Below are 284,732 nucleotides of genomic sequence, written 5' to 3'. Positions count from 1 at the left end.
CGGTGACAACAAATATATATTATTTATTCTTTTCGTTCATTTTTAATTGTTATATTACATTTTTAAAGTTAAATTAAATTATATTTTTTAAAAATAAATATTTAAAAACTAGATAAAAAATACTATAAATTGTAATCTTTTACATATCAATATATCAAAAAATTTATAGAATCATGACAATTAAAAATAAACAACGCACAGTATAATCAATGGTATGCTTTTTCTTATAGTATTGGGAAACGTAATTTTTGAGGTCCACTGACCTCTTAGATGAGGTGGGGACCAACATATGTCCACCTCAACAGTTTGTATTATTGCATTTTGAGTCCCATCTTTTTTGAGTTATTGCATTTCATCTCATCCTCTTCCTCTTGCAATGGTCCAAAGAGTCCATCTAATGATTAAAATGTCATAATTCAGATTGCGTTTGAATTGTACTACAGTATTAGTTTTCTCTGATATGTTGTCTCTAATTAATTCTTTCTCACGATGTCGATTAATCGAATCTGTATTATAGTATTCGAAATCGCATGCCATTACTGGTAATGGTACAATCCTTATGAAATAAGAAAAAAAAGTAGTTTTAAGTGGATACAAAAATACAAACTTAGGTAAAAGACAAACAGAAAACAAAACGAATACGCATGGTACTGGTGTTGCACTTGTAAACGAAAATGGTAATTATAAAATCATATATAGGTAAATAGGGTAATGCCATACCAAGTGGATGTTAAGTTTGATTACTTATTTAACATCTCCAATGTAATCTCTTCAACCATTTATCATATATGCTAATATCTTCAAATTTTTAACTCTTTTTTTCTTTCTAACGATGTTGTTGTTGAGCATTCTTGGTTGATTAGGCCACCTTGTGTTGTGATCTGCTGGTTTTTCACTTTACAATTTCGTATTAATTTTTCTTCCACTTGATTTTGCGTTGTTCAATTTTAATTTCTTGAATAAATGCCATCCAATTTGATTTGATTGGATAATTTTCATTTGAATGACCAAAAAAGAATAACTATTATGATAAAAATGAGAAGCGGTATGTAAAATCTTTTAAATACTTTTTCAGATTCAATTCAGGTGATTGAATTAATGGACACTAGTCACACTACCGATAAGATGGCAATATATATTTAATGAGACAGTCAAAACAAGTCAACAAAAATAAATTTGTACATCTGATATCAATAATCAAAATGAAATATAGATACATATTATTTTAATGTTGGTTGATTTTTTACTGATCATGTACCAAGAATGAAATGTATTATACATCAACATAATGTATAGTATTAAATAATTCAATTTTTTTCAATTAAATACCAAATAAAGTAGAAAATGATAATAAAAATTCGGAATGAAGTTAGATTGTCATTATATTAGATTATCAGTGATAATTTAGCTTGTGTTATGATTTATTTGCTGTTTATTAGGATAGGCACTCGACTTGCAAATATTATTAGGAAAATTACTTATATACACACATTTACTTACCTTAGTATCAATTTATCTCTACCTTTTTTTAAAATTTCAAAAATCCCTTAATTTCTCCAATTCATAAAATTTTCGGATACATAAATATTTCACTCCTATTTTCAACCTATATCCACGTTTCCCACTCCCCATTTCACTCCTCCATTTTATCCATAAATTCTCTCCACTTCTTTAGCAGTTACAAATATCAAATTCATTTTGATTTTCATTAAGTGTCTCTCAAGTTTATCAATTAATCTATTTTTGAATTTCAAATCTTTTCTATTTCCAATTAATGATTTCAAATTATTCAAGAGATAGATTTCTTTCTATCACTTCAATTTTTGATTTCTTTTTTTTTTTTTTTTTCATATAAAAAAATAAAAATAAAATTACATCCGCCCCCTACCCTCATTGAAATCTTATTGAACCTTTGTAATTTTAGTTAATCATATTGTCGTTGAAATTTTTTCTTGAAAAATATTTATTTTCTTTTAATGTTTCTACTATTGAAAAAGGTCCAAAAAAGAGAAAAAAAAATTTGGATCTGCCATTGCACAACCATCACTATCAAAGATACAGATTTTTAATGTATCTCGTTTATTTTGAGTCTTAAATTAGTCTTTGTTAGTGCTATCATTGATCTGATACATCACTGCTACAATAACCTTTGTTTTATGCAATGTATAATGTTCATATTTAAAGTATTGATACATAACTCTAATATTGTTGAATCTTTGATTAATATTTATCATGTTCAATATAAATGTACTTGATACATAAATTTCGTGTTATTTATCACACACACAAAAAAGAAGCTATTTTGGAACAATTACATGTATAATGTATTTTTTAAAATTTTAAAATATAATATTTCTCAAACAAAATAAGATACATAAATAATGTAGCATACACTAATTTTTTAGTTATGATACGTAAATTCAAATTTATACTAAACGTATCTGATACATAACAATTACCAAACAATAATGTATTGATCTCAAACTTAAATCTTATGGACAACACTTTCTTATTTAATGTATATAGTAGAAATACAACAATTATCAATTTAAATTGAAAGGAACTTCATGATCTCAAACAAAATAAGATACATAAATAATAATGTATCATGCACTGTTTTTTTAGTTATGATACGTAAATTCGAATTTATACTAAATGTATATGATACATAACAATTACCAAATAATAATGTATCGATCTCAAACCTAAATATTATGGGCAACACTTTCTTATTTAATGTATCTAGTAGAAATACAACACTTATCAATTTAAATTGAAAGGATTTTCATGATGTATCTTCTCAAAATTTTCGATAATTTTGAATCAAAATTGAAAGAATCTTCAATGAACTAGGAGAATAATTTTGAAACTCAAAATTTTCAACAATTTTGAATCAAAACGGAAAGGATCTTCAATGACCTGGAGAAGAATTTTGAATCTCAAAATTTTCGACAATCTTGAATCAAAATCGAAAGGATATTCGATGAACTTGAAGATTCACAAAAGAAATTGTTTGTCCAACAACAATTCCATCACTTTTATATCCTTCATAACTCACCTCGCTTATCCAAAATTTCGACAAAAGTTTTTATGAAACAGAGAAAACGATGAACAAGAAGAAGAAATTTAATTTTTGAATTTTTTGGTTTGTTACACTAAAGGATTTTGAATTCTTGACAATAATCTGGAATGGAATAGCATAATTTATGGGATCTTAATTTGATTTTCAGTTTTTTTTCCCCCTTAATTAGTGCAACAAAGGATACTATGAGATCTTAATTTGATTTTTAAGCTTTTTTTTCCCTTAATAAGTGCAACAGATTGATACATAATGTATCAACAATAATGTATCCGGATCCTTAATTATGTATTCGAAATGCCTAAAAAATATGGGATTTATGTAATTACAAAAGTAATAGGGATAAAAGGTTATTTAAGTTTTACACTATTGTATTTATGTAAGTATATGACAAAGGTTGGAGTAGTTGGCAGAATATGAGCCCAAATATAAAAGGCCCAAACACATAAGTTTAGGAGACCCGGCCCAATAAGGATCAAATTAGTTTGAGTTCATAATTGTAGGTTATTTATTTTAGAGTGTAAATATAAATACTGAAAACATATTTTGGTCCCAAGAGAAGTGTAGGTCTTAATTCCAAAAATTGCACCAACTAAAACAATAGTGCTGGTAATGATGCTTGTGGGTGGGGAGCGCTTCTTGCTTTTGCTTTTGTTTATTTAATGATGAAACTAACAATGGCTTATCTGGAATGTCCCAACTTTCCTCCTATAATAATATTATGAATGACGATTCAAGTCGTATTGTTTGTTTTTATCCATTACATCTCTTGGGAAGGTAAATTATGAGCCATTTTCAGTTGTAAATATATGTATGAATCATTAGTTCCAATAATTGTAGTATGATACAAACTCGGATTTTCATCAAATCCCTATCCATGTAACCATAATCATACCATTTCCAAGTGAATTAGATCATAAAAGACAACCTAGAGAAATTATACATTTACAAATTACAAACTCACAAAAACAAAATAGATTCTCTGCCTGCCTAACAGAAAATTCAATCAACGGTTAAACAAAGAAAGAAAATGGCACTACAAATTAACTTTATGGTATTACCATTCAATTGGATGAGTAATAGCATCTTTGGATGAACCATAGAGAATAACAATCCAAAGGGTAAAAACTTTATTATGAGGTTGTTAGAAGAACATTGGATCGGATAGGACACTTTTGTTTCAGTAATATCCTAAGTTGAGCCTTTTGGCACTCCAACTTCGTACCCCAATGTCTGCTTTTGGAACTAATAGCTCTGACAACCTTTGGGAATTCGACAAATCCTTTGATCCCTCGTTTGATGTGTGGATTTTCAGCTTCTTGTGAATGGTTTCTTCGATGAATCGTCACTTGGTACTGATGAAAATTAGAACCACTAATAGACTTGTGATCAGGCCTACTTGTTCCTGTTTCATCAGCGTTATAGTTGTTCTTTGCATTGGATTGCTCTGTTTGTAACATTTTCTTGGTTGCTTCCAATTCCAACAACTTGTCTTCCAATAAATATTTAGCCTCTGTTAGCTTCATTTGAACTCTTTCCTCCCTCATAACCTCAGCCACCCGCATCATTTTCCTCTCCTCTTCCATATCTTTTCTCAACCGATTCATCTCTGCTTTATCCGACGATATATGATTGGCAAGTTCTTCGCATACTCGTTCCAACGCTTCTCTCCCTTTTTTCTCTTCAGAGAGCTCTCTAGCAATCTTCTTATTCATCCACTCCAACTTCTTACGTGCCTTGCGCTCATGTTCTACTTTGGCCTTCAATTCAGCGACTTGGGCTCGAGCAATCTCAAGCTCAGAGTCCATAAAGGGCCTGATAAAGGTGAGATCCCAAAAGGATGATGCAATTTTCCTAGCAGATATTGGGAGATTGAGTCGATGAATTTGCTTATTATTATTGTTGTTGTGCTGAATTCGGAGAGGAGTGTCAGGATTTTGTGAATTATAGAAAGGGTTTTCGTATAGTTTCCAGGTTGGACATGTAGAAGTAGGGATAATGTGATCATCTGAGATACCAATAGACTTATTTCTGAGATTTTCTTGGCTTCTGATCATCATCATCATCATCCTCTTGATGACAAGGTCGGGGAGTTTCTTGCTTTTATAATAAACACCTTTGCTGCTTGCTTTTCTAATCAACTTTCTTGCTTTTGCTTTTAAGAAAGAAAAAAAAATAGGAGTAGGGCCATGATGTTCTATCTTCTTGTCCTTCCAGCTACTCTAAATTTCAAAAAGTGGAAAAAGATGTTCAACCTCACATGTACCTCTACTATTTAATAAGAGGTGCCCAACTCCCTCCCCCTCCTCCATCTACATCAATCTCTTCCATTTTATATCTTCGATCTTCAACATGTTGAGATTAAAATTATTTCAATATAGCTTATGACATGGAATAATTTGGTGGTAGCAAGTTGTGATGTTTCTCATCTTAATTAGAAATCAGAGTAAAAAAGACTGCATATCCCAAGAACAATAGGATGCTTCGCTTTGACGATACTGTTAGCGCAATGAGTTACGTCAGTTGCAATCATGTTCCATCATTAACAATTTTCAATTCATATCTGCCTATAAACTATAATTGCGTTACTATTACAAAACAAAGAAAAGTACTACTGCTATTATTAAAAAACTATAATATCATACTTTTGATCCTTAATTAGGTACACACAAATAATTATCTACTGCTAGCAACTATGATTTTCATTAAGAGTGCTCAAAATATAAAGAACTAAACACACAAAGAAGTCAAGAGATTCAACATCTAGATACTTTATAAAGTAACACTTCATTTTGATCTTGTATACATAGCGTAATTTTTTGACAAAAAAGGTCTGGATGAAACCCTTCCCTTACCTCCACCAATGAGTGTGAGATGGATACATGAGCTTTTTTATCTTGGTCAAGTGGGCATGCAAGGAAGGGGCAAAGTCATGATTATGCTAAGAGTATTTAAAATTTAATATAAATGAAATAAAAGTAGTAATATTTGCACAAAATAATTTTGAGGTGTTTAACTGACCATCATTTGACATACATAACCACTACTTTGATGTAGGGTAATTTTGTGTAATCCAACTAAGGATGATCTGTCCTATAGAGCTTTTAGCAAGAAAAAGGTAAAGTCATATGGTTATAGTGAGTGAGGGGTCCAAATAGTTACGTTGTCTTATGATAGTACAAATTGTTCCACATGGATGGTCTCCCTTTGTGTTTCCTCTTCATTCTGTCATCTTCCTTCATTAGGATTTGGCTCTATCATACCAATACTTGGGCAATAAACTTCTTACCACGTGCTGATGTATTCTGCAACTCCATAACACAGCAACTTTGTGGAGGGGCAATGGAAAATATAGTCCAAAACGGATACTGATCATCATAATATAAAGCAGTTCGATTAATGGACCACTAAAATACTGCAGTAGCAATAATTGGTGCTAATTAGATTGAAGAAAAAGAGTGATTATGACTTTTCTTTCTATAAAGTTATTATAACCCAAAAATGTACCGAGAAATGATATCTATGATCAAATGTTAGCAGGGAAATGATATCTATTTTAGGTATTCTTGTTAACAGAATGAAGTGGACAAAAATGGAGAAATGAACAAGGCTATAAATAACAAAGAAGATTGGGCCCCTTAACATACCACACTTACTTCTACAGTAAGGGATTAGGATATGTTCCCTAAAGCAATTCAATGTTCATCTCCACAAAAGTACTACAACAAAATAAGAGGTCAATTTCATATTTTAATGTGTAACACACATAACAGAACAGACTCTTCTAAGCACGATTATCCATCTAGATTACATTTGAAGCAATGTGTTGATGAACAAACAGATTATAGACTTCCATCAGTGCTTATCCATATGAAAGCGATAGTTGAACAACAACTATCAAGTGATTGCCATCCAAATTTCCAAGTCTATCCTTGTGGAGGCACACATCAAACTATATTTAATAAACTCATGAAATCATCAGTCATTATCCATTGAGTTTAATGGTCATCTTCCAGTAGTATTGAAAACTTTGGTGTTGATTTAACAGTTAAACTAATCTAAAGGGTACTGTAACAAGGATAAGATTAAATTCTATATACACGAGCTTCTGTTCATGCACTCTAGAAAAGTAGAGTTACATGTGTAGCATCGTACAGGTACAAGTTTTATAGTCGAAATGAACAAGAAAATAATCCAACAATTTAACAGTTCATTCACAGAAATACCATTTCGCTTCTTGAATCCGGGAGACATTAGTTTAGTTGATGGAGAAATATTGGAAACCAGAGAATCACAAGCAGGGGCGGCTTTAGTCTCAAGCTACTAGAGTAGTGGCTTTAGGTCACCAAAAATATTGTTGCCTCAATAGTTATCCTCAATCCAGACTCAACTTTATAGTTGGCAACTTAAAGCATGCATTAGTGATTCTAATTGCAGATTATATTCATTTTCCCAAGATAAATTGCATTCTTTGAGTGTTGCCTCTTAGTTACTTACTGATACGTGATTCTACAAGAAATTCATTCTAATTGCATTTACCCCTGGTTTCAGGTAGATTGCTGAGTATTCAATTTGGAACAAAGTGAATAATAAGTCTGGAAATTCATATCAAGCATTTTAAGGGTCTTAACATTCCTAGAGGAACCAAGAATTCCTCTTGCTTACATGCATAGAAGGAAAAATAAACACCTAAATTAGAATATTTAGTGTAACCTTCATTTTACAATTATCTTGAGCTACCAAGGGACCATACTGATTTCTTGATCCTCATCTTCTGCTACAAGACTTAGTTAATAAATGTGACTCCATCCACTACTACTTTGGTGTGGATTCTGCAGATAAGAAAGCAAGGGCCCCAACTAGTGGTGCATTAATGTATGTGGCAGGCTCCGATTGCTGATAATTGTTCCTGTCATCTTCAAAGTTATCTCTACTGTCAGGACCACCCACGATGGCTCCAACGAGAACGTTTGGATTAGGCGACCCCGAGTTCAAAGACTGGAAGCCATCATTGCAGCCAATGTGACCAGGATGTGCATGCACTGATGGTAGAGATGAACCTCTATGGTGCACACGAAGTGGATACTTCTGTCCAAAACCAACCATGTACGATATTTTTGCTGGATTATCTCCTAATATGTAGTCCACTTGTTTCTTTGCAAGCTCAACGAGCCTCTCTGCAGGAAATCTTGAACTCCCACATGACACTGCCCCTCCATTTGACCTCAAGTATTTGGCATAGGTTAATAGGAGAAATGATGAAGATGTCACGTATTGGAGATTACTTTCACTTCCTTTGTATAAAAGGCCCCCTGTATACATATGGCTCGGACTTTAATACGTGCATAGGCGGATCCAAAATTTAAACTAAACTCATTCTAATTTTGATATTATAGTTTCACTACTTCATATGTCCCAATTAATGTACTGACCTGGGGTATACTGAGCTTGAAAGCTAGGCGAGCCTGGAATCAAAGAGCAGATATAGTTGTCTGAGTGAACTTTGTATGCTTGGAATTCTTGAGTACTCTTCTCCAAAAAGTCCTGTGTAAAACAGGGGAAAGAAGCAGAGGAGTGAGTGAGTTTATGGCTAAAAAAGTTCAAGTTGAAAGGAGTGTAGAAGGAGGAAAAAAGGAACCTTTGATAGAATAATTTTGGTTCCAGGTCTCTTGTCATCCCAACTGAAGGAGTAGTCATCATCATTAGCACCCATAGTTTGACCATTTGATTGGATATAAGCAAGATAAGAAGAGTCTTTTGAAGCTCTATGAAGCCATGATGCTCCCCATAGAAGTTCATCCTGAATATTTTATAATGTCAAATTAACCATCGATCGATGAGATAAGTGTGTGTGTATTCACTCTAATATTAAGTAACGTTTCGTCTTACATTGTATCCAGAATAAGAGCAGTAAAATGGGCAGACCACTGAACTGAGACTGTCACTATAGGAACCTCTATACTTGTCCGCAAAAGCAAACACCTGCAATATTGCAAATGTGGGATGCATAAAAAAAATAAAACAAAAATGTATAGGGCTAAATTTGCTTAATTAATTACTCCACCTTTTGTGCAGTACGCAATAATGTAGAGGAATAAGAAGGGTCAGAATCTTTGAACACAATAGAGGCAGCAGCCAATGCAGCAGCAGTCTCAGCAGCAACATCAGAACCTGGATTTTGAGGGGACACTTTGTACACGTTGCGAGGGGTATCCATGTCCTCGGGTCTCTCCCAACACCTGTGATCTTGGTTCGGGTCTCCTACTTGAACGTATAACGTGTCGGGGCTAGCTGTGGCTGCTTTAAGAAGATAATCGGTACTCCAACGAATAGCTGCTTTTGCATTGTTAAGTTGGCTATGCATGGAGCTCCCGAATTCGATTACACTCCATGCTAGTAGAGTTGTGGTGAAGGCCATTGGCAATCCAAACTTAACATTGTCCCCTGCATCATAATATCCTCCTACTAGATCAACCTATAACAAAAACAAAAAGAGAGTTAGTCATTGTGTTGATAAAATGTACAAGTTAATTACTTGTGTCATATATACTAAAAAATAAAAAAATATGAGTTATGTATATTTGAGAATTACATGGTAACCGGAACCATCAGACAAGCCAGAATCAGCCCTCCACTTAAGGCGTTGATTCGCAGGCAATTTTCCGGACCTCTGTCCCTCAAAGAAACGAATGGATTTGTCAAGAGCATTAGAGTAATCTTGAGAAGTGAAGGCAAAGGCAAAATTATTAGAAAGATTAAGTAAGAGGAAGCATAAAATGAGCATGCTTAAAGAACCCCTAGTAGCATGAGCCATTTCTCAGCTTCACTTGTGCTTGTAAGTTTTTGATTTTTATTGGAGGGAAGAGCCTGCTTATATAGTTGGTAGTTGAAGAGTTCGTTGGTCGTTGCAGAGCTTATTAGAAAACTATTTATTTTATTTAATAATAATAATAATAATAATAAGTGGTAGAATCATAGTTTAATTCACGGGATCAACTGCGACAAATAAGACGAATTTATTGCACGAAAAGAGTTAAAAAGAGGCTCATCTTCTTTGACATAAAGTGAATAACGACAAGAAAAAGACTCTTCATATGGAGTATTACTGTTCAATCTCGTGATTAAAAAACATTGTTTCGTTCCCCTATTACACTTCAATTAGACATTATGGAATTTTGTCTCTTCTTTTTAGGTAGACTTTGAATATACTTTACTATGTTGATTGACATACCACAATTCACGGCGACGATAAAAATGTGACTTACCAACTACTATACGCCCTAAAAGTTCATCTTATAATTAGTATGGACATTAAACCACATTCACAAATCACAATGTTTTAACAACTCAACCTCCCAATCTAAACACCCTAGGGCCGTTTAGTTAGCCAGATAATTAAGGTGTGAGATTAAATCTTTTTTTACTTTTTCCGACCCCATATAAAAAAGATGAATTATAATCGATCAGGACAACATGTCCTGTCCTGCCCATCTTAAAAACTTCAATTCTACATGCTGTTAAAAGCTATCTGCAAAATCTCAGTACACCATCCTCGAATTAAAACACCTAGTTAAGCGTGATTCCTTAAGAGGAAAACGTACTCATGGGTAAGAAAAGAACCAAATTGTCAGAAAGAGTGTTGGAACGTTGTTTTGGCGTTTTAGTTTTGTAATTTTCCTGTCACGAGACTTTGTTCAACAAGACTTCCTTCCATTCACGTGGTGTGCACAGGACTTACAAGCATACATATATCACTTTGGGAAAAAATTAAATAAAATGCACAAAAGGTTTGGCTACAAAAGTTTGGCATAACCTCTACATTCATGTTATTCATGCATGTGACCAATTTTATTGCTAAAAAAATTCATTTACAAGTCTCTGAAATATTTATCTCTCTCACATGCTTTTCCTCATCTCTTGGGACCATCTTCTATACCCTCACACAAGTTTTTCTATACAATTTTGGTTTACATTTAGGTTAGCATGTGCATACTTTGATTATTTCACGTGATATCTTTACTATTAACTTATAATTTTAACTCACTTTAAGATTGACTATTTCACACTTCTAAATGAAAGTTATCCTGAGATTACAGATGTCCAGTAAGTTTTCACTAGTAGCTGTTTAGCTAATTAAAAATAATCATTAATTTTTAAGGGAGGTACAAAATTCAAAATTGTTATATTTGAATTGATCGAAAAGGTCAAAAGTGATCATCAATCATATATACAGTGGCTTTGTATTATATTTATTTAACAAGAAAGTGTTAGGCGAGAAACCATGTGGCTGATTATCTTATTTGTCAACTAAAAACCTGAATTAACAGGAAAATGTGGAGGCTCATCCACCCACTAAAACTATTTTTTTTTATTTGAAGAAGAAAATAATAATGAATCTATATGTTATTAAAATTTTATATGAAGCCCCGTGTTTCATTTAATTAAAGACAGACTATTCCTGCTTCATTTCTGCAGCTTTTTACAAATGTTGTGCCAATTTAGAGAAAGACAATATCAGAGACCAATTATAGTATACACTTGTTTCATCTTTTCCATAGTAAAATAACGTACTATCTACTAACTTTAACATACTACGTAATTTGTAAAGTAATAAACAATTAAATATTTCAATACCATAGTAAGGAGAATAAAAACATTATTAGTGGCAAGATCTTCCATTCACTCTATATATAAATTAATTTATGATGACGAAAAATCTTAACCCATCCTCGCCGATCTCATAAACAAAAGCTTAATTCATTTTCTTGAACAACCTTCCATTAGGTAGGAATTCAAGGGGACATTGATCTTTACTCTTTAGTACAAGTTTTGAGATTATTGTACACGTCCATCACACATTAATTTTTCCACCATATTTTAAGTTTTATTTTGTCTTTAAAGAAAAGTCAAAGTATCACCATAAATCCTTAAACTTTTTTCTGAAAGAAAAAAAATACTCTAATTCTCTTCCATTTTTAGTTTATTCTTTCCTTAGAAGAAAAGTTTGGAATTCTATAAATTGGAGACCCATCTTCTCATATCAAGAACACAATAAAATCAACGATGCAGTCGTTTAAAGAGTTTTGTTTATAGAGAGATTTTCTCCCAACATATTTATGTTTTTCAATATTAGTTTTATAGTAGGTAGGCCAATTGACCAGATCATATAATAAAATTATATTTTTAGTATAATTTTTTTCCATCTAATTTATTATTGTTTTGATTTGCAATTATAAACTTTCACATGATGCTCAAATCATTTTCAAAACCAACAAAATAAGGTGTACTTGTGTATATATTAACGTAGACTCCCCATATGTCTCTTCTTTAAACTTTTCACGTGTATGAATATTTTGACTCTAGAATCGTGTCAAAGAAATTGATAACAGAGCCAGAACTCAGGAAATAGATGTAGTAGAATAATATTTTAGATGTGTTATAATTTTTTATGAGAGTATGTTTGTACAGGCTGGTTTGCCCGAGAGGTTAAGGGGGAAGACTTAAGATCTTCTTTCTGCACATAGCCAACAATTCTCATTTTAGTACTAATCGTTTCTTTTTGCTGATATAACTAACCATTTTTATGACTTAAAAAGACTTTCACTTTTGTTTGGTTAAAAAACTATGGAGTGTTTCTTCAACACAACTAGGGGATGTGTAGCTCAGATGGTAGTGCGCGATCGTTACCACTAATCTTTTTTTGTTTGTTTTTTCCTTTGAGTGGAGCAAATCATTCATGGCCCCGGCTGGCTCCTTAGTGTGTCTTCAACTTAACATCTTCTTCGACCTACCCTTCCTTGTTGTTTCATTCGTTTGAGTGACTAATAAAAGGGGAAGTTAAGTTCCACTCTTTTCATTTTTAAGGAGAATCCAGTAATTAACCTTACTTCCTCGTTATGTTTTCTCATCTCCAAAAGGTGTGGTTGCGTATATGTTCCCCCACAAAAGCTCTTGGATGTTATCACCAACTATTTCAATTAAAACCTCAAGGCATGTTCAAATATGAAATCACAGTTTCCCCAATGAAACGTGGCGTGCCCTTTCTAAGTAACTCACGCCACATTGGTGTTTCCAAGAAACAGGAACAACCTAAGACTGATGACATTTATCCAATAGTGAAACAATCCATTAGAGGAATAGAAACGGGTCAGAGGAAGCATCAAATATAAGAGGTACAACTTTATCACCTCCACTTTCTGAAAAATAAAAGTGACAATGTAAAACAGTGAACTTCCAAAGGCAGCAATAATCTACCATTTAGCAAAAAAAGTTATCCAGAACCACCAACAATCATCATTGTATCCAAATAATTGTGTGCAGAAAAATTAGTCTTCAAGCTTTCATCTTATTAAGGAAGGAGAGTTCATAAACTTAAAGAGTCAATGTTGACTTTAAGTTCTCATTACCACCTCGGGAAAATGTGCCTTTTGACCCATCATATAGCAAAACAAAAGAAAAAACTCAACTTCATTTAGCAAGTCATGAAATACATCACAATGGAATCAGAACAACAACTAGAACCTATGGAATCTATTTTGATGCCTCCATTGGAAACCTCTTAAAACAATCTACTCAGTAGCTTCCACGTGTTTCGCGGCATCAGCTTCTTTCAGCCTTTCCAAAGCAGAAATGCGTCCATTTAGAGATTCATAGACATCATTCATCTGGATAAAAGAAAAGAGTGAATAGCATGCAGATAACAGAGAGATTCCAGCTGAGGTAACATGTTGAAGTTCAGATGAAGGAAAAGATGCTTGAAGAAATTGCTCTTTTAGTCCATATTGATTAATCACCAAGTTTCATTTTGGCCTGTCAAAATAGTATTGTATCTTTTCATCTTTTCAATTTCCCATATTTACAAAAGAGTTTCATGGCTTGTCATCTTTTGGCAGCAATACATAAGGCTTAACAAAGGAACATGAGAAAGAGAAAATTCTCAACTTATACTCCATCCATCCCAATTTAAGTGTCTTAGTTTGACTGCGCACAAAGTTGAAGAAATAATGGGAGAATTTTTAACCTTGTGGTCTTAAACTTGCCATGTCGAATGTTGTAATTGGTAAACTTGCTAAATATAGAAAAGAGACGCTCTTTTTGGGACAAACCAAAAAGGAAAGTAAGACACTTAAATATAGAAAAGAGGGCTTCAGCAACTATTTGCAGCAACATTTCATAGACCTATGGAACATGATGAATGATTGATTTCATAGGTATAAAGTTGATGCTAGAAAAATTATCATCTTTCTTCTATTTAGTGTTCAAGAAAACACGAGAATAATAAATAGATCATTTAATATAAATTGCAGGATTTTAAGGGTCAAGCTACAGTTTAGTTGCAACCACAAAAACTTAACCACCCTCGATGTTCACACCCAACCAATGAAATGTAAGACATATATCCATTATATAAGGATTTATAACTTAACCATGATTAAGTAATATGTATCCTCACATTTTGTATCTCTTAAAGTTAAATTGCTTAGTGTTGTGCAAGCATTAGGTTCAAATTACCATCTTTTACCATCACTTCTGCACTTATTTTGGGCATTAAACTTTCACAATGCTCTTGACCATTGAAATGATCCTTACTAGACCTACTAGGGTTAGAAATGGAGAACAAGGAGAAAAAGAGATATTCTATGAAGTTAAGAATTAGTAGTTAACTTTGGGGCAAAGGGATGTGAAATTAAGAAAACAAGAATAAAACCTCGAAAACATGTTATGAAAGTTTATCTGCAAATTAACATTAGTGATTGTAAAAGAAAGTGGCCAAAGGAATTCAATAAATGGTCACATTTGTAAAAGAAAATAAAAATAAAAATAAAATTAATATATATATCATAAAAAAGGAATCCTGTTCCTGCTCTCTTCATTCTTTCCTCTTAAGTTTTAGCTACCACTAGCTAATTTTGCATTTCCACTCTTTACCATACTAATTTGATGCTACTCCATACTGATCATGCCTGCATCATGTCATTATATACCACCATAATCCTTAAAGTATCAACTGATCTTAATTCCATAATGACTTATTCAATCTCCTTTCTGTTATTGTTGGGATCCTAACTAAAATTTGTTGTACCCCTTCTACTAAACCATCCAAAATGACTAATTTAATTTCCTGTTTGTTACTGTTAGGATCCTAACTAAAATCTGTTGTCTCCATGCTACTAAATCATCCAAGAATAAGTCTCTTCATGCATCACCAACTTTGGTACTTGCCTTGAAGCACCATTATCTCCACCCTAGGTAAAGAGCCTTAGTGCCATTGCAACTTGAACAATTGAATGAAGCCGCCAATATTAAAAAAGATAACCATTATAAGATAGTCCATATTTAAGGATGTCAAACATATCAACAGTAATAGTCTTGCTGTGACAGCCATGGTGATTGATTTATCTAACATTCTGACTTAGAAATGAAAACTACATTTTGGAGCAAGTTATAGATAATTTGCTAACATTACCACTAAAAAGGGCACTGGTTCACCAATTACACATAGATTACTCTAGCTAGAATTTGAAGAACATATTCCATTTGGGACCAATATGCTCCAGGCCACTAGCTATCTTACATCAAGCTACAACTAAATACAGAACCCGTAACTGTTGCCAACAACGGAGAGGCAAAGCAGAAAGCACTTGAAAGCTTAATATATTGACTGGCAATTCTTCCAACAGTTACATTATATCCTAATTTCTCTCACTAGATTAAACAGAAGAGTAATTTCCATCAAGCCCAGGGATTCTGTTCAGCAACACTCAGGTAATGTAGAAAATTTGAACCTAATTACTTTGTCAAAAGAAAAATTACAAATATGCAATTTAAGTAGAGAAGGGTAAAGGTAAAAGGGCAGCCCATAGCACAATTTGAAGTCCCCAAAACAAGAAAAAAAATACTATTTCAATCGATTGAGTCCACCTTAATCCCAAACTAGTTGAAATTCAGAAAGTGGATGGAAGATTAAAAGGAACCTGTTGAGACATGGAATGATGGGCGGTTTGGTAATCCTTGTGGAGAAGGTAGAGACCGCCGGCCGATGCCACCGCAGCACCGGCGAAGAAGGCTGCAAATCTCACCCTTAGAACGTATCCCATTTTTCTGAATCTGCACCTCTTTACGATTTTGGTATTTAGGGAAAGTGAAACGATTTTCGTCTTTGCCGTCTCCACTTATACTTTCTTTTTCATAAATAAACAGATTAAGTGCCAAATTTGTTTATTGCATATAATACAAAATTAAAAAAAAGAAAGAAAAGATAATACAAAAGTAGAGGTACATATAGTGCATTGACTTTTATTTTTTTTTACTCAAATTAATAAGGAGGGGGAGGAAGAAATTACTACTCAGAATATTATATAACTTAAAGTTTATAGATATCAATAATGTAAAAAGAAAATCACAGGACGGTTTAATGATTTTTAGTCAACGGCTGATGTAGTTTGTCGTGTAAAATTAATTTGAAGAGTACTTCAAATAGAATGCCAATATTAAATTGGGAAAATTGTGCATAATGTCAAATTATTAATTGAAAATAAATAATATAGCTACTGTTTCATTTATTTCCTTTGAGTAGCTATAGTTTCGTATATCTTGCTACTGACAGATTCCACAAATTAAGAAAAACAGAAGTCTTTTCCTTTATACAATTCACTTCATCTCTTTTCTCTCTCCCATACACTTCAATTTCTCCTAAATTCTTTCCACAAAATCAATTTGAATTTCAAATCTTCACTACTACGCTCTCAATCACGATTTCAAAAATTTCAGGTACCGTCAAAACCTCTAAATCAATTATTATTTTTCCAATTTTTTCCTTATTTCTTTAACTTTCATATGAAATCATAATCCATACAGATTTTTCACTTATACAATGGATGAACATTTTTCTTGGGTTTAACTCAGAATTTTGGAGAGGTTGCAGGTTCAATAGCCAAATCCAAATAAATTAAAGACATCACATCCAAATTTAAGAATTACCCAATCAGATTGGGTGAAATTAGTGCAAAATCGAAGCAATCTGAAATTGTTGAGGGAGGTGACAAAGATCAGTACGATGCTAGTTCAAGTAAGAAGAGGAAAGGAAAAGCAATTGTATATTAGCCATTAGGTTAATATACAAACTTATTGTATAAAGCAAGATGAACATGAAGAAGTTCAGGTATTTGTATAATCATTAATTTGTATATGTTACGATTGTATATTAGTCTTATATTTTCTCTATAAATTTTTGCCCTATATCTGTTTGTTTATACAGATATGTGCATCCATTAGGTTTAATATACAAACTTATTGTATAAATAGTAGTAGTTATTATAACAATTTTACCATATATACAATATTAACAATTATACAATTGAACTGTTTTGTATAATATATAATATCCATATAAAACATGTTTATGTTATATTAAGATAAAGTTAGTGTTATACAAAATGACTATATGTACTTTTTTATATGTTTATTTACACAGATCTGTATTTTTTTAGCCATTAGGTTTAATATACAACCTTTCTCTATTAATAGAAGTACAATAATCTCACTAAATATACAATATAAACGATTATACAATTTAAATGTGTTGTATAATGTATAATCTTATTTATAAAACTTGTATAGGATAAATTGAATTAAATCTTATTTTATACAATTCGCTAATTGTATTTGTGTCATATTTATACACAATAAGTCATAGTTATGTATATATGTATATTTGAGTAAATTTCTAGGCAAACTTGTACACAATTATAATGAAGTCACTACTGATGAAGAAGTCGTAGAAGGAAAGAGATCTTTTTGCGTGAGTTTAGCGATTGCCTTCCTTTTTTGTAACAGAATTTATAACCTTTTATTAAATTTATTTAGAAAATAAAATTGTATATAGCTTCAAATGAATCCTGAAATATATAGATTAATAGCCCCACAACAAACACAAAATTTGCTATGGAGCGCAATTATACACACTCTAGTTATAAGATATAAATATGATTTTTATGTTTGCTATATGTGAAAGTTGCTCTATTAAATTTCACTTCTTTCTCACAATTTTTTTTTTTCTAAACAGAATTGTTTGTTGAAGTATAATGATTTTGCTACTCTTAAGAAATATTAATACTTGGGCTTTAATATCTTGGATTTGGACAAGTAAAGGCCCACTTGAGGAGGTCTTTCCAATCCAATAAAGAGCCCAGTTTGTCCAAGTCACAGACAAGGGAAAATTATTTATAGGAAAATTGTATAAAATTGCAACTATTAATTCAAATTAAATGCTCTAATAATAGTTTCATTCAATTTTAATTTGTAGCAAAATGTTTGCCAGTCACCTCTCTTCCAGCGAATCTCGCTCGCCTCGCCTCTCTCACTTTATACAAACACAAATGTATAAATTGCGTTTCTGTTTGTATAAAGCGAGAGAAAATTGTATATTCAAATACATATATTTTTGTCTTATCTATATTATATATATATTACCTTAAAAGCATGAACTCCTAACTTGAATGTTAAATTACTATAACATCCCTAACTTAGGTTGTGACTTTTTCGATGAGTTGTGACTTTTTTTCAAAGGGTTGTGATTTTTCGATGAGTTGTGACTTTTTCAAAGAGTTGCGACTTTTCCAAAGAGTTGAGACTTTTTCAAAAAATTGTGACTTTTTCGATAAGTGGTGACTTTTCGAAAGGGTTGTGACTTCTCGGAAAGGTCATGACTTTTCAGATAAGACACAAAAAACACTTGTTCATACTACCATTTGTTGACTATAAATAGAAGGGTTTCATCTCATTTTGAACCACAATTATTTTAAAATCTTCTACTCTTCTTCTTCTTGCATTTTAAAAAATTTCGTGTGATTTATTGTCGTTGAGTGAGTTCGAAGTTTAGCGGAATATGAGGTACCACTATTCTGATGAAGTGAATTGTTCTATCCTAAGAGATAAATTCCTTAACCTCGAGTACTTGAGGAAAATAATTGTGATGATATAATAATTATTTTTCTGCTTAGTATATACATTAGTATGTAATGTTTCAATATATGAAGTTAACATGATGTAGTCTAAATTCATTTGTTTTTGGTAACAATTTCTCTTGTGATGTAGATATATGCTTATGGGAATATCTTTTTAAAAAATTATTAAAATTATCAAGAGATAGAGAATAATCACGATTACAAAATAATGAGTTTATTTATCAATGCTACTTATATGATTTAGATTGTCAGGAAGTTTGCTTCAAAATAGCTATTACTATATAAAAATTGCCATTTTGTTTTACTGATTTACTATTTCTTAATATTTAAGTACTTTTGATGAAGAAAAGTTTATATGACTTGTAATAACACCAGTTAAAGTTTCTATTAGTTTAATTTTTATTGTAGTCTAAATTCATTTGTTTTTGTCAACAATTTCTCTTATGATGTAGATATATGCTTCTGGATATCTTTTTTCCAAAAATTTTAAAGTTCTCAAGAGTTAGTGAATTGTCACGATTTGCTTTTTAGATGCCCAAGACAAAAGAGTTACTTTATTTATTAATGTTACTTATGCGATTTAGATTGTCAGGAAGTTTGCTTCATAAAATAGTTATTACTATATAAACATTGCCCTTTTGTTTTACTGATTTACTATTTCTTAATATTTCAATATTTTCGACGAAGAAATGTTCATATGACTTGTAATAATGCCAGTAGAAGTTTGTATTAGTTTAATTTTTATTGTAGTCTAAATTCATTTAATTTTGTTAACAATTTCTCTTGTTGTATAAATATATGTTTCTGAATATCTTATTCCAAAATTATTAAACTTCTCAAGAGTTAGAAAATTATCACGATTTATTATTTTGATGCTCAAGACAAAAGAATTACTTTATTTATCAATGCTACTTATATGATTTAGATTCTCAGGAAGTTTTCTTTAAAATAGTTATTACTATGTAAACATTGCCCTTTTGTTTTAATAATTTACTATTTCTTAATATTTCAGTATTTTCGACGAAGAAAAGTTCATATGTTTTCTAATAACGTCTGTTGAAGTGTGTATTAGTTTAATCTTTATTATTTATTAATAACTAATTTTTATGAGATATATATTTTCATTAATGCATATATATATATATATATATATATATATATATATATATATATATATATATATTGGGTAGGTATTTATATATGTCACAAATGTATTATCAAGTTAACAAGATCTTCTAACTTCAAAATATATTATTTTAAAATTTTGTGAATATATATGAATCATTTAAAATTTATCATTAACAAAATAAATTTTAAATCATTAATATGGAATAAACATTTTCATTTTGTCCCTACACCCTATTTATTTATGTAAGTATAAAGTTTATTAGAAATTCATCTATTGTACATTAATTCTTTAGTTATAACATTATAAATTCTCTTAGTTATTACTAATTATTGCCAATATTATTCACACTCTTTTACGTTCTTTAGCTATAATATTATGAATTCTCGTAGTTATTACATTAATTATTTCTATTTTTTCATCTTTCATTATATTAACTTTTGACCAATAATTTTTCATATTATTATATTGCCCCTATATATGTGATAACACGGTGTTGTCATTTTCCCTTGGACGAATCATGCTTGCATTGGTTGAATAAATTGAAAATTGTTTACAAGTATATGAACTATATCTTTGTTGGGTGTAAGATAAATAAGTGATTATATATATGATTTCACAGATAGAATATATTCTTTAATTTTAATTTTTAGTTTTTTTCAGTTTAAAATAAAAAAGAAACATTTCTCAGTTAACTATGGACAATTATATAAATATCTTTGATTTATGTACATAGACAATTGAGAAGTCAAATATGAGAGCCAACAAAACGAACGTCATCTATTATGTTATAACTTTTAAAATAATTAATATACAAAAATAGTTCTAAAAAATAAAATGTAGTTGTTCTCCACATGATCATATGACATCTAAACAAATTAAGTGGAATACACGTCAAAGCACATCTGGTTAGATGACAAGAAAAATACACAACAAATATCGTCTATAAGGTAATATTAGTGTGATATGACTAATTACATGATTGAACGTCATCAAATTGAAATAAATATATACATTATTGCATTTAACTAATAAAATTTTTCATTGACTATCTTCATAGATTCGTGTGAGTAAGAGATATATGACGATCCACATTGAACATTCACAAAAGAATCTGCAATATTATTTTGTGCAAAGCTTATTATTCAATTTTTCACTTAAATTTTCTGAATTGATAATCACGTGCAACGCACGTGTCGAAAATCTAGTACACTTAAAATTATACAAATACAGATCTTCCTCTGCTCAGTTTTCTTTTGTCTTTCTCTCTTTCTCGCTTTATACAAACACAAATTATACAATTGATTCGTATATGTATACCAAAATATACATATTAATAACCATATTCATATATGTATACTGAAATTTACATATTAATAGTCATTCGCATATGTATAGAGAATTATACAAATCACAAGCTCCATAACAAACATAAAATTTGTTATGGAGCGCAATTATGCAAACTATAACTATAACATACAAATATAATTTTTATATTTGCTATATTGAAAGTTGCTCATTATTATTATTATTATTTTTTTTTTAAAAAAAAAAAAAGAATGAATATGTGATAGTAACAAGTTCACGTTACACGTGGCAGTTGGAGGTCCATTAATACAAAGTCAGCAAGTGATTGACTTTTTATTTTATCTGCTAACCATTAAGGAGGCTCTCCACAACAGCCAACTACTTTCAATTTTTTATTTCCTTTTTTGAATTTGACTAATTGTCTCTTCGCCTTACATTTGATGAATAACAGGTTAATTATGATACTTAGCTTTAATGTTATCCACTTCAAAAATATTGAACATTCATATAATTGATTTTAATTTATTTAGATTGGAGATATCTAATAGTCAGTTTTAATTAATTTGGATTAAAGATATCTATAGTTACTCTTTAACTTATTGTTAATGTAAGTTATTTAAAAGTACATACAGTTTATGATTAGCCAGTGCTGATTGATAACCTAGAATGCTTGTAAGGAGACTACTTTGTTTAAATTCCTGGTTTCGAACCTCAATTATACTAACCACAAATGTAAATATATCGCACTACCCCTTAATTAATTATATTGAACCCACAGAAGAAATAAGATTAATGGTGGGCGAAACCAGCTCATTGTTAGTTGTTGATAGCTTAGCTCTCTAAGGAAACAGTTTATTCAAAATATTCATGCATGCATGTGACCAATTTCCTGCTGGCCAATAGTTCATCACTACTGCAGTCTGCATGCATGGCATTATATATATATATATATATATATATTGCCAACATCCAACAACACCTCATTTATATATATTATTCATCCTTTATTTTTATCAATCCATCTGTATAATCTTATACTATTAATTAAGTTTTGGGATATCATGATCAAAATCTGCGTATTTCAGTCATCTTTTCTTTTAAATTTTCAGAGAAATTATAAAAATTGTGGCAATGTTGTTACGTATAATTAATTAGGTCGCAGTTGCATGCATGGTCCAAGCTAGCTAGTGAAATCAACAACGTAACTAAAAACCTTTTTCTAATGATCTCTGATATATACTCTTCTTGGAAAATGGTGTAAAATTGATCAATTTAATTAAATTCAGCAGAGTTGACTTCCCATTATTATTATTATTATTATGATGCCATGCTAGAAAGTATTCTTAGTTTGACTTCGTATGTATCTGCATTTATTTCTATCTTCTTTTTTGGGGCGGGAAAGTAATTATGTATTCATAACATCATCGACTACTTCAATTTGAACTTGACATTAATTAATCACATACTATTGTTCGATAGAGAGGAACCATGTATAGTGAAGGAAATTGACAAGAGAGCAACACTATAGGTGCTGCTGAGAGATGTATGATAATTGATATACATCAAAGCCAATTAATACATGACGTTGAAATATACACACTTATATAATTTCACCATGATTAATCAGCTCCACAAGCTTGGCTTAAAAGTCTTTTAAGTTGTTAACGCCATATATAGGTACAGGCGAAATGAAATACACTTAATTAGGACATGGAATGTTGTAATGAACTTACAATGTTAGGACTTGAAAGAAATAGACCTTAATTACTTTGAGCCTATGAATAAAAGAAACTCCTAGTAGCTAGATATATAGTCCTTTCTTCATCTAACGAGTCCTATTCGATGATAATTATTCAAATAAGTCAGGACTCAGGTTTGTGAATTTTGAAACCACATAGTAGCTAGCTAATTAAATACACTAGTCTACAGGCAAACAAAGAGGTATCAACTACTTGATGGAGATGAAAAGATTACCAAAAATAACATAGTCGACGATCATTCGTGAATTTCAGTTAATCGTTTAATTATATCAGAAGGCTTGAAGTCGATACAAGGTGGAATGAATACATTTAATTATTAGGGCATGTAATGTCGTAATGAACTATATGAGTTATATGTTATTACGTACGATATCTTTCTATTCTTAATTACATGTAATTAAAAATTCATGAGTTTGTGAGTAAAAAAACATCTAGTGGATGATTCTTTATCCTTCTAATGAGGTCCACCAATTCAATGAAAATTCAAATTATTCAAGCTAGTTGATATATTGAAACGGGATAGTTAATTAAATACTAGCTAGTATATAAACAAATAAAGATGTATCAACTACTTGGTGGAAATGTAAAAACTACCAAAAATAACTTAGTTGATACGATTCTTGATGAATCTTAGGCTTGAAGTTGATGTCATGTACAACGTGAAATGAAATACATTTACTTCGGACATAAAATGTAAAAACGAGTTACTTATAGTAGGATGAGCGAAAAATTTCTATTCTTATTTATAATTGTCAAATACCAACTTTATGATGGTGCATGAACCAGAGAAGAATCAGACACCAATTAATTCGATCAGCTTCGAATTCAATGGAAAATAGTAACAGAAATGATATATATTTACATGTATTTTATTTGAATTTAATGTTCATATGCTTTGTGCAGAGCTGTCTTAATTAATTCTGAATTACGTAATTAACACAAGTACTGAAGGATCAATGTCGTGGAATTTTATACTACTGTGATCATGTATATTATGAATTAATAATAAAACTTTTAACATGTTTTGGTTGGATTAGCTATTTTCAATGTGAAGTTTTCTTTTTTAATGATATGACATGACCACTAGCACTATTGGTTAAATACATGATTTTATTTATTTGCAGACACGTTTAAATGGAGAAGCCATTTGTGGAAATTAATGGCCAAATATTACCAACTTTGAAGGTTGAACCATACATCAAGTTTTATTCAGCATTTATAACTACATGAATTTTTCAACACAATATTACTGAAATTTCACTTGTCAAATCCTATGCTGCATACTGTATTTTAGCTAGAGGAATCAAATAGTATTTTCGTCTTAAAATGACAATTAAACTAAGCTAAATACTCCTATTAATTAAGAAGCGGTCCAAAAGGACTAATATTTTACCTGCAATAGCTGAGCCGTTTCAAGTCTTTCGATGAAACATTGCAGGAACATTAATAATAGGATCGGAGTTAGATGTATACATATTTATTTGGGTACGATGGAAGAAAATTAATGCAAATATCGCTCATAAGAAATACGACTTAAGTCCACTATTTGTTCATAACTGCTTTACTCCAAACTATCAAACTATCAAATCATCTTCATGTTTGTGTTCTTTTTTTGCTAGAAAATAGGTAGATTGATTGACCTTCATCCTAACATGTCTAATAGGCCGTCAAAACGGATAATATTGTACCTTCACTTCATTGATTAAACAATTTGTATTAGATGAAATAAAATATGTATCTATTATAATCACATCCCATATCTTTAATTTGATGATGTTATTAATTTTGAACAATTGTATAACACAAACTTTTTCTTGCAAATTTTGTGTAGTAGTTATTATGAGATAGATACCTAGAGTCATCATAATAATAAATGAAATGGTGACATGAGAGACAATCCACAAATTGTACAACAAAAATATGGTTTACAAAGTTTTTGTGTAAACATGAGTGATTACTGATAAGTCAATTAAGCACCGAAAGATTAGAGACAAATACTGCTGCAAAATTAACAAGTCACATGATCCACCACTCATCCGTCGCCTCCTACAAACAAAAGTCCAACCAATTTGTGGTGAAACGGTAGAATTGCTCCACTCTTAATCAGAGATCTCGGATTTGAGCATTGGATACAGAGAAAATTTTGTTGGAAGCCTCATCCCAAATGGCCCTGCGGTATGCAATTTAAATTTAATCGGAGCTTCAATGCAGACTCCGAACACCGGAGGAAAAAAAGGGTCACAAATCAACATATCATGAGCAGTACTGACCAATTCAAGAAAATTAAAACGAGCAGCAAACATCTCATTCACTATACTTATTAGCCGTTTCTAAGAAATTATTTTTGAATAAGTATTTGTTTATCAAATAAGATTAGTATTTCCAATTTTAAACTTGAAAAATAATATTTAAAAGCTTATAATAGCGGTTTAATTACTTATAAAATTAACTTTATAGCTAGTAAGCTATGCACAAGCATTGTTGCAGAATGCAGACCACATGGTCATGGAGAAAAACACTTCACATTTCGATCTACGAGTATCGGAAAATTTATTTCACCATCACCTATTGCATTCAAGTTTTTTGTCATTTTGCTATACAAGTAGTATAATTTCAAGGTTGTCAAAATCTCGAGTAAAAGAAAGCTATTGATTTATACTATATATGTTACGTGAGCATGTGATACAAGGATGAAAAAAAAGGGCAGATGAATTAAAGGTTATTATTGGGACAGGCATATCTACACTTCAAAAAAAAATTTAGAACAATTTTAACGGCATGTCTAATAACTGAATTTTATAACCATGAGGGATAGATAATCATAATATAATTTTGATAAATTTTTAATACTAATTTAGCTAATACCAGATAGATTTAATTTCCCAAATTTTATTCTAAGGTAAGACTCTATCATTTCATCAATGAATTCCTTTCCTCCATTGAGTCCCAAAGATTTCTCTAGGATCGAAGGGGTGAAGCTTAGAGCCTATACTTTGGCTACAACCTATTGGCCCTCTGGGGACCATCCGAGTCATCATGTCCATAAAGGCGGTAGGGGCATTAGTCAACTCAAAAGACGGGGTAAGAGTCTATTCTTTGTAACCAAACAGCCCCTTATGGAATAATAATACTGGTAAATTTTTGTGTGATATTGATCACTTGCTTGTACCAGTCATATTTTTATTCTTTTTGTTGTATGCTTAGTCTATTCTTATGGAATCACACTAGAGTAGTGGCCCTGGCTTACTCTATAACGAGCTGTGTTTAGAGTAGGCTAATGCATCATTTGTATTTAATCTGGTGGCTAGCTTACATGATTAAGTGTTCATTGCAAATAGAATTGTCAATCATCAAAGACCTGAGTACTGATGAAAGATTTTTTTTGATTTTTTTGTAAATAGTTAGTACTAGACAAAATAATTCAAATTAAAATATTAATCTCTTGTATACTCTTTACATGATGTGAGATTGTCCATTACTGAATACATATTTCCTACCATCTATGACACCATTTTTAATTAAGAATATATTTGCACAACTGACCCTTCAGTGGTGCAATTTGAATTTGCACCCATTTCCTCTAAAAATGAGGCAAAAAAAGGAAAAAAAGAAGAAGAAGAAAAAAATCATGCTAGCCACACGTTATATCATTTAATGCTTCACTCTTTTTCTTCTGCCTGTTGGTACATCCATACATCTCACATGACCTCTTAAAAAATGTGTAAATGACGAATTAACACCATACATTTGAAATGTATTAATTTAGCACACATATAATATGTTAGGGATCAAATTACATGTTAATTATAAATTGAGTTTGAAAATGCAATTTACTCCATTTATTAGGTCTCACCTCGATTGAGGCTTGTTTAATTTGTCTCTTTATATAGTCTTGTCATAATTTTTTGAAATGAAATTAAACCCAAAGGTCCATTCCCTTTTATCACATTTTTCCATGAGGGTCCAACCATTAAAAAGAAGGAAGAAAATAAGATAAAAAAGGTGACTTTGAACAAGTCAAAGATGTAGTGAAGTAAGAGAGGAGAGTCGGTGGTGATGGGGGAGTTGGTTTTGTGGTTTGTAGGTGATAGGTGGCATGGGGTAATAAATACAACGACGCCTTGAGGCCTCCTATTTTTTACTCAACCACTTGAGTGATGCATCAAGCAAAAATTAAAGTTCAAATTCTTCTAAATTTCCACAATTTATATTTTACCTCATATAATACTCGCAATTTATGCATCACGTACTTTACTATAGGTTGACTTCCCCGCATTTAGCTTGTGTATGGGTTTATATATTGATCATATTTTTTACACCCCTTAGTAAAATTATGATTCCTCCATACACTCGCACTTACTCTATTATTAATTTTGTTATTGACAATGAAAAAGTAAATAATATATATTTGATCGTGCATGCTTCAACTATTTATTAATAAGTAAAATAGATTGAAGAAAAAACTAGAGGATAGAAATATTTGTTGTTACACTACAAGCATCAGAATCAGTTGATATAGTGAAGAGAACACTCCCATCTCCACTAAAGCGAAATGAAGGGACTAGCAGAAACACCTAAACATTGGTTGGGAAAAAGAAAAAAAAAAAGAGAATAAAACAACTAGCTTGTTCATTCTTTTCCAAAAACTTTAATCTAATTCTAGCATTTAAGTTATTTAAAATCTTATATGCTTCCTTCTTTAGCTCATGAACAAAGTCACTTATCTTTTTTTATATTTAAAAAGTTATTTAACTTTCCAATTAGTTTTTTAATAAAAAGGCGCTTGACTTTTCACGCCAAAAAATAAAATATTTCAAACCCAAATCATTTAAATTTGTTTATATGGTTGACAAATGGTTGAAAAAAAATAATTCTTCTAACAGCAAATTAATTGACTTGGACTTTGTAATGAGTAATAACTAATGACCGGCGCTTTAGTGGAAGACTTGGCCTGAAATTGGAGCAAAGTGCCCGACACAACCTAAGTAAACGGATTCTTTTCCATCAGTAACACACTAAGGAAGTAAACGAATCTAATAATGAAATGAGTTTAATAATTTCTTTTTGTTCTAAAAACTCAAGTGGTTACACCATTAAAAAAAGTAGACACGTATATTATTTTCCGGCATGAAACGATTTCTTGAGTCAAAGTTAAATGACTCATTCCTAAAATCTTCTATTACTTTTACTTTTTTGGTGACTCGAACCCACAACTACTCTTGTTGATTAATTACCATTAGTTTGAATGATTTTTTTAAGTAATCAACACTCATGATAAATTGTGTATAAGATTATTTAGTGCTTGCCGTTAGATAAAATGTAAGTAGTTTGATAGGTAAACGAAACTCATAAGTCACTTCAATGATCATAACAAAGAGAATAAAATTATGTAGAAGCAATTTATTTCATACTATTCCAATTTCTAACAAAACAGATATTCCAACAACACATAATTAGAGGACTCTTATATTTGGTGGTCAAGTTGTTGCATTTAACTATAAATAGGAAGGCAAATACACAAGTATAGAGTAAAACAAGGTTTGAAGAAAATATTAAAAGTTTATCAAGAGGTTCAACCACCAACAAACTTTTTTCTTTTCCCTTATTTTCAGAGACTTCCGGCAATGTTTTTAATGATCTGTTACCAGTAATTGCGTACCCTCTTTATTTATCTATCTTCTTCTCCTCTCCCACCAATTTTTTCTACAAATACACGTTTTCCCAAAATAATCCCCAAATCAAGAAATTTGTATGAAAACACACCAACAAACCTAAAAGATTATAGTGGCATTGGCACTTTGAGCTTTTTCAAGTTAATGGGTGCCTTGCCATTCTGAAAAAACACTAGCTACTTTTTTATTTTATTTTTTTGCCAAAAGTCCTCTGTTTTTTCATTGTGGTGATCAAACTTAAGGGAAAAAAAAGAAGAAGCAATGATGGCGGCGATTAAAGAAAATGCAAGATCAAGCCTCATAGTAGCAGGCAGAGTAATGAACGAAGCCATTAGCTTCTTAGTTTTCATTATCCTCGACATTCTTGATTTTATCCTCTGTTATACTTACAAAGTAATCGATTTCATAATCGAAGCAGAGTGGAAACCCTGTTATTGCTCTTCCATTAAAGAAGTCATAACAAGCAGCGGCTCAATCTTGGTCTCCGAACGAGGAGAGTCCAAGATAGTGTGTCTGACTTCTTCGAGCAAACTACGTCTCGAAGAAATTTCAGACACACTTTACACTCGGCCATCATTGATGGCGGAGGTGTCAAAATTGACAGTGAATGAGCTGAAACGCCGGAAATTTGACAATGCGGGTGTGATACAACAGTCATGTGAGAGGTTGAAAAATGGAAGTGTCCGTTCAACTTTTACTGTTAATTCCACCATAGTGGAAATGCTCCAAGGCAAAATGGGTGGCCAGAAACCTCATGATGTTACTCCTAGGTGGTCGGATTGTGATTGCAACACTTGTAATTCTTGGTCCTCTTCTTGCAAAGATTCACTTTTTGTCCGAGTTGATGGTGCCAAAGGTATGTTTAGTAAGTTAAAGACTTCTTTTTATTTTTCTTTTTACACGTTTTTAATTAACACATGATCCGTTTGTTTGACATATATCAGCAAACTTTGAAGAAGATGTAATCTTCATTCATGGGTTCATTTCATCATCAGCATTTTGGACAGAGACATTATTTCCAAACTTTTCAAAGGCAGCAAAATCAAAGTATCGTTTATTTGCAGTGGATCTGTTAGGATTTGGAAGGAGTCCAAAGCCAAGTGATTCACTTTACACAATAAGAGAACATCTAGAGATGATTGAGAAATCAGTTTTGGAGGCACACAAAGTGAAATCTTTCCACATTGTGGCACATTCTTTAGGTTGTATTTTGGCTCTAGCACTAGCTGTAAAATATCCTGGATCAGTCAAATCCCTCACTTTAATTGCACCGGTAAGGAGCTAATAACAGTTTTGAACATGAACATGAACATGAAAAGCCATATTCATATTATTTTATTTGATGATGACATTTATTTATTTATTTATTATGACAGCCATATTTTCCAACACCAAAGGGTGAACAAGCGACGCAACATATGATGAGAAGAATAGCACCAAGGCGGGTGTGGCCACCAATAGCGTTTGGGGCGTCCATAGCATGTTGGTATGAACACATAAGCAGAAGTGTTTGCCTAGTCATATGCAAGAACCATCGTTTGTGGGACTTTCTCACCAAACTTGTTACCAGAAACAGGTCCGTCTAATTTTCAAAACATTTTCCTACCCACATTTACTTCTTCGGGGTCAAAATTGCCTATGATCATGAAATACAATAAGTTTTTCACGTTTAACTTAGAATAGATAAGATATCTGCGGTCTTAAAAAAATGTGGGCACGCTAGTTCGGATTTACCGGGGTCAATCCAGACGTACACCAGAATGGAAAGGGAGAACAAATTAAGAGTAATTTGTATGTTTCTTTTATGTTAAGAGTAAATCGATCGAGTACTAACATGTATTTGTGAGTACCCTTGATTGTGGCATCTGTGTGAGAGTTTGTACTCCCTCCGTTTCATTGATTAGACACTCCTCTTAATAAAGTTTACTAAACTAACAATATTCTTTAAAAAATTTAATTTGATTAATAATACTTCATGTAGTCATTTATTGATAAAAGTAGTGTGGAAAGAAAATGATAAATTTCTTTAGATTTGCCAAAACAAATGTTTTTTTTAAAAATAAATCAAATAATATAAAATGGAAGGAATATTTATTGTCTCAGGACTAGTTGATGTGAACTTACGATACTTGTACGTGGCTACTATTTGCCTAAAATCCCCATGTTGAGCTAAGGAATCATTTAGGCCAACAAATAGATATTTACTCCTCCTAATGAAATTACACAATTAAAGTTGTTTGTCATAGTCCCTTGACTTTACATCCTTCACAAATTTGCATGGTCCACCTCATTTCTTTCTTTTCCTTTTATTCTTTGTTAGGTAGAATTGAAGGATGAGTTTCTCAATCCACCTCATTTAATTTAGGCACCAAGTAGTTTTGTGTTCTCTTCTTTTTAGGTTTTACAGTTGAGTTATGCAAAGACTTATCACCTATGCATCTACCCAAGAAAAATCAAATCAAATCCATATATAGTTAATGGAGAAAATGTGGCATGCATTAAATTAACCAAATAGGCAAGTGGAGGATTAAAGGGGATTCAATTCTAACAGAGAGAAGTAGTAAAGGTGCCTTAAATATTTGCTCTTCATCAACTTTGCTGTAATAAATGTTTGTGTATAGAGAGATGCTAATAAATGGGATTGATTTTCTTTAACTCAAACACCAACCCACCAACTGCATCTACTGCTCCAACCTTTTTCTGCTTCTCCTCAACTTTTTGCTTATCATTTTTTTGCTTGGCTTAGAAGCATTTGTTGTTTCTCCCAATTATAACTCATCAAGCCTTATATTCCACATGACTCATGACTTAACACAGTTGACTATCGAAGGAGATCTCAGTTGACTATTCCACTCCACCCACCAAACTATCGACCAAATAAGGACTGGAAACTAAAGAATATGTAAATAAAGTTAGCTGTATTCTTAGAAGAAGGATACGTATACATTGAATAGTCAAATATTGTTGAGAAATTAGTAGACGACAGACTTTGTATCGTCTAATATAATATTCCAAAACAAGAATTCATGAATTTAATTTATTTTATTTTTTCTTGTTTAGCAAATATAATGAATATATATTTGATGAATACAGGATTAAGACATACTTAATAGAGGGATTTTGCTGCCATACACACAACGCAGCGTGGCATACACTACACAACATCATATGTGGTACTGCTGGAAAAATAGAAGGATACTTAGACATGGTGAGAAACAAGCTAAAATGTGAAGTCACGGTGTTCCACGGTGAAGATGACGAACTTATTCCGGTCGAATGCAGCTATAATGTACAGTCAAGAATTCCTCGTGCACACGTTAAGGTTGTCCAGAAAGAAGATCACATCACCATTGTTGTTCGAAGACAGAAATCATTCGCAAGGGAACTTGAGCAAATTTGGAATAATTCAACTTAATTAATTATGTGAATTCCCCACCATCATTTTTATAAGTAAATTAAAACAAAGAAAGTATTTTTATCGTATAAACCTAAATTAAATTTGGACAAAATCATGAAGGTCTGGTTGAGCTAGCTAGTTTTTTTCTCTCTTCATTTTCTGATTTGTATGTCGATCATGCAAGCTGAATGTAATGTATCAGATATACGTCTAGTTTGAATATTATTCAAGAAAAAGTAATATGGGATATGAAAATGTTTTCTCATCATCTTTTCTATAATCAAACATCATTAAAGGTGCAATGAATATATATATATATGGTCGAAAGCTTTATATTTACTTATTCTTTCCTGTTTATTTATTGTTCAAGCACGTACTCTTCAGCACAAGGATTTAAATTATATTAGGTAACAAAGTAATGAGCTCTTTTTTTTTTTTTTAGTATAACTTACATAAATCACATACTGTAAAGAGTAAATTACATCCTATCCCTACTTTTTTTCTAATTACAATAATCCCTTAAAATTTATACCTTTAGGGTACATAAGTTCCCATCCGGATACATTAATTCACCATCCGGATACATTAATTTTAATACAAAAAAAACTTTTTGTTGCACTAAAAAGGGAATAAAATCTGAAAATTAATTAAATTCCATAAATTACGCTTATGCTTATTCTTACTCTCAATCATACATAGGAAAATCCTAATAGAATGAAGAAATTCAAATTTTCAAATTGCTCTCCCCGTTCAACAAAGAAACCTTTCAGATTTCATTAAAAAACTTTTGTCGAAATTTTGGGTAAGCGAGGTGAGTTATGAAGTATACAAAAGTGATGGAATTGTTGTTGGACAAACGATATCCTTTTGAATCTTCAAATTCATCGAAGATCCTTTCAATTTTGATTCAAGATTACCAAAAAAATTGAGATTCAAGATTCTTTCTTCTTCTAGTTCAGCGAAGATCCTTTCAATTTTGATTCAAAATTGTTGAAAAAATTGAGATACAAAATTCTTCTCCTAGTTTATTGAAGATCCTTTCAATTTTGATTCAAAATTGTCGAAAAAATTGAGAAGATACATCATGAATATCTTTGCTACTTAGCATTTTATATACTATTTATGTATCTTGTTTAAATTGATAAGTATTGTATTTATACTAGATACATTAAATAAATAATTGTTGTCATAAGATGTTAGATTTGAGATCGATACATTACTGTGTGGTAGTTTCTATGTAATTGATACATTTAGTATAAATTCGAATTTACGTATCCTATCTAAAAAATTAGTGCATGATACATTACTATTTATGTATCTCGATTAATTTGATAAATATTGTATTTATACTAGATACATTAAATAAGTAATTGTTGCCTATAAGATGATAGATTTGAGATCGATACATTAATGTGTGCTGGTTGCTATGTAATTGATACATTTAGTATAAATTAGAATTTACGTATATATCATATCTAAAAAAATTAGTGCATGATACAATATTACTATTATGTATCTCGTTTAAATTGATAAGTATTGTATTGTTTGCCTTGAAAGATATGTATAACTTACATAATGTATCATTTTGTAGTTGATAATAATGTATTTGATACAATAAGGTTGTGAAAGAAGGATGTATGTAAGCTGAAATAAAGTGTATCTATAAATGTATCACAATAAATAAGAATTAAGTTATCAATTAGATGCATGAACAAACACGGATTTGGCTCCCCTCCATTACACTTTCCATCCATTTTGTCAAGTACACTTCTAAATGAGAGACATGTGTCTTATTCAATTTTTAAAGGTCAAGATTATATTATATTAGAAGTATTATAACCATAGTTAAGTTAACAAATTTTGGTAAACTATTCTCCAAATTTGATAAGAACAAGATATTCCACATAAATTTTAATGTTCATTAATATCATTATTTTCATCTTATATTTTTTTAAAAACATATTAAACTATGCTATCTTTAAGATGAGAATCCACCAAAAAAAATTGTGGCAATAAATTTTATACTTGAAATATTATGTTGAGAAACCAAAAAGAAGGTAAAAAATTATCAATTTTGACAAAAATTATAAAATAAAAGAAAGGGAAATAAAAATAATAATAACAAAAATAAAGACGATATGTTATCAAGATTACAAATGTGAAATATCAAAATTCTAAAGTTTAGGAGAAAGTGTGGTTGTTGTGTTTGAAGAAGGAAAATAATGAAATATATATATTATTATTTTTTTAATTATTTTTTTAAAAAAATATTATTTTATCTTCTTCGTTTTTTTTTTTGTTTTGTGAATTTTGAAAACATATTTAAAGCCAAAATATTTTCGAAGACTGTTATTTATTAGGATAAATAAAAATAGAGATTTGTGGAGTGAAATAAGGAAGGGATAAATATTGATTTTGGGAGTTAGAATTTATGTATCAGGGTTTGGGGGTTTGGGAGTAAAATAAGGGATTTTAGAAAAATTTAGAATTGGTAGGGAATAATAGAAATTATGGGACAAAAAGGTGTGTATATAGGTAATTTATCCGTTTTGGTAACCATATAAGATTGCTTATCATTATTATATATATACACAATTATATATCTTAAAAGTAATTTAACTATTTAAATGTTTTATTTTACGGAACTGCACATAGAATTTAAACTGATCATTAGGTTGTATATAATAAACGAGTGAATTCGATTTATATAAATTAAACTAAATAGATTAACACTTCATTTCAAATTAAGACTAACTAATCTCTAACTTTAGAGATATGGTTATTGGAAAACATGAACTAGTAATGTTTGAACAGTAAGCATTGCATGATTGTTAAGAAAATTGAATGCTGCCAACCATAAATAACAGCGGAGACAATACAAGTGTCAGTTATTAGAGTCCACCTGTCACCTAATAAACAACGTAAATGATTTTAAATTAGTGGACCAAAATGTTACTAATAAATAGTGTAGGGAACTCATCAGATGACTAAGAGATGCTGCTCATTGACAGACCACCAAATATCATACAATCCAACTAATTAATACTACTTCCTTCCTTTCATTTTAATTGACTTCTATAATAAAATTTATTATTTATTTAATTTAATATATCAAGAAAAAATTATTATTGTTATTATTATTTTTAGAATGTTTTCTTTAGAGTTGTATAAAATAATATGAAATCGAAGGTGAATGGGTGCATTTATATAAGATAATAATATTGGAATTGATTGAAAGCTAATACTACTAAATAGTGAAGGTGAGACTTTGTTGGCAGAGTACAGGAAGCAAATTAATGTTGCAGACTTGTCCTCTATAGTTTACGTACAAATGGAAAAAATATAATGGAGGAATTGGTCTCTTTCTACTCATTATGAGTTTCCTTTTAAGATGAAAAAATAAATAATGTGTGTCCCTTATGTGGTGTTCATGTAGGTTCAAACAGAGTTCAAATAACATAACTTGCGTACTTTAAACCTCTTTTTTAGGTACTGACATCAGATTTTATTCATTGTCAAGTTAAGATGCCATGCAATATATATGTACATTTTATAAAAATCTGAATTAAAATAATTCAACAATTTACGTATATATCACATGAGTAGTAGTACCAATTAGCTATTAGTTGAAACAAGGAGAATTCGTTACTTAAAGACACTCAATAGGAGAAAGTGTATTTGAATAGAGAGTTGTTAGACATACAAAGATCACAATTGAGTAGTTTAAGTTTCCAATTTAAGTAAGGCAGCAAATTAGAAAAATAAAGTACTCCATTAATTTACTCTGATTCCCCATTATTTTTTTTGGCAGGACTCAAGGGTATACTACATTTTAAGTTGGTAATAGAAAAAATCTCAGAACAAACTAGGACATTAGTGGAGTTGAAGAGAAAAATAATAGTAATTGATCTATATAGAAGCTTCTTTACATGATTATTAACTATATATGTGGTTGAACGGCTTGGAAATTATAGTATTAGTGCATGTATTAATTTAATTTCTTGTAAAACTACAACATGTAAGGTTGTTAGCTAACCAGCGGAAACAATGAGGCACGCAATCTTCTTAATTTCCCTAATTAACAATTTGTTTTGTTTTTCTTTGACTATCCACATGGAAATATTTGACTTATGATCAGTTCATAGTTGAGTAATCTTTTAAAAATATTATATAGAAAAATCATGTCTATTCAAACCAATAACTATACTAGATATTTACACTGTCAAGAAGCAGGACCATTGGTAGGTTGATGTTGATTAGGATTTATGGCAACTCGATCGTTTCAGGTTGTTATATTACATTCAGACTGACGATGTCTCATTTTCCATTATACTGAATGTTCAAGTTTTCACTTCTACTTATACTTTAGGAGCAAATGTTCAAGTTACTGTTCACTCTTTTCTTTTTTCCTGAATTAATAAATACATAAAATAACTAAATCAAAGGAGAAAAAACTTTTTATTTTTTAACTAAATAAAAATAGTTTTCAATCAAGTAGGAATTAATAGCGGAGAAAAATAAGAGTACAAATCAAATCTTGGGTCCGAAGAAATATAGGAATGGGTGCATATTGGGCTTTTCCTCCTAAACCCAAGAAATAAGCCTGGAAATTGGAACACAATACTTTGCCCTTGTCTACTTTTCTTTTTGGGCTAAACATCAACGACTACTATATATACAGTGTCGGCTACAAGTTTGCCTATATTCAAAAATGGGAACTTTCACAAATACTATAATAAACTTAATTATGCTCCATAGCCATAATTTGCATTTTACGGGTTGTAGCTATAGTTTAAACTGTCTCGTTTGTATAATTCGCGGGTATATTTATATAATTCAGTTATTTTTGTATTAACTCGAAATAACGAATTATACAATTACAAACATCAGAAGTGTAACAGTTATACACATTATATTATACAAAATCTGAGTTATACAAAAGTTATATAAATTATATTATACAAATTTCGAATTATTCAAACGTGTGAATTATATAGAACTAAAAAGCTGAGCCGCATAATTATAGCTAAAAGTAGATCGCGAATTGTAATTAAGGCAAACTATCGCTATGCTATCTAATTAACAAGTATATATTTATTTATACGTGTAATTTTCCCTTCAAAAATTTAGATTCAAAGTCTCTGCTTGCCTTAAACATCTATTGTATATGTACAAATTAGGAGTAACTTAGAATATAGTGACTTAAAAATATTACATCCAAAAATACAACTCTCTCTCTCTCTCTGGGGCTCATTCTTTTTTGCGTTTTATATGATTAATTTGTGAAATGAAAAGCTACTCATTTAATACTAAGGTCATTTGGTCGAGTGTATTAATAAAAATAATGCTTGCATTAGCTTTATGTATTAGTAGTTTCTTGTTTGATTCATTTTTTCATGTTATGTATAACTATTTATGTTTGCATTACTTATACACTCTATTGTATTGAGGAGTGTATTTCTAGGTATTAGTAATGCAAAGGAATTAAGAGTTCGTCATGTGTAACTATACGGTCAAAGAAATTGTATATATGATAATAATTGAATGGATGTGTATACCAAAATTAAACAGTATATAGATTTCAATGAAAAGTCGTATCAATTAATTAATGAATGTGTCATTAGAGGCCCCTCTTTCTTTTCTTCAATTTCCTCCTTATATAATTGTGTTCCCACATGCATACTCACTAGAATTTAAAAGGAAAAAAGTAAATATATTCCTTCACACAATTTGTCAAGAAATAAGAGAACAAGTATAGTAAAAAATAGGAGAATAAAAATTATTGGGCTCATAAAGTGGCTTAAATCAAAATCATGGAGTCCCACGAAACCATAAGAATCAACCTTATCTTTTTCCCCAAAAAAGAATACTAATAGAGAGCTGCTAAATGACCATAAATTACGTGGCCTAAATATGGCCACAAGGATCACAAATATAACTAACCTTTTTCCTAAAAAACCAAGTTAGTAGACTGTATTTTCAGAACTCCAAAAGTAAGTGCAAAGAAACAATTTATGCCAAATGAGTCACAATTATCATTAGTTAGTTGTATGGGGGATTATTTAATTAACTTTTATATGTATGGACCCATGAGGGGATTATTTAATTAACTTTTATATGTATGGACCCATGAGGGGATTATTTAATTAACTTTTATATGTATGGAGGATCCATCACATAAGATGTCTCAATAAGTTTTGGGGTCTAAGTCAATCTCCATAGAAATGCTTTATTTCTTTAAGTTGATATTATAAATTGAAGAACTATAACATACTCAATTTTAATCCTATAAGTGAGGATCTGAAAAGAATAGAATATATATAGATCTTATAAAGTAAATATGTAAACAAGATAAATTTTCAATGAAAAATAAAATACAAAGTTCGAACAATAAATCAGGATTGAAACTTTTAAAAATTTTATATAATGATATTGAAATAGTGTTACTTTGAATTTGTTATGTTGATATAATGATATTAAATACATTAATTTGTTGCACTGTTTGATCTTTCTATAAATACAGACAATAGATTTTGCATAATGCAAAATATTTGACGTTTGGAAGTCTTTAAAATATTCAATAGTGAAAGGGGAATAAAAAAATGTAAACACAAGAATACTAATGTGGGTCCATCATAATAGTTAGGATATAAATAAGACAAACAAATATATAACCATTTAAAAAAGGACACTACAATTAACTAAACATTATTTTATTTTTCAATTATTATAACGATTTTCGCACTAAATAAGGTAAAAAGTTTTTTTTTCAAATTTATCAATATGTGAATTTTTATAGTTTTATATAAAATACATTTAAAAAATAATAATTAATGAATCCAACAATAATTTTAGTAATCTTATAGTTGAGCTGGCCCCGCCACCAAACATCCCACTTCACCTTCTTATTTCTCCCAATCTATTTTTCTTCATTCCTCTTTGCTCGATCTTCTCTCTTTTTTCGTCTTCATAATAAAAGGATTGGCAAAGAAATCAAGTGTCTAACGGTTTAGTTAAAGAAAACGCATATTGATCCAGGTCTGAGTACTACTTTTAAGACTTCATCACAAATTGAATGAATTCAACCTCTTAACCCAGTAAGTGGTAAAATCGTTATTTAAAATATATATAAAAAAAAAGCTCCGAATGAATTGAGATTTAAATGATTTAGAATCAAACCTCGATGAATAATTGATTACTTAGTTCAGCGTGTGATCAAATCAATGTAACATTTTTATGAGAATGGCATCATTACCCATGCAATGAATCTAGTTAACATTAGGAGATTTGGAGCCTTGGAGATCAGTTTGGTACTATAATTATAGTTACAAATTCGACAAAAATCAATAATTTAGACCCATATTTTTAGATTGGCTTTATTAATAAATGGAAAGAACATTTGGATTTCAACATAGATACAAATACAATGAACCTCTCAAATTCAACCATTTAAATTCCGATAATACTGATCAAGTAAAGAATCATGCAAGTTCTTTAATTTAGTGTAAAAACTTGTCAGTATTTATCAAATTAATTTATAGATGTATATTACTTCATCATAGTTAATTATTTTTTAAAATTTTATTTTATTTTATTTTATTCTTGGGAGAGCATGCATGTGTATACTTGTTTATGTTGTGTTCAGCTTATTCTTCAATAATGAATTATACACAATTAAGTAAAAATATAGTTATATAATTAACTTCGCCATATATGGTCTCAACTTTATACTAATATGAATTAATTTTTTTGAAATTTGTGATTTCAAATAAATTATAGATGTATGACTATAAATATACTTATTAAGGTAAAATAGAACTAAATATAATTTATTTTTTTGGAGATGATTGATTAAAAACAAAAATTTATCACTTGGAGCTTATAGGAGGAGTAAGCAAATAAAAAACTTGTCAACAAACTAAGATGTGTTTCTAAGAAAGTGAATTGTATCTCAAATTAAAGTAAGTGTCCCTTATGGATTAGAAAAGATCATTATTTTTCCTTCATTATTTTATATACAGAAAGGGTCAAAAATTGTTTTGAACTATGCGAAATAGATCATTTATATCCTTTATTATATTTTGGGATCAAACATGCCTCCACCGTTATTTTAAGGGACCACAAATATTCTCAAGAGTTAACATCTCAATTTTTTAGTGACATGGCAAGTCACGTGAGACTAATCCCTCAACCTAAGCGTTGCTAAATAGGATTCACTTCAAAAAATTAGACTATTCGCAGCGAAATAGCCGCCAGAAATGCCAAGAGTATTGCCACTAAAGGATTTAACTGATTTTTAGCATTAAATTCTGATTTTTGTGTTATAATTTCTTCAATGCTTTTAAAAATCACAAATGATATCGATCAAGGAGTTTGAATACACTATATGTTTTATTTTTATGTTATATGTAAATGCATAAAATGTACAATGATGCATTATGTAGTAGGAGATTTAAATCAAGAAGTAATTTTGATGATTTTCGTAATAATATCGGATGTTTTTAATATTAATAGTGCATGTTATTTATTTTTAAAAATTAGGTTGCAAAAGAAATTATCATCATATTTTTTTTTGTTGAAAAAATAGGTTTTACTAGCGAAGGTTGTTGTAGCCTTGATCGCCACTAAAAATCACTCAAATCCTATAGTGGCAATATTTTGGGATTTTGTGGCGACTTTTGTAAGGTCTAGTTCTTTCTTAGTGAATCCTAGTTGGCAACACTTAGATAGAGGGATTAGTCTCATGTGGTTTGGCATGTCACTAAAAATTTGGATAGTTGACTCTTGAGAATATTTGTGGTCTCTTGGGAAAAAACAGGATATTTTTAATCCCAAAAATATAAGTGGTCTATTTAACATGAATATTTTTTACCTTTTCCGTTTTATATATTATAGTACTAGTATATTTTAGTGAACTAGTAAAGACTAAAGATGTTGGATTTGTGTTCTCCAAAAATGGACCTCAAGGACTAAAGGGATGGATTTTCCCGCTGCACCAGATCCAAATCTTATTTTTGAATAAATACATTGAAGCAAAATCACGCTCTTCCTTCCTATTCTAAATTGTTATTTCGTTTATTTAGTTTCTCAAGCCAAACTATATGAATTTTGACTAGTCAATATCTCAAAAGATCACTCAATTTTGATAACTTATCTAATAAAATTATTAAAGTTTGTTTTATATCAATAAAATCACTTAATTTAGACCTTTGTATCAATAAAATCACTTAATTTAGACCTTTGTATCAATAAAATCACTTAATTTAGACTTTTGTATTAATAAAATCATTCAACTTAATTTATCATTAGAAATATATAATGCTTATAGACCTTTTGCCCTTCCAACTGGATTTGAATGAATATTATTAATTATCCAAAGTAATTGGATCATCAAATACAACTAAATCTCCATAATATATATTAATTTTGACCAGCCAATGTTGCACAATTTCCCCTGCTAGCTGGACCTCCCACTAGGGTCTACGGCTGATGTTGCCTTTTTGACATTCACCATGGAAGTAAGAATTTAAGGTTTTACAGGGAGATGTGCACGAATTCTAATCCATGAATCTACCACAGAGAAGTTTATAAGGAAGAGGAGCAATAAAATGGCTATGGAACTGGATCTTTTAGATGCCATTTTGACCAAAAAAAAATGTACAAAAACATATATTATATATATAAATACAAGTACTAGCTAGATCTGGTCCATGAACTAGTTCAACAATATTTCATGAAATGACCATTGGGTGGTTAGTTTAGTCTAATCTCTAAGTACAGTACAGAATTTGAACAAAAAAATTGAAATGCACTGAGAGAGTAGTACTGACTGATCAATAAAGAGGAAGAAACAGCACAGCATCATGTAAAAATATTGATATAAACTTTGCAAAGGTTTGTCAACTGGCTTCTTGAAGTCTAAAACAAACAAGCTAATTAAGGGTTGTTTGATCTAAATAAACATCGAAGACTAAAGAAGAAGAAAGAAAACTAAGAACAGTACTACTTTCAGAGTACTGAATCTTAATTAGTCGGAACTTGTTCATTTTAAAAGAAAAAAACCAAATTAAGTAGCTTTAAATTAAAAGTAGTAGATTATATTTGATACAACATGCACATGATCAATACGATTTACAAAGAACACGTACGATGTCCTTCATACTAGAAACACTTGATATGACAATGAAATTAAACTTACTCATATATACTATACTACTACAGTAATATTTATGTATCAAATGTAAGCAAGACTTAACTTTGTGAGGATAACAGATTTGATGGCTTCTTCATTAGTGACATTATGAGGAACCCTAATGACAACATCTTGTTGCATCATCTCCTTGACACTTGAAACGCTTGCATGGTGAATTTGAAACTCCAACTCTCGCAACACGTTCATCAATCTGGCACATGGATAGTTCACATTGGGTGAACGCACCCGAATCATAGCTTCTACTCCAATAATCTTCACCTCCACTTCCATTCCATACGCTGCGAACGATGAATTAATTATATTATTCGTACGATCAACTACTGCAGAAGATGCGCTTTGAGCGCCATACATATCCGTAACGGAATAATTTCTCTTCTGAATAATTTTACTGGACTCTAATTCTTCAACTTTAGCCTTGAATTCTTCCACTTTGGCTTTGAGCTCATTAATATAACTAACCGCATCAGCTAACAAAGAAGCTTTGTCCATTTTAGACACGTTAGGGACAACGCTCCTTAGAGCATAGAACCGATGATTCAGCTTTTCCCGTCTCTGTCTCTCTGCTTCAACGTGATTTTTCGCGGTTGCTCGCTCTGTCGAACTGGATTTTCTTCCTCGCTTTTTAGGTGAATTAGCATCCTTGTTGATAGCCGAGGACTCATTATCATAGTCCGAATTTCCTGAATCGGACGATTTGTTACCCATAATTATTTCCTTCGTATTCATTTCTCTCTGAAGAATATGATCTCCTAAAGGAACAAAATTAAAACTTGAAACACCTTGTGAGGGACTATTATTATTATTATTATTACTATTATTATTATTGCTTATTAATCCAAATAAAGACTTTATTAATTGGACTAATTCCAAATTTTCTGGGATAACTTGAGAAGAACCCAATTCAACAACACCATGAGGAGTAGAAATACAAACCAGAGTCCGAATTCCATGCAAGTGAGCTTCTTTAGCTCTATCGTAGTTATAAAGTTGTAATTCATAATAATTATTCAGCCAAACATAGGAGCCGGAATTATAAGCGTGGACGATGAGGTCGTCCTCGGACACAAAACAATTTGGCGCTGACACCGCATAAAACATCTCCATATCGCTAACGTTACTGTCTGCGTTAGCGATATGGACTTTGGCCAGCGCTAAATCGTTAGTGTCGCGGAAATGGCCGTCCCCCCACGAGAAAATAAGACGGCCATTTGTGTCTTTCGACGCTTGCCAAAAGATGGCATAAACCCACCATTCTTGACGATTGTGGATTATATAATGAAGGCGTTTTTGAAGTGTATTAAGTAGTGAAGTTGAAGAAGAAGAGATAAAGTCTTGCATTATTATTGAATTTCCAGAGATGATGGAATAATACTTTCCTTTTTTTGTGTGTGTGGAAGTGCAATATGTCATATACTAATATAAAATATTGAGACTTTTTATATAAGATCTAAAATCTGTGGTGTCATTTTTCACGTGTTGTAATTTATAGAGTTCAAGTTTAACAAACAACGTACGTAGGATTGACCTAACTTATACAGAGGTAAAGAAAGAAATTATGTGAAATGATTGAGTTCATATTACATATCCATGGTGGACTCAATGAATGGACGGTTCAATGACCATCTCAATTTGTTCTGATTCATTGATTCCAAATATAAGATTGCTAAAGACACTATAATGACATTTGTTTTTTTTCTTTATTTTTAATATTTGGACTGGAATGATAAGTTTACTTTTATATAGTCATATGTAAAATAATTATGAGATAATCAAATAAATTAAAATTATGTATTAATCGTTGGGTTTTGGCAATATTAATTCAGTTCATCTTAGTTAAAGTAACTTTTAGATGGATTAATGACACCCATTTGTTACCCAGCCATTTTAATCCTCTCAATTAATTCAACTCAACTGTTTAATTATTAAAAACTTGTAAATTCTAATCATATCTATAACTATTTAGAACCCATAATTATCTTGAATATTGAGCATGGGCCCAACTGTTATATTAAGTAAGGCTGCAGAACCTCTACTATATATCGTACCAAATAGAGAATCAATACTTGTCAAATGTTGTCTGTCTGCAAATTTAGGAAATTTGTTTAACGTGCCGTAGTTTCAAATGAACGTAACGTTTTTTTTTATGAGAACGACATCATACAAACAATGCAATGAACCTCTCACCATTTTTGAGATTTAATTTGGAGATTTCCAGGGTAGAAAGAATTTGTCTTTTTATTCGTACTTCTTAGAAATAAAATCCTTTCACTTAATTCAAATAAAGATAAATATTATCGTGTGCTTATTTAGATAATTGATTTAATAAAGTGACGTTACATGTTATTAATTAGAGCAACTTTCACATATAACAAACATAAAAATCATATTTGTATGTTATAACTATAGTTTACATAATTGCGCTTTGATTTGTATAATTCGCTAGATACATTCAATTTTATACAAATTATTCAGTTTTGTATAAATTCATGTATAATAAGATCTATATTTGTATAATTATAAGTGTATAAGATGAAAATATATATATTTTTGTATTTGTATATACACTTTTCTCTCGCTTTATACAAACACAAACACATTTTATTCATTTTATACCGAAATGTATAAAATGGCTAATTGTATACCGAATAAGATGGCAAAAAAATCGAATGTTTGCTGCGAATTACAAATAAAATAAACTATGATTATATCATTTAATTTGAATTAATAGTTTGTTATTTCATACAATTTTCCCTATTAATTAATCAACTATGTTAAGTGCTCATAGGCTATATACAAAATATATCATGCATTTATTGATTTGGTATAAAAATCAAGAATAAATAAATTTTTATTTGAAGCTGCTCTTAAGTCTTAAAGGCATATTAAGATGAATACAGCAATTTTAATAATTACTTATTTATTCTAGTTACTCCTATATAAGTCTACATAATGTGTATGATTAATATAAAACTTTTCTGTGCTATCTTTCTCCACGGAATTAAATTAGAGTTAAATTATGATATAGAAAGTTGCTCTAGTACATCATGATACCACTGACCAATACAATTATAATCTCAATCTTGATTTATTAAAGTTTTCTGGTTCATCTGTGTACAAAAAAAATTGTAAGTTCTCGTAATTATAAAATCATACACTAATTAGTTTAGATTAACATGTCCTTCAAGGCTTCACTGATAAATGAAAAACCCATTAAGATTCTATCATATATACCAAATTAATTACTAATGCAACGAACCTCTCAACTACAACAGAGGAAAAAACAAAATAATTTTGTGTTTCATGTCAACTACATGAACAAAAATAAAATAGCAGTATCATTTTTCTGAATGTATATATCTTAAATAATCCAATAGACTCCATTTTTCTGTATTTGTCAAGTTGCATTTATCAGGCATAATCACATGGAAATCATGACCATTAAATTGAAAGACTTTTTTTAAAAAAAATAAAAAAAATATATATCTTTAGCGATTTTGTCGAAGTCAAATTCTCTAATGGTATGGATCTGAAAGAAAAATAAAATTAGTGGTTTAGTCATATAAATAAAAAATTTGGCGATAAAAAATTTTCAACCCCTTTGTTGCACGTTTGCATCTCTTTGAAAAATCGTAATAAATGAAATTAATGATGATATCCTTATACTTTTTAAATTTTTTTTAATTAATTAATAAGTGAAGGAAATGGCTACGCATGTACAACTTCTCAATTCTTTGATTTCCATCAACTTATTGTGCACTTAATACATTTGTCTAGTGTACCAAACTTGTTTCTTCTATTGCACTGCTATTAAATTAACGCTAATCACTAATTAATGACTACATCAAACCTTTCTAGTCCAAGCTTGTTTGTTCCGATTAACTTAATTGACTTTTATAATAAGTACAAATTGTAATTAAAAAAAGTACCAGTTGTAAAGAAGTCATTAATTTCAAAATATCAATCAATTTAAATGAGCTCTCTGAGTACAACTTTCAATTTTCAGAAAAACAACTTGTTGAAGAAGTAGACAAACTTTGAATATGATACACAACGTTAAACCTAAAAGTCTTCAGTATCACATGGGGATGTTCACTGATGTGAGTCACGGCAACCATTCAAATATATAAATTAGTAATAGACGGATCTAAAATTTGTAACCTAATCGATTTAATTACTGCATTAACTCTTTATTTTGCAAGGAATTATTTTAAAATTAGGAACTTGCTATTTTTTTTTTAGATTTTCAAAATATACGTTTTTTTTTAAGAGGTCTCACTTGTAAAATTATGTATTTTAGAATTTAATATTTATAAAACTTGATTTGGTATATATTGATATTTTTTATCAGATATCAATTTGATGGACTCATGTGATACCCATTATGTGGTCAAAATGCTTTTTGATTTTGTTTAGGGCACGCATGTTGTTCAATAGGAATTTGTCATTTACACATGATGTTATGTCCCCTGCTATTTATAATTTATATATGAAAATTTTATTCAAATTAATACAGCACCAAATCCTGGTTAAATGGTGACGTAGCAAATGATAAGAAATGAAAATTTTGCCTGATTTACCTCAAAAGCTATTGTAATTTGTTTAATAAAGATTGTTCATGAACATATAAAAATCAAAATAGTACTAACATCTTGTTGATGTGAGGCTCAACAGTACTTTCTTTTGCTCATCCTCCCTATGCAAGATCAAAATGAACATTTGAAAACATAAACAATATAAGAACTTCTTGTAAAGAGGTAAATAATGAATTTAGATGATTAGTCTAATTCTAATATCATAACAAAATAAATTTTAGATCTAACTCATTCTAAAAATCATCTCAACATGTAATTATTGTCCAATACCACTTACTGAGACCATGTCCCCCATCTTACCACTATTATGGGAGTGAATGGTTTTATAAAACATAGTAATTTCTCTATAGTACTATCAATATAAACATAATCGTCACGGAAAAAGAAAAAAAGTGAAATGCATTTTTTACAAAGGGTGCATATTATTGTGATAACATGTATTTTGAATCATCCCAAAATAGAAAGTCGTTTTGGGGACCAAACTACTTGATATGTAGCGGCAATGCATTAGACAGTTGAATAGTACGTAATATAATTAAAATGAAATTCGATGAGTCTGGTCATTTAGCAGTTTTTTCTTTTGGTAATAAAGAGATATATTATGAAAACTAGTTATTTGTTATATTTGTATACATGACACATGTTGATAGATTTTTTATTTAACTAAAAATATTGTGTCATTTTAATATGTGATATGATTTTACTAGGTATTTCACGTCATTTGATACATGACACAAATTTGAGCATCTACCATAAAATAATATTTTGAACTAAACCAATTGGACCCATCATTCAAAACTCAAATCAAAGGGCTAGACCACTCAAATTAGATTAGATTTAAATAATCAGTTCAATTATATTAGCTCATTCCTAATTTATTGAACTAATATATTTTGGAATTTAATTTAGTTCAAACTTCAAAAGTATTTATGAATTTAAATCTAATAAAATTTTATTGATTACACCATGTTTTTTGTGATTTAGATAATTAAAAATTAATTATTAGTTGATTAGTGGATAAGAACAAGTAAATCAAGTTTCGAAAATCTGAACGACATAAAACTTTTAGGTTTAGTTGCATGTGTGATGATGTGATGGATATGTGTATCTCAATTACTATCTCAGTTTCAATATTTTTAGTGTGTTAAGATGAGATTTGATCCCATCATTTCTTGAAGATGAATGTGACGCTTATGATGGAGAACGAGCTAAATAAAGCCGATCAAAAGAGAGATTGATAGCTAGACTTAATGGGCACATGATATCTTTATGCGAATTTCATAATAAGAAAAGTTTTATTTTGTAAATTCATGTGATATCATATTTTTAAGCTGGATAATTAATGATGTAATACAATGAATTAATTGGTAATATTTGATGGGCCAAAGCAACAATATTATGAGCTTGACAGTAATAATCTTTTCAACCAGAACCACCAGTTTTGATTTGGCTACTATCTGCATAATCACATTTTAACATTTTTATAAACATTGCTAAAGTTTATAGAGTCATTGAATCTAATAACAATTAACTAATGTCAATAAAAAATTTAGCATTTTTTATTAATGTGTATATTTATTATCGCTAAAAACTATTTTTTATTATAGTATTTATCAATTACATCGCACAACAAAATAACTTAGCCTTAATAAGTTACAGGTCTTCGAATTCAGGGAAACACATAGAGGCTCGTTTAATACAAGTGATAATAGATAATTAAATTTAGAATGAGTTTATGTCATATTTAGTTGAATAAATCACAGAATAATTCATCTAATTGGAATTAGTTATCATGTTATTATGCTATCATTTTTATCACAAAGTGGATATGAAATAATATTCCTATTATAACTAATTCTTAAATAATCTCAAAATAAATTGTTCCCAAACTAAACGTGCGGTATCGTATATATGAAAAGATTCACATAGTACAGTGTGGCCCTAGCGACTTATGCATATGGGAACACATACAATTAAGTGGACCAAGCTAAGGCTTAGACATATTTTACATGTGGGCAGCTTAGTTTTCTTTTTATTTTTATTTATTAAACGTGTTTAATTTCCAGTTACCTAGTATTCCCTTAGGCTCTGCTTATAGGCTTCTAGAATGAGTAGATATTTATCTACATCAAATATTGTTAAAGAATGACAAAAGTCCCAATTCGGTGGTTAATGAGATGGGTGGACTCCTTATAAGGTGTCACGACCCGAGCCTACACCCTGGACGTGGCCGGCACTCGAAGACCATTGCTGGTCCCCAAGCGAACCCTCATCCTGGCTGACTACAAGCGGAAAACTGATTCAAGCATACAAAGCTTAAAAACTGAAATAAAAGTTTATAAAACTTAAATATAAACTTTAAGTCCAAAGAATACTCTGTATAATAAAATATATACAACTCGCCATAAAAAGGCAACTTTAGTCTTTAAAACATTTAATAAAATAAATGATACAGACTTCTCAACTGTACTGACTATCTATGAAGCCTCTAACTAATAACGATGGAAGTCGGGACAAGACCCACGACATCCTAACAACTGATATAACTGAAAGGTAAATGAAATCCTCCGAAAGCAAAGAGGCTCACCATAGCTAACTCGAACTCTTGGATGTATCAACGAAGCTCCTGTTAATGATCCTGAATACCTGTGTCTGCATCATGAGAAGATGCAGGCCAAATGGCTCAGTACGTGGAATGTACGAGCATGTAAGGGGAATTCTAAAACATAAACATAAGCTTGAAACTTGATAAAAAGGAAACATATTTGCCTCTTTTCAAACTTACTCAACTCAAGGAATACTTCAAACTACTCAAACTTACTCAACTCAGAAGTACTCAAGGATAAGATACTCAACTCAGAGATTAGATAGTCAACTCAAGGATATGATATTCGACTCAAAGATATGATATTCGACTCTGGATGCTCAACTCTGGATACTCAACTTTGAATACTCAACTCAATATGACTGAAATCATTTCAATATAAAGCAATTTAAAACAAGTGCAATATAAAGAAACAAACTGTTTAAAAACATGTTCTGAAATCTGTGTGTATGCAAGGATACAACATAACTCTGAAATGTATATAAAAATACAATAAACTGATGTATATAAAAATACAATAACTTTTGTGGGAGTTTCTCTAACCGACAACCATCACATAAGAGCTATAGTGATGATACAGCGATCTACCTCACGCTGCCAGCGCATCCTATACCCGGCCAAAGGTATAGAACCTGAACTACTAATGGATCCACTAGTCTATGTGAAAAAGGTTCATCTAAAAAGTATGACCCTTTTCTACTCATGATGGCTACATGGTTTATGGGGGCTGTGAGTTGTCTGAACTCTCCCTCATATCGGTGCTCAATACTACTCCCAAAATATACTAGCTCTTATGTTTTAAAAAACATACTTCTTTCTGCTGATTTGAGATAATTGCTCAAAAACTTAGCTCAAAGGCTATCTTGGAAATCTCAGTTTCCCTACTTGCTTCATTTAGAAAGCTATTACTCTTTTCTGAAAACTAGCCCGAAGGCCCTTTGGAAATCTCAGTTTCCGTTCTTATTTAAATGTGAAAACATTTATAAACTCTTTGGGAATACTTAGTCCCCATATACTTTTGAAGAAAAGGACTTCAAACTTTACTCGTTACTCTTTACTAAGCTATTACTCTTTTCTGAAAACTAGCCCGAAGGCCCTTTGGAAATCTCAGTTTCCGTTCTTATTTAAATGTGAAAACATTTATAAACTCTTTGGGAATACTTAGTCCCCATATACTTTTGAAGAAAAGGACTTCAAACTTTACTCTTTACTCTTTACTGAACTCAAAACTTAAGTCTTAAAACAAAGTTAAAACGTTTGTAAAAGACTTCTTAAAATATGGTTCATACCGAATTATGGACATGAACTACTCAATGCAAGGTTTTCAATAACCATAGATAAAACTCAAATACTTGGAACTCAAGAACTTCAATAATACTACTCATTTCAAGAATGCACAACTCAGAGGGCTGATGCGGAATTATGACCATGAACAACTCAACTCAAGGACTCAAAGATACTTCTCTTCTCAAGACTTCTCGACTTATAGGATTCATGCGGAATTATGGGCCTGAACAATTCAACTCAAAGACTTTATGGGTAACATGTAATAGTCCCATGCTTAGAAATATAATCTCAAAGGGTATTAGGAACTCAATACTCAAGACTTAGAACTTGAACATACTACTCCTCTCAAAGATACTCAACTTCTGGAGTTCATGCGGAATTTATGGGCATGAACGACTTGACTCGTAGGTCTACATAACATTATGAAACTCATGTATGTGACTCTTCTCATTCTCTGACTTACTTCCTCAAAACTTAGTTCAAATCGATAGTTGATCTCAAAGGATTCACAATTGAACTCAAAGGCTTTCTTGAACTCTACTCTTAACTCTCTCTTGAATTTGAATTATGAATTCAAGAGTTATGATTCATGATATGAAGGATCTCAATAACAATATAGCTATTCGATAAGTAGGAATATAACTTTTAAAAGAAACGTGAATTCAAGAACTCAAAATCAACTTATCTCAAGAATACTCAAATCTAGGGAAAGTATCCTAGATTACTCTTTTTCTGATCTGAAAGTAGATGTAGGGCGTGAGGACGAACTAGTCCAACACTATGATAGCCTTACATACCTAGAAGAACAAGATTCTTGAAGAATCTTTAAGAATCTTGAAGAAGAACTTAATTAGAAGCCTTGAAACCCTAGCTTGAAGGTAAACAATCAAGAAGACCTTTCTTGAGATTCTCGAGTTAGTTTCTTAAAATCTCTATAGCTAAAAATTATGATTTTCATGAGTGAAGATGAAAATCTGATTGTTTTGAGCTTTTTATTAGTCAAGAAATTCGTTGATGGTTTTCTTGGAGGTAAAAAGACAAAAACCGATTATTTTCAATATTTTCCCGTCGGCTAATTCGTAACAGCACTGTATAGGTTACTAAAATAGTCATAACTTTTTACTCAGATATTGGATTGACGTGAAATTTGTGGGGTTGGTAAGTAGATTCAATTACCTTTAATTGGATAGGTTATGGCTCACATAACTCTTAATATTCTAAGAGATAAGGTCGTTTAAAGTTGACCTAAGCAGAATCTTACTTCAAAACTTAATAAACTTCAAGAACACTTATCAAGAACTTAAATCCATAAATTTCAAGAACGAAATTACGCTGAATAAATCATGATTGGCGTGTGGGTGAAAGAACCCAACACTATGCAAGCTTACATACCTCTTAGGGATCAAACCCATGGCGAAAATCTGCTACAACACGCAAGAATCTCGACGAACGCTTGATCCTCTCCTTTTTTTCTCCTCTTCTCTCTTCTTTTCTCTTCTTGAACTCTCAACTAAAACCCTAGGCTAATTTTAGGATTATAAAACTGAACCTAATAGGATTAGACCCTTAAAATATTACTAAAATCGAATTAAATCTGATTGGGTAAGGAAAAGACCAAAATACCCTTCTCTATTTTCGGCTAAACTTCCTTAACTGGACAGCCTATCTTCAGAAGGCCATATCTCACTCATCCGACCTCGAAACATAGCAAACTCTGCGGCGTTGGAAAGATAATTCAAAGATCTTCGCTACGGTATTTTGTAGCACACCTAATTCATCCTGAGCTAGGAGTTATGGTTGTTTGAATTAGACCCAAAACTCATACTTAAGCATAACTTGCAAAATTTCAGATTTTGCTATTTCCAATTTAATTCTTTTTGAAACTCAAGGTGCTACATCTAGTGACCTTAACACTTAAGAAATTTTAAATTCCTTGGTAAAATCTCACTCACTACGAAGAACGGTTCGAGTCTTAGTTCAAAAAATTTCTGGGGTGTTACATAAGGCTTGGGCAATCCTCCTCCCTTTGAGCTAGCTTTTGGGGTGTGAGTTAGGCCCAAGACCTAATTTAACAAATATGTTGCTAAGTTAATTAGACATATAATATGTGACATCATTAAGATTTAAGATTAACGTACGGAGAGTAACATACATAGAGGCGAATTTAGAATTTTAAGATAGCGATGATCCCACCTTTCCTCAATATCACCCGCTCAAACACAAATGGATTGGACATATCATATTTATAGGCTAAAAAAATTTCACAAACCATGAAATTATATTCTTGAATTGTCATATGTGATGAGACTTTAAATATTTACATTGTGTAGCCGTAGTTTCAAGCCAAATACATTGTATGTCACTCACTCACATCTCTCCTCTATCTCCTCACCTCTATCAATTTGTTGCTATGAATTGTAATTAGAAAAATTATAGTTAATATTCATAATTATAGTTCAAACAATAACAATTTATGAAAATTCATCTACTTAAATAAGTGAGGAAAAATTGTGTATAATAGCAAATTATTAATTCAAATTAAATGCTATAAACAAAGTTTGATTTAATTGTACCTCATAGCAAATTGTTGCTATTTTCCCTCTCTCCTAGTGAATCTCGCTCGCCACTCTCATTCTCTCCCTCGCCTCTCTTGCTTTTTATACAAACGCAAATGTATAAAATGCGTTTGTGTTTCTATAAAGCGAGAGAAAATTGTATATATACATATATTTTCATTCCCCTCTCTCCCCTCTCCCAGATCTCGCTCTCCACTCTCCCAAATCTCGCTCGCAAGTCTCTCCCTCGCCTCTCTCGCTTATACAAACAAATATGTATAAATTGCATTTCTATTTGTATAAAGCGAGAGAAAGTTGTATATACACATGCAAATACATATATCCTCGTCCTATACACTTATAATTATACAATACAAATATTCCCCTGCCCAGTTCTCTTTTGTCTTTCTCTCTTTCTCGCTTTATACAAACACAGATTATACAACTGATCTTTTGTATATGTATACTGAAACAGAAACAGATTATATACAACTGCTTTCTTTTGTATATGTATAGCAAAATATACATATTTATATTTGCTATTAAGCGCAATTATACAAACTATAACTATAACATACAAATATGATTTTTGTGTTTGTTATATGTGAAAGTTGCTCAATAAGTAAAGTTTCCAATTTTTTCACTCCTATTTACAAGTTCAGTAAGCCCAATATTGCAATGACACGGTCATACAATCCAGGGGCTTTAGTTGGGCCTAAGGATTTTGAGCCAGTCAGATGGATTCAAAGTTTGTTTATAAATTGAAATACAAAGGTAATATGTACCCAAAAAAACAATTATTGTAAACTACTTAACTTCAATAAATTCAAAACTAATTATATCATTGCCTTTCAAAATTTGTAGATCACCCCAACTTTTATTTGTGTATGTTTGACATAATTTGATTTCATAATATCATAATTAAACTCAATTATCAATTGTATAGACTTCAGATTGGACTGTATTTATTTCCTTGGAGTGTAAATTGATTTTCATTAATTGCTAAGTTGACTAAATTTTAATTTGTTTTTGTTTTAAATAGCTGTACTTTGCTTTCATCTAGAATCTCCCAGATACAAAATAGATAAAAAAAAAAAAAAAATTGTAGTGAACAATGAATTTGACAAAGTTTGTAGTAGCATTATTTTTCATAGTGATTTTTGTAGCAAATGTTGAAGGCACTAGTGAGGGGAAAATGTCTTGCAGAACATTTTGCCAAATATTTTGTATCCCTAATATTTTTTGCAGGTATAAAAAATGCCTGAGACGCTGTCAAGTTCAATTGAGCGTTGCTCCCCGTTTAAACAGACAAGTTGATCGGGAGCTGCTTCAATGAGTCTAATAAAATATGTTAACATAAAATATAAATTACTGAAAACAAAACTTGGAAAAATATGTTATCTTGATGACTCCAATCGTAATCAAAGATTGTATGTTTTTAATGAAGTAATGTGTTTATGATGACAACACCATCATTTTGTTTTCAACTTTCTTAATTTATAGTCTATTTGTCACCTCTAATAATTAATCGGAAAAACAATCCCTCCTATCGAGAGAAAGATAGGAGAAGGGAGAGATGATAGATACAACCTCTATTTATCACTTTATGTATTACACAATAATCATAAAGTTTTTTGGGAAATTTTTCAAAAGAGCAATATTTTAGCTTTTAGTGGGACTCCTTAGCAACAGTTTCATTATTTATTAAAACTGTCATTATTTTAGTTTGTTAAGGGATTAGTTATGTATTTATTTTATTTTGATTAATTTGAAAGAATACAAATAATTAATAACAGAACAGAGAAAATTATGGAACAAAAAGAATCAAAAAAAGTAAAAAAGATTTTAAATACAAATCAGTTACGTTTTGAAAGAGCATAAATAGTCATTTTTCTGTCGAGCGTTTTTTTGCTTTCTTTTTAAGAACATCAAAAAAAAATTAAAATAATTTAGTTTGTCTTCCAAATCATTCATCTGATAACTTTCAAAACTTCTTCAAGTTGAATACGACATATTTTTGAAATAGAATTTTTCAAAATTGACAACTATAAATTTGTCGCATCCAGTGAACAATCGAAAAACAATCAGGTATTTTTTTTGATTTTTTTATTTGTTTGGATAAGATATTCGTATATGTCGAGTACAAGAGTGTTGTTTTTTTTCCTGATTGAATCAATGAAATCTTTGTATGCATTGGGATTTATAGCTTTTTTCGGATGTTTTGTATCTAAATTATGATGTATAACGAATGAAATTGTTTTTTTTTTAGTTTAGTAGCTGTTTTTTCTATTTGAATGCATACAATAATTTGTATCCCATTAAGTTAATGTAACTAATCGATCATGAAATATATGTTGAATACAACAATAAATGAATACAAAAGTGAGATGAAAATACAAAGTTATAAATACAAAGTGAGATTGAATATAAAGTTGTGAATACAAAAGAAATACTCTCTTCATTTGAGACACAAAGTGACTTTGAAAGGTAAAATACAAACTAATGGATCATGAATTATATGTTGAATACAACAATATATGAATACAAAAATGAGATGAAAATACAAAGTTATAAATACAAAGTGAGATTGAATATAAAGTTGTGAATACAAAAGAAATTAAATACTCTCTTCATTTGAAATACAAAGTGACTTTGAAAGGTAAAGTAGACACATAAAATACAAAACTTGTTGGTATACAATTAGGTTGAATACAAAACAAAAGAGAAATACAAACTTGTTCACGTATAAATTGAGATTGAAATACAAAATGAATACCCAATAAAATACAAAATCGTTAGCATACAGTTAGGATGAATACAAATTTAGAAGGAAATACAAACATGTTGGTATACTAATTGAGATTGAAATACAATGCAACCCTTGGGTAATACATAAATCAAATGAGGGAAATTCCCCAAAAATTTGAATATTATTTGGTATACCTCTAGTAATTCTGATTGAATCAGTCATTGTAGACAATCAAATGCTTTCCCCATAATCTAAAACCCTAAAAGCAAATTTCGATATTATCAAATTTTAAAATGTATTAAATATCAAACAAAACAAACATATATATGAATTTCTAGAATCTACAAAATCTGAAAAATTAAAAGAAAATCACAAAAAAAAATGAAATTAATAAATATATGATGAATATTTAAACAAAATCACATAAAAATTGAAAAATTTGACTGAAAATCCATAATATATAGAATTAGTGATTTAAACATCAAATAAATAAAATTCAAAATTGATAATGGAAATTACCTTGCCAACCGAGAATTCTGCTTGAATTAACAAAGAGATTTCGTTTAACAATAAAGAAAATTTCTTGATGAACAACACTTTAGCACTTTGAAGAAAGATAAACTTGAAATGTGAAAGGTATGGAAGAAACGTGAAAGTTGGGGAAGAAACGTGAATGGTGATGAAAAAAGGTTAATGGTATTGGTTTAATTTATTTTTTTCACCTTAAACGGTTATTGATATATAATTTGGTCTAATATAGGACTCTTTCCATAAATAAAATTAATTTAAAATACTAAAATCTGAATACATATTATTTTATAAAAATATTGTCGTTCTGCCATTTTAAATAAATATTTTAAAGTGTTGTTATTTTGATTAATTATGTTAAGTATTTTGACTTAATTGCTAATTTTCTCAAGTTTTTTTATGTTTACATTTTGGTAAGCAAAACTCGAAAGAAAGTTTGGGCCGCGAATCAATGTCCAATTGGGCTTCCCAAAGAGTGCTTAACTTATTTACTTTCTTTAACTTTTACAAAAATCTACTTTTTTATGTTTGAAAAAAATAACTTCTAAAATTTGTGGGAGTACATATAACAATTTATTAAATATTTGCTTTATTATTTAAGGGTGAAATAAAAAATAAAAATAAAATTATTACCAAATATATATAAAAAAAGAAGAAGAACTCATGTTTTAATTGCAATTGACAAGAAAAGAGTGTCAGGCAAAACAATAGTCCACCCTAATAAGTTTCGGTTTCAAAGCCCTGCGAATTGTTATCTTGTTCGAGTAGGAATATTTCGGTTTTTCTCGTTCCTTCTCTTCGATAAGAATAGGGATTTGAAATGATACAAATTCCTCTTCATTCTGTTGTGCTCAACGAAAGAACTGCCTAAGCATACTTTTTCAGATCCAAACTTCTTTGTTCTTTCTAAGTCTTCTTCTTGCATAGAAGAACGCAACTGTTGCAAAAACCGGGATTTTAGTAGTAGGCGGTATCCCCTCTTAGTTTTGAGTAGGCGGAACCATTCTGTTTTGGTTCTTCTCCACGGGTGATCCAGGAATTTTCCTATTATTTTCTCAACTGAGATTTCGATATAGAACCTACAATGCATGATTTGAATTTAGTAGAAACTCCAATGTCTTTTGGTTCTCCGGCCCATCCACCGATTCTCTGCCAGAATATTGCCAGAGGTCTTCCAAATAGCAAATGAATATAGATGTTAGATTTTTTTCTTTGTTGGAGTTTTATCCCATAAACTTCTTAAATATCATTTTATCCTTTTAAATGAATGACGACTTATTAAAAAGCTATCCAGCTAGAAATTAATCCCTATGATCGAAGACGTTATTAATTGGTTGAATATAATGTTTAAGGTTGCATTTTCTACACTTAAACTAGTTTCAAAAAGGATATAAAATTATACAGTAGTAAGTGAATATTTGTGTGGATTCTAGGAGAAAAACAAGGGGCTACTCTAGAGAGGGGAAAAAGCAAAGCATGCAGGAGTCAAGCTGACATATTAGTTTGTAGGTTGCAGTAAAATTGGCAGTGATTTTTGAAAACAATGAGAGGAATTAATTACTATTAAATTAGGCAGAAATATCATTGTGTAATTAAGTAGAGAGTCAGAAACTCAGGGGGGTAAAGTGAAAAATCTATTAAAAAATCATATCACTAGTTGAAAATTGATAGATGCTATGGGATGTTGACTCTACTTCAATAGGAATTGCGTGATGAAAGAGAATGGCCTGACCATCTAGTAAAGGTAATAAATGTATATTGTGAGCAAAAATTGATGACACAATGAGAGAAGGTTTCACTATATTCCAGGTTTGTCAGCCTTTCTATCGAGGGATAGGATGTATGTATAATGTATATGACTTCCCCTGTAATTAAGTATCGTCTTGGACAATCCTTTTCTCATCATCTAAATTTTGAGGTTGAATAGAGTTTAAAGTTAATTTATATATCATGATATTAGAACAAGACCCAACTCATGTATTTATATTATATATTTATTTCATCCGTTGTTGTGCCTCCCTTTTATATTGACCACTCTCCAGATGTTGCGTAGGAGTGTTGAATCAACATCAATGGGCATTAGGTCCTTGCACAATACTCCCCAATGTTCACTTCTTTATGAATTTTCATTCTTCTTCTATTGTCTTTTTCCGATTTTTTTTCGTTAAAAAACTTGTTTTGATGATGACAATTCAATCCTGAGAGAATGGTTACCGTAATCCATAAGAAAGCTTAGTAAAATCTGTGTAAAATATATAATACTAGCATATCTTGTGTTCTTGTGAAGAAACGTGGCGAGTCATACATTAAGCTTAGAGAACAAAAGACGAGAGGGAGTTGCTCGGATGGTAAGTACCCCTCACTTTCAACCCAAAAGTTGCGAGTTCGAGTCACCAATGGAGCAAAAGGGGTGAGAGCTCCTAGGGAGGGTAAATGAAAAAAAAGAAGCTTAGAGAACAAAATGGAGACGTTGATTAATTAGCATTATGGTTCTTCAATTCTTGCGTAGACGAGACTATTTCAAAAACAATCTCTCTTTCTATCTTCACGAGATAATATTTATATAGTCTTCATATACTCTATCTTTCCCAAGAATATAAAAATATACGGGATATATAATGTTGTTGTTATTCATTTCTTGTGTATGGCCATTATTTTCACAAAGGTGCCTACTCATTTTGTATGATTTCTTAGTTTATAGATGATGTCGCTATTGGCAAGAACTTATGGAACCCATTTATCGGACTTCCACAAAATTAAAAGTTGCTACTCAGCTCACATAGTTTTGAACCTGTCAAATGAGCTCATAATAAATTAAAAGTTTTTCTCTATAATCGCTATTCAATATTCACCCAAGAAACTTGAGCATTATACAAGAAACGTGATGTTAGAATAACACATTACCTTCTGAATGAAATTGCAAGTTTGCAACAAAATGATCGTTCTTCTTATTAGTAACGCTAGAATTTGAAAATATTAGTATAACATTATAATTTCAAGTGGCACTACTCATTCTATTTGTTTTGATAAATAAGTATTGCTACCACATTTGATTTTAGTTTGAACCTTTTGAATCAGTCATTGCAGCTCATAATAAATTAAAAGTTTTTCTATCTAGAACATTATACAAAACGGTGATAAAAGTTATAATAATTGATTATCTTTTTAATTGAATTAATTTCCACAATACTAGAATAATTCTTTGTATTTGATTTTCGTGTTGTGTGTCTGAATTTTTTATAGGTATTTAATTAGTTGAACTATTTTTGCAAAAAGTTGCATCACATAGTGAACATTTCAAAATTCAAATTTTCCAAAACAACAAATCCAAAGTCTAGTTTTCCTTTCTTAAATGGAGTAATTACTACGTATTTTTTATAGTGGGTGTTAGTACATAAACATCCCATCAAAGAAAAGGAGCAGATTACAAGAATGTAATAGAGCCAAGGGATGACAGAATTCAGCTTCAATTTCCAAAGTGCATATGCAATGTTACATCCACAGATCCATTATGTAATTTATACCGTCTTATTTTCACCTCAAAATATATTCAGGGTAATTGATAACCTTCACCATTAGAATGAAAGTTCAAGTCGAGTAATTTTTTTTTTATGTTATAGTAACTTGTTATATCTTTTGAATAAACTCTAACTTAAACAGTTTATGCAACTTAAATTAGAGCTCTGGTAAAGAATAGATCTTTGAAAAGATTATTCTCTGAAGGAAAAAGAAATCTTACGCAAACTTTACAAAAGCTTAGAATGAATTATATTCTTTCACACTTTCTATAGTTTTAACCCAAAAGGTGAAACAAAATGTGGAATGACCTCTTATTCATGTGAAAAGATTTATTAGCATATCTGTGTATGATGATGTCACAAGATCTTGTACACAATACAAGTTAGGAGATTATCTCTCATTTCAACATTATTTTCCATATGCCTGTCGTCAATAAAAACAGATATACATGAGAGAAAGATAAATTAGAGAAAAAGGAAACAATAAATCACATAATGAACCAATATAATAAAACATTGTCTGTCAAGATATTATTTACTGTTCTAGCAAATATTGTTGTAGATCTAACACATAACATGATATAACATAATATGAAAAATTAGATTTTAAAAATACTTTGACCATTAGAACGAAATTTTTACACTTTTATGTCGTGAAAATGTTTGACTGAACACAACGTTTATGAATAGATGTAAAGGAATGGAAAGATTATATCACATGTGGGAAAGTAGCTAGGAAGTAAAATCTTAAAATAAGAAATGATGAGCAAAATGGTAATGATGAAAGATAGTAGCAGAAAGAGACAGAAGAGATTCAAGAAGACATGATGAGAAAAAAGAAGCTAATGATATGTAACACTAATTCAAAACAGAGAGAAAACTGACACAAGCATAAACTCATTCTACTTTACTTTGGCAGGAAAGTGGCAAATGAGTCAAATATCTTCATCATTACACCAATCTGCTCTTGTCCACCAACAATATTACCTAATAATGACCGTATCCCACAACCTACAAAATACAAAAACAAAAACTCACCTCATATATACACCAAGATCTCACATTTAAAAACAAAAAAAAAAAACTTAGCTTTTCCAAAATATGTACATGTATAAAGTCACATCCTACTAGTTTTTGTCACTAAAGTAACATAGTGATGGATGCAAATATTTTTACCAAGAAAGTTTATCAAATGAACCCTTTTCCCTAGAGGAAGCAACAATTGGGGGGAATGAAGCCTGGTCCGACAACACTAACACATTATCCATAACCCCTTTTCGTATTATAAAAATCAACTAATCTTTTTTTGAAAAGCATCTTATAGGGATTATGGATCTAGTTGGTGACCTCGAGCCAGACAACATTCCCCTCAACTGAGAGAACTTCCTCCTTAATTATGATCTTGGAGATGGAGAAGAAATTAAGAAAACAATGTGGAAGATTATTGAGAAAGGAGGGATATTGAGAATGAATGAAGGAGTGGGGATAATAAATAAAGGATGGAGAAAGAAAGAGGGTAAGAAAAGGACAAACAAAGTCATAAAAGCAAAGCAACAGACACTATGGGCCTTGACCCTACAATTTGTTCCACAAATATGACCACCTCCCCCCCCCCCCCCCCCAGACAGACATATTATATCAATACCCTCCCTCTCCCCTTGACTTTAACCTAATTATATATGCACAAGTTCATTCAACTTAAAAGCATACACTAAAATCATCAATGAAACAACAATAATATATAATCCCACATGCGAAGTGTAGAAACGAAAGTGTATAAACAGTCTTATCGAGAAATTCAACCAACCTATTACTTTAAATTAAAATAATTCAATGATTTAAGTGTTGAATGTATGAAAGGACGGCAAGTGAATACTATCATATGGATCCTTTCGTACATTGACTATGGTATTAAGATGCATTCACATAAGATCAGAACATGTTCCTCACAAAATTTTGGTACCATACAAAAGAAATTGAGTATTCTAAGTCCGGATTAAACTTTAGATTAATGGGTGGAATAGCTCAATACACTTAATGTCAAATATTAGAACCTTAGCACTTATCAAAGCGTAACACATTGTAAAGTCGACCATAAAACAGTTGAATCACAGTCTATTTTAGCATAATTGAATGTTTCAAGTTAATTATTATGACAACTTGTACCTACCATGTTATTTGACATTATTGGATTAATCTATCTATTTGATAAGCGCTATTGACAACTTGCTTTTTTATAAAGGAGGAAATAATTGTGTTGATTTTGTTACGTACGTCGTAAATTAACTTTTTGTGTGTAATATTGTCAAACAAAAAAAGTAGATAGTGAGGGGATAAAAAATAAAAAGAGAAAGGGAGACAATTATCAACACATGACCTAATATAAGCATCATGTAGGCTTTTCTCAAAATCATACCCAGAAAGTCAGCTAAAAAAAGGGGAAAAGATTAGAGATAATCAAGAAAAAGTAAAATAAAATCTGCACAAAGAATAATGAATCGTCTTATTCCAAAAACGAGGATATAGAAATATCAGGAGAAGAAAAGAATTAATGACAAAAATAATACGTAAACGTATATCACGAGATGTAACATATACTAGTATTTAATAGCATGAATAAGGTAAGTTTGACAGTGAAATAACATAATAATATTTTGAACAAGAAAACTTGACAACCAGTAGCTGGGCCAATTAAAGGATTTTGTATAAGTAAAATAGAAAAAGGAATCTTTTACGTAGTATGACAAATAAACATTTGTGTAGGGTTAAATGTTCTTGTCTATTATACATTATATAAACCGATAATGTAATGGAATTTTGCATTTTAAATTGAATTTAATTTGTTTACTCTTATCCTTACATTATAGAATGTAAGTTGATGGATGCCTTCACCTAGGTAAGATTTTTATCTTGAAAGAGATTAAGTAAAATAAGTTTCAGGTCATTAATTACTCCTATTATTAGCTTGCGTAGCTAAAATCTTCAAGTCCTATTATTAGAAAGGGATTTTTTTCATTATTTATTCTATTTCCTTTGAACCTTGCCAATACAATCCATGGAGTTGATTTCAATTCTTTAAATGTTATTCATGTAGTTTAACTTTGTTATATTATATGGGTAATGCTAAATGATCAGAAAAACTGACCAGAAATTTTATAAAATCTATAATATCTTTTTTATTTTAAAATAAATTGATCTTTTTTTCATTTTTTAATTAAAAGGTATAAAAGCTAAAATGGTAAAAATATTCAAAAAGATAAAATAACATAGGTAAAATACTCATATTCTTTAAATATAACCAATTTCAGTATTTATGAGCAATTATGAATTGATAATTAAAGTTTTATTTATAGTGATAAAATGTATAGGGTGTTATAATTAAGAGAAAACAAAAAACAATAAATGTGGTGACATGAAAAAAGGGACCCTCGTTCAGTGTGTAACTTCATTTTCTAAGCTTGCGGAGGACACAGATAGGACAGACTTGGTCAGCCTCAGTTTTGTGAAAAGACACTATTACCCTTCTTTATTCTTTCATAACTAGGGTTAACTTCCTCATAAAACAACCCAATTAATCTCGAAAAAAACTTACTCGCACCCTTTACTTGTATTTTCAATAAATATATGATATGTGCAAGTATATAAATATTTTTCCCACCTAACTATGACCAATTGATTGACATATATGTATATTTGGTTAGATATAAACAGCATGCACATAAATCTTTACCATGTATTTTTACTAGTAAATTTTATACGCCTTCTCTCTAATTAGGTCCATTTGTTCAGAAAAAACATATCTAAGCGTGGATTTAATTTGTAAACAAACATAAATAAATTACTAAACTCAATATAGATTATAGATTAATGATGATGATTGAGCCGTTGGAATAGTGTTAATCTATTCATTTTATAGTGGGACATATGTAAGTTTTTCCAAGAGTCAACTTGAAAAGTTAAAAGGGGGCAAAATCAATCAACTTTTAAGAAAAAAATAGTGCAATATCTAGTGGTAGCCTTTTCCATGTTTCTGATTTTAAACTGTTTCTGCTCCGTAGCTTAATTAAATTACTAAATTTTCTTTCTTTTGTTTGCATGAAATAAAGGAGACTTTTGTTGTTCTAAAGCTTTCACAACGCAGAAATTAATCCCTTTGGCTTATTATTGACAAACAACCTTTTGTGCTTTTTCTTCTCTATTTAATTATCAATTTTTCATTGGTAGTTCAACAAAATTGCCAGCTTTCATTAATTTTTCTCCCTACTTACAAGGTAATGTTAATGTGGTCCATTTTCCCTCTTTTGCAATCGATTTCGCTATTGTCTCCTTCTGTATATACATGATTGTGTCTAAGGTCATATCAAGCTCAAGGAACTACATATTACTCCATCCGTTTCACAAAGAATAACCTCCTTTCCTTTTTAGTCAGTTTAAAAAAGAATGACCTCTTTCCTTTTTTGGTAACATTTTACTTTTTGCTTTCCACGTAGCATGTTTAAGACCACAAGATTAAGGGCAATTTTGTACATTTGACATAACTTTAATTTAGGACCACAAGATTCAAAAGTCTTCTTTATTTACTTAAACTCCGTGTCAAGTCAAACTAGGTCATTTTTTATGAAACGAAAGGAGTATTAATTAGCTACAATATGTAGCGCCGTGGCTAAGAACATTATTATTTTTACACAATTTGGAAAAAGTTCCAAATAATATAGTAACAAAATTGATTATTACTCATTTTACATTCTAGAAAAATATTACTACAAACTAATGCTATCTGAAAGTAGAAAATTTTCTGAAAATGAAAAGATGTGTTTGACATTAAGAGAAAATTATAAACTATTATCCCGTCGTACATGAGACTTGACTTGATACTGAAAAATTTTCAAAGAGGCTGAAGAACTGATCAAAGATAAGAGGGTCGACAATTTTTATTTTTATTTTTAAAAAGTAGGGTTTGTCCCTAGTAAAAGAAAAAAAAAACATTAAATTACTTTTTCTCTTTTTCACGGTTTGAATAGAATTTGTGTTTTTTTTTCTTCATTGACTCGAGGTGCAGCACTGATTTTCACTATACCTTGCAGCAATTAATACTTAGCAATTTATTTTAGCAGTATAGTGGTGGGTATATACACTCATTAATTACTTATTGAGCTACTACTACTACATGGAAATCATGAATTGACAATGCTACTTTTTGACTTCATGTCTCCTATATGAGTATTTCATTTCCTTGTTGTGACCCGTATTATACACAAACTCTGCCTTAATTTTTGCATCTTCTTCTATGCAAATTGCATCTACTACATAGCTAGCCACTAGATCTCATGTTTCATACTCTCTCCGTCCGCTTTTAATTGTTATCTTATGCATTTTAGAAGTCAATTTGACTAATTTTCAAAATTAAATTAGTTTATATTAATTCAATATTTTAAACAAATATTTTAGATATTCAAAAACTATACGAAAAATTGCTATTTTTACATATCAATATGATGAAAAAAATACATAATAAAATATTAGTCAAAGTTCTTATAGTTTGACTCTGAAAAAGGAAAACTATGACAATTAAAAGTGAATGGAGAGAATGTGAATGTAACTAACATGACAATTACTTGTTGTGCTTACTAAAAAATGATATAATTTATTAACTGATTAAATTTGAATTTGTACCAAAAAATCTCGATAAAGTGCTTCGGTGACTTTGTACCCAAAGCAAGTCGAAGAAGTTCTATACTTCCTCTGTCTTGCTTCGTTTCCAAGTTGTATTTGATGAGTTAGAAAGTTGTGCTAGTTAAAAACACGAAAATCAACATTTGAGTGCTTTGTTACAATTTACAAATTAAAAAATTGATTAATTTTGGAAGTTTTTAATCATTCAGGGAATAACCTTAGGAAAAAGAGGTGCATGGGAGTAGTTGGGAAAGTAGAGAAAAAGGTGGAGTCCTTTTTGGTGAATGCTTTTTCACTACCCAAGAATTCACATATTATAACAATTAAATTAAATTATTACAAAGTTGGGGGATAGAAAGAGAAAGATAAAAGATTCTTTTGCATTATGTAACAAATGAGAAAAATCTAAGATAAAAAAGTTTTAAGTCCCAACATTATAAAATGTCTTTGATTTGGTAAACACAACTCTACCACGACACATTGATTTGTGTTTTTTCGTCCTTATATTAACAAAAAAATATTATGAATTGATATAAAAAAACAAAAAAAGATTCTAGTAAAAGTTGTAATGAATAAATGTTTATGATTCTTTTCCAAGAAGATACAAGAGTCAATTCCCTCCAACGCTTCAACCAAAAAAGGACCAACAGTGTCAACCTTTCACTTGCATTAGCTTTTGGCTTCACTAGCATTTTCATACTCATACATAACTCTGCAACAAGAGATAACGATATTCCTCCTTGGAAGACAATGACTTAATTAGTTTTATTTTTTGTTTACTCTATATTTAATATAGCTCTTGATGAAATGATATACTAAAAAAGAGTAGATTTCTTACCAAAATACTTATTTGAACTTTTAAAAAGTTTGCTCAAAATTACTATATTTTAAAAACTATTTGGTCAAACTCAAATTGTTTCTTAACGAAAGTACTTTTTTTGAAGAAAAAATAAATCAAAATAAGCTTATTTTAGAAGTATAGCGTATAAGCTATATGTATGTAATATAAATTGACTCAAAATTAAGATAGAAAACGAATTAGAACTTAAGTAGAGTTTATCACCGATTAACTTGATTAATTGATTTTAACTTGCCCATATTTAGCTTGACCTTGTGTTTAAACACATATAATTCCTTTATCACTCTTATACTTAAGATAAGCCTTTGAATGATGATATTCCTATTTAATGAGTCAAGTCATATATACTTGTCTTCTTTTGCATGTTAATTGTGGGCCGAAAGGGGAAATCCAAGTTTGCAACTCCCACCTCCAGAATAATACTTGGTGGGCTTGGCCCAATCTTAATCACTTGGTCTTCGATGTATCATGGAGTATTCAATTTCTAAATATCAAAGTGCCCAAGCAAGTCCCATTATATGAGTCTTTTCTACAATCTAATGTTCAGTATTTTGAGCTAACTTTCTTATAGTAGTTAAAATACTTTTATGTTTGGAAAAAGTACTAGCTAGCTAGCTGCATGTAATTTCTTGTTATATGCCTAAGCTTTGGTAGGTAGACACTCATGTTGGAGCTGCCAAAATTGACCTCAAGACAAGGATTCGATTCCCGTTTAATATGATTTACCTTTGAGGTCGATTTTTAACGAAAAACTACCTCATGAAAGTAACCCAAATATTACTGTCCTGAAAAAAGATATTTAATACCATTTTGTTGATTGTCCTTTATCAAAACATGGAACTAGTCGATCAACTAGCTATACTATATGAAGCTTTTGGAGTAGAAAAGTTAAGCACAAAATAAAGAAAAAACAATAATTTTAAACTTGGAAAAGGTGAGTCTTCATATCCTAAGCCAAGTAAAGGGAACTAGATCATTATTGAATTTAGTCGGACTCCAACGTAGATATCTCGATATTTAAAAAAAAAAAAATCATTATCATCATGTCCGAATCAAAGAGTGGGGAACTATACTAAATAAAAGACATGGGTAGAAAGAGGACAAAATTGCAACATATATATTTGGCAATTACCTCCTCCATAAATCTCTCTAAAATGATGTCAGAATCTTACTGGAATGTTTGTTTATTTCAGCCCTTTCCTCTTATTTATATTATATACTACTATATGTCATTCTCTTATCCGACCACTCCCAATTTGAATCCTAAAATGTGCAAGTGCAATGAATTTGACTAGAAATACATGCATATAAATATCTACATTCTCAAAAACATAGACAATATCCTATATATACATAAAAATAATTTTAATCTTATTCAGCACAAAAGTGTTATTCTAATAAGCCCTTGCCCCTATAATTGCATGTTATTTTTGTTTTTTATTCGATGTTTGATCTGATCCCAAATATGGAGTAAAGTGCTTCCTAACAAAGATAATTCTACTTGCCACAATCCTAGATATAAATTGAGTACATGTCTAAGATATAATATTTGATAAGGAGAAGGCCAATCCAATATGTCATCCAACAAAACGAGTATTTTTGAAAGGAGGACAAATATCACCACAAGATAACAGTGTAAAAAACAACAAAACTCTTTAATTTGAACATCCGTCTCTTCCTCAATTGACAATTGATATTATGTATATATTTTCAAACACAAATGATGATGAGTAGTACTAATAACTAAAAGCAATCCTCAAACCCCACACGAGATTCACACTAGAAAGTCTTATTTTTTTTCCTTTATGAAAAGCTCACTTCACCCAAAGAAAATGGAACATATGAAAAGCAAAGTTGGAATATAATGAATTAAAAACAAATAGATAAGACCACGTAAGTAGGTTTACGTGTTGATACAATTGGAAAGTGGCTTTGCACCATTGGTTATGGGACAGAATATCTTTGCTTATGTCCCACGCAATTATCCATTAGCACTTCCATTTTCCAATCACTTTATACAATATTGTGTCAAATAGGGTCTTCAATTCCCATATTGAAGTAGACTCATCATTTGTAATTCAACCACGAATAAAGTCTTATATTTAAAATATGATATACATTGAACGTTTTTAAAATAATATATTTTTGGAGCTTTTCAAAAATCTGAACAACATAGATAAACGGTATAAGATCTTTTGACGTAAATTGTATGATTTTTGTCCAGAATGAATTGTATTTCGCCATATTAAAAGTATCTTTTTAACTTAGTCGAACAATAAACAAGATGACACATGTCCTATTATCCCAAATACACCAACCAAAAGCAAAAAAGACTTGTATACATACACGAAAAATATGTTTAAAACTAAAAAATCTATGAAAAGATAGAAAAGAGAAATAGTACCTTAAAAAGGTTAAAAGTTACTATTTCTGTTTTAACTCACTATTCAGAGAGTATCCTTATCCATTCTATAAACATGCATACCAAATTTTATATCATCATATAATCATATAACACTCCAAAACTAAACATGTACACCCTGGAGATTCAATTCACCCAATTGAATAGTACTATCAAAGGAACTGATAAATCATTTTGCAAAAGAACAAAAATCCATCTCTTTTTATTTTCAAGTGTCATTATATATGTTAAGAGGATAAAATAAAGAAATTAAAAATAAGTGTACCATATAGCGATAGACACCTAGTCTTTATTTTGTCATTACTAGAAAACATTTAACGGCCCACCAAATGTAGACACTCGTATAGTATATTTTTATTTTATTTAATAAGAGCATATATCGTGCAAGCTAGAAATTAAAAGCACAACTGAAAATGGCTCCAACAAACTCAGACATTTGGGCTCAATCAATTTTGTGCAACGACAACATGAGAAGAAGGTTCAGTGATGAGCAGATTAAGTCATTAGAAAACATGTTTGAGACAGAGTCAAGGCCTGAATTGAGGACAAAACAGCAATTGGCTAAAAGACTTGGCCTGCAGCCAAGACAAGTAGCTATATGGTTTCAGAACAAGAGAGCTAGATCGAAATCGAAGCAACTTGAATTGGAGTATAGAATGCTTCAAATCAGTTATGACAACTTAGGTTCCAAGTATGAATTACTGAAAAAAGAGCATGAATCCCTCCTCATCCAGGTAATTTTATAATCTTTTTTGGGTATGTGTTGTCAATTATTACAATAGCTTGTATATATATTTGTTTCATTTCAACAATCTTCACACACAACAGACTCTAGCATAGTGGCAGAAGGGGTTCAAAAGTTACTTTAGATCTAAAAAATCAACATACTAGTTGAATTTTGTAGTCTTTTATGTTTACAGCTGCAGAGACTTAGAAAGTTAATGGAAAAGGATGAGAATGAGAAAGATGTCATTAAATCAGAAACGGAAGTGAAACAAGATGATTTTGGCTTACCTTTGTGTGAAGACAGCAGGGGAATTGACTACTTGGGACCAGAATCTGATATTTTAGACATGGCACAAATAGCTGATGGCTTATCGGAGATTGAAAATGGATACAACTTCGAGTCGAGAACGTTTCTTCATGATAATACTGCTTGTACATCACCATTGTGGGAATTTTAATTACTTTGCTGTCTGTTACAGAACCTTTTTGTCAGTAGAACCTAAAATGAATGATGAATAATGAGATGTAAACAATCATATATATATGTACTGCCAAAACTCATACTTGCATAGTTGTATGTATGTATCTACTAAATTAAAGATGGTTTAAACAAATTGGTCAAGAAAGCTCTGCAGTACTAAACAGGAAGCTAAGCTCTTAATAAAATCAGTAAAATTCTCCTTATGCCCACCATATCCAACCTCGGAAGATAAGTTCATGATATGTTCTTGTTCATAAGAAGATAGGGTATTACATTCTTCAGACACAGATATTTGATCATCGGATTCAAGATATCATATACTATATGTCATCTTAGATAAGCACCGATACTTATAGAGCTTTTCTTTTTCCGATTTTCCATGATATTGACGAGCTTTTAGGTTGGCAGACTTTACTAAAAGAAGAGGTGTGTCACAGATAGGAAATGGGAAAGATAAGTGATGTCCAATACACTTTATGGCTCAATGAACGGGAAGAGTGGATGTAATTCAGCTCAAACAAAGTGACAGGAGTATCAATTATATTACTTTTCAGTTCATATGAGAGTCGAACACCAAAACAAAATCATGTATAATGTAGTTGAACTGTAACAACAAAACGCCCTTTGGTGACAAGTAACATTAGGTGAACTTGAAAGTAAACACCACATGCATATTAGTGTGTTTTAATACATTTGTGACACCCACATTAAGTTGCAACTCTTTTTATTTCACGACTGCTAACTCTGTACAAAATCTGCTAATAAGAGAACCAAGCAGTTAGCAAAGCTTCTCAAATTAAGTTGTTATATTTGGTCACTATATTACTTGAGATGCAATTAGCATTTCTAATTTTGTTTGAAATTACGATTAGGATGTCAACGATAGATCTATTGTGTAACCATAGTTGATGTTCTTGGCTCACTTGGGAAAATATAACAGAGAAAGATACTAAACAAAATAGCTCAAAATCTTTGATATAGATAAAACACAAATTCATCAATGTTTTTAGGATAAAATTGAACAAGCAACCCAACAATACGTTTCTCAACATCAGCAACTACATGTTGACAGAAATTCAAAATCACCATCTACTTGATCTTCTTCTTAGGCCTCAACTGCAATACCAAATAAATGGTAAAAGTTAAGTGAGAAATCAACATATAAGAGTTTCATAATGTGTCTTGAAGAGTCTAATGAAATGAACCTGGTTGCTGTGCCCACACTTCTTCTTGCGGCAGTTGACAGCACGGGGATGTAGGCGAGCATAGCACCTTTAGAAATAAAGAAATAATTAGAAACAAAAATGCATTGACCATACAAAAACTCAGTTTTGACACAGCTAAAACTTTTTCCCACTTCCAGCTATTAAAACATCTACTACAACTACATCAATTTTGATAGTCAAACTTTGACCATTGACTGTTTGAAATAACAATATAAAATGGTGACATATTTCATGGTTATAATTAAATAAATGAGACATGGATACAGTTGTAGAAAACACTTCAATGTTTTCTCATAGTTGACAAGGAGTTAAATTACCAAAACTTAGTACCAAACCAAAACCTTAAGAGCACATACAAATATACAGTAATCTAGAAAAGTCTCAAGTGGTGCTGTTAATTGCTATGATTTGTTATTGAAAAAACATATAGTCAATGATTTTTAAGGCAGAGAGGACCATCGATGCCCTCAAAATAAGAAGTAACTGAAATGAAAATATAAGTTGGCAGTAGAGACCACATAAACTTTCTAGTTACAAGGTCATCATGTCTAGCAATTAAAACCAAGTCAATTATCCTGTTAAATATAATAAAGACAAGTTGCTCAACAATGACCAGAGCGCTCATCAACATAAAGTGACCTGCAGACCTAGGATTTGTCATCTTGATTGGTAGAAACACTAAATGATTTAAGGTGAGAAAAGTAGCAGAATTCAACATGTGAGGTTGAGCCCAGTGCTCGATGCAGTAGTGACCTCTAGCAAATGATGAACTAGTCACTACCCCAAGGCATTCATGAGTAAGAAAAAACAAAAGTTCTTCAAGGGACATGATCGACCATATAATGGAGGCACAATTTATTGTAAATCATGGGGAGAGAAGCATAGAAATGTACAACCACTAGTGAGACCACATTAATTTTCGCGTACGCAACTAACCTAAAGCACATGCAGAAGCAGGAGGGGGTACCACTTGAAATCATGCCAGGTATTTGTTCAGATATATCTTCCTCTATGATGAATAATATATCAAACTGACACTCCAATTCACATTCCCTCATGTTGGATCATTATTTCATTATGAAAAAGAGGAAACATTTTAGAAAAATCAACTTAAGATTCCACGAATGAAATGTTACACTTTGATTAAACATCTTAAAAGGTCTAAAATACTTCCCATTATGAGACATAAGAAGAAAGACGGTAAATACGCAATGTATATTTAAGAAATGAATGTATAGACTCTCTACAGAACTTAAAATACTCCCCCATTATGAGACATCAGAAGAAAGCCAGTAAAGTTTACATGGTGTTTCCATCACATTGAAAATATAAGCAAGTCTACTCTGATAATGTACAAATTCAGAAACAAATAATTTTCTAATACATGTCCATATGAGCTTAATAAATTTGGGTACTAGTAGTATTAGGAAAAAACGCAGTAAAACACACACATATCAGAAGGACTAACACAAATATGATCAGAACAATAAAACTACATATGAGGAGCAACATAAGTTCAATGAAAGACTTACTTGCGGCAAATCATCTTCTCCTGATTGTACTTCCTAGCCAAAGCCATCAAAGAAGGCTCAATAATTCCTCCACGAAGCCTCAGCACCAAATGCAAAGTCGACTCTGCAATTGTTCACATCCCGTAAAAAGGTATCAACTTTTAGCTAAATTATCAATAACCCATAAAAAAAGTATCAACTTCTAGCTAGATTAACAATAACCCACAAAAAAGCGTCAACTTTTAGCTAAATTAGCAATCAATATATCAACCAGGAGGAAGACTGAATCACTTAACAGTGGCACTTTCAAATACATATAGACCAATAAATTGAATTTATACCTTTCTGGATGTTATAGTCAGCAAGAGTGCGGCCATCTTCTAGCTGCTTACCAGCAAAAATCAGCCTTTGCTGGTCTGGAGGAATTCCTACAGCACCAAAAAACACATACACAAAATCATTATACTCAATGATAGAAAAAAAGAGTGTGTTACAAATTTAGCGAGAGTACAAAACAAACAAACCTTCCTTGTCTTGAATCTTGGCCTTGACATTGTCAATAGTGTCACTGGATTCAACCTCTAGGGTTATGGTTTTACCCGTCAAAGTTTTCACGAAGATCTGCATTTTCTCCGCCTCTCACCACCAATATTCACTCTTCTTCTCTGCTCTGCTGTTTCTTCATCTCTTAATCCTTTTATATCTAGGGTTTATAGTCAAGTGATGGAAGCCCATTGGGCTTCGATAGGTTCTCCCCAGGAACTGGGCTTGGGACAATGTAATTGGAATCCAAAAGGAGGACTTTTATCGATAAATTAGTCTCTTTTTCTTTTTAAGAACTAAGACATAAGAGATCTATCAAATTTTGATTTTATGCAATAATAGTTCTCATTTTTTTTAATTTTAAAGAATAAGGATTTCATAAAGGAATAACTAAGCTACAGTTTAACCTTCAAAAATGTAAGTTAGTCATTTATTTGTATCATGTACAAAAATAATAACAAATGATGCTTTAGCGATTTAAAATTTATCAACTTAGACTTTTGTTTCATTACATAATCCACGAGAAAAATTGGTTGTGTGCTAACCAATATTTTTATTTGAATGACTATTCGGTTTATTGACGAATTCATTTTAGGGATTATGATATGAAGAATTATTTGATGTGAATTGTTGTAACATGCTTGTTTGGTATATAATAATGATAATGACATGTCTAGTGTAATATCACAATTGGGGTTGGGAGGTGCAATGCATCCACATTTTATCCTTATTTTGAGTGAGGTAAAAATGTTGTTACCGATTTATTAGTATACTCAATTTTATTAACCATGATGAGGTAAAAAAATTGTTTCTGATCTACTAGTATACTCAATTTTATTAACCATATTGAAGATCCAAGGTACATAGAATAGTAAATAAAATTTTCTTCAAACATGTTGTTCTTTAATTTTCGCCTTTAATAATTCAACCTATGTCTAGTCGGACAGAAGTTCTTTGAACCTGAAGTCATGTCAAGCATAACTTGTGAGATAGTATGATATGAAAATATAAACTTTTGCACAACTCAAATTTATTTAATACTAGGGACATAAAATGAGGAAAAATTGCAAATGACACCTCAAGGTAACATATAGGTACGTTTTTTACTGCAGGCACCATACTTGAAACACAAACATGGGCCGAAGGTACATAGTTAGATAATGCTACAAAAAAAGTAGGATCCATCCCTTCACAAAGCAAAACAAAGCACCATAGCAACTTAACAAAGTTCAATCATTATTTATTTTTAGAAAGGTAACATAACAATTAACAAAGTTCAAATTTTGAGCTTCTAAAAGGGCATTTTCTCTTGCATTTTGGATAATGCCTTGTCAAGCTGGCTCCATTTTTGTTCCAAGGATCCATTATACCCGATTGACATCCGCACCAATCCAGGTGAAATCCCAGCCAACTCCTTCTCTTCATTGTTCAACTCGCTGCTCGTGCTAGAGCCAGAGCACGACATGAGAGTCTCGTAATATCCCAAACTCACAGCCATGAACCCAAATTGGGTAAAGTTTTGCAAGACATTCATCAAACGATTAGCACGTTCCTCAGTTTCCATGTCCACGCAAAGAATCCCCCCATAACCATAGTCTTTATTAGCCATGGACTTGATAAGTGCATGATCTGGATGGTCTTCTAGGCCTGGATAGATCACTTTCAGCCCAAGTTTGGTCATCCTAGAAGCATATTCCAAAGCCCGTTTGCAGTGTTCTTTCATTCTCAGGCCCAAGTGAGGAAGTCTTTCTGCAAGTTCAAAGGCCACCTTCGGGTTCATTGTTGGGCCCAATAGCATAAGAGACCCTTGATGAAGATCCATCATGGAGTTCACAAGACTTGCTGGCCCACAAACAGCACCTACCAAATTAAACAAACAATATCCTAATTATCACCTTATCTTAACAATTATTATGCTGCTCACTGCTCAGGTTATTATATTGAAATACAATAACTCAATGACATGCAAGAATATATCCCCAAAATGTGTGGAATAAACAAAAAGAATGTATGGTCTCATCTTTCTTTATTGTGTCTTTAAGTCCATAATAATACATTTAATTAATGGTCTTTTGAGTTCAATGTATATAGAAGATCTAGATAATGTTTCAGGATATATATATACCTACACAATAAGTAGAAATAAAAATAAACTTAAATACCGAAAGACCACTATTAATTACTAATTATTAAGATAGATTGGAGATAGGATAGGATAAGATTATAGAATAATAATTTTAATTTCACACTATAAAACTTAAAAAGTGTTACATCAAAAGCTCCATTCTTATTTTCTTTCTCGTTATTTAATCAAATATCTTCATTTTTAGAATAAAAGTAAAATTAAATTGAAGATGAACCTTTGATAAGAATAAGTCATAATAATTTCTTTTTTGAAAAAAACATGCATATTATAACGTACTACCAAGATCAACCGAATCTACTTTGTCTGATATATAAAAAATAAAATACGAAGGAATATTCGTATGAGGATAGAGCTAAAATATAACAAGACAATATTAAAACAATTATGAAGATGACCTCCATTTCTGGTGAGTTCACTTTGCTATTTGCAGAAGCCACGTGTTTATTATCTAAAATAACTAAGCCAAAAATATGACCACTACTGCTACTGATAACTAGGACCAGATTTGAATATTAACCTAAATAATAATTATTGTAATAGTATGTTGAAGTCGGTAAAGAATTCATAAATTTTAAATTTTAAATCTCGTATGTTAGATAGGGGCTTTTTATAAATATTTTGGAACACATGTCATCACCTTTCAACATCAAGTAGGTACATGTCAGTTATATCACATGTACATGCACAACCTTTACGAACTATTCCGGACAGACGGGACATCGTAAGCTTGTGTTTTTTTCAAAATAAATAAATACAGTAATAATTTAATCTTAAACCACAAATATACTATACAAGTAGAATAAATTTTGTACCAAAAAGGAAATAAAAACTCCAATTAAGAAAACACGTGAAATCTTATCTCTAAAGTCGATTTAAAGAGCACTAGCATCCAATAATGTAAAGACACCAAAAGTTAAGCACGTGTTAAAACATAGTCCCTAGCTAAAATCAATCTTTCCAACTTTTCAAAAAAATAAATATCAAATAAGTTTATCAATGGAGTATCATTTTTCACAATATTTCTCTTTATTTACATGTCGATGTCGATGAGCCTTAGTTGGAAAAAGATATAAAAGGTGGAAAATATGATTACAACAACGGACTCTATCAATTCTCAGTAATCATGACTAGTTCATCATGCTAATAACCACTAATACAATTTCATTTTTGTTCTGTACGTGCAAATTTAACGTATGCATACCAAGAATTATAAGAAAGAGAGAATTGTAGAATTGCCTTAATTAATCTTAACTATTGAGTACCATATTCTTTGTATTCCTAAGAAAAGTAAATCAAATTCAATTTTATAACGAATATGTAGTATTTATTCTCATAAAAAGTTAGGTGAAAGAACTAACTTTACAACTACAATTGGAAAAAAAAAAGTGGGTCTACAAATAATTCAGTTTGAGATTATCGACTGTACCTTTTCTTTAGGAATATTCAAGGTTCACGAAATCAAAATTTGCCAATAAGATTCATTGTTCATTTTAATTACGTTTCAAATTTGCAATTAATGATTTCCTTTTCAAAGTCAAGGAGATTTATAGTACAATTTTCGTCTAAAATACTAGCTTCCAATTAAATATAAATCGAAACGGAAATATTAATTGATGACTTCAATGCAGAGGAGTGATGTAACTGAAACCAAAGGAAGGACAAAAATAGAGTAAATTCAAACCTGCAATGATATCAGCTGCACCGCTAATGTACTTGGAAATGCTATGAACAACAACATCAGCCCCCAGTTTCACCGGCGACAGCACCATCGGAGCAAAAGTGTTGTCCACCACCACTGTCACACCTTTTTCATGCGCTATCCTGCTCAACTCCGGGATGTTAGCCACCGTCAGCGTCGGATTTGACACTGACTCAAAATACAGCACATTTGTTCTCCCTTCAACTATAGCTTCCTTAACCATTTCCAAATCCCTTACATCCACAAACGACGTCGTTATGTTACAAGCCCTCGGTAAAAAATGCGTGAGCAACGCATGGGTCCCACCATACAACGTCTGCGAAGCCACCACGTGTCCACCTGCACACGCCGATTTAGCTTATTATCTCTCCCTCTTCAACTGAATAACAACACACTACTCCATTTGAATATATTATATAAAAAATTATCATTAAAATTAAAACGTATAGCTATTGAAAAAGGGGGAAAAATTATGGGCAAAGGCAGCAGGTGTCAACCTGAACTGCAGAGCTGTAACATCACCGATGATATCGCCGACATGCCGGAAGCCGTACAGTAAGCAGCTTCCGTTCCCTCAAGTGCCGCCATGAGGCGACCGAGATTGAGCACCGTCGGATTGAAATGACGGCTGTAGATGAAGAAATCACGGTCAGGACCAAGTTCTCCGGCGAACATGCGGCGCATCGTCTCCGGTTCCATGACGGTGAAGGTGGCGGAGGCCTCGATGGACATGTTAACGCCTCCGTGTTCGCCGAATTCATGGCGTGCATTGGCTAACGCCGCCGCTGGATCCTCCCATACAAGCGATTTTGATTGTTTTTTGCTCACGAAAAAGGAATCGTCGTGATGGTCGCACTCATCGGAACCCGATGATCTCTTCTTGTTAGAAGCAACGATATTGGTGTTTTGGTTCAATGTATCTGCCATTTTTGTGGAGAGAAAAATCAGTAGAGCCCCTTTTGATAAGTAGATTTGGGAAATTTGATCGGTGTGTGTGAGAAAAATAAGGGGAGAGAGCAGTCTATATATAATCGAAAAATATGAGAAAATAATTAATTAAACCATACCAAAATTAAGGATGGATAATTACAATTAAAATAATATTGACTAGAGTAATTATTTTATTTCTTTTTCAGTTTTGTGTTTTCACTTGTGTTGATTATAATTCATTTTCAGGAACAAACAGATAAGAATGGAGTGAGATCATTAAAGGAAATGCCACTAAATACAATTATGTAACCTTCAATTTACATTTGACCAACACAAAACGTATTATTTTACATTGACCAAACAAAAAATATTTATATCATATAGTCTCCGTTCTAAAATACTCTCTCCGTCTATTTCTATTTGTCATATACCTATTTTATTATTGTTATTAATGGTTTAATTATTTCCAATTACATTAGATAACTTATGATCACAAAACTGGAAGACAATTATTATATTAGGAGTGATATAGTAAAATTATCAATTTATTTATTATATAATTAAGGGGTGTACCAAGTCAAAATGTATGAGAATAACGAGAAAGTATATGTTATTATTTTCTTTTCGCAAATCAATCTTTGAAGCTAAGTTAAATGAAATTAATTTAATATTCAAAAGTATATAGAAAATACTTATAAATTATATTTCTTCTCATTTTAATATTTTTACATCTTGAAATATTGATTAAAATTCATATAATTTGAATCAATAGAAAATAATATAGTATATATTTTAGGACAAAGGGATGTATAGTCAATGTTGACTAGTTTATATTATAGATCGTAGAAAAGCAACTAGTGAGTAGCAAAATTGAATTGGTAGAACGAATCTACCCGTCCTTCCGACTATATTAGATCAAGTACGTATTTGGGAAATAACATCGAAAAAGTATACCATGCAGAGAAAAGGTAATATATTTAATTTAGAATATATATTAGCCCAAGAAATTGCACTCCCTAATTTGAAACATGACACTTGGCAGAACAAAGAGATGTAGTGTAACATATTTTGATTAATGACATGAACCAAGGTGCTAGGTTCTAGTTACAAGGTGTGATATCTTCATTATTATTCGGAAAATTATAAAAATCAAGAACTAGGAAGACTTTGACCACTCATAATTAAAAGAAGTCTGTTCTAAAATATATATATTTGTGTCTATGATATAAAATTTGAATAAAAAAATGTATACCTCAAAAATATGAATTGAAGTTTGAATTAAAAGAGCCCAGCTCTTGACCCATATTTTCTTGTTAATAACTATGTATATGACATAAAAATGTCAATAACCAAAGGCATATGCGTGTGTATTGACAATTATAATCATGCTCTTGAAAATCTTGATTCATTGATTTCCTATCGTTACTTTTTGGATCTTCTTAATAATTATATATAATAATAACAAATTTCAAATTGTTTTCGATAGCCCTTTTGGAAGTACTAGACAAATTAATTTGCCTACTCTTTATTACATATACAAAATTAGATATAGAAACAATTACTCAATACAAGTAAAGCTAAAGCTTTTGTGGTCCTTTTATAGGGATATATATGTATATAGGCATGATTCATGAGAGTTACGTTACAAGATTACAAAATCTCTTTCACAAACTCTCCACGTTATATATGAAAACAAGATAGATAGTATGTAGGTACATATATATTTTGCTTCTTTCCTGTACATTCTAACAGATGGAGCAATGCAAATCGATTCTCAAGTAAATTGTCACTTTATGCGGGGGACCTATGATGATACACATTCATCAACTGTATATAGATTATGTAGTAGTTTCATGATCTCACACGCAGAACATTTTGTTTTTATCAAAGATTTTTATTCAGGAATGTAGTGAGATGAATATCATCTCTTCATCTTTTAACGATTTGACATTCAAGTTAACATTCTCTTTAATAGGTATATGCATCGCGGATATAAGTTAGGAAAAGTTATGTATTTGACCGCTCTGTCCAAAGTAATTACATTTGTTAGCCAAAATAGAGTATATACTACTTAAATATTGGTATAAAACCGTTGAACTTCAAATACGGTCATCTTGATTATAACCCAATTTTTATTTTTATTTTTACTTTTACTTTTATTAAATAAAATAAATCCTTCCACGACCTTGGTGGGGGGGGGGGGGGGGGGAGGGGGGGATTTTTTTACGGGCAACGTTGAAAACAGAAAACATATCCCTAGAAGAGAATCATAATTACTGCCTTCAACACCTTGGAAACATATATTCCATGCAAAATTAAATATTGTTAAAAATCTTGAGGAATTTCATGCAAAAAAAATTAATTGTTTCATAGTGCCCCTGGTGAATTAGCAGTCTCGCAACAAAAACGGATTCACAATTTAACTAAACTTTACAGGTTCAATTATTGAAGTTTTTATTATTGAATTTATTATATTTTTAAAATTATAAATTTATGATAGACTATATTTAATTTTATCGGCTTAGATGAATTAGTGGAAATGACGAATTATATCTATATTATTTAGCAATAAATATTAACGTGCTTATTAGTATGTTTTTTTTAACTACTAATTAAGACACGCCCATGATCATGTGGATGATATTCTGACATTAACTAAATTTAGCAATAATACATATATTAACATGCTAATTACGTTTTTAATTATTAAAACACCCCTCGACCATGTGGATGATATTCTTTTATTAATTAAATAATATATGGTTGTAGCATATATTTTTCTTTTGGTGCAATTGTGCAAGCAACACAGAGAAGAAAATTTCAAGGTGGCATTTATGATCAATAAAATGAGATTAATTGTCAAAATTACTCTAACTCCCTCCGACCGTGGATGATATTCTTCATTAACTATATTTAGCATTAATAATACATATATTAACATGCTAATCACGTTTTTTAGCTATAAAACACCCCTCGACCATGTGAATGGTATTCTTCCATTAATTTAAATAATAGAGTATATGGTTGTAGCATTTTTCTTTGGGTGCAAATGTGTAAGCAACACAGAGAAGATAATTTCAACGTTGATATTTCATTTATGATCAATGAGGTTAATTGTTAAAATTACTCTAACTTACAAAAATATATTACTCGTAATTCAGTCCATCTTTTATTTTGGTCGAAATGCCATGGAGAATATTTAATTTCTAAGGTTTACATTTTATTTCCCAGTTAGATTAAAAAAATGAAAGATCAGTTGAAACTCTGGGATGAAGAAATTATTATTAGTTCAACCATTTTGAATGTAACAGTTTGCTATATTAAAAGCTACCAGCTTTATATTAATTCTGATTAATTTATTTAAAAAAATATGATATAGTCATATACTAATTACGACCATCAAATCGTTAAAAAGTCAGCTTATCATTTATCAAGCATACAATTTTCCTTCATTCAGTGAACCAAAAGAAAATCGTGTTAATAACGTGAAAGAAAAAATATAATAATTCAGGACACATTTTTTGAAACGCATGAAACACACAATTGAAAATTATATTACACGAATTAAAATATTCGATATAGTAATGATGTAGTATATAACTTAAATTCTTACGTAAATAAAAATCGAGATCGTACACCGTAAATATTGTCCAGTAATTTATGTGAATAATTATTTATGTATGTCTACGTCTACGGACAAGGAAATTCCACATATATATAATGACAAAAATCAAAATATTGAACTGCAAACGAAAACTATTTATCTGTACAAAAGTCCAAAAATATAATTTTGGTTGGAATTTTGTGATATCGACAATCTATCTCAAATAAATTATTGTTAAATTACAAATTATTAGTTAAAAAATGCTACAAATTATTAGTTAAATTATTGTTAAATTGACTTATAGAAAGAAAAGGAAAAAAAAAGTTGTATACCAGTTTTAGAAGGAAGTTAATAGAGTAGTATGTAGTTTATTTTCTTGGAATTTCTTCTTTTTCCAGAATACTAATTGATTTTATAAAGACAAGAAAACATTATTTGAAAAAGCAAATGGCACGTCTTTGTTCTTAATATATATATATATGTTGTTTAAGTAATATTGATACATCCAAGGAAAAAAATTGAACTTCATATAAACAACATCTTGTACAATTTTTTGATGATCTACGAAATTTTGAATTGACTTTGAAGGAAGAATTCACACTAGTATACGTTCTTCTTTTTCTTTTCGAATTTTCTTATTATCGATGTGAAATGAACTTCAATAAAATTAAAAATATTCATATAGCTGATTTTAATTTTTAATTTGTTTAAGATTGAAGCGTAACTTTAATTTCTCATAATCTCACATGTTTGTGTATATAAACACATCAATTCTATACTTTTTACCCTATTCAGATAAGAACAAAAGAGTAAACGAGCTCAGTATATATTTAATTATTCATGGTCCCTCTACTTGTAGGGTGGTTCGAGAAGGAATGAGAAAAAATGAAATATTCAAAAAGTCCTAGTATAGGAAAAAAAGGAAAAGAAATTAAATAAGCATGGATAAGCTCTATTGGATTAGCTGGAGGATTACAATAGGATGTGCGTTTCCTTATCATGGCCAACTCATCTACTTCCTATCGATCTATTCGAGGCTTATTAAGATTTCAATTAAATTTTACTGTATACAAAATATTAAGTAGTAGTAATTTCTTCTCATTCTTCAAGTCTTAGTGATCAATAAAGTTATTCTTATCTATATTCGTTTGTAAGAAATAATTATAAATATCTTGTAGAATTAATTGAAATGCATGATTCGAACACCACAATTATTATTATTTTTTAAAATGCCTCACCTAACTTTTATGAAGAAGACGTTATCCGTATAACTTGAAACAAGAAAAAAAGACAAAAGAAATAGGATGTCTATTATAGTACAAAGAAGATGAAGCTGAGCCAGATAAAAAGGCACATGTTAATCTGAATTTTGCAAGTGCTAAGGTTTTTGTCCATATTGTGAGTTTAGTCTACCCCACTTTGATAAATACAATGAAGAATGACCAACAACTTATAATTAGGTGCTTCCCACATCCCATTAATTCCCTAATTGTTTGTCATCATCTTTATCTCTTCCACAGCAAATATACCTCTAATCGGTATTATCCACTAAATGAGTTTTTACACTTTTAAGAATGTTGTATAATACAAGCAAGCACAAATTTAGTTGATGACTCCACGTAGGGTTATTGTCCTAAAACGTCACATTTTTTTTTTCTCATTCAAAAATATCATTCATGCCGAAAAGTGATATATTCGACCAGGGGAGGCTCAACATAATTTGTGGCCTAAAGTGAAATTTTTATTAGAGGCCTAAAATCTATATAAATTTTATCTATATCTATTTATTTTTGTAAATTTCTAGACGTAAATTACTACTTAATATCTTTTATATAAATGATTTTTCAAACACTTTTTTTTTAATTATTAGTTTTAAGTAAGATTTTATCAATTCAACATTGAAAAACATCCTTTTATTGAGACAATTATTGTATGAATTATTAACACAATTTTATAAGTAATAAGTTGATAAACTTTAAAGATAAGAGTTAGAATCATAGAATTTGATTCAAAAAGTTGATAACTTGGTATACCTACTTTAATATGAAAATTAACAAATAAATTTTAAAAAAAGAATTTGTAATGCACTTTGTTCAACACTTTTCGACTATTGATTCATATTTTTGAGAGTGTATTACTCTTAACTATCAAAGATTTGAAGAAATAGAGTGCAAAAAGAGTTACAAAGGATAAATAATGTGAGTGTTAACGAAGAAAATGTAAGAATCCAAAACAATGTTTCCTTAATTTCTTCTATTTGAATGGGGTTAAGATACATAATTTTTTATTTATAAAAATTTGAGGCCCCAAAAATTGGGAGCCTAAGGCCAATGCCTAAAATTTTATAGGCAAGAGCCGGCCCTTTATTCGACTGATTTGATTTCTAGAGGGAAAAAAAATAGAAATGATAAAACCCAACCTGTTTTAACCTAAAACCTCCCATCCGTCCCAATACTGTGCATGTATGACAATGAGGCAATACGGATCTCCATATATGTAGAATATAGTATTTAGTAAATTTTTACACTTTGTTTGAACGGTTATTACGTATTATTTCATAATATATCGTATTATGATGTATTATATTATATTGTATCGCACTGTTTTAATGAATACAAAGTTTGGATAGATTACATCATTCTCAGTTGTTAGTTATATAATGTCACACATCCATAATTTGAATAATAAATGTACCAAAAAAGAAGGGTACGGGACTACGGGTAGAGTTACTATGAAAAGGTATGATAAAAGATGAAATATAATTATTAGGTAATAAATAAATGCAAAATAAGAAGAAAATATTAAGGTAACAACGCAATCACACCAAATCAATTGCTACATGAAATCAGTCTTTTTTTGTTATCTAACGATGAATTTAAACAATACAATACAATCTAATTTAAGTAACAATCAAAACAAGCATTGTATTTAAACTAGCAACACAATACAATACAACAGATAACAACCATCCAAACAAGGTGTTAGTCTCAACTTCTGCCGAGTTAACTCCATCTTCAATGAGGAGCATAGAATTGCAGTTACAGTTACTAGAGTACAACATCGACCACTTGGCAGGCCGTAGCAATCTATAAATAGAAAATTTCCTTAACGATTGTTCTTGACTAGCTTCACCAAACAACACTATGGCTTATACAATTCTTGGATGTGTGGAGGATAATCAAAGAATAGGCTCCATGTTGCAGAGCATGAATACCAAGAACTCGCCAAAATTTGACGATTTATGATACATACATTACTGTCTCATCAGACAGTGCTTGATATGTGCCTATATCAAAATGATGGAATATTCGAATTTGTTACCTTGTTGCTATACCTCAAGGTGTTGGAATCTTTCAGTAACACCGTTGTTCACAGTCTCCTGATTACTAGCACATGCAGCTGAAGCAGATTTATCATGTTCTATATACTCCAAGAAGTCCATCACATGTGGATCAGTCCATGGGCATCCTCGTGGTGCTTCCGGACCTGCCACCCAACCAAGATGGCCTCCTTTAGGGGTTACGATCAACATACAGTTTGAGTTCTCCTGAGGGAACAACACAAAGCTTAGCTGCAATGTATGCCTTCAAGCACAAACTAAATACATTGTGCATGCACTCATATAACTGAACAAGAGGCAGATCCAGGATTTGAACTTTATGGGTTTGTGATTTTCTGAACCCATAGTTCATTTGATTTTCTGCTTCACAACATATTATTTGTCCCTATCTAATGTTTTTTTAACACGTATATTGGGGTCTCAGCTGAAGCTACTGGATTCAGTTGAACCCCCTCACTATTTATACTGTAGATTCTGCCCCTGAGTTGAGCCTCCTATAGTGGTCTCAAGTCTCAACTATCATGTGATGACTTCTTTATGCCAACAAGCTTAAAGGCACTAAGATACTACTCCCTTTGTCCAATTTATGTGACACCACTTGATAAATGAACTTCAATTAGGGTATCAAACCCAAATCAACCTACTTTCGGAATGCATTTGTTTCAAGTGTTGATTACAATTTGTACTAGGGCTTCTTTGACACCTTAGGGATCAAATGAACAATGCAAAGGTACACTTGAAACTCAATTCCTACAGCAATTTGGCAGACTATCTAGAAGGAAAAGATTCGTCAAATTTTTAAGGAAAAAAGAAAGCGTAATTATCCTTAAACATAGGTTGCACTGTAACTACTGGGTAGTAACCCCTCTTGCCAGCATCTTCTTATTGCAGGCTTATATCAATAAAATTTCACTCCCTACCTATCAACAACAACATACCCCGTGTAATCCCACAGACGGGGTCATAAATTAGAGTATTCCATATTAATTTAGAGGATCATAGTCATTAGCCAGTCCTTCTAGTGCACACTTAAAGATGCTCCCTCCAAGAATATCCACCTTCATCTTTTGTTCTCAAACTAATGTATGATGTGTGAAAATAGCCTTCTTCTATACTTTTTGAAGCACACAAGTTAAATTAGGCCAAATAACTCTTCCAGAAACAATTTGATCCTTTTAAATAAGAAAACCAATAAGTCACTACTAGATCCTAACTTGCCTTTCCATATACCACCAAAGACATTTAATTTAGCTCTTCTCTAGAGGCACATGCCAAGTCAAGAAGACATCCAAGTTGAGATGCAATATTACTAATGTATTAGATAAAAATGAGATGGAGTTAAGCATATTTTACTTTGTTGCCACTTGCCAATGTCTTTTTTCTTCATACTTAAAACATAATCCTTAAAATTGTTCCTTTGTGATGTAAGCTCTCAGAAAGTAAAATTGAATATTTTACTCTAATATGATTATCTAGCTTTTCCAATCTAGCAGACTGAGAGTATAACAAACTACCAGTGCTTCGCCTGACTGATCCATATAAATTATAATGAATAAATGGAGTCTGGAGACTATGAAGAAAACAAAATCTAAGGAAGTATCCTTGCTTGGTATATACTTTGACAAACAAACAATAAGAAACTGCACGAATAACCAATTTTTTTAGTTTTTTTGTGGCAGAATTGCATATGCACATCAACAAACAATGAGAAAATATCAACAAAATAAAATGGGCTATGAGAATGAAGATAGTATCTACCTCAATATCTTTACGAGGGATTCCTCTGGCTGGAGCAATTGGATCATTTGCAGCCTCCACAAATAAAGAAGAGTAAGTTAACTTTGCATTTTGTCTTAGTTACCACTTACAGAATCTTAACAAGCATAGTCCCTTTTTGATAAGTTGATTACACAAAACTACTTCTATATTTTTTAGCCCTCTCTTTTCCCCTTCCTTCCTCTCTTTTGCTTTTCCTCCTTTCTTTTTTTTGAGGAGAGACACAAAGAGATGGAATTTCTTTAAATCACAATGAGACTTTTGATTATGTCAGTGCAATATTCTAGACAAATTGTCTGTCTCCTATAAAGATCCGAGAGTCAAATATGGAGAAATGTGATTCTCTACTCTATATATCTTAGAAAGCAATAGTAGTTAGTGCAATGCTTTTCCTAGAATCTGGTCCCAATTACATTTCATAAAAATCCTTCGCATTTTATCAAGAAAAGTAACTCTTGTATTAAAATGAAAAGTGTGAAACGTCTATTTGATAGTAAGTTAACCAAATTGCATAAAGGTACATCTATGATGTGGGAAAAATCCTACAACAGATAACTACAAGCGTGTACTGTCTAATGGAAACACAAAGTTAAACATATATTCTCTCTCAAGTTTCAGCTTTATTACATGGAATTTTAACTTATATGCTATGATGTTCAGATTTTGTTCAAGAAGAGTAACACTTTAACTCTCCTGACCATGAACTGTAGACCTATAAATGGCGTCTGAAGTACGATAAATAACCACAAACAAAAAAGAACAATGGAGAGTAAATGGCTGAAACAAACTTACTTGGATACAAAGCAGAGGTGTGCAGACATTTGTAATGGAATCTGAGCTGCTCGAGTTAGAATAGTAATCATCCACAGACTTGAATCCAAATGAAACTGCAAAGTTGAAGGCAATTACTGATATGTTCAGATGCAATCATTTACAACTTTTTTATTACTACATACAAGAATAAATACCTCGTGTCAGTCCATCATCAAATTCTCTAACAGTTTTGGCATTGGCAGCTAATGATATATTAAATTCGCCTTCCATATCTTCAAACAGTAGAGCATGCCTATAAACAAGAGATCTAGTTTAAAAGAGGTAAAATGTATCCCGAGCAAAAAAGGAAAACTGAATTATGAAATTACTTTTTGAAAATTTTGCGGAGAGAATTTGCTAATGCTTTGTCATAAACATTGTTAAAGCCCTTATGGAAATCTTCGTCTGCAATGACCAAATTGAATGGATTGCACAAGGAAACAGCACCTGAGAGAAGGCAAGAATGAGATTCCTGCAATGAAACAATAAAATATGAGAGATGGGCAGTACATGGACTCCTGCAAGTAGATAAATTGAAATAATGAACTCAGAGCAATGGATTGAATCATTGAAAGGTAAACACAAACCAAAATAACAACTCCAGTGAACGCCTACAGACTTGTGACCAATCAGTCGAGCACCCCCACCTTTATTGTGTCTAATTAAATTGACAGTAGATGCATCATTAAACAAATAAATTATTAGAAAGCAGTTTCTAAGAATTCAAGTACTCCATCCATTCCGACTTTATTACATCATTTGCCTATAGATTGTCTTTGAAAATACAAATAGTGCAACTGATAGGCAATATTGTTGAAGACAAATACAGCAACTGGTAGTCAAAAAAATTTCCAAGAGTTATTTTGATCCAGAACAAAGAAAGCACAATGTTGACCCAGGACAAATGGATGGAGACAGAAGTGCTCAATTACCTACGCACGTATATAACCACAGCTACCAGATTATGGCATAACTTCACATGTCCATTCACCATTTACTGCTGACTCTCTCAGTAGATATTGACTGTAGAGTGACTCCAAAGATAACTTTCAATATAGTTAATAAAAAAAAATTCCAGTTCAATGAGTGTTTATCGAGATGTCTCAAGGATCTACTTGGGATAGAAGAAGGTAATACATGCTACTGTAACATCCCCTTCTAGTTAGTTTCTTAAGCAGCAGCATTGAATTCCTTTTTATGTAGACTTAAATCAGGCTACAATGGAATGAGGTTTTCAGAAGGTCGGTCTCACATATCACTTGAACCAATTGAACTACTCAAAGCACATTAAGAATAAACAAGAGTTTGGGGTGTTCAGAGGATGAAGAATCATAAGCCATATCGATGGAAACATGGGCTAGCAGTTAATAAAGTGGAAAACCTAGGAGACCAAGGTTCAAATCCCAACAGAAAAAAAGTATTAGGTGATCTCAGTGACTCAGTTTTACCATCTTCCTAAGCCTTGGTGGACCAAGTTACTTGAGCTTGTGCTAATGAGAGGTAGAAAATGTTGGCAGAAGATATGAGCGACTACTCGAGTAAGACGTTAACAGAGAGAAACTTGATCTTTTTCTATTACTTCAGAAGACAACGCTGCAAGTCTTTAAATAGAACTTGGAAAGAAACAAATTTAGAGAAAAAATAGGGCACTAGTTTAGCACTAACCCATGACCTGCTAACTAACTATTATCAACTAATTAGGATTCCTAGAGCTAGTTAACTGAAAACATAAAAGACTCCTAAAAGTACTGCCACTAACAACATTAAACTTTTGAATCAGTCAACTAACAGAAAATATCCGGTGGAATAGTTAAGATGCGTACACGCTGGCCAATACACACGATCTTTATAAGAAAAATGGAACACCATTACTAGATGGTCTAATTATCAGAAAGCTCATGAAACCCAATTCCATTGACAAACATTCAGCTATACTAAGCACAAGAAATGATTGAGAAAAAGAAAACTGGGACACAACTGAACATTTTTCCTCAACATACTCTATGATGTAACTATGTTAGGCGCTAGCATCCATATATAGAGTTTTCACTTTTTCTCAATAAACTGTATGATGTTAGCCAGATCACTAATGCTCAGCAGAATTTCAGTACTAAATTTAAATATGCTAACAAGTTCACCATAGCATCATATTCATACCAGATATTCTTTAGAACAGCTCGTACTGAAGATGCAAGGTAGATCAGTACAAGGACAAATGGAAGAGGAACATTGATAAGCACAAAGTGAATTGATTGAGTTACCTGTCCCAAGTAGCGAACAAGAATATTTGCTCCAAGAGACCAGCCTATTGCATATAAATTTGCCGCTGGATAGCGGTTGCTGACATGTGCCACCACTTCATACATATCCCCAAGAAATGAAGCTGAATAGAACTGCATAAATTAGTTCAAAGGAAAGCATGTAAATACGAAAGAGGCAGCAACACAGATAAAGAAGGAGACAATAGAAAGGTTAAATTTAGTTAGTCATTCCAAGAAAGAACAGAAATGTAGTTCTTTTATTCAGCATTTACTTTGTAACTAGTTTGTTTTGGTTGGAGGCCTAGTTCCTGATCTTGGAAATAGGTGCTCTTTAGTTTGTACTTGTTCCTTGATGGTATGGTAATATTTTACATTTGTTACCAAAAAAAAATTAAAATGAACAGATAACTTTTACACGGCAAAGATGATTGTGTTCGACATTACTTTGAAGAGGAAGAGTAATATCTTAAAATAATGTTTCACCTTAATTCGATCAATTCATGACCAGTTGTTTGTTTCCTCTTAACAAATTGACAAGCTAAAAAATCTAGAATACTTTGCCAGTACTATTTGAGAAATAAAGCTGACCAAGTTTGGAAATTATGGAGTTAATTATTTTGTTTTATAAGTGAAAATGGGGCTATAATATGGAGCTATAATGATACTAATAATAATGGAGGTAATTATCAGAAAATTTAGAAGTTCAATGAGGAGCTATAACGATAATCAAACTTAAGAAAGTCTACAGCACACATCAAGAACTGGGTAACAAAGAACTCCTTTCTATGCGAAAAATGGAAATACACATTGATTTCCTACTTTGCCTAGGACAGCTTGAACATAAAGCTGTCTCTGATACTCTGGTATGAGCTAGATTGCGAGTTTGAAGGTGTATAGATGAAGAAAAGTATCCAGGACCAAAAGATATGGAAATTGAGAATTTAGAGATTATTATTGGAAATTCTTCCGTAGTTGAACTATAGGGGACTTGGAAAACCTTTCTTACTTGTTTCCGTTGACTATGGTATAAATCCTTTTTGAAATCACTTGGTGAAAGAGACCGGATCATGTCAAGCAAGGGAGGGGAACCAACATTTTGTGAAGATAAATTTTTGAGCCCTTCCGAAACAAAAGTCCCAAGTGAATATTATTTGCATAAGCAATAGATATAATCAACTTTAAAGAGTTTTAGTCTAATAATTGATGCAATGGAAGCAGAAACTTATACTTGGTTCAAAAAGATCATTCTTTTAGCAATCATATGAAAATCAGATTTAAAACAAAAGGGCATCAATGCACTGATGCCAGAAAAAAAAGTACAGAAAATATACTGAGCCGAAAAAAAAAAGAAGCAAAATGGGCAATCATGTAGATAATTGTTCTACTCGTTAGCTTTCTCCAGATACTTCTTCTTTTCTTCGTCAGTCATGAAAGCAGTGAGGGGGAAAGACTTTCCAATTCCTATAGGAGTCTTGAAGTGAATTTTGTTCTGAGCAGGATCCTCAATGCTCATCTCAACTATTGGCACCCACAGAAATAGCTGCTTACTCTTAACTCCAGTCATTTTCTTCATTCTTCCTTTCTCCACGTAGGCAGTGACCTCTGTGGCATAGCTAACTAGAGTTTTTGTTGCGACAAAGTAATGCTCGTATGGAGCCTTTTGTTTCATCCACACAAATCCAGTTTCGCGAACACAGCCACATTCTTCAAGGTCCTTAAGAGCAAGGACACCCATGGGGAATCCCAACTCTTTCAGGAGCTCAAGAGAATGACTATAGCAATCTTCAACTCCATATACAATTTCTGCTCCTGCACGCTCATCTTGGCATGATGTTTTATCGCTGGCCATTTTGCAGTGGTATAAGATCGAAAAAGCTCTGTATTGCAAGGTGCGGCAATTCAGGTTATGGTGTGATGCTTAAATATACACAAAGCAGGAAGGAGAAAGAGAGGGCAGAGCAAGGTTGTTGACTGGCAGTTGTGCAGAAGGGATCTAGTTGATAGTGTTGTTCACCTAACTAGTTGAACAAAAACTTCCCAAAAAATGGAGTCAAATGGACAGCACAAGATCAATCAACCGTCCACAAAAAAGGCTGCCAATTCCCATCAACTAACCATACCAACAATTATCTCTTCTTAACCAAAAAGTCTGATTAACAGATACAAACATTGGCCAAACTCCACCAAAAATCACATCAAAACGAATAGCAATATCAGTGAGGAAGAAATTGAAGATCAAATCTTTATTAATGTATCAATCAACCAAAGTAATGAAAGACCAAGACGAGAGTACCTGGGGAGTTGTCACAGGACTATCTCCACATCCTCTACTATTGAATACCACAACTCTCCAACCCCTATTTCTAGCTCTCAGCAGCATATGCCTCACGTACGAGTCATCGCTTCCCCCAGTCAGACCTGGCTGCAATTACTCTCATCAGATCAGTTCCATTCTATACACACACCCTTACTTTTACAATCCAGAATCCAAAGCCAATGTGTATGTCATACTGAAAATTGCCAAAAATTATAAGTCTCTATCAATAATGAAGCAATAGAAAGAAGACCCACAAGCAAAATGAGCAACGGGGAGTCGGGAGGTAAGCTACGATCGTCGCCGGATACCCAATCGAGAGCGACGGAGCCATCATCATTAGTCCGCAAACACTCTCTCCGGAGACGAACGTCAGGAACGGACCTAAAGAAAGCTGCAAAAATAGTTTCTATATGGCGATTCCCAGCGGCGATGGGATAAGGACTGTATGGATTATGAAGGGATTTAAAAGCAGTGAGAAACTTGTCTCGAGCTCCGCCTGTGACTTCTAGTGATGGATGAGGAACTTTGCCGTCCGACATTGCGGTGGCGCAGATAGTTTTAGTACGGCGGAAGGTGACGTGTCGGGGAGGGGAAGAATCAGAGAGGTTTTTGAGATGGCGGAAGGAGGAGGATATAGGAGTGGTTGAGCCAATGGTGGCTCTAGCCATTGTTTGGTGGGAGCTGTCCCCACCGCTCACTCTGCTTTTTAAAATTGGTTTGTAGCTTGTTGAAGAAGATGGGTGGTGCTGACTGGTGCAACTATAACAAATACTGTACATAAATATGGAGTATAAGAATTTTAAAAAAAAACGAATACAGAGAAAACAATATGTATAATAAGAAATAAGTAGATAATATGTGAATAATAATATTAATATTTACTATTTTTCTTACTTTAATATTTAACTAATTCTCGATATCTATATATTTTAAGTAGAATTGTATCCTTCATAATACTTTATCTAATTATTTTTTTCTAATATTTCCTCGTCTATTTCTCCTCAAACTCATGATCAACCTCTTGCGCCTCTTCTTTTTACATGGTTGAAACATTTCAATCTCGTTTCTCTCGTTTAGTTTATCACAAAGACCACTTTCACGTTGTCCCTAATATCTAATCCTAATTTTATTTTTTTATTAGGCTCATACATTCATTTCAACACGCTCATTAATCACTTTAATTTTTTAATGTCCAAGTTCTTGATTTGATGCATCTATCTCAACAAAATGTTGTTAGAAATGCAGAATTAGAAGAATGGTCAGAGTGCTTTTTAAGAGTAAATATTTGATTTGTCTATGATACTACTAATACTTATTTATATTAACCAAAAAAGAAAATTGAAAGCAAAATAAGGATACAATTGACATTTACAAGAAATTATGGGTGAAAACGAATTTTGTTATAGTATACATAAAAGTTCATAGGGAAAAGGGTCTGATATATCCCTCAACTTTGTCATTTGGAGCTGATATGCCCCTCGTTATGAAAATGACTCATATATATGTTCAATATCCATAATTAGGATATGGTGATGAACAATTCCTTGACTCTGGAATGTTCTATGAACTGAGAGTAGAGAGTTGAGAAAAAATGTAATTTCAATGTATCTGTTAATTAACTCCAACTGAGTGTTTGTTTACATATATACAAGAACAAGAAAGTATCTTCTAACTACCCTAACTAACTTTAGCTAACTAGTCCTCTAGATTATTCTAATTACATATTGACCCCAATTACCCATGTGATGCCTTCTTTAATACTCCCCCTCAAGTTTGAAGGCATGAACAGATTCGTTACACCAAACTTGGACAACAAATGTTCATGTTGAGACTTCCATAGACCTTTAGTTAGCATGCCAGCTTCTTGTTCATTGGTGTGTAGATACTTTGTTTCAATTAGTCCTTGCTGAATCTTCTCGCATATGAAATGACAATCCAACTCGATATGCTTTGTTCTTTCATGTAGTACCGGATTGGTAGCAATTTGTATTGCTGATTTACTGTCACTGTAGATGGTAACTGGAGTTTGAACTTTAGCTCCCAGTTTCTTGAATAACTTGACTATCTATGTAACTTCAGCTACAACACTTGCCATACTTCTATACTCAGCTTCAGCTGAGCTTCTAGATATTGTTGCCTGTTTCTTTGACTTCCAAGAGATCAATGACTCTCCTAACTTTACCATAAAACCTGAAACTGATCTACTTGTGTGTAAACAGGCTCCTAAATCTGCATCACAGTAAACTCTCAACTGTTTGGGGCTTCTGCTGGACAATAGTACTTCTTGCCCTGCTTGTCCTTTTATGTATCTTACAACTTTAAATGCAGCATTTAGATGAGATTGTTTTGGCTGGTGTAGAAATTGGCGCAGTGTTTGAGTGGCAAACGAAATGTCTGGTCTTGTAACATTAAGATATAATAGCTTGCCAACTAGTCTCTTATATACAGTTGCATCTTTCAGTAGCTTATCTTCATGGCCTTTCCCATTTAGATAATCATATTCCTTACTTTTTAGTTGTACATAGGGATCAAGTGGTGTAGAGGTTGGTTTAGCAGCACCAAGACTAACCTCAAAAATGATTTCCAAGGTGTATTTTCTTTGATGCATAACAATACCTCTTTGTGACCTGGAAAATTCAATCCCAAGAAAGTATCTTAAGTCTCCTAAATTTTTCATCTTGAAAGTATTATGTAATATTTCCTTTGTTGCTTGTATCAGATTAAGATCATTTCCAGTGATCATCATATCATCTACATAGACTAGAATTATCACCAAGGATTCACCAGTCTTTTTTATAAACAGTGAGTAATCTAAATGGCTTTGAATAAAACCAAGTTTGAGGAGTGTCTCTGTGAGTTTTATATTCCATTGTCTAGGAGCTTGTTTTAGACCATATAAAGATTTAATAAGCCTGCATACTGGTTTCTCCCTCTGCACATTAAAGCCTTTAGGAGTCTGAAAACCTTGAGGAAGACACATATAAACTTCTTCAAGTAGGTCACCTTGAAGAAATACATTTGAAACATCCATCTGATGAACATGCCACTGCTCAGTGGCAACAAGTGCCAAAACACTTCTGACTGTAACCATTTTACCACAGGGGAGAAGGTCTCTTGATAATCAATACCCTCTCTTTGATTGAACCCTTTTGCAATCAATCTAGCTTTAAATCTGTCTACTTCACCTGAAGCTAGATATTTGATCTTGAATACCCACTTGCAGCCAATAACCTTTTTGCCTGGAGGCAAAGGAACAATGTTCCAAGTGTTGTTGGCATCCAAGGCTGAGATCTCAGAGGTCATTACATCAACCCATCTTGGCTCAGAACATGCTTCCTCAAAGGTAGAAGGTTCAACACCATTGCCAAAATTTGAGAGATAAGCCTAGTAAGGAGTATGGAGGTGATCACAAGCAACATAATTGTCAATGGAATAAACTGGCTTGGTGACAGTCTTGAGCTTTGCAGTTGCTACATAGTCTTTCATCTATAAGGGGGCTCTACTGCTCCTTGTGGATCTCCTTTGTTCAGAGGCAGGAACACCTGATGGAGATGGAGAAAGTGCAGGCACAACAGGTTCAACCATTGTAGGAGGTGGAGTGCTAGGATCAGGATCAATGTCTGATGAAAAAGTGGTAGGAAATAATTTCCAAGTTGTGGAGGCTGGAACTGCAAAGGGAAATATAGACTCTCTGAACATAACATCTCTGCTAGGAAAGAAGTATTTGTCCCTTAGATCATATAATATATACCTTTTTGTATTCTCATTGTATCCCATATGGATAGCAATGACACTTCTAGGCTGAAATTTGTCCTGAATATACATAGTATTGGCAAAACATAAGCAACCTAGAACCCTCAGATGTTGAAGTGAAGGCTGTTTCTTATGAAAAACTTCATAAGGATATTTTTCATGTAACACAGGTGTAAGAAGCCTATTAATGATATATGCAGCACTAGTATACAATGTCCCCAAAATCTGATGGGAATGTGACCTTGGAATTTGATTGCCCTAGCTACTTCCAATATATGTTTATGTTTCCTTTCAGCAATCTCATTCTGCTAAAGAGTATGAATACAAGTTCTTTGATGAACAATCCCTAGACTGATGAACAACTTGTGGCATTCAGTATTAACAAATTCAGAACCATTATCAGTTCTGATGGTCTGAACCCTGAAGTTAAACCGAGTTTGTACCAAAATGAAGAAGTTTTTCAACACAACACAGACATCACTTTTCAATTTGATTAGGAATAGCCATAACATTCTTGTACAATCATCAACAATAATGACAAAGAATCTATTACCATTATGAGTAGGAGTATGAAAGGGACCCCAAATATCACTGTGTAACAACTGAAAAGAATGGTAGACATGGAAGTACTATGAACAGAGGGCAGTCTATGTTGTTTAGCTAGTGGACAAATTGTGCAAGTATGTACTTCTTTAGAACATTGAGTGACAGGGAAATCAAAAACATGTGCTAGGATACTAGGTGATGTGTGACTTAGTCTTTGATGACATAGTAGGACTTGAGAAGAATCTGACTGAGTTTGAGTTTCCTTGTTAGCCTCTGCTGTGAAACACTGAGTGTGTTTGCCTCTACTAACCTTGTGAGTAGGCAAATGATAGAGACCTGCATTCTCTCTACCAATCCCCTTCACCTATCCACTGTAGAGGTCCTGAAATATGACAAAGTCAGGAAAGAAAGAAACAACACAATTTAAGTCCTTCGTAAGCTTGGATACTGACAGAAGATTGAGCTTAAAATCAGGAATTATGAGGACATTTTTTATTGTATCATGTGGAGTCATATACTCTCCTAGTAGTATATCCATTTGGTGAATATACTCTCCTAGGTTTATCTGGTGGAAGTTGTTGTTTATAATCAAGCATAGCAGAAGAAGATGTCATATGGTTAGTAGCACCTGAGTCTATAATCCATCCCTGCTACTTAGTACTGACTATGAGTGCAATATCCTTACCTGATGAGGATGAGCACTCCTGAGCTAGATTCGCACCTCCAACATTGTTAGATTGAGATGCAGCTGATCCCTCAGTTCCTCCCTGAATATTAGCTTGCCAAACATTTGTAGTATTTGATTGTCATTGTGATCCAACCTTCTACTGGAACCTCTACCATATGAAATGTTGTCTGAATTCATTTCTTTGTTGTGATTAGGTATTTCTCTGATGTGATTAGGATCTCTTGTGTACATGTGCTCATGTTCATCACTGACAGCATTGTGAGTAGCCTGAAATTGTCTTCTCTCATTGTTATTCTTTGCTCGTTCATATGCAGGTCCTTTCTTCCTACTTTTAGGACCAGGAGGATATCCATGAAGTTGGAAACAAATAGCCTGAGTGTGTCCTGTTCTATTACAGTAATCGTAATTGCAGATACATTGGGATCATAGTTAGGGATGTTAGGGGATTTATGTTTAAGAGCTTGTGTTGGTGAGTTTCGAGTAGTGAACATCGCATGTAATTCAGCCTGTCCACCACTAGTAGTCTGTGAAATCCTACGCTGACTTTCTCTCTCAATCAACATGGAGTAAGCCTTATTTAGGGAGGGAAGGGGTATCATCATAAAAATTTGACCTCGTGTTTGATCATATGATTCATTAAGACCCATAAGAAACTGCAACAGTTTTTTATTATGCATGAATGCGACAAAATCTCTTAAATTAGGGCAATCACAACCAGGTACATGAGCTAAACTATAGAATTCCACCCACAGTTCTCGCAATCGAGAAAAGTATACAGAAACAATGCTCGTACCTTAACTGATGGTTGCAATTTCTTTGTGTAATTGGTAGATTCGACTTCCATCGACCTTATCATACCTTTCACACAGATCCTTCCATACAACTGATGCATTAGTTGAGTAAACGATCCCTCAAAGTAGTTCCTTTGACACACAATTCATGATCCATGATAAAACAATGGCATTACATCGTTCCCATAGAGTTTTCAGATTTTCCCCATACGCTTCTTTTTTGCAAGATCCATCGATGAATCTGAGCTTGTTTCTTCCCAGAATTGCTATTCGCATGGCTCTGCTCCACACAGATAAATTCTCAGATCCAGATAGCTGAATCGAAATCAACATAACACCTGAATTATCGATATTATTCAAGAACATAAGATGATTATGACTCAGTTTTTCTGGTAACTCATTATCTACAGTTGCCATGACTGCACCAATTCCTTAGAAGATAGCACAAATTGTGCGTAAATGATCGCAACTACAATCACTGCTGTGATTGACAGTGCTCTGATACCATGTTCAATATCCAGAATTAGGATATGGTGATGAACAATTCCTTGACTCTGGAATGTTCTATAAACTGAGAGTAGAGAGTTGAGAGAAAATGTAATTTCAATGTTGTAACACCCCGACTTTTCAAAACGTCTAAATTAACTTGTATATTCGTGGAAAGACAAGAAGGGTGAGTAATAAATTAAGAATGATATGGTATGTCCTATTTTAAGTGTTCAAGTGTTGCATCTCAAGTTAGGTAAGTGGCAAAATAAAAGTTGGCGGAAGTTATCGTAATTTCCTTCTTAAAGATTTCTCTGAAATTTGGGTCAAATGTCTTGGAGGTTTTCTCCCAATCTATAAAGAGTTATGGGGCCCACAAACTATTGAATCGAAGGTCTACGAGTCTAGTTTCCAACGCATTAAACCGTTCATTCATACGACTTCAGAATAGAGAGATATTCGCATTTTCGTGGGACTGCGCAAGCAGGCGCGTGAGGTGGGGCCCTAGGTCGGTGGAAAGTGTATATATCTTCTTCTTCGAGTTTTTTCTTCATTTTAAGCTAAATATACAGAGAAAACATCGAAACCCATTTTTAGGATCAAGTGAAATATAGATTTTCTCGACGTAAGTCCTTGACGAAAGTTGTTCTATGCGTTGGGCTCATCATCGTGGTATAATTTGTTTTATCGATTGCATAGCATATCACATTTTAGAGTTGGGACAGCAGGGGTTTGAATATATTTGAAGGTTTTGAGGTGAATTACGAACCTAAGATCGAGGTAAGACCCTTCTTTCATCGACTCTAGCTTTTATAAGCAGCAAATAGCAATTTGCGACGGAAATACATATCTTTTATTGTATTGTCATGGTATCTTTTATTTTATGTGTTGATTATGGTCCTACCTTGTTGTAGTATCGAGGGAGTTATGAGTTAAAGTCTTTAGGCCACGTGAATTTAGCGAAAAAGGTATGTTAAGGCTATTCTCTTCCTATGGCATGTTTCCTTAAAGCTCAGGAGCAATGTAATTGAGTTGTTATTGTTGATTGTTGGCTGCTCGAGTGCATATAATCCTCTCTTATCGAGATTCTTATTCAGTAGTAACATTCGTATGTTGGACACGACTTAGAGGCTATTTGTATAGGTTGTCTATAACTAAATTTCTCACTTTTAGCTGCTGGATTGTTATTGTTGCCTTTGGGCTATTGTTGTTAGCTGCAGGAATGTGATCTATGCCTAGCAGGGTTATGTTCTGCCTACAGGGCTATATGGATGCCTAAAAGGGCTATGAGTTGCCTACGGGGCTATATTGATGCCTAGAAGGGCTATAAGTTGCCTACGGGGCTATATTGATGCCTAGAAGGGCTATAAGTTGCCTACGGGCTATATTGATGCCTAGAAGGGCTATGAGTTGCCTACAAGGATATATATTGACGCCTAAGAAGGTTATGTGCTTCCTACAGGGCCATGTTGTTGCCTAAGAGGGCTATGTTGTTGCCTAAGAGGGCTATGTGACTGCCTGCGGGGCTAGGGGACTACCGATAGGGGTATACAGGTTGATTGGCACATTCCGGGCTTATGGGGGCCTGAGTAGGTGGTCTTGTGTGCTGTTTGTACCTACCGAGCTTATGGGGGCTTGGTTAGGTTGTTGTTTTTATTATTTTTGATAAATTTAGATTTAGAAGCAGGTCAGTACAATTATCTTATCCTTAATTTATTTACCAGATTATTCCAGTATATCAGGATACCTCATCATAGTCTATTGCCTTTCATACTCTGTACATTATTTTGTACTGACGCCCCATTGCCTTGGGGGCGCTGCATTCATGCATGCAGGTCCTAACAGATGACCGAGTAGACCTCCATATCAGCAGACTTGACTTTTATCCGATTGGTCAGCCCCTTTCCTCCGGAGCTGCTAGAGTTGGGAGGTTTGTTACCTTTTGTTGTATATATTCTCATGGGTAGGCTGGGGCCCTGTCCCACCAATTTTTACTACTCTTAGAGGCTTGCAGACTAGTGTGTGGGGTTTATAGCTACGTTATGGCCATGCTGGCCTATGTTGTTGGTTTGCTGAAGCTTGTGAGCTGTTTGATGTATTGTACTGATATTTACCTGTTTTTAGTTTTGGTATAGATATCATGGTGGCCTCGACGGCCCAATCAGGACTTCTGTGCTAGTTGGATATTTCTTTATATGAACTCTTGGGAGTAACTGGTTCTTTTGTAGATCTGTTGACAGGGGCTTTGCCGGCCGAGGGCTTAGTTTTAAGTCGAGATATACTTGTTTGTTTTCTTAATTGCATGTGACTGCCATGCGCTAATAGCAAATGGTTCAGCAGGGTCGGCTCGGGCCTGAGTTTTGGCTTTAGGAGTCAGTTGCGCCCTTTGAGTTTGGGGCGTGACAAATGTATCTGTTAATTAACTCCAACTGAGTGTTTGTTTATATATATACAAGAACAAGAAAGTATCTTCTAACTACCCTAACTAATTTTAGCTAACTAGTCCTCTAGATTATTCTAATTACATATTGACCCACCCCAACTACTCATGTGATGCCTTCTTTAATAATATATCCTTACCGTTATACAAATGGCTCACATATACCCCTACCGTTATAAAATGAGCTCACATATACCTTTCATTTAACGTAAGTGAAAAAAATAGTTTTAAATTTATATTTTTGAATTTTGATTTTTTTTAAAAATTATTGAGGGGTATATATGATTTTTCTAGCAAATTTCAATGTATATTTTAATTTTTTTCGGACATACATTATTTTTTGACTTCTTGATTATCATTATTTGAGTTTCTTATTCTTATTTTATTTTTTCTTTCATTCCTTAGTGTAAAGAAAAAAATTTAAAACTATTTTTTGTGGCTATATTATAATTTAAAACTATATTTTTTTTGGATATATTGTAATTTGGTTTTTGTATTTGAAGAAAAAAATTGAGTCATCTATAATAAATTTTACAAGAATATTAGCAAAACTTAAATAAATTTGACCATCAAAATAATAAATCTAAATTAGTCATTGAAACAAAAAAAAAGTTTAAAATAGTATATGTTTGAGGAGGATTAAATATATCCATATGGGATTATATTTTAAAAAAAATTAAACTAAAATTAATTTTTTCACTTCCGTTAGAGGAAAAGGATATATGTGAGTCATTTGTATAACAATAGGGTATATATATGTCACTTTTATAACGAGGGTGTATCAGCTCTAAATGACACCCATTGAAGTTCAGTAAATTTGTTGTAAACCTCAAAAGTCTCTAACTTTGCTGCTTTAGCCCAACCATTTTCTGTTTTATGATTTACTAGTCCTTGTAATTTGCATCAAAACCAATTTTGTCACATGAACTTCGTCATTAGCTCGGAGATTCACATTCAAACAGATTTTCGCCATTGTTAACTCCTCCGCTGTTTATCACCATGTCCTCAACCGTCGACCAAACGGAATTGCAAAAAGAAGTAGAAGCTCCGGCCACCGTGACTGACCCAGGAGACACCGCGATCCTGTCGGGGGAAGCACCAGCAGACGGTGCTGGAGATCCGAAACACGAGGAATCCAAGGAATTTGCTACCCAATCCGGAGATGTACAGTCAAACGATGCAGAGGCTTCAAAATCTGACGAGAAATTGACGAAATCCAACGAGGCGAGTGATGCAGATCCCAAGGCAAATGAGAGAGCTATTTCTAGCCAGTCTGGAGATGTACAATTGAACAATGCAGAGGCCTCGGAATTGATCCGATCGAACAACTCAGATGATTCAGATCCCAAAGCGGATGAGCCGAAGGGTGATACTGTTGAATCTAATGAAACGGGAAGTAACTCGAAGCAGCTAAAAAAGGATGAAGGTAGCCGAACATTTACAATGAGAGAGTTGTTGGATGAATTGAAGAATGGAGATGCCAATGAAGATTCTGAAGCTGAAAGACGAGAAAGCGACACACCTCACAGGTTTGTGTTCGCTGGCTTCTCTGTAAAATGCAATGCACCTTTCAATTGCAGTACTGAAAATATCATTAATGTGTACTTATCAACTAAAAAATATCATCAACATGCTAGATTGAATCAGATGCTTCTGTAATAAAAGTGCATTCTCGAATGTATAGCTTACTCATCCAAGTTAACTATAAGCTGACTGCTGATATGATCATGAATGAAGATAAATAAAAGATAAAGAAAGTTTACTACAAAACTAGTTAATTGAAGAAGGTGATGTCTTGTCCGATGGTAGAATTCATCCTTGATTGTAAAATATACTCATCCAAGTTAATTGTCATTGATGCTAACGCAACAAAGTTCAGGTGGTTTTGATAAAAATGATCATGAACGAAAATATATGAAGCACAAAAAAAATTTGAGAGAAGAAGTAAAGAAGATTATAGTATAACAGACACAAAGGCAAGAAAACACACTCACTTGGAGAAAATAACCGTGAATGAAAGTAAACAAAACACTAACAAAATTTGACAAGAAAATGGACATGATTGAAGAAAATGATGGCTGGTTTTATGAGTTATGACCATGCCAGCATCTGAATATATCACACCTTCTTGTTTTGACCACTGATATTGTTGTACATATAATGAAACACAAAAATAATGTCTAAAGCACAAAATGAATTCAAAGTGTCTCGAGTGCCTAGATGGCATAGTCATGGGTTAAAAGCTGAAAGTTTGCCTTGTGCAATTCATGTTTCAAATTAGTTGAGGCTTCTGTTTTGATCCTTGAGAATAGAGTCAGACACCATTTTCTGATAATAAGAGCTATACTTAACACCTCATGATGATGTACCATCAATCTAATCCCAAATTTGAATCTGGATTTGAAAGAGATAGAAGGATTATTAGTTCCATACTTCTATTTGATGTTAAATAATAGCTCCCTATAACTAAGTTCTCCAGAGATGTGACATTTGAAGGCATTTTGATTGCTTTAACTATGCAATCAATTTATTCAACCTATCATCTTTTGAGTAATCTCTGCTGTTTATTTTGAATCACTTCTACAACCACAAGTACTTCAGCTTGACCTCAATACCTCATGACATCTACTGTTTTTCCGTTCTTTTTATTTTTGAACATTAAGAAGCCTATAACTTACATTTTCCTGTTACTTGTGAATTTGGTTCTCCAGTCAACAGAGCAGTCAGCAGCATGCAGAAAGTAATGCTGCCTTGGAGTTGATTAACAGTGTCACAGGTGCTGATGAGGAGGGCCGATCTCGCCAACGGATTCTAACATATGCTGCCCGGAGGTTCATCTAATCTTTAGCACCATTTTAGTTATGGTGTTGCATATCTTAATTGGGCTTAGGCTGCATTCCAAATTCTAATTTCATGACAAGTTTTATGGTTTGTAAATCAAGAGGTCTCCAGACAATTCACTTTCTTCAAGGAGTCCGAGTCCCCTTTTTTTTATTTATTTGATAGGTAATGATTTTATTGAGATTTCTCGAATACTGAGTGGGTTCTGGGAGTGTACATTTCAAAAGGCAAAATTCAGTTCCTCTTCAATCCTGTAATGAAAGTAGACGTCTAACGTGGTATCAATTTCGTTTCCACAAAAGCAATTGTATCTATCTGATCATGCTTTCCTTCTTTTCTTCAGAATACTAATGATTTCTTTCACTGTAAAGAATCCACCATACCTTCGAACTATGGTATTTAAATTTTGAACTTTACCAAACTCCTCCTCTGGTCCAGCTTATCAATATCTCCCTTATTGTCTTTGGCATGGTCCACTTCACCTCAAATATACCCAATGGCATGCTCCATATCCAATTGATTAATTTACAGTGAATGAAAAGATGATTTGCATCTTCGTATTACTGTCATACAAAAACATCTGTTATAGATACAGTCCCCTTCTCTGTACTCTGTAGGTTGTGCTGGGTTAGGCAAGCCTCCTTAGCCACCAACCAAGTTACACAGCCAATTTATGGGGAGTTCCATTTTCCATGACTTTTCTCCATGGATGATCTGAATGTGAGATATTTACCCATTTAAAGTAGTTCGTGACTGGATCTGATAGAGTATTCACTGAGTGCTATGTGTAAGATTGTTTATATCAAAACATGAGAGTCAATTGAATACTTTGAAATGTTCCGCTAGGACCACAAAATGACTGCTATCTTATGGGAGAAGAAGAAAAAAACTTTGAAGCATGAAACGACAGTTTCAGCATCTGTTCCATGTCATGTCGAGAATAGATTCTCATTTCTGTCAATGTGGGGTTTCTTGGTGACTTTGTTTATTTTCTCTTTGTGGTCCGGTTAATGCATTTTTCACTTTTGGGATTACAACAAGTATGTTGTTGTCGGTCTGGTTAGTGCATTTGTGCACAATTCTTGTGGGTCAGTTTTCTGAACTGCATAGAAATATTTCACATATTAAGCTTTGATTTCATGAAGGCCTATCAGAGTTCTGATCTTTGTACAGGTATGCTACTGCACTGGAGCGAAATCAAGAAGATTATGATGCGCTTTATAATTGGGCACTGGTTCTTCAGGTAATTTGATTTCTCAGTTTTCTGGACTGATTGTCTTGCAATTTTCTTTTTGTCATCCTATGCAAGCTTTATCTAGGAACAACCTATAGATAAGGAAAAAGAATTTGAGAAAGAGTAATCCCATTATCTACTTATCGAAGGATCTGAATCTTCCTTCCATAGAAATTATTCATGGTTCAATAATTCTTAGTTTTGACTTTTCATGCAGGAAAGTGCAGATAATGTAAGCCCAGATTCCACTTCACCTTCAAAAGATTCTTTGCTCGAACAGGCATGCAAAAAGTATGAGGAGGCAACCCGCCTTTGTCCTACGCTGAATGATGTATGTATTCAAAACCTTTTAATAGTCCTTTGATTTTACTTTTTTTTACAATTCATTTATTTAAGATGTAAATTTGTGTAAATGTAATTGGTCTAGGCTACATTGTGATGTTGGATTAAGTAATATTTACCTGAAGATCAGAGTACTTTATATGAAAAGTCACTATTTATTGGCCTATGTTATGATCTCTCACTATTTCATACATATTAGTGTTCTCTCTGATGATTTTCTTTTTGATATAACCTTTTCATTATTCTCCAGCAACAAAACCCGCTACCTTGTACCAAATTGCAAATTTAATACTGTATTGTCCACTTCCATTGAGTGCATCCACTGACATTGAGTTGCAGGAGCAATTCATATTGCTTGTAGAAGTTTCATATCCTTAACATTGGCATGCACCCACCCACACGTGCGCGCACACACACACACATATATATACACTATGACATGGTATGGAAGATTGGTAAAGATTTCTTCAGCTGCTGAACTGCCTTTTCCTTCTTGTTTTATCTCTGTCTTGTTCCTATTTATCTCAGGCTTACTACAATTGGGCCATTGCAATATCTGATCGAGCCAAAATCCGGGGTCGTACAAAAGAAGCTGAAGAACTTTGGAAGCAGGTATTGTTAACTTTATTCTGTTATTTTCTCTCATTTCCTCATGGGGGAAAAGAGTCTGTTTGGTCCTAATAGGTGGAGACATCTTTCCTCATCTATGTTTCTATGTTCTGTCAATAGATGTATCACCTTTGCAAGAGCCATGGATGAAGATATTGAAGTTATTCTGATTTTTTTTTATATGTAGAAGTTATTCAGAATTATTGTCACACTTGAACAACCACTTTGGTATCATTTGCCTTATTATTTCTTTGTTACCTAATTGAGGGTGGTTTGGTATCAAGAAATTGGTTTCCTTTTTTAAGTTTCAGAATGTGGAAAACAGAATTCAAACGATGGTGTTGTAACTGTTCCTGTTCTAGATACATCTTTCATGCATGCACACAAACACAAAAAAGAAAGAAAAAATGTGTCTCTGCTTTATTTGTTCCCTATTCTTCTCAACATCCTACATTACTCTTACCTTTATCCCCCATCCTCAATACTACCACTCCCACCTTCTCCCCAACCCCAACCCAGTTTTCGTCACCCTATTCGTACGATTTCCTTCCCATATGTTTTTTCCTCTTCATCTGTTGCTGTCGCCCTTTCTATCCTCTATCGCTGTTCCACATCATTCCCTTCTCCCCCCTCTGAACTACCTTTCCACGGCTCACTAGCATGTTCGTCCTTTTCTGCTTTCCAACTTTGTTCAAAAACTGCTTTTAATCCTGCCAACGTTCTTCTATTTGGTTGTAAAAACTTATATAAGTAGAGAAGATGTATTATTTTGATATTTCTAGAAATAGAATACAAACATAATTTTTATGCTTTGATTGGCAACTTATGATTTCATGAGAACAATAAAACTCGTCCTTATTCAAAAAACTTTTCTTATTCTTTTAAATTTTCAGGCAACAAAGAATTATGAAAAGGCTGTCCAGCTCAATTGGAACAGTCCACAGGTAATTTCTAATCTAGTTTAACTAACCGTAATAGTGGCTATCTGTCCCTGTTATTTCCTTACCAGACTATAGTTTTTTTGAATGCTATTTTTGTGAAGGCTGTATTATCACAAATACAGATATTCTTCTGATTTTTCCTATTTGTTTGTACAGAGGCCTTGTTATTTCTTTGGGTATACCAATTTACCAGTATATCAAATAACTCTTTCTAAAGGATGCAGTTGTACTATATCTTTTATGATTAACATACCAGCTTATTAATCTCCTTTTGTTTTTTTTTTATTTGGAGGTCACATAATTGATCTGCTTTTGTCCTTTAGTTATGGTTTTTTATGTTGAACAATTTTCTATATGTTATGCTAGTGAATTTCTGGTTAGGCTTAAGGCTAAGCAGACGTTGGTCTTCATTTCATATGTATTTTGCTGCTTTTCTTTTGCCTGTATAAAAAAAAGTTTTCTGCTTTTCTCCTGAGATGCATTATTTTACCTTCTATTGATCTACTTTTGATCTCTCGTCCTTGAGAGTTTTTCCTACTCTAATGCATTTGACTGTCATTCCAGGCATTGAACAACTGGGGGCTTGCCCTGCAGGTATATTTACTTGAAAAAACCTATTCTGGACAATCTTTTCTAGACTTCAAAATATTGTTAGTGTAGTTTATGTCATTTATAGTTCCTGAATTTTGCTGTGTATTTCAGTTTGCTGAATGAAATCTGACCTTATTCTTTTCGAAATACATCCAGGAACTCAGTGCAATTGTTCCTGCAAGAGAAAAGCTAACAATTGTCAAAACAGCGATCAGTAAGGTACTGGTGTTATTCGACACAAAGCCTAAATATGAAGAATAAGCTGCAAAATCATTTAGGTCCAGTAGTTTGGTAGAATTCAAAAAAAAATTGTTTATATAATTTTTGTTTATGCTCACACGTCACTCATCAATTCTTATGAACTTGCAGTTTCGTGCAGCAATCCAACTGCAATTTGATTTCCATAGAGCAATCTACAACCTTGGAACTGTTCTGGTGGGTTTTACATATTTGCTCCTTCTGGCTTCTGTACTTGGGAGAGTGTTGATCATTTACAGCAACCTCCTCCTTTTCAAGTGAAAATTGAAAAAACTTAAACAATGTGAAAGGACAAAGTGAAAATGGTGATTACCTTCTTTTTGCACCATTCTCTTGCAGTATGGATTAGCAGAGGACATGTCAAGAACAGGGGGAGCTGTTACTGCTAAGGATATTTCTCCTAATGAGTTGTACAGCCAGTCTGCGATTTACATTGCTGCTGCACATGCACTTAAACCAAATTACTCGGTATGTCATTTATATTTGAAAGATATGATTCCATTTTATCTCCATTATATTTCTGTTTGTATAAAAATTGGTTGTGATGATAAGGGGAAAGAGTGCAGTGGAGACATTGAGTAAAGTTAGAAATACGCCATCTTTAATCCGTAACTTCCCTTCCAATTTCTTCAAACTAATCTACCACTGACATGGTAACTGTTGGTGCGGGTGTCATTATCACTTATTAACTCTATACTCTGGTTTGGCTAACCGTATCAAAAGAGATTAAACTCTGTACCCTGGTGATACACATTGCTTGTAATTCAAGATTTTAATCATAATTCTGCTATCTTGTGAAGGAAAGTTGGCATCAGCTATCTAGTGGCTATTATTCTGTTTTAACTTGTTGTGCAGTTCCCGCTTTCTCTGTTGTCCTCATTTCAGCTGTCTATTGTTATGCAGGTTTATACAAGTGCCTTGAAGCTTGTGCGATCTATGGTATGTATTATTGCTTGGATCCTTTAGGAGTCGTTTGGTTTGAATTCAAGTTATGATGGGATAAGTTATACTAAGATTATTTTTTATTGAGTGTTTGGTTTGTTGTATCAAAATAATAAATCTTAAGAACAACATATAAGTTTACTAAAATACCCTTCATGGATGTGAAAAATAATGTATAAAAAGTGTTTAAAGGGACATTTTTGTCATTTATTCATTTTATCCCGGGATAAGTTATCCCGGGATTACTATACCACACATGGAAAGGGATAACTTATCCCGGTACTAATTATTAATCCCAGGATAAGTTATCCCAAACTTCCCAACCAAACACTAAATTAAGTGCCACAAAATAATTATCCCAGGATTATTTGTACCTATCCTTCACACCAAACGACCCCTTAGTCTCTGAATAGTCCCCCTTCTTATTTTGTTGTATTTGTTTTATTACGCTTGAAACTTAGGAGTATATTTGAAATTATATGCAGCTAAAGAGAAGTGCACCCAAACAGGAGATAAAACTTATTTTTTGATAGATTTGAAATCTTATAAGAATCAAAATGAGAGTTTCGTTTATCTTTTTAACAATATAGATGAGGGGAGAAGGTTTCCATTCAAAAAGATTGGAAAGCATTTTGGCAAATCATGGAATAACAATTTTTCATTATGATGATCAAAATTCAAAATGGTTGAGGGCTTTTATATGAAAAATCAAGTAATCCTTCTTTATTAGTATATTCAAGGGAGCCCTTTAGTACGGCAAAAGCAAAAGGAGAAGGGTCAATGAAAAGTTGGTTTCACCTCTTAAACTAATCTCTCTCTCACTCTCTCTGGTCGTTGAGAAAATAGAGAACAAGTTTTTATTTTGCAACTACATAGGATAATTTTGTAATTCTAATTTTAATCATTACTAAGTTGGATCCCTTCCCTTTCTTTACTGAAAAAACCTCTTGCTTTGCCGTCAAATATCATTGCAGTAGTCTAGTGAAACAAGTGCTCTTATTATGTAATATTTTGATTATTGAGATAAGCATGTGTTGAAGCTTTTTCTTCTTTGGGCATATTTAATCTTACTAGGCATGTAAGTTTGTCAAATAATGCAATCAAGTTCTAAGCACTTCTCTGTTTCAGCTACCTCTGCCCTACCTAAAGGTCGGATATCTCACTTCACCACCTGCTGGTAATCCACTCGCACCACACAGTGACTGGAAGCGTTCTCAGTTTGTTTTGAATCAGGAAGGACTTCAACAGGTGAAAACATTCCATGCCTCTGTTTGTTAACAATAAATGCACAGTATTTTTATGTACGCGATCCTGGCTCGTTTTTTCTTCACGGAGAGTTTAAAAGTCTAGCTTCATATGGAAACCTGTCTTGCATTCAAATTTTTTCATGCTATGAGGTTTCACCACAATTATAATAGCATAGCTAAATTAAGCTAGCGTTTGACCATAGATTTTCCCAAATAATTTTGGGAAATCAGATTTGGGTGAAGTTTGGATTGAAGTTTCAAAAAGTTTTTGGCCAAAGTTTTTGGAAACATGTCACCTTTTTTTTTTTTTTTTTTGAAAAACATGAAACATGACTTATACCCATAAGTTCTAAAAACTAGCTAAAATATCCATAAGTTAGGCACAAAATTATCATTTTTATAATAAACTAGATAATACATTATCCTAAAATCATAATACAATATTTTAATAAAAGTTACTAATAACACAATTACTAGCTACTATAATTCGTCATATTAAAATTAGTTACGAAGATCCATTAGTGAAAAGCTAGATAATAACAACAATACTAACTAGCTATATTTCAATATAATCTTTCCACATTCTACGAATAATCTCTTCACGGTGAGCATGCATTTCCAGATCAGATGACTGAAAAGGGTAGATAGGAATTAGTGGGGGTCATAAATCGATGAGCTTTTTTATAAAATATAAAAGTTTAGGGTAAGTTTTAAAATTTAAAAGGATATCATTAGCTATATTTTGGTCCCAAAACAAGTTTTTAGTAGATTTTGGGATTTGGTTTTCAAAATTTCACAAGAAACTAGACAAATTCTATGGCCAAACCGATTTTGCCAAAAAAAAAAAATCTATGGTCAAATGGGTCCTAAATTGTTTTTGACTATGGAAAAGTATGACCAGATCACGTGGTTGGACCTTACTATTGCTTATCATTATTTGCATGATCCTTTTGAACTTCTAACCTTGCATATCAGTTATGTAAAGCTACCATGTCACAGGTTTGTGACTATTTGCATTTGCTATTTTGTCCATGTCATCAAGTTCTAGTCTCCCACTTGAACGGGAGAATGCTCTATTTCCCTAAAGGTCAACCTTAAATCCATTTGATGCACACAAAGTGATATGTTCTTCTTTTAGATCGATCAAGTAGATGACAAGATATTTTTGCCTTTTAGTAGTGATGAATTGTGTGACCATTTCATCTAAAAGCCTAAGTTGTTAAAAAGAACACATTTTCATGTTCTTTGTTATGACTTCAACACGTTCCTTCACATGTTACTTTGTTTTTGTTTCATGGCCGCTACATGAAAATTCTTTTTGATAATAGGTGGCAGTGAGACTCGAGCATAGGAGATCAACCTGCTCTTATACCATGTTGAAGTGTGACCAACTCATCTAAAAAATTTCAAACTATACCGAAAGAGAACATATTTATATTCTTAATTACGTCTTCAACATGATGGATCTGAATGTTCTTGCATGTCTAATTTGATACATAATTGTAGCTTCCTTACTAGTAATTAACTAATTCCTTTTCCTGCTTGGACAGATCAGTAAAGTTGATCAAAGACACATGTCAAGTAGCCTTTCATCAAATTCAGCAGATACGAGTCCTAGTAGACAAGCAATTAAAGTTGATGTGCCAGATATCATCTCTGTATCAGCCTGTGCAGATCTTACATTACCACCTGGTGCAGGCCTCCGTATTGATACGATTCATGGGCCAGTTTACATGGTAATAATTCTTCATGCTTTCTCAACTTACATTTTCCACTTAAGATGTCGCCTGTGGCTACTTTATTTCAGCTCGTGGATAAATATGCCTTAGAGAGCAGTAGAAATTTGATTGCTATATTCTCTAACTTGATGATAATCAGGGTCAGAACACAAATCCAGTCCTATACAAACCTATAAATTGGAGACAGCAGTACATATGTTTCTTAATTATTTGAGACAGTCATATTCTCTGTCAACACGGCCAATGAAAATTACAAGTCATTTATGGATTATTTTAAAAGGAGGGTGACTAGTTATAATTCATCAACAAAAGCTAATGTTTTCTACATAGGGTGTTTTGATTGCTTCCTTTAGCAGATGATTTGATATTCTTAAAGTGATTGCCTCCTTTGCAAAATGGGCCATCCTTTCATAGTGCCTTTGCCTATGTGTTTTGGAATTTATGGAATATTATTGCCATCAAGCCCGGACCTACCCTTCACTGTCCTTGACCTGTTTGCTGTGATGACCCACTCACCTTTCTTCATCTTGTGATGGAAATTTGGTTATCGTTTAGGAATGAATTGACTTTTATGATCTATCTACGTCCACTTTTATTATGTTAAATCTACTTTTCTCTCTATGGTCATAGTGAGAAACCTTCCATGATTGTAATGCCCTTCTTCCCTCTCTTACTCTCATGCCACAAAAAGGCATACTTTGGTAACATCTGAAAACTGTATTTGGGGTGTCTTCAGATATTACCTTCTCTTTGAACAGACCCATTTGTCATATCTTTATCGGTTTATCTCACTTCTAAGCCCACTCAATTACATTTTCACTCCGGACTTTCCGAGTTGGAGATTATACCTTTAGATAGGACTTGTTTTCAGGTTTGTACAAAGATGTTGTGGTAATTTCGCAAACTTTAAGCTACCGTTACAAATGGTGCTATCTACATTTGATCTGTTCAGAAAACATATAAAATGGTTTCCCAGAGGTGAACATGAACATTGTGTGCAGATCGTCATTCTTCTTATTCGTGAAACATGTGAGAAATATATGGGGAAGATATTATTGAATTGTGTATCTAAATTGTTACATTGAGACCCCATTTATAGACAATACATTGAAATCCTTTTCTAACTAGGATTCCTATTCCTATTCTTCTTCCTATTCTTCTTCCTATTCTAAGTAGGAGTATATGTACATATTTCTATTCTAACACTCCCCCTCAAGCTGGTGCATACAAATCATATGTACCTAGCTTGTTACAGATGTAATTAATACGAGGACTTGTGAGGGACTTGGTGAAGATATCTGCAAGCTGATCATTTGACTTCACAAATTTCGTAACAATATCTCCTGAGAGTATCTTTTCTCTGACAAAGTGACAGTCAATCTCAATATGCTTAGTCCTTTCATGAAACACTGGATTTGATGCAATATGAAGAGCTGCTTGATTGTCACACACAAGTTCCATCTGATCAATTTCGCCAAATTTTAGTTCTCCCAGCAACTGTTTGATCCAGACTAGCTCACAAGTTGTTGCTGCCATTGCTCGATATTCTGATTCTGCACTAGATCGAGCAACCACACTTTGTTTCTTACTCTTCCACGACACCAAATTACCTCCTACTAAAACACAATATCCGGATGTCGAACGTCTATCAGAGGGTGATCCTGCCCAATCAGCGTCTGTATATCCAGTGATATGCTCATGACCTTGATCCTCATAGAGTAGTCCTTTACCAGGAGCTGACTTTATATATCGCAAGATACGAACAACTGCTTCCCAATGACTATTACAAGGGGAAGTCATAAACTGACTTACAACACTCACAGGAAAAGAGATGTCAGGTCTAGTTACTGTGAGATAATTCAATTTTCCAACGAGCCGTCTATACCTTTCAGGATTACTAAGTGGCTCCCCCTGTCCTGGAAGGAGTTTAACATTCGGATCCATAGGAGTGTCAATAGGTCTACATCCCATCATTCCCGTCTCCTCAAGAATGTCTAAGGCATACTTGCATTGAGAAATAACAATACCTGATCTAGACTGAGCAACCTCAATACCTAGAAAATACTTCAATCTGCCAAGGTCTTTAGTCTGGAAGTGCTTAAAGAGATGTTGCTTCAATTTGGTGATACCATCTTGATCATTACCAGTGATAACAATATCATCAACGTACACAACCAAATAGATACGCTGATTTGGTGCAGAATGCCGATAAAACACAGAGTGATCAGCTCCACTACGAGTCATGCCAAATTGTTGAATAACTGTGCTGAACTTCCCAAACCAAGCTCTAGGAGACTGCTTCAAACCATAGAGTGACCTACGCAATCGACATACAAGGCTACTAGACTCCCCCTGAGCAACAAAACCAGGTGGTTGCTCCATATAGACTTCCTCCTCAAGATCACCATGCAAAAAAGCATTCTTAATGTCCAACTGATGAAGAGGCCAATGACGAACGGCAACCATAGATAGAAAAAGACGGACATATGCTATTTTTTCCACATTTGTAGTGATAGGCATCAATGTTTCAAATTCCTCCATGACTGCCTGTACTTGTCCCAAGTAAGTAGACATATCGGATTCTTGTTTCTTTAAGTTGGTCATCCGAGATATCACATCATAGAATCGAGATATGTCATTAGTGTATAAAGCACGTGCCTTTTCCCAAACTAAATAACATGTCTGGGATGGGCGAAACAAGGGCATCAACTTAGAATCAATAGAGCGCCAAAGGAGACTACATAATTGGGCATCCACTTTCTCCCATTGTGCTTTGGCTTTTGCACCTTCGCCACTAGACTTTGTCTTTTCATCTTCAACCCAAGCATTGTTTGTTAAGTGATCGTGAATACCTTGACCTTTGCACCACAACGCAACTGAAGAAGCCCAAGCTAAATAGTTTGAACTTCCCATTAATGGTTCTGAAGTGATTGTAAGGCTTGAACTTCCAATCCCCATATTTTTGGAGCCAAAAACATCACATCCGAAAGACATTTTTCGAAATTTGACTTGAAAAGAGCTGGAAACTGCCGGAATCTACCCACAGTGGCCTGAAAAAAATCTGATTTCACCGGGAACTCGCCGGAAACTGCCTGAAAATCACCGGAACCCTAATTCCGGTGATCAGATCTAGAGAAAACTGAATGGAATCTGGTCGGAAATACTGGGCGACCTCAACAGAAGAAAACAGCTCAAAAAAAGATGACCGGAGCAGCAGTCACGCGCCAGCGCGTGAACAGATCTCGCCGGAAAGTTTCCACCTCCGACCGGTGCGTGGGGGCGCGTGGGGGGTTGTTTTTCGGTGGATCTGATTGGGGTCCGGTCGCCTGTGCTTCCCGAGCCTCGTGATGGTGTTGTCTTTCGCACAACACCTTCAGAATGAAAGATGACACAAATCAGTCCCAACCGTCGTCGCCGGAATTTGACACGATGACTTAAAATTCTCACCAATGCTCTGATACCATGTGAGAAATATATGGGGAAGATATTATTGAATTGTGTATCTAAATTGTTACATTGAGATCCCATTTATAGACAATACATTGAAATCCTTTTCTAACTAGGATTCCTATTCCTATTCTTCTTCCTATTCTTCTTCCTATTCTAAGTAGGAGTATATGTACATATTTCTATTCTAACAAAACACAACTCATTAGTTTTATGTTCTCCATGAGTTCCTCCTTGTAGGTGAAGGAGTGAGTGGGAAAACGAAGTTTTAAATATGTTCATTTTAAGATTACTCTATTGATTGGAACACCTCCTAAGTTTTACATTCAGTTTTGGAGTTATAGTATTTTACATTCCCTGGAAAATTTCCTTTTGCATGATCTTGTGACATTCTTCTATTTCTCAGATTGCAGATTCATGGGAATCTTTGGACTGGTGGCTTGACGCAATTCGTTTGGTTTACACGATAGGTGCAAGGGACAAGAGTGACGTTTTGGCAGGCATCATCACTTCATAAGCTTTTAGCATGTAACTATATGATCAACCTCAAAGGTGGGATTCCTGCTCGAGAAAAGCCTGATTTATTAGTCTCTGGAGTCTGTTGCTAATGTACACTTGTATATTATTTGATTTTTCACATGAAATGAGGTTCATTGAAGTTCCTCTTTTAAGCGGACGTACGTCACAGGACTACAGATATTTGAACTTGTACTGATGATGTTTCATAGATGTGGATTAAGGAAGAGACTTTTTTAATTAAATTCTTAGAGGGTTCTTCTTGTGATCGTCTATCGAGTTGATTTGCTTATTTAAATTAAAAGAATGAAATGCTGCATAGCTGTTTTAGTTATGCATTTGGTAAGGATTTAAGATATATTCAGAGACATTGTAAACACGATGGATCCTTAATCATAGCAAGTTACTTACTATATCTCAGGTTATTCATGTTTTTTTACTGTAGATACCTGCAATTGACTTCTAATTAATCTGATAGAAAACAAAACACACTAATTGTTTAAAAATCAATCCCGCACCCTCTATTTACTCTAAACTAATGAATGCAAGCTTGACACGCATACTTATTCCTAAAACATGGTTAATTAATGTGTACTTTCAATGTAATTACCCTCACCTCTCTTTCTAACGTCTTATTCTATTTTCCCTCTCTATCTCTGGAAACAAAGGATCCAGATAGCAATTGAGGATTTGTTTTAATGGATTTTAGTAATTACGTTCTTGGATGTACAATGCTTACAGAAAACTTGTAATATTTTGCACAGGATATCGAAATTTATTGTAAATGAATGCCACCCATTCTCATTATAAATATCCTCTGTGAGATACAACTTTATCAGTTCCTAGACTAACAACACAGAAAAAACTAAACGAAACGAGCTGTAGGTGACTTTAAAATTCTCCTGTAAATCAGTACATTAGTTTTTTCATTTTTATGGACCAGTTGGACACTGAAATTCTTCAAGAAGCCAAGAATTTCATGCAGATTGGAGGAGCTACCCTGGCCAAAGCAAGTATAGATGCAGGAAGAATCCATAGACCTTCTCCACAGATCAAACCAGAAGCAACTGCTGGAACCATCACCTTAGCCTTTTTAGAGTTAAGTTTATGCCACACAAACACAACCAAACTCCCTATACACATATCAATACCAAAATAACCACCAATTAGAAAAGGCACCGCCATCGCCATAGGCAATGGCATCCACTTCCCTATCTTCTCTGGAGAAAGATCTTTCACCAAATTTATCGCAACAGCAAATGCAAAGAACCCATAACACAGCTGCAAGCAATGTTGAGGTAAAGCCGAAACACCTTGAACACTGAGAATCGCCATGTTTCGATAGATCAATGCATAAGGTGCCTTGAATTCACCATTTGGGTTGCCAATATCAAATGCATTGTAGAACAAAAAGAAGCATAATGGACCTATCACACAGCCTAAAGCTGTCCCTATAGCCTGGCTAAGAAACATAGTTTTTGGAGATGTCAATGTTAAATGCCCTGTCTTAAAATCTTGCATTAAAATGCAAGAAATGTTAACTACTGACTTTATCAAACCACAACCAGCTAAACCAGCAATGACACCATGTTCTTTACCAGCCAATGCAGCCATCATGAAAAGTCCTACTTTACCATAGTTATATGCCATGTTTATGTCAGTCAAACCTGAGCCATACGCGTTGCAGAAAGCTAAAGACGGAGCAAAAAGATAAGCTAGTATCACCCAATACCATCTGATCTCATGGAAAATCAATGGAATCATAATCACAGCAATAGTCCCCAATGCTAAATACCCTACACCTCCAATCCACATTGGAATTCTTTCTCTAACAAACGCTTCATCGCATTTCACATCCTCTGATTTCTTCTTCTGCCTCACTCCTGCTGCTGATATATCTAGTAATCCAAGTATTTGATTAATCATCATACAACACATAACAGTACTTATAATAAAGCTAGATTGAAGTTTACCTGGACTTAGATTTTTGCGTTTGAACCTCTCGTGAACACTAGACAGTGTGAAATACAATATCTTGACAAAATTGTAGAGCCCATCACCAAGGAGGAGCGCGATGGAGATGAAGACCTATATATCAAGAAACATATAGTACTATAAAATGAAAAAAATCTGTAGCAAATTCAGATTAAAATTTAGAGAAAGATTATTAATTAACCTTGTAACCATTAAGGCTTTTCATACTGGATTCTGATATATCAGCAGGGAACCATTCTCCTTTAAGTTTTGCAATGAGAGGCCACATAACACCCCATGAAAGAATTGCCCCAAGAAGCAATGATATGTTTACTATATGCGGACATATCATTCCAGTTCCCACATAAGTCAAGCTAAAATCAAAGTAAAATCTACACCACAACAGAATCTATATGTTAGGTCATCCTCAAGTTTAAGCAGAAAAAAAAGAAGCAAAATACATCGACAACCCCCCTAGTAAATTTCATTTAGACACTCAAAGTGTTCTGTGTGAGAACCTGATAAAGTGTTCCTATCAGACACTTTCAAGGGGTTGTCGATGTATTCAGCCAAAAGGAAAAAGACATACGTTTGTTTCCATGCTTTTAATCCAAAAGTAGGAAACTGTTGAAATCCACAATCTTGTTTGCCAGTATAAAACCACTGAAAGAAAGCCCAGCTAAAACTATAGGAAAAAAACTTGAGGAAACCTTTCACTTGCTTTCTGCAAAATAGTCAACAACTTTTAATAATTTGACATTACTATAAAAAGAAAGCTTTTTCAACGTAATCTTACCTAGCTTTTTTATCATTCTTTCCATGAAATCCATTAATTAGAACAGCAGTTGCCATTCCAGTTGGAAAAGTCAACTTATAATCCACTATCAAGACCTGTGCATAATTGCAAAACAATGTTGATTTCATCAATTAATTTAAATGATTAAAAAATATTAAGAACTTAAAGTACCTTTCTAAGTGGAACTAATACAAAAAGTCCAATAAAGCAAACTACAAGAAGATATCCAATCATCCAACCAATTTCAAGTTTCTTATAACTATCTGATGTATTTCCAACTGTTCCAACCCCTGCTAATTCATATGTTTTCTTATCCATTCCCAATAAATAAGATCCTAGTCCACCTGAAAATTCAAATATATTATCACAAAAAGTCTCATAAAACATAATCAAAACAACACACTATGATAATATACCTCCAAGAGCAATGCTGTAACACGCGACAGAACATGTTTGTATCATAGTATTTTCCTGTCTTGTGAAAGGAACAGAGACGAACCCGAGCTTTTTAATGATCTTAGTCCATGCCTGAATGAAAACATAGGCAAGAAGAGCAGCTGATACATTGAGATTAGGATTGATCCCAGTTGTGAGGTTCATTTTCATTTGTATCACACTGTAAATGCTACCAATAATTGTACTAGCAATTATTCCTCGTAAAGTGATCTGTTTTGTCCAAGGTTGAATTCTCATCGCGCTCTCAGCCAACTCTTCTTCCTCCTCCTCCTCCTCCACGCGTTCCTCCATAGCTAAATCGCGAACTTGCTCTAATTCTGTGTTGTTATTATTCATCACTTCAACTGCAACAATTCAAAAAGAGTCATAATTTAAGAATACTACATAATTACTCTTATTTTTTCAAAAAAAAAAATAATACCTTGAGGAAGAGCTAGCTAGATGAAATGTTAGCTTCAATGGTACAAGTTACAAATAAAATTAATACAAGTAAAAAGGGAATATAATCAAGTACAGCTACTAATAGTTTTTGGGAATATTTTTACCAAAAAAAAAGATATTAAACTGAGAGAATGAAACTTTTTATTATGAAGTGAACAATTCCTAGAGCTTTTTTATATGGGATCTGGTCCCAGAATTTTGGATTTTCTACATTTTTTTTACTCATATTATTGCCTCCATACTGTAAGTTGACTATTTTATTTTTGAGCCGAGTCTATCGAAAATAACCTCTTTATCCCATAAAAATATGGGTAAGATTGGTATATATCCTATCTTATTTAGACTTAACTTTTGAAATTATACCAAGTATATTATTGTTGTTGTTTGTAGCGTAAGGTGACTAATTTTATGATGAATATTAAGTATTTTCTCATGTTACTAAGAAAGAAAAATATATATTTATGTATATACCCACAAACACACAAAAAGGAAGAAAAAATAACCACCATATATGGAGAGAGTTTATTTAACAAGTATCTTGCTGGCATGCAGACCTTATTATTGACCTTCTACATGCATTATTGGGATCATGGTTGGATGAGTCGGAATTTAAAATTGGTGGGTTCGAGATTTTAATATTTTTTTCAAGTTATTAAAGTATAAATTAATAATTTGTATATATTTAATAAATTTTTAAAATATAAATAAATGAAAATTATTGAGTTCGACTTCGCTAACCCGTAAATAATACTTAGGATATAATTTAATTTCTGCGCACTAATATGATCAATAAAGCTATGATAGAACTTGAATTTTTACTTTTGAAAGAACATAAAAAAGACAATGAAATTCAATATGTTTAAATATGCAACATAATTTTTTGAAGAAAAGGTGTCAATGTTTCGATAAAAATGACTCTGCTATATATGATAGTATAATATATATGATGTGGATCATATAAAATTTATAGTTACAACTTACAAGAAACTTTTTAGAAGTAATATAATAACATTTTATATAGGCATAATAAATTAATGTGCCCTTTAACTTGATTTTATTTCATATGTATGTCCTCTAACTTTGGGTGTTCATAAGTAGGTACACTCAAACTTGTATAAAGTTGAACACGTAGACACATGGGTCCTACGTGGCATAGATATACATAAGACACCATGTAGGATGCAAATTGTCATGTAGAATGTCATATATGACGTATTTGTCTATTTGTGCAACTTTATACACGTTTAAGTGAACACTTGTGCACACCCAAAAGTTGGCCAAGTTAAAAGGCAAATTTATGTATTATGTCTTTTATATACGATTATGTTAATACTTATAATATAATCTTTTTTAATTGTTTCAATATATATAAATAAATAAAACATGAATCCATAAAGATAATGTACTAGTAGAGGAGGTTCTTCCATCATAAAGTAACCCAACTTTTGGTTCATGTCTCTTTCTTTCTTTCTTTCTTTTGTGTTATTTTATTTATTTTAAATTTTGGAATCTACAAATAAACTAAATTTGAGCTCTTTAAAAATAAACCTTTTTAACATTTTTGGACAAAGATGTGTATTAACCTGTAGTTCTCAAAAGGCTATATAAATATATTCGAATATTATGATTGTGAATTATTTTCGAATATAATGAGTGATATGTCAATTATATATGAATAAAATAAAAGAATAAGAGAGGTGGACAGTGGAAAATTCATTCATCTTTATCTGATTGGCTAAAAGAGTCAAAAAGATTCTTCCTGTTGGTTGCTTGACAAATGACAACTAATTAAATATTCTTTAGAAATTAAAATATGTTTGACTAATACTATTACATAAATAATCAAATTTAAATTAATATGTATGTGTACATAGTTAAGCAGTAGTTTTGTATAAAATGGTAGTAATAAGTACCCTCCATTTATAATTAGAAATTCCGACTTCAAGGATTGCGAATGAAGTCATTTCTAATAGAAAATATTTTATATTAAAATGAAACTAAATTAATTGAGTTTCAAAATAAATATATTCCATCGAAGAGAAAAAAAAAATGATGATGCTTTAAATTGGACAAGTTGGAACTACCTGTTCCAGACAAAAATAATAAAAGAAGAAACTGAATTCCTCTCATTTTAATTTGTTCATTTCTAGAAAAAAATTATCTCTCTTTTTACATTTCTTTAATTCTAGACTATAGATTAAAAAATATTTTGATATATATTATATTTTTTCAATTTAAGATAACAAAATTCAAAGATCTTCTTAAATTTGATATTAAATTAAAATAAAATAAATAAATGAAAAGGAAGGGAATATTTTTTTGGGGAAGTAAAAGAGTAAAATGTGTCACAGTATATCTAAAATATCATACTATATACAGACTAGCTAGGGAGAACAAAGTTCAGCCTAGCTTATAACTAGCCGAATCCAAACACTAGTGAAAATATTAATTACTTATTACATATAGTCATATACTTCAAGAATAATATTTTATTTTGATATATATACACTAGTGAGTGAGAGAAATAATTGGGACATAAAAATAATCTTGTTTCATTTTGACTGATATAATTCAAACAAGTGGGCTATAAATATCTATAGGTATGGCCCCAAATTGGACTTTTTGTACTTGACTATTTGATTAGTAAAACAAGATCCAAACATTGTTTAATGCCATAATTAGAGTGTTTAAACAATTACTTAGGAAACATTTAGCTGAAAATTAGGCATAAGAAAGAGAGGAAGACGTGGGGACTGACACCTAGCTACTTAATCATCCTCCTTTCTTTACTCTTAATCAATTACATAATTGCTTTTAAATTACAAATTTATTGGAGTTTGTAGTACAAATTTTGTACTAATCCACTTTAGTTCTCAAGTTTTTTTAGATTAAAGATCTTCATTTCTGCATAAAAGAGATCTCATTTCCTCATGTCCACCTTGTTCTGTTAATATTCAAATGATTTATTTGCTTTGTTATTTTTTACTTGTTCAATATATTTTTTTTAAAAAAAACAAAATTTCTTATACTTAATTCACATGATCAATTTAAAAGAAATACTCTCCTAATTATTTTCTCCAATTTTATCCTTAAATGACTATTTCTAAAACATATTAAAATACTTGTAATCAAATTTAGATTTTCACAATATAGTGAAAAACATATTATTGGACAAATTTATAATAAATAGCTAAAAGTAAATTTTACGCTGATAGTCAACTTATCATAATTAATGCTCAATGACATACATGGAATTTGTGCAAATGGTATATATCTTCTTTGTTATGGCAAATCAACTTATATGCTTTGCAAAGCTCGCAAAGGTATAGAGTTGATCTTTTCCATATATACTTTATTATTAATCTCGTAATTACCAGTGTCATGTAGCTTCTAATTACAGTTAAATTAGTATATAATTAATGGATTGATTTATCTTTTTATTTGTGCCTACCTCCACTACTTTTAGTGGAGTATAATCATCATCATCTCCTTGTTGAAAGCAACAAGAATAAAGAATATTATAAAAATCAGAAAGATGATAGTACACAAAAACAAACTATAATCAAATGCAGTTATGATTATTGTACTTAATAATTTCAGTCAATGGATGTTTCAGTTATATGGGTATGGGATACCATAATACTATATTTAGATATTTGAACTACGCTATTCTAATTGAACATCTTAATTGATCCTAATAAAATGTTTCAGTTAGATACTTTCAATTCAAATCGTGAAAGAAAAAATAATTTGTATGTGTTTTCATTTGTCTATTAAATAGTTAAGTTAACCATATAAAGTATGTTATTTCTGTATAATATATCAACCTCAAGTAGAGATATTGAGTTTTACGACTTGTTATTGTACTTAATAATTTGAGTCAATGGATGTTTCAGTTATAAGGGTATGGGACATGGTACCATAATACGAGTATTATAGATATTTGAACTAAGCTATTCTAATTGAACATCTTAATTGATCCTAATAAAGTGTTTCAATTAGATACTTTTAATTTAAATCTTGAAAGAAAAATAATTTATGTGTATTTTCATTTGTCTATTAAATAGCTAATTTAACCACATAAAGTATGTTATGTATAATATAGCAACCTCAAGTGAGATATCTTGAGTTTACGACTTGTTATAAGTACAAATGCGTATAATCAAAGAAAATATTATGATATAGTTGATATTTTTTTATCCACAAACTAGTTATATATGGTCCAAGTTGAAAACACCCACAAAGACACTCAACATGCATGTGTTAGCCATGAACTAAAGAAAAAAAGAGAGTTAAAAACATCCACTATATATCAGTTAAACTAGATTCCTCCTATAGTAGTGTGGGGTTAAATTTTGAGTCCACATTTTTAGAAGCATATCGAATATATTGACTTGACTAATCTGAATTTTAGTCGTATACTATACATTTTCGGAATATGATCAATTACAAACTTTTCGTTAAGAATGAAAAAGTTATACTTATACCATTTTATCATATTTCCATACGCGTCCATTTGTTTCTTTGACTTACATAGAAAGAAAAATAAGTATTCGATCGAGTGAGAATTAATAGAGCACATCCTTGTTGCGTATGGAGAAAATTATTCTCATAATTTCTACAATGACTTTTATGGTTAAAGGAAATTGTATATAGAAGAATATATAAAGGAACAAAAATAAAAGGTGTTTTATCTTGGATTTGAACAATTGCATAAAATGTCTACCTTAGAAATAGAATACAAACAAAAAAAGAATATGATATTTGATAATTGACAGTTGATTGATTTGTAAGGGAGGAAAACACACGCCACTTGATGGATGCTTCCACAATGTTTCACTCTTTAAGTCAATGGTTTATATCAATTTGCAACTATAGATAACTCATAACATTCCCCCACTTAGCTACCAATTTTATTCACCTCCCTTCATTTCCTCCATTATTATTTTTCCTTTCTAGAAGTTAAGTCTCTTTCAGGTTTAATTTCATCTCTAACTATTAATTTACTTAATTATTCGTATAACAAAAATTTAGAAAATCTGATTTTATATTTTAAGAATCTGACTCAAAAGAAGTAAAAAGATCGAGTGAAAGAAAAGAGAAATCTCGATAACTCAAATATTGCGAAGTCTGCACCTTTATATATAAGATCAAAACTGAATGCTAGGACAAATTTGATATATTGTCATCTTTGATCTTTATTATCAAACAATTTATGATCAATGAAGTTAATTAAGAAACATACAGGCTCTAGCTCCATACTTGTCCAATATATACCTAATACCTTCTCTCACTAAATACTTGGTCACATGTCCGTCAAATCTTACAAATAAATTTTGTTAAATATTTAACGGAAATAAAAAACGTCCATTGTTGAGTTTTGACAAACTTAAAAGTGAACCCAAGAACCTTTTTGCTTTTTTCTCCTTTTCTTGTTTGGTGACGATACTTGAATTGCCATCAATGAGTTATTAATTAGTTGATACTACATGATATATATAATTATATATAAAGCTCCAACAATTAGCTTAATGTTCCCAAAAAGCACAATTGAAGATACAAAAAAGTATAATGAATATATTTAGGTAAAGCTACACGATACTTTGAATTTTGATGGGGTGATATTAACATTTAACATATATTGGCGCGACATGTGTTTTTCCATTTTAGGGGAAACCGTCCACTAAGAATTTATCAATTTCAATATCGTGAACTTAAAATCTCGTACATCCCACTATATGATATGATTTGAACATTATGTTAATAACTTTAGAGGTGACCATTCCACTGTACAAGTTAGTTGGGGTGGGGGGATTCCCTCACCTCCCCACTATCCATAAAAAAGTGGCATACCAAGTTACCAACTTTATATGTGTCCAATATCTCCCATAGAGCTGGAAACAATGTGATGTAACCATATACAAATCTTACCAATAATTTATTGTGTTCATCCCTAAGCCTTAACATATGTGTCTAAAAATAATAATAATAAAAAAAGATTTAAATCAACTTAGGTTGGTAACTCTCTTGTGATTTCCAGTCACTTAGATTTACTATTATCCAATTTCAGGCCATGACCAGCAAAAATTATTCAAGGACTAAGTAATTCATTTCACAGAAGGATGGCCCAATATACATTTTTGAAGTGGACCTGGTGTTCTAATACCCATAACTTCAAACAGGCCCAAAATGGATACTGCCCAAACCAAATGTTTCTAGTATTTGCACTGCTCTATTTATTAATTGGCAAATCCAAAGCAAGACATCAAAAGTGAAATGGCAGCATAATCAGAATTTTCACATGAAGAAGATTCAATATCTATTATAAATACATAAAAATAGTTTTAACGTTTCCGATAAAAGAGGTTTGGATATATCACTGCCTAGTCCCTTTGAACTTTGAAGGGTATATAGATTTCTAACTGTTTCAATCATTGCTGAAAAATCAAAAAGACAAGTGCAGAGCAAATTGCGCATAAGTACAATGTATCGCTACTTTTTGCGACTACGGTTAAGAAAAAGCCTTAGCACGCGGCATATCAAAACTCTGTTGGCCAATCCGCCTTCCTACTTTGTCGCCTTCTATACTCTTTTAGGCTCAATTTATTTATTATATATGCTCTCATTTATTTAGTGATAAATAGATTAAAATCCTCCAAAAATTATCATATTTTTATTAGTTTCAAATTTCAAATTACATTACCCTATAAATGTGATACCCCAACTAAATACATGAGATATGTTGAATATATAAGTAAGCAAGTCTTATTAACTAGTGACGCGTTTTAAAGTCATGTGGATCTAGGTCCAAAACAGACAATATTACTAACGGACTGAGAATGATATCAAAGTCACTCCCATGTTAGCCTTGGGCTAGAGTTCAACTGACTTTAGATAAATCCCGAAAACGCTTATGCGACACCCCTTCTTAAGATTAGTGGAGAGGTATTGAGTATAAGTAAGTATGTTCTACATGCAACCTTCTCGATATATCAATTATCGACAGGCAAAGGCTGTGTAGATTACCCAACTTCGAATGAGGGCAAATTTGACCCATTTTTCTCCGTTTTGGTTTTAAAAAAATGATAAGAAAGGTATTTTTGAATTATTTTACTAGTTAGAAAGTAATTTGAGCTAAAAAATGTATCGATAAAGATATTTTTAAGCAAAATGTATAAATTTAACCAATTTTGAATAGTTCATGTATTTGACTCTTTCCGTTTATTATACGATGGTTAAAAAGGATGTCTCCGATTCGATGCACTTTAGCTGAGAGTCTTTTGAAAACTTCTCTCTCTTCACGAGAGATAATAATAAAATCTACCTACACTCTATCCTTTTTAGATCCACTCATTGAGTAGGTTGTTACCTTTATTATATGGTGTCGTTTAAGAGAGAATAGATCAAAATCCTTTTTTTTTAAAATCACATTTTTATTATTTTCATACTTACAATAGGTCTTAATTTACATAACAAATGAAGTATATTTAATTCGGTAAAAATTGTCGTTTTGTCAAACTCCACCTTCCACGTCCCTAACCTATTCTGTCTGCTGAGCATATGAAATTGTCAAAACCGTGTGCTCTCCAGACTCCAGCCCCAAGATTCATTCCAAAACAAACGTCGCCTCATTCCTTAGCCCTTCATAAAACCCCTTCTTAATTCATTCCAATCAACAAAACGAAATTACGCAAAAATGTGTAAAGGATTTCAACCAAACGAGAAAGATCGCCTGAAAATCAAAGGCATTTATCTCCATTTATCATTTTCATCACCGACTGAAACCGTCTCACCCGATTCTCTAACTCTGCATTATCTCCCTCGAATTAGTGAAAGTCCATTAGAGATTAACGAATCCAAAATCCGATCTAATTTCCCCGGTTTCGTTACGCTCCACCGGGTCGTATCAGCTGAGAAAGTAACAACAAAAGGTGTTATTTACGGAAGCAGAGACAGAGTTAAAGCGAGTGAAGGAGTAAAATTCGAAATATTCATGGCTGATGTAAAGCTCATAAAAGGTATTTTCATGAAAGATCTAGAGAACTGGAGAATCGATTGCAAGTGCGCTTTGGAAAACGACGATTTAAAAGTGAAAGGAGCAGAGGTGTGTGTGGCAGTGGAAGGACGCACCGCTGCGGAGGTAATTACTGAGAAGGTGGAGATGACGGTGAGGAAGAGGAGAACACGGCGGAGGAGCTGTTTTCAGAAGCTGGAGGAGATTCCTGAACAAAGAGAAGTTGAAAATGATGAGTCTACTTGTTGCTGCTCGGAGTGTGAAGGTGAAGAAGACGATTCGGACGGCAGCGACGCGGCGGAGGGAGTTGGGTGGGCAGTAGATGTAGGGATATGGGTGATGTGCCTTGGGGTAGGGGTGGGCTATTTGGTCTCTAGAGCTTCTTCAAAGAGCTTAAGAAGAAGGAGATTCATATAATTATAAAACATATAGTTTAGTTTAGTTTCCTGCTAGTAATTTCTAACAAATTGGATTTAGCAGCAAGTTTTGTACAAGTATTTGAGTCTACAGACAGGATCCTCATATTGCTTGCTAATGAACACAATTTTCCGGCAATTATCTACATTAATCTCACTGTGCGGCTCGTTTAATCCAAAAATAAATTATTCTTGAATTGTTTATTTCATCCTGTTTTTATAACTTTGCTTTTGAAAGATAACAAATTTACCAATCGTCAATCACTCAATTGTTCCACCATATTACATTTTTTAATATAAAGAGATGAAAACACACATTTTGCTTGTGTTAAATTACAATACAATTTGGCGAAAAATCACGATTAGCACTTTTATGGCGTGAGGAAGCTCAGAAGTAATGGCTTGAGTTGGGGTGGGGAGATTATGTAATTCAATTTTGGTAATTGTCACGCTTCCGTTTCACGGTCTAAGGCCTTTAAATTCGAGAAAAATGTTTTGACTTTAAAAATTCTTTAGACATTTAAATATCATTATTCATGCTTATGTGTATTAATTATAATATTTAAAAGAATTTACTTTTTCCAAATTAAAACAAGTAAATTTATACATATATATAATTAGTCTAAACTTTAAAAGAAAAAAAAAGATCTACTAAATTCGTTTATTGCAGAACAAATGAATCTTCTGTTAATCTTAGACTAGACAAGCTAGATTATTACGATTATTAATTAATCTAGGCAGTGAACAAGGACTAATTCACTATTGCACAAGTAATTTGAATTCTCATTTTCTTTTTCTATTGCTAAAACATGTAAATAAATTGAAATGCGATTAATCGCAGCACGTGTCATCACAGAGATGTATGTATCCACGTCAGCGTCTCTACACCACCCAACTTATGATCCGGAACCCAAACCCGAATTACCCGTATCCATATGCTGGCTGGCATGAGGCATCTCCTTCCTTCATACATATTTATTTTTTTTGTAAATCACTTCTCATGGCAGTCAACAGATCCCCCTAATGATAAAATAAAAGTAAAATCACTTTAAGTAAATTATTTATCGCCTAGAATTTAGAGAAAAATAAAAAACAAAATAGGTAGTAATAAAATCTGTAAAATATTATCGATAATAATTTGTGATAGAATAGTTCATTTGTGAGCTACATTCAACTGCCAATACTTTCTCCGATGCTCTTCCGTCAACTTCAACGGCCACTTCCACAATCGGCAACTTATAGTTCAGTTTTCTAACACGCGATTTTACTTATTCGGTCGGAGCGGCGATGGGCGGCGGCGGTCCCAGAAACTATTCGGCCAATCCAAATGATTACAAGCTTCTCGAAGAAGTCGGTTATGGAGCCAGTGCAACAGTTTATAGAGCGATCTATCTTCCTTACAATGAAGTTATTGCAGTCAAGTGCTTGGATCTCGATCGCTGTAACAGCAATCTGGTTTGTCTATATTTCTTCTGCTTTGTGCTCTTCGAGTTTGCTGATGGAAAATTGACTTTGACTTGATTTGACTTGCGGATTAGTTGATGTTTTGCTTTGTGATGTCTAGTATAGAATTATAGATGCATTTTTAGTTTATCTTAATGGATATAGGTGGTTAGAATTGCAAATTGGCTATAGAGATCATAGAGTTGAAAGGACGAGGCTTCAATTGTGATTTCCTTGTTTGCTTTGACTTGTCATACGTCCATGTTTTTACTCCTTGTATTTTGTTAGCAGCCAATATAACAAGACTCATTTCTGGTGGCTCCAAGTGATGTTGATTGAACAAAGTCACTGATTTTGTATTTTTGTTGACCCTTTATTAATTTTACACTGTTGGAGTTCATTGGCAAGCAGAGGGTCTTTCCAAAACAGCCCCTCTACCTCCTCTACCTCCTCTACCTCCTCTACCTCTAGGAGGTAGAAGTAAAGTCTGCGTACACTCTACCCTCCCCAGACCCCACTTAGTCGGATTTCACTGGGTATGTCGTTGTTGTTGGTGTTCATTGTCGAGCCAAGGGTCTTTCGAGACAACTTCTCTACCTCCTAGAGGTAGTGGTAAGGTTTGCGTACACTCTATCCTCCCCAGACTCCATTTAGTCGACTCCATTCAGTCGGATTTCACTGGGTATGTCGTTGTTGTTGGAGTTCATTGGCACTAAACGCTAATGCACAATTTGTGTGTAATCAGATAACAAAGTATTATCGATTAACTGGGTTAAGTCTGAAGTGACAGCTGGTTTTACCTACCAGTAAGGCAGTAACAATAATCAGGTTTGGAAGGTTTAAATTCTTTTCTTGAACTCCTTTTGGATTGCGCTTTTATGTCAAAGATTCTGGTTTGCTAGGTGTTCCACTGATGATGTATGCATATGAAGTTCTCTTCAAGGGCATAAAAAGAACATATAAGATCTTTGGCTATTTTGAAATGCGATTTGCTCCACGTCTATGGCAGTTCATTTCCTAATTTTATTTTTCTTTGTTATTGTTGTTGGGGATATTTTCAAATAGAAATAATAATATGCGACAAAACTATTTAGCAGGGGCAAAAGAAAAGAAAAGAAAACAATACACAGTAATGTAATTTTTAGTTGGATCAGATAACAAAGGATAGAAAATGAAAGAGCGACTTGTATTTAGCGATAGAATGGACGACAATGAAATGGACAACAAAACCAAAACAGTTTCTTAATTACATCTTTGATGGACGTTATCTGAGAAGCCTGTGGATTCTCTCTACAAATACCATCACATTATAGTATTCAACATAAAATCACATTATTCCTGTCACCACTAATCCTATTTTATCAGGGGATTTGTAGCTATCAAAATTCAAAGAAGTTCTCTTTTTTTGTTAGCAGATTTCTCATTAAGTTCTTGTTTGACTAGTCGCTAGTAGAACCCCATGATATTCATCTGTTTGAAGTTATTATTTTCAGTAATGAATTGATCTTTGTTTCCTTCTTAATAAGGTAAATACAGATTTGGTAAGCAATTAATAGACCCCTTACTATAACCAGCCCTAGGAAAATATTTGAGAGGAAGTATCCCTGAAAGTAACCATGACCATCTGTGCTTGGTCTATTTTCGACTTTTCATGCCACCCAGCATTTTTGTGCTTCTTTCTACTTGTGATAATAGTTCATTTTGGTAAGTTGATCGATGCATTCAATGTAAGCACCCACTAAAATTATCAGGTCAGTGTTGTCAAAGGCGAAAAACATAGAAAACTGCCAAGTGTTTGCTGGTGTTTTAGCTTTTAACTAAAGCTTAAAGCATGAGCTTTAGTGTAGTAAGGCTTCGACGAGAAAAAGTAACTTAATATATAAAGAACAGTTATATTGGCCAAAGAATTGAAAAACTACGATTACATAGAATATACAAAGTATAAGTCATATCAACAAGTTCAAATCTATTACATAGAATATTTAAGGACTAGCTTGTCATATTGCAACGTCAACCAACAATTTTGGATTGAAAATTCTGATAGGGGGAATTGGTTGTGGATGTCGCTAGATAATTTCATTTCCATGTTATTAGGGAACAATATATTTAGTTGGTGTATGTTCATTTCATGTCATAATAACCTGCTAAACTAATTGCCTTTTAAACTTGCTCTACACTCCTATCCAAAAGAAGGAAAAGATCCTAATATATTCTCTAATTGGGATATTATATTTTCACTTAGTGATTCCTTAATGTTTTCAGGGGGCCCCAATCCTCCTCCATTAACAACGTCATGAATTTAAGAGTAACAAATTTAAATATCAATTAATGAATCCCTAACTAGTTGGCATCAATGATATGAATCCTCTTTGTTCGTTCAACTCTATTCCGGCTAATTTTTTAATTTCATTTTAAAGATAAGTTAGAGGTTTTCTTACAACAACATACCCAGTGAAATCCCACTATCTCGTGGAAGTGAGACAGTAACAATTAAACCTTAATTGCAGCATTTGTATCTTTTGCGTCCATAGGGTTCTGTTTTCAGCAAGGTTGCATGCATTCTGAGAAAGTTTCAAGTCTTTTGAGAAAATTATTCTCAATGTGATTTTTGGTCTGCGTCAACTCCTTTTTGAGGAGTAGAAGTGTCAAGGAAGGCTTCTTAATAGTTACAAATTGAGGTGTTATATTATAAGGACTGTATTTTGTAATTTCATTTTTATTTGGGTAGGATCATGCTACTATTTTGCTATAGGCAGTTGAAAGAATTTTATTTCTCCACAGGATGACATACGCAGGGAAGCTCAAACTATGAGTTTGATAGACCATCCTAATGTAATAAAGTCATTCTGTTCATTTGTTGTTGAGAACTACCTCTGGGTGGTGATGCCCTTCATGGCTGAGGGCTCTTGTCTACATCTCATGAAAATAGCATATCCAGATGGATTCGAAGAATCTGCTATATGTTCTATGTTGAAGGAAACTCTCAAGGCGTTGGAATATCTCCATCGACATGGGCACATACATCGAGATGTTAAGGTTTGTTAAAACTGATGTTCCCTTGTTTCTGACCCTCAAATTCTGATATTTGTGGTTTCTCTACCACTTTTCTCATCCCAGGCTGGGAATATATTACTGGACACTAATGGGGCAGTAAAGCTGGGCGATTTTGGTGTTTCAGCATGCATGTTTGACAATGGTGATAGACAGCGGTCTAGGAATACCTTTGTAGGAACTCCGTGCTGGTGAGCATATAGGCATCCTTTCAGTCACTTTCTATCAATAATTGTTTCTATGCAAGTTTTTTCGTGCTCTACATGTCCATCAAGTCATCAACTACTTTTATTTTGTAGGATGGCACCAGAAGTTCTGCAGCCTGGAACTGGATATGATTTTAAGTGAGTTTTCTCTGTCACGGTGTAAGATCTTGATGGTTTCATATGTTATGATGTAAATTTTCATTTAATGGTTGACTGAGAGCTATTTGAGAAAGCTGAAGTCTGAATTCCTTTTGAAATTGTACCATTGAATTACTTTAATGAACTTTTAGTGCTGAAAGGTATTAAGTTTATGCATTTTAATCCCGTCACTGAATTCAAATATGAATTATCCTCTTTAGTATATTTTTGAAACTAAAACTGAGTATATTAATTTATCACTAGATAATGCTAGCTTCTTGGACTTAATCAGGTTGTAATGATGAAGCTTCTATCATTCATGATATAACATATTCTAAGCATTTTAGTTCATGTAATAAGCAACTATGGTTGATTAGAAACTCGTTTTCGGATATGTGGTCTTTCAGACTTCAGTGATGACTAAATTTTGGTTTACTTGAAGTTGGTAAAGCAATTTAAGTGGCACATGGAGTATTACATGATTTTTAGTTTATGTATAAACAAGTCTAAATTTTTAATGACTTAATCTGGTAATTTTAAGTGCTTAAAACAGTTATCAAACACGCTCTTAGATGAGATTCTGAATTTTGACATAAAGGTCTACATTTTCTTCTTGTCTAAGTGAAATGCTTGTGTACTTATGCAGGGTCTCTGAGAATATTTAGATTATCAATGCTATTGACTCTAATTTTCTTCCTTCTACAGGGCTGACATTTGGTCATTTGGAATAACTGCCCTGGAGTTGGCTCATGGTCATGCACCATTTTCAAAGTACCCTCCAATGAAGGTATGTATTCATTTCCAAGAGGGGACAACAACAATACTTTAACTTGGTGCTTGAGGTACACATTATTTAAGTTACCCTCTGTTCTCTCGCCGCAGGTACTTCTGATGACAATACAGAATGCCCCTCCTGGACTTGATTATGACAGAGACAAAAAATTCTCTAAGGTATTAATTCCATTTTTTCATAAGTAGGTATTAAATTCTGGTTTAATTAAACTGTACCCCCCCCCACCCCCAAAAAAAAAAAAAAAAAAAAAAGTTAGCTGTTTCATTTGCATTTGTACATGGAGATATTTGTATGTGTTGATCTGCTATGTGCTTCAATCTTTATTTGTGTCATGTACGGAGAACAAAAATGGTTTTTACTTGTCGTAACAGTCATTCAAGGAAATGGTTGCGATGTGTTTGGTGAAAGATCAAACTAAAAGGCCAACCGCTGAGAAGTTGTTGAAGCATTCTTTTTTCAAAAATGCCAAGCCCCCAGAGCTTTCTGTAAAAAAACTCTTTGCTGACCTGCCACCACTTTGGAATCGAGTTAAAGCCCTACAGGTATTTCATAGTATCGTTGTTTTAGGGTTGCTTAGTTTTCCTACTTAGCATTGTCTATTGCTGATTGATGAAATTATTGCAGCTTAAAGATGCTGCCCAACTAGCTTTGAAGAGAATGCCTTCTTCCGAGCAGGAAGCATTATCACAGGTTTGTGGCAATTGTTTTATCAATGACATTGTTCATTAGTTCTGAATGGTTATGCCATCTAAGTTCGCGTGCATTTATTTGTTCCAGTAGCGGCAATGCTATTCTTCTGTGCGCAAAAATGCCATTTTGCTCTTAAATTAGGTTTCCATCGTTGATGAGAAAATGTAATCAGCCTCTCAATTATGAATTCCAGATCTTTGGATCTCCATTTCTCTCTTTTGAACTTTGTGCATTCCATGAAAATCAGAGATATCAAATTGGTAGGTGTATAATTGCTATTTATAACTGTCAAATTCATTCTGTTGATTCTTTATATACTTTTAAAGAATGTTGTACTTTCTATTCCTGTCCACTTTCAATCCTTTGGACATGGGGATAGGATGTTGATGATGTATCTCTGGTTTTGGGTGACGATGTACTCAGATAATGTTTTGATGTTCTTAGCTGAAAGGATTGCTTCTGACATTGTGTCTATGGCCCTGTTTTTTTATCTAAAAGCAAGTAAACGCATTTTCCATCATCTTTTTCCCTTTGCAAGTGTTTACTTTGCTTACGCCAGTCCTTCTCTTTTCATAATTCTTTATCTGTGGCATGTGAGTGTGAACAAGGTGAGGAGTTGCCTTCTTCAAAATCTCCCATCTGTTTTAACATTTTGTTGTTCTTCACAGAGTGAGTACCAACGGGGAGTTAGCGCCTGGAACTTTGATTTGGAGGATTTAAAGCTTCAGGCTTCACTGGTATGTATATGAGAGGCGTCTCTTTATGTCTGATAAAGATGCTCTTTCACTTTTGCTCCATGAATTTTGCCATCCTAAATTTATTAGTCTCTCGATTTCTGAGGCAGGTACAGGACGATGATGAAATACAAGAAATTAAGGAAGACGATGATACCATGAAAGCTTATATGAACTACAAGGTCTTTGCCAGTCTTTTCTGCGGTGCTTTAGTCTATTTTCAAGTTATTCACATCAGCCTTGAACTGTTCTCCTATTTGCAGGAGAAATCTGTTGCCCTACAATATGCTGGAAAATCAACCCCTAGAAAAGATTCTATTGCCAGGTATATTCCTTTTTCATTTTGACCAGCCACATGCCCACATAGAATTTGTTGTAGAAAGATATCAAAATTGTAGCTGTTAGTAACTTAGTTTGCAAGAGGGAATTGATGCCTTGTTTGAATTTTGACCTTTTGTGAGCTTGAATTCCTTGAACTTTTAGGTGTTAGAACTAGTTAAACCATTTTGGGCCAACTATTATACTCCCACCATTTCATTTTTAAAAGTCGTACTTTTTGGATGCGGAGTTTAAGATGTTAATTTGACATATATATTATATTGATGGAATAAATATTAAAGTAGTGATTGAAAATTAGCATGATACTGAAAATATCATGTTGAAGTTCAAAATTTGGATACTTAACGAATCTTTATCATAGGAAGTTGTGAAAGACTTATTGTATTATGGGATGGTGTCAAACATTTTGAATATCCCACAATAGTAAGCATGTCATACAAATAGAGGTGCAGGATGTATGTGCTTTCATGCTAAATATTGTTCTTAGAGTCCATATTGATGTATTTAAGTTAGTTTGTTCGTATTTACGTTAAAGGGTAGAAGGGTAGAGGGGTGATCCATTATCCACTATGCATCAGTAACCTCAGGTGTTTTTCTGTTTTAAAAAGTAGTTGTTTTATCCATGATATCCTCTCTTCTGGAGCGTATATTTTTTCCTGTGGAATCAAGTGGAAACCAGGTGTTCTCAATGTAATTTTTTATCTTCTTCAGAAGATAGAAAACATCAGCATATTTTGTGAGAACTGCTCTCTCCAGGGGAGAATGTTAATAATGGTTTTGTCATCACCACCAAAATATGATAGTTTAGGTAATGGTTATGCATGGGCTAGATTCTGTGAGCTATAAGTTAAAAATTTATTTTTGGTCAAGGTATGCCTTGGATTATTATCATCTCAATTTTAGTTTTCGTTGATACATCTTGTTCCTAGTGAGCAAGAAAGTGTTGGTGAAGTGCCAGTAGCTGAATATGAGATCAAGAAGGGAAAAGATTTGGAGAGTAGTACACCAGATTCTGATCATTGGGAGAAAAATGGACTGAAGAAGAATGCATCAAAAACAGAGTTGCCACCCCTAACCTCAGAAAGGGATGCCTTACTGGCCAAGAGTAGAACTCAAACAACAAAAGCTCGTCAAAGTCAGAGTGGACCACTTATGGCTGGCGCTGTACTTAGTCACTCGGCATCAGAAAGAGTTCGAAGCTCCGAAAGGTTCTGTACGACTCATTGTTTTCTTATTGTACTGTATCTTACATTGCGCCAAAGACAAATTATCAAAGAAAAGCATTGCACCAAAACTTTAACTGTGAAGCTTTATTAATATTCAGGAATCAAATAGCCTTTCTTTTCATATCGATTTCAACCGTAATAGGGTGAAAGGAAATTAATCAGAACTGAATGCTCAAACTAGGTCTCTCTACCAATATGGCAGGTCCCCGATTTAAAAATAAAAATGTTTCTTCATTGAAACAAAACAGATTTCCATTGGAGAAGGAATTCTCACAGGCATTTTCTCTAAAATTAGTGTGTTGGATTCATTTTATAGATGCTAAAATCAGTGTGTAAATCATCCAATAGCATTCTAATGTAGACTGTAGTTCATTGTGCTTTATTTGATCATTTGCATATCGAAATATGACTGTTTATTTAGACAATTATCAAATGAGAACTTTCAGTGAGCTAACTTATGCTGCTCTTGCAGAAGTGAGATTGAAAACCAACAACCAGGAGATAAAGCTCATCCAGTGCGAAGAGCACCCAGCTTTAGTGGGCCTTTAATGCTGCCAAACCGAGCTTCAGGAAATAGTTTATCAGCTCCGATTAAATCATCTGGGGGTATTAATGCTTTCAAGACAAGTTCATTTTTTGCTATTGTGTGCAAGACTGACAATGGTTTATAGAAAAAATCTCGGTGGCATGCTATTTAAGGCAGACTTCTCTTTGCAGTAATGATAATTTTTATATGTTCAGGATTCAAAGATTCTTTGGATGACAAGTCGAAGCCGAACTTGGTCCAAATAAAGGGACGTTTCTCTGTAACATCAGAAAATGTAGATCTTGTAAAGGTAAATCATATTTTGTCATTCTCTTTCTTTTAGATGACTATTTGCTAACTTAAATATGTATGTTAGGATATTCCATTATGTACAGTTCCTCGACGATCTTCTCAAGTAAGTGGTGTGGTGTTGCCTTCTCAAAACAACTCAAGTATTTCATTCCTGCTGCATCTTTGACACAAGATTTCTGTGATTCACAGGGATCACCACTTAGGAAGTCTGCTAGTGTTGGAGAATGGCTGATCGAATCTAAACAAATGGTGTGTGTATCGTCCCTTACTTTACAGCTGTAGTTAAATGATATGAATATGTTAAAACTTGGGCTCCACCCTAATGGTGCTATTTTGTCTTAACCAAGAGAAAAAGCAAAGAACTTGTTGTAATACTGCATTTTTCATAAATTTTCAGCCACCCAGTCAACCGCCCAAGGAACTTGGCCTTAATAATGTTCCTGCTTCAGTTCTCATGCCTCACTTGCAAAATCTCTTTCAACAGACGTCAATTCAACAGGTAAGGCATCAGTGTATGGTAGGGATGCAAGATCCGTGTCCCCCACCCACCCAAATACACACACAGGAAAAAATACAGAACAAAAACAAGAAAAGAAATGTTAAATTCAGGATTAACTAGTCCATTTCTATTTCTATGGTTGTTCTAATGCTTAATTTCTACTGCATTTGTTATCAGGATCTCATTGTAAATCTATTGAGTAGCTTGCAACTATCTGAGGCAGGAGATTGTAAGTATGAGGAAGAAATGGCTGATGTCCTTATGTAAAGAAATATGTTTTACCTATAGTAACATGGATTCAGATTTATTTAGATTGAAATTTCTTGTTCTGTCTCAGCTTCTCAAAATGGGAAGTTATCTCCCCTACAGCGCCCAGAGAACAATGGAATTGTAAGTACATGTCTTTGCTTTGAAAATATGCTTAGCTTTAAGACTTTAGAAACTGCAAATGTTTACATGGAGCTATATAAACATTTGTCTCTTATTGGGAACTTGTCTTTTATCACATGGCAACCATTCATTTTGATTAAGACACTTCCGTTTTGCAGGTTGAAGCAGCTGTTTCTGAGAGGGAGAAGCTATTATTAGTCAAAATATCTGAGCTTCAGGCTAGGTCAGTCCACTGTGGTGCATTTTTCTCACAGTTCTATGTGGAATTCTTAATTAAAGAACTGATCTTGTCTCTACTTTGCAGGATGATTAATTTGACGGATGAGTTAACTGCAGAAAAATTAAAATACTGGCAGGTGAGTGCATACTCGTTTCTTTGATGCAAAGGCCTATGTACTATTTAATTGAATTGAAGAAAATGAAAAGATAATAATAGAAGACCAACTGTGTGGAAATATCTCTCTACTTTGATGAGGTTTAAAAAACTAGGCCTGAAGTTAATTGTATGAACTGGAGAGGTTTATTAATAGCATCCAAGTGTCTTGCTAACAATGGTTTTTCACCTGCTACAGTTGCAACAGCGGATGTCAAGTTGCGGAGAGGATGGGGACAGAAGAGAATTGGAATCCTGATGACAAATGATACATTTCATATGTAAACACCGTGTATATTCAGGTGTCTATTTGATGTTGCTAGAGCAGATAATTTTGAATTCTTTCACTCACATGTGAACAGACTTAATTGTCGTTTGGTTTTGCAGGTTGAAGTATAGGAAGAGGCAGAGTGTAATTATTCTTATGTCACTGAATCATGCACTTGTCCTTGTTGAATAGCTCGTGTGGGAAGAATCCGTCTCCAAGTAGCAATAAACAAAATAATCAGCGCATAGATAATTTCTTCATGTGTTTGACAAGTACGAGCTGAAAACAAGCTTCTTGTGCAGATTCACGTCAAGGGATTATTATTTTTATTTAGATATAGAAGATTGTGGAGGAAGGGCTCAGCGGGAAGAGGAAGGCAGAGACTAGAGAGTGGGTGTGGGTGTGGGGGATTCAATTCCCAATTTCATTTGTAGATCCTTAGTTTATGGTGTAGTCATATTTAAGTTGTAATTTTGTATCATATATGATAATAACCAATGTGACCATGAGATGTGTTCAATAAAGCTTTTAGCTTCACAAGCATCCCTCAAGCTAGTCGATGCCTAACATATTTGTGGCCGTTGCCAAATTGCCATTGCATAAATGGCGAGATGGATCTGTTACTGTTGGATCCAATTTATATTTGGATATCATATCTTTTGTTAGATAGTTTTTTTTTTTGACAAAATAAACGTGGTGGGATATACCTTTTCAGGATTACACTACTGCTGGGTATGTTGATATTGGTTTGTAAAATAACGTTTATATATGTTATGTATCATATCATATATATATATATACTAGACATCGGAGCCCGTGCTAGCACGGGCCCAATATATATTATTTTTTGTTTCAATTTATGTGACAAAGACAAAATTAAAGAGCTAATCAAACTTTAATATTAATTTAAAATAGTTTAAATTTTTAAATATTGTTAACTATGTTAAAAAAAAATTGATGTCTTTTAACATTCTAAATTGCTAATTATTGTTGTATGATTTATAATATCTTTTACGCAATTTTCAAACAATAAAGGTTATTTCTTCTTTCTCAATTTATGTTGTACTAATAAAATTTCGAGATTCAATTAATTTTTTTTGTCTTTAAAATATCCTATTGTTAATTATTGTACTTTCTAAGTAATTTTCAAATAATATATATTATTTCATTTGTCCAATTTATGTGTCACCGATAAAATTTGAAGAGTTAATCATATTTTTTACATATTTTTATACCTTTTGAATATTTAAGTAAATAATTATTGTGATTTATAATATTTTATACAATTATTTAAAAAAATTAAACAACAAACAAAACGAATTCATCATAGGAAAATTACCAAAGCATCATTCAATACATCAATAATGGGTCCCACTTTTTGTTTTAAAAAATATGCATATTGAGAGGATATTTTTGTCCAAAGTGGAAATAGAATAAGTATAAAGCATTAGAGTTTTTTTAAATTTTAAATTGTTAATTCTTATTGTATGATTTGTAATGCCATTTTCAAATAATAGAGGTCATTTCTTCTTTCTCAATGTATGTAGTACTAAATTTTTTTTTGAGATTCAATTAATTTTTTTTTGTCTTTGAAATATTTCTAGTTGTTAATTACTGTAATTTATAGTACTTTCTAAGAAATTTTCAAATAATCTATATTATTTCATTTGTCCAAATTTATGTGTCACCGGTAAAATTTGAAGAGTCAATCAGATCTTTTATATATTTTTATATCTTTTAAATATTTAAGTAATTAATTATCGTGATTTATAATATTTTATACAATTATTTAGTATAGTAAAATAAATTTAAAAGAAACAAACAAAACGAATTCATCATAGGAAATTACCAAAGCATCCTTCAATACATTAATAATGGGTCCCACTTTTTGTTTTTAAGAAATTGCACATTTGAAGGATATTTTTGTCCAAAGTGGAATATTGTGTAAAAAATGTGTATTTATTGTGATTTTGAATGTTTTGTGGGGTAATAGGATGCACGCAAAGTTAAAGTGACTTTTTGAAAATCTTGGACAACTTCAAGTATCAGTTAATGTTTTTTCTCAAATCTAATTTACTTTCGTAAACTATGTGTCAGATAAAAAATGAGTAATAAATAGCTCATACAATGACATATTTATTATTTAAAAGAAATACTCCTTTTGGTTGAAAGCTAGCAAGATAGTTACAATGTAACTAAATAGATATAAAAATCTTTTTAAAAGAAGTACTCCTTTTGGTTGAAAGCTAACAAGATAGTTACAATGTAACTAAATAGATAGAAAAATCTTTGCATTCTCTTTGCATTCTAGCTTATTATATATATATATAAAAGAGAACCTTAAGTCCGCCTACGTGGCGCCACCACAAATAAGAATTACCTTTTAATTTATTTATTTTCGAAACTAGCTTTTCCCTTTTATGAAAAGTTGTGACTTTTATGAAAAGTTGCGACTTTAATGAAGAGTTGCAACTTTTATGAAAAGTTGTGACCTTTCCGAAGGGTTGCAACTTTTTCAAATAGTTGTAATCTTTCTGATAAAACACAATAAACATTTGTTAACATTACCCTTTGTTGTTTATAAATAGGGGGATTTTCTCTCATTTTAAAACAACGAAAATTCTGAACCTCTTCTTCTTCTTCTTCACAGTTAAATATTTGTGTACTTTGGTCCTGTTGAGTGACTCACTGACACCATTGCTTATGTTACAGATCATTGTATGTATTTTTATAGTCATTAATTTATGTTTATGTTATTAAAGGATAAATAATAAGATGTAATAATTTTAATTTTCCTTTACATTATTATTTTTTGTTACTACGTAATTTTGTATGTAAAATAATATAATATTTTAGTTTTAATGACGGATATGTTTTAAATATTATTTTATGTATATATAAATAATGAAAATGAGCAAGTTCGTAATGTTTGTTTGGCAGTGGACCCGCTTTCGAAAATGAAAAGCGCCAAACAGAACCCATAAGATATTCCTTTATTTTAAGGGGCACTGTTTTCAAAAACGTACAGTATTCACGAATCCTTTTCTGACTAATACTAATTCTATAATCCTAACCTACTCCAATCACCAAACACTTCGCCGGGACAGATTAGATGCTGCCGTCGCCGTTCTCTATCTCCGGCGATGAAATCTCTCACTTCCACTTCAGCTCTACTTCTTTCTACTTCGTCGCCGTCTTTACGATCTTCTCTCTTACCAACTCTCCGACCTCTTCTTTATCGAGCTCGCCTCCGCAACAAGCTTAATCTGGTAATTAACTTAATTACTACTTGTTCTAATCTCATTTTAACTTAAATACCTACCTGTATTGGAATGAAAATGAGCTCAATAGAGCTGAAATATGTTAATTGTTATTGATTTTGTAGAGAAGATTGAGAAATGGAACTTGCCGGGCAGAGTTTGCAAACGATGTGCCATACGCCGCTGCTATTGGTGCTTGCATTTTGAGCTCGTGGGTTTTCCCGACTACTTACACGGAGGAGGACGATGGTGAATCCACAATTGATTCTGCTGATGCGAGGTTTGCTGTCATGGGAATTATCAGCTTCATTCCGTATTTTAATTGGATGGTGAGATTTTTCTCATTGCATATTAATAATCATTTGTTCTACATTAGAATTTAGGCGTTTAGAACCATTTAGGGGATTCATATAGCTAAGCCCAACTAACTTGGGATTAAGGTGTGATTGATTGATTGATTTTCTGGTTTACTTTGTAGAGTTGGGTTTTCGCTTGGTTGGATACTGGGAAACCGCGTTATGCTGTTTATGCTCTTGTGTATTTGGCTCCATATTTAAGGTACGGAGCTCTTAAAACTTTAGTTTTCTAGGTGATGTTTTAATATCATCTCTTGTCAGCACCCTGAATGTGCTTTAAGGAATGTATTGAAGTTTGAACAAGCAGAAAGAAAGAAAACACATAGAGTTCTATTCTGTCATCTATATTACAAGGATCCTTCACGAGTCATGGTAAATGAAGGATTGTAATCTCTATTTCCATGAATGACTGCTTATCCTTCTTGATTTCCATTTTAAGCTTCCAACTTTGATATGATTGTAAGATTTAAAGTTTATTGTTGGAAGACAATTACCCTAACTATTGAACTATAAACACTTGTAACATTTTAAAGTTCACAAACTAGTCTGGGTTGGCCCTATGATTTTCACCAAGGAACTTGAAAAAATGCAATGAAATGGTGCTAGTGAAGCTTGCATGTGGGAGCCCGTACAAATTTTGAATCTTTTTAACCACTCTCCGAAGACATCCTTTGTTCTTTTAGTCCTTTCTTGATAACATCAGATTCTCTAGAAAGCTGGCATTCCCTGCTGCTATAAATTTAGGCAAAGGCATGATCAGCATTTTCTGATGTTTAGTTGAGTCATTTTGCCTTGATATTTATAACCAAGCATTTCATTCTGATGCTCTTTTATCGTATGCAGCACCAATCTGTCTCTATCTCCTGAGGATAGCTTTCTACCCGTTGCTAGCATCCTCTTGTGCATCTTCCACATTCAGGTAATATATTTAAAGTCTATCTCAAACTCTATAAATCAATTATGCTGAGGTTCTCTGATACGATCCTGGATAGCCCGGCTCACACAGGGTTTATTGCGAGCAGACTAGAGCATCTCAACCGTAATTTTTGTTTCCTTTCAATAATGGGAGTTCTTGAATTCTATTTTTAGTAAATTTTTCCTGTTTCCTTTTCTTTTTAGATTCTACTTACTATAGTGTTTAGTAGATTTGGGATTTGCTTTTCCTTGTTTTTACTTATTTCCTTTGTTGATTCGGATAGGGACATAATAATTATAAATACTTGCTAGACTCATAGTTTAGGAGGAGATTGACAATTGTGAATACAAACAAAATTGTGAAGTTGGAAACCTTATAGTTAGGATTGAACTTGAAAATTACTTTCAAGCTTGAAGTCTTCATGGTAATTCTTTTCTTCCTTTGATCTTTATATCTTTGGTTATGTCTTGTCGTTCTATTAGGGGTGATTGATTTCAAATATCAATTTGTATTCTTAACGTTTGGTTAGGGTCAGAGATTCTTTTTGTTCTTCAATTCCTTCGGTAATTTCTATAATTCCATTTCATTATTTAGTTTATTACTACGCTTTGTGTAACCTGAATCGTATCATCCTCATTGAAAGTTTCATCTTGTTCCAGCTGGAAGCATTCCAAAAAGATGGAAACTTTCAGGTGTTGGATAAATTTACCGGTACTGGAACTTCAATAGCTGGGAAGAAAGATGTAAGAATGTCAGAAAAGGTATAGACCGCGTGAAGCACTTATTAACACATGTAAATGATTTAGAAGTTTATCATTCCTATCTAATCGTTCAAAATGTCATGAAGGAGGAAACATATGATCTTAAGAAGTTGCCTTCAGCAGATGAGAAAAGGAGGTGGGAAATTTCTAGAAGACCTGAAAATCCCGAGCACTTGAATGAAGACGGAGAAGATCCTAGTTCAAAGAAGCATTAAATTTGCATGTTCAAGGCTGAGTTTTGACGGGTCTAATGCCAATCCTTGGAAGGAGCACATCATATACTGGAGTGTAACTGTGTAGGTAGTTCACTGACCAAACAATAAGCATCTTCTGTACACAACAGATTGATCTTAACGTGCTATGATTCAACTCTGCAGCAAATATCTGAATGGTCTCCTATCAAGATTGGACCAGGGCCTACCATCTTTTCCCAGTTGTATGTTGTTTCTCTTCCCGAGTTCTATATATCAAGGGAAGTTTGTTTTCTTAGTATTTTTACGTTGAACAAAGGTTCATGCTGTATTGGCAGGTCTGAGCTCATAAATTGTGTACCCTCGTGAAGAATTTTCATCAGTGTTTTTGATCTGCAATCTTAAATTCCAGTGGATGCAGAACACTATTTATCACAATTTCATAGCTTATAAATAAGCTTCAAGTGTGAGATACGTGATGGTGTTACTGAAAGAATGTTACTTATGCTAGGTTGAAAGAGTAACTAGAAATATGGGCTAAGAGTTGTGGTAGGATCCCTCTAGAGATCTTGATTTCAAGAATTAGATATGGAAAAAATCTTATTAGGCTATGCTTCCTCTTGAACGAGCTAGTACTAAATCATGAAAGAGCTAATATTTTGTTTTTGATCAAAATATTCCTATCCAATCTTTCATCATTTACTTTTGAAGCCAACTAAAATAGTATAATGTCCCCTTTTCTTTACTATAAGAAACTTGTTCACTCTTGGTATTATACCAAAGTAACGAATGTAATATAAGACATGTACGTTTCATATAATGTATTTTTACTTATAATTTAACCACGATGAAGTAAAATTATTTTTCATTTTTCATTTAATTTTAATAATTTAATACTCCATCCTGTGTATAAATTTAGCTCCACTTTCCTTTGCTAAACGCAGCGGCCTACCTGGCAATTGGCCTCAACAAAGATTTGTTAGTTATATTCGTTGACCTTTAACCAAAAAAAGAAGTTAAATCTTACCTATTCTCATCATAAAAGAAAGACGAAGAAACCCTAAAAACCTTCAATGGCGGGAAGCAGTAGTGGGAAGCTGATACAAGACCTTATACTGTACGCTGCAAGCGCAGCATTAAGCATGGCTGTGTTATTTGTTGGGCTTCGCCATCTCGACCCAAATCGCGAAGCTTCTAAGAAAGCTATTGAATCCCGCAAACACCTCTCCAAACGCTTAGGTCGCACTCTTATTTACACCACTCCCTATGAGGTATACGCATCTAATTTTCACCTCTATTCACAATTTATTTTTGACAAAAGGAAATTTAGTCTGTAGTGTCATTTGATGATAATGTAAAATAGAAATGAGTAGATTAAGGCTTAGTAGTGATACTGTGTTTTTTTTTTTTGTAACTCAGAAAACACCTCGGGGAAGTGATAAAAAGTTCTAAACTTGATGGATAATGGACCCGTTCTACCCTTCTCCACTTAAATAACAGTGGGGTTCGAACCTATAACATGCACCTAACCCACGCATCACAAGTGAGATCTTACCACTAGAGTTGTGATACTTAACATTTATTAGGAAAATTGGGGAATCATTAGTGATGGAAACAAGAAGTTATTATCGGAATGAAATATATCAAGAAACTAAAAAATTATAGACTGCCGGAATGAAATGTGCCCAAATAGAGTGACATGGCAGTGTGGGTTCATGCACTGACCCCAAGTAGCTTGAGATTGAGGCGTAGTAGTTATTCTTGGTAATATTTTACAGGATATGTTGCATGCTTTCTTGTGGTTTGATTTTCTTGGGTGATTTGGTCTTCTTCTTTTTTTCTTCTCATTTATTGGGTAATTCGTTGCAGGATATGATAACTGGGGATGTTGTGAATCCAGACCACATAGATGTGGAGTTTGATTCGATTGGGGGGCTGGATGGTATTAAGGAAACTTTGTTTCAGCTGGCCATTTTACCTCTGCGAAGGCCGGAGTTATTTTGTCAAGGAAAATTGCTTGGTCCAATGAAAGGGGTTCTATTGTATGGACCACCTGGGACAGGGAAAACAATGCTTGCTAAAGCGATTGCCAAAGAGTCTGGTGCTGTGTTCATAAATGTCAAGGTTTCTACTCTAATGAGCAAGTGGTTTGGTGACGCCCAAAAGCTCGGTGAGTCTTTCACAATGCCTTTGCATAGCTAAGTTTGTTGTAAATTAGAAATCTAATTGGACTTTTGTTCCGTCTTTTTATTGAAAACTCCATATTAATTGCTATGATCTATTTGGTTGGATGACCAAGAAATTGAGGGATGGTTTAGCATGCTAAGATTTTGATAAAAGAAATAAAAACTTTCCTCTCACAACAACAACAACAACAACATACCCAGTGAAAAAACTTTCCTCTCACACTCGAGGAAATATATTGCTTAGAATAATGTTCTCTTTTTTCTTTTTTGCTAGCTTTCTGATTTTGTTTTAATAAAGGAGCTATTCCAATCTGCCTTTAAAGTTCCATGTGGCACTGAAAGGAAGAAAACCGAAAAACTTAGGAGCTTTTGAAGGGGTTAGGTTTTAAGAAGTGGGGTTTTAGCATGCAACATGCTATCTTCCTTCATAAGTGATTTTGAAACGAGGGTTTGACTTTCTATTGCTAACAATTGCAGTTATTCTATAGTGGGAAGGAAGAAGAAGAAACTGGATAAGACTAGACTGCACGTTCATTTTCATACTATGTTGGCATTTACTAGCTTTAATGTTCAATTTTCCATAAGAATATGACCTTTGTTTTTCTCTTTTCCCTTCCCTCTTCTTTTTTCTTTTGGCAGTTGCTGCTGTTTTTAGCTTGGCCTACAAGCTCCAGCCAGCTATAATATTTATTGATGAAGTTGACAGTTTTTTGGGCCAGCGTCGTTCAACAGATACTGAAATGCTGACTAGCATGAAAACTGAGTTCATGGCCTTATGGGATGGTTTTACTACTGATCGTGAGTGTAACAATCTGCATTTGGTTTCCATTTTGCCTTAAAGATGATTTTAAGAAGTCCTGTGAATAGCTAGTTTCTTTTTTTCCAACTGCTCTTCATTTTCCAGTTCATATATAATTCTAGCTTTACCCATGGAAATTAAACCAATCTTTGTATTTGCACATTTGTGTCTTCTTTGTTTGAAATATTTCTGTAGCATCCATTCATGGTGTTTTAAAAGTAATCTACATACATAATTTAGAATGTTGTTTTTGATCGATATACAATTCTGTTTCAGTAGTTTACGTACTTCCTTTATGCTGTAGGTACAGACATATTTAGCTGCACTGGTAGCATGTCTTACTTTAGTACATTATAACTTATCCCTGGTTTGACATGCCATCCCCATTTTACTCCATGCTTTTTGTATGAATTGCTTGCAGAAAATGTGGCCCTGAATCTGATCTCTCCACTCTCAAACTCATCTGTTCTAAAGAAACTTAGGAAGTCTCTTTTGTTAAGCATTCATTTTGACTAACTAATATAATAGTCATTGATGAATGATATAACACTTATAAATATGTTGTTTGATGAATGCCATACCACATATGACTTATGAGTGACAAATGAATGAAATTTCCTTCTCTGCAGAGAATGCTAGAGTAATGGTCCTGGCAGCAACCAATCGCCCAAGTGACCTTGATGAGGCAATAATTAGACGCTTTTCTCAGGCATTTGAGATTGGAAAACCTTCTCTTAGTGATAGAACAAAGATACTGAAGGTAGTTTTGAAGGGTGAGAGAATCGAAGATAACATTGATTTTGATCGACTTGCTGGCTTGTGTGAGGGATACACTGGTTCAGACATTCTTGAAGCCTGCAAGCAAGCTGCCTTTATTCCTCTTAGGGAGTATTTGCAAGATGAGAAGAAAGGAGAGCAATCACAGGTGGCTCTCTCTCCCTCTATATATATACACAAACTCCCGCAAGTTGTTTTGTTCTTTGATTATTATTATCTGCTTTTCCTGCAAAATCACACATGGTGGCATGCATGTCATAGATCAAATATCTGTGCATTTTGTTCTGACTTATAGAAAAACACATGGTAACTCCTCTGTTACAGGCACCAAGACCATTGTCACAGTCTGATATAGAGAGAGCATTGGCTGAATCAAAGAGGACGAGGGTTTCTGCTAAGAAACCAACTATTGTGGGCTTTCGGTTGGATGACTATGAGGTTCTCACTTCTACTTTTAGGTTATATCAAAATGTTTATTTGTTAAGTCTGTTTGACAGATCATTGTTGTCTTTTCTTCAAATAACAAGATATTTTTCATACTTTCAGGATTTAGACTGAGACTGGCTCCAGTTGATGACACACTTGACATCCGTTGAAGATATCATTCTTTAGGCGTGGCCCCTTTTTGAATCTCAATGCTCTAACCTGTTTAGGAAATGGAAGATATATAGGTCATTTAGCTTGCATTGTTTCAATGTTGTAAATACCATGAACAAGTAGATACAAGGTTCAGTTTAAATTTCTCCTCCACGAGAGTTTAGTCTTGCGTTTAGCTGCAGCACACTCATGTGGACGCATCCCATAGTTATTTGAAGACGTTATCATGTAATATTGTTGTTATAGAGGAATTGTCTTTGGAAATACCCAAATCATAGCTATTCCACATAACTTGAATGACGGAAAGATACTCCAAGCGCAGCTTTATCCCTTCTGAAACTAGTCTCCTGTGAATGACCTGACAATATTTTACTGGATTTATGGATAATTGCAGTGAATGGCGCTTATAGACAGAATTGTCAAGTATAATTCTATTTAGAGCAATTGTTACAAAGTTAATTTACTGGGTGTGTATATACACTTGGAAATAATAAATAGGCAACAAGGTGTTTAAATTTTATCGGTCTCTGAAATTGATCTATCAATGGGAAAAGGGCTCAAAATCCTCAGCTTAAAGCATAAATCCAGGCCAACTCCAGCAAAAAGGAAGATCAAAAGATTCTCCGAGACATAGACCGCGCCATCAAGAGCATGGGACCAGAAGCTGGCTGCATCCAACTCCAATGGTGGTCCACCTCCAAGTGTAGCAATGCCTGCATTGAATGCAATAGAATCCTTTAACTTAAAAATAAATAAATTATCGCGGAAGCTTTTTTTGGCAAGACCAGGATCATATGTACAGACAAAAAATCCAGAATACTTCAATTTATCCCAAGGCAGTAAGCTGGATGGAACTGAATATGTGTGCATCAATAGCAACGAAACAAAGAAACAAGCATCCGAACTCAGCAAGGAATAACCTTGAGAACATTGTTTCTCAGCACATTGAACCCGTGATCTAGCCAATCAATTACTCGGCCAATTGAAGCCTTGATTTAATCAATGTACGCCTTGGGTAGGCCATGCTGAACCCTTGACGCTATAAAATTCTCAAGACTTTGACCTACTCCTTTCTATTCCGAATCCTCTTAAAATTACACAAGAAAATGGAAGGAGAAAGGCGACACATTACAATGCCTAGCATGAGAGTATAATACCTTTGACAACGCCAAATGCTGCAGATGTTCCTGACTTGAGTTGAAAATTATCCAAGTCTCTTCTTACAGCATAGCGGAAGGTTACACCAAACAAAGCACAACTAATAAATGTGATTGACAGAGGGAGTATTAGCTCAGAACTGCTGGAAATCCGACTTAAGAAAATGGGAAGTCCTGCAAGTGTGCCAACAATTGCAGAAAGTGAAGCTGCTTTTATGGATTCTACTCTTTCCTCATCTCTATTCACTACATCCCCGTCTGTTGCATCTCTCTTTCTAGCATCACCACTAACGTTGAGGGAACGCTCAGCTTCTTCAATCATTGCTCTTGCTTCTAAAATATCTTTCTGGCATTCTGCAATCTTCAATTGCATCAACCAATCAGTACCTTAACTATTAGAGAGGACAAACAGTTGATCAAAAAAAGCTTTAATGACATCTTTAGAACATCTGAAATACTAAGAACAATATAATCATTCTTGAGACGTTCAGACAGTTGAAGCACCCTCCTTTTGTAAAGTGCTAAAACATTTCAATCAATCATTCAACTATGCGTCAATCCCAAAGTAATAGATATCAGTTCTAAAAATCCTTTGTATCCATTATGCTCTATTTACACAATGATCAAGGGCCGGGGGACAAGGTTCCTTAACGGTTTCCTGAAGTTAGACGTTCTGTAAGTCTCACTTTTATCCAACACGGGCATACAAGGTGTTAAAACATGATTTTTGTAAATTTGGACCGAGTTTGCTTTAGAGTCCCCTTTGCCCGGGTATAACTTAGTAAGAAGTTCGTTTACAATCCCCTTACGACAATGCATTAGTTTTTTTGAGCATATAATCAAGTAACTCTATTATGGTCTCGAAAATTCATAGAATTTACACCTACAGACTATTCTAAATCTTCCAAGTAATTCAAATCATTGCTCTGGATTTTACCATGGTTAAACAATTGCGAATTTGCAATTCAAAACAATCTATGGATAATGACAAAAATCTAGGATCGAATAATAATCCCTATCAATATAAAAAGAATATCCAAAACTAAGTTCTCCCTTTCTCTCAATATCTAGCTAGACTAATACGATACGATGCATAATGAGATAATGGCATACCATTGAACAGCAGAGGGCTGCCTATGCCCAAATGCATCAATTCACTTGTTCCTTTGTACATAGAGTTATCCAGTTGTATTGCACATATGTTTATTCAATAAAATTACTATGCAAGAATAGCTAGGCGAAATAGTTAAAGTCCAAGGAAGAATGAAGAAAAAAGATTTAATTTTTCTTAGTGTTCAAGTCAGCTTTCACCCACCTCGACTAATTCCACGCAATACCTACCTAAAACCTCCCAACATCAGGTAGCACACAACTCTATCCATCAAAGCCAAGACAGATGTAAAGAAATCGCAGTATTTTTGTATCCATTGAGATTTAAACCTGAGACCTTATAGTTCTAATCCCATGTCGAATTCACTGATTACTTTTCCTAACATGTATACAATTATTATATATCAACCAACTATCCAGATCAATTCTTCAAAAAAAAAAAACAAATAACAGACCTCGGAAGTTCTAGTTTCGAGCTGGGTGATATAATCCTTTAGCAATTTAGCCTCCAATTCTTGTCTTTCAATTTCAGCAAGTTCTTTCTTTGCCATTTCTACTCTCAGCGTTGCTTTCTCCAACCCATCAAGTAAGACCCTATTTTCTTCCCTCTTCAAAAGTTCTTCTACTCTTTCGTCCACTATACCAGTCAATGCATCCTTCAAATTCCCCATGTCACCATTTTCCGAGCTATTACTGCAATTTATGCTTAGAAATTTTACCTGCCCTGAAAATGGAGCTGTGCTTGAGAAATTAATTGGGGGAAATGCTCTTTTGCTGAAGAGGATTTTTGGGTATGGAAGTAATGAGGAAATTGATGTGCTCTTCATACTGAGCTTTTCTTCTTATCCTCTTGATTCTTCAAAAATGAAAATTGATACACTTATCTTTTTAATTGATTGGAATGTGTACAAATTATAATTCTTTAAGAAAATTCAATATTTACTCTATTCCTATGCTATCCCTTCATAATTCAAGTCTAAATAAAATTGGAGAAAAACTCAAATATGTCATTAAACCTTGATAAAAAGTATCATTTATGTCATTTTTGTTTGAAAAAATATTCATTCATGTCATTATTTATTAACTGAAATGACATAGATGAGTCAAACTTTTAACAAATGGCATAGATGAACCTTTTCTCAAATCGTTTTAAAAAAAATGATTCAATTAATGACGTGGCCGAATCATAATTGACCATATGTAAAAAATAGTTTGCAAAATCGAAACTGTTTAGAGTTAACAAATAGTGACATGGATAAAACTCTTCTCAAACGAAAATGGCATAGATGATGAGCTAAACTTTTAACGGATGCCTAGATGAATCTTTTCTCAACGTTCGATGACATATTTGAGCCTTTTCCCATAAAATAAAAATATTAAGGGATATAAATGTGTAGGGTTGGTGAGTGAAGGGGTGAGGGAGTACAGTCAAAGAGACGCTTGGGAAGGGATATAAATGGTCATTTTATTTTGAGAAAAAATCATAAACTTGGCAACACAACTTGTATGTGTGATTATCAAACACTTGTATGTGTGATTATCAAAAACTTGTATGTGTGATTATCAAACAGTTGTATGTGTGACTATCAAAAACAACATATTTATAAGGGCGGGAGGGAGGGATAATTAATTAAAGATTAGTGTGAACATATTTAATTATACTTGATTTAGTGGAGACAGAGAATTAAATTATTATTATTATTATTATTATTATTATTATTATTTTGGCTAAAAAGAGGGTATAAATTGTTTGGAAGATCAGACTTTGAACTCATTTATCTACTTCTTAATTAATTATTATTTCATCAATCCAACTATATAGTGAACTATTATAAAATGAAATTCATCATTTAAATTTCTTTTTGAGTGTATGAATTAGTAATAATCAGGTTAAGAAAATTATTACATAATACATTAAAGTAAGAGAGGTAATCATAATATGAACCACAAATGAAATAAGTATTATAAAATTAAATTTAAGGGCAAATTCATGTAATTATTCTTTCTTTTCTTTTGGTTATAATGATCTTTTGGAAAAAATTAGCCTAAGTTGATTTTATAATTAGAAATTGAGTTAGGATTCTTTTAATACTATATCTTTTATGTATCAATCTTTTACATATTTTTTTTTTTCATATTTTATTATTGTCTAAAAGGGTCGTAGAATATCAAATATTTATACATTCATAAATTTTCTAAATTTGATGACAAATTTTATTTTGTGAACTTACCGACTAATTATTAAATATGCACATTCAGCTCTTGAATATTTCAAAAATAATGAGAAGAACAATTGAGATTGAAGAGCAACTAATAATACAAATATCGTTCAACTTTTATATATATATATATTTGACAAGGTTATGTAAAATTAATTCTAACACGTTTATGAGTAAAAAAATTCTATTCTTAAAAATAACGATGTGATTCAAAAATCACTTAATATAATAAGACGGCGATTGAGAATTAAAAGGACTGACAGTAGGAAATAACGTGTTATGCATTGTGAAGTCAAAAATATATGTTTGTATCATATTTTCATTAATGTTGTTTTGCTTCTTTAATTAATTGTAATTGTAAGCAAGGAACAAAGGAGATATTAAAGGATATATAATTTGTTCTATTTGCAAAAGGTACATATTTAGTTGTTTGACACAGTACTACTTGTGAGGAACCAAATTTACAAAATATAATGCATCAACTTGAAGCTCAACCCAATTGACTTTGTTATTCACAATTCAATAAACAACTGGGCAACCCTCTGTAACAATGCCTCTAGCTGTTGGACAAGCAGCATAAGGACATCCATCAAGATCATTTCCCCACCAGTTAACAGTTATGTTCTCCAAGCCCAAACACAAATATATAAGTACTGCCATAAATGCCAAACCAGCATCAAGTGCACCCGAAAGAACATAGTTATGTCGTTGCCACCAATCTGGTCTATACCGATAAACAACAAAGCCAGATAAGAACCCAACGATGATCCAGGTCGTATAGTTCACAGCTGTGGCTGGTGGCATCATTCCTGTTGCTCCTATTAGCACTGGCATGCTGATCAGTTTGATCCACTCTTGCTTAGGAAATGCCCTTGCTGCTAACCACACAAGTACTGGTGCTATCGCGCCAAATAAGAAGAACCAATTCACCATCCCATAAGTTCCTAAATCTCCGAAAATCCTTCTTGGTGCAATCAAACCCCAAATCACTGATGCATCATAAAACACATGATCCGAAGGACAAGTCCACACCGTGTTGGACAATGTCTTGTTGCATATGTCTGGAATCGTTTCCATTAACCACCATGCTGTTCCCAAATACACGAACCCTGCTATTAGAGTACCTACTACCTGCATTGTACATTTTCTACTATTGTAAGTACTTATACATGTATGATGGTAAGCATTAACAGGGGCAGAGACAGAATCATCTACGTTATCCATTCTAGCGAGTAGCTTACCTGAGCCATAAACATTATTCTTGGAGGAATTTTCATGTAATGGCCAAGCTTGAAGTCTTGGAGGAAAGCTATAGCTTGTGTCATACTAATGTAACCATAAACCTTGAAGCACATGTTAGCGACCGGATATCCTGGATAAAGGTATCCTATGATATATTCTGTGATGACATTCAACCCTGGTGTCTACAATGTTCAAAAATATAAGTAATTTAGTGACTTTTCTGTTACAGACAAAAGAAACATGACTTTACTAGGTAATTTCGTATAGTTGATTGATCTTTTGAGTAATTGGATTCGTGTCCAACTCCAAGCAAAGATGTTACCTGGTTGGTAATGGCGGTGATGATTCCTATAGGAAGGGTAAAGAAAAAGGCAATGACACAAGCTAAAATAACTCCCCACCAAGGTAACTGAAGTTGTTCATTGTAATATTCACAAGCAAAGATAGTGAGTGTAATGTTCGCTACAAGAATGCACCAAAACCACCACTCAGGTACTTGGTTATACTTGCTCATTAGTCTAGTGTGTATGTCCATTTTCTGATCTTTGAAGCTTGATTTGCTCTGCTCCCATATCTCCCTGAAATCGATAAAACTCATTATAACATAACTTTCCCTTTTTCATGTATAGCATGTCAAATTAGTACAACAACAACTACAATCACGCCTCAGTCCCAAGCTATTTAAGCTCGCCCCAACCCAATGTTTCTTACCTTCCGTGAAATAAGAGAACATGCATGACAGTAGCACTGAGAGCAGCAAAGCCAACTCCATAAGTAACCGCAAAAAATGTACTAAGATAAAGATGTCCTTGTTGCTCGTAGGCATCAATATTAAGATGGAAATTAGAGTCAATGATACTTGATATGTTGTAAACTTGGCCATTGGAAGTGAACATTCCATCAGAGAAAATTGGGAATGTTTTGGCTTTGAAGATATCTAACCAGTAACATATTGGAGTCAAAACATACATAACAAATATGAATCCAGCAGCAACATTAGCTGTAGCAAACCATGGGCTAGCTAATGGGCTTCCAAGGTAGGACGAAATAGAGGACCAATCAAGGCCTATTGCTCCAATTCCAAGCCCCTTTAGGCCCGAACCAAGTTGTTGGGCAAACACTGATTTTGGAAAGATCCAACATACCCATGACAAAGATGTCAACATTGAAAAGAGATATCCAGGGAAAATGTAGTATGCAAAACTGCAGATAAAGGCTACTATAAAGAACTGAGTACGTGTTAGCCCTCCTTTAGAACGTTCTTCTTTCTCGTGTAAAGCCCTGCAAATGAAGCTCTATGTTAAACTAAAAATAGCTGACCGATGTATAATCTATATATAAGTGTATAATATGTGAATACTTGTACGTGTAAAGATCCCACAAACATATTCATGTGAAAAAGAGTAGTCCCTTTGTAGACATTGAAATTTTGTGGGCCTCTGCAAGACGTGTTCAATTCAAATTCTTAGAGACTAGAAGGTGTGTTCAGTTTCAATTAGAATTCTTAGAGACTAATCAATCATAAACCCTAGTTTATGCCTATATAAAGAGTACTAAATTCTCTTAAAAGGCATCTCAAAAATTTCATAAAGGGATCAAGATCTCGATATATTCCATAAAAGTCATGGAATATTCATATAGAGGTCAAATCTAAATCATCCTAGTTCGAGAAATATGTCACTAATGACCCTCGAATTATGGATAAATCTTATGAGAGGAGAATCAAGAAAAGGACAGAATTGTACCTGCAATCTTGATGAATAAAGTTATGTTTCTTCTTATTTTATTGTGATTGCAATTTATTTTCTGTCACTTTAAAATTTGTTGCAAACAAATTGACACGCCCAGTAGGACCAAATTTGGCCTTCATCTCTTCTCTCATAAATCAAATCTAAAAACTTGAAGCCGTAAAGGTGGAAGAATAAGTACTTCAAGCCTTGTCTTTGAGTTTCGTCAAGTCTACACTCCGGCAAGCCTTGAAGCAGGGGGCATTTGTAGACATTGAAATATTGTGGAACTCTAGTGTTCAATTCAAATTGTGACTCTAGAAGGTGTGTTCAGTTTCAATTAGAATTCTTAGAGGTTACTCAATCATAAACCCTAGTTTATGCCTATATAAAGGTACTAAATTCTCTTAAAAGGCATCTCAAAAATTTCATAAAGGTATCAAGACCTCGATATATTCCATAAAAGTCATGGAATATTCATATAGAGGTCAAATCTAAATTATCTTAGTTCGAGAAATACGCCATTAACGACCCTCAAATCATGGATAAATCCTATGAGAGGAGAATCAAGAACAGAATTGTACCCGCAATCTTGATGAATAAAGTTATGTTTCTTCTTATTTTATTGTGATTGCAATCCATTTTCTCACTTTAAAATATGTTGCAAACACCCTTGTGGAACATCGCGGTCATGATCTTAAGGTTATAATTTGATCATAGTGTTACGAGTTTGAATTTTACTACTATTTCGTTCGCAACATTCATTGACTTTGTCATTAACGCTAATTAAATGTGTGTATTCAAGAAAAAATAATTTTATATATCTAATTACCTAACATAATGAAATTTCCATTTAATATCCCATATAAATATCTTCTAAAATTATTTATTTTTCACCTAATTCCCAAAGAATATTTTCAAAAAAACAACTTGTGGGGTCCAAGTGTCGCTGTCATATTTATCAGCCGCAACCTACCCAAAATAATGATCGTGGTCTCAATCAACAATTTCTCTCAATTTAAAATTTATATTTGTATAAAAATCATTTTTATCTCAATTATGCCATATAACTTTTTCGACGAAGAAGATCGATTGAACTCCCTATGCTGCTGATTTTAACATGTAATGTGATGACTTTTATTCTATATGTTATTAATATGAACGATTATTACCTCTCTCGAGTTATTATTTGATAGTGTAACGGCGATTACGAAACTTACCTGAATAATGAGACTTGGACAAGATTGGAAGGCCACCACATGGCTGCTGGCTCAACCAAATACTTTCTGAAAATTCCAGCCCATCCAAATCCCAACACCTACCATTCAAAAAATCTTATCAAAAAATTACACCGTTTAAAGTTATATACATCGTCAGTCAGTCGTTACGATTAATTACCTGTGTTGTGATGATAACAATAAGAGAAACAAAGAAGGTAATGTCTTTCTTATAAAAGACTTTAACAGCAGTGACAACATGAATAGCATAAACAGTTCCAGCACCAGAATTTGCAAAAATGGTGATGAGGACATGTTCTTTAACATTAAAAGGGCCTGGATTTAAAGTGAATTCCCATTTAGATCCTTGCAAAAATACCCTTTTTGTTATCTTTGCAGCCATAAGTTGACCCAAAGGAACCACAGCAATTTGAGCTGAAATTGCTGTAATTGTCAATGGCTCTGTTCTGTACCAAAAAAATTGGTTCAAAAATGATAACAGAACACACGAAAGTGTCCCTAAAAACCACATTCGGAAAGTGAGTACAGGTAGTGAAGGATCATCAGTTGTTGGAACAGTAAGAGCAACTTGTTCGATTGGCGAATTTTCGTCTTCATCATCCTTGTTGACTTTGACATTAGAGCTTGATGCAATGCCATGATCAAAATTGGATACTACAAAACAGACAGAGTTTTCAATTTTGGATCTCAAATACACCTATGTTAATGTTCGGATCCTTCAGAAATGTTGTTACAACATGTCAGATCCTATAAAAACTCATTCGTTTTTTTAGGATCTAATACAGATGGATGTACTGACATATTTAAAGAGCCCGAGCAACACAGAATCAAATTGAGTTAGGAGAAAAAGAGTCTTACAAAGAGGAGTCTTGATTGCAGATGCAGATTCTTCCATTGGTTGAATTTGTTTTGTTTCTTTTTTTTTTTGTATGTGACCAGTGATATATATGAATTATTGCCTCTACCTATATATTTGCTTTCAAATGTTGGAGAATCTTTTATTTTATTCTTGTTTCTGTATTATTGGATTAGGTGAATTCTTGAATAGTACAAAGAGAGAGAGAAGGATTAGATACATTAGAACCATATGATTTGCATTTAAACGTGGAAGAATCTCTCTACCTAACACGTAACAGGATGATATGGGAACGAGCTGTGAAAATATTCTTTTTGTAGAAATACAACATAGGACCGCATACAATAGACATTACTGCACCGATCAAGCAACTTTAACTTTAAAAATTCCTTTTTTAATCATTAATTAACTAAATTATAATCCTCCATGTGTTTACATTTGTTTTAGATTATAATTATAATTTTATTTTCTTTACTTTAATGTCAAGTCAAACGATATATATCTAAAAATTGAAATAGGGAGGATAATTTACTACGTTGATGGTGTAAAAAATAGATGGTTAGAAGAACAGTAGTATCTTTTCTTTGAAAAGATGCATGAAGATGACATTTTTTCTTGACAACTAAAAGTAAAAAGTTACAAGTAGATAACAGATTGAAGAATATTGTATTTTTCTATCAAGTTGTGTCACGTCATGATTCTTCAACATAATTCCGAATTTTGATACTATAATGAGTTTAATATAAAAAAAACTTTAAAATTAAATTCATTTAATTTAAATTATGAATCCGCTTTTAATTATTTCCTGTCTATATATGCATGTGATGATGACTGCTGTGGTCCATCATAATTACTTACACAACTTGTATTTTGTTTTATTTTTGTGACGTGAAAACGACCACCTAAATAAAACTCTTTAAAACTATATAGTATATATGTATATAGACAAAAGTCGAATTGATTTAACGAACATAGACATTTAAGTAGTATTCTATAATAGGAAATGTGTGTACTCAAAGAACTAGCCACTTTTCATTTTTCAATCCTATAATTTGAAAATAACCATATCATATAATTTCAAATTCCATATCAAAAAATCCATGATAATATCTTGAAATTTCAATTACATAAACAAAAACTAGACTATTATTGACTATTTATCGATCGTGTACAAGTCAAAATTTTCATTCGAATTATTTTATAAAGACCTGTTAGAACAAGGAAAAATTTACGACCAGTTATTTATATTAGTCAATCAACTATGTATGAGACGGATCGACCAAATGAGTTTTCTTTTCTATGGTCGATTAAGAGTTAGATTCGTCATATATTAATAATGTTTATGTTGAACGTCAAAGTAATTGCAATCTTAATCATGTGCTAACTAGAAATACATTCAATTTTATCATCACTTAAGCCTTAAGGTGTGGAAAAGTCTTTTCAATATCCAAAATTTCCTGTTCTTCAATTGTAATGTGTAAACACACTTTCTTTTTTATTCGATTGGTAGTTCTTGATTGTTGAATTTTATCGTTGTTTTTTATTGTTTTCAATAATCTAAGTATATTGTTTATTGTTTTTCGATTATCACTCTCTCTGCTGCCTCCTTCTTTATTGCACTTTGAGCCGAGGGTCTTTGGGAAAGAGCCTCAAGGTCTGCGTACAATCAACCTCACTTGTGGGATTCAATGGGTATGTTTTTGTTGTATGTTCCCGGTGAGCAACTCACAAGTCAAAAGGAAACACTAAGCTTGCAAAAGCTCAACTAGGAGCATGTATACAAACAATTCACTTCATTAACACTGCTAGGTAGTTTGATAAAGAATGAAATAAAACCAAAATACGTACCAAACAGTTAAGTACATATTTTCTTTTTACCAGTCCACTTCTTTCTAGCATTTTCAATTGCCTCCTCTCTCATTCTCGAGAGTTCACGACAAGATTGTTGATACTGTATATCGATGGCATCAAGTTCCGACTTGAGATCCTGCAATTGATTTTTGTCATTTGCCCCGTCGATAAGAGAGTTAGAACTGAAATCATTAGATATGACATTCAGCAAGCTATCAAAGGAGATCCCTGAAGTTTTGGTGGTACAATCACTCATTACAGCATCACCTAGACTCCCCTTACTGTTGCTTAGAGTATGGATTTTGGGTACATTGATGTTATCTGACTCATTGCCAAGAGACCTTAAAACGTTGTTATACTCCACATCTGAGGTTGATGCTCTCCCTTGATTCAAAGATGTAATGCCTTCACCGATAATATGATCTTCTGTTATCAAAGTTGAATCATTGGATGAGTTATTCACTGCAGACGAACTCCCAAAAGAATATTTCTGGCTTGTTGAGAGTTTGAAAATGAAGTCAGTAATCAATTCAGCTATTGTTGCCACATCGTCATTCGGCAACTCAAGCTCCTCTGCCATCTCACTAGCTATTGACATCACAGTGTCAGCATCAATACAAAATACAAAGTGCACATGCCTGATCCGACCTGTTAAAAATGGAGAAAAGAGTCAAACATTTGCTTGCAAATACTCCATGTATTATTCTGTAAGAATGATCAAATACCAGTCAATTCAGCTATTCGCAGTGAAAACACAATTGAACGATCATCATGCTTGTCACCTTGTAACCTAAATTCGTTTCTCCCATTTCGTCTCACGATATCTAGATTAGAAAAACGAGGAGATGCAGTCTTGCTTTCTATGGACATGTCACTGTGTAACTTTTGTGCAAGGTCTACATCCATGAAACTTGACTTCGGCAAGCTTTGTGCTTCAGGCACAAAATTTGTGGGCTGCAAATGATCACATACGGGGTTTTTCAAGCTCTCGGATGAAAGAAATGGGTCTTCCAAAAGTTCAGCTGCACTCAATCTTACTGATACTGGGGCCAAACATTTCTCGACAAATTGTTTTACATGAGGATCTGCTATTTTTGCTAAAGACGCTGGCTTTATTCCCTGAAATCAAATATTTTCCTTAGCATTGCAATTATTTTCAAGTAAAATAAAGTAAAAGCCCAAAACAACTAAAACTCACAGACGTGACTTTCTTATAAATTTGTGCTTGATTTCTACACTCATTATATGGATATTCACTTGTTATTAGCTCCAAGATGCACATGCCAAAAGAATAAATGTCAACAAGTTCATTATATTCTTCATCATATAGCTCAGGGGCCATAAATTCAGGGGTACCTGACAAAGAGAAAACACAAAGAATGGTAAGAGGGGTTAACAATTAATTTTGATGGAGCCAAAACAGCAAGTCTAAGTCAAATAACTACCAATAACACTTCGAACAGTAGGTTGCTCCATAATTGTCGCCAATCCAAGATCTCCAAGTTTAACTTCTCCATGGTTTCCATTGATGAATATATTGTCACATTTCAAGTCTCTATGTATAACCGGTGGATTGTGACTATGGAGATAATGTAAACCTTGGAGAATTTGTCTAGCCCAATGTTTAATGGCTTTTGTGTCAACTGTCTTATGCTTTTTCCGATAGCTAAGAGGGAGAGAACGCAAAAGATACAAGAATAAAAAGATCTGGAGGTTGCATGAAAGATAAATAAGAAGGGCAAATATGAAAGAAATATAGTACTCACTGCCTTAAGCTCCCTGAACTAAATAATTCGGTGATCATATTAATACTTTTGTTCACATCGTCCACCCATGAAGTATATAATTTTATAATGTTCTCATTCTTCAACATTTTCAACAAGTGAACCTCAGAATATGTTCTCTCCAAATGTTCAGGCGACTGCAAAGCATCATCTATGCAAATTTGATTCCAGGCAACTTCTACTCCATCAATATTGTCAAACGCCTTGTAGCTACATATGAAAAGATTTGAAAATCGCTAAAGACTTGAAAATGTATAATGCTGATGAGGTTAGACTTAAAATGCAAGAAAATAAAAGGAGATGGGTGTCGGAGCCATACACAGTCTTAAATGCTCCACTTCCCAAGATTTCACTATACTGGAGGAAGAGAAACAAAAAGAAGGTGACAATACCACCAAAACCCACAAATGAAACAGAAATTAATATCATATGATAACCAATCACAATCATGTCTCAAAAATTAAATTTAAAGTTTAAAAAAATATTACTATCTTTAACAAGTTGACAATCTTTCTTCCTTTTATAAAGATTTTGAAGCTTTTTTCTGACCTAAAGTAAACACTTCGTGAACCTCTCAACTCTCTTCATAGGCACTTGAAGAACCCTTTGCAGAAAGGCAAACATAAGGAATAACAATAGTGATACACTCTATCCACTAAGGCTAGGACAAATGGAAAGAATCACCTAGTTATATTATCTAATAAGTGCTTCTGAATTTATCTCATCTTTTAAGAATTTTATTTTTGCTTTGTTGATTAATAACCTTATCATTAAATATAAAAAAGGTGCTTTTTAGCAATATCACGTCCGGGGTTCTCCATTCTTAGAGAGATTCAACTTCCCCACGTGTGTGCAAGCAAGCTTGCAAATAATTTGTGCGATCACTCTACGTAATTTATTAAACTGGTTTATGCTTGTAGCTACCCCAGGGGGAATACATGTAATATCCCCGCAGGAAACTCCTGAGATCTCATGACTCTCAACCACTTCATTGACCACTACACCACACCCTTTTATATGGGATAAGCCCTTTTTAACAAGACTCACTTTCAAATCAAATGATACAACTACCACAATTTTCTAGCATTAACTTATAAAATGAAATGAACAAAGTACAACGAGCAGGACCTACAGTTGGATTAATCAGATAATCCTAAAATAGAAACTTGGCAAATATAAATAGAAACCATAAAGAGAAAAATAGAAATTACCCGAATGTATCTCTCGTCTGGTGATACTTCAACAATTTCAGGTTCATCCAATTTCACTTTTTCAAACCAAGAACTCGCAGAATTCATCTCTCCAAACCCAAAAACAAAACAAAAAAAAAAAAAAAAAAAAAAAAAAGAAAAAGAACTAAACTTAGAGAAGAAGAAAATTAATGAAATCAAAGAAAGGGTTCAGAAAATGCTTCACAGGCGACAGAATAGGAATCAATAACTCTTCCAAATCGGAATTGGAATTGAAAAAGCTCAGCTTTCAGCAAAATTAAACCGGAAAAATTGAGAACCCCCATTTGAAGAATTCAACTAATTAACAATTCAAACACAGTACTGAAACGCATATAGCTAGCTAGATTAATTAGGGCAAACAAATTTCAAAACCTAAATCTCAAAATCCCTAAAAAAATCATAATTTGTTAATAGAGAATTTAGGGGAATGGAGAAGAGAGAAGCAGCTGGAAAAATGGCAGTTTTTGAGTTAAAGGGTTAATAATTTGTCAACTTTTGACAACTAACCTTTCGCTTTTCAGATAATCAAGTTGCTAATCGCCGTTGATTTAACGTCTAATTAGCCGCGTATTACAATCTTAAACGTAATTAGTGGCTGAAAATTATAATTTATTAAAAAAATTGGTACTTAGAACAACAAGGTTTCGTGGTGTAGTTGGTTATCACGTCAGTCTAACACACTGAAGGTCTCCGGTTCGAGCCCGGACGAAGCCATTTTTGTATATTTTGTTTTCTCCAAGCTTGCTTGCTTGTGTCTTGCTACATTTTGGTCTTTCTTTATTGACAATGGTGTTCGAGTTAACTTTCATGCACGATCGATTTCACAGAGTATCAAAAAACAGCAAAGATTTTGCCAATTCGCATGTTTTGATATATACATATAGAGAGAGAGATACAGATATATATATTTGTGTGTTCATGATTAAGATTTGGGTACCTCAAAGTGTTTAGTGTACAACAATTTCCCATAATCAATTGGTCTTCTTTTCAGCAATACTGCAAGCAACTTACATGTACTTGTTGGATGGTTTTTGCTCATTCTTAGTTGTTAGATTTGAGTAACATTACTCTACCTATTGAAAAATGCAATCAAAAGACGGTACCTGAATCCATTTGCAATCTGGAGTTTCATGTGAATATAACGATAATCTGCTAGATTAAGTGGTCATTGATTTTACAGCCAATTACAATTGAACTATATATGTATTAACAGAAACTTAACGATAAAGCAGTAGAAAATTAACTAGGGTACAATAGACAAAAGTGCATCTAATTGAATTCATTGCCCAATTCTAATTGACATACAACCATTTTCAACAAATGTTATTATCTCTAGCACAAGACAGCAATCGTTCTCATGAGTTCAATTCAACAAAAAGGCTGGCCTGAGGGTGTAATCCAGCATCTTTCAAGGACAGAGAGAGCTTCTCTGAGCCATAGACTGTGCGAGGGAAGTTGGACACGAGGCTGAATTTTTCAACCTCCAGGCATCCAAGAGAATCGACATAGTCATACAGAGATTGTATAGTTGTACTACATTGAAATCTTCTCTCTTTGCGCTCACCAGTAGGAAACCTTACCAAAACCTGCAGGATACAAGAAACCAACAAATAATTTAATCATCTGAAAAGTAGCAATTTCTACTGCATTTAGTATGTGTATTTTACTCGCAAGTTTTCTAGTTGCTTACTCAAAACCAATAGAAACAACCATGTTTCTAGAGTTATGACATAGACTGATGCATGTTTAAATAAAAGAAACAAGAACAAGATGATTACTTGAGTAACATCGGGACCCTTTGCAGGTTCAGGGCCCAGTGACTGTAATTTCTCCTCACGTATTTTAGCCAATGCAGCTTCTCTTTCAGCAGCTTCATGAGCTGCTCTTTCACGAGCCTCTTCTTCCTCCTTTCTTTTCCTTTCAGCTTCAGCAGCTTCCCTTTCCTGCCGCTCTTGCTCTTCTTGCCTCTGACGCTCTCTAGCCTGGTATAGGATGAACAGTTCAGCAGCGCACAAATTACTTTGTACCCTTTCTCAAAATTGAACTGCTAAAGCCTATTTTAAAAACCTAAAACTATATACCTGATCAGCCTCTAGTGCAGCAAGATAAGCAGCATCCTGCTCCTCTCTTAGTCGGATATTATTTCTCCTTTCTTCTGCTTCAAGCCTGGCAGAAACAAGCACAGGTGCACTTTCCTCGAGCACCATTTGCAGTGCAGTAAGCAGTTCATCAGGAGATTTTGGCCCCTCAACCTGCAAAGTGCTCATCAGACTATGATGTACAAAAAGCCATCAAAGTAAAGGAGAGGTCAATGAAGCAGCTTTAATAGAAAAAGGCAGGCCAGTAAGTTCGCTTCTACACTAAACATTAGCTAGTATCTGGTACGAATTTGCAGTTCTTTTGGTATATAACAAGGCAAATAGAACTTTAATTAGCTTTTCACAACAAAAGATACAAGCCTCCATATCTAGCTTATGGTATAGCTAAGAAGGATTAAGACAATAGAAAAGGACAGATCTAACATAAACCACAGAAAAATCTGCACGTGATATGTACCCACTGAATGACAAAACATTTCCTATTAAGTCGAATTGACTAGGCCAAACAATGAAGCACAAAATAAAACAGGGCCAAAAGCTAACCAGTGCTAATCAATGTAATGTCTTTTAAGATAGTTGCTAGAGACAGAAAGAGATATCCCCACACCACACTCCAAAGGGGTGTTTAGTTTCAAAACTATAGCTTCTAACATCATGAACATGTATCAATTAACAGAAGACAAGGAGGCGAAAGAAACTGAGCTTGCAAGAAACAGTGACGCGTAAAAGAGAATTAGGGGTTGACCCAAAAAAAGGAAGAGAATTGAGGATAATGTTGTCTGCAAGAGGTTATCAGCCTGCCTCTAACAACAATCATATTATTCATACCAACGCACACTCTTTTTACTTAACAAAAAATACTAGAACATTGTTCCAAAATAATGAAACTTTTGTGACAGTTACTTTTTCCCTTTTCTTTAAGGTGTCAAGTTTGTAGAAGCCAGCAGATATTAACCAGATTACTGCTTTATACATATATGCCCTGATTTTTTCAACTTTTTTTTTAAGAATGGAACAGCCCTGATTTTTATTTCTTTTATAAGTATATGTGCACTGATATCTATGCAGGAAGCGTAAGGTTTGACTCTGGGTAGGAAAAAGGTGACATAGAGTCATAGGAGCAGCCACATTTCTCTCTATTTCATCCAAGGTTATAATTAAGTAACAAAAAGAGGGACATAACATCCATAAGCCATCAACATATCTAAATCTCAGATATCATCTTAGCTAAGCATACAACAATTATATACACTCAAGATACACTATAAGTCTACATAATTCGAAAGAAACTTCCAGATACTTACTAGTATAACAGTATGACGAAGTTAACACAAATAGCCAGAAAAAACTACTTGGAGTTAGATAAGCAATCATATCATCTTATATCCCATAATCAATTTGATCCTCTTGAACTAACCAACGTTGCTAACAAAAAGTCTCTCATTTCCTCATATGTACTTCATTATTAGTGACATAAGAAACAGCGGATATGCACTGTGTATAAGCAAATACATCCTAGGCTTCTAGCCAATCCATTAGGCTACGCATAAGAGATAGTTTTTTTAAGTAAGAAGCAGAACAAAGTTCAGGCTTGACGATAGAGGCTTGAGTGCTTGACAAACTCAAGAGCATCTCATGCAAAATTAGGTAGGTCAACAAACTGGTTAATGTCATCATTGCTCTGTCCCAGTCCAATATTGTCGACCAAAGTCCTTAAACAAAATCATGCAATCCATAAAAAAATCATATTTTGACATGCATTGTCTTCTGATATGTCATATGGGTTCTTCTATACAGGGTTAACCAATATAAAGGACTGTTAACAAGTTATAGAGGACTCTATCACACTAAAAAGCTACAGATGCTTGAACTTGTGGAAGGAATAGCTTCAAGGATTTACTTCTCAAGCAATCCCAAGTTTATCCAGATGATTCGGCTGACTGCTTTTGAGTTAGTGATCCCTATTCAGTCTAGAATTTATAGTTTCCAACACGTAATAGAAAGCTAGTCTCTAACTAAATAAAGCAACTTCTAGTTCTGGATTTAGTATTTGCATATACTCAACCAAAATAGAACTGCACCATATTATACAGCATTATAAAACAAAACAATCATATAACTTTTTGTTTACCTGCTGAAGCAGAGCAATCCTTTGGTTTGTCGCAGCCATTACAACAGCACAAAAAGGAAACCTTGATGCCTTCAAGCTATTACTCATCTTGAAACCCTCACTAGCTCTAATACTTCCGCCCCAAGCAACAAAATTCTCATTGATAAATGCTACCAATGCTTCATTACACAAAGTCCTTTCACAAAACATAGGCGTATCTGGATGCTCAGGCGAATGTAAATACACAAAAAGCAGCTTAAACTCATGCCTAGACCTCTGCAAAGCATCCATAAAACCTTCAGCAATAAAACTCGGCCTAATACTCCCAAAATCCCTATCAAAACTATCCACGAAACTCATTGCCTCCGCTGCTGATGCAGATACAGATACCAAAGGTGAAGAGGATTCACCATTAAGCCCCAAATTGAAACCGATCATTCTCAACGAATACGAAAGTACACCACCTGCCGCCCATACACCCAACCCCACAGCACCTGAAATCAACCCTAGACTACCGGAAATGATGGAGAAGGGGAGAGTAATAATCTTCCAAGCTAATCCCGGCGGTCCGCCGCGGCCACCGGCAACGAGTCCAGTTTCTGCCGGTGGTTGATTCGTGCTCGTTGGTGGTGTATTGGAGGTGGTGGGTTCGGATGCATACTCAGTAGCAGGATGGTGATTTTGCGAGGTGAAAACAGAGATCGCCAGTTCGAGATCCCAGCCATGGGCAGCGAGGATCTCAGTGCACAAACCGGCGTCTTCCACCCCGGTGATCGCTTGAAAATAAGCTATCTTATCAGCTACATCACCCATTTTCTCCGATTTCTCTACAAATTTCCGGTGAAAGTTTTTGCTCGTTATGTGTTCATTGAGAATTTTCCGATGAGTGCTCTGCAACTGTTCGATGAAATGACAATAAGAGAAAATCACGAAACTTCTTCCACTGTAATGGACTGGGTTTTATCAGTTCATTGATTAGAAATTTTAGCCAGAAATGGGCTCTGACTAACTCGAAATTACAAATCTGCCATTTTCACAAGATTGCAATTTATAGTTTTTTTTTAAAAAAGTTTTCCCAACATTTAAATAGTAAATTAATTTAATTTAGCTCTAAAGATTAGTCAGATTTACAAATATGATGAGTCAAAGTGAATGGAGGAATAAAGAGAATGACAATCTTACGATATGCTCCCTTGAGTAATGAATTTAATATTTCAAGAAATGCATTGAGAAATAACTATAGTCAACAAAGAGGAACTAAACCATAAAATATCTTTTCATTTGTATACAAACTACAAACTGAACGAATAAAAATGAACAACTTTTTTTTTAACAATAGTACATTAGTAATAGTAATAAGGCAGATAAGTAAATTATCTCTTTTCCATATAAGCCTTTTCTTTTCTTCTCTTAAATTGTTTCAGTGGCCCATGAAAAAGTTTCAAAGAGAAAGTGAATAAAAAAATTCAGGCAATCATACAAAGTCAAAACTCAGTGATCTGAACTTAACATCTTTACAAGCATCACTGATTCTTGTGTTTTCTGCTGCAGCTTGTCATGCAGAAGGAAGAGACAGTTATTCAACCTCCTTAATCAGAGGCTTGCCCTCATTCTGTACTTTCTTCATTTTCGGAACACTCGTCTTACTCCCTATGAATTCCACTAGTCGGCTCTTCTCTGCCTCAACAATGGCTGCTATGGAAGACCAAGCTTCTTGTGGCTGCTCGTGAGCCCAACACATGATAAAATAAACCTTCCTTTCTGCAGACTTGAGCTTCGTTTTGATTTCAGAACTTTTGGACTTGCGGGACTTCTCTGACTTCAAATCCTTCTCCGCGTATTGGATTAGCCTCCTTAGATCACAAAGCATGCAAACTAAGGCTGGAGTATCAAGATGAAGAAGGGTTATTGTGTCGTTGATTAGCCCCAATGCAAATTGCAGTCCACCCATGTGTCTGAAGGCTGGTGAGCATGTTTGCTCCATGCAGTGGGATAGAGCTTCCAGGACTGTCTCTGGCTGCCCCCCTTGACCAAGAACAGAAGAGACGCTCAACAAAACTGTGGCTGGTCCTATGGGATCTGATTGCCAGTCACCATTGTAGAGGCGAAGAGTAAAGCAATAACTGTACATGATATCAACAAGGTGAACAGCCAGTAAAGGGGATGGCCCGGCTGCACTGAGCTTACTAACTGAAGGTAATGGAGAGTCGGGGCCAAGTGGAATGTCGTGCAAAGGGTCACTTTCTAATCCATCTTCCGAAGACACAGCTGTATCCTCCTTCACAAGTGGCTGGACTAGTTGAGTTCCATCCTGACCAAGAGATATGTAAGTGGCAGAAGGCTTCGACCACCACGGCTCCCAGGGCTTAATCAATTTGCTCAACTCACCTGAGGCAACAGCCCTTTGGAAATGTTTCTTTTCTTCAGCAGACAAATCTTCAAAACTTATCTGGTTTCCTGCATACAAAAGGAAGCGACCACAACAACCCACCCGCAAAAAAGAAGAAGAAGAATTTAACTTGAAGGAAACCCAAAGAACCAAGAGGAGAAAAAATAGAATCAAAATCTGAAATTTCGGGAACATACCAGATAGAACTTTTTGAATAGTTTCCTCAGACAACGGGGAATCTGATGTAACAAGATCAATAAGGGAAAGTTATGGTTAAGAATTGCAGCGATAAAAAATGTAAGTCGTGTTGTCCTCTATAATGCATGTATCGTCAGTTCAATAATTTCATGAAAATATGGTAAGGTAGAGTGAGTATTATATAAGATTCATTCATACAACCACATCGCAAAGCAACATGATTGATGATACATGAATACAACAAGAATCCCCTGAAACAAAATTTGTTGAGCAAATCAAACATCCTTATTGTGAAGTACAACAAAAGTAGTATCAATGAAATTTTTATTTTTTTTAAATTGTAGAAAACAAAAACAAGATTCATGTTACTCCTCTCAACACGATAATAATTAATGAAATGTCATTCTGTGGAAACGCATCAAGCAGGAATAGATTCATTATTGCAGACACAAAGCAATGCTTACCATCTTCATCCATAATGTCTGCTTCATCTTCTGAGTGGAATCGTTTAAGTATGTCCAGCATTTTCTGCTTACTTCCATCATCTGGTTGCAAATGCTGTAGTTCCTCCATGACATTCTCTCTCATAAAGGATTCAGTGCAACGAAGACTATGAGACTGCCACCAATATCATTAAGAAAAATCAGGGACGATGGTTCAATAGATGCTCCACAATATATGGGACTTATAGCCATCACATGCTAACAATAACAACTTTCAGCGTAGGTAGATTTCGGAAGAAAAAAAAAAGGAAGTGCAAAAAATCATAGTTTTCCCAGCTTCACTTAGGAGCGGATTTTTCACTTACCTTGTAACAAGGCAGAGAGCAATAACGGGTATTACACCGAGGACAGGTATACTGCGAAAATTGCTTTTGACAACTGCACAAAAAGTAAGCATTGCTGTTATTATAGCCACTCACAATTTTGATAGACAAGCAACTTGCTAAGAAGAAATTATGAGATTTTCAATTTTCCCATAATATTGAATAAGCATGGGAAAAAATACGATAGGAATCAATGCATACACAACTTTTCTTTTGGTCTTTCCAAGATAACCTCAGAATGTGTGTATTTTTTGCTAGTTTTTTGGCGCAAACTGGTAATCATAAATGAAGTAGATTCCATGATAGAAATGATCAGAGATTTGCACAATCTGAAACTTTTGATGAGACTTCTCATGTGCAGCATTGGTAGAATGTAAAATAGGCAGGTCAAAATAGTAAATGATGATGAAGTCAACATATTCGTCTTAGTGAATAACTTCTAGTATGCCCAGAATGTAGAATAGGAAGGAACTAAAGAATAGATGAACTATGTAGGTGAAACTTCCATGTTCATGAGTTCAATTCCAGGAATTGATCCCCTTTCACCTGAAATAATGTTTCAACCTTCACATATCCTACAGTGAATGAAAAATTATTCGCCTCAATACCATAGGAGGAAAGTATTAGGTTTATATTTTTAGATCTTTAAGGGAGACAACTGAATACCCCAAACAATGAGGATTTTAACATGAAATTGTACAGTATCTTGTTCAATTTTCAGATGGACTCTTCATCAATAAAAAAAATCAGATGGACTATACACTAACATGTCTGATAATCACTTTGATCCCTCAAATGCTAAGCCTGCCTGTGTCCATAATTGTGCAAGCATAATACATTTATAAGATAGGCATCATATAGGCACTCCAAAATCCCTGAATGGGGAACTAGTCAAATATGTTGGTAACGCATGAGTGAAAGTTCATCCGTCATCCATCCGGGTAAGTTCCATTTGGTGAATGTTTAGACAGATCAAGCAGTTCACTGTGACGAAAAGGCAACTTTTGTACTATTAAGCATCCATAACTGAGCAGTTTGCATTCTGGTCCTAGAATCTAAAAATCTGAATTTGAACTCGAAGTTGCAGATCAATAGCTTTGGTGCTATGAGACATGAATGATGTATGATTTCGTTTTGTTTCCCTTTTATTCCCTTAATTTTCTCTGCTTATCTCAATGAACTCTACAGTCTTGTCAAAGCATTATTATATTACTAATTTATACAAATCAGCCTAACCGCTAGCAGATTCAAATAGACTCCATTCCCCACCCTTCCCACCCCAAAAAGTAACCCATAACGTGAAGACTTTTGGGAAATGCACTTATCCAACATTTTAGCATTCACTAAGAGTCTTCTGCAAACAAAGTGACCCAAGTACACCAAATTCTGGTCAACTTTGTTACACATACGGTTGTACTAAAGTTCATGTATAACAATCCATCTTTTGATTTCATTGTCATCTGAAAGAACTACACTCATTTCTCTATATCAACATGCAAATAGAAAAAAAAAATCTGTGACAAATCACAAATGGCATAACCCACAAATCAAAACTCTCAACTCAATCTAAATGTCAGGAAGATGCAAATAAGACTCCAACAAATCAATCAATCAACTACCCTTCAACCCCAAATTAGCTGGGGTCATCTATATGAATTCTCTTTATAAAAAAGAATTCACTTCAAATTTCGGACCTCAACATCCTATTGCCCATGCTATTTGACGATTAATATTCCGTTCTATTCGTCCATTTCATTCCAAAAAAGGTCAACCTGGTGCACAAACCATCCCGTGTTCACAGGAGCCACACCTAAAGAGGGGAGTGTAATGAAGGCAAACTACACTAACCCAAGCATGAGTTGCTTAGTCCATTTAATTCTAAGTTACTTCTAGTTTCTAATTTGAGCACGACAAGCCAAAAACCCAATATTGATAACATCCCAATTGAGTGTTTAAGCAGAAAACTCAAAAACTTGCTGAAGAGCTGAAAAATTGAATCAACTAAAGAAACCAATAAAGCATAAAAAACTTATATATTGAAATTAAAGCTAAAAAATTAACAATACTTACACCCGACATATTATACGAGACGACGAGTTCAGCTCAGACGAACTTGAAACTGCCTCCGATGTTATAATTTCGTCGGCCATGGCAAAAAGTAAAGCAATTAATAAGATAAAAAGATCAAAACTTTGAAAGCTATAGCTTTTTGCTTGAGCAAAAAAAATTCGAACAATCTCTCTGGAAACCCCGCGAAGTTTTTTTTTTTTTTCATGTAAGGAAGAAAGACGACGAACTTTCTTTTTCTTTCTCGGAGCTCCAGTGGGTACCTGAATGGGCTCAAAGTTATTGGGCCAAAAATCACCAGGCGAAACCTTCTGAATTTTAGAAGGATGATTTTAAATGATAATAATTGAATTTTAATTTAATATTTGTACCTATTTAATGAATTTATTAAAGGAAAAACTACATAATTATACATACATCACTACCATATATACTATATTTACCTCTAGTTTAAAACAATTACATATACTACCACTTTTAATATTTATATCATATATTTTAAAAGATTTAATTAGATACACAAATCCCTTAAATATGATATTGGATAACTATCTTAAATTTAAATTTCTTAATTAATGGTTCACATTAACAACTCAATTTTTTTATATTCACATAAATCACATCTCACGTCTACCGTTCCCACCCACACGTCCACCAACCATTTTTCTTCCTTCATCTTCTCCCTATTTCTTCCTTCATCCTCTTAATACATATTTGCATGTACAAATCAACATTATACATATAGGTTTGTTTCTATAATTTTATTATTCTCCTATATCTTGGTTTTGTATCTTAGTTAAAGTTCATAATATTCTGACGTTCAATTTTAAAAAGTTTTACAAATTAGGTTTTATATTTTTTTATTTTGTTGTTTCTCAAATACTTTAATGACTGGTTATTCTCAAAATCAGATTATTCTTGTTATAGGTACTACACATTAACAATATTATACTAAATCAAATAACTTTTATTTGTTATTTTCACTCATGAGTTTCTCATTGCAGGGACTAACTCTTCATCCGTTAACATTCAAGCCGAGAATAGATCTAAGTATAGGAACTACTCAATCAAAAGGGAAGAATTACGTCAAGCTTTACTTAACATAATAAATACATCATTAGATATGCAACAATGTTGGATACACATCAGGCGTACATGTATCTAGTTAAGAGTTGATGTATCTGAGTTAAGATTATATGTATTTGTGAGGAAAAAAAATTCAGATGCTAAAAAAAAGGAAGAATGTTGATTTTTTTTACTCTTTTTGGATCAATAATAAGACAGATATTCTAACATCGTGAGTTGTTCCTAAATTTGTGTGTTTCAATTACATTCCGTATTTATATACACATAATTTATGTATATGCTTACTATGTATCCGAGATACATGTTTTTGAATATAATGTATGAAATTGATATTTGATACAACAAATTAATACTAGATACATATAAAAGATACATGAAATTAAAATTAGATCATATAAATAGATACAGAAAATTAATAATAGACACATATAACAAATACACAAAATTAATACTAGATACTAGTATAATACTCATGTATCTAAGTGTTTAGTTTGTAGGACATGTATCTAAGTGTTTAGTTTGTAGGATACGCCATCTATTAATAATAGATACATCATTAATGAATTTATTATTTTACGAGTAATAAAATGAAATTAATCAAATTACATGACCAAGATATACATGTTTTTTTTTTATTAATAATAATATTAATGAATTTATTATTTCAAAGAATAATAAATAAATAATAAATAAAATTAATTAAACATAAATACACTCCTTTATTTCTGCCATATATTAAGTGATTTGATTAATTTAATTTTCAGAATTAATTGTCATGTATTCTAAAAATCATCATTTACTCCTCTAATTAAGGAAATCAGTTACAACCAGACCCAGTTAATTTAAAAAATAAAATACGTATCTCAATTTTAAAATTCGGCAGAGAGGAAGTAATATTTGAAACTATCAGGAATCTTAGTAATTAAGACCTAAACTAATGGGATTTATGTAGTTTGCCCATTAAAATCTACTGAGTTTGGTTGAACTCGCATAGGGGCTAGTAGCTCTGCCTTACCAAGAATAAGATGTATTAATAATACTGACATTAGTAATGTTGGTACTCCATTAGTTATGTTAAGATTATTTCTCTTGACGTTTGCAATCATTTATAAAATTTTAAACCTCAATTACATATTTTTTTCGTAAGAATTCTAGTTTGCGCGGAAGAGACATTCAAACCTTGTCCAAAAAGGTCCATAAATTGACATAGAATTAAAGTAGAAACCATATCAAATGGACAATTAGGAAATTGGATAGCTAGCAATTAATTGGTAACCTGAACATAGCAAGACATATGAAATCAACAGTAAAGTTTATCTATAAACAGTACTACTAGTTTATGATATTCTTGATGACTGCTTTGTTCTGTTTGATTATCATATCAGCATCCTCAAGTTTGAATTTTGCCAGTTTTGATAATTCTTCAACAACATCAACAACCCCTTCGATCCTAGTGGCAATTTCAATCACTAACGAAGAAAATGTTGCAGTTGGTATGATTTCAACCAGAGGTATAACATTAGTACTACTTGTTCTTATAACTGGCTTTTCTTGATCATCCTTTACATTCTTTGGCTGAATAATAAGTAATCCTGAAAGTTGTTCCATCAGAGTTTCTAGTTCTTGAATCGCATTATTCTTTTCTTGTATTAACATATCCATCCTGGAGGATTTTCTCATTGTTTTCATGTTTAAAGCTAACTCTTTCAGTATCTCACTTGTACTTGAACTTACTTGTTGGCAAGTGTTAGTAAGCTGATTCTTTAACAACTCAGAAGCCTATAACACAATGAAAATTTTCGCCTTTTAGTTAGTTAAAGAGTTCTATAATTTTTTAGTAGAATTTAGAAAGATTTAAGAATTTAGCTGACCTGATCTTTTTGATTGATGCAGCTTGTTAGTGCCTCAATGCAACAGGCACAACTACGCATTGACGCGCTGATCTTAAGGTATTTTCCCCATGGATGTTGAAAGTTGAAAAGTCCATGAGCAGGCTCCCATCTAGCAAAGTTAGCCTAGCAGATAATTCCATGTTATATCAGTAAAATTTGAAGTTGTTTTGAGGTTATTTGGATCAATTTTGAAGTAAAAAATGAGTCGGTGCCACAAATCTTGATGGATCGCTAGGATTTCAGCCACAAATGCTGAAAACATTTGTTTGGAGGATCTAACACACACCCAACAGTATTTTAAACAATCCGAGTAACATAGCTTATATTGATATTGGCAAAAACTTACCATTGTCTCTTCAGAGGCCTTTGAATTCAACACACACTTGAAAGCTAGCATTTTCTTAGGATTTGTTGTTGTGTCTTCACTGTCACTAAAAAATTCAGCTACACAACCTAAAAGGACAATTGTGGATCAACTTTAAAAACAATATATAATGAAATTTTATTACTGATATCCAAATTTTAGGCAAGAAAATACTTACAATCTAAGGACTCTGCTAGCTTTTCCAAGTTACTAATGACAAGTTTATGGAGCTCTTCACCAGCCCATATGGGAAATATGAGAATGCTTGTAATAACACACAAGGAAGCACCGATGATGATCGTTGATACTCTCTCGTGAGCCATGTTCAACAAATTTGCAACGCGATATCCAGATATTGAAACCAATGTGAAAGTCAGGATGAAGATCATAGTGCCATAATCAAACCGCGCTTTCACTGCAGGAATGAACCTTGTGAAAGTTGCTGCTGAGGCTAAATTGAATGAAGAAATAAAACATTAGAACAGATGATCAGTATCCCTATGTTGCTCGGACTCTTCAAAAATGTAGGTGTGTGCATGCCAGGTCCTCCCAAAGTAGTGTGCTTTTGGATGATCTGACACAAGTGCGGTAGTATTTTTGGAGAGTCCAAATAGCATAGTCATATCCTATATGCAAAAGGTAATCTTTATTTACAAACATCACTCACCTAATATGAAAATAGAAACTCCCATAATTATAGGCTCAAATCTTTTGCCTGATTGATTAGCAATCCAATGGATCCCTATAGCAAGAAATCCAGCACAAAAAGTACCAGTAGCTCTGTTTAAGCATTTGTATAGTGTTGCACCTGCAATTTTCTTAAAACTCTTAGCCTACAAAAAAGTGTAAAAAAAATATGATTTTCTTTAAAAGTACTTACTACTTACCCACAGTGTACTCAAAAACCACAACAACAGTCATAACAGCCCACATTGCAGTTCCTCCAACACCATTATACAAAGGTCTCATATAATAAAACAACGATACAACGCTTAGAGCTATTCCAACTTTAAGACAATGGATCACCTTCCTTGGTTCATTCTTTCCTATGTTCCATGATTTCTCCAAGAATCTCCTGACTATCAAGATCAAATTTTTCAAGAATCGTTCGAATGAAAGATACATTCTTGTGACTAGGCTTGATTCTGGTGCCAAATTTTCAAACGAGCCATCAGCCATCCTGATCCTCCACTCTGCACTATTGATGGCATTCATGTTTATGCAATATAGAAAAACAAACAAGTGTACATGTACAAAATATTGTGAATGTCACTTCTTTATATAAAGATGTAAAACTTGGCCACAGAATTAATTTAAAGATATTCAAATACTATTGGAGTAGGTCATGACTCAGTTGAAGTTTTCATAAAGCAGTAAGTTTATATGAAAAAGTTTATTCCAAGATATCAGGTTTAAGGAAAACCACAAGTACCATTTACAGTTTGGGTGATAAGTGGTCCAAATAAACAATTAATTTCATAAAAACTAAATGTCATCAGTTTGGGTTTTATAAAAACAGCTGGTAGTCACTAACTAATACTTACTTTAAAGTATGGTTTAGGTCATCTCATTGTCTAATTATAGTAATCCTTTATGATTAGTGCTTCTCTCATCAGAATCCTCTTCTATCAGTTTTTTACATTTTACTTATCTAGCAAGGTCATTTTGTTTATGCTTTTACAGTTTATAGTCTATTTCTGATATCTTAGTTTTAGTGTCCTGTGGTGGTATTCTGATCTATGTTTGTAATTTTTAGTTAATTCTTGTTGTATGTGCAAACAAAAGTTCCATTTTGATAGCCGAAAAGATTGCGAAACTATATATAAGGGTGTGAGGCCTTTTGGGAAAAACTGTGCCGACTTGACCCAAAGTGGACCATGTTAAGAATATCTTTGGACTGATTTAGCCCTCCAACAATTGAAATCAGAGCGCATGTTTGGCGGGAAAGTATGAAGAAGGCAAATGATGGTTTGGGGCTTGGTTTGCTTACCCTTATGAACTTAGAGACGCACATAAAGAAGCTAGTTGCAGGCTTCAGTTGCCATAAAAATACTCAAATGATGTGTGGCACACAGTGAATCTCAAAAATTGACCTGTGGATCGTGGTGATGGGCCATGTGGAACTTAGTTCAAGGGGGAGATTATCGGGTGTGTGAACAGAAGTCTCACGTTAATAGCTGAAAAGATTAGAAAGCTACATATAAAATAAGTAAGGCCTTTAAAGGAAAACCGTGTCGACTTGGCCCAAAGCAAGGCACAAAGTTATCGAATGCTTGTGTTTGTGTTAGTAGTAGGTACTTAGTGGAATAATAAGTATAGTTTACTCTAATAGAATATTCCATGATGAATCAAAAACCCTTTCGGTATTGGGGGTTCTACCAAAATTAGGCCACAAATGACTTATGTACGTTAGTTAAATAACATAATATGGCTTTTATAATTCAGGTTTCAATTGGTTTCTTCTGCTTTAACTTTGAAATGGAACATCACTTATCTCCACTATTATTATTTCACTTATTTGAGAAAAAATATCAATTGTTTGTCTTTCTTCAAGTAAGTTTCAACAATATTACACCTGTCCTTTTCCAGCATCAGTATTAAAATAGTTGTTAGAGGATTCATGTGTCACTATTTCATTAGTGGAACATAACCATGAACTATTTGATAGCCAGTGGCGCACAGTTCGAAACTCCGTAGATAATGAGTCCTCCCCTTTATGGTTCTCCATACCATGTTTTTGTTTGTGGTTTCGTACTTGTGACATGCACCTAACCACAAATCACAAACTACGCTCTTTTCATTAGACCAAAGCCTGGAAGGCATAACCATGATCTATCAAGTCTCAAAATTTGTTTTCTTTCCCTATGTGCAGACCTAAACTGACTCATCTGTACCAAGTTAAAACTTTTACATGAATTTTGAGTCTCACAGCCACATGTATAAACAAAAAAAGTATTTTCAGGCACTTCGTTTAGACGAGGTGGCTCGATTAGTTACAAAATTATAGACTGCAGTGAAATGAACTAGCAATTTTTGAAGAACCAAGAAGATAAACAAAGATCTTGATGGAGGGTCAGCAAGGTGATGCGTGTCTTTATATGTCAAGCAAATACTAATGTAATAACATTTCTCAGTAATTCATGTTTCATAGTTAGTTACAGAAGAAACAACAGAAATTGGAAAAGTAAAATCAGAAAGTAACCTTTAACTACCTAGCTAGTCAGTCAGCTTCAACATATAAACAAACTATGCAAGAGAGAAAAAGAAATTTCTTCGCGTGTTCTAAGGGTAAAAAGGAGCAATCTTGAAAAGAGAAAAACTCTTTGAGACACCTTCCTCTCAATATGCTCCTTCGCCATGTTCTATGACACCACAAACAAATCCTGGAAGTTGTTTGCAAAAACGCCTATGCACCCGAACAAGTTTGCTTCACTAGGCATTCAAGACGAAATCAGAAAATGGCACATTTCCTTGTCTGGAAGTGTCAGCTAGCTAGTTGTCCTTCTAAAAAGAATAGAAACTGCAATTTTTGCTATCTTACACATCGGATTGTTTCAGGTAAGCAGCCAGATATCGGCACAGCAGAGTTTGGACAATCATTTATTAGAGTATTCCTTCCACCGGATGTATACTGAAGCTGATTATTCAGACCAACTTCACTAGCACTTGTCAAGTGTAAAAGCTGAACAAGAGATGAAAAAATCTCGTGTCTTGTTACTAGCCGGTTACCCTGCACGGAAAATTGGAATATTAAATTGATGAAAACAGCTCAAAGGAGAAGTGAAGTGACTTATTTATTGATGTCATTTTCCAGTTAAGTATTTACCTCAGCCTCAACAACAAAGTGTGCCCACATCTTTGTCTCACGAGACTCCATCACTCCCTTCAATATGTTCAAGCCAAAGCCTTTGATTATATCTACCATCTCCAGAAAGAAGCCTTGTTCATTGCACAGTATCTGAGCAAAAGAGTACACATAGTATCATATGTTAGATAAAGTTTCTATCAAGACCTGGCTAAATGACTAGATTCATTGGCAACAAAAAAAACCATTACTTACTTCTATAAGCATTTGACCAGGTTTACTAAGGTCCTCAACTATCAGCGGACAAACCATTGTTTGATCACCAATTTCACATGCCCATGTAACTCCATTACCATTAGACTTGGAGTTTAACCGAGTTTTTGACTCCTGCTAGTTGATAAACATGTTATAAATTAGTACTGAGAAGCATGTCTATCTATTTAACTGCTAAAACAAGTCAAATCAATCAAAGTGATTGATTATTACCTTCAAACTTTCGGCCTTTTTGAGTCCTTCAGCATGTTTAGTGACACCTTGCAAGAAAAGCAAGTGCTTTACAGTTCTGTGTAATAAGCGATCAATGCTCATCTGCCATAGAAACAACTTAAATATGAGTTCTTCGTAGCAATACTAAGTGCGGAAGCACCTTCCATGAAATCTAAATGTTATTTCTTTCTGTTAGTATTAAGCAAAAGGCATAATACATTAACATATACTCAAACTTGGTCTCCACTAACTACTAAACACTCTAACTCGTCCCCACTGTATCTGGTGCACACTCGACATTGACGTGGCACATAAATTTTGGAGGTGTCGAGATGATCATTTTGTAAGTTGGAGTTTTAATAACGGATATGAGTTGAGGTATCTAGATGTGCATACTCAAAGTTGGAGTGCTTTAAGTGTGTATTTATGTAATACACCTAAGAAAAGACATAGAGAGTTTGGAGACAATACCTTCTCCCCATTAGGGATGAGCCCTCGCAACTCTGAAAGACGTTCATAGATCAGCTGCCGATCTTTAGGAATAGGCCGAGTCCCTGGTTTAGCCTTCTTCTTGGTAGGCTTTGAGGATTTTTCATTGCCTTTGCAATCATTGATGCTACATCTGTCTCCAATTAATGTACTTGCATCCAACTTTGTGATGACCTCACTCTTGGCTTCGAGGTTGCTTGTCCTATCTAGACCACATTCAGGCTGCACCAACTTTGTATTCTTATCAAAGCTAGAAAAACCAAGGGGCTTTTGAAGATAATTGCATCCTGAAGAACTTTCAATTCTTCTTCTCTTATTTGTTTCTGACAACTGTCCATCGGAAACAGATCCAGCGAATGAATAAGAGCTGCTCGAGGCACCATCCAGAAACTGGTCTAGTCCCAGTTTGGAGAATAACCTGTTAGCTGGCCTGGACCTGAGTTCATTAGCATTACTATAGGTCCATCCAGAGTTGGAAGTGCTAACAACAGGATTCGAAACATCACCCCAGTTACATGGTTTTTTAGAATCATGCTTTACACCAACCAAATTAGTCATTGTCTCAAATGGAGACATGTTTGAACAGTTTGCTTTTTCAACAGTTTCAAAGGCGTTGGTGATAGAACTTTGAATTGAAACAGAAGCATCACTGTCTGAATTGAACCTAAACTGCTCATTTATACCAGCAGAGGCAGAGATGATTCCCGTCGTATCTAATATGTTATCATTGATAGTACTAACTGCTCCATCATTCCCCTGGTTGATGGGACATTGAACAATATATCCATTTAGAGGGCCAGTAGTATCCTCATTTGCAAATACTCCAAATCCACCTAAGGAACCAAATGTTGTGCTCTCATGAAAGCTTTGAGTTGCACCTGTGCCATATTCAAATTGGTTTGTCCCCGTGGGAAGGACATAACCAAAATCTTGTATGCTCATATCTGATGGGAGATCTTCCCAGGTTGACGTCAAAGAGGAATCGTGGAAGCCGGTAAACAACCCAGCAGATGGGAACATTGCTTGCTGTAGTTGAGTATCAAATTGGCTGCTGCAATTATTGAACTGATTCACATCCTGAAACTGGTTTTCACTCAAAAATGTTGTAGCTACATCAGAATTCATTATCTGACTTTCCGCATTGCATGTTACCGATTGAATGAGATCTTCTAGAAAACATGATTCCTTCATCAAACTTTCATTGTTTGCAGTTGGAAAAACAGTGGAATTCACAAAATGCAGATTCTCGCAGATTGATGAAGTCGGTGATCCTCCTATCCCCTGGAAAAGTGTTCTTGCTTGATCCACAAAACATGCGCTCTCTTGAAGCTGCAGAAAACATAAACAAATAAGTAGACATACAAATTGTTTGTGCAAGGACTTGAAGCAATCAGAGTCTGACGATGTGATCTCATGGTTTGATCAGTAAAGGAATGCTCGAGATTCTATGCCAACATCTTGAGCATTCAGTTACTTATATACAGCAGCACACGCATGAACATGATTAGGAACCATTCAACTTAAGAAAATACAAGTTAAAGTTTCAAAAGTTGATTAAACTAGTATAGATCAGTGAGCCTACGGTAGCAGTGATTGCCTACAACAACATATTGTGATTATAGACATTACTGCTAACCTTATTAGTAGAACCAAATTGCAGAACACCCAGTGGTTCGACAGATATTACAGCAATTGTCTGCAAAATAACAAGAAAATCATTTGTTACAGAGTGAAACCAACATTAGCAGGTGGTGGAATTGAAAAATGCAAACTAAGAACTACAAAAAAAGTACCTTGATCCCTGCTGAAAATTGTTCTTCAAACTCATTATCATCCTACAAAAATGAAGTTACAATTGCCAGGTTTAAAATTAGTAAATCCTCTTATTAACTCACAACTTTCCCAAATAGAAAGTCCAAACAAGTCTTCTGTGGAAAGCAAGGAAACAAATTATTACCAGGAGTAAGTTGGAATTATGAGATGATCCAATGGAGATCTGCCTTTCATGATTAGCAGCTGAAAACATCCATTTATGTTTCTTAGTAAATGCTGTTTGGCCAATCATCCTGTAAAAGGCCATATCATCAACATTATGATAATGAAAACTTGTTACAAATTAAAGTATATCACAATTGAACTCCTTCCTCCATTTCAATTTGTTTGTCTTACTTTCCTAAAGAGTACGTTTTAATTTCAAGATTCAAAAGTCATCTTTGCTTTCTTAAACTCCGTCTAAAGTAAATTCAGACAAACAAATTGAAATGGAGGGAGTACTACATATATAACTGGATTTTCTGAAGAAAGATTTCATTTTGCAGCATACCCTCGACCAAGAATATGGACTTGCAGAAGCATTTCATCAATCACAGATCCCATTTGTTCCTCATAGTATGCATCTTGCAATGTCAATAATCTGTCATGCAGAAGATTTGTTAAAACTTTTCCAAATGAAAGTTTTTTCTTTTCTTCTTATAATATATTTATAAGAACACCAAATAGAAATAGTTAGAGTAATAACCATATTCATAAGATGTCAAAATACACCATTTATGTGACAAAAGCAAACTCTTTTTTGGCCTTCAAGATTTTATTTTTATTTGTCAATATAACATATGAAAATGAACTTCAAGGAATAAATTTTATCTTTCCTCTAAATGTATAATCAATAATGCTGTAATTCCATCAAATCTATTGAACATGACAAAAACAATTTGAATTTGAAATAATATTATATTTTCCTTAACATATGAACAAGGACAAGAAAAGGGAATATGGTCAAAAAGGGGATCAGCGAATTAAACAGTAAATCTTTTGATCCAAGATATATATTCATGTCATTTTCTATTTGAAAAAAAAAAACAGTGCCTAGGAATAGAAAACAGTAAACTAAGCTCCGGTTTGGCCATAGATTTTGAAGTAGGAATTGTATTTTGACATGCTTTTTACTTTTAGAAAAATGATTTTTTGTGAGGGAAGTATCAAAAATCCAAAAACTATTCTGAGCCCGATTAACGGACCATGAAAGTATTTAAACATCAAATTTCATGGTGAAAAAGATATTTAAAGATATTTTTTTTGAAATTATTCCCAAAATGTATGGTTAAAGTTAGCTAGGTAGTACCATATTTTATTATTTGAAAAACATATGAATCCAAAACCATAGAGAAGCAGAAGAGTTGCAAGTCATAAACATGGGATGAGAAAAATCAAAATTTTCACTAAAAATAAAATAAAAAAGTACTACTTTGAAAGAAAAGAGTACTTTAAAAGAGTGAGGAAAAAGGACCTTCATCACAAACATTTTTAAAAAACTACATAGGGAACAAAAAAACAAAAGGAAGTAAAGAGAAAAAGTAAAAGAGGAGAAAAATAGTGAGAATGACAGAAAGAGAGAAAAAAAAAAAACTTACAAAGAATTAGTCTGATCAAATCCCCAGAAAACTCCATAAGACCATCCATGGCTTCTACAAAGGCTCTTGAGTGTCTCTTTTGCCATAGAATCACACATTTTACCCTAAAGAATGCAACTTTGCAGCAAAAGCAAATCTTGGGTGTGTTTTTTTCAATGTTTAAACAGCAAAAACTTCATTCACTTGCAAAAAAGCAGCAGTCTTGGAGTCTTGTGCTTCCAAAAACCAACCAAGAATGCAACTTTGCAGCAAAAACAAATCTTGGGTGTTTTTTTTTTCACAGTTTACAACAGCAAAAACTTCATTCAATAACAAAAAAGCAGCAATCTTGGAGTCTTGTGCTTCCAAAAAACAACCAAGAATGCAACTTTGCAGCAAAAGCAAATCTTGGGTGTTTTTTTTTCACTGTTTAAACAGCAAAAACTTCATTCACTAGTAAAAAAGCAGCAATCTTGGAGCCAAAAAAGTAGAACAGTCCCAAAAAAACCAAAAAAAATATAATAAAGTTTTGAGCTTGGAGAAGAATTTTGGTGGGACTAATGAGATAGAAGATAGTTGGGGTCTTGTTATATACTATGTTTAAAGATAATCAAAAATAGAGATTGGAGAGAGAAGAATGTGGGGTGGGGGGCAAAGAGGGGACTAGTCTTGACTCTTGTCTATGCAAAAGAGTAAATATAAAGACCAAATTAGAAACTATTTGGACATATTTTCCTTTTTATTGCTAAGCATTTACTATGTTTTGTCTTTTCTACTATATGAAAGAATTCTTTTCTTTTGTATAGTAAGATCGGAAAAGGATTAAAAATATCTTTAATGTTTCAAATGGAGGATGATATTTGAAGCCAAATGCAAATAGAAGTAGAAAATTAATATATATGATCTGAAGTAAACCTCAGATGTAGAAAAAAATACTTCGTGTACATATATATATTTAGTGTACAGACATCTCATAAACAAAATATTTATCGACCAAAAACAAGAAGGTAAAATCAATATGTATATTTTATTGTTATGATACGATAAGTTGTTTTGAGAAATTTTACAAAAAATAAATCTAAATGGTGAAGAGAGGTCTTTTTCTCTCCTGCATAGAAATTTATCAATAAACTAGTTTGAGAGTTCTTGAGCTAAATATCAGCTAATTAAAATGGTGCGAATGCATAAATGTATTTAATGGTAGATTTTTTAGTAAAGTATAAATCGTAAATTGCATTAATATGATTATCTTCTGCAAACCCAAATAAAATCATCTTGATAATGTAGCATAATTGTCAAACATAATTAAGGGCATTGATTTCTTGAGTTTATAAAAAATAAATGTTGATTTTAATTAGGATTTAAGTTATATTATTGTTTACATATTCTTTTATACTATGAGCAAATTTTAACCTTTAAGTGTCATTTTTTATCGAATTATCAAGAGATGCTTGTCAAAAAATTTACTTATAATTACCTAATAAATAATATGATTGTGTAATTATTAAAACTTAAATGTTATCATATGAATGTATTTGCTTTCATTAGACATAAATTTATCGGAAATTTACAATCCATATTGATCTGTTCTTGCTTTAGAATAAAGAAAAAAAGCATTTGAACAACATGCATAAATATTATCCAAAACTAAGTTAATTTTATAAATAATTACGTGTTAAGTTGAAGAGCTTAAACTAAAACTCCAGTAAATAGTTGATATATTTCATAAAAAGATGTTGATAAAATATATAAAGACACCAAATAACCCATACTCATTCGATGTGGAACTTAACATCTTCGTCATGTCTAGGATTGGACTAGATATTTAAAGCGCGAATAATTTAATATAAGAGATCATATATCGATAAATAATAAATCGAACTGGACCTAACAAAGTATGTAAATGTTAATATATTTTGAATCTAACTTAATCCCTCTAAAATCACATTACCAAACTAAATATTACGATCGATTTTATATAACGATTGATTAAGTATTATGCAATTTCCTTTCTCATTTTATTTAGCAAAGATCAGAAAAGTCATTGACACTGAAAACAAATGAATTATGATGGATTAATGATAACGTATTTTTACTCTTTTACCTCAGTAAAAGTAATACCGCAGTCAAAAACCTAGTGAATTAAACTCAAAAAATTTACTTTTGTCTTTGTCTAGCTAATTTCACTTTTGATTACTCCATCATTCCATTATATATACTCATTTTACTTTTTCTGGATAGGTTGTCAACCCTTTTCTACTCTTTTCCTTTTTTTCTTTGCATAAAAAGTTGTGTGTTGATAAACACGAATTAATTCAAGATTTGAAGTTTATATATTTTGAATTTTAATAAATAAATGAAAATTATAACGATATTCAATATAATATATAAATAAATTAACTTTATATATCCAATATAATTTTCTGAATTCATTGAACCCCTAGCTCCGTACACCCATGGTAAATGGTACATATGTTATTGCCTTCTTGGTGGTAATTAAATAGCATTCCATCTTTAACTTAGTTTTGAGAACAAAATCGCTTTTAATAGAAAATACTTATGTTCAGACTGAAAAGGTTTAATTGGATCCGATCTAAAATAAATATCAGACACTAGACTGAAAAAAAGTAGAACAAGTAAGCTGAACTTTCCATACAAGTGTCCAGTAGTACTATGCCACTTCTTTTCAAGGTTAAGGAAAAATCCATCCATCAAGGGGAAAAGGGAATAGAAAGTTTGTATTATAGGGTATCCAATGTTCACAATATCTAATAAAGGGAACATGTATTATATTTGTCATGATACAAAAGAAGACTCTAGTGCACAACTTATTATAAAAGGGACTATATATATATATATATATATATATTGGTCCCCAATGCAACATCTTAATTGATCTATATAGTTTGAGAATATTGACTTAGCCACTTTGATGCTTACCCAAAATCTACTCTTCACTAAGTATTTAATTAACACTTTAAGCACACCCAAATCTAATTGATCTCCAATTTTTGTTAACCCAAATCAACTTTTTCAATTATCAATTGGCTAATGGTAATCTTTTTGTGATTTATTTTGTCATAGAGGTCAATAGTTATATTCTATTGGTAGTAAAGGTGTACCTTTATCGGGTGATTTTCAAAGAGCGAGTTAGTTACTTTTGCGTTAGTATTTAAATATTATCCATCTGTTTTGATGACATTTGTGTGAAAATGATCCTTTTTCAATTTAACAAAAAATTTAAACTAAAATACCCTTAAGTTGAGCGGTAGAGATGGCAACAAGAGGAATCATAGTTGGTAAATTGTAAAATGCAAGTCTTAATAATCGGTATAACTTCATGCATGCTATATTCGACCTAGTTAATATGATAGAATATTCATTTCAAAGCTACAAACAAAGAAAAAAATATACATTTTAGAACGGTGACAATATGCAAATTATGATAAATCGACAAAGAATCGTATTATATTCAATCTAGCTATATATATATGTCATCTCTAATATTTATCGCATGAACCTTGACATAGACAGAATATTAGCATTACTCAACATATATAACTTTAACATCCTTGTCACTCTACATGGCAATAATAAGTAACCCTAACTAGCAGCCTTACCAAATATTTAGTGGGTAGTTGCCTAAACAAGAGAATCAAAATAAGACCCACAAATTAAAAAGGTTGGGTTCCATTTATTCTTTAGCAAATTTTATTGATCAAATCAGAACCCTTCATCTTTAGGTAACAAAGGCCTTTATATCAAGCATGAATTGTGTTGTATGGTTAAGATTCATTATTCTTAATCAATCAAAGGTCTCGAATTCAAGTTTTGAGAATAAAAAGGATTATGTTAGCGCCACTCGAAAAATGAATTCTGCAATATTATTGAAATTAATCTGGATTAATCAAATTTCAATACGAATATCAAACGCAAAAGAAAAAGGGGGTAACAAGGCTTATGATTCCATGTCTGCTTGAAACACCACACGCTTCATCATCACCGTTGATACCTAAGTCAACGGCATCATAAAAGTTCTCTATGCTCCTTTGTCTTTTCTAATTCCCATCATATATAATTCAATATTAAGGCAAAATAATAAATAAAAAAATATAAAGCTCATTCACTTTTTGGTAAATCATCTTAAATTTTCCTATCTTTTTCGACCTACTTTTACAAAAATATAAGTTTTCACTACTAACAATGCATGCAATTTAACCGGTTACAACAAATTATTATTAATAAATATTAGGTGATCGATCTATATGTTATATATTGTAGGTCAAGTTAACCTCATAATGATCAACACTATTAGGTGATATCAATCTACGTATTATATATTTTAGGTCAAGTTAACATCATAATGATCAACACTGATCGATCTATAAAGACCAAAGGATGATTAATTAGGTAAATATCCTTCGTCGAAAATTATATTATATATAACACAACACTTATATTAAATTTTGCCCATGTCTTAGAGAAAAAAAATTAACTTCTCCACTATAAATAAAATATTTCTACAATGTATGGAAAAGATAAGATTTGAGTGATATGGAATAAGATACATATGTCCAATATTTAGGTTAAATAAAGACATAATTATATTTGAAAATTTTATGAAGATTCATCTTTTTAGTTTTTAGGAAGCATAGGACCCAAAAGAAGTCTTTTCTGTTGTGCTAAATGTTAACCACAATGATCATCTCATATTATTATTTTTCTTTAATTGTACTTTACAGCTTAAATGACACTAATATTTTGGAATATAGTAATATATATTTGATTTTGCATGTTTTAGCATGGATCTTATGAAGTTGATTTAATTTTGACTTTTAATACAAGATGCATTGGGAACCATTTCAGCCATCATTGATCATTCAAAGCAAATATGTGATGACTTATGAGAAATGAATTTGTTATAACAAGTTAGTTACCATTTTCATCGGGTTATTAATCGATTAAAGCTTTATGAGTCACTTTATACCTGATGTAATTACATTAATGTATAAAATTTAAACTTTAAACCTAGTACAAATATTACGAATTCCATCTTTTATATAGATAATAAAGTGAAAAATTAAAGATATATAACTTTAGAATTCAAATTAGGAATTAACCCCATGACGACTTCAAATTAATACGTGTTCATGATTTTAAGGACTAGGAATGAGGTTAATTAAAGATAATTAAATTAAATATTTAAAAAAATAGTGTGTTGACACATCCCTCTCAATGAAATCCTACTAGACTGTGTTATACCTAGGATACAGACCATATTATATAATATATGGTCCATTATATTTTTCTTTCCTTTTATCTTACGGCAATTGGCAATTATCAAAACTCTTATTGTACGAAGTGTCACATCTTATTTTGATTTCAAACTCGATATGATATTTATATTGAAATTTTAGCTAGTTGTATTTGTATAACATCAAGCCTATTAAAAGAGAAAATACTCTTATTAAAGGGATTACCCATCATCTTAGTATTACACTCGTCCAAACACACTTAATTTTAGAATTTTGATAGAATTCGATGCGTTAGTGTTGATACATCACATCCAAAATTATGTCATTATCAAATAATGCAGTTTGGGTTTTAATTTTCCTCTTTGAGGAAGACAGAGCACTATAACAAAATCAGATATTATTCACTTCTTCTATCAATTGATAATAACTGGTTAAAGTTTGTTTATTTTACACACTTTTTCTTTTTATTTTTTGGTAAAAAGTAACACAGATTTATCATTTTCTTCTTTCACTCTTAAATCTGTATGATTTCAATAGGGATATTTGCTACTGAGAGTCATTATTATAAATGTAGTATGAATATATACTATTTTGACACTATTCTTTTACTATTTTTATAAATATAATTTGAATTTTAAAAAAGTGATGAGTTTATATAATAGCCCTAAATGGTGGATCCACACTGCTTTTTTAAAATGTGGGAAACAAAAGCTGACATGAGTTCTTGACTTTGGTTGACATTTGAAAGAAAAATAAAGAGGTGAAAAGGAAAATAAAATAAAATTGGGCCATGGTTTATAAAAGAAAAAAAGGCGAATAATCCTTCTTTAATTTTTTTTGCTTCATGATTACACTTTTTATGTATGAGATTCCCTTAGGTATAGGTATACATGAGTGCATCAAATTTAATTGAGTTTATGTTGTATACCATCAATTCAAATGATGTTTATTTACTTACGTCTTAAAATGTGTTGCATACTTTTTAACTTTATTTTCGATATTTGATTATCAAGAGTCCGGAGCCAAAGGGCAAAAAGAATTGTCAAAAATTTCAAAAGGGCACATCAAAATTTTTTTAAAATTAAAAGGGCAAAATCTCTCCTGACGAAGCGATTTCCCTCTGACACACCTGCAGCAATTTTGTAAAAAAATAATAATAATAAAAAAATAAAAAATAAAAAAAAATAAAAAAAAAATAAATATATATATATATATATATATATATATATATATATATATATATATATATATATTATATTAGGGCAGCAATTTTGTAAAAAAAATTTCATTAAAAATCGCGATTTTGTCATTGTGTTAGAGGGAAATCGCTTTGTCAGGACCGATTTTTCCCTTTTGATTTAAAAAAAATTAGATATACCCTTTTGAAATTTTTAACAATTTTTTTTGCCCTTTTGGCTCTGGACTCTGATTATCAATCCTATATTTTTTCAATAGCATATAAACTTTGAATCATTTTACTATAGTACTCCCTCCGTCCCTTTTTAGTTGTCCACTTTAGAAATGACACACAGATTAAGGCAACAATGATTAGCACAGTGAAGTTACAATTTTACCCTTATGACAACTTTTCACTTCAAAATTACAACCACTTATTTGAATTCAAGTGAAATAAATTGGAGGGAAACAACATACACTTTTACAATTTTCAAGAAGTGTAAATAAGGGTATAATAGGAAAAAATTTGTTGTCCTTTCTTGATTTGTCAAAATGGACAACTAAATAGAGACAACTAAAAAAGGAAATATGGACAAGTAAATAGGGACGGAGGGAGTATATGAGATTTTTTTACACTTCATTGAACATTTCAATTAACACCAAAGTATATCCTACTGTACACCTCAACTATAACCAAATATATCTATTTAACACAAAAAAAAATAGCTGTAACTCCATAAAAGATGATTTTTCTGAGATAGGGGCATTTATTAAGAAAAGTGTTGTAGGTTGTTAATGTGAGGCACTAATGAATGAATGATGAATTGGTCACAAAGTTCAAGGTTGTGTCAGGCCCATGATAATTGATAGGTCCATCAAATAATGGGCCCCCATTATCACAAACAACACAAAACCCTATATTCTCTACAGAGAATGTCTACCATTTTGCTTATTCTTCTTTCATACACTTCTTTTTTCTCGATTCTTTCGTAAATCGTTTCTCTATCGAAAAAAAATTGTGTATGTTCTACCTTTCTTTCATATTTTATTTATGAGATTTCAGTGAATATATACTATTATTTATATTCTAATTATGATCTTATTTCTTTGATTTTTTTAACCACTATCTTTGAATCTTACTTTGCTTCAATCTAGTAATTATAGGTTTAATCAATGATTTTAATCCTACCAGTGGTACCTCGACAAGTCTTCATTTGTTTCTCAATTCAGACCAAACAAGAATATATATTCTCATTGTTCCTATTTACCGTATACGTTTTTATTTTTAATTTATTTCAAAAATAATATTTTTAATAATAAAAAATAATTTAATTTTGAATTACTTATCTACTAAACTAATAATGACACAAAAGTTATTTTATTTTAAAGAAAAAAACTTATTTTTTAAGATTTTATATCTAATTAGAGGGAGTATCACATAAATTGAGACGGATGGAAAATAATATATATGGGACGGTTTTGCTTTTCGAGGCGTCAAATGTCGGTTATAATGTAGGCAAAAAGAGAGGGACTGGGCTCAGTAAAAACTGACAATTGACACTGACTTTGTTTACTTTTTTTTATTGGGCTTGGGGCCCACAAGTAATTAGTTGGGGGTCCACTAATTGAGATGATGATGTTTGTAGTGGGGCTAATTATGGTCTTTGCAGGCTTATGATGGGATCACACACACATCATCACTTACATCCTCTATTTCTTTTTGTCTTGGTTCATCGTGGACTCGATGAATAAAACATCTCGTGTTAGCATAGTACGAAGAAGGGTCATATTTCAATAGATGTTATGTAGATATCTATTATAATACAAGTATTAGTTATTAATTTTAAAGCTTGAATTTGTGATTTAATTTTATGTTGCACCAAGACTGTATTCTTTTTTGTTATTGGATTCCGACCTTTCGGGGGATATAAGGATCGTTATGAATGAAAAGATTCATTAGATAATGAGTTATTGATTCTAAGTCATTTATGTTGATTGAATTCTGATGAAACAGAATCAACAATGTCGAGGCAAGAACACCTTCATTCCTACATAAAATAAGGAATGTACAAATGCACAATGGATCGTGTCCTTCAAGTGGCACATTACGTTCTACCACATCATTTCAAACGAAGTTTTACCATAACATTCCGAACTTGGAAAGTTTTTGACCATTCTGTTGCTGAACATCATCCTATCCGGTGTCCATTTATAAGCAATATTGCAAGTATAACCCAATACATGTTGAATTCCTTTCGAACGAAATAGGAAGCCCATCTTATAAGCACTACTATTGGGCTTGGTATTGGGCTTTGTTTTTTAACCATTATATGAGCCAGCCCATTTGTAAGCACCACAATTTGCTAGCATATGCTATTTGAACAACTATTACGAGTTCATTTGCTCATTAATAAATATGTATTTTACAAGTTTAAATTAATATTTGATACAACGTTCTATAGCTTGATTTCATATGAAATAATTAATCCAATTATATATGAAGCACAATAACTTAAATATTTTTGTTTAATAGTCAATTAGAAACAATAGAATATTCATACTTGACTTTAAATAAGGTCACAAAGTATGTAGTTTCCGACTTGCCAACTAATTAATTGATCTTTTCCTCACATAATAATTAATTGACCCACCACCATTGTTGTACCAAATCAAATTTAAGGGTGGTTTAAAGAACCTTTAGTTTTTAAATTACTAAAATAAAATATAGCTCAAAGTTATTGACTTAGTTAAATAATGTCCTTTTCATTTTGTGAAAATTATTTAAAGTTAAGTCTAGAAGTAGAAAGTGGTCCATTTTCTGGTTTGGCGGTGATATTAAGTAAGTGTATTAACTCAAATAGAAATTAAATAAGTCTATTTGAGTTAAACAAGTTTTTGTTCTTTTGGTTTGTAATATTCTCAAAATCCACATGTTTTTTTAATCTTTTGAGTGGTATTGGCAAAAAAAAAAACGGTTTACATGATTTGAACATAAAACAAATAAAGAACGCGATCGGCTAATAAAATGCCTTTGTTTATAATTAGAAATATGAAATTCATATCTAAGAAAATTCATCTTTTAAAATACTTTATTCTTCAAACTTTAGATCCTATAGAAATATTTTAAATTTAAAACGAATCAGTCGACCTAGGTTAATTATCAACGAATTCCGTGAATTTTGAAAACATTTAAAGGATAAGTAATTAACATTTTTAACTAGAAGTTTAACAAGAGAGTAAACCAGCTAATTTAGATCCAAACTCACCATACTGCAGTTCTAACACTATCCTTCAACCATTTTTTGGGTATACTTTCTTTAATATTTTTCGATAAAGTAATATTTTTTCTTAATTACAAAACAAATTATTTAGGCAAGAGAAAAAATAAATAAATCAAGAGTCAATAGTAAACACTTTTTTCACAGAGTTTAATACTTCATTCTATTATCCTATTTAGCTATTTAAAGATATCAACTTTTTGAGTTTCATATTAACTATCACTCTTTTTATATTAAATTACATCTTATTATGAGTTGGTCTACCTACATTTAATGACGGTTGATAATAAATATTTAACATCAAAATATATTTTTAATATAAAAAAAGTCATCGCTTAGGTAGATAAAAGAATAATATATAATTGATATATGAAACTCATGGTATTAATAATTTAAATATATTTTTCATTATTTAACTCTAAAATCAAATAATACTTCATGTGTCACTAAATAAATATTGATTTAGCAAAACAAACATTCGTAAAAATTCAAGACATCCTACCGACCAAACCCACCGGCTATAGGCTCGTCGTTTCATATTCCTTTGATAAAAAATATACTTTGAACTCTATTTTCCAATTGCCATTATTTTTCATCTTCAAATCAAATTGGGCGACGAAAGCTCCATATTATTATCTTCCTATACATTGGATCTCACTTTCATTGAATTTTGAAGAATTTATTGTATGGCAAGTTATTATGTAACGGCGGTTCCGCCAACGGATCTGAATCGGAATACTGAGTGGTTCACGTATCCCGGTGTATGGACGACCTACATCCTAATTCTATTCTTCTCATGGCTCGTTGTTCTCTCTGTATTTGGTTGCTCTCCTGGCATGGCTTGGACCATCGTCCATCTTTCTCATTTTCTCGTATGATTCTAATTTCCTTTAATTCGGTTGGAATTGAGTAGTTCTTTGCAGTTAAATGATGATGGGTTGCTTTAAAGTAGTCATATTTTGATAAATTTTAATCAAGTTTAGTTTTTTTTGTTTAAATGGTTCTGATTAGAGGAATAACAGTTTAAATGTTTGGCTGATTGATATTCTTATGATTACGTGTCTAGTTTGTTTAGTGTTTTCTGGGTTTTTGGTTCTGTGGAATTTGGAGACTTATAGTGCAATTTGGAATTGATTTGAGCTAGGTTCAGCTTTGGGTCATTGATCATTTGTTTATGTTCAATTTGGAAGTGAGAGATTCTGGTGGAAGTAGCTGGAGAAGTGGTGAATTGAAGTTCTTTTAGTATTAGTCTTGATTCCTAGATATAGTGGAAAATAATACAGCTGAGCTTTACTTTTTGTGATTGATGCGTTGTTGATTGATTGATTTAAGTCTTAGATAGTTGGACATGCCAAGTGTATCGAAAGTTATGGCCTTTTTGGTGTCTAGTATATTTGGTTTTTCCATTTCAATCGACTTCACTAGACATTATTGCTGTAGTCTCATATTGGTTGAGGGTATGGAGTTCATGGACTGTATTCTCTTTTAATGTTGGGGAATTCTCACCACTTGAACTCCCTTTTAGGATTGAGTTAGCCCATTGTTCCTATATTGGTCGACATCTTGCGTTATAGTGTCTTTATATTGGTTTCGAGAACTTTCACCACTTGAACTAGTTTTTGGAGTTGAGTTAGGTTCAAGGCCATTTTCATGACAATTATGATGTGTGCTGGATGTTCCTTGTTATTTCGTTATTTGATCACTATTGTACAGAGAAACGAGTACATATGAAACTTGGGAGATTTTTTTTAGATGTGGATGATTAATAATTCTATTAAGATTGATAATTTGAAAGCTTAATTATCTCTATTACCTTTTTTGCGTCTTTTAACTCATTCTTGCTATGCTTTTCCCGTCTCATGTGTTTATTAGCAATTAACTATTATTGTTTACCTATGTTGTATGCCCTGAAAAATGTCTGTATGCATAATTCTTAGGCATATCGAACAGTCGAAGTCTAGTTGATGAGCTTTACCTTCATCTCTTTGGTACCAATTTTTTTGTTTTGTGTTTTTTTCTTCTGTCCTTTATGTTATAGCATGGGAGGAAACCTTGTTATATAGCTACTCTGGATTTTATCTCTTTGTGAAAGACTCTGCCTTCTCTATTCATATGTATTTCTTATATCACTAATTTCCACTGGAAGAAGGGAGCACAATTGTACATACTCCAAATTTTAGGTGTCTTTACAAACGCCTTTGTATTGTCTATTTTATCTTCAGGTCACATATCAATGTTTTCACTGGAAGAAGGGAACACCATTTGCTGATGACCAAGGTATCTACAATAGGTTGACTTGGTGGGAGCAGATAGATAGTGGGAAGCAGCTTACACGCAATAGGAAGTTTCTAACAGTTGTCCCTGTGGTGCTGTAAGTAGTCAATTTTCAGCAAGTTAATTGCTATTTACATTTTTAATGCTATGAACAAATTTCCTGCTTTCAAGTGTAGTTGATGTGTATATGATCTCACCAACTGGCTTGAAAAAGCTTCTAAATTTCACCGTGATGCACTTTACAACAGAGGTTCTGATCATGGTAGAGTATATATATTAGAGGGCGTAATGCTCTTAAGCTATGATTTTGTAGGCTTGATTAACTAAACTTCCAATGGTTCATTTTATACGACACTATTCTTATTTGGGAAGTTAACAATTACCGGTCCAAGAAGTCAGAAAATAGATGTAGTAGCCAGCTAGACAAAAAATATCATGGAATACTCACAAATCGATGTTATTAGCATTACGTTTATGCATAACTTCCATGGTTAATGATATTAGTCCAAGTGTTAATTACACAAGCTTGCTTTCTGTATCTTCTTGATGTCATTTAATGAAACTCCCTTACTAAATCAAAAAAAGAAGAACCTAGTTTGTGGAAATTGTCATTGCACTAGCATAACTAAGCTTTGACTTTTAGGAGGTCTAGAAACCAAGGGGTTGGGTTTTTATTAAGAATAAAAAATATATATGATATAATTCTTACATAACAGGCTGTAATGGAAGCTTATTCTTAATAGCTTCTTCAACAAAGCATCACCACAACCTGAGCAAATTGATCAAATCTGTTACTACTAAAAAAACTGATGATGGAGGAATCAGTGTTGAAGATGTTACCTCATATAAATGGATAGGGTGTTGGACAAAGAGAGGGTAGCTCTAGAGGAAAGCACCTCTACCTCAACCTTAGGTTGTAGGTTCATGTCACCACTCAACATGTTAACATATCAAAAGAAAAAAGAAAAGAGTTGATAATGTGTCTGATTAAGTGTCATATTTGGCTATGTCAAAAAAAAAGTGTCATATTTGGTTTTTCTTTCGACTCTTTTAGGGTAAAAAGAATGGTTTCACAGTCTCCTAGTGAATGGCATGACAAAGGAGGAATTAACACATAGAATATGATGACTGAAATGGAGGTGAAGGCCAAATCGTATAAAATGGTTGTGGCACCAACAATATTACATGAGGGTGAATGTTAGCCAAGATGGATGTTTCAAGTCGTTGAAATATCTGTTTGAATTAATGTGAGTTCAGGTAAAATTAAAAATAGAATCATACGTTTTGTATGAGTGATGCCAATTAGTTGGAATTGAGGTTAATTGTTGTCAAAGAGTCAATGTCCATGTAGGGGAAGTGTAAAATTTAGAAATCTCTAGTTCTGGAGAACCCTTAATTTACATCATTAGAGACGAATGGATATTAAGTGTTTCATTAGCCAACTCTGGCTAGTTTTAGATTGATGCATAGTTGATTTATATACCCTAATCATATTATAGTTTAGTAGAAAGTTGGTTCCGTTTAACTTCAAGACCTACACATGACATGGTAAACCCAAACTCTGATACTTTCAGAGAAAGTGTTAGGCTGTTAGCATATTATGATTGCAGCAGGACTGCAGAAGGTATCTAGATATGCCATGGTTGAATGATTGTGCCAGGTTTCACAAGTAATTATTGAGGATGCACAGCTATTAAGCCACTAATGAACTTATCTCTAAGGTGAATATACAACTGGTTTGAGTTCCTAACTAATGCTTATAACATCTGATTTGTTGAGAACCCAAATGCTCCACGAGAAAAAAGACAGTTTCCCTCTGAAAGCAATAAGCCAAATTTTCATTTGATGAAAGTTAATGTTCGATGGACTTATGACACACAAGAAAAAAAGAAATGACTGAACCTTTGATGACACAAAAATTATGATTTGTTTTATTACTGTTGGTAGTAGCTATCACAAAGGTTTTAGAAGTTAGTTAATTATACCATTGACCCTGGAAAAATTAGCTAAATTTGTGGAATTGAAGGAGGAAACTCATAGTTATGTTTGTCTAAATTCCTAATCTTTGCTCTGTGAGAAAGTTGTCTCTGGGGTAACAGGATCGAGTTGGTCTGGAATGTGGTTCTCCTCATAAGGCTTGAGTTTTTGAATGTCTAAAAAGAAAAAAGAGGGCCACATAATAAATCTTTTGAAAGCATTACACATTAATTTCCACCTACTAAAAGCGCACATTTTGCAGAGATGACTAGTTCTTTTTCAATATTCAAGGGGAAAAAATACAGATTTTTCTTGTAGTATTTTGTCAGTGGAGCAAGTTTCATAAGGTAGTTGAGTTGTATACAAGATAGTTCTCATAGAGAGTTCAATTCTTGAAATAAAAATGGTAAAGAAAATGATGAAAGAGCATTCGACGAAATGCCCACCTTTTTGCTCGTATAAGTAGTAAAATGATGAATCAGCACTTAAGCATCTTGATATTATTGTCAGTCTTTTATTTATGCTATGGGATTATGCACACAGCCTTGTTTGCATTGCTGCATAGTTTTTTTTTAATAAAAATTTCTACATTTTGAAAATTTGTCTTGGATAATGAAGTGCAATATGAACTGTCAAATTCATTATTCATGCATATAAATGTTCTGAGACTAATATGTTGTAGACAAAGCATGTTATATTTGCGTTTTGATTTCTTCAACATGTCGGTTAAGTGGCTGCTCTATGTATCTTTCTTTAACATAATTTCTGGCTGTGCTTTGGGAGATGGGGTTTCTTACCGAGTCATTTAAGAAATTTTCTTTAGGGGTTCATCAGAATAAGCTTCACAGGATTTGATGGGAAGGGAGTAGGAGGGAGGAAGTTTGTACACATTTGGCTTGGTTTGAGCTAGTGGGTTCTTTCTTTGGGGTGGAGGGGTTGGGGTGTTGTGGTTGGCATGTTTATTGCTTCCCTATCTGAAATATGTATATCGAAAATAATTTTGCTGCATTTGCTTATTCATTTCATCCTTTTTTTTAATCAGTGATGAAACTTTCTCTTCTCCCCTCGTTTTACTTTCCTAGATATTTTGAAGTATTTTCTAGGCTCTTAATGAGGTGAATGTAAGGCATACGGTTTGGTAGCTAATCAAACAATACTGGGTCTTATTAATGATACACTAGCTTATGCACTGTCACTTAAAAAAGAAATTATTGAAGGCTAGCTAAGGCTGAAGCTCAGCAATGGTGTTCTCATTTATTGTACCAAGAACCAACTACTACTGCAACTTTTGTATTAATGATGTTGTAGGACGTTGATTTGTTTGCCATTCACCTTGCCTGTGGCACCATCTACCCGACGATCCTCTTTTTTCTTCCCCTCTATAGAAAACGATTCTTTATTTTACTATACCTCTTTATTATCCCCTTTTCAGTGGTGTTCTCATACTTGTTTCTTTTCGCAGCTACTTGATAGCCTCCCATACAACTGATTATCAACACCCCATGCTGTTCTTCAACACAATCGCAGTTTTTGTACTGGTCGTTGCCAAATTTCCCAATATGCACAAGGTTCGTATTTTCGGGATAAATGCAGATCAATGAGCTTGGGTTCAACTGAATACATACCACAGAAAGAAGGGAAAAAAAGTACTAATTGATTTGCTTTTAAGCATCATGTGTAAAACTGGGATGTCCCTGTACAGATGCAAGAACTGGAAAGGGTATATCATTATTTTGTAAAAGAAATCAACATGTTCTCTCTTTGTGGATATTTTTTTCTTGTAAAAACTGTTTGTATGAGAATGCTGGAATATCGATTGAGTTATGATATTTTTCGTGTTGCAACTCAATATTCTTGAATCGTATCGATCATGAGCTTTGATAATATTTGAAGAAATGACCTTAAATCGAAGTGTACTGATCTCTAATCGAACTATTGGTTTCGGGTGAAGATTATAAGCTTCAATAGGCATAAATCTGTCACCCTCGACTTATGTATTATAATTCTCAAAATGTCATTTTCAAAATTTTACTTCTAACTTTCTCTCTATTCTATTTTCGTCATTCGTCTTTTCCAGAATCCAAAAAAGGACTAACAGAAAATGTTTTAATTCATGAAAAAAAGTGAAAAGTTTAGATGAAAAAGGCAGCATTTCTGTTAACATAACATAAATTTCATGAGATAAAAAAGATTCATAAATGTTGCAAAAACTTTTTGTTGTTTTTATTATCCAACTTCCACAAGGGGAAATAAAGGGAAACCTCCTAAAATAGCCAGAAAGAAAACGACCCACACATTAAAGGAAAAAATTAGCCATTTAAGGCTTTTATTCTCCACTAGTAAAAATAATTAACAAATCTTCAGAAAAGCATACTGTAAAATAATTTAAATATATAAAAATTTGCAGACTTTTTTTTTCATTCATTGTATTGTTTTTGTCTTTTAACCATTTAATATTTGATTCAATACTAAGCGGCAAGCGCGAGTCATCACCTCACATTATTGACTATGTGAGTCGATTGAAGCTTATCATTTAGAGTAAGGAGAAATTAAAATTGTTTGAATCACGGTAACATAGATGTTTTTATTGTTCGTAGACATCCGATGAAGTCAATTGATGTCGAATGAATCTTGAGTCTAAGTCTAACTCAACCTCAGAAGATAACTTATAAAGAAAAGATTGCCTAAACTCATATGAAGAGAAGTCGAAGGGCCCATATCTCTTAGCCGATGTGGGAGACTCAACAATTGGAGCTAGTCGTAACAAAATTTCTGTAAATGAACCTGAGAGAGAATTATTATTAAAACTTGTAATGATCCGTGAAAATTTATATGATCATCTGAAAACTCTTCTTATCCTTAAAAATGATCACGAGAAATTCGTATAGTTGATTTGAAGTTGTTTCAGATTGAACTATAGTTATTATAACATGATTAATCATCATCAAAAGATTGGAAATAGAGTGATTTTTTTGCAAAAGATTTATATATTCATAAAAAAAATATATTAATTGAAAAATGTAGTGAAGTGGGAGTGATTATTCCTTTGCACGATTATCGAGGGGAATGTTTGTGGATCCCACATTATGACCAAAGAAAATTAAAGATTGTCAGATCTTTTTCCTATGTTTTTTATAATAATAATAAAAGAACATGCGCATTGGCTACAATTATCATTTGGCCAGCTTTTTCTTCATTATATAGAGTGATCAACAAGGGAGAGGGCAAAAAGGGAGGGGGGGGGGGGGGGTACTAAGTACATATTTTGTAAAAGAATTTTTTTATAAATATACGTGATTTAAATCAAAATTACTGAATTTTTCTAAAAAAGTAAAGGAGTATGTGTTTTAACATTTTTCTACATTGTAGAGCAAAAAATGTTTTTTCCTAGTTCAAAAAATAGAGAAAAAGTTTTGCCTCCAAAGCCAATGGTAATAATACATTATAAATAGGGATTGTTGAGGGTGAACCAGAAAAAAGATTAGGTTAGGTCGAATCTAAGTGATGTATGTATGTATGTTAGAAATTTAAATCGCATCATATAAAATATAATATTTAAATAAATATGATAGAAAAATCATTTCACTTCTCATTAAATCTAAATCTTGATTAAGATTAAAGAATCCTATTTTGATAATATGTTATGTGTCGAAAATCTATCAACAACAATCTCTCTATTCTATTTTTTAGAGTGAAATGTATTATTGTTATTTAATCAAAAGCATATACATTATTATAATAATTGTCCAAAATCCTTGTCCCTAGGAGATGCTCAAGGCTTTTAAGTCATTTACAGTCATTTGAAGTGAATCAAAACCTGACAACCTTAAAAGCCATCTTGAGAAATGTGTAAAAATAAAAATAGAGATAAAACTGTACAATATAAATTTTAAAAAATAAAATTATTAGCAATTTGTTATATTCATAAATTAAGCTGCAAAAATGTACTTGCATAAATAGCTCAAATTAATTAATTAAGTAGCAAGTCTCTCAAAGCTCAATATTACAAACTTAAAAATCATACAATATAATACATTTATTTTTTTCTAATAATATGACATAGAAAAATTAACACTAGTAGAATATTGTGCCCTCCAAAAAATTTGGGCTAGATTTCTTCTTCCACAATATTTTCTTCACAATATCCCATAAGCTTCACATAATTACTTCCCACCAACTAACATAATTCAAAGTAAATTAATGACAAATTACAACACTAAAAAATGAAAAAAAAAAAAGATTTAGGAGAAATGAGAATTACTTTTATCCTATTGAAGTTAGTTTTTGAAGAAATTAAAATCCAAACAAACCCCCCCACCAATAAAGTACACTACAAGAAAATCACAAAAACAAACAAACATAATCAAGATTAATTATAGTCTAGTGATATCAGTGACAGTCTATGTCACGTAATAAGCATATTCGATTCTCACTATACCCTTCTCACTTTCCTAATCCCCCAGTATGATCGTAATTATTATTATTATTTTTTTAAAAAAAAAAACCTTAACTAATAAACTATATAATATAAGGTTTTTTTTTTGTTTGTTACCAAGATCCTCCTCCTCCTCCTAGCATCCCATTCCAATATCCATTAGTAGATTGATCTCCAAGACTAGGCTCATTAGCACCATCACTTGTGTTATTCGAAACTTGCTTTAAACCTACAAAAGGAAACAAAAACCTTCCATTTGCATTTGTCTCTTGAAGATTATTGTTATTTCCATAGCTACTATGATGAACATTATTTCCAAGTCCATGATCCAATGAGAAATTTAGAGATGGCATTAATGAAAATCCAGATGAGTTGTATACTGAATTTGGCATTGTCATATTGAACGAATTATTATTCAACCCTCTCGAAGTGATCCCATTAATCAACTCCATGGCGGAAAGTTGAGATGGAGAAGAAGCTGAAGAAGAAGAAGATGGAGGAGGAGGAGGCAATGTTGAAATATTCTGACTATTGTTGTCCTTGTTACTCCCATCATAATTTGGTACCTGTTCAACATATAACATAACATAACATGAAAAATCTGTAACGTTACTTGTACACTAACATATATAAACGTACCATAGAGACTCTACGATGAACGTAACTTGAATAGTCGAGTAGTAACTTTTTTTTTTTTAAAAAAAAAGTTGTAACTTTACTAAAACTCGGTGTTGTGTTAACTTGTATATACTAACACATATAAACATACCATAATTAAAGACTCTACGATGTACAAAATTAATAGAGAAGTATACTCCTATTAATTTTGACCAAATAATTTTGAAAAAAAAATCTCAAATACCTGAATTAGCTCAGTAATAGTCTTGAAATCAGATGAAAATCCCAAATTGAGATCTTGGCTTCCTTCATGGATAATCTTACTAGGGCTTTGATCATGATGATGTTGAGGTATAGAAGTATCAGGTCGATTTCCAAAATGCCTTTCTGGATATTCCTCGATATTATTGTCTCGATGTGGTGGAGGAGCAACCAAATTATCAGGAAGTTTTTTATTATTTACTATAACATGATTATTATTTGAATTATAAGGAGAAGAAGATTTCTTATTTTTTCTTGAACCACCACCAACAGGAATGTTCCTAAGAGATCCACCTTCAGTCCAATATCTTCTACAAGTCTTGCAAAAATACCTTGGTTGAGAAAGACTATAGTTGTTATAATAACAAAACTTTGTGTTTGTTGAATTGCATCTTGGACAATTCACAACTTGGTCTTTTTGTGGTCTAACTAATTTCCTTTCAACACAATTAGGTTTTGATGAACCATTTGTGTTTCCTATTATATCTTCCATTGGCTTCACCACTATCTCCTATAACAACAAAAGGCAAGTTACACATCTGACTAATCGATCAACTAAAAATAATTACATTCACTAGTTTATAAACATATAGAAACATACACTATTTTTTTAATCTATATTATGTAAAATCATACATTAATACACAATAAATATATATTTCCTGGCTAATATTTTGATGAACGGCTATTTATGCCAATTTTCCAACAAAAGAGAAAAGAAAATTAAAGCAATAGACAACATTAAATTTTGATCGATCTATAATTTCAAAAGTGTTACGCTTTAGTTTAAATCTTAGATCTGCCTCTAAATTTTACTATCTATATATCAAGAACAACTACTACAATAGCTAGTAATAAACACCATAAAGATTTTTGGATGAGTGCTTTGTACTTTATACTTGTAACTATAATAACAAAAGAAATTGATCTTTTTCACTTTCTCAAAAAAAAAAATTATAATCACATACATTGAACAAAAAACAAAAAAAAAGTGTAGAAACATAAGAGTGCTACATATTATATGATGAAAATCAAATAACTAATGGAAATTAAAGAAAAAGTAGGGAAATCATCATCTTTCTCAAAAGTAATGCAAATTTCTAGCTACAAGATTTAAAACTATAATCCAAGAAATTATAACTAAAAAAAGAATTATGTGTTGTAATACCTGAGGCCATTGAGCAGTATCCATGGATGATGATGAAGAAGTAGAAATTAAAGAAGAAGCAAAAGGAAAAAATTGTGTTTTTTTTTTTTTGGAGTGAAAAGGGAAAATGAGCAGCTTTATGAGCAAGTGGTTTTAAAAGAAGAAAAAAAGGAATGTTTGAGAGGGTTTGTGGATGCAGTATTGTGTTGCTTTATGTTTGTGTGGGAAAAGAGAGAGAATAAATGTTATTATTTTTATTGACGTAGATCGTAATGAGATGATTGAGATTTCTTCACTTTTAATCAGATGAGATGTATCATGTAGTTTTTGGCTTTTGACATTTTATCTTATGTTGTTTAGTATGTTTAGGTGGTCGCACTTTATTGTTGATGTTATGAATATTTTATATATATATATATATATATATATATATATATATATGTTTCACACTATTTTTTTTTTTAGTTGTCATGTTTTTTCTCTACTTTTATTTTCATTTCATTACTACTTTAATATACTTTTCAAAAACAGTTTATCTATCTCTAAGAGATAGAAATAAGGTGTTGCGTATATTTTATCCTTTTCCGACTCTATTTATGGGATTTCATTGGATATGTATTATTGAATTGAAAGCATTGCATTAAAAAATGAGTCTTGCTGCACAAAACTGAATTTGTCACATTCTTATGAAAATATCGGAGATCGGATGAGAAATATAAAACTATTTTTTTCTTTTAACTTATTGACTATTTTATAGTAATATATAGTATAGTATTTTCTTAATAATTTGTTAGTGGAAGAATATATGTCTTTGCAGAAAATAATAAGATATATAATGGTGGAGTTATCTTTTCTGACTAAAGAGGAGCCTGTCATTAAGTCAAATTGGTCTCCTTTTAATATTATTCTTTAGGCATAATAATTATCTTGTGTTTAACATTTTCTATTTTTTGCTTAAAAATTAGGTGACACGTCATTAATCTTGACGGTATATATCTTTTTTATTTGAATGAATTTTTGAGTGAAATAGTAAAAAATAGATAATTTGTCATATTAAAAAAAAAGTGTATTCATCTATTTTACAATGAACTCATACTAATAAAATGGATATAATTTTTTTCCCTAAAAAACACTAAACATGAATAAATTAATCATTGTTGTGAATTTTATATATATCCTTGTGATAATCATGGATTGCAAATATCGTTACTTATTTTGACTGGTTCATTACTAGTTTGAAAGAACAAAAAGAAAGAAAATTTAATGATAGAATCCGTCAAAATTTAGCTACTTAATAATGTTTTTGATGAATTTTGTATTAAAAATCGTGAATAAAAACTCGGATGCAAACTCTGAATTAATGTAAAGATAAATTTTAAATATCAAATAGAGGAGGGTATTTTTTATTTTGGCCTAAAAAGGTGGTAATTTAAAGGATGGTGACACACACTATAGAATATAATAGCACTCCACGTTAGAAATGACTAGACTTCATTATCAAGGACCCTCCATAAAGTAATAGCACTCAAAAAATATATATTTAAAAAAATTGCAGTCACACACCTTAATTATCTCCATGTTTTAATCAATGGATATTAATTAAGATTAACATTTTAATTAAGTTGTTTTTTAATTTATTAAGTATGTTGTTAAAACTCTTTTTATTGTTCTTTGTCATTCTCCAAATTGGACAATATACATAGCGTTTAAAAGAGTTAGTTTGTTTTAATCAGTATAAAGGTCGAGAATATAAAATCGATACAATTACATATCGGAGGTATAAAATTTTATTTTCAATCAATTTTAACATGTGTTAATAGGTTAATTATATTTTCTTACAAAATTATTAAGTAATGTTTATTAAAAAAAATTGCTTGTAATTACCTGATCAAAGACTTGATTTATATGAATATATTTTATAGCATTAATTAGTATAATTTAAACTCTTTAAATAAATACAAGTGGTTAAGATTTCAAAGTATACCGTTTTTTTCCTTTACAATCTTATGGTTGTATAGCGAAGTTGGACGATAATAAGTGAATCTTTGTAGCAAGTTTAATATGATAATCTGAAAAATAAAATATCAACTTATCATAAATAATTTAATTAAACTTATTTATTATCAATAAATATAACTTAAATTCTAACTAAAACATCATATGATGACCTTGATCGCGTATTAATTATCTCCTTATATTCCGTAAGTAAATTTTAACATACTTGAAGGTTGAGAAACTACCTACCTTTTTAAATCAAACTTTTTACATAAACATTAATAAAATTCGAGAATTAATTAATCAACTCAGCCGTTCATTCAATTAGTCAAATTAAAAAATAACCAACAAATTATAATATATGTATTTAATATATTGATTATATACTCTATACATATAATGAATATATAATCCGTTCATTCAAGTAGTCAAATTAAAAAATAACCAATTTATGTATATAATATATTGATTATATACTCTATATATATAATGAATATATAATCTGTATATCAATTAGAAAATATAAACGATAAATCTGTTCGATTATTAGCATAAAAATCCCTTTCCTTTTTCCTTTCGAATAGTTTATCCACATGAGTCTTAGGAATACTGCTAAAGAACCTTTCTTTTTGACGAAGGAATTAATTTATAATCAACACGAAAGCCAGTTCCTAATACTTAAGTTAATTTTAGTACGTTTGTTTGTATATAATTAATTATCTTTTGCTTTTTTACTGCCTTTTTGCTTTTAAAAAAAACATTTTATGATTAATTTTGCAGTTTGCTCCAAGACAAATAATGTCTTAACTTTTTTTTTCCTTTTTTTTTTTTTTGCAACCGCCAATTTATAGAAAAGACAATAATCATTTTTTTGGTTACAAAAAGTTTAAAAGACAATATAATATTATACATAGGTCAAGATTTAATCCATGCGTTGTCGGTTCATTATTTGAAAATATATGATGAAAATGCGCGCTTATAATTTGACTTTAACTAAAAGCCATATATGTAATGAACTCAAAAAATTATTTTATTAGTGCTCAACTATTTTTTAAATTTAATTTGAAAATCATATATGAATTATTAATTTTTAAAAATAAGTATAGCATTCACAACTTCATAACGAGGCAGGGGTAGAATTATAATTTTGGTACGTGTTCGATAAAATTCAATAACTTTAATTTTGATTTTGTATTTATATTTTAAAATTGACCTAATATATCGAACAACTAACTTTGACTAAGATATGTATAAACAATTTATTTTAAATATTCATGGATACTATAGTTTTTAAAAATAGTTTAAATTGACATATTTCTCACGTAAAGGACTAAAATAGTAGAGGTGGGGTCAGAATTTTAAGTTAACGAATTCTGAATTCTGAATTCTAAAAAAAAAGATATTTTATTGGGTTTTGAATTATAATTTTTTATATAAATTGAGTGAATTTATTAATACAAATACAAAATTTAATCAAAGTCATTAAATTCTATGGAATCTTAAAATGCACATGTTATTAGTTAGAAGATTATTTTACCTTAAAATAATTGCCTAACTCACCTAAGCTATGAGAAGGTCACATGCATATATATATATATGACAGAATTTACTGCAATAAATGTCACATCCTAGCAATGAATAATTGAAAGTAAATCCTCATTTGGTTTTGAATAATTTATTCCCCTAATTTCAGTATATGCTCATTAATAGAATGTAATTATTGCATTTAAATTATGTCATTGTACCTACAATATGACTCTATGACTCTATATGAGAAACCTAAAACATTAATTAAATGCATATATCGAAACAAAGGTGGAAAAGGATTTAATTAAAACAAAAGTATTAGTGTCACACTTTTGGATCCATTATTTGACCCCATGACCTAACCATTTTTCTCGACTCCATCTTCAATGTTGTGGATAAAGATAGTAAATTATTCTTCGTCGATTAACAAAAACATTAAATCGAGTTTCATGTCATTATTATGCTATCTCTATACTCATCTAGTCATGTTATATTGTTTGTTTTTGGGCTAACAGGCCACACTATTTTTTTTCTTTCAAAAAGTCTAACTTTTTATAAGTATCACTATATAACTTATTACTTATTTACACTATATATACCTTTTATTTTGACTATCAATATAAAAATTTATTTGTACACCTAATTATATATATACATATGAAAGTTATTCATCACTTATAAAATCACGTTGAATGAAAGTATATATTATCCTTACTTTCATTAGGAATAGGTACGAGATCTAAATCGATATAGAGATACTACGTTAGACATCTTTATTAGTTACTTGGACATCATGTGCCTCACCAATAATGTGAAATTTGAGTAGTAGCTATTTATCTCTTGCTAAAAAGGTTAGGTGTTGATGCCAATTATGCTCGACAGTTGTAGTAGTAGTTATTAGTTAGTGTAACTAGTTCATCATCACATTCAGACTACTTCAAAAGCAATATTTGAAACTTTCCAATTCAATATTAGTTACCACGTGATAGAGAAGCGGATCCAGAATTTAAAGTTTATAAATTCTCAATAATTTTATAGTTAAAAAAAAAAACTTCTTTGTATATATATGCCTTAAGGGAAATTGAACTCCATGCATTTAAAAGGCTACCTAATTAAGCTCAAGCGGATTAACAACATTATTGTCACTCGATCAAGAGACTATTTTGTTACTGAGTTTTCATCAGATATTCTTTTATATATTTAATAGATTTCTCAACATGAATATAAAAGTCACCAAGTTCCTAAAAAATTGACCTTTACACAATACACTATATCCACTCCGAAATTCTGTCTCATATATAAGACTTTTATCGATAAAAGTGTTGCTATGAGATGAATAAAATTTCTTTTGTCTTGAATCAGAGGTCTTAGATTCGAGTTCGCTGAGAATGAAAAGAAATTCAATAGGGTGTGCTTCCTCCAATAATGAATTAAATGCGGAGCGAACTCATATTAATCATGACTCCAAAACGGATATTGATTGAATTCCAAAATCACAAGTAAAACACCCTACAATATAGTTCTTTTCCAAAGAGAAGATTGAAAGTGGTGGCAAATGTACTATACCTATTTTTATGATTTCAAACACCGGATAAAATAATTATAACAGGGGGTGGGGGGGGGGGGGGGGAGAGAGAGATTTTGAGAAAATAATACAGTTCTTTAATTATGACTTCTCATGATTGTACACTGTCATTAGGTTAATTAATGTAACACTTGCTCAACTAATTAATTGCATGTGTAGGATATCCTATTGATCTAAACCTTATCAGTTAGCAACTACCCTATGTTTCCATTGACTATCTCACTTAATTAGCTAACTTATTACACTAATAATAGTTTTACTAATTATATATTCCATGATCCAATGTTTGAAGTAGAAAAGTATCAATACATTGAATGATGGTATTTTATGGTGAAACTTTTCGACTCAATAATATATGTTAAAAGGACAAGTCAAATAAATTGTTCGTATTGGTAAAACAAGTTTCATAAATGATATTTAAAAAGCGAAAGAAATTCAATATTTATTATATACCTAATACACATAGTCACATACAATATATATATATATATATATATATATATATATATATATATATATATATATATATTATTTTTTTATCGAAAGGGGTTCGTATGAACATGTTACACTCATATGGCTCAGCCCTTGATTGCATCCTCACACCTTCAATCCCGCCCCCATTCAATGCCCCTCCTACTTCCCGCCATCCCCTGAACACTAACTCCTCGTATCATTCTAGTCTCATATTATTTTATCAGATTATATATAAATATTAGAATAATATATATATATATATATATATATATATATTTTTATTATTATTATTATTATTTACCAACGATTAGAAAATGAATAAGAAACTTATTTATTTATTTTAAAAAAATATATTTTTTATGAAAAACATTTTTCTCTCTTTCCAAACACATCCTTAAGAAGTAAATGGTGATAGTGGTGGTGTTAGGTTGTGGAGCCCGAAATCATATGCGCGCATGAGAATATATTGTGGCTTAATTATCTTTAGAGGAATCAAACCTAACAACCAAATAAAAGCAAGGACTATATTTTTAAAAAAAATTACGAGAAAATGTTAGATCACAGTCTAAAATTTTATAAATTATTATAAATATTTGATGAAAGTCCAATGTTTTGTAGGTAAAATTGACTAATATATGAACAAATGTTAAATTTAAAATTGATTTTATCTAAAAAAGTTTTTTTTCAAGGACTATATTTTTGTGAACTTTTTAAAATGGCAATAAAGAAAAACTACCTAATTACACAAATATTTCAACCATAGTTATTAATTCTCCTTATAGTTTGAAATAATTACATTTTATAACACTAATTAATAATTTTAAACCATATTTCAAGTCAGATACACATAGATTTATGTTCTTTCCTACTAGACACTGAAAAGGGGAGAGAAGCGAGCGAGAACAGGAGGGAGACGAGCAAGATTTGTCTATGCATCTTAGATATAATGGCGAGCGAGATTTATCTATGTATATAAATGTATCTAGAATAAAATACACATAATTTTGACCCCATCTATCCCGAGATACATGTATTTGGACATACAAAGTTTGATAAATTTCGTAATATTATAAACAAACGTATATCTAAGTAATTAGCTTCTAAACTAGTGACATTTTTGTAAGTTACCTAAATCTAAATGGTGATCAAAAAGCACAAATCAACATCTGTATAGTGGCCCAGAAATACCACTAGTAGGCCCATGGATTATCTAAGATTTGGGCTAAATGTCACAATGCTTCATCTGCCATAGCCCAACAAGTAAAACTATTTTTCCAAGTGAAAAAACTCTCTTTTCGTCCACAAAACTTTATATTTCTTTTTCAAATAAAATGTATATTCAAATAAAATTTTAATAATTAAATACTATTTTTTAACCGCGATTTCAAAATATTATTTTTTTTGAAAACAAATCTGTATCCAAACGCTTACTAATGATAAGATTGGTCAAGCAAATTCTCAAAAGAATCACAAGTGTAGGAACTAGGAAACATATTTTCTCTAGATTGTGTTCTAGAATTCACAAAGGACCACACTATCTGTGAGTCTATGACACAAAAAGTTAGGGGACCAACAAATTTGGTTTCACCATTTGATAATTTATCAAATGAAAGATATTTTTGAAACGAAAGATTTATAATATTGAAAGTACGATAGGTATTTGCTACAAACGATAAGGATAATCAACAATAACATATTCAGTGTAATCTTATAAGTGGGGTTCGGAGAAGATGGTAAACAACCTTATCTTTATATTATGAAGATATAAAAGTTATTTATAATAAACAACAATAAAAAATACGATAATCAAAGCAAATAAACAACGTGTAATAACAAAATTATTGAATAAAATAGTAAGAGAGTATTAATAATAATACTGATAAGACAAATTCTACAACATTTGATTATTTACTGTTTTTCAACTCTAATCTTCGATCTTCATATTCTCCTATCTAATGATGTAAAAATTTCTTGTGCTAATAATATGTATGACTCAATTTTTTTTGCTATTAAATTAGAGACAAAGAAGTTGATGATTTGATTAGAATAGGCTCTCAACCACCACCCACATGCCATGATGGTCCTTATTACACTTGGATCACCCTTATATATGGGCCTATGCCCTTTCAACGTCTACTGGTCTATTTACTTTTAAATTTCATTGTTTGAGCATTTCATATATATATATATATATATATATCGTTTTTATTCCCTTTCTACATAGTTCAAGGGTTTAGGGTTTAGGATATTCACGGGGTCGAAATATGAAAAAAAAATATTAATATTTGTATTAAGATAAGTTATTTATATCATATTATTCAGTGTGCAGTTCTTTTTTAGTTCTGCCTAAATATCTCACTTTATGCATTGGACTATTCTTTTTACCTAATTAACGAAGAAGAGGAGATTTCAAATGAGCAACACTAGTCAAATAATCATTAATATCCGAACTTGTGACATTCGATTTAGGTATTACTCTTTTAGTTGTTGAATATTCAACATCTTAATCACATTATGTAATAAGATGATTTAATTTTAAATTTTCATAGACTTAAAATTATATTTAGACATCAAATTTTCTATCAAACTTTGTGGAAAATGATGTGACAACTTAATCATAAATTGTCGATAGAAATCTTAACTAAGCTCTGAAAGTAATTGTTAATTGATTAAAACAACACTCTCAACATAATGTAATATATATTCTTCTTTCTTTTTTTTTTGGACTAAATTCAAATAATTTTTCTAAAACAAATCTCATACTTTTTTAGAATATTTCTAGACTTAATACGTACGTAGATTTTGTTTTTCCAGCTATCAGTATTGAAATTTTTTTGCCAAATAAAAACTTAAATTGATACCAAAACTTATAATAATAATAATAATAATAATAATAATAATAATTGTGAATGTCCCATGCCATGTGTTGTATGTTTTTGGCTAAGTGGCGGTGGTAGTTAGTTGATCACCAATTGACTTACTAAATTTCTTGGCTTAATAAATACTTTGTCCTTAAAATTGTCATGTTTTATTTAGATAATTGAACGGAGTTATATTTTAATTAAACATCTCAATTCATAATAAAATGTTCTAGATAGACATTTTCGATTCAAATTTTAAATAAAAGACTTTGTACATGTTCTCATCAGTCTATTATGTAGTTTACATAATCACATAAAAATGTCATCTCCTTTTAATTAAATATATCAATTTTAACTAAAAAAATCTTACGAAATTTACAACTTATTGAGATGAATGTGTATAATTAAAAGAAAAAAGACATATTTTAAAAATACATGTTGAACATACTTTTCCATAAATATATACAATTTATTAAAATTATTGTATTCTATCAAACTCAATTTGACAATCTCAAGGCTAGAAATCCTTGTTTTGTTTTATCGGAAGCGTTGTTTTAAATGAACCATACACATATAAATTCAAACTAATTAAAACAAGTAGTTATAAAATATCGAATGATTATAAAAAATAATAATTAAAAACTTAATTGAATATGTTGGTTGGGCATCAAAACCATAAAGAATAAAGGCAACTAATCACGTGGCTTTGGCCCCAACTTAAATTAAAGAATATAATAAATATATTACGTAATAAATGCAAATAAAGTTTGTCTTATTGAAAAAGTAAATTACCTGGAAAAAAAAAGATAGTAATGCACCGTTTAGCATGGGTTACCTTACATGTATCACAACATTCTCATTAATAAACAAGTTGGCCATGTTATTGAATAAAATATATAAACGAACATTTATTATAATTTATATGTATAAAATTTAGCTATTTTTCCCTTAATTATATTACATACTTTTTTTTTTAACAATAATCATGTTTGAATTGATTTAAACACACTTCACCAATTTCATCAACTATATACTATTTATTTACTCGACATAAAAATGAATATTTAATTTAAAATAGTATATAAATGAGTTGAGTACTCTAGAGTGAGTATTGCATGTAACATGCATAATATTTATTTTTCACACACTTTTTTTAATTTGACTTTGCAAACATTACATCATGTAATTAAATTATGTATTAATATCTAACGCGTAATTGATATAAATAAATACCATGCCCATCCAATTGATGAAAATTCAAAAGGGGGTTTGTACATTGTAGAATGGAAAATATATTAGGAGTATAATATTATTCCTTGACTAATTTTAGTCAACAAACGTAAGCATACTGTTAGGAAACCTCTCAAATATTTCTAAAAGTTTTTTTTCCTCTCTCAATATTTAATTAATAAAATTTCAAATTGTGGATTATAAACTTGTTGAATTTCATGACTAAAATTTTGGTATTGTCTACCATATATTGAATTGAGATTATTACAATCTCAATAGCATAATCTTATTTTAATTTTGAATCATAGTTTTTGAATACTTATTTTGAATCAAATGACCCTTTGACTATATACATACAAAATTCGGTTCAAAACTTTAAATTAGACAAATCCTCTATTTCATATACTTCCTCTGTTTTAATTATATGTATCTAACTTTTAAAATTCATTTTTTACCTTAATAATAAGCTTTTATAACATGTTTTAGAGTGATCATAGTAACACAAATACTATGATATTTGCTCAAATATATCATTGAATTATCAAAAATAACTATACACTTAGCATAAAATAAATTCAATTAAAATGAGTTAAAATAAAGTGACATAAATTAAAAAATGTGTTACTATCACCAAAATTTGTACCGATGACGCTCGCCTTAGCTCACGTTCAAGATTTTGCTTCAATCGCCACACCCTTCTAGGGGCCTAACACTTGCCCTGATAGTCAGGTGTAGGTCGAGTACTTAAACGTCATTTTTCAAAGCTAATTAATTCAAAAGGTGAATTGTTACACACTTCTATAACCATCCTTACGTGGATCATTAAAATGGATGACACATGATATTTCTTCTTTAAAAAAAATTACTTTAATAATTAACAACACGAACATAATAAACTCATAACAATATGGGTGAACCATCTATAATTATTTGATAATGTATTTATGTGTTTTTCCCTTTTATTTATTAAACTCAATGCCTCTATTCAAACTATGTGTCATATAAATAAATTAAAACGGAGGGTCACGACAGTTCGTTGAACGGACACATCAATTTGGGGGCTAAAACTGTCAACTAATAATTATAACTATTATATAGACTGAAAAGGCCAAAAATAGTAAAGAGAGAAACGAGCGAAGAATAAACGACTCATTTTTTTCGGAATAGATTTCTTCAAAGACTCTTATTTTTTCTTCTAATTTTATTGCTAGGGATTGTTTGGATTTCTCCAATTTTTGTGTTCAGTCTTGATTTTTCCGGTGGATGTTAAACAGTATATCAGCTTTTCGGTGAACTGATTTTTCTGGGGTTCTTTTTCATAATACATGGCAGTTCAGGTATGAAAAATCTTGTCTTTAATCGCTGAAAATTGTTGCTTTTTGTGTTTTTACCATTTCTTGATTGTATATTATGAACCCCTTTTCAGATTTTTGATGAATTATTCAAGCACTTGTGAATTATGGGTTTATCAGTTTTTAGTCTTTTACAAGATCTTTTGTTGGAGTAATGGTTATGCTCATGCTTGTGGATTTTTGGGATTTTTTTTTGCTTGGATAGAAGAATTGTGTTTGGTTTTTGAGCTGTTTTTGTTATTTTATTTGATAGGGAATTCAATTTTGTTGAAAATAGTCGAATTACGAGGAAAGTTAATATCTTGTCAAACCCCATTAGTTTGTTTGATTGATTGATTGTTAAATGGATGTTTCTGAATTTGTTTTTATTTTCTTTCAAGGATTAGTTTTTGTAGTTTGAGTTCAAAGGATGATGGGGAATTATAGTGAGTTTGAAGAAGAATGTTTCTTTGATAGCCGTGGAGAGATTTCTTCTGTTTCTGATTTGGGTTCTGATTGCAACGAGACGTGTGTTCATAATTGGGGTGACGAGTGTGTTTTAGGATATGACTTTTGGAATAAGGATCCAGAAAGTGTTGATGAACGGCGTGATAGATTTTTGAAGTGGATAGGTTCGAGTTCAAGTTGGGACAGACCTGATGGGAAAGAACAGGGTGGTGTTACTACTCATTACAGAAGGATGAGTGTTGATAGAATTAGGGATGGCGGTGAAACTGTGCTGGCAAATTCAGATTCTCAAGAAAGCTGTTTCTCAGGTCGGTCCTCTCAATCTTTCCACTCTAATGAAGCTTTGGAGTTGGATGAGGATGGTGCAGCAGAAGTAAGATTGCATTGGAAAATTAGGAATTTGGACAACGGAGTAGAGTTTGTTGTGGATGAATTTAGTCAGGAAGGTATGCTTAGCCAAGTACGGGAAGTAGGTTCAAACAAGTTGTTCACTGCTGAAGAGTTCCATAGAACTCTTGGGCCATCGCCCTTGGTTCAGAAATATCTGCGGAGAGCGCCGGATGGAATTGATACAGTTGATGCTAAGACAAAAACTAAAAGAAGTTGGCTTCAAAAGCTAACTGTTGCAACTCATAATAAGGTGAAGTCAATGGGGGACAAAGTGAAGGGCAAGGAATCCAATTTAAAGACAGGTACTAACATTCAGAGAGTTCGGGTCCACACATGTGGTAAGGAGTCAAAAGAACTGTCCTCACTTTACACAGGGCAAGAGTTCCTAGCACATGAGGGCTCAATTTCAACAATGAAGTTTAGTCCTTGTGGCCAGTATCTAGCAAGTGCTGGCAAAGATGGCACGGTGCGCATGTGGAGGGTGATTGCAGATGAAATTCCAAACAACCTGAATGCACATGATGGTGACTCCTCTTGTTTATACTTCTCACTGACTCCTATGTCCAAATTAGCTTCTCTGAATGACAACAAAGAGAAAATTAGTGTGTCAAAAATGATGAGGAAATCACCAGAATCAGCTTGTGTCGTTCTCCCACCGAAGATTTTCCGGATATTGGAGAAACCATTGCATGAGTTCCATGGACACAGGGGTGAGGTCTTGGCCCTTTCATGGTCCAGAAATGGGGTCAGTATAATATCTTTGTGGCGCAATTACACTAACTGTCCTTTGTCGCCTCCTATAATATTTTCCAATGTGAACACAGTGTAATTCTGGTAATGAACATCATTTTCTGCAGTATCTGCTGTCATCTTCAGTTGATAAAACAGCTCGTCTCTGGAAAGTGGGGCAAGATCAATGCCTTGGCGTTTATTCACATAATAACTATGGTGAGCTTGACTGTATGTGGTTACTCCTTATATTAAAGTATTTTCAATAATCTTTTAAATGGTAAAGGACCATGTTACCAATATGTCAATGTTGTGATCTTTATGCAGTCACTTGTGTAGAATTCAATCCAACAGATGATAACCTTTTCATTAGTGGTTCAATAGATGGGAAAATACGTCTCTGGGAGGTGCATGGTTGCCGAGTAATCGATTGGACTGATGTAAAAGAAATAGTGACTGCTGTTTGTTATTGTCCTGATGGAAAGGTTTGATTGCATTGCTGTTACACTTTTCAAATATTGTGCCATCTTTTTATGGACTTTCGTTGATTTATTGCTTTTAATTGATCCAGGGGGGCGTTGTGGGATCCATGGATGGCAATTGTCGTTTTTATGATGTAATAGGTAAGGACATACCTTCTCTTTTTGCCCTTTGTTTTTTTTTTCCCCTTCTCAAGCTGATATGGCCTCACTCCTATGTCTAATAAACTAATAAGTCTGGAAATTGATTGTGTTTTTTGTTTAAATTATCTGGAATTGGTTTTCATGGAACTGAATATATCATATCCTATTGTATATTATGCTCCGTGGAGGTGTTATTATGATACACTTATTTTTGTGTTTTACGAGATGAGTTAGCATGTTTATTCTCTCAAAATTTCTCCCCCTCTTTGCCCGTCCCCTTTTTGAGGTGAGGGCAAAGAGGTGATAGAAACCATTTCTTTTGAGGGTAGATTAGATTAGCAATTTATCTCTTTCTGGTCTTGAGTAGCCTTTATGTTCTAGCAAAGTCTATGGTTTGCTATCAGCTATGATATACGGATAACATACCGGTTTAATGACTGCAGTTTGTGGTGGTGGGTATGGGGGTTGGGAGGTAAGTGGTTGGGCTAGGTAGATGAATCGTACGACATAAAATGATCTTTAGATTTTCTTGAATTTAGTCGTTAGTGCTCTCTCTCCACCCACTTACATTGTCGAGGGTGGCTCTTCCAACCCCAACCTATAATTGCTATTTATAAAAGCATTCTGCATATGAATATACAAGCACAGTGAATGCTTCTTTCTTCTCATGCTACAAATATGGGGAAGTTCATTGTTTGTGAAAAAGTTGTATATCAAGGAAGAGTTTAGCACTAATATTTTTCATTTTAGCTAGAAAAGAGTTTAGTTTTTTTTCTGGAAGTTTAGTCAAGACGCTGGTTCTTAGTTTCTAATTCACGTCGTCTGGTATCTTTGACATAGGTTAGATAGCTGAATGAGTTGTAAGTTGTTTTCTTATTGCCTGATATAGGGCTTGAATTCAAGGGAACTTTTAAAAGAGTTGAGTTAATACTTGATAGTATGGGTGAACTTACAGAAATGTCAATGACAACATGCATTGTTAATGTATGCTATGGGAGAATAGAAATCAAATTCTTGGAGCATAAACCTGAAAGGATACTTAATAACCTGATTTCAGTATGAGCTTTAGAAAAATGATCAACATGCTTCATAGTAAAGAAATAGTGAAATCTCTGTATCTGACAAAGGTTGCCAAATATTCCCATTTTGGCAATCTTGGTCCCCTTATTGTTGAAAGAGGGTAGTTGGTAGAGCTGGACCTATCAAAGATAAACTTTTATGATCCTTCCAGTGTGCTCTCTAGCATTGTCAAACGGATGCGAAAATATTCACTTCATCGCTGAAAAGTGCTTATGGTATGCCTAAAATGAGAATGTTCTGGGAGATTTTTCTTCTGTGATAAATTTTTCTTGAGGCAGATGTGCCATGGTGGATGTATTATATCCATGACTTAATTCTTTTTTCTTTCTTTATTGAGTCCTGGTGATAGCTTAATTATATTTTCCGCTTGAATGTACTCTTGCTGGCAATTGACACTCTGCTATCATTCCTTTGGGTTAGGTAATCAATTGCAGATGGGCTCACAAGTATGCCTGCCAGGAAAGAAGAAGCTTGCTCGCAAGAGAATAACTGGATTTCAGGTAACCATTTGCTTTCAATTTTATTTCACCAGAAGAACTCGTGCTTATTTTATATTTTTATGTGCTTAAGAACTGATGTGTGAACTTGTTACAATGAAAATGAAGAAGAACTTCAGGTCTACAAGGTGTAAACAATAGGAAATAGGAGCTGTAAATTGCAACAGAAAATCTGAAATTGAAGCAGAAGGCTTAAGTTTTCTTGAGTTCAATTTTTTCACAAGATGTTTCATTACATATGGTGTATTTATAGATAAAGTGTGAGAATTACAACCACATAATAAGCAAAATATCTCACACCAAACTATGTACCTATGTGGCTCACTAACCACCACACATTTTAAATCAAGACCAACATATCTACTACAAAATATCTCCAACCTAGGAGTTTCTAGATAATTCTTACTTTTCTAACATATCTAGTACAAAAATATCTCCAACCTAGAAGTTTCTAGACAAATCTTAATTTTCTAACACTCCTCCTTAAGATTTTTCATTGAAACTCCTTGCAACAACCTTTGAAACTCAAACTTCTTAGTGGAAAGAGCCTTGGTCAGAATATCAGCCTGTTGATCGTCACTGATGCAATGTACCAACTTAACTTCACCATTCTTCTCCGCATCTCTTAAAGCATGAAACCTTATGTTGATATGCTTTGTTCTTCCATGCTGCCCCGGATTTTCAGCCATCGCAATGGCTGATTTATTGTCCACATAGATCACTGTTGGTTCTTTTGGCAACAAATTCAATTCCAACAAGATCTTTCTTAACCAAATTGCTTGATTTGTAGCAGATGCAGCAGCCACATACTCGGCTTCTGCTGAAGATTGTGCTACAATATCTTGCTTCTTTGTGCTCCAAGAAAAAATGCCTGAACCAAACGAAAAACAGTAACCAGAAGTGCTTTTGTAATCATCCAAACATCCACCCCAATCACTATCTGAATAGCCAATAAGAGATCCATTCTCCACATTTCTATACCAGATTCCATAATTAATCGTCCCTCTAATGTACCTTAACACCCTTTTAGCGGCTCCAAAATGCTTAGTGCTGGGACTTTGCATATATCGAGATAACAAACTGACAGCGAACATTATGTCTGGCCTAGAAGCTGTTAGATACAATAGACTTCCAATTAGACTTCTATAAACTTTTGGATCTGCCCTCTCTTCGCCATCATCCTTCATTAATTTTTCATTCACAACAAGTGGAGTTGCAACAGCTTTGCACTTGTCAAGCTTGAACCTTTTTAACAGATTCAAGGCATACCTCTTTTGGGACAAGAAAATTCCTTCACAAGATTGAGATATCTCCATTCCCAGGAAAAACTTCATTTCTCCTAGATCGGACATCTCAAAAACTTTTAGCATTTCATTTTTAACTTCTTGAACTGCAAGAGGATTTTCACCTGTAATAATCAAATCATCGACATAAACTGATATCATAATCAACATCCCATCCGCTTGTCTTTTGAAGTACAAAGTAGGCTCATTTAGGCTTCTGATGAAGCCTTGTGACAGCAAATGAGAATCCAGCCTACTATACCAAGCTCTTGGGGCTTGTTTAAGACCATAGAGAGCCCTTTTAAGCTTGTACACCTTGTCTTCTTCACCTGCAACTGTAAAACCTTCAGGTTGTTCAACATAAATGTCTTCCTCAAGCACTCCGTTGAGAAATGCAGATTTTACATCCAAATGGAAGATTTTCCACTTGTATTGTGCTGCGAGAGCGACTAGAAATCTTACTGTCTCATGCCGTGCAACAGGAGCAAACGTTTCTCCAAAGTCCACTCCAGGCTGCTGAGAATAGCCTTTAACTACAAGTCTAGCTTTATGCTTGAAGATGGAGCCATCTGGATTGAACTTTGTTCGATAGACCCATTTGACACCGATAACATTCTTCTTTTCTGGCCTATCAACCAACTCCCAAGTATCATTTTTATTAATCATGGCAAGTTCCTCCTTCATTGCTGAAATCCACACTTTGTGGTTTGCTGCTTCTTCAAATGAGGATGGTTCAACAAGAGCAAAATTGCATTGCTCATAAACTTCTGCTAGTGATTTGGTCTTCAAAACAGGAGAGTCTGTAGTCAATTCAACATCTGAATTGTTTTTTGTTCCAGAAATAGGACTAGAGGGAGTATCACCTTTTTGCTGATGTGGAGTTGCAGCTGAAGTATTCCCACCTTGGTTCTTCACAACAATATCTCGATCCCAATCATAGTGGCTAGACTCATCCACTATAAGATCTCTACTAACAAACACCTTCTTACTACTAACATTGTACACTTTGTATCCTTTTGCAACTGTACTATAGCCCAACAGAACACACAGTTCTGCCTTGCTATCTAATTTGCCTCTTTTAGCATCAGGAACATGTGCATAGCATACCGAACCAAATACCTTCAAGTGTCTTGCAGACGGCTTGATACCCTTCCATGCTTCAAATGGTGTCATGTCTTGGACTGCTCTAGTTGGTAATCTATTTAGCAAATAGACAGCGGTATTGACTGCTTCAGCCCAAAAGTATTTAGGCATCTTCTTTTCTGCCAACATGCATCTCGCCATCTCCATTACAGTTCTGTTCTTCCTCTCAGTAACCCCGTTCTGCTGTGGAGTGTAGCTAACAGTGAATTGTTGTTGGATACCCAAATCTTTACAATACTTGCTGAACTGATACGAAGTATATTCAGTTCCATTATCGGATCTAATATACTTCAATTTACAGCCACTCTCCCTTTCTACCATAGCTTTGAATTCTTTGAAAACAGAAAACACTTGATATTTGCTACTAAGAAAGTAGACCCATGTCATTCGAGTCAGATCATCTACAAAGAGAACAAAATACTTGTTTCCACTCAAAGAAGCCGTCCTCATTGGTCCACATAAATCTGTATGAACCAACTCTAGCTTTTCCTTAGCTCTCCAAAGACTTCCTTTAGGAAAGGATCGTCTACGCATTTTACCAAATTGACATGACTCACAAACATCTCTACACATGTCAATTTTGGGTACTTCAAGCACCATACCCTTTGATTGCATATACACCAGTGAGCTAAGATTATAATGACCGAACCTTTTGTGCCAAAGCCAAGTATCACTCAATTCAATATTAAAAGAGCAAGTATCAATAGAATAGCATGAAATTGGAAAGGAATTGTCAATCATGCTAATTTTAGCTACTTCACATCCTTTAGGATCATGAATGACACATTGTTTATCCTTAAAATTAAGAGAATAATTTTTATGAAGTAATTGAGCAACACTTAACAAGTTTTGTGTCAAATTTGGCACATAAAGAACATCATTAATAATTTTCGTACCTTCGTCAATAGGAAATTTTACTGACCCTCTACCGTGAGCTTCCACCAATGCGCCATTTCCAAGCTTCACTTTGGTTCTATCAGATCTGTCCAAGGAAACAAACAGATTTTCATCAATTGCCATGTGCCTTGTGCACGCGCTATCAATATACCATTTACATTGGTCAATATGTGATGTGTGCGAGGCCATGAAAACCTCCTCCTCTGATTTTCCAACTTGGTGATCATCTGCGAAATTCACTCGATGGGAAGACTGGCCACTTTGATTTTGCTTTTGCCTACAATACTTCTCAATGTGACCATACTTCTTACAATATCTACATTGAATTGGAGACCTCTTTGAATTCTGCCAACAATTCTTCTCTAAGTGGTTTGTCTTCTTACAAATGCCACAAGGTGGAAATTTTCCTTTTATCGACAAATCACCTTGGTTTCCACCAGATTTTACCTCTCCAGATTTATCCAACCAGACTTTTCTGCTTTCCTTTTGATGTTTGAATTTATGCCTTGCTTGAAAGGCATCTTCCACTATCCCTTCACTTCTCATACTGACCCGTTGCTCTTGGACTTGCAATTTGGAGATTAGTTCGGCTATTGTAAGAGTAGTCAAGTCACAAGACTCTTCAATAGCTGAGATTTTTGATTCAAACTTGTCTGGAAGGCTGACCAAGATCTTCTCTACAACTTTCTGATCTGGAAAGGTTTCACCAAGTATTCTTATCTGGTTCACAATCTCCATCAGCTTTGAAGAGTATTCTTTCACACTATCTGAGTCTTTCATCTTCAAAAGCTCAAACTCTCTCTTCAATGCTAAGAGTCTAACAGACTTTACTCTACTGCTGCCTTCAAACTCCTCCTTTAACTTATCCCAAGCCTCTTTGGCTGTTTCACAAGTCATAATCCTCGTAAACATCACGTCCGTAAGACTTGAATGTATGCAGGTGAGAGCTCGTGGGGATCTAGTCACCAACTCATCATACTTCTTAATTTCATTGAGAGTTGCATTAACTCTCAATGGCTGGACAGCAGGTTCTCCAAGCTCAACAACTTCCCATAAGTTGAGAGCCTTTAGATAAGCCTTCATTTTGATAGCCCATATGTGATAATTCTCTCCGGTAAAAGTCGGAGGACCTGTCGTTGGTTGATTTTCAGGTGCCATGAAATTTTTTTTCAGCGAGCAAATTCAAGAAAGAACAGAAAGTAGATGAGCGAAACAAACAAAATTTGATTCAGATCCCTTAGGAAATAGGCTCTGATACCATGTTACAATGAAAATGAAGAAGAACTTCAGGTCTACAAGGTGTAAACAATAGGAAATAGGAGCTGTAAATTGCAACAGAAAATCTGAAATTGAAGCAGAAGGCTTAAGTTTTCTTGAGTTCAATTTTTTCACAAGATGTTTCATTACATATGGTGTATTTATAGATAAAGTGTGAGAATTACAACCACATAATAAGCAAAATATCTCACACCAAACTATGTACCTATGTGGCTCACTAACCACCACACATTTTAAATCAAGACCAACATATCTACTACAAAATATCTCCAACCTAGGAGTTTCTAGATAATTCTTACTTTTCTAACATATCTAGTACAAAAATATCTCCAACCTAGAAGTTTCTAGACAAATCTTAATTTTCTAACAGAACTTCATGCAGTACTGCCCGAGCGACTCTAGCAAAGTCATGGTAACTTCTGCTGACTCGCAAGTTAGAATACTTTGTAGATCCAATATCATCTGCAAATTCAAAGGTGTGTCTGATACCTTTGATGTGAATTCCTTTTGGCACCAAGCTGGTTGCCAGTGAGAACGTAAGAATTGTGTTCTGAAAGTATTGTTTGCTGCATGTCCAGGAATTCGAAATTCAGGGAACCAATTTCCTGCATCTTTCACCTCAGACGGGAAACACATTCTCGCAGTTACTGAGGATTCAAATGTACATATCTGGAACTACGCTGACCAAGGCCGGAGAACAAACAAACTGAAAAAAGTCCGGTCATCAGAGAGTTTCTTTTCTAACAATGCATCAGTTGCCATACCTTGGTCCGGCTTCAACACAAATCCAGGAACGCTACCTAGAAGTATTTTAGAAAACGGAAATGTCAACAGGAACTCACTGCCAAGGACCTCCGATTGTTTCTCCCTAGGGCGTACATTTTTGGTAGACTCTCTTTCTAAGGGCTCCGCGACATGGCCAGAGGAGAAACTGCCTAATTCTTCGAGTCCAGTAACCGTCTTCCCTTCAGTATGCAAGTCTGAGTACAAGTTCTTGAAAAATGCTTGGCAAGGTGCATTGAGCTCTCCTCATCTGTGGGGTCTTGTGGTTGTTACTGCTGGATTGGATGGATGTATTAGAACATTTCTCAACTATGGATTACCAATTCGTTTTTGAAATCTTTATTTGTTTGTAAATTATGATCATATTCTCTTTGCTTTGTTACCAAAGTGGTTCAAAGGTAAAGAGATCCTACTGTTTATAGTATAGGATTGGAAGTGACATCTATTGGTCACTTTCATACATATATATATATTCTTTTATTTGTTTGAATTAAATGTGATAAGTATTATTCAATTATTTTCCAGCACCAAAAATAGTGCTGGATATTACAATTGTCAAAATGCAGCTCAATCTTTTCAATAAAGTCTTGCCAGTTTTTGCATACACTACCAGTTTCTGAGAGCTGATCTATCTAACCAGCTCGTCGGGTGTTCAGTATGAAAGGAATATGTTTTCCTAGAAAATAAATGGTTTTCCTACTTATTATTTGGATGGTTTGTATTGTATCGTTGGCATAGTTATATATTTTATTGACTAGTAGGACTAGAACACACAACCTCAAGGATTTTCATAACACCTTAACCACTACACTATACATTTAACTTGTGTAAAGAGGTGTCAATACTTATATATCTATCTATCTATATATATATAATTTGATCTCTATATACAATATAATTTTCCGGCAAAGAGGTGTCGCTAGATACCCTTGCATAAGGGTGGGTCTGCCCCTGGATACAAACAAATACAATACAATACCTTATGAAACAAACAATCATAGAAACAGAGTGCAAGTAAGCAAGAAGATATTATCCCTAGAACATTTATATATAATCTCGCAAAACAATATAGGAATGGGTGAGGTGGGGAGCGAGGTTGGCGGTAGCCAGGTGGGTGTTGAGGGTAATGGGCAGGTGGGGAGGAGATAATGAACTTGAATTGTCATTTATAGAACTTGTTTTCCCTAATTTTCTTAAGGAAGTCACTTTTCTCATTTTCAAGAAACATGTTTGATGTTTTCCTAGAAAAAATATTTTTGCAAAACACTGACATGAGAAAATTGAAATGTTAAAATGCAGCTTAAGAGTTTCCCAAATGTTAAAATAACTACCTCCTAATACCAACACAAGCTTCTGAACAAAGCGATCATGCAACTAAGAGACTCGACGAATGCAACTCATAATTGTGTAATACTCACTCCGTCCTAAATCACGTTTCACTTCTTGAAAGTCAATTTAATTGTGTTTGAGGCTATTAAATTAGATTATATATTAATCAAAATTCACATGATTTAACGGTAAGAAAATGAAATATGACAAATAATTTGGGACAAAGAAATAAGTCGATCTGTTTGGACATCTCAAGACACTTTTTTGGAGGAACAGAAAACTAACCAAAACAAACTAAAACTATTTTAGTCGATGTACATACAATTATTTTTTAAAATTCAAGAAGATACAAGTATGTTTATATTTATTTTTTAAAAAAAATACTCTTTTATTTTTAATTTATGTATTAACCACCTTGTGTAGAAACAAACTGGTCAGTTGATTCAAATTTAGATCCACAACAAAATTAATATTAGTGGGAAAAATTGTGGCTATGTCACATCAAAAGAGTCCAAAAATTCTTCTTAAATAATTCTCACTGATGTCCATAATTTATGTTGTCCACACTTAATTAAATCAGTGTCTGAATATTTGTCTACAGGTTTTAATTTGGCTTAATATAGAATCACTCGCTTAAGCTTATTAGCATATTTTATTTAGATACTCGAATTAAATTATGTTTCAATTGAACACATTAGCTCCTAAGTCTTAATAAAGTGTTCTAAGAGACAGGTTCACTTCAAGTTTCCGAAAAAAATTTGCCCATAGTTTCACTTGTCTATTACATATATAACTAAGTTAACTATATAAAATATGACATATCACATTTAATTATACATATCAACCTTAATTAGAAAATACTTAATGTTTACAACTTGAGCGAATACAAATAATTAAAAAAAAAAACGGATTCAAGTAATTATTAGTGATATATGGTGTTAACAATTCAAGGTGGGTTTGGTACAAAAGAAAATATTTTGCACGAAAAATATATTTTCTTTCAACTCATTTTCAATAATTTTTAAAGCATTTATATATAATATAGATAAATATTATTGGAGGTGAAAGTGAAGGTTACAACTTACAAGTGTCGGGGTGAAGTTTAAGTTTGTTGTACGGACACAAGAAAAAAATAATTAATGTCGAACGTCACTTGTAGAACTTGTCGGAAAATCATATTTTAAGAAACTTATCTTTTTCAGATTTTTTAACAATTTTTAAAAATTTATATTTTTCTCCGTACCGAACACACGGCACACGGGCGGCTAAGAGGGGAATAAGCTCTCAGAGAAAATCAAATACAAAGAACAACAAAATCCAAAAAATAAAACAAAGGAAATATATTAATTTTTTAGGAAATATATTAATTTTTTTGAAAAAATATTGTCACCATGAGTTAATGCTAATCATTATGATTCTGTATATAGTTGGTCTATCTAAAGTATAGTATATTCATAGACTGGATCTAGTCATCTCACAGATTCAAAAAATTACAATAAAAATAATATTTCCCTGACCTACTATAGTGCACATTTTTGTTAGTCCACATTGTGTCATCATAGTTTCGTTTGATCTGAATAAACCAATGAAAAAAATTGGGAATAAGAAATTATCGTTACAGTAATCCAAGTTCGTGACACGTATTATTTGTTTTGACCCTACAATACTTGTACGTTAATTGTCCCTTGGGCTATACCAACATCAAGCCCAAAAACACGCATATTATGTGAAATTATATTTTTCTCCGAAAGATTGGTTAGACGACTCTGATCTTTGACCATTTCGTCACAGTCCAAACTCATATCTTGTATTATGTAATTTTGGCTCAACAATTCTTATATATATTGTCACACCCCTTTTTACGCGCGACGGAAGGGTTTTTCAAATTTAAGTGACGTTATTGATTTAGGGATTATTTTATTTTGTTTCAGAGTTGCCACTTGGAATTGAGTTGTGGTGTTCCAAGTCACCTTTTCTAATCCCTAATCAATAGGAAATGACTCTTTTAGTTTTGGTCTGCAAACCAAAAATTCGGATAAGAAATTCTGTTGACCGAGGGGAAGGTATTAGGCATCCCTCGAGTCTCGTGATTCTAGCACTGTCGCTTTTATTGACATATACTTATTTTTACTATTTTTGGATATATTGTGTCTACAGGCCATGATTTGCTTATTTTTTAATTGCTGAATTTTTATTAGTCTTAAACCGGATGCATAACTGCATTCTCGATTTTGACATTTGGAGACATAACTGTCTTCCCCTCTCAAGTTCATCACACCTAATAATCTCAATTTACACCTCTTGGTTTGAATTAACAAAATTAATTATTAAAATAATTTGGCCAAGGTGCGTAACCGCATCCTTGAATTTGGCCAAGGTGCATAACCGCATCCTTGAGTTTCTTAAGTATCTCAAAAAGACGTGGAACCACATTCTTAATTGAGATGAAATTTAATTATTATTATTACTCATCTAACAAAAAATAAAAAATAAAAAATTGTACGTTTTCCTTTTTCTTCCTTGGTTTTGTGCCTCCGTCCGTTTTCTAACCTTTTTTTTTCTTTATTTTTTTTTAAAAAAAAATATTTTTGCTGCTTTGGTTATTATTTTTATTTTTTATTTTTTTGGTTTTTTTATTATATTCTTTTCTTTGTTTTTTTTTTTCATTCTGTTTCTCTTTTCTTATTTTTTATTTGTTGTGTCGTATATGTAGGCAGGTAGTGTCTATATTGTTTTTGTTTTATTTTTATTTCTTGTTATTTGAAAAAAATAAAAATAGTGAGCATTGTACATCAATCCAACAATTATTTTCTCAAAATAATATTCAATAGCCTACTTTAGATGATAATTAACACTAGCATAAACCAAATTACAAATCAATTCTACCTCACAAATCCCTCATCCAATAATATCATAAACTATTTTACTATTTTAACGTATTTAGGCTAATAACGAAAGAGGCTATATTTTAAACAGTTAAATGCATATTTACACTAAAGTATCAATACTAAAAATAATAAGGAGAGAAAAGTAAGGCGTACTATCGGAATCAACTTTATAGATTACCTAATACATGGAATCATTTAAATAACTTTGTTCATGCTTTAATCCACAAATAAATATATTAAAAATAAGCAAAAAGAAACAGAATATGAATTTGTGTGGTAAAATTAGGAGCAAGAACGATATCACCGGATACTAGACATAAAGATCAAAATACGATACTATACAAAATTTATTCTAAATTTAACAATATACACATATTTACCATATTTCAATATTATAATGAAAAGGTTGAACAAGCATAGAATTTGAGCCAATTCATAACATTGGAATTAAATACTATATAATCACGAAAATCAAATTATAAAATAAATGTTAAATAGTACCTCTTGCGAAAATCAAACTCACGAAAAGAAAGCAATCCTAATAGGAAACCACGAACTTGAAACCACGAAAGCAAACCTCCAACTCAACCTTTATTTGTGAGTGGAGAAAAATATGTATAATAAGAGGACGAATACGTATGTGTTGTACGCGTAGAGAAAGAAGTATGTTGCTGAAAATCTGTTTTCCCTTCTATTTTTCTTTGCTAATGATCTATATCTTTTTTTCCCTCCGTGTTAGTAGTGTGTAGGTGTATTATATAGGAATTAGGATAGGTGTAGGAGTGGGGCAGTGGGTTGTATCGTGTCGGGTGTGGAATATGGAGGAAAATGTGAGGGAGTGGGAGTGTGGGGTGGGTTTTGTTAGATTATTTAGGTTATTTTTATGTTAGTTTTAGTTTGGGATAAATGTCTGAAAAATATCTCAACTTTGGTCGGATTTACTGTTACGATACTAAACTTTCATGAGGACCTATTACCTCCCTAGACTATTTAATACTGTATTTTAAACATATATATTTGCCCAAGTGGACATAAAAAATAATGCAAAATTATAAATAGTAATGTGTCCACGTGGGCACATATATACATTTAAAATACACTATTAAATAGTTCAGGGGGTAAAAAATACGGTATTGAATAGTCTAGAGAGGTAATAGGTCCTTATGAAAGTTTAGTATCACAACAACAAATCCGACCAAAGTTGGGGTATTTTTCAGACTCTTATCCCTTTTTAGTTTTATTAACTACACATATAAATAATAAATTATAATAAAATATCAACTGATTAAAATAATAATAAAACTAACAGCAAAACAGCCCGCAAAAGCACATAATTGAAATTTAAAACTCTATCCCTTCATACAATTCTTAGGCACAAAAATAGAAACTGATTTTTATATAAATATTTATTTATTTATTTTTCTAACAATCTTTGACTCATTCCTGCATGTTTTATGATATTAAAGCAAAGCAAAATCTCATACTACTTTGTTTTAATCATAATTATTAATAATGTAAAATACTTTTAAAAGATTATTATCAAAGAAAATATTTTTTAAAATATCCAACAAGTTTAATATATTGAAAAAATCTTTTTTTTTTTAATTTTCAAATCTTTTAAAATAAACTTACTAAAATAAAACAAAAATCAAAATATCTAACTTGACCTAAAATAAATATTTAAGGAATAAAAACAAATGTAAAGCTTTATGTTTGGTCAAAAATTACGTGTCTACATATATAATATTCCTTAGACTACGTCATAATTATATATGTTCAAATAAAAGCATATGTGCACCATGTCAATGTGCATATGGCCTATTTAATATGACATTTGTTTTACTTTTTTCCCAAATTACCTAAGATGTCATATGTCTAAAAAAAACTTGTCATCAGTAGTTCACCATTCACCTTGATGAGAATATAAGTTAGTTATTATTGTTCACTATTCACAAAGTTAGTTAGATACATGTTTGTTATAGTACTGTTAGAGTTAGTTACAGGAAGTCAGAAGTCTGTTTTCATTTTGTTAGTTAGTCTTCAATTTGTATATCTATATATAGATTCAGATGTAATAGTTACTCTCTTAATTCATTTTCAATGAAACAGATCTTCATATAGCTTTTCCAGAATCTTCTTTTTCTTCCTCCTTTCTCATATGAACTCAAGGTTCATCAATAGAGGAGTTTGATTGTTTAACATCACAACGTGTTGATTTCTCATGGTATCAGAGTAGAGGACTTAGATCCTACTTTCTTTCCGCATTCACAAATAGTTTGTGAACTTTAATTCTCGAAGAGTTACATTGTTCCCTTTTTCGATTCTCTTTCTATTCTCAATTTTTCTTTGAGTTTCAGTTGTTATTTCTCGATTGATTTTGCTTCTTCATCACTCGTTTATGTCCCTCTCCACGATTTCGTCTCACTATGGTTGATCAACAAGTTGATCCAATTTCAAGTGGTTCTACATCCACTGTTAGAATGGATATCCCTAGTCCTTTCTATCTACACCCTTCCGAGAATGCAGGTTCATCTCTATTACCTGGAGTTTTCAATGGTACTGATTATAGATCTTGGAGGAAAGCTATTCTTAGGGCTTTATTTGTTAAGAGAAAAACATGGTTTATCAATGGGAAAATTGTTAAACCCAATCCAGATGATCCAAGCTTCCAGCAGTGGGAGAGATGTGATGATATGGTAACCTCTTGGATTCTGAATTCCTTGTCACCAGATCTAAGAGATAGTCTGCAATATGTTAATAATGCACATGAATTGTGGACAGAATTGGAGGAAAAGTATGATCAGACTAATGGTTGTAAGTTGTATCAGCTTCAAAAAGAGATAAATGATCTTGTTCAAGGAACTTTGGATGTCACTGGATACTATATAAAGATGAAGAAGCTTTGGGAAGAAATGAGCACTGTTGATGTAAGCTATCAATGCAGTTGTGTGTGCACTTGTGATGGTAAAACTAAGTTGGTCAAGGCTAAACATGATAAAAGACTCATACATTTTTTGATGGGGTTGAATGAGATGTATACTGTCATTAGAGAAAATAGTCTCATGCTAAGTACCTTGCCTAGTATGGCACAGACTTTTGCAATATTATCTCAAGCGGAAAAACAAAGGGAAGTAAGACCCCATAACCACACAGCTTTAGATTCAACCTCTCTGAATGTTTTTGCTAGTAATACAGGATCTAAGGGAGGACCCAGAACAAACTACAATTCTTCTAAAGGCAACACATGAATGTCTGGAAATTCGAGTAACACAAGTCTGTTCAGAGGTAATTCTAGCACCATTAAGAGCTCTTTGTTTTGTGACTTCTGCAGGAGAACAGGTCACATAAGAGAGAGGTGCTACAAGCTTTATGGATATCCATCCAATTCAAAGGTTTCAAAGGGGAAGAGTGTTGTTCCTGCAACAAATATTTGCACCTCTGAGAATGATGGGAACCAGTGTGAACAAGACCCTGAGTTGAGGAAACAAATGCCATTGAACTTGTCCAAAGATCAGTATGAACAATTGCTCAATCTTTTGGGATCCCTGCAAGCTGGAACTACTAACTCAGACAACATATTGAGTGGAGCTGTGAACCTGGCAGGTATATTTGCTTGTTACTCTTCTATTACTGAGATAGGTGATCTTTCTTGTAGATGTGTAAAATTAACTGCTGATTCTTGGATCATAGACTCAGGAGCATCACATAAAACAATTCTCACAAATATTAGACCATTGTCATATCCTTTCCTTACCAGTTTACCAAATGGTTACAAAGTCAAAGTGACTGAAATTGGTGATGTTTGTTTAAGTCCAGTTTTAACTCTGCAGAAAGTGCTCTTTGTTCCTAGTTTCAAGTTTAATCTAATATCAGTTCATTGTCTAGATTTTCAACTCAAATGTGTAGTAAATTTTAACAACATTTCTTGTTTGTTGCAGAGCCCTTCTCTGAAGAGCCATCTGGAACTTGGTAGAGCCAAGAATGGTCTATATTACCTATGTTCAAAGTGCCACAACTGTTGTTCATTGTCTATTGGAAGCAATAGACCTTATGTCATTTCCAATTGTACTTTTGTTCCTTCTTTAGCTAAGTGTAATGAAGTTTCAATACCACCCATTGTAAAACATTCTTTTATTGATAATAAAGATGGTTGTCCTAAAGTTGATTCTTTTTCATCATGCCACATTACTGATTGTTCTTATTTTGTTGTTAAATCTAATAACTCTCAGATAAATGAACTCTTATGGCATGATAGATTAGGTCATGTACCTTTTGTAAAGATGAAAAGTATTCCAACTATATCCATTCATTTCTCCACTAAACAACCTTTCATTTGTATCGTATGCCCTATGGCTAGACAATCTAGAATGCCATTTCCAGAAAGCACAACCACTACTAGTAAGGTTTTTGAGCTGCTTCACGTTGACCTATGGGGACCATATCACATCCCTACTCATTATGGTTATCACTATTTCTTGACCATAGTAGATGACTTCACTAGATCAACTTGGACACAACTACTAAGGTGTAAAAGTAATGCCCTACAAACTATTAAGGCTTTCATATCTCTTGTGGAGAATCAATTCCAGACCAAATTAAAAACTATCAGGTCTGATAATGGTCTGGAATTCGCTTCTACTGAGGCCACTCAATTTTTCCAAACAAAGGGAATAATACACCAAAAATCTTGTCTATATACACCCCAACAAAATGACATAGTTGAAAGAAAACACAAATACCTCCTTGAGACAGCAAGAGCCCTCATATTTCAGTCTAAATTACCCACGAGATACTGGGGAGAATTTGTACTAACAGCCACATACCTCATCAACAAACTGCCTTCTAAACCTTTAAATAATAAAACTCCCTATAAACTATTATACCATACACCACCCACATACTCTCATCTAAGAAGTTTTGGATCCCTATGATTTCCCACTACTTTGAAAACTCACAAGGACAGGTTTGAACCAAGGGCAACATCACATATATTTGTTGGATATTCATTCAATACAAAGGGATATAAGGTATTAGATCTAGCTACCAAAAGAGTTCATGTGTCTAGGGATGTTATCTTTCATGAGTCTGTGTTTCCTTTTGTACTTACTCTCGATGGTTCCAGTTTTCCTTTTATTTTAAAGCTTCTAGTTCATCATTCAAATACTTCTACTTATACTTCAAATTCAACAAACATATTTTCTGATGATGAATTACTAGACACTAACATATCACATGCAGTTACTACAAATCAAATAATCAACTATACTGATGAAAAAACAGCCTCACCTGCAGACCATGATATCCATCCACCCACCACCATATCTTGTGATGTTATACCTGCCCTTAGAAGAACAACTAGATCACTTCACACTCCCACTTACTTGAAGGAATACAATTACAGTCTTCCTAACCTACAGTCTACCACAAGCACTTCCAGTCCACACCATTCCCTCACCTCTTTTGTATCCAACCATGACAATGTTTGCCTCACAACTTTATGTTCTGATAGTCAGCAGTTAATTGAAAACATGTCACATGACTGTGAACCTTCTTCATATGAAGAAGCAATCTTGCATCCTTCCTGGCAAAAGGCAGTGACATAAGAATTTGAAGCATTATATGCAAATAACAATTGGGAGCTAGTCCTCTTACCCAAATGAAAGAATGATATTGGTTGTAAATGGGTCTACAGAATCAAACACAAGGCAGATGGTAGTGTGGAGAGGTTCAAGGCAAAGCTAATGGTTAAGGGGTACACTCAACAAGCTGGCATAGACTATAATGAGACCTTTTCTCCTATGGTCAAGATGATCACTGTTAGAACTCTCATAACCTTGGCTTTTAAGAGGAGGTGGAACCTTTATCAATTGGATTTCAATAATATTTTCCTTCATGGTGATTTGAATGAGGAAGTGTAGATGACATTGCCACAAGGTCTTGCAGTGACCAGTCAAAATATGGTGTGCAAATTGAGGAAATCATTGTATGGCTTGAAGCAGGCCAGTAGACAATGGTATGAAAAATTGGCCAGCAGTCTTTGTTCAAGAGGGTATATACATTCACAGGGGTGTATTTAGAAGGGGTGTCGTGGGTTCACGTGAACCAATGCTCCCCTCTCTAGATCATATATAATAGTGTTATATTTTAAAAAAATATTTAAATATAGATGTGTGATCCACGTTTAAAATATCATATAATAATACAATAATGATTGAGTGCACCTCTCTAAGTAAGGATAAAAATTTAAGTCGTATATCCATCTTGTCCTTTTGAGTAACACCTCCCCAAGTGGTTATCGTTATACTTTTGACGTTTCAACTAATTTTCTTTTGTTTTTTTTCCTTTAACCTTTCAAAAATTTCAAGTGCCTTACATTGGAAGTTCCTAAAAAACTTTGCACTATAAGATTTTTATATAATTAAATCAAATGTGTATATTAAAATTTAAAATTAATAGTATTATATATTTTGGACCTATAATTTTAAAAATTTAATTGTTCATATTAAGAACCTAAAAGTCAAACTTATCAAATTTATATTTAAGATGCATTTTTTTCGTATTCGTGCACCCATCTTGACAAAATCCTAGATACACCTCTGACATTCAGATAGTGACTACTCACTGTTTCTTAAGAGAATGTGAGAGTGTTTAGTGTTTGTTTCCATATATGTAAATGATGTGATCTTAACTGGAACTGACTTGGAGGAAATCAACTCTATCATTTTTGCATGATCAGTTCAAGATAAAAGATCTAGGTAGATTGCACTACTTCTTGGGGTTATAAATATTGTACAAGCCTGATGAAGTTCTTATTTCACAAAGAAAATTCACCACTGACCTCTTGAAGGAGTTTGACTCTTTTAATTGTAAAGTTGCAACCTCACCACTTGATTATACTGAGAAATTGAAGGCAACAGATGGGGAACTATTGTCTGATCCTACCCATTACAGGAAGTTGATAGGGAAACTCAATTTTCTTACAAATACTAGGATGGATATAACTTATAGTGTGCATCATCTCAGTCGATTCATGCAAACTCCTAGGGAACCACACTTGAAGGTTAGTTATCATGTTCTGAGATACTTGAAACAAGATCCTACAATGGGAATTTTCATCTCGAACAAGCCTAACCTTACTGTAAATGCCTATTGTGACTCAAATTGGGCTGCCTGTCCTTATTCAAGGAAGTCAGTCAATGGTTATCTAGTGCTTATGGGTGATAGCCCTATCAGTTGGAAGTCTAAGAAACAAGCCACAATTTCTCTATCCTCTGCAGAAGCAGAATACAGGGCTGTGAGACAAGTAGTAGGTGAGTTGGTATGGTTTGAAAGGTTACTGAATGAGCTATCTTTGAATTGCTCATTGCCAATTCAGGTCTTCTGTGACAATCAAGCTGCAGTCCATATTGCCAAAAATCTAGTCTTCCATGAAAGGACAAAACACATAGAAATTGATTGTCATTTTGTTAGAGATAAACTTCAGCAAGGCCTGATTACACTTCATCACATTTCTACTGATTCACAATTAGCAGACATCTTTACAAAGGCTTTGACTGGAGTTAAACATAATACACTGTTGAACAAGTTGTTTGTAAACTCACTTACCTCCAACTTGAGAGGGGTGATGAGAATATAAGTTAGTTATTACTGTTCATTATTCACAAAGTTAGTTAGATACAAGTTTTTTTATAGTACTGTTAGTGTTAGAGTTAGTTATAGGAAGTCAGAAGTCTGTTTTCATTTTGTTAGTTAGTTTTCAATTTGTATATCTATATTAGGGGTGGGCATTCGGTTCTTCGGTTCGGTTTAATCAAATTTTGGTTCGGTTCTTCGGTATTCGGTTTTAGAAAAGTGTGCACCCTATTTCAAACCAAACTAGATCGGTTCGATTCGGTTTGGTTTTTTTTACTTCGATTCGGTTTAGTTCGGTATTTTTAAATCGGTTTTTCGGTGTCAACAAAAATAAAGAGAGAAAATGATAAAGTAACAATTGTTATTCAATTCACACTTCAAACTTCAAAATAACGACTAACCATCTAACAATAGAAGGTAAGAGCATCAATTTGTTGTTCTCACTTCAAAGTAACAACATAAAATCATAAAATCATAAAGTAGAAAGTAGAAACACCAAGTTGCTGCTCAAACTTGAATTAAATTGAGTTTTGTTTAGTTTAGACTTTAGGTCTTTAGGGTTTACTATTTTGTTATTAAGATTTTTGCTATTTAAGTTTAGGATCTAAATATAAAAATTGAAATGGGCCAAGCAAAGTTAAAAATTAAGTAATATAATAAATACTATTAAATTTATTTAATAAAACTTCGATTCTTCGGTGCACCGTAGTTTCGGGAACCTTACACCGAACTCCAAACCGAAGAACCGAAGTTCCGAAAAAAAAACCGACACCGAACCGAAACACCGAAGAACTGAATTTTTTCGGTTTGGTTCGATTTTTCGGTTTTTCGGTATTTATGCCCACCCCTAATCTATATATAGATTCAGATGTCATAATTACTCTCTTAATTCATTTTCAATTAAGCAGATCTTCATATAGCTTTTCCATAATCTTCTTCTTCTTCCTCCTTTCTCATATGAATTAAGGTTCATCAATGGAGGAGTTTGATTGTTTAACATCACAACGTGTTGATTTTCTCACACCTCTTTAACTCATCCTCATCTGTCCGCTCTCTATCATGAATGTGACAAATCCTGATCGAAAATTGAACTATAGGTTAAATTTTTCTTTTTTTACACTGGTTAAAGTTATTTGTAGTAACATGTTTTTTTTGTTTAATAATAGCACATGCATGCACGTGGATGAATTTTGGTTCTATTGGGTACTATTAATTGGGATCTTTTTTCTTGAAACTTTTGGACTTGACGACAAATAAAAAAAGACCAAGACATTTCATACACGTTTTATTATACAAATCCAAAATATTTTTATTTTTTCCTCAAAAAAAATTCAGAAACTCCAAAAACCACAAAAAATATATATTTAAAAATAGCTATTTTTCACTTCAAGTTACTCATAAAAAATAATAAATAATTTTTATTTATTTTACACCTAAACACAACATAAACATTAGATCAAGTTGTTCCTTTTGAATTAAAATATTTTACTGACGTTGACACATCTTGGCTATCAGAGGTGGATCAGATTCTCTGTTTATACAACCACTTTCACTACTTTTCCGTTCCGATTCAATTAAAAAAAAATTATGTTCAAATATACTATTAAAATTTAAAAATTAACTTTCAAAATTTGAATGGTAACATATAAATTGAAACAAAAAATGTATTTCTTTAATTAAAAATTATGGTGAAATGATTGAAATTTCTCCATCTTTAATTGAGATTCAACATTTCTCCACCTTTAATATGATGTTAACATGTCATATTAATTTTTTAATTGGTAGATGTAAAAGAGAAGATGATAAATTAATCAAATTTGAAAAGAAAAAGAAAGAAGTGTGATTTAAAGCGTCTATTAGATAGTTAAAGCTTATCACGTAAATATAGCATGATCTTCTTTAGTGATACTCATCAACATCAATTAGAAAACATTAGTATTTAATAATATTGATAAAATAATAAAATTATATTTTTCAACTAAACTAGTAAAAATGACCATCTTTTTTTTTTTTATACATAGACAATTTTTGGCTAGCATGTGATTGGCGCTCTATAAAAAGTGTATTTTTTAAAAAGGTGTCCGACATGATGATTGAATGTAAGTTTCCAATTAATAAGAAACAACTTGATCGGACTGTCCTTTACTTTTCTATTAATTTCTCCTCCGTCTATGCGGCGTAAATTTAAATACAATTAAGTTTCAATGTTGATATCAAATGCTAGATTAAAAAAAAAAAAAAGGTAAGCATTAAAGTTATATATTTCGTTAGTATTAAAAAAAATTATACTATCACCTAAAGTGTTTTTGAATATGAGTTTGTAGTCATGAATATGAGGCAATTTATCTATCAAGTATGACGAACAAAGATGATTTGATGATGTTAACAACTATTTATATTGATGAATGGTGTTTACTATTTAAATTCTATTCATACTACAATAATCATAAGGATTTAAGTTATATACATACATTATTAATGTGTTTTAACATGTTGTGTAAATTATTTAATACTATTTATAGATATTTATGTGGCAACACTATTAGAAATGTAGGTTTTTTCATTGTGAATTCATTGAAAATTTGTGTTATAAAACATGATTTTCTCACTCATGTTTCAAGCTAAACAGCTCATTGGAAAAACACATGATCATGGAAAACAGATATCACTGAAATATCGAAAAACTTCCTAATTTTTTGTGTGTTAAAATACTACTATTTTTTTCTTTTCTTACCTATTAAATCAATTTGTTTGTATGGTTTTAACTGATATCATCAATAAACACGGGTTTAGATGAATGAAACTCTTTTCGTTATAATTTGTTTGTTTAATTTTGACTTGATATATAGTTTAAGATAGTAAAGATAGCTTTAAAATATTGTGATCTTAAACTATTTAAAAATATGTAAAAAGTACCTAAATGTCGTCGTATTAGATATGTCATGTGAAAAGTTTAAATTCAAAAGTTGACAAAAAGAAAGAGGCAATCACTTTGAAACAGATTGAAAAAAGAAAGCAAGACAAACAAATTGAAAAGACGAAATTTAAATTCAAAAATTGCCAAAAAGAAAGAGGCAATCTCTTTGAAATAGATTGAAAATGAAAGCAAGACAAACAAATTGAAAAGACGAAATATCAAATTTTATATCGAGATCAGTATCCCAATCCTAATAACCAAACGACCCCTTATAATATATTACTCTCTCAATATCAATTTATGTGTCACACATTTCTTTTTAGTCAGTCACCAATAAGATGATTTATAGTCTCACAAACATCTATAAGTGGTTTTAATTAAACCATAATTTTTTTTTAAAAAATAATCTTTTTTTCTTAAACTCCGTATTAAATCAAACAACACATAAATTACGATAGCAAGAATATTCTATAATAATAATGCTTTTGTACTTTCAACCTCGTGGCATAGAAAAGATCACCTTTCTCCTAATTTTTTGCTCTCCAACCCCCAACACCGCACCCCATCTTCACTTCTTCTTAGTTCTGAAAAAAATTCTAAAAAAAAAACATAAAAATGGGAAGAGCACCATGTTGTGTTAAAGAAGGATTACGTAAAGGGCCATGGTCTACTAAAGAAGATTTATTACTTACTAATTATATCAATCAATATGGTGAAGGCCAATGGAGATCTTTGCCTAAAAATGCTGGTAATTTTTCTTTTCTCTAATCCCTTTTTCGATGTTTGGTACGATGTAAGTCATTTTAATTATTTTTTCATATATATAGTAACTATTAAATTTTATTGTCTTCTTAAATTTGTGTGTTTAATTAGTACATTATGTTATGAAAATTCTGATTCGTTAGGGAATGACTACTGATTTTTCTATAAACATGAAAAATAACTTTTGTTGTACCATACGTACTTATATCTATTTTCTTGCTCGTTAGCGTAATTGACTATTATTTTGTATAATAAGAAAAAAATATTTCAGGATTGCTTAGGTGTGGAAAAAGTTGTAGACTAAGATGGGTGAACTATTTGAAGCCAGGGATTAAAAGAGGAAATTTTAGTGAAGATGAAGAAGATCTTATAGTGAGATTACATTCACTTTTGGGTAATCGTTGGTCATTAATTGCCGGACGATTACCCGGTCGAACAGATAATGAAATCAAGAATTATTGGAATACGCATTTAATCAAGAAGCTCAAAAGCACAGGAATTGAACCAAAACCCCACAAGAATTTTACCAAAAAGGAGAAATCAAGAAAAAAAGTGGGGAAGAAAAGCAACAATGAGAAGTTTAAGGGTCAAGTTGTACAAGTTGAGAAGATTAAAGTATTTGCACCAAAGCCCATAAGGATTTCTTGTGGGATTTTAAGGAACAATAGTTTTGAAAATGATACATTGAGTACTACTACTTGTTCCTCAAATAGTAATTTTGAAAAAGTTGATGTTGGAAAAGACAAGGAAAAAGAGGTGAAATTATTTCCAAGGGAATTAGATTTTGGTGAATTACTTGAAGGGGATGGATTTTTTGATGAATTTCTTATGGGAGAAAGCTGCAAATTTTCAAACAAAGTGGAAATGAATGATAATATGGTGGAAAAAGTTTATGAAGAATATCTTCTACTTCTTTCTGAAATTCAAGAAGATCAAAAGGAGCAAAAATTCTTAATGTAAGTTTTAGATTTTTGTTTCTAGGAATGTATATATGTTTAGTTTCTACTACTATAGTTTTTTAGTTTTTGGCTCAAATTTGTTGTGTTATGACTAGATTTTGTTGGAGGATCCAAGAATGAAATTGAAGAGACTTTTTAAATATTTTAAGGCGATATCTCGAAAGTATTGTAACTATGGTAAAAAAAAAAAGTAGATCCTAAACACGTAAAAGAAATCTTCTTTTTTCAAAAATTATGATCTACACATTATCGATCTCAAAGTTGAATAAAAGAGAATCACAAATATTCAGTATAAAACATCCTAAATCCTTATAAGATGTAATATTGATGATATAGTTTAAACTTAAATGAAGCAATGAGGAGAATTCATTTCATCCACTCTAATTTATTTGATAATAAAGCACGAAAATTATTCTAAAAAATAAAATAAAAAAATATCAATCATGTAGTAAGGGCATCTCCAACCCTGCCCTCTATTTTACTCTCCAAATATAGAGTTTTCTATTTTTTCAGACAATCAACTCCAACCCAATTCTCAAATTTATTCTCTAAAAATGATTTTTTTCTCTTTCCTTAATATTATATTATTATTTCTATTTCATTTGCATTTCCTTATTTCATACTCCCTCCGTCCCTATTTACTTGTCCATATTTCCTCTTTTAGATGTCCCTATTTACTTGTCCATTTTGACAAATCAAGAAAGGACAAAAAAAAATTTCCTATTATACCCTCATTTAAACTTCTTGAAAATTTAAACTTCCCCCAACATTGATTAGTTATCTTGAATAAATTTATTTTGGAATCATAATTAATAAGGGCAAAATTGTAACTTCACTATGCTAATCATTGTTGCCTTAATATGTGTGTCATTTCTAAATCCTTTCTCCTTCTTTTTTTCTTCAAATAATCACTTTATATAATTTTTACGTAATATAAAATTTTATTTTATTCTAAATTTCTAAATAACATAAATTGCAAGTTCTTAAATAATATACAAATTAATGGACAATTCAAATAAAAGTGAAATCATCAATGAAATACAATTGCATAAAAATTACATAAATCAACGAGCATAACCGCAACAATTCTCTGGATCATACACTAATTTTTTTCCAAATATTGTTAAATCTGAAAACGACCTACCGGATTACTGAATTATTGTTGCGATAAAATTATTATGTATTGTATCTTATATTTAAATTATTATGTTATGTATTATATTTTTAGTTAAAATTTTCATCTTATCATTTTACTTTTGTGCATTCTTCATAGTGAAAATTAATAATAATATCAAATTATATTAAAGTGATGAAAATTTTAAAAAATTGAAATATTATTAATCCGCGATGAAAGTAGTGTAAATCAAATAATATATTTTTAAAAATGTCATATTACATTTAAAAAGAATTACGAATGTTAGATATTTAATTAATGACCTTATATTAAAAATAACGTGTTAATTACAAAATAATAGAAATATAATAAAATAATGAAAAAGTGAAATAGAGAGTGTGAATAGTAGTTCTCCAAATTTGGAGAACTACTATTCACCTGTCTATAAATGAAAAATAGAGAGTTAATTAAAAAGTGATTGGAGAGCCCATTCTCTATTTTACTCTCCAAATATAGAGAATGAAAAATAAAATAGAGGTGGGTTGGAGATGGTCTAAGGGGGTCATTCCCAAAAACATAGGAATAATAATAATAACAATAAGACACAAGGACAAGAATTATTTAGCGTGTAGACAAAGGTACAAAAATGAATAAAACGTGTGGTCATAAAAGAGCAGCCACAATATATGGTGTGCTAGGTACAAATGAAAATGTTTTTAGAATTATTTTGTAATTGTGTGGTTAGATGTTAGAGAAAATGGTGTTTTAGAATTCATGTAACTCTTTCTTTGAGCTAATAAAGATGGTAAAAATGGTGAATTTTGTAAGCTAATGTGGGTCCCATCGTTATATTTAACAATTTTTGGGGATAAATTGTGAAGTTTAGGATAAAAGACTAAATTGAACACATTTTATCATACATGAAGGACTATTTCAATCACCTAGAATATATTAAGGACCAAAATAAAGCAACCCCAATACATCAAAGACCATTTTGATCATTTTCTCATAATAATCTCATCATTATTGACACACTATATCTAACATTATTCTTGTACATCATACCAAACAACTGCGATTCACCAGAGTAAGATACACTTTTACAAAAAGTGTTGATCTAATCTCCTAAGCTGGCACGTGACATGAACTTTTTTACACATTGATGTATTACTGTTCCATGATTCAGTACAAGAACTATGAATAAGGCATATGTGGTTCACATGTACGCAGTAACTTTACATTTTGAGCCATTTGGCCCAATCTTATCCTGTCATTACCAGAATAACCATCTGACTTCACTTTTCTTCTTTTTCAGAAAATGGGTACACATGAAAATACATTTATTACATTACCATAAGGACACAAGAAACTATACTTTTAAGATTTTTCTAACAAAAATAACTTCTTTGATAACTGAGGGAAAGTGAAGCATAGTTTGAGACTCGATGGATAATAGACGTGCCCCTCCACTTGAATACCAGGCTTTTGTTTGTTGCGAGATTTGAACTCACGGTGAGTGCCTAACTCACACATCACACACTGGTCTTACTAGTAAGGCTCTTACTGATGGACCAAAAACCTTTAGTGCCATTTTTCTAACAAAATTTAGAAGGGCCATAAGTCACCCCAAAGCGATCTTCGTGCCTGATGATGCAATGTTGGGTTTTTGCTCTTTGTAATAACAATCCGTTCAAATGACCCTTCACTGCCTTCTTGATTCATTGATCGACAAACGTCCATTTCAATCCGCTTACCCCTTCGTAGAGGACTGTATATAATTCTTCCCCAACCACCACCAAGATCGGCATGGGACTTTTCTTCACCTTCTTCCTCCCAATCATCATTTTCAGTAACGGCATCTGTTTCTGTAGCATCGGAATCATACGTGGCATGATCTACTTCATCCTGAATATCCTCATCTTCTGAGATGAATTGGTCCTCTGAAATAAAAGGAGAAATGTCACTACTTTGTAATGTGTTAACAGCAGGTACTAAATGAACGTAGCAGTTTTTACATGGCAAAGCAAAACTGAGATTTAAACTGATAGCAAATACCATAGTCAATCTCTAAATCCTCTGGATTTCTTCTGGCATGCTGCTCCTTCAATGTCTCAAACTTCATACTATCCAACGGCCAAGGCTCTCTGCTTGAAACAAGAAATTAGTTCAATAGTGATTATATGAAGATGGCAAAAAAATAAAAATAAAAATTAAAAAAAATTGAAATTTCACTTCACAATGGTAATGATTTAACAAGCTAAAAACAATTTAACGATTGGCATTCCGTATTCTTGAAGAAGAACTTGCCTTGGCCGTTCTCCTCGTCTAAAAGCGATGAAGCAAAACTTTTCATCTTCAAAGCCACGTAGAGGCTCTCCTTTCGACCTCTACAAGACAATGGCATCAGTTAAAAAACATGATTCAAACGCAAGTACAAACCAAAAAGGCAAGTTCACTCCAGAAGCACAGAAGAAAACAATAATGATGATATTGCCACCAAGATCAATTTCTTAGCTGGGAACTTATAATAGAATATATCTGACCCTATGCAAAGATTTGAGGGGGGTAAGAAGAGACTTCATCAAATTCAGAGAGCTCATCTAGGAGGCAAAGGAATATGAGGCAAACCTTGTAGGCACGTTGCGATGTTGTCCTTTGCAAGCGTTGAACAAAATGACAATATTTTCCAGTGTTATCCAAAGGACAACGTCCGTCATGTGGACACTGCAATTTTTTTTAAAAAAAAGAGTAAATCAACTCAGACAGAAAACTGTAGTCCAATCTATTTAAGTCATTATATCATCATAAACTTAAAACACTTACCGGAGCAACTATATATACCCCGTTCTTTAGTGTCGTCAATGCTTTAGAATCTTTGCCAGATACACCTTCTAGTTTGCGGCTTCTCTAAAAATAAGCATTTAAGAACAAAGCAAAAAGATCATTAAGAATTCACATTCCAACTTGGAATAAACCAGACCACTCCAAGCAAATCCCGAAAAGTGAGTTTTACCCTTTTCTCCATCCATAAAATGTGAGATCGCATTTGAGATATAATATTAGATCCTTGTGGTGTTCCTGGTTCTACCAAGACCTGCTCAACAGCACATTGTCATGATCATGCTGTCAGTCTGGTAACATTTGAACTGGCCAATTGAGCAGTAACTACACCAATAGCATGCAAAAACTTCTACACAGGCAACAACCATCGCCTCCCCCTCACTCATTCAGTAGTCAATTGTTTTTGATGAGTACCTTGATATGATTCTTTTACACAGGTCTCTCTCTTTACGCATGCAGCTCCTCATTCACCTTTTCCCTTTCCCCCTCTAGTGAAGTCTATGTTATTTAAACTGCAAATCCGGTAAAAAATGTGGCAGTAATTTTACTGTCTATATCCTGACCCTCATTGTCCTTCACACAGTAAGACAGAAACTAGAGCATATTACAGTAAGAAACAGTCACCAATTATGGCATGCGTTCTGCTGTGGAATCGCTCGGTAACCAGTGCACAAGTATCTTTGCTCGATATGCATTTATTTACATTTGCAAAGCTATCAGAGTTTTCTGATTGAATTAAAAAAAAATCAAATCCTACAGCAATGAAGGCATTATACGATTTGCGCTTAACACGTCCTGCCCGTGTCAAATTTGTATACACGCTTCTCATTCCAGGATGCACCAAATACTTTACAGAATTTTAACATTTATATTATTTCAAATGGTTATCAACAATTTTACGAATTCATCAACTTCATCTTCCTAATCATATTTAGATTTTGATACAAATTTATTAGTTATTACTTTCATAGTTTCTTCTACTACCGATACTTAACGTAACACACAAATGTTAGCATCTTAAAATTCATGGAAAGCTAAGCTTTGTTGCATAAACTTTGATGGCAGGAAAGCGTCTTAGCTCCACTTAGCATTTAGGTGGTAGAGTTATTCATATGCACGATTGTAAATATTCTGATTCTTGGGAATGACAGGAACTTTGAAAGTATAACTTCTCACCTCCCCCTAAATCTTCAAATCATCAATAATGAATGGAGTATGCTGAATCATGTAGATATAAAGCTTAAGAATGGATTTTAACATACCAGAACATCTCCTGTCTGTTCCCAAAGCTGGCGTACAACCGTGATTCTGTCCTTCAGAGATGGAATTTCTCCAAGTACATACGACTTTGGTCAAAAAAAGTTGAAAACATATCAGCACCAAAAAATTTCACAAAATCAATAAGGATCTAATAGAGGATAGCATCTACTATTCTTGTCAATGAAAAATAAAACACAACAAAATTATACTATTTTCTTAGACAAAGTGATAAAGTATTATAATGAGAGCATTCAGAGGATGCAAAAGAAGTGCGAAAAACTGGGGAAATTCCTTCACAAATTTCAGGAGCTAACATCACTATAAGATTGTACTTACAGCAATCACAAGATCATGTTGTTGTACTTACAGCAATCACAAGATCATGTTGTCTGTCACTCTTTTTGACATCCTGAGAGAGTGCTTGAATACTTCCATAACTTTGAATGAGTGGCAAATTTTTAAGACCTGCGGCAATTACAGGACATATTTTGCCATCTTTATCAGCCTCATATTTTCTAATTACAGCAGTTGAATAGTAACTAAAATATATGCAAACAGGTAATAGGTTTGGACACATCAAAACTAGAGCACTGAAAACTGTTGGAGACCATTGTGAAAGCAAGCCTTTTTTACTCTTTGAAAAGGTAATGTAAAGTAATATGAAGAGATCCTAAACCACTTGCCTAGATACTCTTTGGTTGTACAGAAACATAACTGGTCACTACCTTATCATGCAGCACAATGGCACATTATGTATATGATATCTCGGGTTGTAGTGTATGAGGCTCATCCAATTTCATTCATATGAAGATGCACTGGCCAAAAGCTTAAAGCATAAAAAATGTTGTTGAAAATCAGTCATCTGATAAGAGAACAATTTGCAAGGCCAGAACTTCATAACATCACTAGCCATACATGGTATGGCATAATCGCTTAAAGGTGAATCTGCTTTATGCAGAAATTTAATAAGACATACACATACAGAGACTTATATTACATTCTGTGAGAAGCGTAGACTTCATCTCCTTTATATTTTCACAACAATAAGAGCACAATTACAGACACACTTCCACCTAAGCCAGTGACTCAGAAAATTGAACGAGCTGATCCGCGAAGTAGCCATAACTATTAATTAAGATTCGAAAACACATAGTACTAAAAGTCTAAATTTTTCCAGACCAAAAGGAGTCCATAGAAAACCAGAATGTACCTTTTATAAGGCTCTGTCCGGCCCGCTGCATGGACTGTGATGGCTCTACCAAATTAATTCTACTCAATGACCGTGGCCACACTTCTCTAACTGCCCTGCATAACCACACAATTCAACACTTATCTAACCAAAGGGTCTAACAGAAATTAACACATGGGAATGATAATTAACCAACAAAATAAAATAAATAACAAAATATCAGATCATCTTACCAAAATGCAGAACCAGTCCCTGCCCCAAAATCCAACACCTTAGCAGGTGAAAAACCAGGCAATCTTCTGCGTACCTAAAGAAAATCACATTAAAGCACTCACTTTTAGCAACCAAAATCTACATTCATGTTCCAAAACCCAAATTCCGAAAAAAATTCTGAGACACAGAACACCATAAGGATTCTGCAAGGCATTTCAATAGAATATAATATTTATATACCTCACTAAGAACTCTATAAAGAGCAGAGTAGACAGCAGGCATACGGGACGCCACATAGGCTAGTGTTTCATCATCCCTATACTTGAGGCCAATGTCACCATAGGCACTTTTGATTTTCCACCGCTGTGAACAATCAACAGACTTGAGAGGATCTTCAAAAAGCTCCTTGGATGTGGAGGTTGGAAGCATCAAATTCACTTCCTTTATTTGGCTGAAAGATTCTGATAACCTCAACACTTTTCTCTTCATATGTGGCTCCTCTTGCTCTGCAATAGATTAGATCAAACCAAAACACAAAACTTAAAGAGCGAGATCAAATAAAAATGCATCAATCAGTCAACAACTATCAAGTTTCCCTTAGCATTCACATATACAAATGATTGCAAAACAAGCCTTCTCATCCCATCAAACATACAAAAAACACAGAATGCAAACAACAGATAGTTCATCTCAAAAGAAAAAAGGACAAATATTTGAAGCGAAGTAGCTAATGTAAAACAAGAGATGGTATGGCAACATCAGAAATAGAGCTGAACTCCGCAATGCTATCAATATGACAAAGTTGACTGCTAATGTGAAGGAAGCATATAAGCATGTGCTTTTTCGCAGTTATTCTCAGCATGACTTATATCCTCTCCACCATAAAATCAAATCAGTAGAACTCTAGAGAAAAGAGGAGGCAGAAACAAAACACTTTCCAAGCTTTTAGCTACCAAGCTCTTGAACGTAAAACAAGAACTTGCCTAACAAATAAGGAAAACATACTGGCAAAATCAGTTTCGAGATAATATCACAATTTTAACAGTGGCTCTGGTAAAATGAACGAGATTATTATCCAAGAAAAAATTAAGTTAACAATAAAGCTTGATCCCTACCTTCCTCATTTGTAATTTGGGACTTAACATATTACAAAAGAATGGAACAGGGCAGCTGAAATAAGCTAATTTTTCGGTTAATTAAAAAAAAAAGTATTCAACCTTTGCATGCTTGAAGCATTATATAAGCTAAAAGATGATATTTTCAGTATGAATTGCGGTACTTAAGTTACTATGTCAGCCAAAAACTCTAAACGAGCACATTCTAACGAAATTAATGTTCAAATTGACGTGTATAGGATATGAAAAAGAATTGAAATTTTACCTCGGAGATACTTTTTGATAGCTCTACGAAGACGGATAGGAACAATATGGCAACGTTCAGATTGTTTAGCTGCGGATTTGAGGGCCTCCGCGGTGAACTTCGGAACGGTTTCCGATACTATTGACGCCATTTCTGGTGACTTCTTGCAGTTTCCGGCGAAATTCCGGCAGCTAAGAAGGGGCAAATTCAGAATTTTTACACTGCATAGTAGGGTTTAAGGTCTGCCATTAGGAAGGTTTTTTTCTTTCTTCCATTTGCAGTAGATTTCTTGCTGTTGCCTGTGTTGGATTGAAGTGGGCCCATAATTTAAGAGTTTGGGCCCAATAGAAAAGCCCAAAATAATGCACAGTCCATAAGTCAGTAATCCCTGTCCATTCTCTAAAAGTAAAAGCCCATTAGAGTTAGATATTCTCACAAACAACCGAGTAGATTTACTGTTCACTTTTAATAGTAACTATACACATATTATACATTGATCATATATGATAATACATGAATTATATATTCGTTGGCTATTTTAGTTTAATCAGTTAGGTGGAAGACTATTTAAGTTAATTCTCAAGAGAGCCCATTCCAAGGTTACCTGTTGGACGAGGTCATTTGCACTTTTATACCTATTATGTGTTGGTTTTTAATTTTTGTCCTTCATAACAAAAATTAGTAACTTTTTAACAAAGATTAAGTTTATATTTTGCATTATAATATCTCACAAGTTATGTCTCGCATGATTTTTTGTCCTTAAAAGAACTTATATCCCATTAGACATAAATTCCATTGTTAATAAATATTCAGATGATCCATTTGAAGGACAAAAGCTAAAGACCAACCAATTTAAAGGATAATTCTTGCAATTTTATTAGTGGACGATGAACTTCAATTTTCACTTGAAAACTAATTCTTTTATCAATAAAACATATCTTTTTTATTACATTGTGAGATTAACTCGATTAGTTGAATCACAAATATAATAATTTATTTCAAAAGTGAAGTCTCTGATTCAAGTTTAGAATGATCCAATTGAACAGGAGCAAAGCTAAGATGTCGACTATTAGTTCAACAGGGTTCACCATTAGGTTCTTAATAATGACAATGAGCAAGTCCACCTATTTTCTTAATGGTTAATCAACTAGTCATTAACCATTAAGAAAAAAGTGACGTAAGAAATAAAACTCTTAATATATTTTTCCAACAATCAAAAGGAAACATCATATCAAACAAAATTTACCTTTTCCCCCAATTTAAATAAATTAAAGTTGAGAGGGGTACAATATGTTCCACCATACAATTTTTGAGACAATAGATGGTGGTGGAATCAAAACATAATTATGAAAAAATATATATACAGAGAAGGAGGCACTTTAAGTGGAAGAGAAGCTGGTTTTTATTATTATTGCACAAGATGAGGTTGCTATCAATTTGTTAGGTTAAAGGGTGGTAAAATTAGGTCCACCATTTCCAAACGTCCATTCTTGAAATATGGGCCATTTTTAAAAATATTAAAAAAATATTTTTCGTTTCAATTTATGAGGCATAATTTGAATCGAATTGAGTAATGAATTACTTTAGGGTTGAGTTTGAATACATGAATCGAGTGTTCAAACATGTATATATTATCCTCTATGTGTCTATTTAATTGGTAGGTCTGAACCTCTTAACGATTGACCGGTAAATTTGGTCAAAAGTGTAATCGTGAGGCTATATACAATTAAATACTCAAATTTTGAGGATCTATATAAATAAAATTTCAAAGTGAAAGAGTAAATATGACTATTTTCATTTAAAAAACTACTCTTCTATCTTATTTATGTAAAATAATTTGAATCGATATGGAGTTTAAGAACAAATGGAGCCTTTTGACACTAGTGAACTTTAACATCTCATAACATTTAGATGATTATAAAATTATTTAAACTTGTGATTTTAAATATGTAAAATTGGTGTGGTTATAAAAGTTTCTTGTTAAGTATTAAATGGAAAGTGTAAGTCAATTGTTTCAAAATTTAGAAATGCATCTTTTTTTTTTAAAACAATAAAAAGAAAAGCAAGTCACAAAAATTAAAATAAATACGGTATAAAAAAGATTTATTATTATTTTTTACTCAACAAACTCTTTATGTTCATTTCCAACATAGAATAATTAATACGTAGTAGTTTCTAAAACCGATTTTAGATTTCAATTGGCTTGTAGTTCATTTAATTTGGTGCTAAATTCATGATCTCAATTCATAATAGTATTTTTCATTATAATTTATATATCTTCCTCTCACTTATTTTTAAAAATAAATAAAACGTTTTACTTAGCATGAGTCGAGGCTTAAATTCCAAGACATTCAACTTAACCTCAATGAATCTAATTTATTAGTTCAATGAATTTAGCTTAATTGAAAAACTCATCAATTTCACATCAACATCCACGTATTCGAATTTAAACACAAATAAGATCACTTTCATTTCGTTATATTTTATATTTTAAAAAAAATAGTAATTCTGATATTTCTGTCGTTTAATTTAATACTATTATTTTTCAGCTTCCACACACGCTTGCCTTAGCACCTGATACATGTTAGTAGGCCCCTAATTAACCCATCAAAGATACCCCCAGAAAATAAAAATTATCATCCACATGGAAACTAACGAACCCATGTTATTGATTCCATCGTTCTTAAATTTCTTTCCCTACTCTAAAAACAATTAATACATCTTTTTAATTATTTTTTGCAAATTGAGTTATTCTACAATTAAACAATTTAAAATAAGTATAACAACTGTTTACACCAATTAGATGTAAAATGAACTGCCTATACAATAATTTTTCACCAAATTAAATGTAGGACAAACTGCCCAATCACATTTTTCGTACAACTGGTAAGATATCACATTAACAAACTAAACGAACAAATAAAACCAATGTACATATTATAATAGGAGTTACTAGCTTACTATATATATGAACATACTCCTAGCTAGCTAGGTTTGTGTATATATATATATTGTATATGTTGCTGCAAAAACTTTTTCCTTTATACAAGATCTTACTTATATCTTTCTCATTATACCAAAAGTCCTACACCATATAAGTACTAATTAGTAGAGGGTATTTTCTGTGTATAACCGTCATAGTCTGTTTTAACTCCTCAGCACGAAATGAACTAGTTGCTTTGAGCGTCCAATGGATCTAAATTTGTATTTGAATTTTTAGCAACCATAATCTCTGAAGCTGACCATATGCGTGCTGCTTCTGTTGAATTGGAACCCAACTTTGAAGAACAAACTTCATTACAGTCTGCAAAATATTTTCCACTCACATTTGCAAGTCTAGGGTGAGTAGCAACATAGCAAGTTGTTGCAGCTGCCTGAAATATACATCGATGAACGTTATATAAGTAACCATGCTTGCATATAGTTTATCGTTATGTTTTTTGATATACAGAATCAACCATTGATGTCTATATAAATATTACATTCCCTTAGAATGCAGATTTTGAGATGCTGAGTATGAGAAAACTAACCTGGGGAATAGTCTTCAAGAGTTTTGAGGTCAAAAAGAATACCAGATCTGCATTTATAAAAACAAAAATCATGAGTTATGGGATTGGTTTAATAAATAAGTCTATGTGTTCAATCTCCGTATTTCTAATATTCTACATGATTTTCTTCGATCATAAAAGAGTTTTTTTTTAACATTATATACACTATAAATTCAAAATGTTTTCTTTATTTTCTCAAACAGAGGTATATAATCAACCTTGTTACTCCATATTGAATTTTTTTTCGGTTAAAATTTAGTGTGCTATATGTCGCCATGAAACTTAACAATCAAGGCCTGATCTGTTAATAGAAAACATATAGCACGCTAGGTATTTTTGAAAACTTTGATTTTGTAAATTATTTTGATCAATCTAATCAACTTAATTAATGGTTGGTGAAAAAAAAAAAAGTACCAGTGACGAGGCCTTCTCGTTCTCTAGTGAGTCTAGTTCTTACAATTCCAGGATGAACACAATTGACTGTCACATTTGCCCCCATTTTCTGTAACATTTAAAAGACAAAAAGACACCTAATTTTAATTTCTAGTATCTCAACACAAACAAATAATTCAATCTTCTAATGAATCAGAAGCAAGCCAACAAATTTCACTTTTTCCTAAATCAATAAATAACATTTTTTTTTTTTAAAAAAAAAAAAAGGAGAGAGAAAATTTTGGACTTACTTTCAATATCTGAGCCAGCTCCTTGGTGTGCAAAACATTAGCCAGCTTCGAGAGAGCATATGCACGTGTCGCATCGTATTGACTGTCCAATAACAAGACAAATTACTCTCTTTCACAATTAAGTCAAGCTAATTTCGTTTACTTCTTTTCTAATAGTCTTTTTTAATTTCATTTTTTAATTGTACCTCGATTAATTTGATTTTGTATAAAAAAAAAATCATACAGAAAGTTTAAAATGAAAGCTGAAAATTGAGACATCTCATTAGGAGAGAACCAACCTCATGATTTTGCATCTACTATTTCTATTCCATATTTTAAGTTCCGACTATAGTGCATCAATAACTACGTTTTTTTTTGTTAAGTGAGTTGAAATTCACTAACAAATCATCGATGTTCATTACCTCATATCTTTTTGTCCAAATCTATACAGATTTAATACAATGACAATAATAAATATAAATTTAATTTCAAATAATTTGGGGCGAATATTTCTTATATTTGTCCATCTCAAATCCGGATGATAAAAAATTGCAAGAGGCCAGCAGTCCGTGTATAATATTATAAAAACGTTTTCCGTATATGAATATTATATTTTATTTTCAGAAATACTAGTGATTGCACGAATATATATTATACTTGAAATCCAATATTATCTTCTACCAATAATGCATTTATTTCAGTACAAAGTCCTATGAAAGTAACGCATTGTACTTTTCCCCGATTTCTCAAAACGGTTACGAAAGAGATAATAATAAATAAAGTTCACCTTTTGTCTTTAGTGATCAGTCGGAGGTACTGAATCGAGTCGCCGGAAAACCAGCCATGGATGCTGGATGATACATTCACTATTCTTCCTTGAACGCCCGTTTTATTAGACGTCTCGATCATCTTCTTCAGTAAAAGCTTTGTCAAAAGGAAATGGCCTGAAGTTTTGCACACATAAATTTTAAAAAAATGAATAATTAATTTAATCGGCATCAAAAAACTTCTTCACATGCATGTAAATGAGAGAGAAAACGGATGAAAATTTACCTAAGTGATTAGTAGCAAAAGTCATCTCAATTCCATCCTCAGAAATGGCATGCTGGTGAGCGAATTTTCCGGCGTTGTTTCTGCAATCAAACAGATAAAACGTGAACCTTAAAATAAAATTAAAAAATTAATCACTAATATACACAGCTGATCGGAATTAAAGAGCTTAATTATGGTGAATGAAGCTTTACATGAGAAGATTGAGAGGAAAATTCAGATATTCAAATTCAGCGACGAACTTCCGTACGGAACTCAGAGAGCTAAGATCGAGAGCCATAACGATAATCTCCGCCTCCGGCACTTCAGATAGGATTCGAGCTTTTGTTTCCTCCGCCGCTTTTACGCTACGCGCCGGTAAAATCAGCTTAACACCACGTTTCGCCAGAACTCTCGCCGTCTCCGCTCCAATTCCTGACGTCGCACCTGCAAAAATCACATGCTCAGATCAGAAATGAGGTAAAAATTTCATTGATCAATTTTTTTCAATGAAAATCCTTACCAGTGATAATAGCGGTGACCGACCGAAGATCAGGAGACTGTTCGGTGACGTTCTCGGCAGTGGATTTTGAACCGTAACCGCTAGCTCCGGCGGAACCAAGCAGGTACTTCACCGTTTCAAGCATTTTTTTTGGTTAATTTTCACGCTTTCTATGTTATACAGTGGTTTGTTACTAGTAACTGTAACAGTACTGCTGTACAACAAACACACTATACTTGATTTTCCTTCCAGAAATTGCTTTCACAGAAAACAACTTTTTGCAGTACTAGTGGTCCATAGACCATAACAATTGGGAAAACCGAAAAAAAAAAAGAAAAAAAAAAGTAGTTGCTGTTGACTGTTGTTGATGCGATAGCCGAAACGTTGCACACTTTGCAGTGATTCAGAACGCAAAAAGGCGAAACTAGTACAACTATAGGCCTGCGATTTTCTACTCTAAAAAGAGAAGAAGCAGTATACAGAGAAACTGATAGAGAGAGAATAGTTATGGAGATTGTGGTGGCTATTGGATTTGTGTGGAAAAAAGAGGAAGAGGAAGTGGGAATTTTATAATAAGGGGATGGTAGGGATTAAGGGAATCATTTAAGACGCAAATAGAGGATTACATCTTTGTCACTGATTGAGATTAATTTTTTAATTGTATTTAGTAGGAGTACTAATTATAATAGTCATTAGAATCTTAACAAACTTTACCCCTAAGCACTTTTTACAGTTTTGGAATTAATTTACATATACTTTAGACAGTTTAGTGGTCAAAAAACAATATTAAAGCAGATATAATTCATTTATTGCTTAATTATTAAGTGTTAATTTACGATTTATATATCAAGGTACATTATCAAAAGGAAATAGTATATATCGATCTACATTTTGACATAGAAAATTTGTGTTAACAAAAATAATTATTCTTTAATTGAACTATACCTTAATGAGTGGAAATATATTTTGGACAAAGAATAATTGAAAACTAACTAATGTGACATTTATTTGGCGTAGAGAACTAGTCTACTGTGGCATTTTTAATATTAATAAAAATTTGTTATTTTTATGATATGAATTTTTAAACATGTTTAAAAACTGTTGATGCATCTATCTGCACTTTTAGTCAAATCCCTTTTGATTAAAGTTTGTAATACCATCATTAAAGCAATGAACAATCATAAAGGATTCCGTTAATATTTTTTCAAGCCAAAATAAAAATAAATAAATTGCCCAGTAGCAACAGTCGGCGATTATTAAAGGAGGTGGCACAGGTGTCAAGATGAACTGTAAGAGGACTTCTACGAGTAATTAAAAATAAAATTACTTACTACATATAATTAATCAATAATATAATATTAAATTAATTAATCGTTATAATAATAATCTAATCTTATCGTCAAATAAGAATCGCACGTGAGGGTGGATATGAGTCAATCTACGGCCTCGAAGGGATAGTAAAGTTACTGGTCAATCATTCTCACTTTCAACTTTATTTTAATTTATTTTTTTATTACAATATATATATTTTTCTTTTCTTCACCAAAAAAAAAAAAAAGAGGTTTGAAAGATCCAATAATCATAATTTTCATTTTTTGTTGGAGATATAATACTTGAAAATTACATAAAAGTGGTTCTTATGTCTACTAGGTTAAATTAGTTGAGGTATGCGTAAGCTGACTCAGACATTTTATATATAAGATAAATTACATAAATATCACTAGTTTAGGGAGTAATTACTAATATACACACTAGTTTGAAATAATATGAATCTTATTATATTTTGGATTTCAAATACATGTATCTAGCGCGTCTAGATTCATATATATGAATCAGATACATGTGAGATATACGTATCTAGTGTGATTCGCATGTACTTGGGATACGTAGACAAATCTCGATCACCTCTATCCCTATTTCAGTGTATCTGATAGCAAAAAAACATGTGTTTAAGTGTATCTAACTTGAAATCTGGTACAAAATTATTAATTAGCAAGATAGTATGTAATTATTTCAAATTATAGGAAAAATTAGTATACTATAGGAATAATTGTGTAATTAATTTTCCTTAAAAAATTATAATCATGTTGAAGTGTGTGACCATCTCATCTAAGAGCTTAAAGTTGTTAGAGAGAACATACTTTTATTATTTAATTATATTCTCAACACGCCCCCTCACGTGTAGGCCTGATTTTTTTTTCATGGTCAAGCACGTGGAAATTCTTTTTGATTTGGGTGGCGGTGAGATTCGATCTTAGGACCTCTGCCTACTCTGATACCATGTTGAAGTGTGTGACTATCTCATCTAAAAGCTTAAGCTGTTAAAGAGAGCACACTTTTATTATTTAATTATATTCTCAACAAATCATCGTTCAAATTTTCAAATAGTAATAATTTCGTGTATAAGAGATTGAAGGAGTAATTGACAATTCTAATCTCTTCTCTTTCCTTTGAAGGTAATACGTATTACAAATAACAACAATAATTATTTGGGAAAATAGTTTAATTCTAATTAGCAACTTGATTATTGTTATAAATTAATGAGGTAAAGTACTTACTACTTTATGTTAACTAGAAGAATATATATATAGAGTAATCACATTCCAATCATGAATATAATGAGATCCCAATATGATGAATACATAATGGTTGTAATCTAGCAAGAAAACGCTACGATCCAAATGTATAATGAGCTTTTAGGTATGATAAATCAACCTTTTATTTATTTATTTATTAAGTAGTAGTAATACTTAACTAAAAAGATGATTAAGGTGGGAGAAAGAGAATTAAATGATTATTTAACTTCACGTTTGGCATTGTCCTTTGTGAGTTTGCAACTTAGTTGAGATAATAAAAAGATTGGTAGGACCTTTTTTTAAATAAAAATAGAGTATTACTTATTAAAAGGAAAAGAAGCCACGAAAATGCAGCTTTTTGTAGCACTTCTTCAATCCCCGTGCCTTGCTGCGGGGGGACCTTCTCCTTTTTCCTTCGATATTCTCGTTCAATGTTCGATATCTATATTGAATTATCGATTAAAATTAAGTTTACGTGATACAATTTCATATTTAAAGTAAAGTATTTCTTATTATAAGTAATTTTATATTTAAATTTTAATTTTAAAATCTCTAATTAAAGATAACATAATACTTATCATACAATTAGATTTTTAGTTGGTGGGGGAGTGTACTTTATTTTTATAGCTTAGAAAAGCAATTTGTTTATTCAGCAATTGAATACTATGCCCTTTTTGTTGTTTACATATAAATATATATCCAGGTTTTTTTTTATTCCGTAAGGATCTTTGCTACTGCTATTTTAATTTGTATGACCACAATTTTGTTTGATTGTTCATGTCATAGTATACAACACGTCTTGTTAACTTTCTTTTAGTTTAAAAAATAAGAAGATAGGGTGGATGAAATTCTTTCGTATTAATTAATTTTTAAAAATTAAATTTGAACCTTGAAATAGAGAAATTCTTAATATGAAACGTGATTTTCTCTTTTATTAATTATCTATGATGCAAATTTTAGATATCGAATGGTTATATTATAAATGAGGTGATGCTTATGTTGGAAGTCCCATCGGTGTTGGATGGTGTAATTAGTCTTTTTATATGACATTATACTATCATTATTTCATGAGATAATTTTTGGTTTGAGTTAGACCAAATTTTAATTTATTAAATAGTATATATCATGGTATCTAAACTCATTTCAATTCCTTGTTTACTCAATGTTTGGCCCTCGTATGATATTGTTCACACTCTACTTATATGGCCTAGCTATGCATACTTGCATAGTCTTGAATTTGGCCCAAAGTTCATTTTTATATATACTTATTTCAAGTTTGTGTACTCTTTTAGTTTCCGAAGGAAAAAAAAAGATATTTAAGTTAAATATCGACTATTAAAAAGTGATCAAGATAATTGCAACAAATCAGAAGTAAAATTAAACGAGAACTACTTACTCATTCACTAAATGAAGCTTATTGCCTTCTAGAAAGAGTACAACACACACTTCAAACTGAGTTAACCCCCACCCACCCTCCTCTAAAGGAAAAAAAAACATTAAACATGAAAAGAGTGATTCATTTTCAAAAGGGAGATTTGTATGCTTTTGAAGAAGCAAGTCATGGATACAAAGAAATCGTATTATGAATTTTCTAATAAGAGCACATGGGAAAAGTTTTGACTAACAACTTAGATTCCCACATAGGGAAATGCCCTATAATGTAGTTCTTGAAATTTTTCCCATTCATAGACCAGTATTTGTTCAACTCTCAAAGGTGGACCAATTCATATGTATGTGGATGCATAAAAATATGTTTATTTTTAAAGATTAAGTAATTGAGGTGCAATTCCTAGCTTTGAAGATGTTGCTTCTTCTTTAGTGTAAACATAAATGCCATTTTTTACCACTAAAGAATTTGATTCAGTTAATTTTTTTAAAAAAAAAATTCTGAATAGACAACATTTATTTTTTAATAGGATCTTTATAATACAAATTCAAATTAGTCAGATGCTCTTTTGAATCGTCACCTCACTTATTTAAAAGTTTAACGCCTAAGGAGCTACTATATAGTATATACATTTTATTATTTCTACATTAATTGTGTTTGAAATTGAACATTGGGTTTGATGAATCTATTTTAATGCCTCATTCCCCCCTTTGACTTGCATTGAAAGCCATGCAATGTACTGCTTAATTGGGACAGGAAGAAAGAAAATATTGGGGAATCCAATGGGTTGAGTAATTATGCATGCTTTCTTTTAGAATGTTCCCACAATAACAAATACTCCACCCCTAGTTGATTTGTTTTCATATATTTTAAAGTTTTAATGAGTAGAGTTTATTCAAGTATTGTGTAATATGAAATAGCAAACACATTGTAATTAAATTAATCAAGATATGTACAAGTTAACCCAAATATCAATTCTAAACAATTAATACTGATATGTTTAATGTATATTCAATAAAATAAGTAGCGATGTATCATTTATAGTATCAATTTGATCAAGAAAAAAAGTTTCAGGATATTCTGAACAACATAGTTCATTTATAATATGTGTATATATATATATATCTATATTTCTTTTCTAAATAAATATTTGTGATTACAGGTTTTCAAATTCATATAATTTTGTAAAGATTCACTATTCAATAACAATAGTAACTAGTTATTTTTTACTATAATTCTTTCACATGGTACAAACAATCTTTTTACACTAAGCATCAGTTTTTTTTTTCTTCAAAATTAAAATAATGGATCTTTTTTTTTTTAATAAAAGATAAACTTATAGATCAAGTTTTAGATTAAAAAAATATTGAATGCACGTTTGGGATCCCGAATCATATCTTTGGAGAGAATTTGAAAATTATGATCCAAATCGCATGTCCAAACGAAAGTTGAGTCTCCATTTAAAGAGAACATGCTTCAACCTAGCTCAACTTAAATATGCAAAGAGCCTCAAATAGTTGACTGCATGCATATTGAGGAAATAAACTTCGGATTAATAAAATAAATAAATATATAGGACTCCACTCCATATGCTAATGGACAATTTTCATAGTTTTTCCACTAACTTTTTATATATAAATCCACAAAATCTGAAATTTCAAATTAAAAAGTTGTATTTTAAAATGAAAGCAACACAAAATGGAGCCAGTCAATACTACCATACTTCAATCATTGCCACTATTTTTATGTGGGAACCCCAGATCTTGCATTGTACCCTTCTTTGAAATTAATTAGTTTTTTTTTTAAAATAAAAAATTAAACTAAGGTTTTAATTTTTGGAATCTTTCTATCTTTTTTTTCAATTATATTAATCATCCTTTGATTTGACTAAACTACTATATTGCATCCACAACCACCTTTCCATGATGATAAATTATGCCCTTTTAGTTATGCAAATTATTGAAGGATATATAAATTAATCATCCTTTGATTTTCTTATGAATTAAGCCTCTATTATACTTATATCATTTGTCTACTTTCTAGGAAATGCTAGTTTTAATTAATTATAATAATTAAACTACTATTTCTTGTAATCTTACTTCATTAAGATAAAAACAAAAGGAACAAGATGCCAAAATTACTAAACCAACTATATATTTCCTATGACAATAATGCCTTTTAATTAAATCTAAGATTGATATATTATTTGTTGGCCCTCTATTATTGATAAATTCTTATTATAATCATTATAATATCGGACTAAGCATATTAAACCTTCAATTTTATGAAGTATGCACTTTTAGCCCATTTGCTTGTGAATATTCACAACTTTATCTGAAATATTAATCGTTCCATTCTCATGTGTTATGTTAAACTTTAAATTTTACTTCATATTTGTTAATACTATCATTCTATAAAGTCAAATATAACTTTTTTTTTACTCAAAAAGACCAAAACACATATTTTAATTAATTAAACGTTAAATATATTGTCGAATAAACAATCACAAGGATTGAAAACAAAATATACCAATTACTAAGTGTTATTTATCCCTTAAATCTAATTTGAAAGGCAATATAAATCAACAATTAAGTAAATCAAGCAAGCACACAAAACAAAACAAAAAGAAGGAAGAGTTAATTAAAGAAATGAAAATGTAAAAAAAAGAAGAAAAAAAAAGCAATTTGGTTTATCTAGTCATAAAGTCACTAATTAAATAGCTTAATCTCAAAAAATCAACATAATGCTCAGAGATTACCAAACCCAACCCTCCAATTCTGTGGGTGCTAACTGCTGATTGGGTAAAAATTAAAATAATATTTATAATATTAAGTTCATATCATTTAGTACCTAAACAAACATGTTCAGTATCTTTTAATGCTAATCTCCAAAAAATTAGGCTTTTTAAGTGTTGGTTAAAGTGAATAATCATTATTTATATAATCAATTGCCCTACCACTAACATAAAATTATGCATGTATCTGCTGAGATCATCTCTTACGTATTGCAATCCACAATTAATTTTAGCATAAAGATTAATTAACTTAATTTAATTATTAACCTTTTTTCAATTCATTCTACTATTGTTGGACAAAATAAAGGAGGCAACTAGCTCCATTGTCTTTGGAACAGTTCCCTAATCCTTAACTAAAATGCCTTTAATTAGTGCTTATTCTTTAAAGAAATGTTAGTATTGGGACAATGATAGATTCAAAATTTTAAATATCGTGCGTTTTAAGTTAAAAGATCAATGATTGATGTATAATTTAATTTTTTATGAACATTGATGAGATCCATTTACGATCACCTTTTTTAAAAGTGAAGGGTGAAGGACATACAAATTATAATCATCTTCGCTTTGAAAGTAAACATTTGTCATTCAATCGACTATAGCTAGTATCTTATGATAAGAAAGGAAAAGAGAAAAAGTCATTTTGTTTCATACATAAACTTGTGTACATAAAGAAGAGTTTGTCCTTCTTCAAAGAGATAAAGTCGTGTGAAGATACTTAGGTATTCAAAGATTAAAAAGCGTATAGTAATCAATAAATACTTCGTAGAATTGAAAATAAGTTTTGATTCAAAGATTTTCGAATAAAACAACCTTCTAAGATGTCTTCACCTAGGACATTAGAAAAGGTGAAAAAGAGTTTGCTTTGTATTTAACTTTATTTTTACTTTATTATTCTAACGTTGATAAGATCATTCATTTATGATTTAACATAACCTTATAATGACGTAACTTTAAAAGTGAAGGAGGAGCGAATTATAATAGCTAGATACATAAGCATTCAAAAACTAAAAAGGGCATAGTAATCAACGAAATACTTCGGATAATTGAAAATAAGTATAGATTCAAAGATTCTCAAATAAAATAATTTTCTATAAGACATTAAAATAATCGCGAAAAAGAAATTTGTTAGGTAGTTTTAATTTTATTCGATTCTAGAACTTATGATTGAACCTTGCCACTACATTAACATCACTATTAATGACTAGTTCTTTGTACCCAATCAAGGGATCAATGAAATCAACAGTTAAAAAAACATTGATTTGATTTAACCAAACCATGATTATTTTTTTTACACTATGCTCGTGGGGATATATCATGTATATAGCTGTTTGATTTATAAGAAAATTTTATTGGTTTAGTGGATTGAGCTGTCATTAAATTATTTTCTCTATGACAAGACTTTAGTGTTAGGTTGGCATCAATATAGTGCCATGGCCAATTTCCAATGTAAAAGGAGGATTAACATTTCCCTTTTTCTTTTAAGCAAGTCAACCAAAAAAAAGGAGAAAAACCAAATTAATACTCCTTTCATGTTAGTTGTATTTTTCTTTCACTCATTCTTTAAGAAATTATAAATAAAAAATACTTTTTACAAAATTTCCTCAACTCTTTCAATGTAATTTTAAAGGCAAAATATAATTTTTCAAAATTATTTTTATATTGATTTTGTAAATTGACAATTATGTTGGGATGAATATTTTAGTGATGTCGACAAATAACGACAACTAATGTGAAACGGAGGAAGTAGATAAAGAATATATATAAAAAAAAGCTAAGTTACTCACTTTATCTTAATTTCAATATGAGGGCCAAGTTTTAAAGCAAATTTCCTTTTTTTCTTCTTTTGAAGAATTTGAAGCTATAAATTTTGAAATTCATTTAATAATATTTCCTTTATTTTGTCACATTATTGTTTAAATTGACTACCAGAAAGTTATATGATGACTCCTTTGCTGAATTGTCTAATCTGTTTTTACTTTTTTTTTAATTATTTCACCTGTAAATTAAGTAGTGGGGAAGTTTTCATGATTTTATTACTATGCTTTGGGTAAAAAGCAATTTAATCATCAAACTCCTTGATTTTGTATTTTTCTTTTTTAACTAATTTTTTTTTAACTTTAGTTAGTTGGAGATATGACAAATGAACTAATTTGGAAAATTTTCTGGTAAAGAAAAACCACATGAAATTTGGTTAATGAGGAAACACATGGGTCATTTCAAGAAATTATTTAAACCATTTCAATTTAGATAAAAAGGGTAAATAGTGGGATTTGAACTTAGTGAATTCAAACTATGTAAAAATTTGGTTCGAACTGATAAAATTGAAACTCTTATAAAAAATTTTTGAGTCTGTATATTCCAAATTATGCCGGATATATCTGAATTCTAAAGATTTTCATATTTAGTAATTTAGTCTCCAGTAATGTATATGCATCCTTACCTTGTGCACGTAGAGAGAAACATACTGCATGTGGAAGTTTAAAAGACAAAAGGATCATAAGAATAACTTATGTTCATTTATTAAAGCAGAGGAATCATCTTACTTTTACTTAATATAGTAAGCTGTTTACAATTTAGATCCATGCATGGTCTATGTTATCGGATTCTCCAAAACTGCATTATTTTTGCAAAATCCGATTTGAAGAGTCCGAACGACATAGTTGATGGTAATATCCGATAACATAGACCATGGTACAAAAACCTTATGAAATAGTAATACAAAACATAAACTATCAGCAAACCACTGCAGCTTATTTTAACAAAAGAAGAAAATAAAACTCAATGATGTTTCATTTGGCTTTTCTACTTGCTCATTAGCAGTCAATCTTCAAATCTTCAGGCCAGCCAAATTCCTCTAGCAGTGCCAGTACGACGCCATTTGACCACCCGAAACCCGTCTGCATTCAGACACAAGTATTAGTCATTTTAAAAGAAAAATGGATTTAGTGTGCTCAATATGATGTCTAGTACAGTCAAAGCCGAAGGCAGAATTTTGAGTTTATAGGTCCTGGATTCATTAAAAGACAACTTAATGAGTTCTGGATAATATAGGGTCTGAACCAAAGCTATTGGGTTTTGCCAAACCTGCGAGTAGAACTATAGCTCTGTTCCCGAGTTCAGTACACATGTCCAACTAGGATTACATCTCAAAACTTTCTGGATTTTCGAGAGTAGAATGTTGTTATTGTATGATTCAAAGTACACCTAAAACCTTGTAACATAGCTTTAACATAACATATTAGCGAAACCAAAACTTTTGAGTATGCAAATGTTATCTATTTCACTTGGCAATAAGTCACTTTGACAACTAATATTTCTCCTTGAACAGGGAGAGCTCTAGTACAACAAACTGTTAGAACTGTGTGTAAATGTAAAAAAGGACAGTCCGGTGCACTAAGCTTACGCTATGCGCGGGGTCCGAGGAAGGGCTGGATCACTATGGTCTATTGTAGGCAGCCTTACCCTGCATTTCTGCAAGAGGCTAGAACTGTGTATAAATGTAAATGAAAAATAATTTGTTAATGAAACAAGCTATTTGCTTTTCCAAGGAGATTAATCAAAATATTTATTAACTAATATATTTCAGGTGCCAAAATTGCGTCATGCACTTACTTGGGCCATATATTCACCACCACCTCCATATGCTCCACATTTTGTGACATCATATTTTTCATACATAGCACCGGTTTTCTTGTAAGTCACATAGTTAGTTCTTAACCAGCGAATAGCAATGTCTTTTGCTAAGGTTCTTGCCTCTTCTAGTCCAGACCTTAAGAGACCTTCAATGATTATGTGTTGAAGGGGGGGCCAACCATTTGGAAAATCCCTGTTGTAGACAAATATGAGAGATCAAAGATTGAAAGGCACTGTAGTATCATGAATTCTTTCCTTTATCTCAGTGAGTTAAGATGAGCAATGTACCATTGCTGTCCAGTATTAGACAAGGTCATTGCAATCCCTGCAGGCTGAAGCAAGCCCGAGCTCATGAGACTTTGAACTACTTTCTGAGTTGTGATATTATTATCTTCAATCATAACAAAGCAAAAACATCATTATATGCTCAAGTAGCGATGTCTATATCGATAAATATCACTTAGAAAGTCTACTGATTTTGGGACCAAAACAAAACAAGACATTGACTTATTTCTTGAAAAAACTAGTAAGAACATCATGGACAGTCCAAACAAGTCCAGGGTCAAAATTTTAGCAGTTTTACGAGGGCAACTAACTCTATTAGAATTACCCGATGAGCGGTGATAAGCTTTGCATGTGTTTTAAGTTCAGTTTCTTCCTTTCTTTCTGAATGTTATAGGTATTAGCTTTGTAAATGTATCGTTCAGATGGTTGGAGCTCGGTTTGACATACAAAGTCCTACAATTCCACAGTTTAAGTCTCCGAGAATGGGAGAGTACAGAGGAAACAGTATTACAAATAGATGCAAACCTGAACAAGAATTTTCAGTCCACAGCGGAACAAAATTAGAGGCAAATGACTTCTTGTTCTGGTGCAAATCTTCCCATTTATAAATATCCTTAAATCACAAATAAACGAAACAAAACTTAGAATGCTTTAGTTTTTCAAAGTGAGAAGACATGCGCAAGACTTGATGCAAGATATACCACCTCAGATGTGTCGCTGTTGATAAGCCAGTAATCAAGCCATTGCCCCATCTCTGCGTTCCAAAAGATACAGTTTATAGCCTTCTGTCTATTTTGAGCAGCTTCTGTAAAATGTGAAGCCGTGCTACTTTCTCCAACAAGATTTGCTAGAAAGGCTATGTTAAGTTCCATCTATTAGACAAATTTAAAAGCCAGGTTATATGCAAGTTCCCATTTCTAAGGCATAATTTTCAGAGATTCCACAAATTACCTTCAGAAGGAATGCATTCAAATCAACTGGTAGAATTGATGTTGTACTAGTTGTTGTCAGATCAGATCCGTTGCTGCAATAGAAGTTAAAACCAGTCATTCTTTGTATTATCAAACTATAATGAGAATAAATGAACAATAACACTGCTTTGTAATTTCTGAAATGTGATACCTCATCCATCTTGAACTGAAATCCCATCCACTTTCAGCAGCTGATGCCAGTTCGCGGTATAATTCTCTTTTTTCACATATATTTGGGAGTACGGAAGCTGTTTCACTGTCCTATATCAATTAAAAAGTAAAAAAAGAACCTGTAATTTACACTTATACAAAGGTCATGATAAAACCAAGTCAGGAATATGAGTTGTGGAGCCTTACAATAGTTGACGATTCTGGACGGGGCTTATTCCACATAGCATAGTACCGGCTCAAGCTGTGGTTTGATCCCTGAGCATCTTGAATAGTCACCTTATGTATTCCTTAAACAAACAAATAAGTGGACATTGACAAATGAGTAAATTCTTCCCCGTAGGCTTCCAACAAAAAGCAATTCAGCCAGAAGAACCATAACAAAGCCTAAAAACTATAGTAAATTCACAAGTAAAGGCATCGGACTATTTAATAGGAACCGATAAAAAACAAGATAGTACCTGAATTCCAAAAATGATTCTCCTTGAGCAAAGCAGGAAGGGATCTTCTAACCAAATCTAAATCACCTGTCTGATTGAATATGTCAACAATCATCGCGGCCAGGACAGGAGGCTGACTGAACACGTGAAACATAAGATACAATAAGAATTTGCATAGCATGAAAAGAGAAAATAGATGACACTGAATTTCTCATATAACGGTAACTTACATACAGTCAGTCCTAGTAAGGTTTTTCTAGCTACTAACTAACACCCCACCCTCACCCCTTAAAAAAACAACAGAAATACTAGGGAGAGGACAACTTGCAGTAAAAAAAAAAAGACCGAAATACAAGAGGACATCCTGATTTTCCAGAAAAATAGTTAAGATATGAAAGAGATACAATTACTCCCTCTGCAAATTCTTCTTTTTTAAATAATAATGGTGTCCAGCCTAGCTTGCGTACACATCGACTAATTCCACCAAGTACTTGCTACATCCCACCAGCATAGATACCAGTAACTCTATCCACCAAGGCTAGGACAGATGGAAAAAATCATCTAGCGTTTTTGCCTCTTGAGATTTATACCAAAGACCTCAGGGTTTTCAACACATTTTATTGACCACTAGGCTACACCCTTAGGTGTGTTATTAGTTATTACCACCTTCTGCAATATTTTATGTGTGATTCAATTAGGGTCAAATTCAGAAGTTAAACTGGCTTGCACGTTCTGTTGGTTCTATTGACAGAGAAAATTCACCATTCAAAGTTGGTTTGAAATACCCCAAAATCCGAAACTTTTGCATAAAGGCAATACATACACAAGCATCTTAAAAGCTGTAAGTTTTATGAATCAATATGTAAGAATGCTTGCCTTCTGTTACTGTAGTATGCTCTTGCACCGTTAAGAACATAACCAAATTGATCTATCAGAGAAACCAGGTTATTCACAATCCCTTTTGCAGTTTCATACATTTTGCCTGCTAACAAACCCCTGCATTACAACAAATATGTTTAATGCATAAGATTTTCTCATAGAAAAAGAGAACTATTATGACACAAACTCCAGGAAGTATCGCAGTATGCGACGTTGCAAGCATCATCACTTCATACAAAACACTTAAGGATGAGACTGATGTTGTTCAACTAGTTAATTTAAGTATAGAACAAAGAAAAGATTACTTACAAGTCAAAAAGGAATGTCTCAAGTATATACTTATATTAACTGAATGTAAAGTTGTGTTTAGAAACCTCAATACTTAAAGATCTAACAAAAGATTGGAACTTTGAGGAGGACAAAGCTGTACATAATGTTCACACTAATTCTTTGTGTCAGCTTTATCAAAGTTCAGATTTTAGCAATATGACCTCTCTAGGAAGCAACACAATTGAATCTTGTGAAAAGTATGAGCTGAACTTCTATCAGTTTCCCTTTTTTACCTTTTCACTTCAAATTTACCAATTTATTTCATGAAAACCAAGCAGAAATAACAATGATCAAACAGAACATACCAAAGTTAATAACAGTATTTAAAAAAGATAACAATCAAAAAACACCTAAAGTATAACGTTTTTGCAAGTTCCCTACCTGAATCATTAGGTGTTCACTTTTCCTACCATAATTATCACCTACTATTATCAAAACACAAAGTGTATACCTGATAATTCAAGTAGGAAACTCGCAACTTCATATGTGTTTTTGACCATTAACTATATTTAAAACAAAAAAGCAAGGAAATACACTAACCTTATTACCCAATAAGAATCCCAATAATAAACCTCCTTAAAACGCGATCCCGGTATAATAACTGGATTTTTCAATGGAAGCAAAGTATACAACTCTGGTTTTTCCAATACATGATCAGCCACTTTCCTACTTAAATTCTTCCAAAGTGAATGCACCTCCAATGCCCATGCCCTCACCTCAGAATTCTTCACCTTTGGCAAAAAGCCTTCAGGCTCAGCCACAAAATCCATAGGCTCAACATAAACCAAATCCTTATCAGGACTACTCAAATAACTACCTATAAAACCATCCAAATCACTTTTTGATATTGAACCATTCACGATTCTTGGAAGCTTATTAAAAGCTTCAACTGTTTCTGAAAGATTCTCTCTCAGTGACATATCAACAAACAGTTTAGCATCAAACCCTTTATGGCCATAAGTTTGAAGAGCAGCTTCTTGAACTTTTTCAAGAAAAATCACTAAAGGGGTTGTTGGGATTACAGGACCCTTATCAATGGATTTGCAAGTTTCAGCTTTAATCATATTCATAGACATAGTGAAAATCATAAAAATTATAGCTTTACCCATGTTGTATAACAAGTTAAAGGGTTCAATACTGATGCCATAACTAAATTTATGTGAAGAAAAAAATGTTGTTGTTTTTTTGTAAGAACAGGCCGGCAATGGGAATCTCAATAAAATGGGTTGCCTTTAACTTATTAATTGAAAAAACATTACACAGAAAAGATTCTTTGATTTTGTGTTGTTTGATCTATAGCGTAGCGTTTGTTTTAAATCAGTATTAGTATTCTTATTCCAAATAGGATCATGATTTAACTTTAATGCACTAATATAAACTTTTTAGCCTAAAGAATAATGTAACGAACGGTTACTCATTAACCTATACTAAAATATTAAATACTTAAAAAGGATTTTTTGCTTTTTATAATGATTGTCGATTCATAGTGGGATGATGACAAAAGAAAGCATTATGTAAAGAGTCTTTAAGTTTTCAACAAAGTTAGTGCTAAAGTTAAAATTCTACCTTCTAATCATCTTTCTCCACCTGTTAAGTGGATTAATTCTTACGTATTGTTTTATAATGTATCTTAGTATAGCATTAATATTAAGAATTTTTCAGAAACCATTGAAGCTTTATATAAACTTCCAAGAACTAGTTCAATGCTAGCAAATATATTGGATGGTATATCATAAATGTGCTTATAAACAACGCCTATTGACAAAAAATAACAGCTCGATGCATGAATCTTTCCATGTTCATACAAGATCTGAGTAAAGACCGTGTACAATTCCAGTTTATGCAGGGAAGACCATTTACTTGACGATTGATATAAACATCATTAATTGAATTCATAGCTTGAACTCGTGGATAAAACTATAATCACATAAAAATAGTTTTACCGTTATTTCAAGATTCCGCTTTTGCTATTCCTCACTGAAACTTTTGACTGTAGATGAATGGATTTGTGTCATTTTAGGATAAGTGTGAACTCTATAGATTGAAAAATATAGTAAAAAAACAAGAAAGGTTATGCAAAATTTCCCCTTTGTGTCCTCGAGAATGGAGCAACAGTTACATGCAGCAACAGTAGACCAGAAAACCAGGTTTATTGATCATGTTAAATTAAATTAGTCCACGAAAATATGACTCATTCAATCCTTTTAAATTTAAACGGGTCATTATTGCAACGGCAAAATCAAGTTTATTGGTCGTGCCTAATGATTGTAAAATTAGTCACAAAAATATATTCCGACCAAATCTGCTGTTCAATTCCGTTGTTCCAAAAGTTGGATTGATATGTAGCTCTATAAAGAACCCTGTCAAAATAGTTTTTTATTTGATATGTAATATCTAATCATAATAAAGATTGCTTAGCACAACTCAAATGACTTTGAACAGATTAATAGCATGTTCATTATTTTACCTCTCTTAAGAGCTTCCACCTTTTTGCTCTCTTGGTGACTCAAACTCACAACCTTCAGATTGGAATTGAGAGTGTTTATCGTCCAAGCAACTCTTGTTAACTCAAATGAACGGTTTAATCAATCCAAATTCAGCTCAATCCATCCATTTAATTATAGGTAACAGTTAACCATAAAAGCAGGCTTACTGGCAATGCCAGCAGTAAAAGATAACAGTCACTGAAAAGCAGGAAACAAGGCCCCTGGTTTACTGCCAAAAAAAGGTCTATAAAGACTTGAACAAAATATAATAAACTGATGAAACTGAGGCATGCCTTTTTATTTATTTAATTATAGTATAAATAAAAATAAACTCTCATGGACTACTAGTAATTCTCAAAACTGAAAGCAATTTACAATAATGGAAGAAACTTCAACTTCATCCAACAATGCGAAAGCCAAAGCCAGAGTCAGAGTTTGTCTAACAAGAAAAAAGACTTTGAAAGATAAAAGAGCTAAGTTGTATATTATTCGTCGATGTCTATACATGTTACTATGCTGGAAGGAACGTGTTGATTAGAATGATTGTACCATACTCCGTGCAGAGTCTACCCAAAGATTCAAGTCAGATTGAAGAAAGTGGATGCATTTTAACAGTCCTGTATTTACCATTTTTCTAATTAGGCTGAATTTTGTAATGTAGGAAATAGGGAGAGTACTGCTTAATCCAAGTACTATAACTTCATCAAGTGTGAACTGTGTATTTTAGATTAGGAATTTTTTTTTACATCATTTCCTAGTCATGTGTAGTGTTTTGCAGCTTATTTTCACATCAAAATCCTATGAAGTCCTGAGTTGAAAAGGCGATTAATATATAACTTGTTTTATCAAGTTTCTGGGAGAAAATAAGTGTTTCGGAGAGTAGCAGAAACTGTTTTTCGAGAGCATTGGCAACCATGAAAGACCAATTGTAGGAAATCCTCCCTGCAAAAAATAGGCTTTACTTCTCCCTCCATCCCATATTAGTTATTCAAGTTATTAAACATAGTCATCCTTCTTCGGCAAAAAAATACAATATGAATATATGATATAAAATAATTTAATATTTGCTACATTAAGAAACAAGAAAGCGCATCTGGTGTAGTGGTATCATAGTACCCTCCCACGGTACTGACCGGGGTTCGATTCCCCGGATGCGCAATTTATTTTTCTTTTTTCTCCGCTTTATTGATTTCCTCGATTCGTATATTAGTAAAAATTCATATAATCGGTCTTTAACTTAATTGATTTGAATGGATAGTTGTCATTGTTTTGATAGTCCACGTGTTTGCAACTTAATCTGTCCATTTGCCACCATAGCGGCCCTTAGCAATGGAGTTGGAAATATGTGTTGATTGTTGGTGGATATTTTGCTCTTTCACTATTGACTCGCAAGTTGGATTGAACTCCTGTTTGCACTAAATTGTCGTAATAATAACACTTTTTCGTTTCATCTATTTGTCTAATATAAAATTGAAGCCCAAAGTTGATCAAATCGAGAAAATGTTTGACTAATTTGGACAGTGTAAATAGAAATAAGTAGTAGCATAAAAACACTATTTTTTTTAGGACATTGGTCGTTCGAAATTTTAAATGTGGTCTCTGCATATAAAGTAGGGGTTTAGGCCATAGGTAAACTAATAATACTTCGTTCACTTCAGAAAGCAGCAGCCTTTGTTAGAACCGTTTATGATTGCAGTATTTTCTTGTAATCTTGGAATGTCCCGTCGAAAGGCATCACCCTGCCCTCAGAGACAGCCCAGAGTTGATCAACACTACCAGATGTTAAATGCTCATCGTGACTGACCTGTAAATAACATCATGTAGCACCACCATTAAACACCAGCAAAACCAAAAATATGTTACCATTTAGCCAAAAAATTAATTGACAGAAGTTTCATAGTACCATCAGGACGCCTCCTTGGAACAAGACAAGACCTTGTATCAAGGCCTCCACAGCGTCAAGATCCTGCATAGAGCTCGATTAGATAATGCAATTGCTTATGCAAGAATCTTTGGATAAATGAAATACTAAGTACATCCTTTGCTTTAGCTGTTGAGGTTAAATGCCATCAAGAAAAAATAATGAAACCACACTAGGCCCTTCCTAAAACCCACAAACGCGTTAGTTAAAAATTTGGGCTTTCTATGTTCCCGAGGCAAGGCTGCAAGCTTCCACTTTTTACTCCCACCAAGTATGTTATTCAGCAACAAGAAGACATTGAAATCACGGATGTATGAAGAAAAGATGGTGAATAAGAAACTAAAACAAGTAGAATAGAACTTACCAAGTGATTTGATGGCTCATCAAGAAGCAATATGTGAGGTTTCTTGAAAGTTATCTTTGCAAATGCAACTCTGCTTTTTTGGCCACCTGAGATCCCATAGATCAATCCATAAACCAGAAAAAAACAAGTAGAATCATTGAGATCTAAACCAGAAAAAAACAAGTAGAATGCTAACATACCAGACAAAGTGTACATGGGCTGAAGAGCAAGATTTCCAGTGATACCAAATGAACCTAGATGACCACGTAATTTTTGTTCAGGCACTCCCTGCAGGAAGCCAGAGCAAGGTCAATACATTAAAAGAGAGAACTTGCAGATTCACTTTGACAATATCAGATGTAAGAGAGCAATTAAACCTTTAAAAATATCTTATTCAGGAGTTCAGACAAATAAATTCAGAAAAATCAACTGCTATACCCACCTTCTTTTGAGAGAACTTATTACACACATATATTTTAGAATTTACCAGAAAATACATCATTGATTAGGAGAACTTACTGGAAAGCAACGCATCATGTATAAGAGGGGATTTGAGGACAGATCCAGCCCATCAACATGATGCTGACTAAATACAGCAATGCGGACCTAAACAAAAAGTGAAGTACATTTAGAATGCATTAAGACCAAGTAACTGAATAGAGCAAAATGAGACATTTGCCTGCACGAATGATTACAAGGTCAAAAGAACACCCACTAGCATTTGCTCATACAAAATTATTAGTCTATAGACTTCTCTAACGAAAAGGCGACAGGAATTGTAATGAGAGAATGCTAGAATACGGCTGAAACACATATTGATCAGACAATATGGTACACTGACAAAAGTTGGTGAATATATGATGTTAAGGACAGAACTAGTAGAAGTTAAAAGTGATTTTTAAAAAAAACTCACAAAATCTCCTAAGTCTTTGGCAAATAAAGCTTACCTTAGCAGAGCGGAAAACAGTCCCTGAGGTTGGTTGAAGATCCCCAGAAATAAGCTTAAGTATTGTTGACTTTCCAATACCATTAGGACCAACCACTGGAAAATACATAAGGTGAGACAAGGTCCATGATATGTAGAACAGTAAAAATGATTAAAAAACAATTATAAAGATACACATGCCAAAGCCACATGCTACCTAACTCACAAATAGAGAGATCTAATTTTACTTCCCAACAGAAAAACTCAACGTCAAGTGCAGAGAGACATATTACTGACCAATACGTATAGTTTACAAAGGTTTGCAACAGTTGAGAGAACTTGAAAATACTTGATTGTTAGGCAATAAAGTCTTACTTGCTACTCTGCTATCCAAATCTATTCCAAAATTCAAATTTTTGAACAATATTGGTCCCCCAGGATATCCAAAGGATGCGTCACTGCATTAGTTACAATAAGGTAAGAAGTTAATTAGCTGAGATTTGCTGTCTGACAAGAGATCACAAGAATGTCTTAGCCACAGACTAAGAGATGCTTAACCTGAAGCTTATAATAGGAGCGCCAGGTCTATCATCAGGAGAAGGGAACTCAAACTTGTAGCTGCATACAGCATATGCAAAATAACCATGAGTTCATATAATTAAAAAAATGCAACATGACAGCGATCGGAATTTTATAGATTCAGGTTATAGCATGTTAAACACCATCGGAGAGTTAAAATAACAGAAACATATAGGAGCAATGTGTTAAAGGAATGAATGTGTACTCAGGATCATTGATGACTTCATCCACGCGACCAATACGTTCCAGTGCCTGTCAAATTCAAGGAAAACGATTCAGGTACTGATCATGGCATGCTAAGGCATCAAAAGTGGACCTAATTAAATTATTAAACAATCGGATCGAGCAACTGATTATATCACTTGACCAAACAACCATAACAACTGGAAACTGACAACATATATAGGAGCAGCAATGAATGCATACCTTAATTCTAGATTGAACAAGAGATGCACGCTTTGCATTGTACCTGAACTTATCAATAAAGACCTGCACAACATTATAACCAAAAAATGTATCAAAGTATTAAACAGCGAGACAAGAAATCTGCAAATAAGGTCGCAAATAATCTGCTTGCAATAGTCTACCAATAAAAGCAAATGTAATTGGGAAAGACCTGCATGTGCGCCCTTGTGCGTTCATTTGCCTCGAATGCCTTCTGTTGATTCTTAACTTGTTCTTCTCGTGTTCTTTCAAATGTATCATAGTCTCCTTTAAAGGTGCTCAATTTCTGATTTTGTAGATGGATGATATCTGTGACTACCTGAAGAAAGAAGCAAAGATAGGTTTATGAGATGTCAGAACAAACATCAACATCTATACATACTGAACCCAACTAGTGTTTTAGGTCAAAGAGAAGAAAGCACGTACAGAATTCAAGAACTCTCTAGCATGAGAGACAACTATAAATGTCTTCGGCCACTTCACCAGGTAAGTTTCCAGCCATAAGACAGCATGCAGATCAAGATGATTCTGCAAGGGAAGGAAAACATAAGTTCTATGATATTCTGCATGCAAAAGAAAACATAAGTTCATTATTTGAATAGATGTACATCTACATCCTCAAGAAGAAATAACACACCGTGGGTTCATCAAGCAACAATAGATCAGGTTCAATGAATAATGCCCGAGCAAGAGCTATTCTCATTCTCCATCCTCCAGAAAATGTTTTAGTCGCTCTCTTTTGCATTTCTGGAGAGAAACTCAAACCCTGGAAGTAATAGCCACCAATTGAGAACTAGACCATTCATTACAACTGGTGTGAACACAAACAATCAATAGGCAAAACATCATAAGAAAAATTGAGGTGGAGAAGCATCCAACTTGAAGAACGCCAAAACTACAGCAGAATCAAACCCAGCCTCTTAAATAAATGAGTTCTAACTTTCGATTTCCAAAGATAGATTAACTTCTAGCATCTTCCCCCATTCACAACTTTCTGTTTAAGATGTTAGTACACAGATCCACAGCTTAAACGTATAAAGAGTATAATGCCGAAGTTATGGAAGCCTGAATCTATACAAATATAAGAAGACCATACATCTATTCTAGAAATAGAAGCATAAAACGACAAGACAACATTAAATTATAAGAGAAAAAATAATCTCAACAGACAACTTAAACTCTAAGGAGAGGCCAAAACAGCAAGATAGTACGGCTAACGTGAAGTTACGACAGAAGCTAAAACAACTTAAATTCTAAGGAGAGGCAAAAACAGCAAGATTAGCTTGAGACTAGCTTCAATACTTTCAAGCCATATCCAAAACATATTCCTTAGACAAAGTAAGCGGAAGCATAATCATAGTAGCAACGAAAGGAAAGGAACAGGTATATCAGGTACATGAATTAGTAGACTGAATCTTGCTCATACATTATAAATTAGCATCTGCAGTTTGTTTCTAATATACAGCATTTGTGTGCGATATTATACATCAAATGCAAACTCTGTTTTAATTAAACATAGTGCATAAAGTGAATAAACTTTATTTTTATGAAGCAAGTGGTTTCAGTAAAAAGAGCATCAAGAAGATACATAAAGTGAACAAACTTTCTCAACAGTTATTAAGAGACTGATGTGATCAAAAGCTTGCAAATCGAATTACAAGTCAAAGTCAAACTAACCGATAGTATAGTTGCTGCACGTGACTCAGCCGAGTAAGCATCAATGAAATCAAGTCTTTTGTATATCTCTTCAAGCCTTTTTGCTTGGGAATTTTTGTCGATCCCCCCATTCAACTTATCACTCTTTGCAGCTTCACCTTCTAAGTCAGTCACTCTCTAGAAAATCATGAAAATGCTAAGGAATGGGAATATACTTGATCCAATGAGAACAAAATACAAAGGAATATTAAAAAATAAACAGTATAATATGACAAAAAAGCTTAGCCATTGAACTGTTTCTAACCTGTAATTCAAGCAGATGAGCCTCTTCTTCCAGAAGTTGGGTTCTCTCCATATCAGTGTTAAGAATACATTGCAAAACTGAGGTATTATCACCAACCACTTCTTGCTCAACATGCAATATCTGGCAGTTCCTGGGAATACCATCGATAGCGTGCATAGCCATATGCCTTAGGAGAGTTGTTTTCCCTGTACCGTTTCTTCCAATAAGACCTGCATCCAAATTACAGAGTCAGGTAAGGCAGTGGATGCATAAAACATAACTGCCAATCACAAACAAAAAGAGGAAGTGAACTACGCCGCTGGCTATAGGCTAGGTTTTTTATTGAGAAAGTAATAAATTTCATTAATAAATAAACAGCAAAAAATGCCAATATACACTGGCTATAGGCTATGTTGTTGTTTGACGAAATATATTCCCCTAAGTTTCACCCCCTTGGCATTTATGCCAATTCATGTATTCCAGTCTTCTTCCCAGTGACAAAATAATGGATGTGTGCATGATGACTTACTTGCTTAAGACACTAAGGGGTCATTTGGTAGGGTGTATAAGAATAGTACTGAATAGATCAATGGAATGTATTAGTAATACTAGGATTAATAATGCAGAGATTTGTTATCCGGAGGATATTTCTTATCCACTGTTTGGTTTGGTTATTAAGGGCAATTATGTCTTTAAGCATGCTTATCCATGTATTAATAGCCCTTGTATTGCTAATACCATAATTTACTATGTCTTAGTTATACAACTTATAATACTGAATAGGGTGTATAACTAATACATTAGTTATACATAGGCAGAAAATCCTACCAAATAAAGGATTAAAAAATACCATGACTAATACATGTATTAAAGATGTAATACATCCTACCAAACGACCCCTAAATGTTTATCAAGATAGATAGATACTCGCACCCTCTGAAAAATGGCATATTTTCCTTTTAGCCCAATCCAATATTCTTGACTTCTCGCCTTGATGAAAAAAAATTCTCCCTCCAACACTTCTAAATGAATGAGTATAAACTAGGTCAATCTTGTATTATATCCAATCTGATGTGAATTTTCGAAAAACTTCCCAACTTCTCAAATTCCAAACTATCATTTTTAACATTGTTTTAGATAAGTGCTATCAATTTAAATAGAAATCAAACTATTTCTAAATAACATGTTCAAAGATGTCATGAACTCATGATTTGACTCTGCAAAAGTGGGCCGTTCTTATCGGCAAGGAGGGAGTAATACCATATAGATGAGATACAAACTACTTGATACTAAAAGGTCTAAGAAAATGTAAAATCAAACTACATGGGAATGAGTTTTTATCTATTTTTTCAATTAGATAATCAAGCATACCGTAGTGTCTTCCAAAAGAAAGTGTGACAGAACCATCGACAATAAGTTCACGACCACCGACAGATATATTGAAGTTTTCCATACGGATATCCTTAACAGTTGGTCCATCACCTTGACCATCATGACTCACACACACTAAAGGCATACCAGCTTTCACTTCCTCCACTTCTTTCAAGTGTTCTTGGTATTCTGCCTGCAGAATCAAGCCATACAGATTAAAAGAATGAAGGAGTAAACCAGCCACTTTCATCTTCCTTCTTTTTTTTTTTGGTTAACCGAGAAATTTGCTTGTGACCCGCCCTTTGGACCAATCACAGCCTTCTAAACTTGGTGGATAATGGTCCCGCCCTTCTAACCTTCTCCACTTAAATACCGGGCTTCGCTTTGCATGGTGTGGGGCTTGAACCTGCGACCTAAGCCACAAATCCTCCACCTTTTGCCACTTGAGCTAGGCCTTGGGGGCTTCTTCTTTTTTTCCCTCTTCTTTTCATCCACATGGCAGAAAGGAGAGGGTTACAATTTGTAAAGCAGTAATAGGAGAGGGATTACATTTATTCTGTCTCATAACTTCATGAAGACAACCATTATCCAACAAAAGGAGTATTGTAAAATGTCACACACAAACACCCCCCATTAGAATGATAAATGGAAACTCAGTGAAGTGTTAAGTCAAATCAGTGTAGTTCATAGACAATAAGAGCTGGCTTCCCCAACATATTTATTTAACAACCAATATTTGTGTCAAACAGGTTCATTCTGACTACTGTCAAGATTATCGTTTTCTCACTCACCTCTCTCAGGCGTTCCTCTTTCCTCTTCCTTCTTTCAATCTTAATCTTGTCACGTTCTGTGAGCAAAGGACCATCAACTGGTTCTGGCTTTTTATTCTTTGGAGCTTCCTCTTCATCCATTCCATCAAACATTCTCAGTGGCATTTTTAAGCTTCTCACCGTCGGTTGGGGTTTAGCCAATTCTTGCTTCTCTAACTTCTCAGACAACTTGCTACAAACCTGTCATGGTTGGAAAATGCTACTGAAAATAGATTGCAGACATTCAATCTATAAATACAACGGGATGCAACAAAGATCTACATAGAGGAGTAACAACCACAATAATAATGCTGGTATAACCATAAATTTTGGTACTAATAAATTACTTGTAATTTTGTTCACCGTATTATACTTAAACTTTTTAGTTCACACATTGCTCTATAATGAGAGTTATTCACCCATTTGAATTCCTATGTCCCCTTAAATGGCTGTTTATTTCTCTGGTTTAAGAAGTCCTCTAATCATAAATGAGCTAATACCAAATCAATTCAACTGACAACGCCTAAGTCCAAAACAATGTTGGTCACTCTCTATTTCAGACCAAATCATCAGATTCTACTTCGCTTATAAATGATTTTTCTTTTGAGGCTATCATAAGCTCTCTAACTAAATCACACAATCGTTGCTTATAAATGATAAACCGAAGCTAATAATCAGTTAACTTTTAAGTCCAAATTTTATTCATCAAAACCTGTCCTTGTTTACAGTAGCAAGAGACTTTGGAATATGGTCTTCTCCTTGTTTAGACTAGCTTGAAAAGACTTTTGGAATATGCTCTTCTCCTTGTTTAGACTAGCTTGGGTCATGCCTGAAGGTTTAACTTTAAACTTCTCACTTTTCACTCTTAAACTACTAAAAAGAATGGCAGTTTCCCTATATCCAAAGAGGATTTAACTTTTAAGTTCTCATTTCCACTCTTAAATGCGAGATAATTAGTAGCCACACAAATGTCTATGGCTTATTTAGACCACAAGTTTCAAAAATCTTATTTAGTTCGTAAATTCTGTCCCTAGTCAATAATCCAAACTATTAACAGTATAATAAGCACATCATTCAGAATCAATTCAATATAAGAAGAAAAATATCTTAACAGTATAATAAGCACATCTTTCAAAATCAATTCAATAGAACAAATTTTGAGCAGAAAAATATCAAAATTAGCCAAAGCAACAACGAAATTGAGCATGGAATGGAAGTAAGAATACCGCACGACATTCGGAGAAGTCAGTAACACAACCGGAATCGACGAGTAGCTCTCCAAGGGCTTCAAAAGCACCTTCACCGTCGTGCCCAAAATCGAAATCTTCATCGGCGACGACATTGATAATATAGTCGATAATAGGCTGATCTACATCTTGAGCTCGTCTGCCTAGGATTTCGTGTACAACGTTGCTCGCGACTTCCGTCATCTTCGTTCTCCACTTACCGCCGTCTGCCGGTGATGGAGAAGGTGAACCGGAATGAAAGGGAAAATGGGTTGTGGAACGGGTTGCGGATACAGTGTGAGGCGGCTCTGTGAGAAATTGAGAATCCTAGCGAAACCTCAAAGCAGGGCAAAGGAAAAATTACACAAATATCTCAATTAAGTATTTATTTTTGGAAAAATCCTTTTGGCCATAATTTGGCCAGAATGAGAAAAAAGACATGTTCACATTATAAACTAGTTTGTTTTTTGATATTTTTACCCTTTAACTTAAATATTAAATATATTCTTCAATTATGTTTCCAATACATTGAAAATGATTAATGAGATTAATTATTGATGATTTCATAGTTAAACATGGGAAAGAAACCAAAAAATTGACGAAAGAAAACATAATTCTCACCCACTCTTCTCACTTGAAATTTTCAAGATCTAAAAAAATAAAAAATAATATATATATATATAATAAGTCACAATGCAATTATCATTATAATTATCTTGTTAGGTTTCAACCAAAACCTAACAAGATTTTTAGTTACATATTTATTATTTAGTTAAATAATAAATATGTCATTGTATGAGCTATTTATTACTCATTCCTTTTGAATTTGTTAATCTGATTTTGATCTGACACATAGTTTACGAAAGTAAATTAGATTTTGAGAAAAAGCATTAAGTGATACTTGAAGTTGTCCCAAATTTTCAAAAAGACACCTTAACTTTGTGTGCGTCCTATTACCCCACAAAACATTCAAAATCACAATAAATACACATTTTTTACACAATATTTCCACTTTGGACAAAAATATCCTTCGAATGTGCAATTTCTTAAAAACAAAAAGTCGGACCCATTATTAATGTATTGAAGAATGCTTTGGTAATTTCCTATGATGAATTCGTTTTGTTTGTTTCTTTTAAATTTATTTTACTATACTAAATAATTGTATAAAATATTATGAATCATGATAATTAATTATTTAAATATTTAAAAGATAGATATAATAAGTCACAATGCAACTATCATTGTAACTATCTTGTTAGCTTTCAACCAAAAGCTAACAAGATTTTTAGTTACATATTTATTATTTAATGTCATTGTATGAGCTATTTATTACCCATTCCTTTTGAATTTGTTAATCTGATTTTGATCTGACACATAGTTTATGAAAGTAAATTAGATTTTGAGAAAAAACATTAAGTGATACTTAAAGTTGTCCCAAATTTTCAAAAAGACACATTAACTTTGTGTGCGTCCTATTACCCCACAAAACATTCAAAATCACAATAAATACACATTTTTTACACAATATTTCCACTTTGGACAAAAATATCCTTCGAATGTGCAATTTCTTAAAAACAAAAAGTCGGACCCATTATTGATGTATTGAAGGATGCTTTGGTAATTTCCTATGATGAATTCGTTTTGTTTGTTTCTTTTAAAATTATTTTACTATACTAAGTAATTGTATAAAATATTATGAATCATGATAATTAATTACTTAAATATTTAAATGATATAAAAATATATAAAAGATCTAATTGACTCTTCAAATTTTACCGGTGACATATAAATTGGGACAAATGAAATAATATATATTATTTGAAAATTTCTTAGAAAGTACTATAAATTACAGTAATTAACAACTAGAAATATTTCAAAGACAAAAAAAATTAATTGAATCTCAAATTTTTTTTAGTACTACATAAATTGAAAAAGAAGAAATGACCTCTATTATTTGAAAATGGCGTAAAAGTATTACAAATCATACAATAAAAATTAACAATTTAAAATTTTAAAAGACTTTAATGCTTTATACTTATTCTATTTCCACTTTGGACAAAAATATCCTCCCAATATGCATATTCTTTTAAACAAAAAGTGGGACCCATTATTGATGTATTCAAGGATGCTTTGGTAATTTTCCTATGATGAATTCGTTTTGTTTGTTATTTTTTTTTAAAAAATAATTGTATAAAATATTATAAATCACAATAATTATTTACTTAAATATTCAAAAGATATAAAAATATGTAAAAGATCTGATTAACTCTTCAAATTTTATCGGTGACAAATAAAATAATATATATTATTTGAAAATTACTTAGAAAGTACAATAATTTACAGTAATTAACAATAGAATATTTTAAAGACAAAAAAAATTGATTGAATCTCGAAATTTTATTAGTACCACATAAATTGAGAAAGAAGAAATAACCTTTATTATTTCAAAATTGCGTAAAAGATATTACAAATCATACAACAATAATTAGCAATTTAGAATGTTAAAAGACATAAAATTTTTTTTACCATAGTTAACAATAATTAAAAATTTAAACTATTTTAAATTAATATTAAAGTTTGATTAACTCTTTAATTTTGTCTTTGTCACATAAATTAAAACAAAAAATGATACATATTGGGGCCGTGCTAGCACGGGCTCCGATGTCTAGTGTATATATATATATATATATATATATATATATATATATTACAGTAGTAGTAAAAAAATAAAAAAATATATCTCTTTATCAATTTCAAAATTTTCCCCGTTTTACTTTTTTTTTTGTTTATTTATTTTCCATTTCTTATTTCTTAATGATAAGGATTTTTTTGAAAAGTATAAAAGAGAGTAAAGTGTAGATTATCTATTTGAATTTCTAATTTCTAATCGTGAAAAGATAATTTATATCTAAATTTAAATATTAAAAATTTATATCAACAACACTCAAAAATAAAATCTGAAATTGACTGAGTTGGCTAAACAATTACTCTTATTTATTTAAAGGAGTTGTTGTTACGCATTGATTTTCTAAAAAAAATTAATGATAAAATATATTTTATCTAATTATACTCAGAATATATGTGAACAAAATATGAAGAAAACTCAAATTACCATCATGTTTCCTCTTATGTGATTGTCTTCATATCTTCGATTGCATATGAATCACATCATACACAAACAAAGACTCATTAGAATTAATTTTTATTTATTATTTTAGTACTAGAGACGTATACAATTTTTTTTTGGATAAAAATGTTGATGATGCTTCATTGAAAAATTATAATAACACGGAAAGGATATAGAAAGTTCTTTATGATTTCAAAATAAACTTTTATTAAAAAAAATTGAAAGAAAAACATCTTCATAGTTCTCCGATGATAATGACAACACAAATTTGTTAAGCATGAACTAGATTAAAGTTTCATCACATATATATTTTTCTTTATTAGTATTATTTGTTGTTTTATAAAAAAAAAAATTGTTATTAAATGATATGCTAAAATATTAAGTATACATAGTTGTAGTCACATTTTTTTTTTTTGCTCTCAAATTAATATTTGTTTCAAACTGATTAAGAATTTTTAAAATTAAGTAATTTTATTGCATTTATTATATAAATAAATTTAAATTACCTATTTAAATTACATTTTAAATAATTTTATATATATAATGTAAAATAGTTCAATAATAACAATCAAAACTTAAAATACTTTAGAATTGTTAGACATCAACACATTAAAGAAATACTAAAAATCATATGATTCATAAGTGTATATCCTATGTAACAATA

General features: G+C 32.4%; 31 protein-coding genes, 1 long non-coding RNA gene and 2 other non-coding genes across 39 annotated transcripts; 12 read left to right on the top strand and 22 right to left on the bottom strand.

Moving 5' to 3' along the window:
- Positions 1-4,212: 4,212 nt before the first annotated feature.
- LOC125826775 (protein BRANCHLESS TRICHOME) lies at positions 4,213-5,145 on the bottom strand. Its single transcript, XM_049506112.1, has one exon. The coding sequence runs from the start codon at positions 5,143-5,145 to the stop codon at positions 4,213-4,215; it is 933 nt and encodes a 310-aa protein (XP_049362069.1).
- Positions 5,146-7,732: 2,587 nt separating this feature from the next.
- On the bottom strand, positions 7,733-9,903 carry LOC125826612 (endoglucanase 1-like). Its single transcript, XM_049505963.1, has 6 exons — positions 9,672-9,903; positions 9,144-9,554; positions 8,969-9,061; positions 8,718-8,879; positions 8,512-8,623; positions 7,733-8,391 (listed from the first exon to the last, which is right to left on the bottom strand). The coding sequence occupies exons 1-6, from the start codon at positions 9,891-9,893 to the stop codon at positions 7,895-7,897; spliced, it is 1,497 nt and encodes a 498-aa protein (XP_049361920.1). The 5' UTR covers positions 9,894-9,903; the 3' UTR covers positions 7,733-7,894.
- A 3,607-nt stretch (positions 9,904-13,510) lies between these two features.
- Positions 13,511-16,223, bottom strand: LOC125826621 (uncharacterized). Its single transcript, XM_049505975.1, has 2 exons — positions 16,054-16,223; positions 13,511-13,743 (listed from the first exon to the last, which is right to left on the bottom strand). The coding sequence occupies exons 1-2, from the start codon at positions 16,174-16,176 to the stop codon at positions 13,648-13,650; spliced, it is 219 nt and encodes a 72-aa protein (XP_049361932.1). The 5' UTR covers positions 16,177-16,223; the 3' UTR covers positions 13,511-13,647.
- A 12,951-nt stretch (positions 16,224-29,174) lies between these two features.
- LOC125826613 (probable lysophospholipase BODYGUARD 3) lies at positions 29,175-32,420 on the top strand. Its single transcript, XM_049505964.1, has 4 exons — positions 29,175-29,766; positions 29,855-30,183; positions 30,287-30,486; positions 32,004-32,420. The coding sequence occupies exons 1-4, from the start codon at positions 29,175-29,177 to the stop codon at positions 32,323-32,325; spliced, it is 1,443 nt and encodes a 480-aa protein (XP_049361921.1). The 3' UTR covers positions 32,326-32,420.
- A 6,214-nt stretch (positions 32,421-38,634) lies between these two features.
- Positions 38,635-43,858, bottom strand: LOC125826774 (transcription factor bHLH14-like). The gene is made up of 2 exons (XM_049506110.1): positions 42,554-43,858; positions 38,635-38,805 (listed from the first exon to the last, which is right to left on the bottom strand). The coding sequence occupies exons 1-2, from the start codon at positions 43,856-43,858 to the stop codon at positions 38,635-38,637; spliced, it is 1,476 nt and encodes a 491-aa protein (XP_049362067.1).
- A 16,810-nt stretch (positions 43,859-60,668) lies between these two features.
- On the bottom strand, positions 60,669-61,558 carry LOC125826624 (uncharacterized). Its single transcript, XR_007442947.1, has 3 exons — positions 61,531-61,558; positions 61,266-61,365; positions 60,669-60,778 (listed from the first exon to the last, which is right to left on the bottom strand). It is a non-coding gene; the product is annotated as an uncharacterized LOC125826624 (long non-coding RNA).
- A 6,485-nt stretch (positions 61,559-68,043) lies between these two features.
- On the top strand, positions 68,044-70,492 carry LOC125826773 (homeobox-leucine zipper protein ATHB-7-like). Its single transcript, XM_049506109.1, has 3 exons — positions 68,044-68,064; positions 69,701-70,042; positions 70,229-70,492. The coding sequence occupies exons 1-3, from the start codon at positions 68,044-68,046 to the stop codon at positions 70,490-70,492; spliced, it is 627 nt and encodes a 208-aa protein (XP_049362066.1).
- A 970-nt stretch (positions 70,493-71,462) lies between these two features.
- On the bottom strand, positions 71,463-73,918 carry LOC125826620 (ubiquitin-60S ribosomal protein L40). The gene is made up of 5 exons (XM_049505974.1): positions 73,777-73,918; positions 73,594-73,680; positions 73,274-73,376; positions 71,721-71,787; positions 71,463-71,631 (listed from the first exon to the last, which is right to left on the bottom strand). Exons 1-5 carry the CDS (start codon positions 73,877-73,879, stop codon positions 71,605-71,607), a joined length of 387 nt encoding a protein of 128 aa, XP_049361931.1. The 5' UTR covers positions 73,880-73,918; the 3' UTR covers positions 71,463-71,604.
- A 923-nt stretch (positions 73,919-74,841) lies between these two features.
- Positions 74,842-78,620, bottom strand: LOC125826614 (methionine gamma-lyase-like). Its single transcript, XM_049505965.1, has 3 exons — positions 78,138-78,620; positions 77,623-77,979; positions 74,842-75,655 (listed from the first exon to the last, which is right to left on the bottom strand). Exons 1-3 carry the CDS (start codon positions 78,565-78,567, stop codon positions 75,087-75,089), a joined length of 1,356 nt encoding a protein of 451 aa, XP_049361922.1. The 5' UTR covers positions 78,568-78,620; the 3' UTR covers positions 74,842-75,086.
- A 6,452-nt stretch (positions 78,621-85,072) lies between these two features.
- LOC125826875 (embryogenesis-associated protein EMB8) lies at positions 85,073-93,403 on the bottom strand. The gene is made up of 8 exons (XM_049506217.1): positions 92,936-93,403; positions 92,658-92,786; positions 90,365-90,496; positions 88,433-88,575; positions 88,259-88,356; positions 88,083-88,177; positions 87,273-87,326; positions 85,073-85,721 (listed from the first exon to the last, which is right to left on the bottom strand). The coding sequence occupies exons 1-8, from the start codon at positions 93,347-93,349 to the stop codon at positions 85,503-85,505; spliced, it is 1,284 nt and encodes a 427-aa protein (XP_049362174.1). The 5' UTR covers positions 93,350-93,403; the 3' UTR covers positions 85,073-85,502.
- Positions 91,587-92,390, bottom strand: LOC125826876 (uncharacterized). The gene has a single exon (XM_049506218.1). It carries the CDS (start codon positions 92,211-92,213, stop codon positions 91,746-91,748), a length of 468 nt encoding a protein of 155 aa, XP_049362175.1. The 5' UTR covers positions 92,214-92,390; the 3' UTR covers positions 91,587-91,745.
- An 8,862-nt stretch (positions 93,404-102,265) lies between the features above and the next one.
- LOC125826424 (protein HLB1) lies at positions 102,266-116,398 on the top strand. The gene is made up of 14 exons (XM_049505750.1): positions 102,266-102,914; positions 104,097-104,216; positions 105,400-105,469; positions 105,678-105,791; positions 106,331-106,414; positions 107,305-107,355; positions 107,917-107,946; positions 108,100-108,162; positions 108,313-108,378; positions 108,541-108,669; positions 109,105-109,140; positions 110,272-110,391; positions 111,941-112,126; positions 115,983-116,398. The coding sequence occupies exons 1-14, from the start codon at positions 102,385-102,387 to the stop codon at positions 116,091-116,093; spliced, it is 1,710 nt and encodes a 569-aa protein (XP_049361707.1). The 5' UTR covers positions 102,266-102,384; the 3' UTR covers positions 116,094-116,398.
- A 585-nt stretch (positions 116,399-116,983) lies between these two features.
- LOC125826317 (metal-nicotianamine transporter YSL1) lies at positions 116,984-119,662 on the bottom strand. The gene is made up of 7 exons (XM_049505631.1): positions 119,279-119,662; positions 119,034-119,206; positions 118,863-118,957; positions 118,656-118,790; positions 118,269-118,458; positions 118,066-118,180; positions 116,984-117,990 (listed from the first exon to the last, which is right to left on the bottom strand). The coding sequence occupies exons 1-7, from the start codon at positions 119,652-119,654 to the stop codon at positions 117,053-117,055; spliced, it is 2,022 nt and encodes a 673-aa protein (XP_049361588.1). The 5' UTR covers positions 119,655-119,662; the 3' UTR covers positions 116,984-117,052.
- A 7,764-nt stretch (positions 119,663-127,426) lies between these two features.
- LOC125826578 (uncharacterized) lies at positions 127,427-128,286 on the top strand. The gene has a single exon (XM_049505929.1). It carries the CDS (start codon positions 127,456-127,458, stop codon positions 128,188-128,190), a length of 735 nt encoding a protein of 244 aa, XP_049361886.1. The 5' UTR covers positions 127,427-127,455; the 3' UTR covers positions 128,191-128,286.
- A 909-nt stretch (positions 128,287-129,195) lies between these two features.
- Positions 129,196-139,719, top strand: LOC125826422 (uncharacterized). 3 transcript variants are annotated; one of them, XM_049505746.1, is made up of 23 exons: positions 129,196-129,644; positions 132,414-132,668; positions 132,750-132,874; positions 132,983-133,027; positions 133,733-133,814; positions 133,910-133,978; positions 134,192-134,362; positions 134,445-134,510; positions 135,179-135,247; positions 135,355-135,426; positions 135,508-135,569; positions 136,513-136,791; positions 137,282-137,415; positions 137,551-137,645; positions 137,712-137,750; positions 137,837-137,896; positions 138,045-138,146; positions 138,324-138,375; positions 138,484-138,536; positions 138,695-138,759; positions 138,841-138,892; positions 139,109-139,211; positions 139,297-139,719. In XM_049505746.1, the coding sequence occupies exons 1-22, from the start codon at positions 129,477-129,479 to the stop codon at positions 139,166-139,168; spliced, it is 2,175 nt and encodes a 724-aa protein (XP_049361703.1). In that variant the 5' UTR covers positions 129,196-129,476; the 3' UTR covers positions 139,169-139,211; positions 139,297-139,719. The 3 variants fall into 3 exon arrangements, 2 of the variants coding, with proteins under 2 accessions (XP_049361703.1, XP_049361704.1); XM_049505747.1 differs by lacking the exon at positions 137,712-137,750 and having other exon boundaries at positions 139,297-139,534; XR_007442940.1 differs by lacking the exons at positions 138,841-138,892; positions 139,109-139,211; positions 139,297-139,719 and having other exon boundaries at positions 137,731-137,750; positions 138,695-138,725.
- A 2,504-nt stretch (positions 139,720-142,223) lies between these two features.
- LOC125826431 (uncharacterized) lies at positions 142,224-145,118 on the top strand. Its single transcript, XM_049505760.1, has 6 exons — positions 142,224-142,446; positions 142,563-142,766; positions 142,916-142,995; positions 143,637-143,712; positions 144,369-144,470; positions 144,557-145,118. The coding sequence occupies exons 1-6, from the start codon at positions 142,321-142,323 to the stop codon at positions 144,683-144,685; spliced, it is 717 nt and encodes a 238-aa protein (XP_049361717.1). The 5' UTR covers positions 142,224-142,320; the 3' UTR covers positions 144,686-145,118.
- A 581-nt stretch (positions 145,119-145,699) lies between these two features.
- Positions 145,700-149,289, top strand: LOC125826553 (uncharacterized). The gene is made up of 6 exons (XM_049505904.1): positions 145,700-145,932; positions 146,531-146,831; positions 147,487-147,645; positions 148,276-148,571; positions 148,748-148,861; positions 148,970-149,289. Exons 1-6 carry the CDS (start codon positions 145,735-145,737, stop codon positions 148,979-148,981), a joined length of 1,080 nt encoding a protein of 359 aa, XP_049361861.1. The 5' UTR covers positions 145,700-145,734; the 3' UTR covers positions 148,982-149,289.
- Positions 149,290-149,436: 147 nt separating this feature from the next.
- On the bottom strand, positions 149,437-152,166 carry LOC125826554 (uncharacterized). The gene is made up of 3 exons (XM_049505905.1): positions 151,743-152,166; positions 150,178-150,538; positions 149,437-149,733 (listed from the first exon to the last, which is right to left on the bottom strand). Exons 1-3 carry the CDS (start codon positions 152,112-152,114, stop codon positions 149,531-149,533), a joined length of 936 nt encoding a protein of 311 aa, XP_049361862.1. The 5' UTR covers positions 152,115-152,166; the 3' UTR covers positions 149,437-149,530.
- Positions 152,167-154,011: 1,845 nt separating this feature from the next.
- On the bottom strand, positions 154,012-158,618 carry LOC125826076 (oligopeptide transporter 7-like). The gene is made up of 7 exons (XM_049505371.1): positions 158,572-158,618; positions 157,874-158,367; positions 157,696-157,793; positions 155,460-156,029; positions 155,071-155,326; positions 154,748-154,930; positions 154,012-154,637 (listed from the first exon to the last, which is right to left on the bottom strand). Exons 1-7 carry the CDS (start codon positions 158,606-158,608, stop codon positions 154,026-154,028), a joined length of 2,250 nt encoding a protein of 749 aa, XP_049361328.1. The 5' UTR covers positions 158,609-158,618; the 3' UTR covers positions 154,012-154,025.
- Positions 158,619-160,325: 1,707 nt separating this feature from the next.
- LOC125826078 (probable serine/threonine-protein kinase WNK10) lies at positions 160,326-163,931 on the bottom strand. 2 transcript variants are annotated; one of them, XM_049505372.1, is made up of 7 exons: positions 163,416-163,904; positions 162,524-162,561; positions 162,187-162,414; positions 161,866-162,086; positions 161,619-161,776; positions 161,146-161,539; positions 160,326-161,068 (listed from the first exon to the last, which is right to left on the bottom strand). In XM_049505372.1, exons 1-7 carry the CDS (start codon positions 163,500-163,502, stop codon positions 160,425-160,427), a joined length of 1,770 nt encoding a protein of 589 aa, XP_049361329.1. In that variant the 5' UTR covers positions 163,503-163,904; the 3' UTR covers positions 160,326-160,424. The 2 variants fall into 2 exon arrangements, with proteins under 2 accessions (XP_049361329.1, XP_049361330.1); XM_049505373.1 differs by lacking the exon at positions 162,524-162,561 and having other exon boundaries at positions 163,416-163,931.
- Positions 163,932-164,076: 145 nt separating this feature from the next.
- Positions 164,077-164,150, top strand: TRNAV-AAC (transfer RNA valine (anticodon AAC)). The gene has a single exon. It is a non-coding gene; the product is annotated as a tRNA-Val (tRNA).
- Positions 164,151-164,676: 526 nt separating this feature from the next.
- Positions 164,677-168,566, bottom strand: LOC125826549 (plant UBX domain-containing protein 10-like). The gene is made up of 4 exons (XM_049505901.1): positions 167,667-168,566; positions 165,518-165,688; positions 165,215-165,418; positions 164,677-165,022 (listed from the first exon to the last, which is right to left on the bottom strand). Exons 1-4 carry the CDS (start codon positions 168,456-168,458, stop codon positions 164,792-164,794), a joined length of 1,398 nt encoding a protein of 465 aa, XP_049361858.1. The 5' UTR covers positions 168,459-168,566; the 3' UTR covers positions 164,677-164,791.
- A 466-nt stretch (positions 168,567-169,032) lies between these two features.
- On the bottom strand, positions 169,033-173,306 carry LOC125826555 (uncharacterized). Its single transcript, XM_049505906.1, has 5 exons — positions 173,129-173,306; positions 171,041-171,113; positions 170,697-170,850; positions 170,232-170,273; positions 169,033-170,102 (listed from the first exon to the last, which is right to left on the bottom strand). The coding sequence occupies exons 1-5, from the start codon at positions 173,206-173,208 to the stop codon at positions 169,222-169,224; spliced, it is 1,230 nt and encodes a 409-aa protein (XP_049361863.1). The 5' UTR covers positions 173,209-173,306; the 3' UTR covers positions 169,033-169,221.
- A 2,237-nt stretch (positions 173,307-175,543) lies between these two features.
- LOC125826818 (aluminum-activated malate transporter 10-like) lies at positions 175,544-177,682 on the bottom strand. Its single transcript, XM_049506160.1, has 6 exons — positions 177,355-177,682; positions 177,135-177,275; positions 176,646-176,918; positions 176,450-176,556; positions 176,083-176,226; positions 175,544-175,990 (listed from the first exon to the last, which is right to left on the bottom strand). Exons 1-6 carry the CDS (start codon positions 177,680-177,682, stop codon positions 175,544-175,546), a joined length of 1,440 nt encoding a protein of 479 aa, XP_049362117.1.
- A 1,886-nt stretch (positions 177,683-179,568) lies between these two features.
- Positions 179,569-185,293, bottom strand: LOC125826899 (transcription factor bHLH157). Of its 3 annotated transcripts, none has more exons than XM_049506242.1 (10): positions 184,658-185,293; positions 183,571-183,660; positions 183,205-183,313; positions 183,041-183,082; positions 182,884-182,943; positions 181,230-182,576; positions 180,759-180,860; positions 180,528-180,662; positions 180,294-180,425; positions 179,569-180,197 (listed from the first exon to the last, which is right to left on the bottom strand). In XM_049506242.1, exons 1-10 carry the CDS (start codon positions 184,753-184,755, stop codon positions 180,000-180,002), a joined length of 2,313 nt encoding a protein of 770 aa, XP_049362199.1. In that variant the 5' UTR covers positions 184,756-185,293; the 3' UTR covers positions 179,569-179,999. The 3 variants fall into 3 exon arrangements, with proteins under 3 accessions (XP_049362199.1, XP_049362200.1, XP_049362201.1); XM_049506243.1 differs by having other exon boundaries at positions 180,528-180,659; XM_049506244.1 differs by lacking the exon at positions 184,658-185,293 and adding an exon at positions 183,766-183,884.
- Positions 185,294-194,841: 9,548 nt separating this feature from the next.
- Positions 194,842-200,436, top strand: LOC125826962 (uncharacterized). Its single transcript, XM_049506315.1, has 3 exons — positions 194,842-195,217; positions 196,568-196,716; positions 200,059-200,436. Exons 1-3 carry the CDS (start codon positions 195,032-195,034, stop codon positions 200,195-200,197), a joined length of 474 nt encoding a protein of 157 aa, XP_049362272.1. The 5' UTR covers positions 194,842-195,031; the 3' UTR covers positions 200,198-200,436.
- Positions 200,437-203,138: 2,702 nt separating this feature from the next.
- On the bottom strand, positions 203,139-205,298 carry LOC125826566 (dof zinc finger protein DOF4.6). Its single transcript, XM_049505916.1, has 3 exons — positions 205,079-205,298; positions 203,894-204,421; positions 203,139-203,597 (listed from the first exon to the last, which is right to left on the bottom strand). Exons 1-3 carry the CDS (start codon positions 205,100-205,102, stop codon positions 203,145-203,147), a joined length of 1,005 nt encoding a protein of 334 aa, XP_049361873.1. The 5' UTR covers positions 205,103-205,298; the 3' UTR covers positions 203,139-203,144.
- An 11,154-nt stretch (positions 205,299-216,452) lies between these two features.
- LOC125826584 (uncharacterized) lies at positions 216,453-225,738 on the top strand. The gene is made up of 7 exons (XM_049505936.1): positions 216,453-217,663; positions 217,776-217,866; positions 217,975-218,132; positions 218,219-218,270; positions 219,771-219,850; positions 224,831-224,924; positions 225,027-225,738. Exons 1-7 carry the CDS (start codon positions 216,491-216,493, stop codon positions 225,563-225,565), a joined length of 2,187 nt encoding a protein of 728 aa, XP_049361893.1. The 5' UTR covers positions 216,453-216,490; the 3' UTR covers positions 225,566-225,738.
- A 14,822-nt stretch (positions 225,739-240,560) lies between these two features.
- Positions 240,561-241,723, top strand: LOC125826562 (transcription repressor MYB6-like). Its single transcript, XM_049505913.1, has 2 exons — positions 240,561-240,745; positions 241,031-241,723. Exons 1-2 carry the CDS (start codon positions 240,613-240,615, stop codon positions 241,717-241,719), a joined length of 822 nt encoding a protein of 273 aa, XP_049361870.1. The 5' UTR covers positions 240,561-240,612; the 3' UTR covers positions 241,720-241,723.
- Positions 241,724-244,105: 2,382 nt separating this feature from the next.
- Positions 244,106-249,972, bottom strand: LOC125826866 (rsm22-cox11 tandem protein 2, mitochondrial). Its single transcript, XM_049506208.1, has 12 exons — positions 249,716-249,972; positions 248,576-248,841; positions 248,356-248,429; positions 248,144-248,238; positions 247,301-247,398; positions 246,936-247,019; positions 245,846-245,926; positions 245,656-245,739; positions 245,461-245,556; positions 245,136-245,219; positions 244,888-244,972; positions 244,106-244,772 (listed from the first exon to the last, which is right to left on the bottom strand). Exons 1-12 carry the CDS (start codon positions 249,843-249,845, stop codon positions 244,438-244,440), a joined length of 1,512 nt encoding a protein of 503 aa, XP_049362165.1. The 5' UTR covers positions 249,846-249,972; the 3' UTR covers positions 244,106-244,437.
- Positions 249,973-252,602: 2,630 nt separating this feature from the next.
- LOC125826434 (short-chain dehydrogenase TIC 32 A, chloroplastic-like) lies at positions 252,603-256,050 on the bottom strand. Its single transcript, XM_049505763.1, has 8 exons — positions 255,457-256,050; positions 255,149-255,380; positions 254,958-255,037; positions 254,692-254,848; positions 253,926-254,007; positions 253,657-253,744; positions 253,225-253,271; positions 252,603-253,068 (listed from the first exon to the last, which is right to left on the bottom strand). Exons 1-8 carry the CDS (start codon positions 255,578-255,580, stop codon positions 252,865-252,867), a joined length of 1,014 nt encoding a protein of 337 aa, XP_049361720.1. The 5' UTR covers positions 255,581-256,050; the 3' UTR covers positions 252,603-252,864.
- An 8,639-nt stretch (positions 256,051-264,689) lies between these two features.
- On the bottom strand, positions 264,690-270,056 carry LOC125826972 (probable trehalase). Its single transcript, XM_049506325.1, has 11 exons — positions 269,439-270,056; positions 268,566-268,685; positions 267,711-267,826; positions 267,439-267,539; positions 267,233-267,342; positions 267,062-267,134; positions 266,815-266,982; positions 266,636-266,723; positions 266,114-266,216; positions 265,805-266,018; positions 264,690-265,089 (listed from the first exon to the last, which is right to left on the bottom strand). Exons 1-11 carry the CDS (start codon positions 270,005-270,007, stop codon positions 265,006-265,008), a joined length of 1,746 nt encoding a protein of 581 aa, XP_049362282.1. The 5' UTR covers positions 270,008-270,056; the 3' UTR covers positions 264,690-265,005.
- Positions 270,057-272,471: 2,415 nt separating this feature from the next.
- Positions 272,472-272,542, top strand: TRNAG-CCC (transfer RNA glycine (anticodon CCC)). Its single transcript has one exon. It is a non-coding gene; the product is annotated as a tRNA-Gly (tRNA).
- Positions 272,543-272,894: 352 nt separating this feature from the next.
- On the bottom strand, positions 272,895-281,251 carry LOC125826844 (ABC transporter F family member 3). The gene is made up of 18 exons (XM_049506187.1): positions 280,942-281,251; positions 279,698-279,916; positions 278,907-279,099; positions 277,557-277,765; positions 277,274-277,429; positions 276,234-276,362; positions 276,023-276,124; positions 275,769-275,915; positions 275,579-275,641; positions 275,358-275,404; positions 275,132-275,191; positions 274,949-275,031; positions 274,596-274,690; positions 274,168-274,254; positions 273,849-273,936; positions 273,670-273,755; positions 273,288-273,350; positions 272,895-273,188 (listed from the first exon to the last, which is right to left on the bottom strand). Exons 1-18 carry the CDS (start codon positions 281,143-281,145, stop codon positions 273,069-273,071), a joined length of 2,151 nt encoding a protein of 716 aa, XP_049362144.1. The 5' UTR covers positions 281,146-281,251; the 3' UTR covers positions 272,895-273,068.
- Positions 281,252-284,732: the final 3,481 nt, after the last annotated feature.

This window comes from Solanum verrucosum, unplaced genomic scaffold (genome assembly GCF_900185275.1).
Source record: "Solanum verrucosum unplaced genomic scaffold, falcon-dt-bn FXZP01000060.1, whole genome shotgun sequence".
Taxonomy (NCBI): Eukaryota; Viridiplantae; Streptophyta; class Magnoliopsida; order Solanales; family Solanaceae; genus Solanum; species Solanum verrucosum.
This window is presented reverse-complemented; position numbering and strand designations above follow the sequence as displayed.

What these genes read in the sequence shown, in the direction of transcription:
- LOC125826434 (XM_049505763.1), bottom strand. Translation starts at nt 255,580, where the DNA reads ATGCTTGAAACGGTGAAGTACCTGCTTGGTTCCGCCGGAGCTAGCGGT. An exon ending in GGTCACCGCTATTATCACTG is followed by an intron (nt 255,381 to 255,456) that starts GTAAGGATTTTC and finishes TGATTTTTGCAG; the next exon opens with GTGCGACGTCAGGAATTGGA. An exon ending in TTTCCTCTCAATCTTCTCAT is followed by an intron (nt 255,038 to 255,148) that starts GTAAAGCTTCAT and finishes GTTTGATTGCAG; the next exon opens with AAACAACGCCGGAAAATTCG.
- LOC125826866 (XM_049506208.1), bottom strand. Translation starts at nt 249,845, where the DNA reads ATGGCGTCAATAGTATCGGAAACCGTTCCGAAGTTCACCGCGGAGGCC. An exon ending in AACATGATCTTGTGATTGCT is followed by an intron (nt 247,020 to 247,300) that starts GTAAGTACAACA and finishes TTTTGACCAAAG; the next exon opens with TCGTATGTACTTGGAGAAAT. An exon ending in TTTTATGGATGGAGAAAAGG is followed by an intron (nt 245,740 to 245,845) that starts GTAAAACTCACT and finishes GCTTATTTTTAG; the next exon opens with AGAAGCCGCAAACTAGAAGG.
- LOC125826554 (XM_049505905.1), bottom strand. Translation starts at nt 152,114, where the DNA reads ATGAAGAGCACATCAATTTCCTCATTACTTCCATACCCAAAAATCCTC. An exon ending in TCGAAACTAGAACTTCCGAG is followed by an intron (nt 150,539 to 151,742) that starts GTCTGTTATTTG and finishes ATGCAATTGAAG; the next exon opens with ATTGCAGAATGCCAGAAAGA. An exon ending in AGCATTTGGCGTTGTCAAAG is followed by an intron (nt 149,734 to 150,177) that starts GTATTATACTCT and finishes CATTCAATGCAG; the next exon opens with GCATTGCTACACTTGGAGGT.
- LOC125826578 (XM_049505929.1), top strand. Translation starts at nt 127,456, where the DNA reads ATGTGTAAAGGATTTCAACCAAACGAGAAAGATCGCCTGAAAATCAAA.
- LOC125826899 (XM_049506242.1), bottom strand. Translation starts at nt 184,755, where the DNA reads ATGTGTGATTCTATGGCAAAAGAGACACTCAAGAGCCTTTGTAGAAGC. An exon ending in GTCCATATTCTTGGTCGAGG is followed by an intron (nt 183,314 to 183,570) that starts GTATGCTGCAAA and finishes GGCCTTTTACAG; the next exon opens with GATGATTGGCCAAACAGCAT. An exon ending in AAAAGGCCGAAAGTTTGAAG is followed by an intron (nt 180,663 to 180,758) that starts GTAATAATCAAT and finishes TTTATCAACTAG; the next exon opens with CAGGAGTCAAAAACTCGGTT.
- LOC125826876 (XM_049506218.1), bottom strand. Translation starts at nt 92,213, where the DNA reads ATGGCCAGCGATAAAACATCATGCCAAGATGAGCGTGCAGGAGCAGAA.
- LOC125826549 (XM_049505901.1), bottom strand. Translation starts at nt 168,458, where the DNA reads ATGGGTGATGTAGCTGATAAGATAGCTTATTTTCAAGCGATCACCGGG. An exon ending in CTGCACTAGAGGCTGATCAG is followed by an intron (nt 165,419 to 165,517) that starts GTATATAGTTTT and finishes ATCCTATACCAG; the next exon opens with GCTAGAGAGCGTCAGAGGCA. An exon ending in AGGGTCCCGATGTTACTCAA is followed by an intron (nt 165,023 to 165,214) that starts GTAATCATCTTG and finishes TGTATCCTGCAG; the next exon opens with GTTTTGGTAAGGTTTCCTAC.
- LOC125826424 (XM_049505750.1), top strand. Translation starts at nt 102,385, where the DNA reads ATGTCCTCAACCGTCGACCAAACGGAATTGCAAAAAGAAGTAGAAGCT. An exon ending in TCAAAACAGCGATCAGTAAG is followed by an intron (nt 108,163 to 108,312) that starts GTACTGGTGTTA and finishes ATGAACTTGCAG; the next exon opens with TTTCGTGCAGCAATCCAACT. An exon ending in ATCAGGAAGGACTTCAACAG is followed by an intron (nt 110,392 to 111,940) that starts GTGAAAACATTC and finishes CTGCTTGGACAG; the next exon opens with ATCAGTAAAGTTGATCAAAG.
- LOC125826972 (XM_049506325.1), bottom strand. Translation starts at nt 270,007, where the DNA reads ATGGGTAAAGCTATAATTTTTATGATTTTCACTATGTCTATGAATATG. An exon ending in GCATACTACAGTAACAGAAG is followed by an intron (nt 267,827 to 268,565) that starts GCAAGCATTCTT and finishes TCACGTGTTCAG; the next exon opens with TCAGCCTCCTGTCCTGGCCG. An exon ending in GTCCAGAATCGTCAACTATT is followed by an intron (nt 267,343 to 267,438) that starts GTAAGGCTCCAC and finishes TAATTGATATAG; the next exon opens with GACAGTGAAACAGCTTCCGT.
- LOC125826773 (XM_049506109.1), top strand. Translation starts at nt 68,044, where the DNA reads ATGTCAGAATCTTACTGGAAT. An exon ending in TGTCAGAATCTTACTGGAAT is followed by an intron (nt 68,065 to 69,700) that starts GTTTGTTTATTT and finishes CGTGCAAGCTAG; the next exon opens with AAATTAAAAGCACAACTGAA. An exon ending in ATGAATCCCTCCTCATCCAG is followed by an intron (nt 70,043 to 70,228) that starts GTAATTTTATAA and finishes TTATGTTTACAG; the next exon opens with CTGCAGAGACTTAGAAAGTT.
- LOC125826818 (XM_049506160.1), bottom strand. Translation starts at nt 177,682, where the DNA reads ATGAATGCCATCAATAGTGCAGAGTGGAGGATCAGGATGGCTGATGGC. An exon ending in AGTTTCTATTTTCATATTAG is followed by an intron (nt 176,919 to 177,134) that starts GTGAGTGATGTT and finishes CATTCAATTTAG; the next exon opens with CCTCAGCAGCAACTTTCACA. An exon ending in GCATCAATCAAAAAGATCAG is followed by an intron (nt 175,991 to 176,082) that starts GTCAGCTAAATT and finishes ATTGTGTTATAG; the next exon opens with GCTTCTGAGTTGTTAAAGAA.
- LOC125826875 (XM_049506217.1), bottom strand. Translation starts at nt 93,349, where the DNA reads ATGGCTAGAGCCACCATTGGCTCAACCACTCCTATATCCTCCTCCTTC. An exon ending in CTCCGCAAAATTTTCAAAAA is followed by an intron (nt 88,357 to 88,432) that starts GTAATTTCATAA and finishes TCTTGTTTATAG; the next exon opens with GCATGCTCTACTGTTTGAAG. An exon ending in TCCCTCGTAAAGATATTGAG is followed by an intron (nt 85,722 to 87,272) that starts GTAGATACTATC and finishes TTGTTCCCTCAG; the next exon opens with GAGAACTCAAACTGTATGTT.
- LOC125826962 (XM_049506315.1), top strand. Translation starts at nt 195,032, where the DNA reads ATGGCAAGTTATTATGTAACGGCGGTTCCGCCAACGGATCTGAATCGG. An exon ending in TCCATCTTTCTCATTTTCTC is followed by an intron (nt 195,218 to 196,567) that starts GTATGATTCTAA and finishes TTTTATCTTCAG; the next exon opens with GTCACATATCAATGTTTTCA. An exon ending in ACAGTTGTCCCTGTGGTGCT is followed by an intron (nt 196,717 to 200,058) that starts GTAAGTAGTCAA and finishes TTCTTTTCGCAG; the next exon opens with CTACTTGATAGCCTCCCATA.
- LOC125826584 (XM_049505936.1), top strand. Translation starts at nt 216,491, where the DNA reads ATGATGGGGAATTATAGTGAGTTTGAAGAAGAATGTTTCTTTGATAGC. An exon ending in TTTCATGGTCCAGAAATGGG is followed by an intron (nt 217,664 to 217,775) that starts GTCAGTATAATA and finishes CATTTTCTGCAG; the next exon opens with TATCTGCTGTCATCTTCAGT. An exon ending in TATCATCTGCAAATTCAAAG is followed by an intron (nt 224,925 to 225,026) that starts GTGTGTCTGATA and finishes CTGCATGTCCAG; the next exon opens with GAATTCGAAATTCAGGGAAC.
- LOC125826844 (XM_049506187.1), bottom strand. Translation starts at nt 281,145, where the DNA reads ATGACGGAAGTCGCGAGCAACGTTGTACACGAAATCCTAGGCAGACGA. An exon ending in GCTCCTATTATAAGCTTCAG is followed by an intron (nt 275,032 to 275,131) that starts GTTAAGCATCTC and finishes TAACTAATGCAG; the next exon opens with TGACGCATCCTTTGGATATC. An exon ending in ATGAGCCATCAAATCACTTG is followed by an intron (nt 273,351 to 273,669) that starts GTAAGTTCTATT and finishes AGCTCTATGCAG; the next exon opens with GATCTTGACGCTGTGGAGGC.
- LOC125826076 (XM_049505371.1), bottom strand. Translation starts at nt 158,608, where the DNA reads ATGGAAGAATCTGCATCTGCAATCAAGACTCCTCTTT. An exon ending in GTCCAAGTCTCATTATTCAG is followed by an intron (nt 156,030 to 157,695) that starts GTAAGTTTCGTA and finishes CTTCATTTGCAG; the next exon opens with GGCTTTACACGAGAAAGAAG. An exon ending in GTTCTCTTATTTCACGGAAG is followed by an intron (nt 155,327 to 155,459) that starts GTAAGAAACATT and finishes TATCGATTTCAG; the next exon opens with GGAGATATGGGAGCAGAGCA.
- LOC125826775 (XM_049506112.1), bottom strand. Translation starts at nt 5,145, where the DNA reads ATGATGATGATGATCAGAAGCCAAGAAAATCTCAGAAATAAGTCTATT.
- LOC125826566 (XM_049505916.1), bottom strand. Translation starts at nt 205,102, where the DNA reads ATGGATACTGCTCAATGGCCTCAG. An exon ending in ATACTGCTCAATGGCCTCAG is followed by an intron (nt 204,422 to 205,078) that starts GTATTACAACAC and finishes TTGTTGTTATAG; the next exon opens with GAGATAGTGGTGAAGCCAAT. An exon ending in CTATTACTGAGCTAATTCAG is followed by an intron (nt 203,598 to 203,893) that starts GTATTTGAGATT and finishes TATGTTGAACAG; the next exon opens with GTACCAAATTATGATGGGAG.
- LOC125826562 (XM_049505913.1), top strand. Translation starts at nt 240,613, where the DNA reads ATGGGAAGAGCACCATGTTGTGTTAAAGAAGGATTACGTAAAGGGCCA. An exon ending in ATCTTTGCCTAAAAATGCTG is followed by an intron (nt 240,746 to 241,030) that starts GTAATTTTTCTT and finishes AAAATATTTCAG; the next exon opens with GATTGCTTAGGTGTGGAAAA.
- LOC125826620 (XM_049505974.1), bottom strand. Translation starts at nt 73,879, where the DNA reads ATGCAGATCTTCGTGAAAACTTTGACGGGTAAAACCATAACCCTAGAG. An exon ending in CAAGATTCAAGACAAGGAAG is followed by an intron (nt 73,681 to 73,776) that starts GTTTGTTTGTTT and finishes TTGGTGCTGTAG; the next exon opens with GAATTCCTCCAGACCAGCAA. An exon ending in AGTGTGGGCACAGCAACCAG is followed by an intron (nt 71,632 to 71,720) that starts GTTCATTTCATT and finishes TTGGTATTGCAG; the next exon opens with TTGAGGCCTAAGAAGAAGAT.
- LOC125826613 (XM_049505964.1), top strand. Translation starts at nt 29,175, where the DNA reads ATGGCGGCGATTAAAGAAAATGCAAGATCAAGCCTCATAGTAGCAGGC. An exon ending in CCCTCACTTTAATTGCACCG is followed by an intron (nt 30,184 to 30,286) that starts GTAAGGAGCTAA and finishes TTATTATGACAG; the next exon opens with CCATATTTTCCAACACCAAA. An exon ending in AAACTTGTTACCAGAAACAG is followed by an intron (nt 30,487 to 32,003) that starts GTCCGTCTAATT and finishes TGATGAATACAG; the next exon opens with GATTAAGACATACTTAATAG.
- LOC125826621 (XM_049505975.1), bottom strand. Translation starts at nt 16,176, where the DNA reads ATGGGATACGTTCTAAGGGTGAGATTTGCAGCCTTCTTCGCCGGTGCT. An exon ending in ATCATTCCATGTCTCAACAG is followed by an intron (nt 13,744 to 16,053) that starts GTTCCTTTTAAT and finishes TCTTTTATCCAG; the next exon opens with ATGAATGATGTCTATGAATC.
- LOC125826553 (XM_049505904.1), top strand. Translation starts at nt 145,735, where the DNA reads ATGGCGGGAAGCAGTAGTGGGAAGCTGATACAAGACCTTATACTGTAC. An exon ending in TGGTGACGCCCAAAAGCTCG is followed by an intron (nt 146,832 to 147,486) that starts GTGAGTCTTTCA and finishes TTCTTTTGGCAG; the next exon opens with TTGCTGCTGTTTTTAGCTTG. An exon ending in AGAAAGGAGAGCAATCACAG is followed by an intron (nt 148,572 to 148,747) that starts GTGGCTCTCTCT and finishes CCTCTGTTACAG; the next exon opens with GCACCAAGACCATTGTCACA.
- LOC125826422 (XM_049505746.1), top strand. Translation starts at nt 129,477, where the DNA reads ATGGGCGGCGGCGGTCCCAGAAACTATTCGGCCAATCCAAATGATTAC. An exon ending in ATCGAGTTAAAGCCCTACAG is followed by an intron (nt 134,363 to 134,444) that starts GTATTTCATAGT and finishes AAATTATTGCAG; the next exon opens with CTTAAAGATGCTGCCCAACT. An exon ending in AGAAAAGATTCTATTGCCAG is followed by an intron (nt 135,570 to 136,512) that starts GTATATTCCTTT and finishes TCTTGTTCCTAG; the next exon opens with TGAGCAAGAAAGTGTTGGTG.
- LOC125826555 (XM_049505906.1), bottom strand. Translation starts at nt 173,208, where the DNA reads ATGGCCGACGAAATTATAACATCGGAGGCAGTTTCAAGTTCGTCTGAG. An exon ending in TCTCGTATAATATGTCGGGT is followed by an intron (nt 171,114 to 173,128) that starts GTAAGTATTGTT and finishes CTTTTTGTGCAG; the next exon opens with TTGTCAAAAGCAATTTTCGC. An exon ending in TATTCAAAAAGTTCTATCTG is followed by an intron (nt 170,103 to 170,231) that starts GTATGTTCCCGA and finishes TTTTGTATGCAG; the next exon opens with GAAACCAGATAAGTTTTGAA.
- LOC125826317 (XM_049505631.1), bottom strand. Translation starts at nt 119,654, where the DNA reads ATGAATAATAACAACACAGAATTAGAGCAAGTTCGCGATTTAGCTATG. An exon ending in AAAGCCTTAATGGTTACAAG is followed by an intron (nt 118,181 to 118,268) that starts GTTAATTAATAA and finishes CTTGATATATAG; the next exon opens with GTCTTCATCTCCATCGCGCT. An exon ending in ACGCAAAAATCTAAGTCCAG is followed by an intron (nt 117,991 to 118,065) that starts GTAAACTTCAAT and finishes TTGGATTACTAG; the next exon opens with ATATATCAGCAGCAGGAGTG.
- LOC125826612 (XM_049505963.1), bottom strand. Translation starts at nt 9,893, where the DNA reads ATGGCTCATGCTACTAGGGGTTCTTTAAGCATGCTCATTTTATGCTTC. An exon ending in CCAAAATTATTCTATCAAAG is followed by an intron (nt 8,624 to 8,717) that starts GTTCCTTTTTTC and finishes TGTTTTACACAG; the next exon opens with GACTTTTTGGAGAAGAGTAC. An exon ending in TCAAGCTCAGTATACCCCAG is followed by an intron (nt 8,392 to 8,511) that starts GTCAGTACATTA and finishes ATATGTATACAG; the next exon opens with GGGGCCTTTTATACAAAGGA.
- LOC125826774 (XM_049506110.1), bottom strand. Translation starts at nt 43,858, where the DNA reads ATGCAAGACTTTATCTCTTCTTCTTCAACTTCACTACTTAATACACTT. An exon ending in TCCTCACAAAGTTAAGTCTT is followed by an intron (nt 38,806 to 42,553) that starts GCTTACATTTGA and finishes AAGATCAAACAG; the next exon opens with TGCAACAAATTAATGTATTT.
- LOC125826431 (XM_049505760.1), top strand. Translation starts at nt 142,321, where the DNA reads ATGAAATCTCTCACTTCCACTTCAGCTCTACTTCTTTCTACTTCGTCG. An exon ending in TCCGCAACAAGCTTAATCTG is followed by an intron (nt 142,447 to 142,562) that starts GTAATTAACTTA and finishes TTGATTTTGTAG; the next exon opens with AGAAGATTGAGAAATGGAAC. An exon ending in TATTTGGCTCCATATTTAAG is followed by an intron (nt 142,996 to 143,636) that starts GTACGGAGCTCT and finishes TATCGTATGCAG; the next exon opens with CACCAATCTGTCTCTATCTC.
- LOC125826614 (XM_049505965.1), bottom strand. Translation starts at nt 78,567, where the DNA reads ATGGCAGATACATTGAACCAAAACACCAATATCGTTGCTTCTAACAAG. An exon ending in GTTACAGCTCTGCAGTTCAG is followed by an intron (nt 77,980 to 78,137) that starts GTTGACACCTGC and finishes CGGCGTGTGCAG; the next exon opens with GTGGACACGTGGTGGCTTCG. An exon ending in TGCAGCTGATATCATTGCAG is followed by an intron (nt 75,656 to 77,622) that starts GTTTGAATTTAC and finishes TTAATTTGGTAG; the next exon opens with GTGCTGTTTGTGGGCCAGCA.
- LOC125826078 (XM_049505372.1), bottom strand. Translation starts at nt 163,502, where the DNA reads ATGAATTCTGCGAGTTCTTGGTTTGAAAAAGTGAAATTGGATGAACCT. An exon ending in AGTGGAGCATTTAAGACTGT is followed by an intron (nt 162,415 to 162,523) that starts GTATGGCTCCGA and finishes TTTCATATGTAG; the next exon opens with CTACAAGGCGTTTGACAATA. An exon ending in TTTATAAGAAAGTCACGTCT is followed by an intron (nt 161,540 to 161,618) that starts GTGAGTTTTAGT and finishes ATTTGATTTCAG; the next exon opens with GGAATAAAGCCAGCGTCTTT.